Genomic DNA, 221,893 nt, shown 5'->3' on the forward strand with positions numbered 1-221,893 from the left:
CATGTATAAGTGTACCTATGTGTACGTGTAAACATATATATATGTGTACATATGTGTATATATATGTATATGTATCACTTTGAGGTTCCCTAAGTGCTTTGATTTATAATATAGATCTAGTGATAGTCCCACACACATAATGAGATAATATTAAAGTATTTTGGGACCAATAAGTGACATATATGTATATTTGTACATATATACATACATGCACTTACAAGTATATATGTTGTTTTAAGATTCACAAAGTACTTTAATATGTATTATCATATCAGTGGGGAGATTTTATATAATCTACTCTATAGATCTACTAATAGTCACATACACTGTGTGTGTGTGTGTGTGTGTGTGTGTGTGTGTGTGTGTGTATACAGCAATGGAATCTAAGTTCTTTGTGGACCGAGACTTTTGCTTTTGTATTTCCAGTATATAACTCCCAGTGTCTAATGTAGTACAGTGTTTGGCAGATAATTGATAAAGGCCAGAATACGTTGTAATCGAGAGGAGTACGTACTGCGCAGATTCAATTTAGGTTCGGATTTCAAGATATAATGGCACATACTCAGGATAAACTTAACAAATAATCACATTTATTTACAATGACTAATAATAATTAAAAACCACACAAGCAATAAAGGTAAGAATAACCTTCAATGCAATAAGTAATAATCAACATAAAGGAAAGTAGGAATAAGAAAAGAAAGGATATACACTCACTGATCAGGCGAGCTTAAATACCTAGTAGACCAGGGAGACTGGAGAACGGCCCAGAGGTCTGGTCAGGGAGGCCAATGGAGTGGGGTACCACTCCGACTCAGCAGAAGCCGTGCACGTGGTCTGCTTCTGAACACAACAGAGATTCGGTGTCCCTATCTCTGACATCAAAGTCTCCAAAGATCCCTTTCCAAATGACCCCTTTTATATCTATGTAAACCAGGGAAAGACAATCTTGATCTTTTGTTTTGTGTACGTATCCTTGGTGAGCTCATGTCCAGGCATGCACACATCTACCACAAAAGTTGGGACTTGATCAGAGCCCCAAAATACCTGTTTGTTGTGTAAGTCTCCAAGGAGTGATCAATTCCTTGGACAATTACACACCTTTCTCAAGAAAAATGTTCCTTGAGATAAGTTGCTTTCCCAGGTAACATGGCTTATTGGTTATTTAATGTTTTGTTTCCATGGTCAGCTCCGGCCAGGCATGGTAACTCCCATCTATCTATCGTGTCAGGTCATGAGGCAGTCACACTATTAGGTCATGAGATGGTTACATAGGGGCCTGGGGAGGATCTATCCTCCTCAGTTTCCCTTACATATGTACACATATATGTATATCACTTCTACATTGTGACTTTCTCCATTGCAGTTTCGGCATATCACAGGTCAGCGTATGAAATTAAACAGGGAGTTTTGCAGAAGCCGCATATGACATGCAAAGGCCAGCAGATGACACAGAAAAAGTTTAGAAATTCAGAAATGCATAAAATATATGTATAGTATAACAGCAACCCAAATTTTACAATAAGGTACTATAAACCTGAAAGAAAATATAGAAGAAAAATAAAAAATTTAGACTTCTTCTCTGGTTCGAAGGGAGGGCCAAAAAATTTTAATGCAGATTTTCCAGATCCTGTGGGTACCACGTCCCTATCCCCACGATATGTAAGGGATAACTGTGTGAATATATGTATGTGTATATGTGTGTGTGTGTGTATGTGTGCGTGTATATATATATATACATATATACATATATAGTGTATGTGATTATTAGATCTGAATTATAGATTACGTAAAATCTCCCCATTGATGACACATATCTCTATTGAGGTCTAGGGGTTCTACAAAGCTATGCCAATGAAACACGAGCTATATTAGCTCTGACACTGCCTAGCTTTGACTTACAATGCCCCCTCCTCCCCTTTCTCCCGTCAGTGAAGAACTATGTGTCATCTGAGGACCAGACTAGTTAAGCATGGAGCCATTGGTTGCTACTAAGTGATGTTTCTGTTAAATCAACTCATGAAACAAGGTGTTTGTACTATGACTTATATGAATAGTCACACCAGTGAGATCATGGCACTTTCAAAGTATCAAAGATTAGATAGTGCCTTTCCTCTGCTGATTATTTTTTATTTATCCTGCCTATAGCTTATTTGTATATAGTTGTTTACATGTTGTCTCCCATATTAAAAGACTATGAGCTTCTGGTGGAATAAGACTGTCATTTGCCTTTCTTTGTATCCTAGGTGCTTAGGACAATGCTTTTGGGCTCTTAAAAGTGCTTACTGAGGGTCAGGCTGATGAGGTTTATCTTAAACTCACCCGTTTAGCTCCTTCCCACCAAACTTCTTACCCAAAAGGCGACCACAAATAGTAGTGAGTAAACCCACTTATCTAAGCAAAACAATAACCTTGGGGGAGTTAAGATTAGAACAGACAAAAAAAATGCACAAAAGCAATTGAGCTTTCCAGCTGAGAGCAAGATAAGCTCAAGTAAAGAGAGCAGTCCTGATCTCACCCACTGAGAAGGGAGGCAAGTTGGAAGAGTCAGGGACATATTGAAGAGCTGGCTTCAGTTTCTCTCTTCACACGTCTCTGGGGAATCTCTGGAACCACCTCAGTGAGTCTCATACGCAGGTCCACAGCATTGTGCTCAGCATTCTCTCCATCACGGAGAGACTCCAGGGAGTCATGCCTCCCTCTATGTCTGCAGCAGCATATAAACCATCCCCCACCCTCTCCAGGCTTGGGTGGAAGCTGGGTGACAAGTGTATTTTGTATAAACTTATTTGTGTACATGACGAATTCCTCATTACAATACAAACTCTTCAAAGACAAGAATGGTTCTATTTTTGTTTTTGTATCCCTAGCACCTTCATTGCTGTTGCTTAGTCATCTAGTTGTGTCTAAGTCCACATGACCCTATGGACATTGTCCAAGGGGTTTTCTTGGCAAAGATACTGGAGTGGTTTGCATTTCCTTCCCTAGTGTGTCTCTATTTTACAGGAGAGGAACTGAAGCAAATAGGGGTTAAGTGACTTGCCCAAGGTCACACAGCTAGTAGGTGTCTGAGGCTGGATTTGAACTCAGATCTTCCTGACACCAGGTCTAGTGCTCTATCCATTGTGCCACCTAGCTGCCAAACATGCCCATAGCAGGGTCTTAATAACTATTTAGTTGATTTAGGTTTAATTGAATTGAATCAAACTGAACTAAATCTAATTTAATAGAAAGATAAGAAGCCATGGGTAAATTACAATGTGTCCTGGTAGGAAAAAATATCTATAGCTATGAGATCACAGACTCATCAAAGTTTTAAAACACCATTCGTACCAGCTGAGAGGCGGTGGCTGATAGAGCATTGGGCCTGGAGTTAGGAAGATCTGAAATTAAATCTAGCTTCTGACATTTACTAGCTGTGTGACCCTGAGAAAGTCACTTAAACTCTACTTGCCTCCGTTTCTTCAACTGTAAAATGGGGGAAAGAATAGCACCTACCTTGCAGGCTTATTGTGAGGACCAAATGAGATAATAATTTTTTAAAATGCACAATACAGTGCCTGGCACATAGTAGGCACTATAAAAACATTTATCCCCTCCCCTTTTCCCCAGCCCCCACATATCTTTAGTCACCCTCCTCATGTTTTCAAAATTAGCTTGTATTCTAAACTAGTGTTGTCCTTGGCTGTAAATGTTTACTGGTTGATGGACTCTTTCTTGTTTGTAATGGCAACTGCTTTTCATTAGTTATCATTTTAAGAAAAGGCAATAGCGAGCCAGTGTCTCTTGTTCATTTTTTTATTTTTGTTTTGTTTTGAAAGCTTGCTTAAACAGGCCAGTTATAATCACCTTCAGTGTCTTCTTCAGTGCTGTCTCCTCATTTACTATCTGGCCATATTTTCATCATGCTATATATGTGTACTCTCTCCACCCCTTTTGAACTCTAGCAATGGGAGCAGTAATCAAATTAATCCTACTATTCCTTGGTGGAACCAAGATGGCAGATTAGGGGCAACCATCCAGATGAACTCTCCTACCATTCTCCTTCAAACAACTGTAAAAAAAAAAGAAAAGAAAAGAAAAAACCCACCTCAAAGCAAATTTTGGAGTGGCAGAGCTAACAAAAAGTCAAGGTGAGACTGGCATAAGAAAACTTAAGAGGTTGGCAAGACAAGTCTGAGACACTGAGGTAAAAGCCTGTTCAGAGCCCACATATATAGTAGCAGCAACAGCAGCAGCTCCAAGAGTTTTCAGCTTAGAGACTGTAAAGGGGTGGGACAGCTGGTTAGAAAGAGATTGCAGGTGACTCTTTGTTGGCACTGGGTACAGCTGGTACTGATTGGCAACACTATTGCCTATTTGTAGTTCTGGGTCGTAGTTGCAGCCTGGAGAGGTAGGTTGCTGTTTACGAAAGGGAGTAGGCTCCTGGCTGTAGTTCCAAAGCAAAGAGGAGCACTAACACTTGCAGCTACAAAGGAAGAGGTCCCTTTCTGGATAAAGACCAGAGCACAGACCAGGAGAACAGTGACTATACCTCTTCCAGTATCACACCACCTTAGGAGTACCAAAAACTTGCAGACCCCCAGAACTAGCTCTGAAAACAGCAGCACAAAAAAAGCCTGAAGCTTGTGGCAGTGCCTCCCCACCCCTAGTTGAGCAGAGCCCAACTTTAACATAAAGTTCAAAGTCAAGAAAAAGACTGGAAAGATGGGCAAAAAACCCCCACAAAAAATAAATTGACCAGAAAAAAAAGCTACTACAGTGGCAGGAAAGACCGAGACATAAACTCAGAAGAAGACAACAATGTGACAATTGTTACCAAAAAAAATCTCCCAAAAAATGCTAATTGGACCCAATTCCAACAAGAATTCCTAGAAGAGTTAAAGAAAGCAATTAAGTGGAAGAGGAAAAATTGGGAAAAGAAATGAGAGTAATGCAAGAAAATTATGAAAAGAAAATTAATAGCTTGGTAAAAGAGCCACAAAAACAATTGAAGAAAATAATACCTTTAAAGCATAATTTGCCAAATGGTGAAAGAAGCACAAAAATCCACTGAAGAAAAGAACTTAAAAAGCAGAATTGGCCAAATGGAAAAAGAGGTACAAAAGTTCACTGAAGGAAAATAATTCCTTAAAAATTAGAGTTGGTCACGTGGAAGCTAATGACTCCATGAGACATCAAGAAATAATAAAATAAAGTCAAAAGAATAGAAAATAGAAGAAAATATGAAATACCTCATTGGAAAAACAACTGATGTGGAAAATAGATCAAGGAGAGATAATTTTAAAATTATTGGACTATCTGAAAGCAAGAGCCTAGACATCAGATTTGAAGAAATTATCAAGGAAAACTGCCCTGATATTCTAGAACCAGAGTGTAAAATAAAAATTGAAATTATCCACAGATAACCTCCTGAAAGAGACCCCAAAATGAAAACTCCCAAGCATATTAGAGACAAATTCCAGAGCTTCCAGGTCAAAGAGAAAAATGCTTCAAGAAGCCAGAAAAAAACAATTTAAATTTTAGGGAGCCACAGTCAGGATAACACAAGATTTAGCAGCTTCTACCTTAAAGAATTGGAGGGCTTAGAATGTGATATTCTGGAGGGCAAAGGAGCTAGAATTACAACCAAGAATTACCTACCCAGCAAAACTGGGTATAATCCTTCAGAGGAAAAAAATAGACATTCAATGAAATAGAGGCCTTTCAAGCACTCCTGATGAAATGACCGGAGCTGAATAGAAAAATTGACATTCAAACACAAGATTCAAGAGAAGCATAAAAAGGTAAAGATGAAAGAGTATTCATAAGGGACTCAATAAAGCTAAGCTGTTTATATTCCTATACAAGAAGATGATACATATGTTAGTTGTTCAGTCATTTTTCAATTGTTGTTCAGTTGTGTCTGACTCTTCATGACCCCATTTGGAGTTTTACTGGCAAAGATACTGGAGTAGTTTGCCATTTCCTTCTCCAGCTAATTTTGCAGATGAGGAAACTTGGGTAGAGTCGAGTGACTTTCCCAGGGTCACACAACTAGCAAGTGCCTGAGGCCACATCTAAACTCAGGAAGATGAGTCTTCCTGACTCTTGGCCCAGCACTCTATCCACTGTACCACCTAGTTGCCCTATGATATATGTAACTCCTAAGAAACTTATCATTATATTAGGGCAGTTGAAAGGAGTTTATGTAGACAGAGGACTTGGATGTGAGTCTAAGAAAGAGGGATGTACTAGGAAAAGGGGGAAGGGAGAGGTAGTAGAGGGAAATTTTTATCACGTAAAAGAAATGTGCAAGGAAGAGCTTTTACAATGGAGGGGAAAATGAAGGGGAGTGGTAACCAGCAATGCTTGAACCTCACTATTATTGGAATTGGTTCAAAGAGGAAAGAATATACATACATATTTAATTGTGTATAGTAATGTGACTTACCCAATAGGAAAATAGAAGAGGAAGAGAAAAAGAGAAAGGGAGAGGTAATGATAAAAGGGACAGCAGATTAAGGGAGGCAGTGGTTACAAGCAAAATAGACTTTTGAGGAGGGACAGGATAAAAAAAGAGAGGAAGAAACAGAAGAAAATGGAATGGAGGAAAACACACTATTAATAATCATAACTGTGAATGTGAGTGGGTTGAGCTCACCCATAAAACAGAAGTGGAAAGTAGAATGGATTAAAAACCAGAATCCAACAACATGTTGTTTACAAAAAACATGCTTGAAATAGAAAGACACCCACACAGAGTTAAAATAAAATAAAAATTCAGTCTAATATGCTTCAGCCAAAGTAAAAAAGTGAGGGGTAACAATCATGATCTTAAATGAAGCAAAAGCAAAAACAGACCTAATTAAAATAGATAACCAGGGAAACTACATTATGCCAAAAAGTAATGAATGAAGTAATATAAAAAATTTTTGCAGCAAGTTTCTCTGATAAAGACCTCATCTATCAAATATATACTGAGTAAAGAAATGAGTCAGATTTATAAAAAATAAGAGCCATTCCCCAAATGATAAATGGTCAAAGGATATACAGAGGCAATTTTCAGAAGAAGAAATCAAAACTATCTATAGTCATATGAAAAAATGCTCTCAATTGCACTTGACTAGAGTAATACAAATTAAAATAATTCACACCTGTTAGAATTAAAACCTCACACCTATTAGAGATGAAAAGTGCTGGAGAGGATGAGGGAAAAGTAGGTACACTAATGAATTGCTGGTGGAGAACAATTTTAAACTATGCCTGAAGAGGTATAAAACTTGGACCCAGCAATACCACTACTAGGTCTGTATCCCCTCCAAAAAACATTTTTACTATAATAGGGAAAGTCATTTTTATTAAATATTCAAAAGCAGAATAAATTTTAGAATACTAAAAAAAATCTGAGCTCTTAAAATACCATTGTACTCAAATAAATTACAAAAAGAAATGTAACTTTTATAAAAATATAAAAAGCTCACCTCCATATGCAGAAGGTCTTGTTTTTTGACTGTTCAAATTATTCCATTATTTTTGAGAAAGCAAGATTCTTATCAATTGATATCATTTATGCTTTTCCAGGTGCTGTTTTGTTAAGAACTAGGTTTCCCCAGAACACCAATTTAAGCATCAAATGCTTGTTTTTGAGTGTTTCATGCTGGTGTTACTCCTCTTTAGTGCACAAAACTCCAGAAAAGGAATGCTATCAGATTCAGACTGTTCTCAAACTATAAAACTATAAGGTGTTATCTGTCTGCTAACAAAAGTTAACAACCTTGGCTACTAATTTTTTTGGGTTTTGTGGTATGGGAGTCTTTAAAATTTCTTCATACTCTGCACTCATCCTTTCAGTCCAACAACCAACTGTGATCATGTTATCTAAATTCTGATTTTCAGGCAATCTTTCTTAAAATGTTCCACAGCACCACAAAGTCTACAACCACCACCTTCAGCATAAAGTCCTTTAGGATTATCAGGACAAGATCTAGATAAGTGTCCCATCTCTCCACAAATGAAACATTTTGCAAAAGCAAATTTTCCCATAGCTGGGTCTACTTTGGCTTTGTATTTGGTTATTTCACGTTCAGGGGACCCACATCGGTAACAGATTCCAGTGCCCATATCTTGACTCTTGAGGACAGCGAGGCAGTTGCTTTCTGCAATGATAACAAACTTGTGCATTTTTCTTAATTTTTTGTCTTTAAAATCTCCTTCCTTCTCAGTGACTATCTTTTTTGAGAGCTGTTAGTATTTCTTCTCTTATTTCCGGCTATCTGCTGCTGTCACCTTCCCAGTCTGTCTTAGATATTGCATGAACTCATTTACATCTTGATTGGTGTAAGATGTTTTCTTTTTGTTTTTTGATTGGGGTGCATCATTCTTAAGGGAGAGACCACTGGAATGAAAGTGTTTATCCTTTTGTAGATTTTGGGTTGCTCTCTCCATCGAGCCCTTCTTCACATCTTCCCGTATGTTGCCTTCAAAGCCTTCTTATTAGGTGCTGTGTTGGTTCGTGCCCACCTGCTCATGGTTTCAACCAAAGTGCCTCCAGCCCCCACCTCCGTGGATTCCATCAAGGAGCCCTCCAACTTGCCCCAGTGGGGTGGAGCACCGGGCCTGCTCTGCCCAAAAAAATTTTTAAAAAAGGAAAAGGACCTATATGTACACAAATATTTGTAGCAGGTCTTTTTTGTGGTGGCAAAAAAAAGGGAAATCAAGAGAGATGATAATCAATTGGGGAATGGCTCAACAAGTTGTAGAATATGATTGTGATGGAGTTCTATTGTGCTATATGAAATGATGACGTGAGTGTTTTCGGAAAAAAAAGATGGCAAGAACTATATGAACTGATGGAAAGTGAAGTGAGAAGAGCCAGGAGTTCACTGTGTACTGTAACAGCAATGTTGTAATGATCAACTGTGAAAGACTTGGCTTCTCTGATCAATACAATGATCCAAGACAATTCCAAAAGACTCATGATGGAAAAATACTATCCATCTCCAGAGAGAGAATTGATGAACCCTAAGTGTAAATTGAAGCATTATTTTCTCATTTTCTTTATTTTTCTTGCATTTTTTGAAATATGACTAATAAAGAAGTATGTTTTGCATCATTTCACATTTTAATGGATATAATTTTGCTTGCCTTTTCAATGGATATGAGAGGGGGTGGGAAGGAGGGTGAGAATTTGGAACTCAAAATTTAAAAATAAAAGAATGTTCAAAATAAATAATATATTAAATATTTTAGAAGAGTATTATTTGTTGAAAGGAGTTGTAAATCAATTGTCCTACAGCTCCACTTACTATTCCTATGACTTCTGAGTCTAAAACATCCCTCCCTGGCCACCACTGTCCTAAATAGCATCTAACAAATGCTTTTCATTCATTTTTCTTCTAATATGCTATTTGCTTTGACTTTTGTACTAATTAATCAACAATCTGACTATACATAGACTGATTCTGAAATTATCCCTGTATTGAAAAGCAATGATTTCCTTTTTCTCTTAAGTAATTTAATTTCACTTTTTCATATGACATCATGTACATTATAGTTTCCCACCTCTTCACTGAGAAAAATGAAAATCTAACTCTTCTTGATGGAAGTGTTCATAATATATTGGCACATAGTAATCACTTAATGAAAGGCTTTCTTTCATTCTTCTAACATGTTATTACCTTTGACTCTTGACTACCATGAAATGATGTTATATTTAGTTTGATGTTGCCTTTAGTTTCACAGAATCACAGAATCTCAGAACTGGAAGGGGGTCAGAAATGATCTTGCCCAACTAATACATAAGCAGGAATCCCTTTTCCAATATACTAGACAAGGGGCTAGACAATCTCTGCTTAAAGACTCATTAAATTAATCGAATGAAGATTTATTAGGAACCTGCCACCTCCTTGGTCAGCCCACCTGCTTCTGGTTAGTTTTAATTTTTTGGAAGATTTTCCTTATATCAAATCCAAACCTCTCTCCACGCAACTTTCATAGATCGTTCCTCATTCCAAATTCTGGGGCAAAATAGAACAAGTTTCATCCCTCTCCTACATGGCAACCCTTCAAATACTTGCAAATACCTATCATATCTCTTCTAAGTCTTCTCTTATTTAGCTTAATATCCTCATATCATCTCCTCAACAAATTCTGTTATAGTTTGGACCTGAGTCTTCTTACTACCTTGGTTGCCTTTCTCTGGATCCCTTCCAACTTACACAGGCATACAATGAAGATTTGGTGTTTATTTTTAGTTTACTGGTATGGCCACTAGGCTAAGATCCTGTTGGGGCGTTGAATTAATTCAGAGTTCACATGACATCACTAATCAACTGGGAGTGGTACCATTTGAACTTCAGCCTCCCCTGCTGCATGTGTGCAGGGTGACTAACTGTTCATCAGGCCTCAGTAGCCTTTCTCACCATTAGAGGGAGCACAAAGGCTGAAAAAGTCAAACTTCTTTGCCTTCCTCCACATTGGCATCTCAATGTTTTTACTCTTTCTATTTTGTCAAAATGGCATTAAACTCAAAACTTGCACCTCTTTCAAAAGAATATCATACCCCAAATTCTAGTCTAGGAGATGAAATATTAAAGTATGGAAATTATATTGATTCTAGTCTCCACTCGTTCGGGGTAATTCATTCTCTCTTCACTTTGAACTGATCAAGTCAAACACGAAGCAAATGGAGTACTGCAGTTTTAAAATACATAGAATTAAGGGGATTAGGGAAACTTTTTTATACCTCTTCAGAAAAAGGTATCAATACTTATATCTATTTTGTCTTCCTTTTTCCTCTCTGATCATTTACGCTGTCAGGGGTAGACTTCCTATACACACTTGAGGCTCACAGAGAATCATGGCAGAAAAAGGTCATTTACTCCCTCACTTAAGGATGAATGTACATAAAACAAGTATCTCTGGCAGACTAAGGCAATCAATAGCAGGATTCCTTATTCCTTTAATTCTCTGCAAATTCTGGATTGTAGATGATTGCAGCATTATGTCTTACCATTACCAGTGGTAATGAGTGCTAGCTCCTCAACTGTCCTCTCCTCCTCCCGGCTGCTGGTGGACATGGATACTCAGTCACAAACCAGTGGAATGCTTCCATGTCACAGCAAACCACTTCTATGAGAAAAGTAACCAACTATAATCTTTCCAATAAGATGCATCTAGTGGGAGTAGTGTGTCATCCTGCCCAGTGAAGGTAGGGAAGGGAATGGCTACAGCACTAGTGGGGGAGGGGGTGGGCTGGGTGGGGGGGTGGTCCCTGGGCTAGGCTTGAGTTACAACAATGGCTCCACGTTTGCTTATAGACACGGCAGTCATCTCAACTCCTTCCCTGGCATTACATCTTTCTGTTTGAACTTCTTTGCAGCTGATAGTTGAGAAGTCTTGGCCATTGTAGCAGCTGTGGATGGGTCTTTGCCCCGTCCCTATACCGGATGTCAATACCCCAGGACAGACATGGTGATGGGGCTGGTGATGCACTATGAGCCATCCACAACATAACAGACAATGAAGTGCTTTGGTTTTTTTCTTGACTGGCTGGGGTGGTGGTGGTGGTGGGGTGCTTTACGACATGCACTTCCTGGTGGGCAAAAGGATGAGTTTATAGTCTTGCCACAGGCCTGTCAAACCAATGGCACCATTTCCATTTGTCCTGCCATTGTGGCCTCAGGACCATTGAACCTTTCCATCCACCCTGCAGCTGGCCTTCTTATATAAATTGCCTTCCTCAATTAGAATATAATTTCTTTGAGAGGAAGGATTGTCTGAATTTTCTATTTGCATATCCAGGGCTTGTTACCCAGTAAGCATATAAATGCTTCTTTATTCATGCATTAATTCATTCTTCCTAACTGCTTCACTAAGCACTGCTTGTCTCTCAACCCAAGATTTTCAAATGCTAGAGTTTATAAAGTACAGCCAGTCCTTTCACTAACAGAGCTAAAGTCAGAATCTATCATGACTTGCTCCCCATTTTTATTTCCTGGAACTCAGGAGAAATTTTAAAGGCAGAGGCAGTAAACAAAATTCTCTCTCCTTGCATATCAATGTCCTTCACAAAATGAAGTGTGAAGATCTGAACACAAGTACTCCAGATGTAGTGAACAGGACAGAATACAGTCAGACTAACGCTTCCTTTCTAGATATCATTGTCTCTCTTAATGCAGCCTAAGATGACATTAATTTATCTGGATATTGTAGCATACTGTTGGCCTATATACGCATAATCTCCTAGTTTTATCACCTGCAAATTGTTAAGTATATAAGCCGTCCATGTTTTCACTCACATCTTTGAAAAGATTCTTGAGCAGCACAGAACAAAAGACCGATCTCTGGTGTATTCCATAAGAAACCTGCCTCCATATTGACATCAAGCCATTACTGATTGCTTTTTAGTCTAATTAGTCAATCCATTCTTGCATTTCCTCAGATAATAGACACATAATTCTATGCCAGACCAGTACTCCAAACTTTGCCATTTCATCTGAATTCCTCTGGCATAACCTGCAGAAACCCAGAGCTACCTTCACGCCATAATAAAGCATCAGCGTAGGACTTCTGGGGAGGGTATACTTTTAGTTCATGCTTCATGATCCACTCAGACACACAGAAAAATGAGAAAAATTTCTTTTACAAGTAGATTAGAATCAGAGCCAAACATATGGCTTCATTACTCAATTCCAGCTCTTAACTTCTTTTGTGAGCTCAATTTGACTTTGGATTCTCACTTTTTCATAGACTGGAAAAGATGACATAATAAAGTTGTAGTGAATTTCTAGAGAAAGAATGTCTTTCTATCCTCATAATTTAGTGCAGTACCTAGAACATAGTAAGTACTTGATAAATGCTTGTTGAATTGAATTGAGTATAATGAACCAAGTGTTCATACTAATTACCAAGCTGGAGCAAATGACTGAAAAATGTCCCTAATAACCAAAGATGATTATTTTTATAACAAATTGTCATGTTGTATAAATGTATCATCATGACTATGACAGCATAGGCTTTTAGAATGAACTCTGAGGTTCAGGGAAACTATTTCCTACCACCAATCAAAATTCAATTCAGTAAATATTTATTAAACACCTACTATGTGCCAGGCACATTGGGAATACAAATAAGAAAAAGAGACAGTCTCTGCCCTTGAGGGGGAACAAATGGGGGAACTCAACACACAAAAGAAAGCTGAACGCTTTTATCCCCCTATAAAGGAAGGGTTTGGTGCTTCACCCTCCAGTCCTCAACTTAGAGGGGAGAGGCAACTGAGGATGAGTTGAGAAAGTGTGGAACACCTAAACCTGACTCATTCTTTGAGATGATAAGATTTCAGATGATTAGCTTATGGGGGTCAAGGAGGAGGGGTTGTTGTTCCTGAGTCAAAGCCAAGCAGGACAGTTGATAGAAAATGAAGATTAAGACTGACACTGAGTTAAACTGTATTTTAGAAGAAGTTTTAGGATGTTATAGAATCACAGAGCTGGAAGGAAACTCAGAGGTCATCTAGTCATCTAGTGTTGAAAGACCTCAAGTAAGAGGAAATCCACTACTTCCTGAGGCAACCCTTTTCACTTTTCAATAGGTCTAATTATTAGGAAGTTTGTTCTTATGTCCTTTATCTCTGGGCTGCTTCCACTCACTGTTCCTAGTTCTGTTCTCTGAAACTAAGCAGAACAAATTTAATCTCTCCTCCACGTGACAGCCATTCAAACACTTAAATATAGCCATCTTAGCCCCACTATATCATCTATTCCTCAAAATAACCACCCAAAGTTCCTTCAACCAATCCTCATGTGGCATAATTCCCAGGGCCTTCACCATCCTTTCAACCCCACTTATATGTCTTTCTGTTTGTCAATGTCTTTCTTAAAATGTGATGCCAAGGGTTGAACACAACACCCCAGATGTGTGTGAATGAGGATAGAGTAAAGCAGGACAATCACCTCCCTATTTCTAGATATTATGAATGCCTTAATATACTTTAAGGTCACATGAGTTTTTTTTTGTTGTTGCTTGCATTATACTATTAACTCACCATGGGTTTGCCATACACTAAAACTCCCAGATTTTTTTCGAAAGAATTAGTTATATTTGTGAAGTTGATTTTTATCTATATTATTTTATATTTATCCTTATTCAATTTCCTATTATTAGATTTGGTCAATAGTTCTAACCTGCTGAGGCCTTTTGGGATCCTGGCTCTGCTAGACATTTTGTTGGCTTTTCCCCCAGCTTTGTGTCACCTTCAAGTTTAATAATCACGCCATCTATGGCCTTTACCCAAGTTTTTGATAAAAATTTAGCTATGTCTCTTTAAGTATTACAGGGCCAAGCACAGATCCCTGGGGAACTCAAATAGAAATCTCTTTCCAAGTTGACATGGAACCATAAATGGCTATTTTTTAGTTCCTTCCATAGAACCAGTTCTAAATCAATCTAACTACACTACTCTTTAACCCGTATTTCTACATCTTGTCCAAAATCATATAACAAGAGACATTATCAAATGCTTTGGTTAAAAAAAAAATCTAGGAAAACTTTATTCAGAGCATTCCTGTTATCTATTGATCTAGTAACCATGTCAAAAAGAGAAAGAAAGGAGGGAAGAAGGAAGGAAGGAAGGAAGGAAGGAAGGAAGGAAGGAAGGAAGGAAGGAAGGAAGGAAGGAAGAAGGAAGAAGGAAGAAGGAAGGAAGGAAGGAAGGAAGGAAGGAAGGAAGGAAGGAAGGAAGGAAGGAAGGAAGGAAGGAAGGAAGGAAGGAAGGAAGGAAAAAAGGAAGGAAGGAAAGAAAGGAAGGAAGGAAAGAAAGGAAAAGGAAGAAAGGAGTGAAGAAAGTGAACTTAGTTTGGTGTGTACTGTTCTTGATGAAGCCATCTTTTTATGATCATTGCTTCAGCTGATAGATTAACTATACCTTAAAAAATGCATTCTAGAATTTTGAGATCTCACTGACCTATAGTTTGCAGGCTCTGCTCTGTTTTCCTTTTTTAAAAATAGAACATTTTCTAGTCTTGGGACATCCCTTTTATTCTTCGCAATCTTTCAAAGACTGATGACACTATTCCCAATAAGGTCTTCCACTGCATCCCGGGCCATTATCTTGACTTATGTCTTGTCACTGGACTTTGATGACTCTGGAGGAGAGAGTGAGGCTGATGACTTTGTGAAACTCTGCCTCACTTAAATCCAAATCATCCCCAAGTCAAGACATCACCCTAGTGATGTCATTGGTCCTGTTTGAGAATGAAGGACAAACAATAACAATAAATCTCTGCAAAAATCACTTTTCCCATCTTTGTTAGCCTAGCAGGCATAATGTAATACCTCAAGGCAGCTTAAATTTGAGTTTTTCTGATTATTAGTGATTTTAAATATTTTTCAGGGGGTTATTTTTTGAGAATTTTGAAGCCAGAGGTCTATCTTCATTGTGACCTTGGGCAAGTCACTAAACTTCTTTGGGTCTCAGTTTCCTCATCTGTAAAATAAGGTGAATGGATTAAATGGCCTTTGAGGTGTTTCCACATCTAAATTTATGATTCTATGATTGATAGTTTGTATTTCTTTTGAAAGCTGTTCATATCCCATTAAGAATAGATAAGTGACAACTCTCTATAGATTTTGGAAATCACACTTTTATCACAAATATTTAATGCAAAAGAGTTTTCCCAATCAATACCTTTTCTTCTGATTTTAGCTTCATTTCATATTTTATTTATGAAAAAGATCTTCAATGGTACGTGATTGAGATTGTCTATTTTGTCTCTTATGAACGCTTCTATTTTTGGTCTAGTTAAGAATTCTCTTTTTTACAACAATAATAATAGTGATCATTTACATAGCACTTTAAGGTTTGAAAAGCACTTTATATGTGTGTGAACTGGGAAAAAATGATTTGACTGATATAACCCCAGCCCCTAGGATGTGGAACCTGGACATTACCCCCTGCCCCCAACCTCTTACTGGATGGCACAGAGTGAAGTTTCCTATATCTCTGTTCCTCATTTCTTGTTAGGCAATTTAGAAAATACCATTATTTCACTGGTCACAACTATCCTACCTCCTCCTATTCATGACAATACAGACTCCTATTGTTGCTACGCTGCCCCTTTGTCTAAAACACTAACTAAGTTTGAGTTCTTAGAAGATGACCTTCAAAGGGAATGAGAGATTGATTACATTGTATCGCATCTGGAATCTACCCTCAGCAATGGGGTCCTCAAGACTGTTCCCTATTAATAAAAGTTAAAGTTTTATTAATTGCTATCCTGGTATGGTTCTGGTGTTCTTCATATGATCTCTTCTACACTAAAATATGTTATCTCATTTGATCTTCAAAAATACCTAGGGAAGTAAGCGCTATTTTATAAATGAAGAAACTGAGGCCAACAAGTAACTTGTCCATGTCACACAGATAGTAAGTGTCTGAGGCAAGATTTGAATTCATCTTCCAGACATAACTTTGGAAGACATAATCTCTTCTCTATAAAAATGAGGCGGTTTTAAAAAAATATGTTAATAATTTACCCATTTGGAATTTATTATGGTAAATGATATGAGGTACTGACCAAAACCTTTTTTTATATATAGTTTTGTCTTACAGCTTTTCCCAGAAGTTCTTGTTGAAAAAATATTGTCCTTTTCTGAGTAGTTTATATTCTCTATCAATATGTCAACTAATAGTGACAATAGTGGGCAACCTTATTTTACTCCAGATTTACTATGAAAACATCTAGTGTTTCTTACTAATAAATAATGCCATCTCTTGGTTTTCAATAGATACTTTGGATCATGTTAAGAATATGTCTTTTTACTCATATCATATCATTTTTACTGTTTTTAAAGCAAAAGAGGATTTTTGTGAATTTGTTGATGAAAGATTTTTATGCATTGGTATGATTATGTGATTAATTATCATTTATCATATCATTATCATTTATATTTATCGTATCATTTACCTGTTTCTAATGTTGAATCAACCTTATAATCTGGTAGAAAAAACAACATTGTCAATGTGAATAATCTTTTTAATGTGTTGCTACAGTCACTTTGTCTGTAACTTTACCTTTATATTCATTAGTGTTGTAGGTCTATGAGATTTTATTTTTTTCCTTCTGCTTAAGTTTCATTTTTTTTTCAATCACTTCATTGGTGATTTTGATCTCCAATTTTCTGTCTCTTTTTTATCACTTCTTGGGTTGGAAGTCAGGGACATATTTGTATCATAGTAAACATAAACTTCCTTTTTTCTCTATTTTGGAGAACGTTTTATGTAGCATAGTAACAATTTGTTCTTTAAATACTTGATAGAATTCAGAGTTTTTCATTAGTATTTCATATATTATTTACTTAATTTCTCTTTCAGAGACTGGCTTATTTAGATCTCTTTCCTTTTTTTTAATTTGAGCATTTCATATTTTTAATAAGTCTTCATCTATTCATTTGTTTTTATTTTGCTAGCATATAATTGGGTATAGTATTTTCTGAGAATTTCATTTATTTCTTCTTTCATTGTGAATTTCCCTACCTCATTTTTAATCATGATATTTAGTTTTCCTTTCACTTTTAAAAATTATATTACTCAATGGTTTATATTTTATTGTCACTTTGGGAAAACCCAGCTTTTTGTTTTACTGTCTTAATACTTTTTTCAGTTTTGCATATCTCTTCTTATTTTGAAAATAGCCATTTTTTATTTGTTTCAGCATTATTAATTTCCGAAATTTCTAGTTTTTTATATAAGCTCAACTTATTTGTATTTTCTATCTCTCTTTTGTTCAGTTGTCCTTTCTTTTCTTGACTTCCTAATAAAAAAGATTATATGGAAAAAAGTATAGGAGGAAGAAGAACACTTGACTGGGTAAAGAGAAAAAAAATTGAAGGTGAATTGTAGAATTGTGAAAAAGTACAGAGATTAAGCTTGAGAAAAATAAGTTTTTAAAGATTTATGGAGAAGCTGAAGGACAAGAACTAATAGAATCAAAGTATTTTAGAGTTGGAAGGGAACTCAGCAGTCATCTAGACCAACCCTTGCTTGAAAGAAACACTCCTGATGATATACCTAACCTTTTCTTGAAGACCTCCTAGGAAGGGCGAATCCATCATCTTTCAAGACATTCCATTCTACTTTTGGACTGCTGTTATTGTTAAGGACTTTCCTGTTATCAAGTCTAAATTTAACTCTTTGGACCTTCTATTCATTGCTCCATGTTCTGCCTCTTGAGAACAAATAGGGCATGCCTGATCTCTTTCCCACATCACAGCCCTTCAGTATTTGGACAGCACATGTTCTGGACCTACTCTTCCAATCTCCTCCAGAAGACTGGGTTTCCAGATGATGGCTGCTACTTTTCCCATTAGGGTTCTAACAGAAACTGAAGGGCAAGGGACATGTTTTTTAATACTTTTGCTCATGAACTCCCACCAGTGTGTTTCCACATTGATAGTAGGTTGATAGCAATTAATTATTCAGACTTACTTAGTTTTTATAAAGGGGGTTTTACTATGGTAGTATAATAGCACAAAACATCCCCCCAAAAGTCTGTGACAAGCCCTCTCACCGATACATACAGAATTCAGGGTAAAGTAGACTCAAGCTTAGAGAGTGAATGTTGTAAGATATCTTAAATATCACTGGACTACTTGAAAGTTATAGCCAAAAAAAAAAAGAGCCTAGACATCATATTCAATAAATATTAAAAGAAAATTGTCTTAGAACCAGAGGACAAAGTAGAAACATAAAGAATCTATGGTTCAACTCTCAAAATAAACCCCAAAATGAAAACTCCCAAGAACATCATAGCCAAAATCCAGAGTTTCCAGGTCAAAGAAAAAGTACTGCAAGCAGCCAGAAAGAAAGAATTCAAGCACTGAGGAGCTGCAGTCAGGATCACACATGATTTATCAGCCACCACTATGAAGGAACAGAGAATTTGGAATACTGTATTTCAGAAGGCAAAGAATGTGGGCTTATAGCCATAATAACTCACCTAGCAAAACTAAGTATAATGCTGCAGGAGGAAAATATGGTTCTTTAATAAAATAGAACACTTTCAAGCATTACTGATGTAAAAGCCAAAGCTGCATAGAAATTTTGAAATCTAAACACAGAAGTTTAAAAATACATATAAAAGGTAAACATGAATAAACAATAACTATTGAGAAGTATATTGACACATTATTTCTAGGAACAATGGCAGAGTTGATTGGATCATGGTTTCCAGAACTGGAAGGGAAGGGGGTGGTACAGCAAGGAGGCTGCACACTGAAGTACTACGCAGCAAGACTGCTGATGAGGTTGTCAAGAAGCTGACTGAGGAGTTGGGAGTGAAATGAAGCTTGGATGGTCCATTCCTGAATGGAGCCAGATGATTCAGTCACCAATCAGGACAGGTGGGCCCCAGAGTGGAAGCTCCAGAGAAAATACAAGAAAGGAAGTCAGCAGTAAAATCCCTGGCCTCTAATGACTATATACAAATGCACAAAGAATAGATAATAAAAAACATGGACTGGAAATCTTAACACAGGGAGACAATTATAAGAAGGGTGTAAATGGCTTTTGAAGGAACACTGTAGGTATTTGGATAGCAGTTTTTAAATTATTTCTTTCTCCAGGCCATCAGCACAAATAAAACAAACTGTCACTGGTTCAAGCTACAGGGTTTAAAAAAATCTTCAACTTTAATTTAAAATTTCAGATTACTTTTTTCTTTTTCTTTTTAATGTTTTTCCCTGAGCCTGTTGTTTTATTAAATATTATAAACTTTTATACTTAAAGAAAATAATATATTTTACAGATAGCAAAATTTTAAAGAGAAGCTTCCTACTGTGTCTTCTGGGCACATAGCACAGAAACCATGTGGAAAAAGAATCATGATTATGCTCTAGATAAGTTGGCATTATGTAAAATAAACAGAATAGATTAAAAGGGTAGAATTTAAATTATGAAGATATAGTTATATGAGGAAATTTTTGAACCAAGTTGAAGAAGGAATCTCTGTGGTTGGTGAGATCCTCCAGATGTTCCTATTTGTGGACAGCTTCGAGGAGGTTGTATTAAATCTTGGAATATTATAGAGCCACACAGAAGAGGTCCATAACTATTCAAAAAGGGAAAATGTTTGGCCTGACTTCATTTAGGAAAGTCCAGATGGGAGAAGATTGCCTATATGCAGATTATGACACGCTGTTGATGGACAACCTAAAGAGCTTATCCATCAACATATATCAAGCTTATACTGGCTTGTGAGAGGCGATTGTTAAATTTTTAGTGTGAGCATTTCTACCTTAGAAGTTGGCAAACATTACAGATCAGGGCTTCATGAATTTATTGATTGCCTAGACTTAAGAAAGTTATGGAGAAAATGTTAACAATATATATATATGTATACATGTATGCATTTCAGTGTAAGTAGACAATAAGTTGGGCCCAGAATTAAACAGAAAAAATGGCCTGATTGCCTTTAGGAAATTGCAAAGCTTCTTTAAAGATCCCAAGTTTCTCCTATAAGCAAAGACCCATTATTTTAATAACCATATTTTACCAGTATTATTATACTATATTATATTAGACATGGAACGTAACAGTTTATGAAGAACTAAAAATTAATATGGCACAAAGAACAATAAAGAGGCATATAGTTGATGTAAGAAATCTGCAGCATATAATCAGTGAGGAACTTTTGAAGAACAGAAGTAAAAGATATCATCAGGGAAATGTATGACGTGAAGAAAAGATGGATTAGACACATTGTAAGAACAAGAGATGACAGGTAAACAGCTTAAGTGCTCCATTGTTATCTTTACAACGTCAGGAGAAGTCAAAAAAGGACTTAAGCACATTGAGTGGACTTCCTGTCATGAATTAATGGGAGTACATGGACAAGAGTCACAGAGGATGGGTAGGCGTGGATGGTTTGGGATCTGCACTGTTGAAGATAACATCCAAATCTATGAAACAACAATTCTGCTTTTAGAGGTTTGAGTATTTGAATACAGATCACCTAGCGAAAGAGAAAGTGGATGAGGCTTCATGAAATGAATCACAACAAATCAGGCACAGAGCCATGATTTATTATTAATGGATGGCTTCAATTGCCCAGTCATCTGCTTGAGTTTTTACTTTGCCAAGAGTATAGTAGTTAATAATTTTTTTTTACTTTCCTTGATGATTATTTTATCTCAAAAATATGGAGGAATCATGAGAATGAGAACAAGAAGGAATTCTACTTTGTATCTGACCCTCACCTACAGGGGAAAAAAACCTTGTTGCTAGGGTGGAAATGAGGGGAACCTTGAAGAAGGTGATTGTTCCATTTTAAAATCTATATGGAGATCACTTCTCAGCCTTTTGGCTAAGATCAAGTGTAGTATCTCTTCTTATTAGTAATATCTATATAGAGGAGAGGAAAGCCAGGCGTAGCTTTAAACGCACCTTGTAGTACAGATTTCAAAAGGCTCAGAGAAAAGATAGATTTGGTCACATGTATAGTCAGTTCTGCTATAACTGGGTTTTGAAAACTTAAATTTGTTCCAACTTTGAGAATAATGCAAGTTTTGAATTTGATTCTTCTTGATGTCTCCCTCAAGAAACAGCAAAAGAACTAAAAAAATTGCCACTATAAACCCACAAGCTGCATTCTTTCTAATACCCACTTCCACAAAACAAACTTCAGGTCTTTGTCAAGGTAAAGTCAAGATAAAGGTTAATTTATTGTATATCTTTTGGTGCTGTAGAAGCTGTGAATGGAAAGGACTAGTTAGCCCTACCAGTCCTCCACCCTATGGCCTCTGGCTAGAGGTCCTTGAGTTAACTTCTGCCCAACTTGTTCCTGAAGCTTAGGGTTATGGACATGGCCATTATCATTGTAGTATTTTACGTATTCATTTAACGTGCATAAAATTGTGCTACCATTTTTATTAGGTTCTTGTATACTTTTTACATGTCACTGATGAAGTTTGTGCCCCAACCCTATTTTCTCCATCAGCTCTGTAGTTTTTATTGTGTGATTGTGCACAGCTCAGTGCTTTTTGGGAATGCATATTTCCATTATAGCAGAACTGCCTGTACCAGAATTCTCCTGGGTAACCTAACTCAGGAGAAATGGAAAGCTCTCAAGAATGAAAATCTGAAGACGCAGAGAAAAACAGTTCTTATGGAGAAACAAAAAGAAAATTATCACAAGAGATTGTACTGATTTGGACACGCAGGGAATTTGCCAACCAATGTAGATTTTAGACAATTAAGAAGGTGGAGGTAAGGGCAGGTAGGAAGGAGTGATCAAAGTGTGACATGTTAAGAATAGTATTAGGATTGCTAAAGCTGTGGAGGAGCTGAGGTTGCTGAGGAAAGCCAATAATGAACCAAAAAAACCCCCACAAAAACCCAACAACACTTCTTTCCTCTCACGTTCTTTGGTAATATTTGGAGCATTTCTTGCTATTCTGAGGTGATAATGGGTAACCAGGTTTAGACAGAATTTCATTCAGTCACCTAATGCTGGACTTGGGAAGACCAAGTTCAAATACCATCTTTGAAGTCTATTAGCTGTGTGACCATGTCAAGCCACTTAACCTTTCTCATCCTTACTTTTCTCATCTTTAAAATGAAAGTATTGCTGTTGGTGGAGTTGTGAACTGATTCAACTATTCTGTAGAGCAATTTAGAACTATGTCCAAAGGACTATAAAACTATGAATGTCCTTTGATCCAGCAATACCACAGCTAGATCTGTATCCCAAAACAGATAAAAAACAAAAAAGGAAAAGGACTTATGTGCACAAAAAGTATTTATAGCAGCTCTTTTCTGGGGGGCAAAGAACTAGAAATTGAAGGGATACTCATCAGTTGAGGAATGGTTGAACAATTTGTGATATGTGATTATGATGGAATACCATTGTACTATAAGAAATGATGAGCAGGATGCTCTTAGAAAAACCTGGAAAGACTTGCATGGGCTGATGCAAAGTGAAATAAATGTACTGTGTACAAAGTAAAAGCAATATTGTAAGGTGATCAGCTATGAATGACTTAGCTATTCTTAACAATACAATCCAAGACAACTTTGAAGGACTTGTGATGAAAAATGCTATCTATCCCTAGAGAAAGAACTGATGGTGTCTTAATATAGATTGAAACATACTTTTTTAAATTTTTCTTGAGGTTTTTTGGTCTGTTTTCTTTCACAACATGACTATTATGGATATGGTTTGCATTACTACACATGTACAACCTATATAGAATTGCTTGCCTTCTCAATGGAAAGTGGGAGGGAGAGAGGAAGGGAGAGAATTTGGAACTCAAAGTTTTAAAAAACAAATGTTAAAAATTGTTTTTACATGTAACTGGGGAAAATAAAATCCTAAAAAAAACCCCATGCCTGATAAAATGCAAGTGTTAGACCGTCTAGATGACCTCTTAAGGACATTTCCAGATCTAAATATATTAGAATATTTCTGTTTCTTTCTGTTTAAAATCTAAATTGATCAGTGAACTTCCTATGCTTACACATTGGTCTCTTTAGACAACCATATTTTCTCTTCCTCATTGGAATTGTTTCTCTTTGTATCTTCAAGAATTGATTTTTGAAGACTCATGATGGAAAATGCTATCCACATCCAGAGAAAGAATCATGGAGTCTGAATGCAGATTGAAGCATATGATTATCTCTTGTTTATTGTTTTGGTTTTTTCTTTCTCATGGTTTTTCTCTTTTGTTCTGATTCTTCTTTCACAACATGACTAATGTGGAAATATGTTTAATATGATTGTACATGTATAGCTTATATCAGATTGCATGCCATTTTGGGGAGGGGGAAGGGGAAGGAAGGGGAAAAACTTAGAACTCAAAATCCTATAAAAGTGAATGCTGAAAACTAAAAATAAATAAATTAATCTTTTATTTATTTATTATTAATTTATTTTGAATTATCAACAATCACTTTCATAAGCTTTTGAGTTTAAAATTTTTCTCCTCCTTCGTCCCCACCTCCAAAAATGGCATGCAATCTGATATAGGTTATACATATACAATCCTACAAATAAGCTCTTTTTGTGGTGGCAAAGAATTGGAAATTGAGGGGATGCCCATCAATTGGGGAATGGCTGAACAAGTTGAACAGGTAGATTTCAGAAAAGCCAGGAAAGATTTACATGAACTGATGCTGAGTGAAGTGAGCAGAACCAGGAGAATGCTGTACATAGTAATAGCAACACTGTGTGATGATCAACTATGATACACTTACCTCTTCTCAATAATATAATGATCCAAGACAATTCCAAAAGACTCATGATGGAAAATGCTATCCACATCCAAGGAAAGAACTATAGAGTCTGAATGCAGATCGAAGCATACTATTTTCTCTCTTTTTTTTCCTTTCTCATGGTTTTTCCCTTTTGTTCAGATTCTTCTTTCACAACATGACTAATGTGGAAATATGTTTAACATAAAAAAAATTGATTTTTGAGAACTTTCTATCCTTTCAGGGGTGACTTCCCCTTGTAGAATGTTTGCCTATGCTTTCTCTGATCCTTATGAAATCTGCACTTTCCAAATTTAGTACACATGCTAAACTATGTTTATCTTTCTTCTCTTTATCTATTAAATATTTAAAAGAGAAATTGAAGATCCTTCACAAAGTTCCCATCAATTTTACTTCGGCAACCAGTTTATAGGGTCATAAATCTGAAGCTGGAAGGAATCTCAAAGACCATATACTTCAATTCTTTCCTTTTACATTTGAGAAGTGACCAGCCCAAGGTCATACAGGTAGGAAGTGACAGAGATAGGATGTGAATCCAAGTCCTCTGACTCCAGCATTAGCATTACTTCTGCTATACCATGCCTTGGTGTAAAACAGGTCATCAGTTCTCCCTAATTGCTTCTTTCACTTTTTGAAGGATAAAATGTTCATTAATGTAAGCCAGAAAATTATTAGCTTCTCTCCTTTTGACAGAGAGAAAAAGGTCTAGCAGATTAGCAGATGCCTAGAAATTGAAGTTCATCATTATTGTAGCTTGTATGATTCTGTCTATTCGCCTGTGAGGAATCCATAATAGTTACCCCCTGGGTTCAAGGTATTCCTTGGGTCCATATCATAATTATGGGTCAAAATCATAACTCATGAATCTCTATAATTATGTTTACTTTTTTCTTCAGTAAGCTAAAAGACAACCAATTAATAACAAAGGTATTTAATAACATAGTATAGTAAGAAAAATCCCAGTAAAGCAGCCCACCCCCCAATAAAACTATGTACTGTCTCCCAAAAATACACACACTTTCAGTAGGGAGAGTGAACTTACATAAGAATAGTGAACATCAGTGGCCATACACATGGAGAGACAACTCAAACTTCTGATTCTATAAAGCCACTAAGGTTTTCTGGTGATATAATTTTCAGCTTTCCACTGGGAGCGATATCTGTACTTGGTACCCTGCTTTAGGTCCCTGCTGGTGTTATAGTGGCTGCTGGTGATTTGCAGCTATGTAGCCTCAGTTAAGCACAACTCTGCTATTCTTTAGTAGTCTCATGCTGGCTAGTGGGTGCTATAGTTTGAATCAGGCAGCACTGCCTGCTTCCAGCTTCATGTCTTCAGGGCTAACAAAGGCCATCTCATCTCAAGTCTACTGAAAGTTTAGTTGGTTGAACTTTTTTCCCTGACATGAGTAGGTGGAACACTTTTTAGTTATAGCAGTTAAAGGATCTCTCTTATTGTCTTTCTGCAGAATTTGCCTCCAAAGTGAAATTAAAACCTAACCCTTTCTATATCTAGGAAACTGGTTCATTCATAGGTCTTCAGTCAATCTTTGTTGCAGAGCTCCACCCTAAACTAACATAAACCAGGCCCTGTACTAAGATTTCCTTTCCTTTCTTAATTCCTTCCTTAGGCAGAGATCAAAATTTTCTGATTTAGACAACTATCTCACTTAGGGTTGGATATTCCCAAGATCCTCTCTTGTTCTCTTGTTTAGCATGCAAGTGAAATTGAACCAGAACAGAATACAAGACAAGATTTCCCACCTACATAGTCACATTCTTGCCTTTATTAGGCATATCTGTCAGCAGCAAAACCTCTTAGCTTTGGTGCCATGTTTTGGCTGGTGAAAAACCTCACTGTCTGCCTGCACTCAAATCATGCTTCCATGCCAGGGCTGTTAGCCGTGTCCTGAACTTCTCATCTATTTTCCTTTTTGATTCATGTAATTTGCAGTAATAAAGAAAAAAAAGGTTTCTGAGGAAAACTTTCCTGGAGACTTTCCTGGAGCACAGATGACAAGGAGAAAGCAGAAGAGTCCAACACATTGTCTGAGGAAAGCTCCTATAAAACATAAAAGAGTATTTAGGAGTGAACTGAAGGTTCGGGGTGGTGGTGAAGGGTCCTGTAGAAGATATCAAATAACAATGACAATAATCCAAAGAACTCACATTGCTATTTCACTTTAAGGTCTGCAAAGAGCTCCCTTCATAATAATTCCATAGAGGTGGCTTAATTCGGTGGAAAGAGTGATGGCTTTGGAGTCAGAGGACCTTGGTTCAAATAATGGCTCTGGAACTATCAGTGTGACCTTGGCTAAGTCATTTAGCATCTTTAGGCTTTAGTGTCTCATCTGTAAATTGAAGGAATTGGACTGGATTGAGTGCCTAAGGTCTTTTCCAGCTCTAAATTTGTGGTTCTAAGGAAGAACAGGTTATGTTTGTGCGAAATGAATACTAGGGAAGTCAGACACGTTTAGTTGATATTTTGGTTCTTTTTTTTTTAAGCTTATAGTATAGTAATTAAATATGTGTATACATAATGACTTTAGTTGAATTCAAGCAGCTAATTTGTTGTGATTTCAAGTCACCAGGAGTGAGGAGGAGTGGAGAGGAGAGGAGAGGAGAGGAGAGGAGAGGAGAGGAGAGGAGAGGAGAGGAGAGGAGAGGAGAGGAGAGGAGAGGAGAGGAGAGGAGAAGAGAGGACAAGAGAGGAGAGGAGGAGAGAGGAAAGGAGAGAAGAAGAGAGGAGAGGGGAGAGGAGAGAAGAAAAGAAAAGAGAAGAGAGAGAGGAGAAGAGAGGAGAAGGGAGGAGAGGAGAGAAGTGGAGAGGAGAGAAGAGAGAGGGGAGGATGAGAAGGGGAGATAGAGAGGGAGAGAGAGAAAAAGGGGAGGGAGTTAAAAATTTGTTAAGTTCTGTTATTCTCTGAATTTCTTGCTTAGTTCTGCTTCTCTGTGGTCACTACTTCAGCACAGGAAGCAATTTTGCAAGCATTTTATATGGCTATGAGCCCTGTATGAGTCAATTGGATTGCTTTTTTTTTTATCATCTCTCTAGCAGTTTATAGAGCAGCCTAACCCTTCTCTCATACTGCATCATGACAAACAGTCTTAAATTCTGTCCTTTTGAGGAAGAGTGCATAAGAGAAAAATACCAAAGCATCTCCCTGCATGAGATCAGGGTAGAAAATTAGTACCAAACACTTTTTTTTCCTCTTTTAAAATCGTCCTCTGTATGACTAAGGCAGATATGCAACCAGGCAGATTCAAACAATAGCAGTTCTTGAATATCTGTGTTTTTCCCCCTGTATTGTGCTTTGTTCTTCTGGTTTTTTGTGTGTGTGTCTTAGATTGGCACTGCCATTTTTCTAATTAATTTAAATTGCAAATACCTTTTCCAAGTGGAAAACATTTTCTGTGAAAATTTACCAGAAAGTCATTAGGCCATTTGAAACCTAGTTTATATCATATCAATCCAATCTAGCACTCTAGCTATGCTAAATAGAAAGCATAAGTTATGCAAATGAAACTAATGGCATGGAAAAACCAAGACAATAGAAAGTCCAAAAATATTTATTATTGCCTTTAGGGGTAGCAGATTTACTTTTCTAACTATGTATTGATTAACTACTATTAACATTCACTTGTATTCCTTGAGTACCTACTAACTTGGGGGGGGTAGGGGGAGAGCATGCAATTACATTCCCACTCAAACACTAGTAGTAGTAGTAGTAGTAGCATCAGCAGCTAGCGTTTATATAGTACTATGTGCCAGGCTCTGGGCTAAGCATTTTATAAATATTATCTCAATTGAACCTCACAATAATTCTGGGAGGTAGGTGCTATTATTATCATCCTCATTTTACCATTGAGGAAACTGAGGCAGATGAGGTTAAGTGACTTGACCAGAGTCACATGGCTAAGTCTCTGAGACTGAATTTGAACTCAGGTCTTCTTGACTCCAGGCATTCTGTATTAATGGCAGCAATATTTCTTCCACGAAATTACGTGTGTGATAATCTCTCTTATTGTCTTTCTGAGGAGTTCACCTCCAAGGTGAAGTTAAAACCTAACTCTTTCTCTATAACTAGGAAATGACTCATTCATAGGTTTTTGTCTCAGGTCAACTTCTATCATAGAGCTCCACCCTAAAGATTACAAACCTAAAGATTACACCCTAAAGATATACAAACCTTGAGAAATACAGAATAAACTGGAGATGATATTAGAGATAAGGCATGATTTTAAAGTGGGATTGGAAAAGGCTTCCTCTAGGGTGGGAGATTAAATAGGACTTGAAGGAAGTCAGGGAGGGTAAGAGGTGGAAATGAGGAGGGAGATCATTTCAGGCATGGGTAACAGCCAGTGAAAATTACCAAAGTCAGGAGGGAGAGTGTCTCATTCAAGAAACAGCAAGAAGGCCAGTGTCAGTGGATTGCAGACTATGTGAGGGTGAGTAAAGCATGAGAAAAATAGGAGAGGGCCAAGTTATGAAATCCTTTGAATGCCAAATAAAGGATGTTACATTTGATTATGAAGATGATAGGGAGCCATTGGAATTTATTGAATAGGGAGGTGACATGGCCAGATTCACTTTGACAGCTGAGTGGAAGATGGACCTGTATGAGGAGACACTTGAGGCAGGAAAACGTGCCAGAAGGCTGTTGTAACAGTTCTTGCAATAGGTGTGAGGTGATGACGACCTGTACAGGGTGGTGGTAATGTCAGAAGAGAGATGGAAAGGTGAGAGTTGTTGCAAAGGTAGTATTGATAGGGCTTAGTAACAGATTGGATATGTGAGGTGAGACAAAGGTGGAATCAAGGATGACATCTTGGTTGAAAGACTGTAGTGTTCTTGACAGTAATCAGGAAATTAAGAAGAAAAGAGGATTGGGGGGGGATAATGAATTCATTCTTGTACATGCTGGGCATATTAAAATTTTCTATTGGCCATCCAGTTTGAGATATCCAATAGGCAATTGGAGAGGTAATACTGGACATGAGGAAAGAGGAAGAGCAGATCTGGGAATCATGTGTATAGCAATGATAACTGAATTTATGGGAGCTGATGAAAATACCAAGTGAAATAATATGGAGGGAGAAGAAAAGAGGGCCTAGGACAGAGCCTTGGAAGGACACTCCAGTTAGTGACCATGACTTCGATGAAAATCAAGCAAAGGAGACTAAGAAGGAGTAGGGTAGTGAGAAGTATTAGACAGGTTGGGGAGAACCAGGAGAGAATTATGTAATGAAAACCTAAAGAGAAGAGGATATCAAGGAGGAGAATTATTGACAGAGTCTAGAGCTTCAGAGAGGTCAAGAAGGATGAGGCTTGAGAAAAGCCCATTGGATTTTATAATTAAGAGATTATTGTTGGGACAGCTAGGTGGCACAGTGGATAGAGCACTGGCCCTGAAGCAGGACCTGAGTTCAGATCTGACCTCAGACCAAACACTTGACACTTAGTAGCTGTGTGACCCTGGGCAAGTCACTTAACCCCAATTGCCTTAAAAAAAAGATAGAGATTATTGTTAACTTTGGAAAGCAAAGTTTCAGTTAAATGATGAGGTTAGAAACCACACTACAGTGAGTGAAGAAGAGAATGAAGGGAGAAGCAGGGGCACTGATTATAGGTAGCCTTCTCGTTTAGCCACAAAAAGGAGAGATAGAGATGATAGCTAGCAGAGAGAGATGGATCAAGTGAGCAGTTTTTTGAGGATGTGAGAAACATATTTATAGGAATTAGGAAATAACCAGGAGACAGGGAGAGATTGAAGATTCCTGAGAGAGCAGGGATGATAGAGAGGGCAATCTGTTGGAGAAGATGAGATCGAATACAATCACTTGTACATGTAGAAGGTTAGCCTTGGTAATAAGAAAGACCACCTTGTTGTGTGAGATAGGAGTAAAGAGGTAGTGGTGGAAGTTAAGTGAAAGTGAGATGAGGAGGAAAAGGTAAGAAGGAGCTCTCAGAGAATGGCCTCTTTTTTTTTTAAGTGTAAACTGAGGAAAGAATCTCAACCCAGAGGATGAGAGAAGCCATGGAAAGTCTGAAGAGGGATGAAATAAATTGGAAACGGTGCTATGATGAGTAGGATAGTGAATTGTTTAGGAATGTGTAAAAAAGATTGCCTTGTTGCAGTGAGGGCCTAGCTGAGATTATGGAACATAAATTTGTACTGGATTCCATCAAAATGGATGGTGGAATGTGAACGATGATGGCTTGTGAAAGAACTAAGGGATAGAGGAATTAGAGATCACAGTGAGGATAAGGAACATGGTTTGGGCAGATTATAGTTCTTCCATACACCTGTGTTTTATGTGGTTTTTAAATAAAAGATGTATTTTTGAATAGGCATTGTTTATCTCTGTTTTTCTGTTCTTGACTTTTTAAAGTAAGCTTTATTTATTTACATAATTTCTCCCCCTTTTCACAGATAATTTACTGCTAAAGTGGGAACTTTGGGAGATAATTCTGATAGTGCCCTTACATCTGAATTTGGTATCTGACTCAGCCAAAAAAAAAAAGTACAGCTTTCTCCTTCTTTTATTTCTCCCTATCAGTACCAGAAAAGTCTTGAATAATCAGAACTTCAAAGAAGAAAATTTTAAACATATTTTTATTTATTTTGTTAGAAATTTCCCAGTTACATGTAAGAAAATTTTTAAGATTCAGTTTTTAAAATTATGAGTTCCAAATTCTCTCCAAGGCAAGCAATATGCTATCAGATAATCAGAATTCAAAGGACACTGATCCCTACCAGCTGCTAAAGCCATACCTATCCCAATCATTTTGCATTAAAAAAAAATATGGCTATATCCTTTCTGATAGAATTTAAGCCCCTTGAGGGCAAGAACTGTCTCTTTTTTAAAATGTTGTATCCTCAGTGACTAAATCAGTGCCTGACTCATAGTAGGTACTTAATAAATGCTTGTTGATAGATAGATAACTATTTAAGTATGATTGGATTATATTTTAAATTCCTAGGTTGAGACATGAGGTATTTGGGTTTTTTAACTTTAATAGTCCATAACTTAAATATATCAGGAAGAACTGAGATTTAAGATTTTATTTTCATTTCTATAGAGAACATGAAAATCCTATTCCTTCTCAGTAGCAACAAAGAAATACTATTTAAATCCCTGGATCTCAGAAATTTTTTTCTCTATAATAAGGAGAATGACTTTCAGATTGGAAAGGAGATAACAAAAATAGTTAATAGGAAATTGAAACCAAAAGTAAGTGGGGGGGCAGGGATTAGGGAGTACCTATATGTTTTCTATTAGTTCAAGTCAGTTGGCTCAGAATAATATACCAGGTTGCAAATGTGATTACTAAGCCATTATTGCTGATCTTTCAGAATTGTGGTGAGCTAGAAAAGTACCTCAACACTGGAGTTGGCCAAATGTGCCAATTTTTGAAAAAGGGAAGAAGTTAGGCATATGACACATCAAACTATTAGCCTTCAAACCCAAAACTTATGGAGTTTGAGCAATGTTCTAATTTTTTTTTAAAAAAAGAGAAGTTAGATTTGTCATACAAATAGGTATGAGCTTAAACTGAACTCCTGACAAAAAATCTCTAATAGATTATTAAAGAGATAATTTGTGAGCCTGAGAAAAGGAAGAAGAGATGCAATGGATGCATTGAGAAGTTATGAATAGACCTATACCTTAAAGAGATCAAAGAAGGAAGAAAAGGACACAAACACATACGCAAAGAAGTGGGAACTAAGAGGAGTGTGTGTGTGTGTGTGTGTGTGTGTGTGTGTGTGTACACATGCATGCAGGTGTGTGTCTTTTCCTCAACTGGGGAATGGTGGAACAAATTATGTTGTACAAACATAATGGAATATTATTGTTTTATAAGAAATAATGAAAAGAATCCTTTCAACCAATCAATAAACATTAAGTACCTACTATGTGCCAGGCACTGTGCTAAACTCTGGGAATACAAAAAGAGGCAAAAGACAGTCCCTGCCCACAAGGGGCTGACAATCTAATGGGGAGCCAATATGCAAACAAACATATACAAAGTAATCTATATGCAGGATAAATGGGAAATAATCAATAGAGGGAAGGCAGCAGAATTAAGAGGAATTGAGGAAGGCTTCCTATAGAAGATGGGATTTTAATTGGAACTTGAAGGAAGTCAGGGATGTCAGTAGTCATAGTGGAAGAGGGAGAATATTCCAGGCATGAAGGAGAATGTACAGAATCAGAGATGAGCTGTCTTGTTCATGGAATAGCCAGGAGGCCAGTGTCACTGAATCGAAGAGTATGTGTCAAGGAGTAAGGTATAAGAAGACTGAAAAGGTAGGAGGGGGCTAGATTATGAAGAGCTTTGAATATCAAACAGCATTTTGTATTTGATCCTGGAGGCAATAGAAAGTCCCTGGAGTTTATTGAGTAGGGGAGTGATATGATCCAACCTACACTTCAGGAAAATCACTTTTAGTGGCTGAATGGAGGATAGATTGGAATGAAGGGAGACCTGAGATAGGTAGATCCACCAGCAGGTTATTCTAATAATCCAAGTGTGAGGTGATGGTGGCCTACACTAGAGTGGCAGTAATGTCAAAAAAGAGAAGGAGCATATTCAAGAGGTGTTGCAAAGGTGAAATGGACAGGCCTTGGCAACAGGTTGGACATGGGGGGCAAGAGATAATAAAGAATCCAGAATGATTCTTAGGTTATGAGCCTGAGGGATTGAGAAGCTAGTGTTGCCCTCTACTGTAATAGAGAAGGTAGAAGGTGGGGAGAATTTAGGGAGAAAATAACAAGTTCCATTTTAGACATATTGAGTCATCCTCCTGGAAAGACAGAGAAATTTGGACTGGATGATAGTAGACTTAAAGACTGAGTTGGAAAAGACCTTGGTGATCATCTTCAGTGAGGTAGATTGACTGAGCAGACCAAAAAGTAATGACAAATGTCAATATGAAGGATTTCTGATGAAGAGTCCCAGGGATCTATCCTTGGTCTGGTGTTTTTCAAAACATTCACCATTGACTTGGATGAAGATGTAGATGACATGGTCATCAAATTTGTAGATATGAAGCTGGAGGGATAGTTAATACATTGGATGTCAAAACTAGCTTCCAAAATTTTTTATAGATTAGAATTAGCTGTTAAAGAAAACAAAGTAAAATTTAATAGGTATAAATGTAAAAGCCTTATAACTTATCTTGAAAAAAAATCAATTAAATATAAGTTTAGAACTGGGGAGATGTGGCTAGAAAGCAGCTCTTGTTAAATATGCCAGAGAGTGTTAGTAGATCTCAAGCTCAATATGAATTACTAGTGTGACATAATAACCAAAACGTTGATATAGCATTAATAGAAGTATAGTGTTTAATGTGAAGGTGAATGTTCCACTCCATTCTGTTCTGATTAAACTATATCAAGAATTATGAAATTAAATGAGATAATGTATGCTTTATAAACTAAAATGGACCTAAGATGGAGTGAATTTCAAACTCTGAATTCCCCACATGGCTCAACTCCTTCTGTCATCTTTCTCCGAGAAATTCCAGGTCCAAACATCTGAGCTGGTGGATTCTGGGGTTGTGTATCCATGGCAACAAGGACTACACTAACATCAAATCTGTCTTGAGCCAAGACTCAAGATCTGTTCTATTGAATAAAGCACTAGAAATAGGAAGTACACAATCGAGCAGCTGTTTTACTTAAGCAGTGGCACAAAGAAACACAACGGGAGTTGCTCCCCAGGGCCTTCCGTAGCTTATAAAAATGCCCTCAGCGACCATCACAGAAGTAAAAGTTTGTGCCACCAGATGTGAGGAGATCTGGAGGGATTGGAGAGACAGTCCCATATGCTCCTCAGAGAGGCCTTTCTCTTCCATACAGCTGAAGGACACACGACAATTGAGGGCCTGCATCTCACCTGTCGAGTATCTGAAGACAGCTAACATGTGCTACCTGAACCTTCCCTTTGCTGTCTTAAACAACTCCAGTTCTCTCAACTGATTCCCATACGGCATGGACTTGAGGCCCTTCACCATTCTCATTGCCCTGCTTGGACTATATTTCAAATGATTAACATCCTTCTTAAACTGTAAGTTCCTTGAGGGCTGGAACACTTTTTGGTTTTGCGTTGTTTTTGTATTCCCAACATGTAGCACAGTGCCTTGAGTGAACATAATGGGTGCTTAACAAATGCTTTTTTTTTTACAAGGCAATCAGGATTAAGCGACTTGCCCAGGGTCACACAGCTAGTGAGTATCATGTAAATGGAGCTGGATTTGAACTCAGGTCCGCCTGATTCCAGGACCAGTGCTCTATCCAACAAATGTTTTTTTGATTGGGTTGAACTGAGAAGGTGACCAGAATGGGGAAGGGATATATAAGAATCAGAAATAGAAATATTTAGCTTATATCAAGGTAAGACTTGGGGGACATGATATTAGTCTTTAAATATTTTAAGGACTATGATATAGAAGAGGGATGATATATCATGCTTGCTCCAGGAGGTCAGAAGTAGGATCAGTAAGTAGAAGCTAATGGGAAATAGATTTTGGCTCAACATGAGGAAAAACTGTTTAGCAATTAGATTTCTCTACAAATCAAATGGGCTGTCTGAAGGGATACCAGATTCTCTACCCCTGTAGATCTTCTAGCAATCCAAACGACATCTTCTAAGAGATGCTGTAGAAAGCAATATGACTTAGGATTTAGGTAGGGCTCTGACTAGATAATCTTGGGCTATGATTCTGTGATTCCATAAAGGGAACAGTGGGAGAAATCCTTAAGAAGTAGAAAATAGTAGTAAACACAGGTGATTTTTATAAGCCTTTAAAGATAAACATGATCAAAACTCATATCCATTTGTACCAGTTAAGGAAATAATTTTCCAACTCTATTCCCTAATCAATCAATAAGCATTTATTAAGCACTCACTATGTTCCAAGACCTGGGGAGCTTACATTCTACTGGGGGGAGGCAACAAGTTCATGTAGAACTTTTCTTTTTCTATTAAACACAGCAATAACAACAACTTAGCTACCATTTGAACTATGGAATTTTGAATGTTTCTATAATGAACACAAATACCCTAAATGGGAAGCCAAAGCTCAGTGAGATGAGCTTTGGGTATAGAGATTTTGGTGTACAAAATATCTTTTCTTTCAACAAGACATGATGATAGAGTCTGATGCAAATAATTTTTTTTTAAAGTTATCTTTTGCTCTTCTCTTCCTTGGTGGCTCTGAGGTCAAAATGAAGTTCAATCCCTTTGTGACCTCTGACCGAAGCAAGAACTTCAAGAGGCTCTTCAATGCCCCTTCCCACATACGGAGGAAAATTACGTCTTCTCCTCTTTCTAAGGAGCTGAGACAGAAATACAATGTCTGCTCCATGCCCATTCGAAAAGATGTTGAAGTCCGGGTTGTTCAAGGACACTACAAAGGACTGCAAATTGGCAAGGTAGTCCAGGTTTACTGAAAGAAATATGTGATCTACATTGAACGTGTGCAGTGGGAGAAGGCTAATGACACAACCATCCATGTGGGCATTCATCCCAGCAAGGTGGTTATCACAACTGGACAAAGATCGCAAAAAGATCCTTGAGCAAAAAGCCAAATCTTGCCAAGTAGGAAAGGAAAAAGGCAAATGTAAGGAAGAAACTATTGAGAAAAATGCAAGAGTAAAAAATTACATGGCTGTAATTAAATTTCTAGAATGAAAAAAATTATCTTTAAAGTGAAGTACCTATATTTGTGTTACTAACGGAAAAAAATAAATACCCAGAAGCAAAACTAATATTCTTAGGTGGAAAAACTCAAACTCAGATTAGTGATTTGAACACTTTCTTATTTCTAAAACATTGATATATTTCGCTAAAAAAATACAGCAGAAAGTATTGTTTCTATTAAAAGTATTAAGTAGAGGAATTCACAGCAAGTAGAAAAGACTTTAAAAATCATTTGCTGACATGTTGTACCTTTACTCTTATAGAATACACAAAGCGCCTGATGTAAAACAATCTAAAGAAAGGGATCAGTGTCTTGAAACTGCTAATGGGGCTGCTAAGTTGACAATCAGATTGCTGCCTTTTTGGGAGACAGGGGCCCCAGCCCCTCATTTACCTCTTGCTCTTTTTCCGTTTCTCTCTGGCCAGTTTTCCCCTTCCATAGCAATGCCAGCTGTTTTTTAATCCTATGCTAGGCAGATGACAGTACATCCTCCACCCACCATGATAGCTACCCTGGCCGCTGCAGCCATGTTAGGATGAAGAATGCACAACAAGGCCTCAGACTTCAGTTGGATCCATAAACAGGTGCACTGGGCCAAGCCTACTGGCCAAGTCAAAGAGGGAGGCTGGAATTTGGGGAGTGGGAGGACTTTAGTGCACATTAGGGGCCACTTTGATGTTGCTCTGCTCTAATGTTGTCTGGGAGAAAATTAGCCTTGGAGAAGCATAAGGCAAGGGGCTTGAGGCAAGCCCTTTGATGTTGTAATTAACGTCTGAATAGAGGATTTCATGTATGCTTTTAAATTAAGGTAGGCACCTAGGTAGTGCAGTAGATAGAGTGCTGGGCCTGAAGTTAGGAAGATTCGTCTTCATGAATTCAAATATGGCTTCAAACACTCCCTAACTGTGTGACCCTAAGCAAGTCACTTAACCTTGTTTGTCTCAGTTCCCTCAGGTGGAGAAGAAATGGCAAACCACTCCAGTACCTTTTCCAAGAAAACCCCAAATGGGCTCATGAAGAATCAGACAGGACTGAACAGCAACAACTTTTTCAACTTCTGTGCTTAGGCTGGTCCCGCAGAACTATTTGTTTTGCGTTAATCCTCAGCTGGGCATGTAGCTGGAGGATAGTGTATGTCTTATGGGTCAGTTACTAGGCCCGTGCCACTAGCAGGTTCTCTGCTAGCTTCCCAAGACTCATGATTCTCTTTCTAGCAGTGTGTGTGTGTGTGTGTGTGTGTGTGTGTGTGTGTGTGTGTGTGTGTGTGAAAGAGAGAGAGAGAGAGAGAGAGAGAGAGAGAGAGAGAGAGAGTGGGGGGGGGCTGTTTCAATAAATTGAAGAGGTAAGATATATGGTAGTAAGCTGAAATTATTTTTTCCCCTTGCTCATAGGGCTTTTTTTGAAGGGATCTGGAGGCAAGGTGATTGATTTCTTACTTCTTCCCAACTCCTTTGTTCTTTTCCCCAATGTAAGCCAAGGGTGTGTTTATCTTCTATTGATCTACATAAATTCTAAATTTTTGTATAAAATAAGAAAAAATTTGAAGTGTCACACAATTTCTGCAACATTGGTCTGGAGAGTCCTATAGGAAAAAGACTTATGCATTTGATGACTACCTCTTTTTTTTTTTTTTTACTGAACCTTCTTGTTTATTTTCTCCTTTGTATTTTAATGTGTCAAAATTATTTTGCTACTTAATTTGTAAACAACCTGAGGATAGGAACAGATTGTGTTTTATTTCATCTCTTTATTTCTCAGTGTTTACCACAGGTCTTTCACACAGCAAGTGCTTAATAAATGCTGAATTAAATTGCTCAATTCAGGATCTGTGATTACAAAGACCATACAGTAACTATAGGGTAAGTATTTTGGATGTACCTCATATCATTGAGACATAGAATCTCAGTTGGAAGGAACCTCAGAGATGATCTTGTCCAACCAGCATCTGAAAGGGAATCTGTCTCCACAACATTTTGGACATCTCTAATTAAAGAAAAGATTTTCTTCAAATTTTCCCCAATCTGCCTTTCAGTAATTCTTATATATTGATTTTAGTTTCTGCCCACTAGAATTATGCAAAACAAGCTTAATTCCATTCACTTTTATATTATAGTCCTTCAAATACTTGAAGACAACTTCCATGTCCCCCACTCTTTTCTCTTCACTAGGTTACACATTTACAATTCCTGCAAGTGACCTTCATATGTATGGTTTCAACTCCTCCCCATTTCCCTCTTCCCCACCACCCTGGTCATCCACCAGAATTTTGATGTCCCTACTAAAATAGGGCACCCAGAATTAACTTACTTATCCAGATGTATTCTGATCAAGACAAACAGCAGTACTATTTCCTTATTCTGGTCTCAAAAGTGAGGTCTAGTGGGAAAAAACAATGGATCTGGAGTCAAGGAACCAGGGTGAGAATCTCAGTTCTGTCACCTATTAACTTATATGACCTTCGGAAGTCCTTTTACTTCTCTGGGCCTTATGTCCTCATCTATACAATGAAAGAGTTCGACACCATGACCATTGACTAAAGCCCTTTCTAATTTTAAATCTATGATTCTGTAGCTATGTGATTTAATTAATTCAATCCAAGATTGTATGAGATTTTGTGGCAGATATATCATACTGTGACTGCTATTGACCTTGAAGTTCATCGAAATCCCCAGGTCTTTTTCAAATAAACTGCTTTCTAGTCATATGACTTCTGATACTTGTACTGTTGATTTTTTTTAATTTGAACATGAGACTTTACATTTATCCTTATTAAATTTCATTTTATTAGATTAAGCTAATCATTTGAGATATTTTTGGATTCTAATTCTGTCACATAATGTATCTTTCATCCCTTACAGCTTGTGTCATCTATAAATATACATTCCATTTATGCCTTCTTTCAAGTCATTGATGGAAATGTTGAATAGAACAAGGCAGATCCCTGGAGTCCTTCACTATAGACCTTGCTCCAGTCCATTAATGACTATACTTTAACAGTCAGATACTAATTCCTAAGGCCCCTTTCAGTTCTAACAGTCTATGAATTTATCATCCAATTCGCATTTCTCTATCAGTCCACAACAATATCAAGAGAGAATTTGTCAAATGCCTTGCTAAAATCTAGTTATATTATGCCTGTGGCATTCCCCTAATATGTTACACTAACAACCCTGCTTTTAAAAAAGGAAATGAGGTCATTCAGGCATGAAGTTCTAATACTGTTTCTTAGTGATTACCGCTTCCCTTTCTAAATGTTCACAAAGTAAGTCTTCTAAACTTTTGCCAGGAATAGAAATTAAGTTAACTGGTCTACATCTTGAGCTCCCACTGCTTTTAAAAATTCAAATAGGCATTTAGGCACTATCAATTTTTTAGCTAGTTTAGTACTTCCCAAACCATTCAATTCATTAAATATTTATTGACCACTTCCTATAGTCCAAGCAGTTGTTAGGCTTGTAGGTTTTATTTGACTTTCAGACATGGGTTACAAGATAATCTTTAATTTTATTGATTACTACATGATTTTACTGATTTACTACATGAAAAGCAGGTGCTGTGGAAGCACTTAGAGCTTGGTCAGACATCAGAGACAGCCAAGATCGTCTGCTGCATCCCAGGCCAATAACAAGTCCTGCCGCTGGATCCCAGTTGTCTTGACCTTTGTCTTGCCACTGGACTTCACTGGAAGAGAGAGTGAGGCTAACAACTTTGTGCAACTCTGCGTCGCTTAAATCCACTTCGTGCACAAGTCACCCTGTGATGTCATTGGTCCTCTTAGAAAAAGGACAAACAACAATCTTTTTCTAATTATTTTTCTGGCTTTTTGTTTTTTTACTAATCCTGATCTTAGTTCTGATAAGTTGATGGTATCAATATGTACAGATAGCTGATTTAGGGGTATCTTCAACATCAATAACAAGTCTTTTCCTGTTTATTAAAATATATTTCATTTTTATAATATTATATGGCTCTTCTCTGTCCATTCCTATCAATTACTTTTTCTCTCTCAAAGCACATGTTGTTGTCATAAAACCATGAGAGTTCTGTGTAATCTAGAAGCCTTTGGTTATTCATTCCTTGCTAGTGAACCATACTTTCCCATATATTCTTCCCCCTCTCAATGTTTACTCACCTTTACTTTGAAGCTACCAAATATCAGAATATATGTTGGTTTAATGTACTTTTATCAGGTTTTAATATAATTTCTCTGTCTCTTCATTTGCAGTAACCAGTATGGGTACAGAAGCTACAATTATTTTCATGGTTGTCTTTTTGCAAATACTTACTATTAGTAACAAAATATGGGATAACCAAATATTCCATGAAAAAATGGCCCTTGTTATTTTTGGTTGTACAATAAAACCCACTCCACTAACTCCTTTCTTAATCTCTCCAAAGAGTACTTATGAATCATCCTTCCATTTAGCTGCAACTTACTTCTTTCTTCTGGTTTTGTTTATAGCAAGAATTCCAAGATTGCTATGATTCAACTTCTCCAGTGATATAATAAAAATAATAGTTAACCTTTATATGATGTTTTACATGTGCTATCTCATTTTATACTCACAACAATTCTGTGAAGTAGGTGCTATTATTATCCCCATTTTACAGATAAGGAAACTAGGGATAAGATCGAGTAAATGACTTGACCAGGGTCACACAGGTAACAGATGTTTAAGTCAGGATTCAAACTCAGATTTCCTAACTCCAGGTCTATCCTTCTATTACACCATCCAGTTGCAAGGTCACTGGACAGTAATTTCACATTTAGAGTATTAACAAATTAAAGTTTATAAATGACCTAAAGACTGTGACTCTTAGCACCTCACCACTCTGCCACTCTCACTGTAGAGCTTACATTTCATTGGCATAGCTTTCAAGAGAACTCAGGGCCACTTCCATATCACTGTGGGATATGTTGAGTAGAACTGTCTGAATAATAATAACCTACCCAAAGCTATGTTCTAGCCATGTGGCCTGCATTCCAGTCGCCACTTCTGTCCTGGAACCCTGGGATCTGATACGCAAGCATTCACCTTATTATGTTCAGTCTCAGATTCACCATGCTGCTCTGGGTATCTCCACATCATGCCACTGAGTGTACCCCACCTACCCCACCTATCTTTCCACCTCTACGAGAACAGTAACAAAATCAACACTATCATTTCTGGGAAGAACATGTTAATGATTTATAACTCCAATCACTATTCCCTTTAACTTCCCTCTCTAAAACTCTGCTTCCTAGCCACCCCTCTTTTACATGTGTTGCCTTCCCCTATTAGAATCTAAACTCCTTGAGAGTAGGGATTGTCTTACTTATATTTTCATCCCCTACTTAACTCAGCATTTAGCACATAAAAAAAGCTTTAAAATGCTTTTTATTCATTCATTGAAAGCACAGCCTATTGTTAATGCCAGGAGGCATGTGACAAAAGCAGAGGCAAAATAGGGGAATTTCTAGCCAAGGAATTGTACAGCAGAGACTTCCCATGTGCAGCTGGAAAGGCCTGAAAGGAAACTTGACACGTTGGTGAACTTGACTCTAGTGATAGCATTGATTGCATTAGCACTCCAGACAGTATGTTGCAACTTCTCCTCAAGTCAAAGAACTAAATAGGGCAGCATGGATTTGCCAGCTGGTCCTATTCAAAGCTGTCATGATGATTGGCCTGACATGGAGGACAGTGGAGCCAGGTGCTCTCCTTCATATTCTTGTACCACAAGAAGCCAAGATATAATAGAACAAATGAGAAATACCAATATCCCAGTAACTGGAAATGCTTCAGTCAGTGGTCAGATAGTACTGACCACTACAGCAGGCAAACCATGAATGTATATGAGATAGACCAAAGATATGAATTCCTTTCATTATGAGCCAGTTACTATATCATAAAATTAGAAACAGATCTTACGGTTATAAGCAAGAGCTTTATACTGCTTTTAGTAAATTGTATCCTCAGTTCCAAGTCACAGAACAATGAAGAGTAATCAAAAGAAATAACTTAATCACTATGAACAGATTAGATGGAATAAGGGCTGAAGTTGAGGGTTGCTAAAATCTAAAGAAGGAAAAGCTGAAGAATCTCTTAAGTTTGAAAAACATGCTGTATTCTATTTAGGAGAGACGCTGATCAGTTTAAGGCTACGCAAAACCATGATGTACTTATCCTATCTCTCTGAATGCTCTTTTATGGTATCTACTCGTAATACCCATTTCATCTTGAGTGAATATTCTTGAGTGCACATAGGCTAGGTCCAAGTGTAGTACCTTCCTGATTTAGTCATATTAGTAAGATCAAGGGCTTAGACATTCTATTCCTATACTTGACAGTTTTCAAAATAAATGGAAGCTTTATTTTCTTAAAGACTTTTATTGCTGCTAATTACATAGTCATCTAATTATTATACTTTCTTTTTTAAATTGTTTCAATTGTCAAACAACCATTTTGCTTCCTTCTTACCTCTCAACTTTCCTCAACTCATGCTGAAAAAAAAGAAAAAAGAAAAAGAAAAACCTTTGCAACAAAGAAGTATAGTCAAACATAATAAAATCCACATTGGGTCATATCCAAAAATGCATATTTCATTAGTCCATTAGCTCTCTGTCAGGAGGTATTGAACATTCTTCATCATTACTTCTCTGGAATCATGGCTGATCATTGCATTGGTGAGTTCTTACACCACCCTATTTATTATCTTTTATAATTGTTGTCCAGAATGGCTGGACCAATCCATGGTTCCACCAACAGCACATTAATATGCTTATTTTCCTTAGCCCCTCCAATATTTGTAATTTCCTTTTTTGGGGTCAATTTTGCCAATTTGAGGTGAAACTTCACTTTCTTTAATTTGCATTTCTCTATTAGTGATTTGGAGCATTTTTCCATATGGTTATGGATAGCAGGTTATGCTTTTTTCTTGTTGATATGATTTATAATAGTGATTTTTTCCAATTTAGAACTATATTTATATTTCTAATATTCATCCTACTTGATAGTAATAAATAATTTAAAAGATATACACTGTCAATATTTACTGTATTTGTATCGATATTCATTGCTGATGTTGGTCAGTATTTTTATTTTTCAGCCTTTTCTTCGCTGTATTTGAGAATTAAAAGTATATTTGCCTCCGAGGCAGCTAGGTGGCTTAGTGGATAGAGTACTGAGTCAGGAGGACCTGAGTTCAAATCCAGCTGCAGCTACTTACTAGCTGTGTAACCCTGGACAAGTCATCTAACCCCAATTGCCTCCAGAAAAGGAATATTTGCCTTATAAAATGAATTATCAATCTTTATACTTTGATAATTCAACATATCTCATTGATGAGGCTATTCTCTGTTTAAGTACAGACTAAAAGCCATCTGTACCTTTTTATTCTGTTTAACTCTTGTCTACTTCCTCCTATAAATCCTCTACAATGGGTTCATCTAATGGCCTGGTGGTTCTTTCTATAGATCTCTTGAAATAGAACAGATACCAAAAGAGCAAATAGGTTATCTATTGCTTATAGATCACTCTAATTACATTAGTTGACCTTCTCTCTTTCTGTTATATATACTCCTGATGTATCTTTCACACTACTTCTCCTATCAAATTTTTCATTGACAATATTTTGTAGCATACACACATCTTCCCTGGATCTTTCTATTTTCCTTTTGAAGATCTACAACTTTAATTCTTCAGACATTGTTGTATTCCATGACTTGTGTCCATACAAAATTATTGGAAGAATATTGATGTTAAAAAAAATAGACATTTGTTTCAGGAATAAGTTGGGGCTATTATAGGCTTACGGTCTCAGGACTGTAAGAGATCCTAGATGCTATATAGTCCGATCCTCTTATTTTATAGATGAAAATTTTGAATTTCAGGGAAATTAAGTGACTTGCTTAAGGTCACATAGGCAATAAACATCAGAGGCATGTAAAAATCCAGATCTTCTGACTCTAGATCTAGTGGTCTTTCTACTGCACCACAACTATACCACAACGCAAGAGTATTGCATGATTTCTCAAAGGTACTACATCCATTTCAACATCTCCTATGCCATTCTGATCCCAAGTCATTGATCATTTGCAACATCTCAACTATATTCTTTAGCAGAGGTGTTATTTTCAGAGCTACCTTCTCTCCACTATTTACTTATAGGTTAATAAGCCTCTCTTTGGCTGTAGAGGACAAATGCACTTTTCAGGCAGTGTTTTGAACTGATGGCTGTGAACCAATTTTCCTAAACTAGACTACACCATAAGCTAGCAGATGACTAGACTAAGATCACATCGGCTTTTTTATTGCTCTCTTTTCTTTTAATATTTCCTCTAACTCCCTCAGTTCAACTCTAATCTGACTTAGCATCAGAAATCTTTTTTTAGCTTTAATTCTTTTACCCCTCAACTGGACTAAGTATTCCCAGGGCTCTACTTCAAAATGAAAAGAAGTTGAGTGAAATTGGGGTACTGTCTTCAATTTTTCCCCAGCATGAGCTTCTGTTCTAGGCAAATAAGAAAGATTGGGCTAGTTACAGAAGATTTTAAAGGCTGCTTTGTGTCCATTCATACATGTACTATAGCTGTAGATATCCCCTACATTTGTTTCCTTCCATGAACATTTCTTAAGCCTATTTACTTTTCCCAATGATAGTGGATCCATTTGTAGGTTTCTTGAGGAAATGCTCTATTGCTATCTTTCTTACTACGTTATTTTATATATATCTTTTTTGTATTAATTATGTTTTTGACTAACTAGTGTAAATTGGTTCTACTTTTTAATTTGGACAATTTTATTAATGGAAAGGACAGCTAGGTGGTGTAGTGGATACAGTGCCAGGCCTGGGGTCAGGAAGACTCATTTTTCTGAGTTCAAATCTGACCTCAGACACTTACTGTGTGACCCTGGGCAAGTTATTTAACCTTGTTTGCCTCAGTTTCCTTATCTGTAAAATGAGTTGGAGAAGGAAACAGCAAACCAATGTACTACCTTTGCCAAAAAAAAAAAACACCAAGTAGAGTCACAAAGAATCAGACACAAATGCAATGACTGAACAACAAAAACAGCAACATTAATAGAAAGGGGCAGAAAACAAGGACAGGTGCTAGTGAAACACTGAGGAGTCAACCCCACAGAGAAAAGACATTCGTTTAGGGCATACATATACATACATATATATATACACACACACACACACACACACATATATGCATATATACACATATATACACATAGATGTTTGTGTATATATGTGTATATGTGTGTGTGTGTATATACATATATTATATATATATATATATATATATATATATATAAAATCTATTTGTTGCTTAGATGGAAGAAAAATGGATTTGGGTTTTTCACCATGAAATAGAAGTGTTTCACATTATACTAAAGACTCTGTTTTGGAGCAATAGGACCTCTGAGTTGTTAGAAACCACAAAACTGGGTCTGAGTAGCATCTTCAGGGTTAGGACCAGGAGAGACCTCCATTTGGGTTGAGGAACACACCTCAGGACCTACATTGTTCCCTAAGGCTCTTGGAATAGCTGACAGGAGGAAGAAAAAGGCTTTCCATCTGCTACTGATAGCTAAATTGAGCTGAGGGCTCAAAGAAGAGCTGAGCTCAGACTGGAGTTGAACTGAGAGCTCAGTGGAGACCTCTGACAAGGAATGGGAATAAATCTCAGAGCTTGCTTTTTGAAAGGTCAAAACCCCTCAGATGAGGCAGCAGACCTGGAAGATGTCTGCGGATCCCAGGCTTAGGGTTTCTGTTTTGCTCAAAATGCTTAATATTGCCTCAGATACCCAGAAGGGGAGTGATCTGAGCACAGCAGCCAGTAGAGAATCAGTCAAATTCATTAGGGAATTGTTGTGCAGACTGCTCCCGAAGGGGACAAAAGACATTAAAGTCCAGAGTTCAGAATCATGAGGTTCCCTGGGCACACGTTGCCCAGCACATGTGGCTTCTTACTATGGTTCTAGAAATTTGTGTCCATTCTCTACCCATGTATACAATATGCATCAGTGAAGGAGTATAGATTGTTATGCTATAATTATTTTTACTTTGCCTTGTTTAGTGAATATTCTGATTAAGAGTCAATTGTCTCATTCTGCCTGATTTGTTAAATGGGAAGCACACGAGGGCTCAGGAATTATAGTTGTGAATAGAAGTGTAATCTCTTCACTAGGGTTAACCTTAGGACCCTGAGGGAATGAGCTGCAACAGTGTGGCCTCTCCCTCTGTGAACCACCAATGTGACAGTGTGAGTGTAGGTTGAGAAAATAAACCAGCCTAGACAAAAAAAAAAAAAGATACAAGGGTAGTTGCTATAGTGTGTGACATTATTAAAAGGAAAGATATTAGTAGTGGATTGTGAGCCATGGTATTGAATGGATATAAACCACAGAGTACCTTGAACCTGTGGTATATTTCCTGGGGAACCCATGTGTTAGTGTGGATGTCCCCAGAATCTATTTACTTCAAGGGAAAGACCAGGGACCCTATAAATAGGGTAATTTTTTTGGAGCTGCATGGAGTTATAGTTTCTGGGGAGAGTGGGAAGAAATGGAACACAGATGTCATAGGCAAGCATTCCAGGAATAAAGTGTGACTAGGGAGAAGTCTTTTAAGTTGGCTCTGGATCCAGGGCCCTCTATCTTCTTTCCCCTACCCCCTGCACCAATACTAAAATAAGTCTCTTCCAACATCTTGAAGTTGAGAGCTATGACACCTATGTCTAACTCTCTAAAAGATTATTTCCTTCCATTTTGAATGTCTTCACAGGACTGAGGCAAGAGGATTTGAAGTCAAGAGAAGTGGGTTTGAATTCCAGTTCTGCTATTTACTATCTGAGGAAACTTTGGGCAAGTCATTTAACTTCCTTGTGTCTCAGTTTCCTTATCTGTTAGACTAGACGATGATGTCTAAGGTACCTTCTAACTCTAAATCCTATGATTCTAAACATATAAGATTAGCTTGGCTGATTTTATATGGTTTATCCCTAGGCAAATGGACCTGCAATTTAAACAAAGTATTCCCATGCTTGAAAAATGTATATCCCTCAAATATTTCCCAGGGCACAGGAATAAAATGTTTGAAAAAAAGTACAATATTGTAAAAAAAAAAAGGTAAACTATGTTTTAGCTGCACTGACTAATTATCTGTTCTCTGTAGTTACCTGAAATCAAAAGAAGTTTATTCTAGTAAAATATATATATGTATATGTGTGTGTGTGTATTTTTCCTTAAGTGCACTTTTGCAGTTACATTAAGCCTATTACCTTCTTGGAACTGTCTACAAAGCTATGGTTCCTATAGTAACTCAGCCACATCACATTCTTTACACATTTGTGGCATGCATTTTTGAAATAACATGCAATTTACTGTACTGAATTACAATTGATATACAATTTATGGTGTGCACCTGCATTTTATGGTATGTTCTTAAGATAGAATAGGCAATAAAATGCAAGAAATTGGCAAAATACAAACATAGGTACAATATGGTGCCTTTGAGAATATGGTAACTTTATAACTTGGCAATTTTTTTTGACATATGAGAGCTTCCTTTAATCTTAGTGTTGTAAAGGTTTTGTACATACCTTTTTAGTAGGAAGGTTTGATGAGAACATACATGGTAAAGATGAAATGATTCATTGTTTTTCCATAAGCCTCCCCTGTGAGCAGTTTTCCTAGGAGAATAAATGCTACCAACATACAATGATTTAAAAACTTGTTGCAATAAAATGCATTTGCACATTGTACATATTTATATAAACATTAAAAGGATTGCTTTTCAGCTTCTTATAAACCATAAATAAAGGCAGAGGAATTTTAAAGTCTCCTTTGCTTTGTATAAGTCTGCAGCCAAAGTTTTCTCTTTCTTCCTTAATGGTATTTTCCAATTATACCTATTCCCATCCAAGAAGTTAATTGCCTCATACCTTTGGATCAATGCAGCCTCCTCTTAAGTCTCTGTACCTCCAGCATTCACCACCTCATCTTTAGTGATGCTGCCAAAGTCCTCCCCCTCCCCTAGACTATTTGGTGCTTTGACTACCCTATTTCCTAGGAGTTTACAATGGACTTTTTGTCATGCTGCAGATTATTAACTTTTTTTCTGCAAATAATTGATGCTTGTTAATATACCAGATATAAAAGTATGGCTAATTTACACATTTGTGTAATAGAAATTCACTTCTCAGAATGTTCATTTTGCTATATTTAATATATATATCTGTGCCATTATTTTTGCATCAGCACTCAACCCCTTGATACACACAGGACTTTTAGAATCACAGAACTGGAGAGCTGGAGATCATTTATCCTTTCTACTATCCCCCATTTTACATATGGAGCAACTGAGATTTAGGGAGGTTAGATCAGGGGTGGGGAACCTGCAGCCTTGAGGCCACATCAGACCCCTGGGTTTGATGACTGCCTAATGCCGTACTATTGACAGTGGGTGGTAAAACTCCAGAGTACTGTTTTTTCTTCTATTTCATGCTATATAAAGTGAATGAAAAGTTAAACTTAGATCCTATGTCATAGAATTTTGGTAGTGTAGTGGAGTCAAAGTCAAGAAGCAGTGGAGTCAAGAACACCTGAGTTTAAATCTGGCCTTAGACACTTACTAGCTGTGTGACTCAGGGCAAGTTACTTAACTTGTTTGCCTCAGTTTCCTCATCTGTAAAATACAGAATTAGCACTGAAAGGGACTCAGAGATCATCTTACCCAGAAAGATTAAATGACTTGCCCCAAGTTCACACAGCTAGTAAATAGCAGAGTTGAGATTCAAAACTAGTGCCTTGGATTCCTAATCTCATGGGAAAATACTTAGAAAAGCCTTGCAGCTGTTTAGATTTTTAAAGTTCCTCCACAAAACAACCAACCAGCCCTTAAGATTGATACACCTTTTCATCTCGCTTTATAAAACTTGACTAAAAACCAAGGGGTAGCATGGTGTCAGGGAAAGATTACTGCAACAAAACAGAGTTGGAGTTTGACTCTTTGCTCTGACATTTAATGGCTACATCAATTCTTGGGTAAATCACTTTATTTCTTTAATTCCACTAAGTGATGGGATTAAACTAGATCATCTAAGGTCTCCTCCAGTTCTAAATTTTATGATTCATCATTAATTACTCTTGCCATCCATTCATCTCAAGCTCTTCTTTGTACTGTGGGCCTCAACAGTTAGCAACAGAAAGTCAAAATGTTCCAAGTTCTTTGAGAAACAACAAATTCCTAAGAACACCTAAAAATGGGAATCAAAAGGAGAGGCAGAGTTTGGTAAGTTTATTTTAGCTCTCTTGCTGGATTTATTTTAAACCTTAGGCTCAGTGCTAATTCACATGGTTAGTTTAAAAAAATTCAAATACTGTACTTGAAATATTTGAGTCAAAAAAGTCACTGTATTTAATAAAATATCTCAGTTTTGTAAAGGGACAATGTTATTAACATGTATTTATTAAGTTCTAGGTGCTGGGGATACAATACAATGAATGAAACGATCCCTACTCAAAAGGAGCTTACATTCTAACAAGGGAGACAAGTGTGTGTACATACATATATGTACATACATATATGTACATATATATATATATACAGATATACATATGTGTGTGACACACAATTATATACAAAATAAATCTAAATAAGCAAAAATAAATACAAAGAAGTTTGAGAATCTTCTACAGTATACTATAAAGTACAAGATATTTATGAAATAGGATGACATACAAGGGGCAGCTAGATGTCAAAGTGGATAGAGTGCCAGGCCTGAAGTCAGGAAGAGTCATTTTCCTGAGTTCAAATCTGGCCTCAGACACTTAACTAGTTGTGTGACTCTGAGCATGTCACTTACATTTGTTTGCCTCAGTTCCTCATCTGTCAAATGAGCTGGAGAGAAATGGTAAACCACTCCGGTATCTTTGCCAAGAAAATCACAAATGGGGTCCCTAAGGGTTTGAAATGACTGAACAACAATGAAATACAAAGTAGTTTAGGATCTTTTGTAGTATATTGTATGTGAATGAAATGAAGTGAAATTAAATGGTCTATTCCTACCTAAATAAAGACATTTAAACAAACCCTAGGGGAAAGATGGCCATACAAACTACAAGGTTTCTAATCACTCTGGTGATTGACTTTAGTTCAGGAGTATACACGGTACTCTGGTTACAGGAAAATTGCTAGTCCCTTTAGGTTTTATAGTGAAATCCTCAGAGCTCCCTTCTGATGAATCTAAAACTTGAAATAAAAAAAAAGAATAAATGAATAAAGAAAATGGAATAAAAGAACAATTTTAATATTTATTTCTAATAAACATTTAACAAAATACAAATACATTATTTATAATAAAAATATTTAACAAAAATAAAACAAGGCTGATTTCCTTTTATAGGCAACGTTATTTTATCAGGACATCTGCAGATTGAGTAACACCTCTTTTACTCCTTCAGCACAGTCAATGAAGCAACCTGTGAACAAGGAGGAAATGACTAGTTTTTTCAGCCTCATAATTTTGGGTAAAATCACAACTCTAAATTTCCCTCTAGGGTGTCAGTCTGACAGTCCTTTGGGTGTACCGATTAAGCAGAACCCCGTGAGCCCTTTGTTAATGACAAGCGCAAAGTTTCAAGGTTCGTTCTCCTCTGAGGGACTTCTGTCAAAATCGTCTTCACTTGTTAATGATTCGACTCAGGTTCCTTCCAGCTTTTAGGTAAATGAACAGCCAAGGAGTTGATTTTTCCCCCCTTTCCCCAGGGAAATCTTAATCAGTGTTTGAAAGGCGGCAGATGTCGTTTAAAATTTCTTTTATTTTTTTTTACTAATGCCTAGAAACATCTCGTCTTCGTCATAAAAGGAGGCATTCAAGCGCCTGGTTCTCCTTTTGGTAAGAATCTTCAAGGGACCCGAGCCAGGAGTGGATGCAGGGCGATGGAAAAAACAACCGCGAGAGCCCCACCGCCACCACAGCAACTCCGAGGAGCAAAGCAACCCCGCCTCCGCCCCACCCCTCCGAGGGCTGCGGGGGAGAGGCCTCTCCGGACCGAGCCACGGAGCCAGCTCCGGGGAAGGCGCCTCCGCCCCTAGTGCTCGCTTCCGCCCCTCCTCTCCGCACCGCCTCCTCCTCTTCCCCACCCGAACGATTCTGCGCGCTAGGCGCCCGCGTGCGCGCGCACGTCTCCCCTCCCCTTCTGTCTCCAGTCTCAGAGAACGCCGGGCTAACCCGGGCTGGTTCCCCTTCCGAGCCTCCCCGCCCCGCATGCGCAGTAGGCGCGGGCGGTCTCCGTTTGTTTGAACAGGAAGGCGGACATATTAGTCCCTCTAGCCCCCCCTGAGGCATTCGCTGCTGCAACTCACTCTTCCCTTTTCCACCCCTCCCACCACCCCCTCCCCGCCTCAACCCGGACTTCGGCTGACCGGCCCCTCCCAGGCTCTCTCCCCAGTTAGTCGCTGTCGTGACCGGACTCTTCGGCCTGTCTGCCCCTGCCCTGTCTCCTTTCTTCCTTCCTTCCTTCCTTCCCACCAGCCTCCTCGGACGGGCAACCGGCCTCGCCTTCCCCCGTCGGACCCCGTGGCGGCGGCGGCGGCGGCGGCAGCAGCAGCAGTAACGCCCGCGGCTGCGGCAACAACGGCGGCGGCGGCGAGCTGACAAAATGGGCGAGTGAGGCAGCCCCGCGGGGAGCTGCTCTTGACCGAGGCGGAGCCGCACGTCGGACCTGGCCGAGCCGAGGCGGGCATGCGGGGTTAGCCTGCCTGCCTTACCTGCCTGCCTTGCCTGCCTGCAGCGCCTTGGACAGGAGCGGAGCGGGCCCCGCCCGGGGGCCGGGCAGCATCAGCTGGGAGCGCAACCTCTGCCCCCCCCCCGACCAGTCCGGAGAAGCTCTTCCCTGCCCCTTCCGCCTCCTCTTTCCCCTCCTGCTCTTTCTAGCGGGGGGGGGGGCCGGCCCTTCATGGAGGCAGCAGCGGCGGCCGGAGCCCGGGCCCGCTAGGCGCGAGCACCTTCCCCCGGGGCGCCGAGGCCGGTGGCGACAGCGGCGGGGCGGGCTGTCGGGTGGGATGCGCCTGTGGGCTTCGGCGCGGCTACGGGTCGCTGTCGCCCCTAGAGCCCGGGCAGGAGAGCGGAGAGCCGTCCAGTGAAGGGGCGGCGCGGAGCCCCGGGCGCCCCCGGCGACCCCGAGGTTCCGGCCTCTCCGGCCGGACGCTGAAGCCGAGGAGGCGAGCCCCCGGCCTGCGGAGGAAGTGAGCCCCGAATCTTTTTCCGTCGCTAGTGCTGCTGGTAGAAGGGGATTGTCACCGCAGCAGCAGCACCATGTCGACTGGGGACAGTTTTGAGACTCGGTTTGAGAAAATCGACAACCTGCTGCGGGACCCGAAGTCGGAAGTGAATTCGGATTGTTTGCTGGTAAGTGGGCCACGCCGCGCCTTGTTTTGCTTTGCTCCGCTCGGATTAAGTTTATTTCCTCTTGGGGGCCTTGACTGCGGTGCACTACCAAGGAGAGTTGCTTCTGTGCCTGAGACTCAACGGAAAGCATCTAGACCGCGATTTAAAAAAAAAATCCCTAGGGAGTCTTGGTGTACCATTCCAGGCTTGTGGGAAGAGTGTGGGAAGCTCCCTCCCGGGCTGATCGGCTCTGTACAACCTCAAGTCCCAGTTATTTATTGGGACTCTCACGAACTGTTACTGCAAGTATCATAAAAGAAGGCAGTCTCTTGTCATAGTTGTCATTAGGCGCATGGACAGGTAGTTAGGAAATAGAGGTTCTATTAGGAAGTCATCTTCCTGGTGAGTGTCAGACAGTTATGTATGAAAGAACACACTTCTCCTTTCAACAGATGTAGCAGAGCGCTTAGAAGGTGGCCATAGAGGATTAATCAGTTTTGGAAAAGTGACTTTTAGCCAAAATGTAGTTAACTTTTGATAGACTGAATGGCTGCTTTTTTACTGGGCTAGTTAAGTGTAAAAAACCAAGACTCACATTCAGTGATACTGAGTAGTGTGAGTGTTGATCAGCTTTCCCCTTCCCCTTCCGACTGACCTAATTGGTTTTTATTTCAGCACATTGTTAACATCTTCTAATAATCTTGTGCACTACAAAAAACAGCAGGCATGGTATAACTTTTTGTCATACTTTAGCTATTAAATCGCTTTACAATTTTTAAAATTGTTTTGTATAGTGACGGCCGAAGTCCAATTTAAAAACTCAGTGTTGGGCCATGATAATGTGTACAATTATAACTAATTTAGAATTTTAGAGTTTTGTCACTTTTCTCCAAAATGACTATTTGTATACTCTAATAGATCCTTATGTCAAGTCAGTTTCTAATGATGCTTTTCCAGGTTGTAAAAGTATCTGAATTTGGTGGACTAAAATAAATTCTTCTTTAACATGAAGTCACAAGGAGCATGTGTACTGATAAGATTTCACAGCATCTCTAGGGAATTAGTGTTAAGAATGCAAGGGTCAATTCATAACTTACCACTTGGGGCTAAGTGAATGTGAGGCAGTTAAAAAATAGTAGTTACTGAGCCATTCAGAGAAATATGCTATTTTTAAATGCTATGGTTAGATAAAAGACAAAAATTATGTTGGATAGTTTTTAAATTAACATGGATTTTAGTTTCATCTAACTATTTTGATTTTGAAACGAATGTAACATTGTTGAGAATTGAATATAGGTTACCAGGAAGCTGAAAACCCCTTTATCAGGAAGAAACTTAAGTCTTCATTGTTTCTTAATTTGGGATCTCTGTGCAATGCTGAAGCTATTGGGAGTAGTGTTTTAGACTTAGAAAAATATCTTGCTCATATTTACAGATGTAACATTTTAAAATATGTAGTTGGTTGCTTTGCTTTATGAATCTTTTAGGAGTTTTGCTTAGGAGGAGTGTTAAAAGGGATTAGAAAGATGTTTCCTCTTGATAGAGATTTCTTTGTAATTTAGTTAGACATTTATTGAGCACTTAAAATATACCAGGCCTTGTGTAAAATTTAAGAAATTTTTACTGTTTAATATCTGTTGCTTCCATTTTTTCATCTTTTTAAAATTCTTTTGAACTCACCGTTCTGTCAAACAGCATTTGTAGACAGGTTACAGTATATTTTAGCCTAATCTAGACATCTTTTTCTGTTCTATACTTGTGACTACTGTGTTCTTGAAACCCATTCTAAGTCAGTTTTTTTTCTTCTGTACTTTATTTGTTGTGTTTCTAGTGGTAGTTTCCTCTTATTTCTCAAGTATAGCTCTTAGAATTGGAAGGATCCTTAAGATGAAAAATGATCCCTCTGTAGTCTTCCTTTATATGGGTGAATTCAATCAAATCAAGAATTATTTGTTGAATTTTGATTTCTCTAGAGGGAAACAAAGAATGATGACAGTTTTCTCTCTTTAAAGAGCTTGTGACCTAATAGGGGAGACAATATTAATGAAAAACTGACTAGCACATATGCCGAAGGAGGAGTACATGTTTAATACACTTTTAAGGCCTATTTTGTTGAAAGCTGAGGGGTGCACAAAGAGCATAGGATTGTGGATTTAGAGTTGAAAGGGGCCTCTGACCCTATCCTTTAGGCTTACCACGTAGGAGGCAAGATAAGACATGAAAGCTTGGACCGGGGTATAAAGTGCAGAAGAGGTGCCATTAAAGTACTGTGAGGGTTGTCATCATTTTTGACTGAGAAATCTGGGAAGGCTTCATGGATAATAAGTGCTGTATTAGTCCTGGAGATAGTGAAATCACTGTAGGTTGAAGTGATCAAAGAAAACTTAGTAATGGAAGTTGGACTTAGACCCTATTATAGAAGGAGAGAAAGGGGGAATGTAATGAACAAAGGAGTAGGCGAAGGGTATGGTTGCTGTGTTTCAGGGATGTTCAGGTTAGGAGAGGAATAAGAGGTCATAGGATCATAACTTCAGAGCTTGTAGGGACCTGAAAGATCACACAGGAAGTGGATCACACATTTAGAGCTGGATGGGACCTTAAAGGTCATTTATTCTTCCCTCCTTGTTTTATAGGTGAGGAGGGGGGTGTATGAGTGTTCATAGCACTTCTGGCATAAAGGCTTGCTGAACCCTTTTCAGGTCTGTTCATCCACCTTTGTTGTCCACTTGGCACTTACCTCTCACTTTTGGCTCTAAGAAGCTGTAATGGGGGAAGGGGTCACACGCTGGTAACACTTTCTTGGCAGATGGGCTAAACCAGGTTGAGGGTAAGGTCTCAAACCCATCAGTGAATTAGGAGGATGTCTACCCCAAACATGTGAAGAATTCCCCTGGCAGAATGGGTGAATGAGAACATGGTTCCAACATCCATGAAAGTAATTGAAGCAGGTGCTATAGAGTGCTTAGAGGTCTGTTCAGACATCAGTCATCCACTGCATCCCAGTTATCTTGACTTTTGTCTTGCCCCTGGACTTCAGTGACTCTGAAAGAGAGAGTGAGGCTGCCAATTTTGTGCAACTCTGCCGAACTTAAATCCAATTTGTGCGCTAGTCAAGACATCACCCTTTGATGTCATTGGTCCTCTTCTGGGAAAACGAAGGACAAACAACAACAGGTGAGGAACTGAAGAACTTAAGTGACTTGCCTAGGGTCACACAGGTAGTAAGCTTCATAGGTGGGATTTGAACCCAAGTCCTCCAAATCCACAGCCAGTGATTTTGCCTATAAATAGGTAAAATCTCCCAAATAGATTATGGAGGGTTTTGAATGCCAGACCACTGACTTATTATTGTCCTTCCTATTGTGTTTAGGACAAAATGCAAACTACTTGCTAATTGAGGCCCTTTAGAATATAATTCCCCCCTCTCTTTCCAGACTTACTTTATATAATACTTCCTCATATCTTTTTTTCAGCTGAATTGCCCTATCTCTTCCCCAAAACTTGACGTTCTACCTCCTGTTTCTTTGCTGTTGCATGGGCCTAAAATATATTCCTTGCTTACTTTTGCTTTTAGAACACTTAGTTTTCTTCTAGGTTTAGCTCAGATGCCTCTCCTAATTTTTCTGCCTACTGCAGTGATTAGTATGTTTCCTCTTGAAAATGTATTGTCTGTGTGCATGGTGTATCCCCCAGTAGAATGCAAGCATCTTGAAGGAAGGACTGCTTGATTCTTGTCTTTGCATTTTTAGTATTTAGAATTTTACCTTTTACATAATAGATACTCAATAAATATTTCAGTTGAATTGAACTACTACTCTGTGCAGTGTAGGGAGTACAAAGACTGAAACAGACCATGATCTTAAGGACCTTATAAATTTGCAGAGGTGTGGTAGGAACATTATTCCAGGAAGTTGGAATGGCATAAGCATGAGGTTAGGAAAAGATCATGGTGTGTTCAGGAACAATACATCGGTTTCCATTAGAAAATCCAATACAGGACTAGTGGAAAACCAAACTAGAAAGGTAGGTTGCTACCAAATTAGGAAGAGTCTTCAGTAAAGACTTGTTGAGGACTTTAATTCATTGGTCAGTGGGGAACCATTGTTTGTGATTAGGGGAATGACATTAGAGTTGCTCTTTCATTAGGATGATTTCTGTGGCTAAACTTGAGGCAAGGAGACTGGTTAGGCTATTGTAATAATCCAGGCAGGAGCTAATGAGGACTGAGACTAGCATGCTGAGGATAGTAATGAATAGAAAACTAACACAGACTGAGAAATCTAAATTTAATAGGACCTGTTCACTAGACTTGAGAAGTTGAAGGAGCTGCAGATGTCAAAAATGGCTCATAGGTTTCAAGTTTGGGTAACTAAGAGAAAATGGTTCTGTCATTAACAGAAATTGGGAAGTTCAGAAAAAGAGAAGGGCATTTTTTTCTGGAAAGATGAAGGAGTTCAGTTTGGAACATTTGAGTATGAGTTGCTGGACTGGGTCCACTACACAAATGTTACTTAATCTCAACTGGGCTCTCAAAGCTGCTAGGCAGTCCTTCCTTATCAACTTACTGTTCACTCTCCACAGAAGCTCTTCTAAACCATTTCATCCTTCCTCAAACTTCCCATGGCTTCTCCTCCTCTCAGTGAAGAACCTTGCCTCATATTTTACTAAAAAAATTGAGGCCATTTGTTGAGAGTTCCTTCTTTCCTCTTCATCTCATCACTCAAATGCTTTCTATTACTGTGTCCTCCTTCACCCCATCTCACAAGAAGAGGTGATCCTACTCCTTGCCAAGCCAGACCTCTCTCCCTGTACAGCTATTCCATTTCATCACATCCCCTCCATCAGAACGCCTCCTCTATCATCCATAGTCTCTCACTTATTTCCAATCTCTCTGTCTACTGGCTGCTTCCCTACTGCCTACAAACAAGCTCATATATCCACTATCTTCAAAAAAATCCCATTTGATCCTTCCATCCCCAATAAACTAACATTCTGCCCTTAGTGTTTAAACTCCTTTAAAAAGCATCTTAAATACGTGCCTCCACTTTCTCTCCTCTCACTTTTTTTTTTCTTGCTGAGGCAACTGGGGTTAAGTGACCTGCTCAGAGTCACACAGCTAGTAAGTGTTATGTATCTGAGGCCAGATTTAAACTTAGATCCTCTTGACTCCAGAGCTGGTGCTCTATCCTCTTGCAACACTTAGCTGCCCCTCTCTTCTTGCTTCTTAACTCTATAATCTGGCTTCCAACCTCATCAGTCAACCAAAATGGCTATCTCCAAAGTTACCAGTGAACTCCTACTTGCCAAATCCAGTGGCTTTTCTCAGTCCTCATTCTTCTGGACCTTTGACACTGTTGATCACCTTTTCTCCCTGATAATCTCTTCTCTTTAGGCTTTTGGGATACCACTGTTTTTAATTCTCATCCTACATATCTTACTATTCCTTAGCCTCCTTTGCTGGTTCTTCATCCAAGTCACAACCACTAACTATGGGTGTCTCATGGGCCTTCTTCTCTCCCTCCATATTACTTCACTTCATTATCTCACCAGCTCCCACAGATGTAATTATAGCCACTGTGCTGATAATTCTCAAATCTTATCCAGTCCTAACTTTTTTGCTCACCTCGAGTCTTGCATCTCCAATTGCCTTTCAGACATCTCAGACTGGATGTCCAGTAGACATCTTAAACTCAACATGTCTTCTCACTCGGGAACCAAGTTCCCTAGGTCTCGATCTGCATGTCATCTACTCCTCACTGTCTCTCACTTCTCATAGTCCAAGGGTGGGGAACCTGCAGCCTCAAGGCCGTATGTGGCTTCTAGATCCTTGGGTGCAGCCTTTTGACTGAGTCCAAGTTTTTACAGAACAAATCCATTTATTAAGGGGATTTGTTCTGTAAAGTTGGATTCAGTCAAAGGGCCACACTTGAGGACCTAGAGGGCCACATGTGGCCTCAAGGCTGCAGGTTCCCTACCTCTGCCATAATCAATCTGTCTCCAAGATTTGTTTAATTTTACCTTTGCAAAGACTCTTGAATGTGCCCCCTTCTCTCCTCCAGCACTACTACCACATTGTTGTAGGCCCTCATCACCACCTCATGCCTAAACTACTGTAATAGTAATACAATATACCAGTAATTACAGTAGCCTGCTGGTTGGTCTGCTTCCTGTAAGTCCCTACCTGCTCTAATGTATCCTTCATTTAGCTGTCATAGTGATTTTCCTAAAGCACAGGTCCAATCCCCTACTCAGTTAAACTTGATTGGCTCCCTATTGCTTGCAGGATCAAATACAAAACCCTCTATTTGCCATTCGAAGTCCTTCATAACCTGTACACTTCATAACCTCTCTCCTGTCTCTCTCTTTACACCTTGCCCCTCCCCCTCCTCCCCACTATTCTTTGATCTAGTGACAGTTGCCTCCTTGTTGTTCTTGTTGTCCTGTTTTTAGCTTGTTTGTATATATTTGCATGTTGTTTCTCCCATTAGATTTTGAGCTCCTCCAGGATAGGGACTACCATTTGCCCTAATTTCTGTCACCAGGGCTTAGCATAGTGCTTGGTACATAGTAGGTTCTTAATAGATGCTTATTGCTTGACTGACTGATGAGATATATCTTGTAGACAATTGGAAATTCTAGATTACTGAGTAACAGGACAGGGCTAGAGATGACTGCTTATGTGTCATATATGTAGAAGTGAAAGCTGGAGCATTGTGTGGATAAGATCTTCAAGGAAAAGGGTGGAGAGGAAAAATGTCTGAGAACAGAACATGTCTGCATTTGGCAGGAGTTAGAAGAGACAGAATGATTAGAGAAGTAGGAAGGCCAGGAGGAGGGTAGCTTCACCAAAAGGTCAAGGAAGATGAGAACTGTGAAAAAACTATTTCATTATCAAGAGGTCATTACCAATCTTGTGGCAAATACAAGCAGTTAAGAAGTGATGAGAAAATGGAGGCAGAGAGTGTAGATAATGAGTTTGAAAAGTGTAATGGTGAAAGAAAGGTAAGAGGTGGAACAGATTCTAGGGTTGTTGGAGGGCTTTGGGGAGCAAAGTATGATTTGAGGATGTTTGTAGATGGAGGGCAAGGAGATAATGAAGAAGGAGGAACTGAACATATGGAAGTCAAATTAAGTCAGTATAAAGATTTATTAAGTGCCTACTGTGTTCCATGTACTGGCCAAACAAATATAAGAAAAGAAAATCCTTGTCCTCAAGGAGTTTACAATCTAATGGAGGAAGACAAAACAAAAAGGAACCTGAAAAGGAGAGAAGGGGGAGTTAGCTGATTCAGGATGGAGAAGTCAGAGAAGTCCCAAGGTGATGCAGCCAGGTGAGAAATGAGATGTCTGAGCTGAGATCTCCACATAAATGTATATGAGACATTATTGTAGGAGCAAGAGCTTGAAAGACTTGGTGGGAAATGGTTAGCCTTGGAAAGAGAAAAAGACATTTCAAGCTAGATAAGGTATGGAACGCACATTACAAACTGAAAAGCACCTGTGTCAGATGCCATTATTATTTTTTCTTGAAGCAGGACGAGTGTAGATATAGAGAAATTTTAAGATTTAGAGGAGGAAAATTGAGGTAACTCAGGTTAAGATAGATTTAACTTCCTCTGTAAAAGTAAGTAGTGATTCTTACAGTGTGGTCCAGGAACCCAAAGACATTTTCAGGGAGTCTTTGAGGTGAGACTTTTTGTAATAATTCTAAGTATTTTAAGTTCTGATATATTAATATTGAGAGCTATAACCAACATAAATAAAAGCACCTGTAGGTCATCGATAATTTTTAAGAGTGTCAAGAGATCCTAAGAACAAAAAGTATGAGAATTGCTGCTGTAAATAGCTGTGAATGTATGGATAGAGTAAAGTGAGTTTATGGGCCTGAAAAGAATGTAAGAAATTAGGATCAGCCTGTGGAGAGATGAATAGCTAATCAACAAGAGGGAACAGCTAGACTGAGCAGTGGAGCTAGACTGAGCCAGGCCTAAAGTTAACACTCATCTTTGTAAGTTCAGATATGGCCTTAGACACTTAACTAGCTGTGTGACTGTGGGTAAGTCACTTCACCCTGTTTGTCTCTGTCCCTCTGCCTCAGTTTCCTCTATAAAATGAGCCGGAGAAGGAAATGGCAAACCACTCCATTATCTTTGCCAAGAAAACCACAAGTGGGGTCATGAAAAGCCAAACATGACCGAAACAACCGAACACGACTGAACAACAACAATCAACAAGAGAATAAAATGTTTCAAGGTTTTCTGTACAAGGCTGGTCATGGTGAAATGTCCCTGCCCTATTATAGAAAGGCAGTAGGGAGTGTTAAGGAGATGGGTAAATGAGGGTGAAGATGTAGTTGATTTGCTCTGTATGCTGATTTGTAATTGTGGCCAAAACAGTTTTTTTGGGTCCACGGATTCGGTATTATTTCTTTTCTTCCACCCCCTCTTTTCTGAGAGAGTTTTTGAATGTGTCATGATTGAAGCTAAGAGCTGAGAATAAGAAAAGATATTTAGTATAATTGACCCTAGAATGTATCAGCTGGGTTATTAGTAAGTGGCAGGGCCACATGGGTACATAGTTCATAACAACAGAGCAGTTAAGGCTAGGAAGGTGGCTATATTGTGTACAAGGTAGAGGACTAGGCCCAGAGAGGCCTGGCTGGCAGGTGAAGCAACCTTTATTTAATTCTCTTCAGTTAAATATGGAGGGACTAGGGAAGACAGATTTAGGAGAGAGAGTGAACACGTTCATCCAGAGAGATTTGGGGGGTGCGGGGCATGTGGGAGATCCTTAGATAAGGAGTGAAAGGGTTGAGAATGCCTGAAGCCTGAGAGGGGTGATAGTTTAGGACACAGGTTGGGAAGAGTCTTATTTGTTTGTAGATGAGGGGATCTAGACTCCTTCTTGCTTGAGTGCATAGTTGACAGATTAGATCTGGGTCAGGTGTTCTTAACTTGTGGTCTGTGAACTTTTCAAACAATATTTTGATAACTGTTTCAATATAATTGGCTTCCTTTACAATCCTATGTATTTATTTTATGCATTTAAAAACATCATTTTGGGAAGGAGTCCATAAACTTCACCAGACTGCCCATCAGAGGTGGGGAACCTGCCGCCTAGAGGCCACATTGTGGCCTTCTAGCTCCTTGAGTGCCGCCTTTTGACTGAGTCCAAGTTTTACAGAACAAAACCTTTTATTAAGGGTATTTGTTCTGTGAAGTTTGGATTCAGTCAAAGGACCAAACTTGAGGACCTAAAAGTTCTCCACCCCTGTGACCAAGACAAAAGATTAAGAACCCCTCCACTAGGTTGTGATACCTGTGAATGACCAAATTAGAGAAAATGTAGCTAGCATGCTGTAGGTACTTAAATATTGTGAAATTAACTTCTTAAAACCCCAAAATGTTCATGTAGGAGAGTAGATTTAAGAAGCCTAAGAAATAGTCTTGCGAACCAAATCCACAGCAAAGGAGCTAGAATTGAACTAACATCAAGGATTTGTCAGCAGGAGAGGACAGGCGAATAAAGTGTCTAGTCCATATAGTTGCTGCTTAGAAATAGGATTAAACCATAAAAACCTTGAGGAATGAGTGAACCTTTTTATCCCTTTTATCTGACACTGTACTTAGTGCTCCCTCCACCTTTCTAACTGTTGTACTTTGTAGTAAATCTCCTTTAAAAACACCAATATTGCATGATGCTTTGGGAGAGTAGGGGTGAAGGAGGGAGGATGGAGAAATCAGTGATTGGAAGATCCCTACCCCCAGGAGTCCTAGGAGGGCAACAAAGGAGAATTGAGTATAAGTCATGGAAGCAGAAATTTAGCAGATGGTGCTAGCTATGGAGATGAAAGAGGAAAAATCTCCCAGAAACAAGTGAATATTAGAGGATAAGTGGCTCTATCACAAATCGATCTAGCTTTTATGACAGTACCATTGGACGTGAAAAAACTGTTTTGGAAAGTTGAATCTGGTTGCATTTGTATGTAACAGGATGGAAAAAGGCTAAAGGTCAGGAAATGAGTTAAGTTATTGCAATAAGTCTAAATGGAACAGCACTAGGATTATGGGAATGTGAAGGAAGGAACAAATGGTAGAGACACTATGAAGGAAATCTTTATTCCTGTTCTTTGCAGTAGCACAATTTCTTTTATTGCTGCACCTTTTATACTGGTTGCCTCTTCCTCTCTATGCATGTAGTTGTGCAAAAAAGTTTGTTAAAGTATCATACACTCACTATTTTGATGAACAACCTTTCTCAAAATGATTTTCTGAATGTTTCTGAAATTTTTTCCATCTTCAGGCTGCTTTGGTGGGGCAGAAGGTCACGTAATCTGCTCAGAAATCTTCCTTGGCTCCCTAATGCCTACTGAATCAAGCATTTTACTTCTTCCAGGCATTCAAAACCTTTTACAATATAGTTGGTACCACCCTTCTTTTCATCCTAATTTCATACTGCTGTCGATACTTCAGCACAACTAATATTCATATCCCGTATGTGCTCCATGCCATCTCACCTCCAGGCCTTTTGTTTATGCTGTTCTTTGTATATAGAACTCCTGCCCCCGTTGGATTCCTACTCATTTTTCCAAGTCCAGTTCAAATGCCTTCTCCTACATGAGGCTTTCTTTGATTTTTTTTTTCTCCCTCATCTCCAGTTGTTAATGATCTTTTGGTCCTCAGGCTTCACATAGCACATTGCACTTATCTCATGCTCTTCTCATGTATTATTTTGCAGTATTATGATCATTATTATTATTTCTTCACATGTTGTAGCCTCCACTAGACTACAGGCTTTTTGAGAGTGGGGATAGTACTACCTAAATTTTGTACCTTGTTTAATTTGTATCTTGTCTGAATTTCGTATTTTGTTTAATTTAATGTTCTATGTACAAGTGTGGCTTAACAAATGTTTGATAAATTGACTTGAACAATAACTCAAAACCCATTACTGACATACTGACATGCAATATATCAAATTTAGATTAATGATTCTTGGCATTCTATTTGTGTGATTACTGCTGTGTCCTTTCCTTGGCTCAGACTCTTGACTCTTGGTTTCTGTGGATTCACTGGACTGGCAGTAGTGGTGTAGTGGAAGGAGTGCCATATTGGAGTCAGGAAAGATCTGGCTTGAGTTTGATAACAGCACTGGCTATGTGACTCTGGGCAAATCAGCTTCCTTATTTTTAAGTGGAAACAACAATACTTGTATGGAATATAAAGGTACCATAAGAACCAAATGTAAAGATTTAAAATAATACAGAAAAGTTCTGTGAAGTGATATAGAGCAGTGATAAACAGAACCAAAAGAACAATATACATGATGGGTTCATCCATGTCAGTTAAGTCAGCTTGAATTTATTAAGCACTTGCTATGTGCCAGGCACTGTGCTCAGAGCTGGGGATACAGTGAAAGACAAAAAAATCATTTCTCTTCTTAAGGATTTTGTTGTTGGTTTTCAGTTGTGTTTGGCTCTTCATGACCCCACTTGGGGTTTTCTTGGCAAAGATAGTGTAGTGTTTTGTCATTTCCTTCTCCAGCTTATTTGACGTATTAGGAAACTGAAGCAAACAGAGTTAAGGGACTCGCCCAAAGTCACACAGCTAGTGAGTGTCTAAGGCCAGATTTGAAGTCTTCCTTTCTCCAGGCCCAACACTCTATCTGCTAGAGCTCACAGTCTAATGGGGAAACAACATATTAGCAACTGTGTGTAAGCAAAAGATATATTCAGGATAAATTAGGGATAGGCTTAGAGGGAAGGTAAGATACTAAGATTAAGGAGGACTGGAAAAGGCTTCTTCGCAGAAGGTGGGACTTTATAGCTGAGACTTGAAGGAAGCCAGGAGGCAGAGGTGAAGAGGGAAAGTCTTTGAGACATGGAGGTCTGCTTGTGAAAAAGTACAGTGATAGGCGATGGAATATGTTGTGTAAGAAACAGCAAGGAGGCCAGGGGCACTGTCTGCAGAGTGCATGAAGGGGAGTGAGAAGACTGGAAAGTTAGGAAGGGCCAAGTTATGAAGGGTTTTGATGGTCAAATAGAGGATTTTGTGGTTGATCCTGGAGGCAATAGGGAGCCACTGAAATTTGTTGAATGAGGAAGGGGAGGTGATAATAATAGCAATAAGGTCATATTACAAATGCACATAATGAAGGTTAGAAAGGATCAGGAAAACAACTTTAATATGTGTAACACTTTATTAAAGTCACTATATAGTTTTTGATATGGCATTAATTGATAATTAATGAAAATTACAGACATTTGCAGTTTTTTAAGCTTACAGTTATTTATTTTCCTCTATGACCTTACATATTTTGAATTCCTGAGCTTTTCAGTGGAAATATGAATACATTTTACATAAAAATTGAGAGATAGCGTGTTGTAGTGGGCAAAACATTGGACCCAATTGTAGTTTAGAAGATCTGGGTTCAAATTCCGTTTCAGACTGTTAAGCTTTGTGACTTAAACAAGTTACTTATGCACTCTGGACTTGAGTCTCTTAAACTGTAAAAATGATCTGACATAATCTCTAAGATTTTTCCGGTTCCTAGACTTGATCACACAGAACAGTGCAGTAACCATGCTACTGCTATATCTCATAGTGCCTAGTGGAGTGCTAAGCATATAATAAGAATTCAGTAAATATTTGACTTATATACCTTATTTTGCCAGAGAAAATATATGTGTGTATATATGTACATACATATTTCTATATGCAAAACACCTCAAATATTTATTGACTCTTAATTGTTTCTTTTTATATGTGGTAAAGCTTCATTCCTCTCGAATAGTCTATGTCTAGATAGTGTGAAGAATAAACTTTAAATATCTCATCTTCTCACATCTAAATTGAAGATGTCTACCATTTAACTATTGGAAATATTGAATAATATATTGAATAGAAATTTGCAAGTTATTTTGTGTTACAGTCTACAAGGGTACATAGAATGAATAAATGATTGCAACTGAAGGCAGCTGGCTTGCCCATTTTCCCTTCTTCAGTGGGGGTTCCTGTCACTCTTTTGTGGGAATAATATTCAGATAAAAGGAAAATTTTGGGATATTGTCTTTAATGTTAATGAATAATAATGCTTTCCATTTATATGCTTTATGCTTTTGTGGATATGTGATCAAATCAACGTGGGTACTTCTTATGTTGTATGACCCCAGTCTGTGTTCTTTCCGTGAGTCTATCATAGAAAGCCCACCCAATGTGCTAGGGCCTTCTAGATCAAGGATTCTTTTTTCCCCCCACTTAATAGTATTTTATTTTTTCCGATTACATGTGAAGATAATTTGCAGTATTAACTTTTATATCATTTTTAGTTCCAAATTTTTTTCTCCCGCCTCCCCAAGATGGCATGCAATCTGATATAGGCTATACATGTACAATCCTATTAGACATATTTCCACATTAGTCATGTTTTGAAGGAAGAACCAGAACATGGTAAAAACCATGAGAAAGAAAAAAAAAAGAGAGAAAATAGTATGCTTTGATCTGCATTCAGACTCCATAGTTCTTTCTCTGGATGTGGATAGCATTTTCCATCGTGAGTCTTTTGGAATTGTCTTAGATCATTGTATTGTTGAGAAGAGTTAAGTCTATCAAAGTTGGTCATTTCACAGTGTTGCTGTTACTGTGTACAGTGTTCTCTTGGTTCTGCTCACTTCACTCAGCATTAGTTCCTATAAGTCTTTCCAGAATTGCCTGCTTATCATATCTTACAGAACAATAGTATTTCATTACATTTATATACTCCAGCTTGTGCAGCCTCCGTAGTTGATGAGCATCCCTTCAATTTCCAATTCTTTGCCACCACAAAAAGAGCTTCTATAAATATTTTTGTACATGTGGGTCCTTTCCCCTTTTTTGTGATCTCTTTGGGATACGGATCTAGTAGTGGTATTGCTGGATCAAAGGGTATGCATAGTTTTATAGCCCTTTGGGCATAGTTGCAAATTGCTCTCCAGAATGGTTGGATCAATTCACAACTCCACCAACAATGTGTTAGTGTTCTAATTTTCCCCTATCTTCTCCAACATTTATCATTTTCCTTTTTTTGTCATATTAGCCAATCTGATAAGTGTAAGGTGGTAACTCAGTTGTTTGCATTTGCATTTCTCTAATTTGCCTTTCTCTAAAAATTGGTGGTTTAGAGCATTTTTTAATGTAACTATAGATAGTTCTAATTCCCTTATCTGAAAACTGCCTGTTCATATCCTTTGGCCATTTATCAATTGGATAATTAGATCAGGGATTCTTAACCTGTGGTCTATGAGCTTGTTTTTTTAAAAAAAAATTTTTTTGTTAACTATATATCAATATAATTGATTTCCTTTGTATTTTTTTTATGGATTCCATGTATTTTATTTTGAGTTTTAAAAAACATTCTAAGAAGGGGTTCCTAGGCCTTACCAGACTGCCAAAGGGGTCCATGACACAGAAAAAGAATTTTGTATTTATTGAATTGAATCCAACTGAATTCCATTTCATATATAATTAATTTGAACAAATATAAAATTCTTAGACACGAGGGAAGATACAAAGATAAATAACACACATTTACCTCAAGGAACTTAACTAATTGGAAACTAAGAAAGGTAGCTAGATAGTTATAAAACATAAATAAAAGCGTGAGGCCAAATTACTGAGAGTTCTAAGTTTAGAAAGAATTTCTAACCTGAAGGAAAGTGAGAATAAGGACACTTCATTAAGAGTATAGTAATCTTTTCTGTTAATCAACGTCATCTGACTCATCCTTGTCTGTTGCTTCCCACATCCAATCACCAAGCCTTGTTGTGTTGATCATCCTTCCCAACATCTCTTGTATCTTTCCTTTCCTATTTCCCTTGCCATCCACTCTTGTTCACACTCTTATCACTACACATCTGGAGTACTGCTGTAGACTCCCATTAAATTTCTTCACCAGTAGTCTCAGTCTGCCTCTCTCTCTCTCTCTCTCTCTCTCTCTCTCTCTCTCTCTCTCCTCTCTCTCTCTCTTCTCTCTCTCTCTTTTTCTCTCTTTGGTGAGGCAGTCGGGGTAAGTGACTTGCCTAGGGTCACACAGCTAGTAAGTGTTAAGTGTCTGAGGGCAGATTTGAACTCAGGTCCTCTTGACTCCAAAGCTGGAGCTCTATCCACTGCCCCCATTCTGTAATCTCTTTCCACTCTAATTTCCCTTGCAGGTTGCTGAACTGGCTTCCATTTATGTGCTGTTTAATTTGTCAGTGAAAAAATATCTTGAGTCTACATTTTTAGATTCTTATATTGTTAGAACTGGGAAAATAAACTCTATAAATAATTTAACATAACTGACAAAGCTTGGATTCAAATGCAGCTAAATCCTAGGCAACTGTTTTTTCTGTTGTTGACTGCTCCCTATCCACTGCATCAAGCTGCTCTTCAGGAAGATAATTTTGGGGGCTGGGGATTTTAAAAAATGTTAAAAATAAGGAAATACTATTACTAAGTAGCTGAAAATAGTAAAGTTTATTTTTTTCTTTTTGGAAAATTAATGGGCAAATGATAAACCTTAGATACCAGAAAAGGAGGAGCCAAAAAAAAACCAAACCAAAAAACTAAAACAGAAAAACCTGACCCTTACGCTGTTTGATAGTGATCTTTCTTTTCTCAAGGGATGGAGGAATTTTTAAAGAATAAAGAAACCCTGAAGGTAAGAATTTGTCACACCCCTATTTATTTATGAGCAGAATTCTTCTTTAATAGTATCCACTTAGACTATTACAGGTTTTACTAACTGAGAATTCCCATATTCTTTCACATATATATTTTTTGTTGTTTTTTTTTGTTATGAACTAAACAATCATCAGTAAACTTAAACATTTACTTTATAAAGAGCCACAAAAAGAGGATTGTTTATGAAACTGAACTTCTGGCTTTTTGTTGTTGTTGTTTTTTGTTTTTTAAGTAAAATGGTACTTTCAATTTTAATAAGGTAGTGACAAATTTCCATTTGTGGTCCCTTTTGAACTTTGTTCTTTTTTTCTATATATCTTTAAAAATTTTTTAATGCACTTTTCTTTTTTTATATCACTACCAGTACCCACTAACTCCCCCTGTCCCGCAACAAATAAGTTTAATCAAGCAAAATACGTTAACACACTGGCCACTTTTCACATATATTCTCACAACTTACCTGTGATATAGCTAAGGACAGTTATTCTTTTTTTCTGTCTAGGGTTTGTGATTTTATTCCTAATTTGCATTTGGAAAGTTTTCAGTTTTCTTGCTAAGTGGAACATCAATAACTATTCGTAAATCTTTTGTCAATACCAAGCCTTTCTCATCCAGGACAGTGTTTCTTAACCACAATTTTGGAAACCATATGTTTTTAGCCTGCCTCATATCATCTCCCTCCTTGATTTGACTAGAGAGTTAACTTTTTATGGAGTTATTTCTTTTTTTTTTGGAAAGGTTGTTTTTGTTTTTGTTTTGAATAGGGTTTGTGGGAATCCTCAGGATTGTTGAGTTGTGGACGATTTTCAGAACCACTGAACCAGAGATGTGGCCTTTTAGGTAGTCATGTGGTTTGATTTCTTTGGCATGTTTTTTGAAGTTAGCAGTAAACTCATTTTTCCCTTTTTGATACCAATTTGGATATAATGATAGTTACATCCCTTATGCCAGAAAATTCCTCTACATTTGTTGTGAGTGCTGTTTTTAGGTTGGTGATCCTCTACAATTATTTATATAAAATTCTTTTCCATATGCTGCTATGCTTTTTAGTGGGTTAACAAGAAATACAGATATTTGTTAGTTATCTTTCTAGTCATTGTCTCAGTGTCTATTTGAAACTTGGTTGTGGCAAGTAGTTCCACTTGCCTCCATAAAATAGTTTGCACAGCCTCAAGTATCATATTTTCTTGTAGAAGTAACTCCTCTTTCATCTGATTATAATATAAAAATGAAGTTTGTCTTGGCAAGAAGCCATGACTAAAACTTCTGGGCAGTCAACACGGTATGGTTGTTGTGTAGAACAACCTATTAGGCCCTTAAAAAGCTCCATCCTCGCAGATTTGGAGATACTTAGGAAATCTTGTATGAACTGATGAAGAATGAAGTTAGCAGAACTAGGAGAATAAGCTGTAAGGAAAAAACAGCTTTGAAAACCTAAGAACTTTGATTATGGCATTGATCAACCAATGCTCCAGGGGACCCATGGTAAAGCTTGCTTCCCCATCTCTTGTCAGAAAGGTGGTGCACTGGAGGTGCAGAATGAGACATACATTTTTAGACATGGCCAGTGCCATCACTACCAGGCACTGGAGTCAGGAGGACCTGAGTTCAGAACCAGCCTCATATACTTACTGTTAACCCTGTTTGTGTCAGTTTCCTCTCTGTGAAATGAGCAGGAGAAGGAAGTGGCAAACCACTCCAGTATCTTTGCCAAGAAAACCCCAAATGGGATCATGAAGAGTCAGATAGGACTGAACAGCAACAACAAAGTGCCTGCTATGTGGCAGGCACTGTGCTAAACATTAGGTATACAAAGAATGTCAAAGGCAAAAGACAGTTCTTGCTCTCAAGGAACTCAAAGTTTAAGGAGACAACATGTAAACAACCATGTACAAATAAGATATCTGCAGAATAAATTCAAAATATTGAATGGTGAGAAGGCCTTTGTGTTAATAAAGATGGAAGATGGCTTCTTGTAGAAGGTGGAATTTTAGCTGATGCTCGAAGGAAGCTAGAAATCCAGGAAGTAGAGATGACAATGGAAGGGAAGGGAATAAAAATTTATATAGAGCCTGCTATGTGCCAAACATTCTACAAATATTTTCTCATTTGATCCTTACAGCAAGCCCATGAGGTAGGTGCTGTTATTATCATCATTTTGTAGTTGGAAACTTTAAGTGACTTGCCCAGAGTCACACAGCTAGTAAGTGTTTGAGGTGAGATTTGAACTGGGTCTTCCTGATTCCAGACCCAGCACTCTGTGCACTGTACCACCTACCTGAGGGAAAATGTATTCCTGCCATGGAGGGATAGCCAGTGAAAATTCTTGGAGCCAAGAGATATAATGTCTGGTTTGAGGAATAGCAGGGAGGCTAGTATTGTTGAATCATTGAATACTTAGTGTATCCTAAAGATGATAGGGAGCCACTGAAATGAGAGAGAGACAGAGAGACAGATATGCTTAGACCCAAACTGTAGGAAAATTACTTTGGTGGCTAGAGGTTGGACTGTAGTGGGGAGGGACTTGTGCCAGGGAAACCAACTAGCAGGCTGTTTCAGTAGTCTGGTGGTGGTACTGTCAGAGGACAGAAGGGGACAGTATTAGTTGTTACTACAGATAAAATTAAAATGGATAGGCCTTGTGGGGTCCGAGTGAGAGAGAGTGAGGAGTTGAAGACGATATCTAAGAGGTGGTGAATCTGGGTGACTGAGAGAATGGTAGTACCTTGGATAGTAATAGAGAAGTTAGGAAGAGTGGAGGATTTGGGAGGAAAAGATAATGAGTTCAGATTTGGAGATGTTGGATGTATTATGAGACATCCAATTTGAGATGTCCATTGGGTAGACAGTGAGAGATGTGAGACGGGAAGTCAGCAGATAGGTTAGAGCTGGGTAAGTTTTGCTTGACTTTTTTTGTTAAGGGAAGCCTTGGGGTGGGGTGGGGGGTTGGGATTGGGGGTTTGGGTGGGGGAGGAATTGTGATAGAGCTGCCAAAAAATAGCAAAGAAAAGAATGTCACTGAAACTTTTTTTTAAATGCCCAGAAGAGAACGGAGAGAAATTTAGAGGACAACCCAGAAAAGCAGTTGTACAACTTTGAAACCAATATGTTGAATTTATTATCTAGTAAAAAAAAAAAAAGCTATATGTAATAGAAATTTACTGTGCAATCCTTTTTTTCTCTTTCTTTTTCTTTTTTTCTTTTTTCTTTTCTTTTTTTTTTTTTGGTTACATGGAAATGTTGATGGTTGTCATGTGCAGATAGCAAGAAATCTAAATCCTAGGGGAGGTGATGATATGTGTGTGTGGAAGACTGTCCTTAAGAAGCACATATCCCAGGTCTGTTTATATAGCTGAGAATCAGGGTGCATTTAGACAGTACAAATTGGAGTGGAAATAACAGCTAAAGAATTTTGAGCTTTATTTTAATTTGGGAAGGATTTTTTGAATACCTACTCTGTGTTGGGAGTTTGGGTTTAATGAGACATAATGCAACCTGATAGTTGTATACAGCTTTATAGTATATAAAATGCCTTGTATGTCATCTCCTTTGATGATCATATCTCCCCTTTGAAGGTACCAATATTTCTTACTACTAGGTAACATTACTTAATTATTTGAAGTTTATAAAGAACTTTTTTTTTATTATGATGCTGTGAGGCAGATTGTACAAGTAGTATTATACTCATTTTATAGAGGAGGAAACTGAGATTTGTGGAGGTTAAGTGACTTGTCCAAAGTTGTACAGCCAGTAAATCTTAGAGTCAGTACTTAATCCTAGGCTTTCTGATTCCCAATCCCCTGTTTCTCACTGTATCATTCTGCCTTTCTAGGGAATGTTTTTATCTTTTTTTTGTAGATGGGGAAACTGAGGCCAGAGATGGAGCCTGGGCTTAGAATGTAGGACTTCTAATTCTTTTATGGTGTTTCTACTATATGATATTACTGGAGGCCTCAGTGTTGTTGGCTGGGGGTGGGAGGGAGCAGGGTAGGTCTAACCTATTGAAATTCAGAAAAACATAGGGATTTAGTTAATGTGTCACTCCCTTCTTTACACTTGGATATCAATTAAAATTCAACAAATAGGCACTCTTGCACTATAAACAACTCTGTGGGTGTGTGGAGGAACAGTTTAGAGGAATAGATGAGACATGAATTGGGCCATTCATTAATCTTTTCAGTCACATTTATCCAGAAATATTTTTAATCCAAGGAACCACATATAGAAATCTTTAATAAACAAAAGGAATTGTTCAGTTTTTTCCTTTTTGATAATTTCACAATCTAATTGGTGTCATATGCATCCAGTGTGAGAAAAGTTTTAACTTAATGGCAAATTGAGTAGGTTTTGCTCACATAACGAAATGTTAAGTGTGTTGTTCATATTACTGAAGACTGTACAGTTGCCTTAAAAAAAAAAGAAATTGCTGAATATCCCACATTCCACAGTAGTGTGTTTTTAAATAAGTACTATTATTAATTGTTTGAGAGGAAATAAAGATTAAGGAAAGTAGACTATACTGGAGAAAAAATATGAAAGCATAAATATTACCTAGGTCTGTAAATACTGTTTTAAATATTGGCTATTTAATAAATTTTTTTAGAAGTTTGTATTGAACTCCCTTTTAATTCTTGTAACATTCTGATGCTGATCTGTATGTGAACTAGGATATTTATTCTTCTCTTCATTTATGAGTTTCTTCTTTTTCATAGCTTCAGGGGTTCACATTTTCTTTACAGACCAAGATCATAATTAGTGTACTTCCTTGCATATTCATTTTTTCCCCAAAATGTTTACAGGTGGTAATTTACTTGCCATTCTTCTTTATAATGTGGCAGGCATTTCCATTACAGTATTTTAACAATGAGTAGGTCCAAAAGCCATCTAAGGACTGAAAAAAAAGTCGAGGAGAAATCTTATATGCTCTTCCATTTTATAAGATAGGCATGTGTATATCCCTACCTTACTGATACATGCAGTTCTCACTCTTGGTTTTTGGCAAATAGTGGTAATTATATATCTTTATATCTGACTTGGGAGAAACTTAGTGTGAAACAGCAAGTCAGGCACACAAATGAGTGAATTTAATTTTTTTCTGTTGATCATAAGTCATGAGAAGAAAAAGACAAGCTATAACCACATACTTTGTCCTAATAGAGGACAGAGGATAGATAGATATAGTGGGTCTTATCAGTAAGGTTTGGCACCCATAAGCAGGGGATAGAACTGGTCTGACTTAGGAAGACCTGAGTTGGAGTTCTACTTCTGACACATACTAGCTACGATCCAAGTTAAGTGAATGAGAAGCCTTTTTGACGAAGTTATACATCAGTTCTTGATTTAAAAGACCGCTTTACACTTCCATACCTCAGGTTATACTATAATTAATGATTATCAAAGCTATTTGATACTGGTCAAAACATTGAAAAGTAGCCCAATAGGAGAGACTAGAAAAGGAAGTACAAACAATTGAGCTCTATGCAACATAAATCTGAGAACAAACATTATTTGGGAGTGGGGCAGAGGAGACCTATGTTGGCAGGAATTATTGCTGGGAAACCTGGAAACAGTTTGGCAGAAATGAGTCTTATGCCATTTACTACAGTAAGTTCAAAAGGGATGCTTGCCCCGAATAGTAAAGGTCTCAAAATAAAGAATTAGAAGAGAACCAGATCAGGTTCCTTTTGAAGCTGTGACTGGGGGGAGGAGTTCTTAAGAGGAAAAAAACCACTTTATTGATATCTTCTGTCTTTATATCACCTCTGTTTCCCATTCCTTTCCAAACAGCTGCTCTTTATAATAAATAAAGAGTAGGGAAGAAAAGAGTTTGGCAAAACTAATCAATATGTTGAAAAATCTTATGTTAAATATAGTGTTTGACACCCATAATCGCCCACATGTGAAAAGAAGCACAAGTTAGGTTATATTATTAACCCTAACTCTAATCTCTAATTCTAATCATAAAAGTTTCTAATACAGAATGAAATGAGAAGAACTAGAACAATTCATACAATGGCTACAATAATGGAAAGCAGTGGTATTGAATAGAAACAGATCCCTAGTCTGCGCATTGACTTAGAAAACTACAAATTAATATTATTTATGTTACATCTTTATTTTAACATATTGTGAATTGTATTTTAATATATTACTTCAGGCTGCACTTGGGAATTTGAAGGCCACCAGTTTGATACCTCTGCTATAAAGGAAAACAACTTTGAAAGACTTAGAACTCTGATGCAGTGAAGTATGCCAGTGAGCCCATGACGGACATGTGATAGAGTAGACATACAGACAGTAGAGTTTCAGACATGGTGAATGTGTTGAAGTGTTTTTCTTGACTATACTTGTTATGAGGGAAGATGGTTCTCAAAGACACTTAAGGAAAAAATGAATGTCAGTGTATTAGAGACGCTGAAAATAAAGTGCTTTGTAGGAAGGTTTCTTGGAGAAAAGTGGTGTTTGAGTTCTTTAAAGGATTCATAGGAATTCAATAGGTTAAGAGGTGGAATGGAAGGTATAAACCAAGTATAGAGAACAGCCTGAGCAAGAGAACAGTGAGTGGTTTAGTTTGGTTGAAATATGGTTTGTGCCTGAATTCTTTAACTTTTAGTTATGTTTCTGATATCCTAGGTAAAGAGCTGCTGTCAGACAGGTATATTGGTAACAAGGGAGGCAGGGTGAGAAATAACATCAGGAAATTACTGTGGTATAAAAGATATATCAATAAAATTTCTAAAAGTAAATAGCTATCCCTCTATCAAATGCCAAAGTAATTTATTACATACTCAAAAAATCCCATATCATTGTCAGTCAGTCAGTAAATATTAAGTACTTAATTGTGTGCCAGGCATTGTGCTAAACTTGAGATACAGAAAGAGGCAAAAGACAGTCCCTGCCCTCAAGGAGCTCGTAATCCAGTGGGGGAGACCACACACACACACAAGCTACATAGAGGATAAATAGGAAATCATTGAGAGGGAAGGTGCTAGAATTAAAAGGGGTTGGGAAAGGTTTCTTATGTAAAAGGTGAGATTTTAGTTGAGATTTGAAAGAAGTCAGAGAAGCCAATAGGCAGAGATAAAGAGGGGAGAGCAATCCAGGCATTAGTGGCAGCCAGAAAAAAATTCCCAGAGCCTAGAGATGGAGGCAGGGTGTGACAAGCTGTTGCTTTGTTCTACAGCAAGGAGGCCAGTGTCTCTAAATTGAAGAGTACATAGTGGGAGTAAGGTATGAGATGACTGGAAAGGTAGGAGGAGGGACTAGGTTATGAAGGGCTTTGAATGCCAAGCAAAGGATATTGTCTTTGACCCTGGATGTAATAGGGAGCCACTGGAGTTTATTGAATAGGGGGGTGATGTGGTCAGACCTATGCTTTAGGAAAATACTTTTGTGATGGAAGAGTAGGGAGAGACTTGCAACAGCCTATTCCAGTAGCCCAGGCATGAGATGATGAAGCCTTGCACCAGAGCTTAGAGGAGAGAAGAGAGTGTTTTCAGGAGATGTTGCAGAGGTGAAATCAACAAACCTTGGCAACAGATTGGATATGGGGGTGAGAGATAGTGAAGAGTCCAACATAACTTATGGGTTGTGAACCTTAGGGAACTGGGAGGAGGAGGATGCCTTCTACAGTAATAGGGGAGGTAGGAAGTAAGGAAGGTTTGGGGCAAAAGACAGTGAGTTCAGTTTTGGATATGTTGAGTTTAAGATGTCTATTGGACATCCAGTTTGAGATGTCTGAAATTTCAGGCAATTAGAGATATGAGATTGGAGGTCGGCAGAAAGTTTGGGGCAGAATAGGTAGATTTGAGAATCATCAGCATAGGATAAAAAATCCATAGGAGCTGATGAGATCACCCAGTGAATTAGCAGAGGGGGAGAAGAGAAGATGGCCCAGGGCATAACCCTTCGGGACATCTATAGATAGAAGGCATGATTTAGATGAGGATTTAGCAAAGGAAACTGAGAAGAAGCAGTCAATATGTAGGAGGAGAGCCAGGAAAGAGTGGTGTACTGAAAACTTAGCGAAAAGAGGAGATGGTGGTCAGCAGTGTCAAAGCTGCGGGGAGGTTGAGGAGAGTGAGGATAGATAAAAAGACATTGGATTTGTCGATTAAGAGATCATTGTTAACTTTTAGAAAGAGTAGTTTGTATGGAATGGTAAGGTTGGAAGCCAAATTGTAAGGAGTTAAGAGAATGAGAGGAGAGAAAGTGAAGGCACCTATCATAGATGGACTATTCAAGGTGTTTTGCCACAAAGGGCAGAAGAGATTAGGACAGTAGTTAGCAGGAATGGAAAGATTAAGTAAAACGTTTTTTGAAGATGGAGGGGACATGCATGTGTGTAGGAGCAAAGGCAGTGAATGGAGTAGGTTGAGGAACTGAGTGGTCAGGGTTTTTGAGGGAGTCAGTATGTATCTGGAAGTCTCTTGGGATGAGGGCAGGAGTTGAGGAAAAGAGAAAAATTGTGAGTCATGTACCAAACTCATTGAGGAAAGAAGAGGAGTGACCAGGAAGTCTGGAGGCAAGAACTGCCAGAATTTTGATTGGGTGGGAGGTATAAATAACATGTATCTTAGAGGAGGAGAGATTATCGAGTGATGGTGATAAGGAGAGAACCTAGAAGTGGCAACAGAGAACAAGGAGTATTTCAGCTCCCTGACTTAAACAGTGAACTGAGGGAAATGAGTAAAGGTGTAGCCAGTACTTCAAAGGGTAGCGAAAGAGGCTGTGTCATCAGTGGGGAACCAGGTTTCAGTAAAAGCTAGTAGGTGGAAGGAATGGGAGAGGAAGATTTAGAATGAAGGGAAGATTGTTGTCTATGAAATGGGCATTCCTCAGGGTACAGTGAAAGGGTGATATTTGGTTGAAAGTTTGAGATGGCAGGGTTCAGGGGGATTGCAATAAGAAATTTGAAAGTGGGGATGGGGAAATTATGTGTAGATGATGACCTCCAAGGGTTCAGAATTATTTAAATTTGAAGGATCCGGTCAGATGTGGGAATGTTCATCCTTGCTTCTGAGGATGCTACTCCACTTCCTGAGAGGAGCCTGGAGATTGAGCTGGAGGCAAGTGCTGTCCAAAAAGGGAGGCAAATGGTCAGATAATCAAATGGAAGGTCCTGCTTAACTATTCTTCCCTCTGAAGGGTGAAGATTAGACAGGAAAGGGGCACAGCAGGAAATGAAAATCAAACCTGCATGGTGGAGAAAAAAGTCCCATTCCCTACCAGTTTTCCTTTTCCTCTTCTCTCAGTGGATAGGCTCTGCAGGAGATGGAGGGCCTGAGGTCAGAGATGTTATCCACATCATGGTTGGGAGATTGAGCAGGCAGCAGGATGTGTAAGATGCCTTGTGCTGGCACAGATGGAAGTTGCTGCTTTGGGGCAAGAGGAAGTAACTTGGCCCTATGCAAACTCCTCACCTGAGGAGGTTGGAAATCAGGCAGCAGCAGGAAGTGGTAGACTCCCTGTGCAGGGGGAAGCCTCTTTAGGGCAAATGGAAGACTCTCAGCCTGGCTACTTGCTGCTTTCCCTCAGGGGGCATACTATACCCAGCAGGAAATGGAAGGCTTACGGCTTTGGTCAGAGGAAGGTCTGGCTTCTCATTTGAGGCGATTGGAAGTCAGGCAGCAACTGGAGGTGACTGGCTTAGTGTGTCGCAGATATTACTGATGAGAAGCATTGATCTCTTAAGCCTGGCTGAAAAGGGCAAGCAGTATTAGAAAGTAGTGTGGCTCCAGATTGAAATAAGATGATTGTGGCATCATTAGTAGGATAGAATGGAGGGGGGCAAGGGCAGATATGGAATATTGCCAGTGTAATAAGTAGTATGAGGTAGGTGACAGAGGAGAAAGAGAATATGAATTGGATACAGGAGAGGGAATAGATAGAATTGGTTATTTAATTAATATTTTTTCCAATTACATGTAGAAACAATTTTTAACATTTTGTTTTTAAAATTTTTGAGTTCCAGATTCTTTCCGTCTATCCTTCCCCTCCCCACTCTATGAGAAGGCAGACAGTTTGATATAGGCTATACCCTTGTAGTCATGCAAAGCATTTCCATATTAGTTATGTTGCAAAGGAAAACACAGACCAAAAAAAAAAACCTCAAGAAAAAAATAAAGTGAAAAATAGTTTACTTCAGTCTGCATTCAGATTCCATCAGTTCTTTCTCTGAAAGTGGGTAGCATTTTTCATCATAAGTCCTTTGGAATTGTCTTAGATCTTTGCGTTGCTGAGAATAACTAAGTCATTCACAGTTGATTGTCATATAGTATTGTTGTTACTGTATTCAATGTTCTCTTGGTTTTGTTCACTTCACTTTGCATCAGTTCATGTAAGTCTTTCCAGGTTTTTCTGAGAGCATCATGCTCATCGTTTCTTTTAGCATGATAGTGTTCCATCATAATCATATACCACAACTTGTTCTGCCGTAGAATTGTAATTTGAAAGTCCTTTTCAGTAGCAGCCTTAGCTGAATAGCTTTCCTTTCTCTCTCTCTCTATCCCTTTTGTTTTTGCCATTCCCTTTCCTATTTCTGAGCTCATACCAGTGTCAGGTCCAAGATAGTATGTAAAATTGCAGAAATAGCAGAGATGAGGTTAAGGGAGGCAGACCCCCAAAGCTGTTACATTTTCTCCTCTTGTGCTGTTGTTTTTGAAATATTTTTTGTAGCATTTCTATCTACAGGCACTGTCCCAACTCCTTTGATAAAATACTTTAGGTATCTTTCCTTTGAAAAGAAGGAAGAATCTTAAATAATAGCTTAGATTTTCCTCTAAAATGGTGATGAGCCTTATATTAGCCATTATGTAATTAAAGGCCTACCATTTTCTCTTGTTCTCCATGGAGAGGGAGGGGAGGAAAGGGGGGGAAAGGGGGAGAGAGAGAGAGAGAGAGAGAGAGAGTGTTGGGGGAGACAAAGAAGGAAGCATTTATGGAATGGACAAGCATCCGCCTCAAATTAAGATTTGTAAAGGGAAACAATTTTCTGGAGCCCTTGAGAGCATGGGAAATTCAAACCTAACTCTTCTTACATTTTAAATGCTACAGCGCCTAACTCACTGTCTGACTGAGCTTTCTCGAAACTTTATAACTTTTTCCACGTTTGATGTCTTTTTGTTGATGTTGTTGATGATCCTTAGGAAGCCTTTAAAGGTATGCTTGTTTAAGGGATGGAAAAGTCTGTGGGAGATGCTAGATGTATTGGTATCTCAAGTTGAAACTTTAAATGCATTTTTCAATAGAAACATTAAACACTCCTTAGGGTTAATAATAGTATTATGTTGTCATCCATTCATTTAATTATTCTTTTATTTGTTTGTTTCTGAAATGCCCTGGGAACCTATGACACCATGTTTAATACTTTTTTTCTTTTGGAAAGTATGTTCCAATGAAAAACTATTGACATATGGAGCACAGCTCATTCATAAATTGGAGGTTACTTTTTCTTGTAGTTTGGTATATTTTACATCTTTTAGCATTGTTTTCTATCAGTGGAGATAATGGATTCGTTGAGATGTTTAAATAGCCTTATCTTCCAACCAAAATTATTAATTTCTTGAGGATAGGAACCATATCTTAACAGGATGACCTTGCTATTAGAGAAAAGTATTCTAGACTATAACAAAATTAGAGAATGCCATACTAATACTGATAGACTTCTAAAGTTTCTTGAAGGCAGGAACTTTTTTTCATTTCTTTGTATTCATAGCACTTAGCACAGTGCATTGCACAGTGGGCTTAATAAATGTTTATTGATCTAACTTAACTTAAAGGAATAAAAGAAGTATTTAGGATGAGACTTGGAGGGAGTGGAAGGATTCTAGCCGTTTTCTAGGACTTAGTAGGAAGCCAAGGAGACATGAGAATTAGGAGAAAAGCCTGCCTTTCGGGAAGATTTTTTTTTTTAAATCACCAGAGACTTTTTGAGTTATGACTGAGGGGTGGGAATGGGGGCAGACCTATACAGTAGAGGACAAAAACAGCTACATTTTCAGTACTGTCACAAAAACAATGTAATGTTGAAACCAGTAGAACTGACACGAATGTAAAAGTATCATGAATACGGTAACAAAGTGCCATGTACTTCTTGGTAACAGAGTGCTGCACTGGAAATACTCAAAACAAGACCCCAAAAGATGGGTTGTGCTTTTCTATCCCTTCTACCCCCAACCCCAGCACCTTATTGTATGCCAAGCATATTGAGGTAGATAACTACTTGTTGGTTTATCAATTACATAAAATGAAGTGGGAAGCAGAAGGTTTTGTGGGTGGTATGTTGATTAGTACTTTTCTGGATCTATATTTCCTAGAAAAGGAATTATCTCTGTAGATAGGGGTGAAGATAGGGGAACAATTTTGTGTGTGTGTGTGCGCGCTTGTATGGTTGTGAGAGAAGGAGAAAGACCTCCAGGTTTAAGGTTCTATTATTACTATAAGTATTCTTTGAAGCAGGGTAGAAATAAAATTATGTGAATTTAGTAGTTCGTGCCCTATAGGGTCATAAAAATCAAAATAATTATGTTCATTAATGTATAACCAATTAAATAGTATGACTAGAAGAATGATAGTACCATTTTAATGCTATCACTGCTTGTTTCCCTGGCTCTCTATCTATCCCCTAGTGAACTGTGAGAATGAAGAAATCATTACTTAGTTTTAATTTTTAAAACTTTAGAGGAACTTTTCACAAAGATTTACCAAATATTTGTCCATTACTAAATTGTCATTGTATTAATTTGTATGGCAATAATACTTCAATGTATCTGTGATTGAACAGATTTATAGACCATTTATTCCATGTCTCAGCCCATCCATTCTATCTAATCTCATTCAGTACTTTTTGATATCTTCTCACATATCAACAGTTATCCAATTTACTAGGGGCTTTTCTTTAGTGTTCTTGATACATTTTGTGTGTACCAGTATAACATTCGAGATGTCCATCTCTTATCTTTTGCTCCCAATTCATGACTGACCCATCCCTTCTGACAATATCTTTTTTATTTCAGGCTATTTAGTCTATGCATCTCTCCATTGCCCTTTGGCTACCATTACCTGCAGCTTTAATTCTTGGGAAATTATGTTTTCCCTCCTTTCTAGTCATATAGTATTACTAGAAAAATGTTGGTGTTAAATCATGAGATTTTATTTGAGAGAGTGAAATTTTCCAGATAGAATTTAGCTCCTCTCTTTTTTACCTGTTGACTTTCTGGTTCCACTTTACATTCCACCTCCAGTGTCCACCCATGTTATTATGTACTGATAGATCAGTATGGTAGGTTGAACATGTGATCGTGTGTCAGAAGCTGAACAATTGTAATTCTCTATTCACTTACTTTTTTCTGTGGAGATAATCATACTGAATTTTGAGTTATTAAAAATCTCATTTAGAAGGCTCTGCAGTGTTTCAGGCTTGAAATAATCAGCATGATGTCATCTACAAAGGAATATTTGAAGATCTTACGTGGAATACCTTTTAAGTTTGAAGTCTGTGTTGGATAACCTTCCAGACCCTGGCAAACACCTTTGGAAAGCATGCTTATTCCCTGTTTTTTGCCTTGCTTAATATTAATAATAAGATAATAAAAATTGTTTATTTCTATGTGTTGTATTAAGAACTTTATATGTGCTTGCTATGCCCAAGAGACACCTTGTTGGAAGAAAGCCTTTATGGCAGTCTTTTTTTTTTTAAATTAAAAAATATTCATCAAATAATAAGAACAATCAAGTCTTTCATTCTGTGAACTTTTCATTTGTGTGACAGTATAAAGGTGCCATCTATTGTATGGTGTTTGCAAGAGCTGTCTTTTTCATGTTTTCATCAGGGACGCCCACAATATGACTGTAGATTATTCTTATATAGACCTTCCTCTAAAACTTCTTCTCTCTCCTTGCATTCGAGGAAACTTTACTTTCCGCAGAAGACAAAGCATTTCTGGGTACTCTTCTTCAGTATCAAGTGTTCCTTCTTTCAGTCTGCTTCAGGGAGTTGTAGACTTAGTCCTTCAATTTTACGGCTACTTATAAATTCTCCCCTTTGTGCCATCACTTAGCAACCTTTCCTTCTTGTAGGGTCACTCCATCTAGACTTATCTCTCCAGATACTGGTAACAGTTATCTATTAACCCCCAGACCATTGTCCCTCCTTTCTCTAAGAGTTCCTACCTGACACAGTCATTTTCTCTAGCAGTTCCCTGACCTTATAATGGAAACTTCACTTATACATATTGACATCTCTTTAAGTACTCTGGCCTCCCAGTTCTTCATCTTTCTCAACTCTTTATTCCACCTTAGCCACTTACAAGGGTGATTTTATACCCTGGATCTTAGCCTTACTGACAGTGTTCCACCTCTGCTATTCAAAACTGAAGTTCCTTTATCTGACCATAACCTCCTGCCATTCATAGATCTGAGAATCATTTGTATGGAGATGATAGTCAAATTCATGGATGCTGTTGAGTTCACCAAGTTAAGATAGTATATAATGAAAAGAGAAGAGGGCCCATCCAAGATAGATGTGAGGATGTGAGGACACTCAAGGACATAACTAATACAGTCTTCTTTGTATAAAATGGAAGTTTACTGATTCATAGTTGAAATAGGTTGGTGTTTTTGTTTGTCTCTGGATTTGACCAATGATATTAAGCCAGGAAGCTTCTAGTGGCAAATGAGTAACTAACTCTTTAGTCTGTAAACTTAGTATGTTGTGTGGGCACTGAGAATTTTAAGTCACTTTACCATCATCATAATGATAGATGACTGTCCTATCCACCATTTTGATAGGGCTGATAATCACTGAAGGGGAAAATTAGTATAAAAAAAGGAGGGCAAGGTAGAGAGAAAAAGTGCACATTTTCTAGCTGTCTCGTCTGTGTGTAGCATCAGCCATGTTTATACGTCTCTCAGTATGGTCAAAGAGAAGCTGTGTAGGGAAATACATTTTGTCATATGACTTTGCAGATTGTAGCTGTTTTCCACTGATTTTTATGAAGGATTGTATTTTTATTTAAAAATGACTTTATAATAAAAATTTCATTCCCAGAGAATTCAATTTTAGAAAGTATTTAACTGCAAATTTTTTTCTGTTGAATTAACTAGAAAATTAAATTTATCAGTATGCCCCTATTCACTTAGCAATCCGGATAATCAAAGTTTAATTATATAAAGAGAGGTTCATGAAGGCATAGAGGTAGAAACTCTGGCTATGGTTTTGCTTTTTATTGACTGATTATGGAAAGAATGTTTTATATTTCTGTGATATTTTCCTTTCAAGTTATATTCCTTGGTCTGCTTACCATTTTAACAGTGCCAGGCTTTGCCTTGATGGAAGTATATGAATCTTTTTTTTTTCCTCTTGCCCTTGAGTGAAGTCCTGCAACTGCAAAGAAACGAGCTATTATTTTGATTCTTGGCAGTATAAATGAAAACTTTCAAATTTAGAAGAAAAAGCAATCAGGGAAAACAAGTTGCAAAGTCTATTAAATTAAAGGGAAAATGTCTGGAATGTAGCTCAGCTGAGATTCAGATGACATTTGGATTAATGTAGTACTTAGTGTATTTTGACTGTTCTCCTTGTCCACTGGTTAATGGGCTCACCAAAAGTATTTGCCACTGTAATGGAGGAGATACTGGGCAGAGTTGAAGTTGAGGAGTGAATCCCTATGGTTAGTGAGACCCTCCAGATAGATGCTCCTGTGTGAAGATGATTTTATGTGGATTTCATCAAAACCTGCCATTGCTTAAAATGTGTTTGGTCCATGCATCTATAAATGAATGATAGAGTGGATGAATAGTGTCTCGTCTGGATTTCAACAAGTATTTGAACGGATATGATATCCTATATCCTACAGAACTTGTTGAATTGTACTTCTCTGTCAGTGATAACAGAAATGGACAATGAGCTGAACTCACGAGTTGAAAAGGAAGAAGAAAGCAGGAGTTGAAAAGAAAGAAGAAGATTGCTTTGATCCTAAACTTCCTATCAAAGTAAAGAAGCTCCTTCATTTGAATATTGGTAATTTATCATTGTTTCTATAAAGCAGTGAGGGCTGGAACATCACTGCCTCTGAAGAACTAAAATGAGTATTACATGGATTCTGGGAGCAGGGGTCAAGCTTTTTTTTTTTTTTTTGCTTTTTGGTGAGGCAATCTGGGTTAAGTGACTTGCCCAGGGTCACACAGCTAGTAAGTGTCATGTGTCTGAGGCCGGATTTGAACTCAGGTCCTCCTGACTCCAGGGCTGGATCTCTATCTACTGCATCACTTAGCTGCCCCAAGGGGTCAAGCATTTTTAAAGCATCTGCTGTGTTAGGCATTGTGCTAAGTGCTTTACACATATTTTCTGATTTGATCCCCACTGCAATCTTGTGAGATAGGCACTTTTATTATTCCCATTTTACAATTGAGGAAACTGAGGCAAAATAAGTGACTTGCCCAGGGTCACACTGGTAGTAAGTATATGAAGCTGAATTTGAACCCAGGTTTTTCTGACTCCATGCCCAGCACTCTATTCATTGTGCCACCTAGAGTATAATGAGTGGAGCAAACATAATGGATGAAGACTTTTTTTTATTAATTTATTTTGAATTATCAACAATCACTTCCACAGGTTTTTGAGTTTTAAATTTTTTTCCCCTTCCCTCCTCACCTCCCTCCCGAAGATGGCATGCAATCTGATATAGGCTATACATATACATTCCTATTAAACATATTTTCACATTAGTGATGTTGTAAGTAAGAATTAGAAACAGTAGGAGGAACCACCAGAAAGAGGAAACAAAACACAGCAGAAGAAAAAAAATAGCAAGTAGTATGCTTCCATCTTCATTCAAACTCCATAGTTCTTTTTTCTTTGTGGATAGCATTTTCCATCACAAGGCCTTTGGAGATGTCTTAGATGCTTGTATTGCTGACAAGAGTTAAATTTATCAATATTAGTCATTGAACAACGTGTTTGTTATTGTGTACAACGTTCTCCTGGTTCTGCTCACTTCACTCAGCATCAGACCATACAAGTCTTTCCTGGTTTTTCTGAAGTCAGCCTGTTCATCATTTCTTATAGCACAATAGTATTCCATTACATTCATGTACCACAACTTGATCAGCCATTCCCCAGTTGATGGGCATCCTCTCCATTTCCAGTTCTTTGCCACCACAAAAAGAACTGCTATAAATATTTTTGTACATGTGGGTCCTTTTCCCATTTGTATGATCTCTTTGGGATACAGCCCTGGAAGCGCTATTGCTAGATCAAAGGGTATGTACATTTTTATAGCCCTTTGGGCAAAGTTCCAAATTGCTTTCAAGAATGGTTGGATCATTTCACAACTCCACCAGCAATGTATTAGTGTTCCAGATTTTCCACATCTTCTCCAACATTTATCATTTTCCTGTTTTGTCATGTTGGCCAATATGATAGGTGTGATGTGGTACCTCAGAGTTGTTTTGATTTGCATTTCTCTAATCAGTAGTGATTTAGAGCATTTTTTTTATATGGCTTTAATTTCTTCAACTGAGAACTGTCTGTTTATATCCTTTGACCATTTATCAGTTGGGGAATGACTTGTATTCCTATAAATTTGTCTTAATTCTCTGTATATTTTAGAAATGAGGCCCTTACCAGAGACACTGGTTATAAAAATTCTTTCTGAGTTTTCTACTTTCCTTCTAATCTTGGTTGCATTGGCTTTGTTTGTGCAAAACCTTTTCAATTTAATGTAATCAAGGTTAGCCATTTTGCTTTTCATAATGTTCTCTATCTCCTGTTTGGTCATGAATTCTTCTGCTCTCCATAAATCTGATAGGGAAACTTCCTTGCTCTCCCAGTTTACTTACAATATCAGCCTTTATATCTAAATCATGAACCCATTTGGACTTTATTTTGGTATATGGTATGAGATTTTTCTGTGCCTAGTTTCTGCCACGTTCTTTTCCAGTCTTCCCAGCAGTTTTTGTCAAAGAGTGAGTTCTTATCCCAGAAGCTTGGGGTCTTTGGGTTTATCAAATAAGAGATTCCTATAGTCATTGACTACTGTGTCTTGCATACCTACTATTCCACTGATCTACCACTCTATTTCTTAGCCAATACCAAGCAGTTTTGATGATTGCTGTTTTATGATACAATTTAAGATCTGGAATGGCTAGGCCACCTTCCCCTGCATTTCTTTTCACTAGTTCTTTTGATATTCTGGACCTTTTGTTTTTCCAAATGAATCTTATTATCATTTTTTCTAACTCTATAAAATAATTTTTTGGTAGTTTGATTGGTATGGCACTGAATAAGTAAATTAGCTTAGGCCTACTCATGAGCAGCTGATGTTTTTCCAATTATTTCGATCTGACTTTATTTGTGTGAAAAGTGTTTTGTAATTGTGTTCATATGGTTCCTGGGTTTGTTTTGGGAGGTAGACTGCTAAATATTTTATAAGTTTAATGTAAGTTTAAATGGAATTTTTCTTTCTATCTCTTACTGTTGGGTTTTGTTGATAATATATAGAAATGCCGATGATTTATGTGGGTTTATTTTATAGCTTGCAACTTTCTTTAAAGTCGTTTATTATTTCAAGTAGTTTTTTACTTGATTTTCTGGGATTCTCTAAGAGCTATAGCTTTGTTTCTTCTTTGCCTATTCTAATACCCTCAATTTCTTTTTCTTCTCTTATTGCCAAAGCTAACATTTCCAGGCCAATATTGAACAACAGTAGTGATAATGGACATCCTTGTTTCACCCCCAATCTTATTGGAAATGCTTCTAGCTTGTCCCCATTGCATATGATGCTTGCTGAAGGTTTTAGGTAGATGCTGGATGAAGAATTTTGAAGATGACTAATGTATATCATCAAAGAATTTGTATGTCAGCAAGAAAAGATGAGCTGATCACATAGCATAATTGAGGTAGAAAGCCAAAATTCCCCCCTGGTATATCCTCTTGGGGTCAGGAGAAATTGAAGAAAGCCTTCAGCATATATTGGGTAGCTTCCTTGTGGCAAACATGAACAATAGTAGCACAAAATAGACAGTCAGGGATCTGAATCACTGAGTGGGGGGGAGGTCTCAAATACATAAGTTCAAATAGGTCCAGTGGAATATGAATGACCTTTCTAATTCTTTAAGGATTGATGTATGATCAGATATGAATTTAGTTATTTTGATTTGGCATAACACTGAATGAATTCTTAAACAAGTAAGTGGTTTGGGAATAAGGAAAAATGAGTCTTTTACAATAGTGCCATTTCTTATTAGTGCTTTTATGAAGGAGACTTAAACTCATGGGAGCTGTGAGGTAACCAAGAGAGCTTGTAGAGAGAAACTAGAAGAGGGATCAGTAAATTCCATTTTTGGGGGTGGGAATAAATGATGATCCAGCAAAAGAAGACCAAAAAGGAAGCAAACAGATAGGAGGAGAACTAATAAAGCAGTGTCACAAAAACTATAATAGAAGGAGCTTTCTCTAGGGGAAGGAAGATAGTTAACAGTATCAGATGCTTGCAGAGAAGTCTAGAAGGATGAAGATTAAGAAAAGACCATTGGATTTGTCAATTAAGAGATTATTGATAAATTTGGAGAGAGAATTTTAGTTGATTGGAGATGGGAGCCAGATTGCAAAGGAGATGAAATGATGTGTGTGAGAGGAGAGGAAGTAGAAGCAATACATATAGACAATGTTTCTCCCCCCTCCCCCCAGAAATTTGGCTGTGAAAGGGGAGGGGTGATTTCTTGAGGTAATTGTAGGGTCACATGAGAATTTTTTTTGTGGACAGGAAAGTCTTAAGCATATTTGTAAGCAGTAGCAAAAGAACCAGCAAATGGGAAAAAAATTGAGGAAAAGTCATTTAAACCAGTTATAACCTGGTTCCAATCTACCTTTCCAGGCTTATATATTACTCCACTCATGTTCTCTGTGATGCAGACAAACTGGTCTTTTTACTATTCCCCATAAATGCCACTCCATCCTTTATCTTTGTGTCTTTTCCAGGCGATCCTCCATACCTGGAATTCTCTTTCTTTCCATCTCTGTGCCCTAGAATCCCTAACTTTCCTTCAAAGTTTGGCTCAAACATTACCTTCTGTGTGAGTCCTTTCTTGCTCTCTTCCCTCCCCCAAGTTATCCTGTATTATTGTATTTATTTTGTATATACTTACATGTACATACAAACATACATAAGTTCCATCTCCTTCAATAGAATATAAGTTCCTTGAGGGCAGAGACTTTTTTTGTTTTGTTTTCATGTCCTAGTGCCTAACATCATACTTAGCTCATAGTAAATGTTTAATAAATACTTGTTGATTTATTGACATAATTGGTTAAGAGAAACTAACAGTTACTGATAGATTAAAAAAAAACCTGTTAGATAATTTGTCTAGCCAGAGTTTCTGCTGTTAAGCTTGCAAGTGAAATGAACCTTCCAAGAATTCTGGTAAAAGCATTCTTCAGTTTGTAAACATTCTGTTCTAAATAATTTCTAAGCTGGTCATTTGCAATTCGGAAATAATTTTGCTATAGGAACAGGGTTGCAAATAAATTAGGATCCCAGGCTAACTCAGAAAAATCTGCTAAATTTATATTGCAGCAGTCATCAAAACCATCTCTTATTGGTAAAAGAAAAAAAAATAGAGAGTGGGTCTGTATAACATTAGACAAGGACAATCAGAAACGATGGAACTCAGTAACCTGTTTGATAAGCTGGAAAATAAATTATCTAAGAAAGATCTCCCTATTTGATAAAAACTGCTGGGAAATTAAAAAAACAAACCAACAATTGCTGGCAGAAATTAAGTATAGACTAACACCTTAACCTTACATTCTATAATACATTCTAAATGGATATGTGATTATAATATTAAAGATTACACTATAAAAAAATTGGAAGAGAAGCAGATCATATACTTCTCACAGCTCTAGGTAGGACATATATTCTTAAGGTAAAAAAATGAAATTCATAATTTTTATTATATTAAACTGAAAAACTTCTGCACAAACAAAATTAATGCACCTAGGGTAAGAAGGGAAGTGTTTGCATTGGAAAAAAAATCTTTGTATCACATTTCTTTGATAAGAGCTTAGTATTGAAGATATATAAACCATTGACATATGTGTGACCAAAAGCCTCTTCCCAATAGATAACTGGTCAAAGCATATAAATAATTCCCAAAAGAAGAATTAGATACAAAAGAATACTCCAAATTACTAATGATAAAAGAAATGCAAATCAAAAAACCCCAAAGTTTCACCCTATAACCTGTAAATTGGCAAAACTGACAAAAGATGGGAAGATTTCATGTTGCAAGGGCTGTGGGAAGATAGGTACACTGGTGCATTGTTGATGGGGATGTGAATCAATATAACCATTTTGGAAAGCCATTTGGAATTATGTAAATCAAGTGACTAAAACATCCATATCCTTTGGACTGTGATACTATTACTGCACTTATGCCCAGGGGTGCCACTGATAAGAAGAAAGTTATAGCATGCATCAGTCAGTCAGCATTTATTGTGTTTAGTCATTTCAGTTCTATCTCAACCTTTCATGACTCCATTTGGGGTTTTCTTGGTAAAGGTACTGGAGTGATTTGCCATTTCCTTTTCCAGCTCATTTTACAGGTGAGGAAACTCAGGCAAAAAATGTCTGAAGCTGGATTTGAACTCAGATCTTCCTGACTCCAGGCCAGGCACTCTATCCACTACACCACCTACTAAGTATCTTCTGTGTGTCCAGGCAGTATGCTAAGCTCTGGGGGTATTAAAAGAGGCAAAAGAGAGTTCCTGCACTCAAGGAGCTTGCAATCGATTGAGGAAGACAACTTGTAAACAAACATATGCAAAGTAAGCTATACATACATGCATACATACATACGCATATATATGTGATAAGTAGGAAGTTATTAGCAGAGGGAAGGCACTAGAATTAAGGCATGTTTATAGCAGCATTTTTTGTGATAGCAGAGAATTAGAAACAAAGTAGATGCCCATCATTTGGAGAATGGCTAAAAAATACTGTGGTAGAGTATAGGAATGTGCTTTAAGAAATAATTAATAGAATGAATATAGAGAAGTATGGAAAGCTCTACATAAAGTGACGCAGGCTACAGTAAGCAGAGTCAAGAAAACAATTTATACCATGGCTGCAACAATGTAAATGGAAAGAACAACCATACACAGAGACACAAAAAAATCAAAAGTGAATGTTGCAGGATTATAAAGAGCAAGTATGGCTCGAAAGACTTTTCAGTTATGCTGCTTTCCCCCCTCGTTTTCTTTTTTTTTATCTTTAAAAAAATTACTGTTGTATGAGGTAGTTTTCTGGGAAGGCAAAGGGAGATCAAAGGATTTTGGAGTAAATTATACTGACCTAGGCCTGAGACCCTCTGGTTCTTGAACCTGGCATTAGAGGGGCAGTGCCAATGTAATGACAAGGAATTAGAATGGAGATTTTTTCTTAGATGAGAACTATGATGGTGACATTTTTAGTAGTGGAGACATCAACAGCAGAAAATCTGAGAGCTGGAATAGCTCTTTGGCCATCTTTTCCCACCCATACTTGAAAATGAATCTTTTTTTATAGTAGTCCCAAGAAGTAATTATCCAACCTCTGCTGCAAGACCCCCAGTGAGGGAACCTGCTACCACCTGATGTTGCTCATTCTTTTTTTTTTTTTGGTAGCTCTAATTGTTAGAAAGTTTTCTTTGTATCCAGTCACAATTTATCCAGTCTCAATTTGCCTTTTTATACCTTCTGCCCACTGGTTCTAGTTTTGCTCTCTGGGGTCAAGAGGAAGGTGGCACAATGCATAGAGTGCTGAGCCTAGATTCCGCTAGACTTGACTTCAAATCAAGTCTCAGACATGTAATAACTGCGTTCCTGGGTAAGTCAGCTATAAAATGAGGGGTCACATTAACATTTATTGCACAGGATTGTTGTGAGGATCAAATGAAATAGTATTTGTAAAGTGCTTAGTACAGTGCCTGGTACATATTAGGTATTTAATAGCTGTTTGATCCCTTTTTCTATTTGTCAGCCTTCAGATGCTAAAAGACAGCTATCATGTGTCTCATTTCCTCCCCCATTCTCACCCCAAGTCTGCTTCATTCCAGGCTAAGCATCTCCTTTTCCTAAGAAATCCTCATATGGCAATAATTTGAGGCCTTTCACCATTTCTGGTTGCCCTCCTCAGAACACCCTTCAGTTTATCAGGTTCCATCTTAAAATGTGGTGCTCTGAACACTAAGCACAATAATCCAGATATGATTTGACTAGAGTAGAGTACAATGGAGTTATGCCCTTCTTTGCCCTGTTTACTATGCTTCTCTTAATATAGCTCAAGATTGCATACATTTTTTGGTTACCATATTATACTGTTGACTTACTGAATTTGCAGTCCTCTGAAATTCCCAGAATGTTGTCAGAGAAATACATATCTAATCATGTCTTCTTCATCTTATATTTGAAGATTTTATTTTTTTGAACCCAACTCTAAGACTTTTTGCTTTTCCTTTTGAAATTTCATTTGATTAGATTGTCCAGAGTTTGAGGCTAATTTCTTAATCTTTTTGGACCACTTAATGGTTGTGATATAGAGGAAGTTCTTGTTGAGTTGTGTGTTGAACTTGTACAAAATGTTGGCTATTCCAGCATTGTATATCAGCTGATATACAATATTGATAAACATGCTGTTGACGCCTCCATCCAAGTCATTAATAAAAATGTTAAACAGCACAAAGCCAATCACAGATCACTGAAGACTCCTTTCCAAATTGACATTGGATTATTTTTAAATGAGGGACTGGCCATTCGACTAGTTTGAAATCCATCTAGTTGTATTATTACTTAGTCCACATCACTCCATCTTTTTCACAAGGAATAGTTTGAGGGACTTTATCAGTTGTTTCATTGAAATTGAATGTATTTTTTCTCATATATTGGATTTAATTCTCAAATAATTTTCATTAAAGAAAATTATTTTTATATCTTTATCTCTTTAGAAATAGGTATGGCCTTTATTTTCTTTAGAATTTATTTAAAAATATTCTATTTTTCTGAAAGCCAACACTACTACGATGGCAAAACTTATAAAAATAGTTGATACCCTTATTGAAACCTCAACTTTAGTTCAGGCCCTTGTCAACTATCACTTGTTGAAACTGGTCTAACTGGTGTTCCTGCTTCCAGTTTCTCTCCTTTCCAGTTCATCCTTCATTGCTGACAGGGGGATATTCCTAAAGTACAGGTGTGACTACAGCACTCTCTTATTCAGTAAACTCCAGTGGTTACCTGTTACATCTAGGATGAAATACAAATTTATCTCCATTTGGCAGTTGAAGCACTTCACAACCTGGCTACCTACCTTTCCACGCTTATCACACATTGCTCTCCTTTATGCACTCTTTGGTCCATTCTTGCTGGCCTTCTTGCTGTTCCTCACTAGACATTGTCTCCTTTCTTTGTGCTTTTGCTGACCAAGGCTGTCTCCCACTCCTGGAAGATACTCCTTCTTTACTTTTAAAATGCATATCTTCTCTTAAAATCTTCTTAAAATCCATATCTTCCTTCAAAGCTTAGCGCAAATATTTTCTACATGAAGTCTTTCCAGATTCTCCTCCCTCCCTAGCTGCTGGTATTTTATGTATACTTTATGTGTACATGTTGTTTTCTACTATAGAACCTGCATTTCTTGAGGGCAAGGGCAATTTCGGTAATGTCTTTGCATTCCAGCACCTAGCACGGTATCTGCCATATGTCTGTCACACACACACACACACACACACACACACACACACACACACACACACGTCGCTTAATAAATTCTAATATGTTTCATTAGTGAGTATTTCATTTCTCTTGGTTAACTAAACTTTTCTAATTTATTTTGCTCACACCACTCTATGCTAATTTTTTTTACTTTGTGTCCTGAACACTTGAATTTCAGAGCTACAGGGAACTTTAAGATAGTTTTTTTCTTGCCTTTGATTTTACAGTTGAAAAAACTGAGGTCCATACTTGGAGATAGCAGAGGTAGACTAGGACTTACAGTATTGGAAAGATAGCCCAAGTGTGTGTTTCTTCCCTTATGAGAGGGAAGATGAGCATAGTTATAGCTTGAGACATGGAGGATATGTGGGGCAGCTGGGTGGAGCAGTGGATAGAGCACCGGCCCTGGAGTCAGGAGGTCCTGAGTTCAAATGTGACCCGAGACACATAACACTCACTAGCTGTGTGACCCTGGGCAAGTCACTTAACCCCAATTGCTTCATCAAAAAAAAAAAAAAGACAAAATAGTGTATCATTGGGGCAGCTAGGTGGCGCAGTGGATAGAGCACGGCCCTGAAGTCAGGAGGACCTGAGTTCAAATGTGGCCTCAGACCAAACACTTGACACTTACTATTTGTGTCACCCTGGGCAAGTCACTTAGCCCCAGTTGCCTAAAAAAGAAAGAAAGAGACATGGGGGATGTGCAAGAGAGGGAATAATTCATGGACGAGGTCATGATAGGATAAAAAAGATGAAAGGGCAGGGATAAATTTAGGTAAAAATATTTTTCTTTGAAGGTACAATATAAGATATTTAGGCGTAGTTTATTAATAACAGTAGTAGCTGACATTTTATGATGTTTTCAAATTTACAAGATGCTTTATATACATTACTACTCTCAACTCAGTAGGGTTTTATTAAACATTTTTGAATGAATTATATTCTCTCTTTGGGTCTGTTTTCTTATTTAAAAAATGAATGATTGAATTAGGTGATTTCCAAAGGCTTCTTGTAGACCTGCCATTCACCTTGACTTCAATACAAGCAAACTAACATGAAAAATAACAATAATAATACCTGTAGTACCTAACTTATAGGATTGTTGTGAGGCCCAAGTGATTATAATGTATGTAAAGCATCTTATAAATTTTAAAGCACTATAAAATGTCAGTTGCTACAATTAACAAACTGTGCTTCAGCATCTTACAATGTAACTTCAAAGAAAAAAAGTGTATATATGTATATATGTACATATATACCTAAATTATTTTTTAAATTATTGTGAAATTCTAGATAAGAGAATTAGAGAATTTTAGAGGTAGAAGGTACTACTAGCTTTTCCACCTCTTTATAGCTAGGAGAGATCATCTAATCCACGCATTTACCAAATTGTGTCAGTTATTTTATATTGCAATGCATTTGACACCTTCTTCTTCCTTTTTACCCTCATTGCCATCGCCCTATTAAAGCTTCTATCATAACTTACCTTGAATTGTTAAAGCTTTCTGGTTCATTCTTTATGCTGTTGCCTATTGCGAAAATAGTCTTTCTAATGCACAGGACTGAAAATGTTGCTCCTTAGGAAAAAAGATGTTTACTGAATTCCCATTGCTTGCAGAGTAAGTCATTTGCACTTAAGTGCAAGTCACTTAACTAGTTTGTCTCAGTTTCCTCATCCATAAAATGGGATAATAGCACCCACCTCCCAAAGTTTTAAGGATAAAATGAGATGATAATTGTAAAGGGTTTAAAAGCACAGTATCTGACACGTAGTGAGGGCTGTGTAAATGTTAGCTGTTATTATTATTACAGAATAAAATTCAGGGTAACCTCTGAAATTCCTTCCTGCTATTGATCTGTGTGATCTTTGGACTAGTCTTCAAGGCTAGTTTTATTTCACTCTACTTCTTTTCCCTTTATGTAGTGTACTTTCCAGCCAAACTGGACTACTAGCCATCCCTTGATGTTATTTTGTCCTTTATTGCTTCTTTGCATCACTTAGATTATTCTCTCTTCATCATCATACTGAAAAGGGTTCAGTGACCTAATCACTCTCTTCATCAATGTAGATTACAGCCCATGCATACTTGTCCATACTGTATGACTCTTGTTCATGTCCTCCCATAAAAGGTTTCCACTCATGCTTGCAGATTTTTGTTTCTTTTGATATTGAGAAATTACAAGTGGATTATATGGACTTTCTATCATTATGTCTTCCTCATACCACTTGACTAGCCCTTCTTAATTTTTTGGTCATACTTTTCTTTGGCATTTGATTCAAGTCAGTTAAACTTCTATATGAAGTCATTGTATATGTTGATGTTATTTCCTCAGTCTGTCTGTAAGTGTTTATTAAGCACCTACTATATTCCAGGCACTGACTGGCATTACAAAAGAGGGCAAAAGACAATCCCTGATCTCAGGGAGGTCATAGTACAATAGGAGAGACAACATGAAAATAATTATGCACAAATAAGATATACACAGGATAAACTAGAGATGATCAATAGAGCAGTGGCACTAGCATTAAGGGAGGTCAGGAAAGTCTTCTTGTAGAAGATGGGATTTTATCTGGGACTTGAAGGAAGCCAGGTAGTCCAGGAGGCAGAGATGAGGAGGGAGAGCGTTGCACGCATGGGGAGTAGCCAGTGAAAATGCTTGGAGTTTGGTAATGTGGTGTCTTGTGTGAAGAACAGCATGGATATTTCCATCCATTTCCTATTTTCTGACATGAAGACTTTTCTGGAAGAAAGTATTCATGATGAATAGATGTGAGGCATCTGTGTAGTCCACAAATCTTTGGACTCTCATGTCTTACATTGGAACCATTCCTCACTTAGGCTTACCTAAGAATCCCAAATATATGTTGATTTAGTTTTGAGAGTCAGATTGAGTTCATAAATTTTCTCTGCCTCATCTTTTGCAACAGATGGTATATAAAGTGCAATTGTTTTTGTGGTTTCATTACTTACTGATTGCTCTCATATTGTTGTGTGGTAAGTATTTGGCTTCCTTGGGGGAGGGGGGAGAGAACCTCCCAAAAAATAATTACACGGTATTGCTGTATAAAAATTTCAGCAAGTTATTTGAGAGGTGTTGGGTTTTTTTTTCCATGAAAGTATATTGGCTTTTGCTACACAAAAATTTAAAGCTTAGTATTTTAAAGAGAATCCATCCAGTAAAGAGAATATTTGGAGCGGGAAATGAAGTGGGAGATTGAGGTCTTCTGTTTTTTACTAGCTGAGAAGGCTAATAACACAGATGGGTAATTCTCACTTTACTTTTCTTCTCCTCTTCCCCCATACTCCCCACTCCTCTCCCCATTCCTCCCTCCATACCAGTTGGCCATCTCCCTTTATAATTTACAAAGTTTATCAACTATGCTACCTCCATAAGGACAAAGATAGAAGGGATTTGAGTGGCTGAGGAGAAACTGAGACTGAGAAGAGTTAAGTGATTTGTCCAGGATCACACAGCTACACCCAAGACTGGATTTGAACTCATATACAACGCCACCTAAACTGCTAAGTGCTTGTTGGCTAGTAACATCTTTAGGCTTATCCATCCACAAATGCACAGTAGCGTTGAAGAGCGAAGTGTATAAAAACCCTTTGGGAATGGAGGCTTTAGGGGATCTCTTCCCACCACTCACCACAGCACATCTTCTCTATTTTTAGTGATGAAGAGGAGGGGAGGGGGAGAAATGAAGTGGCGAGACAAAAGGAGAGATCTTGAATTTAAATCCTAGCTTCACTGATTACTGTGTTACCCTGGCCACTTAACCCTTCTCAGTTATAGTTTCTTCACTTGTAAAATAGGGGTGATAATGCCTGAAATATTTACTTTGCAGTCTTGTTGTGTGGAACTCACTTTGTAAAACCATAAAACAATATGATAATGTGAGCTGCTATTATTATTATGTCTAAGAGATGTGGGCAAGGATTCAGGCCAGTAGAAGATGTGCCTCCCTTACCTTGCAATATAAGCAATGGGCATGTGACTCATTCAACATGTGTGTGAATTGGTGGAAAAGTTGTTCTGGATCCAAATCCTGCTGCATGTAATGGCTGGGTGACCATGGACAAGTTATTGAACTTACCTGAGCTTCAGTTCTGTCATCTATCATAAGGTTGTTGTGAAGAAAGTGTTAAGTTATACCTTAAAGCACTATATTAGATTGAGTTATTATATGTAGAAAGTCATAATAATATTAACAATAATGCATTCATATAGCACTTTAAGGTTTACAAAACTCTTTACAGATATCATCTGTTTTTATAAAGCTGAGGGGGTACCATTTTGTTCTTTGGTCTCTGCTTAAAGTCTTGACTCACATCTATCTCCTACACAGTTGCCAAACTAATTTTCTTAAAGTGAAGGTCTGAACATGTTCCAGTAGCCTCCTGTTGTCCCTAGATTCAAACATCATAAACTGCTCTGTCTGGAATTTAAAGCTGTTTACAATCTGACCCTTTTCTACTTTTTTGGTGGTCTTACATATTATTACCCTCGAACACACTTTTTGGTTTGTTTGCTATTCCTCAGCAAGCATTTATTAAGTGCCTAATATGTACCATATTTTCCATCTGCATGCTTTTATACTAGCAGTCCCTCATGGTTAAATGCTCTCCCTTCTTGGAAACTCTGGCTTCCTTCAAGACTGAGCAGGAGGCCTCCCCACCTCCCACCAACACCCCCCCCCCCCGTTACCTTGTATGTACTTTGTATCTTATGTACAAGTGTCTCCTGATATGAGATTCCACCCATCCCCACACAGAAATCTTTAGCTTATTTTCATTTTTCAGATACGTTCAAATTCAGTCTCTGATGGACTCAAATCTCCTCATGGAATTTCTCTATCTATACTTTGTCTGATCCAGCTTATCTTTCTACCTGTAGCACCTTGAATACTGTCATGTTAGAATCCATTCAATCATGGTGGCCCTACTGTTCTTGATGGTGAAAAGCTTATGATAAATTTTTTATAGATTTCCATCTTTATCTTCTCAGTTCTGCTTTCTTTACATCCCTGAAACTTGCTGTTCCTTCCATTGTATTGTTGTTATGTTGATAATCTTCTGCTATCCAACTGCTTCTGTTCTTGTCTTGTTGAAGTGATTTCTAGCTCTTAAGTCTTGATTAGATTGTTGAACGTTGATTCCTTAGGAATTTCAGCATAATACAACCAGGCTGCAAGCTGATTGTAAGAATGAAGGTATTCTTAAAATGTATGCAAAAAAAAATTCAAGGCATTTGACATATCATGAACGTGAATGAGGAAAAAGTTTTATTCAAGTAGTCAAGAAAACTGATCTCTTTTTTTTTTTGGCTTGTTTTTTAGGATGGGTTGGATGCTTTGGTATATGATTTGGATTTTCCTGCACTAAGAAAAAACAAAAATATTGACAACTTTTTAAGCAAATGTAAGTAATCCTCTATAATAATTGACATATATGCATATATATAAAAACCAAATATGACATATTTAAAAACTTACCCATTTTGTGTAATTTTATATTCTTCTCTCCATTCTTAGGTTAGAAAGCACATGTTCATTAAAGCTTCCAACATAGGACTAGTTTGGGTGAGAGAGGAGGAGGAGGATCATCATTTTATTGCTTCTTAATAACATTTATAAAAGATTATGTGCCTAAAAAGATAACACGTAATGACTAAAATGGAAAGAGTTTCAAAAGTTATAAACTGTTTATCTTGTCTTACCCCTCTTTTATATGATTCTGTGCTTGTTTTCTATTATAATAGATATTTGGGTTGCATCAATATAACTTAGTAATTATGTCTGAAAGATTGTTCAAAAGATTCCTTTATCTAGAAGGTTGTATAGTCTTTGGTGTGAGGTGGCACCATTTTTTGATATGGTTGAAAAATTTGTCAAAAAAATTAGCATCAAACCCTTTAAGTGAAAAACTGTCTATAAAATTCTATTGAGACAGAATCATGGATTTGATATTGACTTACAGGGTTTTTTGGGGGGGGAGTTTTATTTGTTTATTTATATTTATATACTGGACATAAATGCTACGTTCAGAGTTGACATTGTGGAATTTAACAGTTGTATATCTTAGGCTCTTCGAACTGTTGAGACAGCAAAGGAGCATAGTGGGTAGAGAGGTCTATATCTGTAGTCAGGAAGCAGGAGTGAAAATCCTCCAACACTTACTAGCTGTGGGACCCTGGCTAACTTTTATCTGCATCAGGTTTCTCATCTATAAAATGAGGATAATAGCACTTTACAAGATTATTGTGAGGATCAATCTATTATTATTGATTCACTTTAAATTTATATTTAAGGTATTATCTTTGATCTGCAAAGTGCTATGTAATTCCATATATCTATTGGATAAATGCTTATTGAATTAAATGGAGTTTATGGAATTAAATACGATATACTCATTTTTAAATTAGAGAGTATCTAAACTAGTTATACAGAAGACCATTATTCATGCTTCATTAAGGCTATTTCTACCCTCTCTTTTAGACCCAATCCCTTCTTGTTTCCTCCTGGATCTTCCTCTCAGAATTACCCTCTGATTGACTGTAGTGCTCCTCACCGTGTATGTTGTAAATAATAAAAAAAATTAAGTGCTTAATATGTACTAAGCTCTGTACTTTGTCCTGGGAATACAGAATGAAAAATGAAACAATCCTTATCTTCAAGAAGCTTATATTCTTTCAGGAGAGACAGCATATAAGTGTAAATCTGTTCTGTTCTCAAGCTTTCCATGCCATTGAAGACCACAATTCCTCTTGTGACTTACTTGACTTAGAAAATAGACATTATACATTGTAAGTTCCCCCTTCTCTCTGTTCTCTACCTCAGAACTCCTGTTTGGTCATCATGTGATTTTCTTTCTTCTAGTTGTTTTCTCTGACAGAGAAGTGACCCTTCTCCTTTATAAAGCTAACTCTTCCATTTGTGCCCTTTATTCTATCCCTGGGAATTTGTCTTTTTGGCTCTGTAGTACAGCAATAGCTTCCCAGTTATCTTCCCTACTGTCATTCATTCCTCTTTTCAAGCCATCTTGTCCAAAGCTGCTAAAATATCCTTTCTGCATCATAGGTCTGCCCATGCCACAACTCTGTTCAAGAATTCTCTGTAATAAGATCTCTCCATCTTAGAATTTAAAACCCTCCCTGTTTGATCACATTCTCCTTTTTTACACTTATTTCACATTATCCCCCTTAATTCACTTTTTGTTCCAGCCAGATTGGCTTGCTTGTTCTTAGAACTCAGTATTTCATTTTCCACTTCCATGCTTTTGTAAAGGCTCTTCTGCATACTTGGAATTTACTCACTACCACAACTACTTAACATTCTTTAAGGCTCACCTCAGATGCCACCTCCTCCGTGAAGCCTCTCTTGATCCCCCAAGTAGTTAGTTTTTCTCACTTGTTAGATTGTTGTATCTTTGTCTCTTTACTTTTTTGATCCCTCTGTAGAATGTATGTTCCTTAAGAACAGGGAATGTTTTTCATTCGAAAATCCAGGGTGGCCTAATAATCCTGGGAAGTGGAGGTCAGCACAGGAACCTAACTGATTCAGGGTAAGACCAAACAAGGCCAGATACTGCACCTAAATACACATCAGGAAGCATCAGGGAAACCCAAGAAGACACCTGCCGGTATAAAAAATTGTTGTAAATCTAGAAATCCCTCCAAAGAAGGGGAGAGTGATTGTAATAACTTTAAGCAGAGACTCAGATGAAAAAAACATTTTCCACAAGGATAATGTAAGACATAAGCAATAAAATAGAAGTTCTGGAGCAAAGAATTGGAAGGAGAATAGTTTAGAGAAGAATTTTGTAGCCCTTAACCCAAATGATGAATTGCTTAAAAACTAGAATGGACCAAACAGAAATCAAGAACAACAGGAACAAACTTCCTGATAATTATGGGGAGATTAAAAGATTTGGGATGGAGGGAGAAAAGAAAAGAATTAGAATCTAATATGGTGCTCATCAGGTGGGGAATGGCTGAACAAATTGTATTATATGACTATAATGTAGTAGTATGCTGGAAGAAATGGTGAAAAAGGTATTTCAGTGAATCCTAAGTAGTAAGAATATCTGCTTGTCAAGTGAAGTGAGCAAACCCAGGAGAACAGTTTGTATAAGAATAAATAACATTGTAAAACAAAACAACTTTGGAGGATTTAAGAACTCAGATTAATGCAATGACAAATGAGTTGAGTCTCCAAAGGATAGTGAAACATGTTCCCCACCTCCTGAAAGAGAGATGATGGATTCAGTGTGGAAAGCTCTTTTTTTACATGCTGCTTTTTGTATATTTTAACTTGTATATATACCTCTTTGGTACAAGGATGTATGTAGTGGGTTGTGGTTTGTTTTGTTTTGTTTTTTAACCCTCCTTGGTGGTGGTGGTGGTGGTAGTAGTGGTGGCGTCAGTGGGAAGAGGGTGGTAATAGTGAGGCCCCTCGCCCCCAAAAAAGATGGCCATGGAAAAAATTTTTAAATGTACGGAAGAGAATAGAAGGAAGTTAGAAAGTACAAACAGGACTGTTTTGAAAGTAATGTGGCATATATTATATATGGCATGAAATAAATATTCAGTAATCCTCTTTTGTGTTCTTCTGTGACTTGGAGTTAGGAATTTCTAAGTTCAAATCCTCCTCAGACCCTGGCAAGTCACTTATCTTCTGTCTGTTTCAGTTTTATCACATATGAAATGGGGATAATAGTACCTGTCTAACTGGGTTAAGTTAAGAATCAAGTAAGATAACATGTAAAGCCCTTTGAACACTTAAAGCACTATATTATTGTTATGTTTTTTTTTAATCTCATTTTTAAGTTCAGAATAAAAGTAATTAGTTTTTTAAAAGTTAGATAAAATCCTCTTACAGGGTCTAGTAGGGGAAGTGATTGGGGGGAGGATGTGTGTATACATACATACATATATATGCACATGTAACATATATGCGATGAATGTCCATGGTATGATGTAAAAATGCAGTAGGAAAGTTAAAAAGCATAATGTTCACAGGAGTATGAAGTTATTTCAGGTAAGACCATAGAAGATAAGGACTTGAATTCACTTACTCTTTCTTTCCCTCTAGTCTGGTTTCTATCCCTAACACCCCACTGAAACTTCACTCATAGGTTACTAGTGTTTTTCTTGCCAAATTCAATGATTTTAAAAAAATATTGTCCTTGTCCTCTTTGACCTCAACTTCACATCTAACATTGACAACTCACTCCTTGAAACTTATTGTTCCTTTGGTTACTGTAACATAGTACTTCCCTGGCTTTCTTCTTCTGTCTTTGATTTGACTTCTCTTCCTTTTCTTCCTTCCTCTGGTAATTGTGGATGATCCGCTTATGTGACTTTGTCTTCAGCTGGGCTTACTGCGTTCTCTTCCCTTTAGAAGTCTTTTGCTACTGTGACTGAAACTATCACTTCTCTGGGGTTGACTCTCAAATCCTGATTCCTAATTCTAGTTCTGCATTTCCAGTACCCCTACACATTTAATAACATTAAAATGGAATGTTTAGGCTTCCCCTGTCTTCTTGTATCCTTTCTTCTAGTTTTCTTTCCAAAATAAACTCTACTTGTTTACCTACAGAACAATTTCTAGTGAACAAAAAAATTGTTAAATTGAATAGAATCAGTACTATCACTATTTTTTCAAGACTCTTGTCTGGAAACATTTGTCACCTTTGTTTCCCCATATCCAGCTCAGTTCAACAAACCTTAAGTGCCATATGTATGCAAGTCACTGTTATAGGCAATCATGAAACAAAGATCAAGAAACTTGTAGTCTACTGAGATTAGGAGTTGAGGAAAAGGAGTATAATCTACATACCAGCTAAGTATAAATTATAGTAGGAAGTTATGAGTGAAAAGAGAACAGATAACATCCTCTAGGAATATTTGGGAAGAAAGAGAAGGGTCAGGTCAGGTAAGGGAGGGTCAGGTAAGACTGCGTGAAGAGGGGGCAGCTGGTTGGCACAGTGGATAGAGCACCAGCCCTGAAGTCAGGAGGACCTGAGTTCAAATTCGGCCTCAGACCAAACACTTGGCACTTACTAGCTGTGTGACCCTGGGCAAGTCACTTAACCCCAATTACCTTAAAAAAAAAAAGAAACAGAAAAAGAAAAAAGGGGCAACTAGGTGGCACAGTGGATAGAGTGCTGGCCCTGAAGCCAGGAGGACCTGAGTTCAAATATGGCCTCAGACCAAACACTTAACACTTACTAGCTGTGTGACCCTGGGCAAGTCACTTAACCCCAATTAGCTAAAAAAGAAAAAAAATGTAAAAGGGGGCAGCTAGGTGGCGCAGTGGATAGAGCACCAGCCCTGAAGTCAGGAGGAACTGAGTTCAAATCCAGTCCCTCAGACCTGACACTTACTAGCTGTGTGACCCTGGGCAAGTCACTTAACCCCAATTGCCTGAACGAACACACACACACACACACACACACACACACACACACACACACACACACACACACACACACACACACACACACACACAAAGACTGCACGAAGAACTTTGTACCTGACCTAAGCCTTGAAGGAAGGTAAAGATTCTAGGAGGTAGCGATGAGGAGAAGGTGAATTCTAGGCATAGGAGTCAACCTTTCAAAAACATGGAGGCAGGGAGAGAATGCCAAGTTATAAAGAGAAGTAAATAAGAACAGAATTATAATATTTTAGGAAGGTCCTCAGGTCATCTAGTTCAATGTCTACCTGAGCAACCTCTGTCTTTTAAATATCAGTGCCAAGATCAACTTCTGTATTTTTTTTTGGAAGTTACCTCCACCCAATAATGGGGAACTCACTACCTCACTACACTGCTTCATAGTATATTTCATTTTTAGACATGTCTAATTGTTAGGAAGGCTTCCTTGTGGTGAGCTGTAGTCTCACTCTCTAATTTCTACCCACTGGTACTAATCATGCTTTTTGTAGCCAACTAAAATAAGTTCTTGAAGGTTGCCAATGATCTTTCAGTTGTAAAATATGAGGGTCTTTTTTTTTCAGTTCTCACAGCCTCCTTTTGGATTTTCACCTTTGTTTTGGTGTCTGTGATACTACTCTCTCCTAATTGTCCTTGTCTGCCTTCTCCTTTTCATCCTCCATTTCTGGATTGTTGTTAATCTGCTATTCCAGCCTTTTCCCACTCTTGACTATCCCTGGCCTCTGTTCTGGGTCCTTTTCTCTTCTCTCCTTGTATTATCTTCTTTGATGATTTTATCAGCTTCCCATGGGTTCAGTTATCACATAGATGCAGATAACTCCAAAGTCTATATACTATTTTCCTGAACTCCAGTCTTGGACCTCCACTTAATTGTTTGGAAATCTCTACCTGGATGCTTATATCTCAAACTCAGAAAATCTAGAATTAAACTGATTTTCTTAAATTAACTGCTTTTCCAGACCTTTTATTGTTAAAGGCCACCAGCATCCTCTAGTCACCTGTGTTTATAACCTTTGCCACTTTATACCCTTTCAGTCTTATATCCAGTCACCAATTCTGTTGAATTTATCTCCAGAGGATCACTTGTTATCCCTCCGTTTTGTTTCACACATTAGCTTCTTTAAGGTTTTTATCACTTCTTAGATTCCTTAGTGATTTCCCTGCCTCTCTAATTTGTCCTTTGTGCACATATCAAGATAATCTTCCTAAGGCAAAGATCTATGTCATATTTTAAAGTTTTTATAGAGATTATCATTCACTTCCCAATAAATAATTCTTCCTCTAATACCTTCTCATAAAAAAAAAAGAGGTAAAGGAAAAAATCTAATGTGGTAATTATACATGAGAGTATTTATAACTTTCCATTTTTGTCATTTGCTATTTAAATTTTAGTTATTTGGAACTAAAACCATCCGTTGTTTTTGACCTGAGTATTACCTTTTAGTGTTGTCTTTATTTATGTTGTAGTAGTCATTGCAGATATTATTCTCTTGGTTCTGTTTACTTCATTCTGCATCATTTCTTACAAGTCTTACCATGTTTCTCAGAATACTTCTTGCTCACTTTACCTTTCGGTTCAGTAATATTCCACTACATTAATGAATTTCATTTTTTAAATCATTAATTGTTGGGCATAGTACTTCAGAATACTGTTTTTTGTGTGACCCAAAGTAGGAAATAAAATAGTTACTCACTGATAGGAAAATGGCTGAACAAATTGTATGTTAATATTAAGATATATTGTTCCATAAAAAATGAAAAGATAAATGTTAGGAATCCATAGAAACATCAGGCAACTCTATGAACTTTTGAAGAGTGAAAGAAACAGAGTATATACGATGACTAATAACATAAACAAAAGCACAACTGATAGGCAGCTATGCTCTAATTAATTGTAATGACCAATCTCCATCCTAGAAAAAAAATCGATGAAATGTATTTCCTTCCTGTTTGTAGAGAATTGGGGAAACAGCTAGGTGGAGCAGTGGATAGAATGCTGAGCTTAGAGTTAGGGAGAACTGTGTTCAAATCCATCCTCAGACACTTCCTAGCTGTGTGATCTTGGGCAAGTTATTTAACCTGTGTTTGCCACTGGTAAAAGTAATGGCAAGCCACTCCAGTATCTTTGGGAAGAAAACCCCACACACAGAGGTCTACAGGGTCACAGAGTCAGACACAACTGAAATGACTGAATAACAACATAACATACAAGGTACTAACAATATTTTTTGTAAAATTAATAATCCTATTTTATTATATGTGGACCTTGCTATTAAGGAGAGCATACCTGACACAAACTTATTATGAGGTTATTGGTGGTGACTTAGGCTCCTGAAAATTTTGAGGTAAATAGGAAAAACATGTTCTGATTGCATTTGGTTATGCAAATATCGAGGGCTAGAGATTGAGTGGGAAAGACAAGGGAAGAAGGAATAAGAATAGTACCACTTTGTTTTTCCTTTCCCCTTAAGACCAATATAGGGTCCAGTCTCACTATCAGAATGTACTCTCTCTCTTTTTTGTCCCTCATGAGAGGAGACACAAAAAGGAAAAAGAAAAGAGCATGCTCCAGAGGTTGGTGTCAGCTGTTCCTTCTACTAAGGTATTTTGCTTAATCGTTTTTCTTTGTTATAAGGGGAAGATTCAATGTAGGTGTCATCATCAGACTAGACCTGTGATTTCTCTGGTATAAAAGACTTCAATGAAAAACATTTCCTTTACCAATTTGAATCAGTAATAGTTCAGCCTCTTTGTAGTCTTAGAGAGTTTCCTGGCCTGAAGTCACACAGCTATTTGTCAGAGGATGACCTTGAAATGAAATCTTGCTTGCTCTTAAGGCCCTCTCTGTCTGCAGTGCCATGCAACCTTTCATGTAAAAAAAGATTGAATATAAGATTACTCCCTCCTGCCCCCATGCATCTGTTGTTCTTCAATGGTTTCGGTCATGTCTGGCTCTTTGTGACCCCATTTGGGATTTTCCTGGCAAAGGTACTGGAGTGATTTGCCATTTCCTTCTCCAGCTCACTTTATAGATGAGGAAACTGAGGCAGACAGGGTTCAGTGACTTGCCTAGGGTCAAACAGCTGGTAAGTGTCTGAGACCACATTTGAACTCAGTACCTTCTGATTCCAGGCCTGGTGCTCTATCCTTTGTGCTACCTATCTGCTTCTATACACATACATATACACACCAAAAAAAAGGTGTAGCTACAAATGTTTTCATTGTATGTATTATTCTTTTTATCCTTTACATTTGGGGGCTGTAGATCTAGTAATAGGGTTGCTGAATTGAAGTTTAATAACTATTTTCTTGCATAATTCCACATTATCATTTTATAATTTATTCTGCTCCATGTTTGGTTACAAATTCTTCTATCCTCAGACATAGAAGAAAAAACCTGCCATTCTTCTGATATTTTTTATGGCACTGCTTTTTACATTTGGATCATCTACAATAGAGTTTATTGCAGAATAGAGTTTAGGTAAGATGCCGATCTAAACCTTCCACCAAATAGCTTTGTAGTGTAGTTTTATCCTAACTGTTAAAAAGTAAAAAAGTAGGTTCTAGGCATTAAAGGCTGATAAATTATTCATTGATCCAAATCAATTTGGCAAGCATTCATGAAGCATCTACTATGTACAAGGGATATACATACAAAATTAAAAATCATCTCTGTTTTTGAGGAGCTCTTGTTTTACATAGAGGAATGTTTGCAAACAGATAGAAATATGCTCCTCCTCTTAATAGTTTGAGGAAAGAGAGCTAAAGATTCCCCGTAAGAGATGACACATGAGATGATAATTGAAGGGAGCTAAGGATTCTGAGATATGAAGGTGAGGGGAAAGTGATTTGCAGAGGTGGTACTTGGGACAGATTGTGTTGTGTCCAGGAAACAACAGGTGGGATCCAGCATTCTGGGAACAAGTAGGACAATTTGACTGGATTATAGGGTGTGTGATGGGAAATAATATTTGGTAAGCCTGGAAAAGTAGGCTGGGGACAGATGGTATAGGGCTTCAAGTGTCAAGCTGAGGTTTGTATTTTTATCCTAGTGGCAAAAGTGAACCAGTGAAGGTTCCTGGGCAGAAGGATAACATGGTCAGACTTATGCTTTAAGAAGGTCAGAATTAGGGAAATAGATTTGAGGATCATCTGTATTTAAAACTGGGAGTGAACTTGATTTTTCAAGGAAGACTGTATAAAAAGAGAAGGGGAATAGGACAAGTTTAGGGAACACTTACATTAAATATATTTTGGGGGGAAATAAGGGTAGCCTGAATGAATATTTAATTGTTTGTAACTAGTAAAGAAAACATTAAATATTTTAAAAGAGGAGTAGGAGCCAGCAAAAAAAGACAGTTAAGCAGAGATAGAGAACCAAGAGAGTGGAGCTTCTCTGAAATCAAGGGAGAGGAGAATATGTTTAGTTGGAGGTGATGGTCAACAGTGTCAGCTATAGGTAATGTAAAACGAAAGATGCCAATAAAAATGACATACTTTTTTATATCTGAGAAGAAAAAAAGAGTTAACCAAAACTAACTAGTACAGTGGAGTAGTGTGTCGTTTTAATGTTTTTAAACAGAAAATTCTAATCATAATGGTTATTTTTACATACGGTTTTTTTATTTACTAACTTGGACGTTCTTTGTAGAAATAATAATAGCTTATGTTTGTATCATACTTCATAGTTTACAGAGAGCTTTCCTCATATCATATGAGATAGTGTAATTGTTATTATCCTCAATTTACATATGAGGAAAACAGAGTCTTAGAGAGGTTAAGTGATTGGACCAAAGTTACACAGCTAGTAGTAAATGGCAAAGCCTGAATTTGAAACCAGAGCTTTTGCCTTCATATTCAGTGCTATTTCCTCTACCTCGGGCAGATAATGTGTTCTAATTCTGGACGGTTAGAAAATGATAACATGGAAATTTTTTTAAATAATCATGCCACATATTGACATTTCATTGAGATATGTTTTTTAGGTACTTACTCTTCTTTGGTTAGTTTGTTTAGATTATTCTTTATCACTATAGAAATTTTACAATGCCTTTGTGCTATACTTTAGCATCAGTAGGTAATAAACTTGTCTGCAGGTAGGCATATATAGTAGCTGCAGTATATATATATATATATATATATATATATATATATATATATATATATATATTTATAGGGCAGCTCGGGGGCACAGTGGCTAGAGTGCTGGGCCTGGCTTCAGGAAGACTCATCTTCCTGAATTCAAAACTGACCTCATATGCTCACTAGCTGTATGAGTCTGGGCAAGTCACTAAACCCTGTTTGCCTCAGTTTCCTCATCTGTAAAATGAGTTACAGAAGGAAATGGCAAACCACTCTAGTATCTCTGCCAAGAAAACCCCAAATGGGGTTGTGAAGAATAGGACTCAACTGAAAAATGCCTGAACATTTATGTATATATGTGTGTGTGCATGTGTTTGATTAAAAAAAACAAAACAACTTTCTTTTTGAAGCAAAACAAGCATAGTACCATGCAACTTTTATTAGAATCTGGGACTTAAGTTTAATACTTGTTCAGTGTTTTGTACAGCTCTGAAATATGAAGCTTTTCCATGTAATTTCATGCCAGTGTTGACCCATGTGGATTAAAATAGACTTATTTTAACCCATGACCAAATTTGGAATTAGAATATCTATCCACTGGGAATTTGTAAATTATTGTAGTTTATAGCATGACAGGTTTATATAAATAATTACAATGATTCCCACTGCTGTTTTAAATTAAAATTGAGTTTCAAATAGAGAGACATAATGAAAACAAGTGCTGAAGATGCCAGATTAGGTTAGTGTTTCTTGTACCTGTTTGTAACATCTCAGTCATTTATTTGTACCATTTAAAAGGGAAAAAAAGTTTTGAAATGCTGATTAGGAAGATAAAATTTTATCCTATTAGAGCAGAGCATGTTACTTCTTTGCTTTATTGATTTAAAGCATTTTGATTTTAATTTTTATTCATATCTCATGGTAAATTAACCATCCAAACTTGTTTTATCTTCTGTTTTCATTACTTGTATTTCTTCTGGCTAAGATTTTATTTTACTGTGTTACTATTAAGTAGAGAGAGGAGTTATAGGCTTTAAATTAATAAAAAGTCCTTTTGCTTAATTACTTTTTATGTACTGTATGTCATAATTTATATTTTATTGAACTGAGAAGTTACCAATCATTTTGTATTTTTTTGTCTTTTACTTTTTTCTGAAAACCTGAATATGGAATGGAATATGGAATAAGTGAAATTAAAAATAATAATTGTTTAATACTTATTTCTAACTTTTTCTCTTTACACAGATAAAGACACAATAAATAAAATTAGAGATTTGCGCATGAAAGCTGAAGATTATGAAGTAGTGAAAGTGATTGGTAGAGGTGCATTTGGAGAAGTGCAATTGGTAGGTTATTCCAGTGAACTTAATGATGATATGTTTTTTGGTAAGGGTGCCTATATTGGTTCAACAGTTTTTAATTTGAGACTATTGGATTTAAAAAAAAACTGATCACTTTGAATTTTGGTTACCCAATTCCTAAAAAAGTATGCAAATTCTGGGGTAAAATTCAACCGGCAGTGGTGTATTTTCCATAGGAAACTCTTAGGATCCATGCATAGGGAAAGAAGAAATTGAAACTTCAGAAGTAGAGTCTTCCTATTAGTAAGAATTGAGTATATGATAAGGTTCTAGATAGCCTGTTTACATAGCAAGATTGGGAGTGAGGGATGTAATTTTCTTCCTCTTTCCTTCTGTTTACCTAGCCTTGTAACACACCTCATATGTCTGTTCCCATCCTTCATTTCTCTAGACTGGATCAAAGTTGCCTGGCATTTGCCTGGTATTTACCTGTCAGAGTAATCTTATTGGTTTGCTAGGTTATTTGCTTTCACAGCCAGTTGTCTTTCAAAGTGACAGACAAATAATCTGTTTATTATATGATATTTAGTATGCATTGTGCATCAGGGTCTTTCTCATGGTATTGGATTTCTTTTGGTAGATTTCTTCGAATACACACTTAAGCCAGATCCCTTTAATTACTAAAATTCTAATCCAAGAGAGACAAAGCATTTTTTATGAGCTTATTGTGTGCTAGGCACAGCGTTAAGTTCTGGGTTACAATTACAAGCCAGTGTTCTAATGATTAAAGAGAAGGCATGAAGGGGAGCTGGAAAAGGCGGGGAGTTTATGTGGAGGACAGTAAAGAGTAAATGAAATCCTTTATCCAAAAGGAGCTAAACATTTTCATTTTCTTCCAATTAGAGATCAAGTACTATTTCATTTTTCTTCCTCTTATAGAAGAAGTAATTTTTAAGAAATATGGAATGTGGGTAGGTTTCACAGATTGGATCTTTTAGGTCCAGTGGTGCTAAAGATGGCACCATAAAATAAGTAAACTAGTGAAACTTAATGATGTCTGATAAGTATCATTTTAGAAGAGTAAAAGTCTGGGCATAACTATTGTGCATGGATTTCCCTTCCCCATCTCCTTTTTACCTAATTTCTCTCTATCATCTCTCTCTTTCTCCCAAAACTTCTTAAGATGCTGCTGCCAAACATGTTAAGAAAAAAACCTTTACTTCCTGAGGCATGCCCTGAGTCATTTTTGAATAACTCTGTTAAATTTTTCTTTTTTCAAACTGCAGTTTGCCTCTTTGTAACTTTTACCCATTGCTTCCACTTCTTACCACTTCATTAAAACAGAAGGAATTTAATCTCTTTCACATGACAGCCTTCTTAGTACTCTGAATATAGCTATCATATTCCCATATCTATTCTTGTGCAAGCTAAAAGTCCCTAGTACTTTCAGCCAACCTTCTGTATGATATAGAAGTACTTAAAAATGCTGGTTGATTGATTAAGATCTTTGACCGTTCTTGTTTCCCTCCTGGACATTCTCCTCCTTGTTATTTCTCTTTGTAAAATGTGATGTCCAAAACTCAGCATAATACTTCAAATGTTGTCTGACCCAAGGTGTCACCCCCCAGATTCATTGAGTGTGCAGTTCAGGAAAACTCTCAGCTCTTCTTCAAACTGCTCTTTAGCCATGCTTTTCACATTTTGAACTTAGGAAAGTGATTTTTAGAAACCAAGTAAGTATAAGATTTCATATTTATCCTTACTAAATTTAGTCTTATTAGATTCAACCAAATGTTCTAGCTTGTCAAGATCTTTTTGGATCCTGACCTCGTCATTCATTGTTCAATGTTGGTTATTTCTCTTAGCTTTGGGTCATCTGCAAATTGAGTAAAAAGATTTTGCATACCTTTTTCCAAGTCATTGATAAAGATGTTAAATAACATAGGGCTACTAACACATACCTGAGCTCTTCTGCTGGAGTCTTCCTTCTGAGCTAACATCAAACCATTAATGGCTGTTCTATGAGTTCAGCCAGGAATTAGAATGGGAATTCTAGTTAGGAGTGTAAAAATAAATAACCCTAAATTGGAAGCTAGCCTGTCTAATTCCATTAATACAGAGATGGTGTTCATCATTGCAACAGATGGCATTTTTCTTCCATATAATCTCATTGTAGAAACAAAATAATAAGGGCTAGGCATCAAAAGTGGGTGGAGGAAAGAGTATGGAGATTGGTTTGTCAGTTTGATTAGTTTTTGACTTAACTAGTAATTAACATGGATTTTACTTTTTGTTTTATGTAATTGCATAACACAAAACAATAGCCAAAGATTTTCAGAAATTAATGGAGACAATAAAATTCTGTCTTTTGTTAAAGTGATTTAAAGTTTAATATAATTTGTCAAATATATATATATATACACACATATATTTCAGCTAAAGAAGGAATAATTGAAATGACTGAGCTGTTAAAATATTTTTTGTCAAGTTGAAGTACTTATGAGATCTCATGAAGCTATTATACTCATTTAGTGAATTGGTGCACTTTATTGGGATTTCTTGAAGTTAAGAAATGATTTATTATCTAAGATATTATAATTATTTGAAACAAAACTTTTGTTTTAAAGGTAAGGCATAAATCCACCAGGAAGGTGTATGCTATGAAGCTGCTGAGCAAATTTGAAATGATTAAGAGATCAGATTCTGCTTTCTTCTGGGAAGAACGGGACATTATGGCTTTTGCTAACAGCCCCTGGGTGGTTCAGGTATAGTTATGCCACTGTTTTGTTTTATTAGAGCATAAATGTCTTAGAAGGAAGGAGAGAATATGGAAAGAAGGAAGGAAAAACTTACTGAACACTTTCTGTAGGTCAGCCACTGTGCTACGTGCTTTACAAATATTACCTTTTTTGATTCTTATAACCACCCTGAGAGGTATGTGCAGTCATTATTCCTTTTTTACAGTTGAGGAAGCTGAAACAGGGTAAGTGACTTGCCCAGGGTCACACAACTATTAAGTGTTTGAGGCTGGATTTGACTCAGGTTCAAATTACTCTTGAGTCAGCACTCTGTCCACTGCACCACCTAACTGCCCTTGGAACTTAATTCAGTTAAATAAAGAATTTGCAACTTTAGTAAAAACACTTTTGTTTTTTAATGTATCTGTCATATTATGATTAGTTGCCATTAAAGGTCATGCTATAGATAAGAAATAGTTGAGGTCAGACCAAGCACTTGACACTTTACTAGCTGTGTGACCCTGGGCAAGTCACTTAACCCCAATTGCCTAAAAACTAAAAAAAAAGAAAAAAATGTTGAGGAATCTATATGGAGTTAAGAGCAACTATGATGTGCCTGAAGAGTGGGCCTGCTTCTGTACAACAGATGTATTCTTGCATTTGATGCAGTCTGTTTAATAGATTTTATTCAGACAAGAATTTCTAGATAGTTTCTTAACCTTCTCTTTATGGAATAATGTTTTTCAGTCCAGCATTAAGCAGGTCATTTTTCCCTCTAGTACTTTTCCTGAAATTAGAATAAATTTTCATCAAGTAAATGGTATTACCTTGATTTTGTAATTTGATGTGTACGTAACTTTAATTTGAGACTCAAATCAAAAAAATGGAAATTGCCTTTGGCATCTTTTGAACAGTTTCTTTTAAAAAATAGAGTACTTTTTTTTTTCAAGGCGAACTACATACATACCTGTACTGTTGTTTTTGATTGTTTAGTTGTGTTCAGTTCTGTCCAATTCTATGTGACTCCATTTGGGGTTTTCTTAGCAAAGATACTGGAGTTGTCGCCATTTCCTTCCTCAGTTCATTTTTCAGAGGAAGAAATTGAGGCAAACAGGGACGTGGACTGCTTAGGGTCACAAGTAAGCATCTAAGGTTGCATTTGAACTCAGGTCTTCCCGACCCCTGGACCAACACTATCCACTGAGCTACCCCTCATATTTGTACTAACAGGTTATAAAATGCTAGTGATTTAAATATAGTGGTGTAGATAGTCCCTTGTTACAGCTGTAGTCTAGTTTCAGAGATATCCTTCCATCTTTGAAAGTAGTGGGCTTCCTTCTTAGTTTCAAATTCAGAAAACAAATGAACAAAAAAAAACCCCAACCCAAAACAAAACCTCATCATTTAAACAGGAAACAAGTATTCACTATGGAAGTAAAAAACCAAGCAGGGACCTTGTGACCTTGGACAAATCACTTCCTATCTCTGGACCTTAGTTTTCACATTGTATAAAATGGGGCTTGACCTCTGAAGTCTCTTTTAGCCCTAAATCTAATGCTTTATTTGTATTTAGGGGCAGATTATATGTGGAATGTGATTATCCTGAATTAATGTTTTTATAAGTAAAAAATTTATGTTGATAACCATTTTTCTTGATCCTCTTCTGATAAAGTAACTATTTTGTATTCATATCTTAAATAGCTTTATTATGCATTCCAAGATGATCGGTATCTCTACATGGTAATGGAATATATGCCTGGTGGGGATCTTGTTAATTTAATGAGCAACTATGATGTGCCTGAAAAGTGGGCCCGCTTCTATACTGCAGAAGTAGTTCTTGCTTTGGATGCAATCCATTCAATGGGCTTTATTCATAGGTAAGAATTTAAATCACTAAAAATTGTTTTCTTGGTTTGTTAAAATAAAAAGTGAAAAATTGTGTAAGTTATCCTGGCGTCAAGGTTCCTTTTCAGCTAATATAACTGAAGAAGATAAATCTTTTAAAATTCATAAGCTTATCTTTCCTTTTTAAAATACAAATCATTACATCATTCTACAATTTTCATCACAGTCTGTTTAATGTAGAGGTCATTCATGTAATCAGTAATACTTATATAACATTCCTTCTAACTTCTTAACTTTAAAACACAGTATATGTAATAGGAAGACATTGCCAAAAATTTTTTGTAGTACTTTAGGAGTTAGCCTAATTTTTTTTTTCCTAGAGATGTGAAGCCTGACAACATGCTGCTGGATAAATCTGGTCACTTGAAGCTAGCTGATTTTGGTACTTGTATGAAGATGAATAAGGTTAGTATATTTTGGTAGAAGCATGGTTTAGCCAAATGAAGAAAATTACATTGTTAAAAAATGTTACTAACCTTATGTGGGCTTCTGCAGTTTTGACGTGGACTGTCTTTATTTGTTGAACTGGATACCATGGTAGCAATGCTGTATAAAGAACTTGTCCATGATTTATTTTTTCCTCTCTATTTAGGGTAAGTGTAGATTGCCAGATTTACTAAATCCTTCATAACAACTTTGTAACATGTACTTATTGGTAACTGAAAATGGAGTTAGTTTTAATATTACTAAATAGTTGTATCAGTATTGTGAGTTGGCTCCAATAAATTCTGTCACTGTGTTTATACTTTTACATTTTATCGTGCCTTTGGATTTTGAGTTACATTTTATTGTTCATAGCTGTAAAAAAGCAAGGATTCTACTCATTCCCATTAAAATAGGACTTTATTTTAATATTTAAGGTTTGTCAGAAAATAGCAATCAAGTAGTTAAAAATTACCTTTTTCCAAGAAAACTACTTTTATTAGTTTATTATGTATTAGGAGGAAGTCCTCTTTGGCAGTTTTTAAACTAAAGGTTTTATTGCAGTTTTTAAAATTGCTAAATGGGCAAGTTTTGTGCAAATTATATGGAATTTATTAATTCAGTAAACCTTTATTAAGCTCTTAATTCTATAGTGCATTCTAGTAAGTACATGATTAGCCATGTACACAGATACACATAGTGTATTAGAAGAGAAAAATTTATAAAAGGAGTTACAAAGTCCCATGAGTTTATATGAGAAACTATAGCTTTGAGGTGAATGTTGGAGAAGAAAAGAAAGAATCTGGTAAAACTTCTTAGAATTGGGGATAATTGATCTTATTTTATAAGATGGCAATAGTTTTATTTTTGTATTTCCCTTTTGCTCTTTGCATTTTCAAGCATCAGATATGGTATCAAGGTATCAGATTTTTTAGCAGTCCATAACTAAGGTCTTTATTTATTGAGGGTATATATGGTTCTTCAAAGATATTTTATGCCTTAAAATTGTAAAATTCCACTTGAGTGAGGTTTCTCAAGTGTTTAGCATATACTATGCAATGCACTGTGTTAGGTGCTAGAGATACAAAGATAAAAAAATGACAGTGCCTCCCTTCAAGAAGTTTACAGTCTAATGGGATGTGTATATGAGAGATAAAGCAGGCACACCCAAATAAGTATGGTGCAAAGTTTTATCACCCGGTCAGCAACCTGTCAGATAAAAAACAAGAAACCTGAAGTAAGAGAAATCACTTTTAGCAGTAGAGATCAGGGGAATCTTCAGAGAAAAAATTGGTACATAAGGGAGGGCCTTAAATAAAATGAAGGAATATTATATGTCAAAATGTAAAAAGAGTGTTTGGGCATGGGAAATGGAATATGCAGATAAACCACGTTTGGAGTGGAAAATATTAACTAAGGATCAACTAGTATCCTGGTTTGACTAGAGGTTATAGGGAAGACCATGTGAAATCAATTTGGGAAGGTAAGTTGAAGCCAAATTATTGAAGGCTTTAAATGCCATGCCTAAGTGGTTTGTGTTTTATCTTAAAGGCTTGAGGAAGATATTTTTATTTTTTAAAGAACAGGAGTGACATAGTCAGATTGTGCTTTAGGAGGGTGATCTTGGCAGTAATATGAATATATGGATTGGAGAAGGAAGAGCCTGGAGACAGGAATACCAGGTGATGAGTTGTTAAAATAGTACAGACAAGGAATAATGAGATATTGAACTTGGAAGATAACTGTCTAATAGAGAGATCAGGATGGATGTAAAAGAATTATTGAGGAATAATTAATAAAGCTTAATACAGACTGGATAATGAAGGGGTGAGGAAATGGGAAGATTCAAAATTGATCAGGGTTTCAAAGCTGGATGGTCAGCAAGATGGTGGTGCCATCAGCAGAAATAGGGAAGTTTTTGGGAAGAGGAGCAGTTAAGGTCTTAGGCTTTTAAAGGTCATCTTGTCCAGCCGCATTACATATGAGGAGATTGAGTCTCTGAGGATCAAGTCAATTGCCCAGGGTTACACAGGTAGTAAATGGCAGACCTGAGATTTGAACCTAAGTCCTCTGACTCCAAACCCAGTACTCATTCCTCCATACCGCACTGATTTTACTTTCAGACATGTAGCCCATGTAGCATTTGAGTTTACTAGTGGCAAAAGATTTCTAAGAAGCAATTAAAAATAAGCTCAGAGGGGAGATTAGAGAGAGGGAAAGAATGGGTGAAGATTGGAAGGTGTAAAGATAAAATAAAGGTGAAAGTTCATCTACTGAGAAGGGTTAATAATAGAATTAGGAGGATGGATGCCTGAGGAGAGTGGAGAAGATTTGGAATATCTGCTTTATGACATGTGATAGAGAGTTAGATGAGTAAGATTGCCATGCAACAGTGAAGTCCAATTAAGATTAACCAGGATGAATTTGTTGTCTCATTATGCAGTTTAGTGATATTTTCCAACAGTATTCTAGTAGCACAAAAGGTGATGATGATGAGAGAAGAGGATTGTTTTACTGTGTGTTTTGTTTTTATCGAACTTTGCTCCCACTGAAAGTGTACTCTCCCTTAAAACAGAAACAGCAAAATGGCCCTAAACAAGACCAAATACGATAGCCATGACTAAGAGAGTAGACAGTATTCCTCATTGGTAGTCTGTCACTTCTCTTCTGAAAAGAAGGATGTGTGCTCTGATATCATTCACCAGGAATCAGTATTAAGCATTGTACTTGATCAGATTTTCTTTTGTCCTCTAGCGTTATCTTCAACATTATTGTACATTTATTATACATTATTATTATCATTGTATATATTTTATTAGTTCTACTTTCATCACATTATATGAATTCATATGAGACTTCTTGTGTTTCTTTGAATTTCTTATGTTCATTTTTTTCTTATCGCATGTTAATAATCACATACCAAGATTTATTCAGTCATTCCCCAATTAAGGGGCATCAGCTTTTTAGTTTCTAACTTTTATAAAAATGATGCTAAAAATAGTTTTTGTTACTGAACTCATTGGGGATCATAAGCCCAGTAGTAGGCTTGCTGGGTCAAAGGGTATGAAGAGTTTAGTAAGTTTTTTTTCCTCCACATAATTCCAAATTGCTTTCCAGAATGATTGGATCAATTCATGCTTCCACCAGCAATGTATCAATATTCCTGCCTTCTCATAGGCCTTTTAACATTGACAGTCTTAAAAGCCTTTATCATCTTAGGACAGTATATTTATTAAAGTGACTGACTATGGATTCAAGACCATTAAAGGAGGAAAAAGGAAGATACAGAACAGGGATAATGGAGGAGATGCAAGAAGGGATATATACTGTAGGTGCATAAAGGTTGCTTTAAAGGGACTGAAGTAATAATGTTGACAAAGATAAGTCCAGCAGGAATGATATAAGAAGTCGTGGAAGGATAGGAGATTATATTCAGAAAAAGGAATTTCAGGGTTAAGGGTGTTAGAAGTAGAGAAGTTTTAGGTAACAGGGAAGTATAAAATGTGGCCTCTTCTTTGGATGGCTTGAGGGCAAGTAGAGCTAAAGGATCAAAACAGGAGGTTGACGAACCTGAGAAATGAGTATATTAGTCATCAGTATCACTGTTTTCCATTGTCAGGGATGATATAGTTGGGGTGAAAAGGAAGACTGTTAACTAAGTGTTTTTCATTGAGGGAGGTAAGATAGTCCTAGAGGTCAGTAGATGGCAGGGATAAGGATCCAAATAGAGTGAAATAATCCATTTGTGTTATGAATTTGAAAGGAGAGAGAGATGGGGTTGTTGCATGATGGAAGTGGACAGTAAGGAATAGTAGAGTCATTCTGGCCTTCTTTGTTCTTGTACTCTCAGTATGATGGTGAAGGGTGTCCTATTTCATTTAGTGCCAGAAAATAGAAGGTCTGTAAAAGAGGAAGAAATTGAGGATACCAAGGTAGTTTTTAAACAATAGAATGAATATCCAGAGGACAGAATGGGAAAGGTGGAAAGAGAAGGATAGGTATTACTGCATGACAGGTTTAAGAGGGTGTGAGGTTTGGAGTTTAGTTGGAAGAATTCGATTAGTTGTGGGGTAGAGGAAATGCCAGGTTTGTAGAAATATGCAGAATAAATCGACCTCAAGATTCTAAGTAGATTCTAGATGTGAGAGAAACTTGACAGATAGATACCTTTTTCTGGATGATTTGGAAGGCTGGATAGTTATAGTGTGTGAAGGAGGAAGGTCTTCACTGATTTCCTCTCTCTAAGATAATTCTAAAAAGATTTTATTAAGGAAAAAATTCTTTTGTATGACTGAGTTTATGTCTATATTTGGATTCATACTCTGATTTACCACTTTTTATAGGAAGGTATGGTACGATGTGATACAGCAGTTGGAACACCTGACTATATTTCTCCTGAAGTATTAAAATCCCAAGGTGGTGATGGCTATTATGGGCGAGAATGTGACTGGTGGTCAGTTGGGGTATTTTTATATGAAATGCTTGTAGGTGAGTAAAATAGAACTTAATATATTTATAGCGTAGTTTATCCTAAAAACTCATTGCTGAACTATTATCTTTAGCTTTTATTTTGCTAATCTGTTTATTTTGGCTGATATGGAACAAAAAGCTCCAATAGTTAGTCATTAATCACTTAATATAAGGTATATTTTCCTGATATATTAATCCTTTTTGGGTTCCAAATATGCATGTCTTTTAGCTTTAACTCCTATGTATTGAATATAGATTTGGATGCTTTTTAAACTTGATGTTGATGGTTTAAATATAGGAGAAAATTTTGTTTTATTATATTACTTTTTCAGGTGATACACCATTTTATGCAGATTCACTGGTTGGGACATATAGCAAAATTATGAACCATAAGAATTCTCTTACCTTCCCCGATGATAATGATATCTCAAAAGAAGCAAAAAATCTTATTTGTGCCTTCCTTACAGACAGGTAAAGTATCTTACAAGCAGACAAAATATTTTAAAACTAGAATGCTAAGGGGATTTTCATTCTCCGTCTTATCTGTGATAAGGACCTATATTTTAGCTATTAGCTACTCATAATATCCAATATTTTATTTTTAAATTAACCTCATTCGTGAACCCAGGAAGAGTTGCATAACTTTCTGTCTTGTTTTAATCTAAAACAGGCTGTGTGGTAGGGAGAAGGGATATTATCTTAGTATTTGAACCTTACTTTGTAGCTGCAACTCTTGGCAACCTTCATTAATCATTGAGCTTCTCTCCCTTATTGACTAAAGCACAGAAATAAATAAGCCATGATTATACTTTCATAGAATTTTAGCTGTAGAAAGGATTTTGAAGATCATGGAATCCAGTGATCTCAAATTTACATTTCATATTTTAAGTTTATAGTACTATTCCAATTGTGTTATATGAATTTTTGTTTGTCTTTACAAAGACAAAAGAACTGCATAATATTCCTTGTAGGTGGGGCTGTATCTTTGGGGTTTGAGATTCCTGATCTACCCTAATACCTTCTCTTTTACCAGTGAGGCCAGAGCCAAGTCCTAGACCTGAAAAGTAGGGAGAGGTGGAGTCAGTGGAGTTCCTGGTGAGGATACAGAATAGATTTAGGAGGAGGGAGACAGAAGGACAGATAGAATTTTAGGAGCTTCTGGTTTGCCTCCTCTTTCTGTCTTCCCAGCTAGTTAATTTCCATCTCATTGTCCATTAGAGAACAGATAGTATAGTGCTGGAGGGCTCAGGTAAGTGTGCTTCCTTAAAGAAGAACTTGGAGCTGATTCATAGGGTTTGTTCTCTGGGAAGACTCTTTCCCTTCTCCTGTAAGCAAAGAAATTAGGCAATCTAGAAGTCAACATGACATCTAGTAAAAACAGTGTGAAAGATGATTATTTTAAAAAATGGAGATTGTATTTTGGGGTGACTATTGATGTGACTGTGGATTGGTCCTATCTAGTTATTCTAGAGATCAGTTTGGAAACATAACCTGAACTGTTGATATCCTTTGATCTAGTAATTACTATACCCAAAGGAGACCAAAGACAGAAACAAAGGTCCAATACATACCAAATATTGATAGTGGTGGAATGGGGTACTGTAAAAAATCTTCATAGCAGTTACTCCCTCTCCTACTCAAAACAGATATTCTCTATCCCAATTTATTGGAAGTTGTCCTATTTAACAGACATTTCATGCATAGATCAGAGGGCTTCCCACTCCTTGAAAAACTTTAGATTTAATAATTTTAAAATTGGAAGAATTTTTATATTTAAGTTCAAATTAACTTATGTGCTGCTTCACTTGTCCTGGTTGGATCACATTAGGCATTATAGTGCAGAAATTTTTCCAGGGAGATTGATAGTGCTCTGGTGGTTAGAAAGTTAATATGCTTCCCTAAAGAATCTAACTTCGATAATTTGACTGAACAGATCATTGGGCTTTTCCTTTGTATCTAAATGTCATTACATTTATCTTTTGTAGAAAAGCAGCTAAATTTCCTGTTTGTGGGATTGCAGTTGAACTTCAGGTTTTCAGATATGTTTTGCTTATGCGTGACAGTAGGCCCACAGATAGCTGTGGTTAGTGTGACACTGCTTCTCCATTTTGATGAACATTCTCATATCTTATTAGAGAGGTACAGAGGATTAAGAGGCTGCGTGATACAGTGAAAAGAACATGGGACTGAATAAAGACAAGATGGTGAATTCTAGGCTTGACTTTCCCATTTAACTAGCTCTATTCCTTGGGCAGCTCACCCTCTGAGCCTTCATTTCCTCATTTCTGAATTATATCTAAAACCCTTTTCCCTGCATATTTCAGGGTTATTTTGAGGGAAGCACTTTGTTTTCAAAGTGCTGTGTTCTATAAATGAGAACTATGACTTAGATGGTTTTGTTGTCTCTTTATTGTGGGTTTTCTTTCTACAAGTACAGATCCCAACTACTCCACTTTTGAATAATTATAAAAGATAGCATTCATGCAGCAGCTGGTAGAAGACAGCAAGCCCGTTATTTGAAGAAAATCAAAATTTCCTGCTGCTTAAAAAGCAAGAACTCAAAAGTCAGCTAATAAGCACATGTTTTTATTTGGGATATTAAGGGAGTTTTTAAAAAAGTTATCAAAGAAAGTGAACTTGTTTTATTATGGAACTACATAAAGATACTTGACCTGTAAATTCTAATTGTTAATTTAAAAACCACATTGAATATTAACAAAGTGCTTTTCTTAAAATTTCTTCTGACATTCCTTTTTAATGTCCTTTTCCATTCTTTCTCCAGTTATCAGCTAAACTGGGGTATGATCAAAGTGAATCGTGCAGAATTATACAAAAAGCCTTTTCAAGTTTATATTAATCATATTTAGGACATTATAGCTTTCTGTTTTTAAATACAGTGTATTGTGAGAAACTCTGTTATGTACTATAAAATGCCATATAATTGTGAGCTATTTTAGCATCTTAAGCATGTTTTGTGTCATTAACTTTTTAAAACAGGGAAGTGAGATTAGGACGAAATGGTGTGGAAGAAATCAAACGACATCTCTTCTTCAAAAATGATCAGTGGGCGTGGGAAACTCTTCGAGATAGTAAGTTGTCGCACCCTATCCTCCTACCCTATTACATACATGTGTGTGTACACACAGATAATTCCTTATTCAAAAAAATTACTTTCAAACTAATGTGTACATTTTTGTGTCTGCTTAAAAATAAATAACCCAGGTGCAGCTAGGTGGTGCAGTGGATAGAGCACCAGCCCTGGAGTCAGGAGGACCTGAGTTTAAATCTGGCGTTGGACACATAATACGCACTAGCTGTGTGACTCTGGGCAAGTCACTTAACCCCAATTGCCTCACCAATAAACAAACAAACAATAAATAAAGCAATGGATTATAAAGGAAGGAACTGGTGAATAGTTGAACTGATTCAGTGCTTCAGCTTGAGCTTTGTAGCATTCTTCATAAAGTAGCTGGACAGCAGAAAGTACAAACACAGTGGTTAATGGAGAGATAAGTACAATGCGAAATCAGCATGCCAGCACCTCCAGATGTATAGCCCAGTAGTGAGGAGAGTTCCATGTATGTGATTGATGGCTGATATTATCTGAAGTGAGTAGTGCTTCCTGATGAAATTTAACTGGGCTCTGACCAAAAGCTTTAGCTGCATAGAGGCTGAGTAGGTTTAATGAGTAATCATAATAACTTTGACAAAGAAAAGGAAAAGTTTGAATTTTGAATTGAAGCCTAAATTATTTTACTATATCATTTTGTACAATAGTTACCGTCTTGAAAAGTTTAAAATGAGTTTATTTAATTATTGTTTTTGGTGTACTAAATGAACCTCAGTGTTTAAAAGATTGCTATGCAAGGCATTTTTTGTGCAGTTGATAAATATTTCCTAATTTATCTAGCTTTTAATAGGTACTTTTAATCTGTGAGGTTTGCTGAAAAAGTAGCTTTCTCCAACAGTTGCATTTTGCCTTTTAATGGACATTTTAGTAGTTTTTACTTAGCTCTTTAGTCTTTGCTCTGTGGTTAAGGAAAAAAAAAGAGTTGAATCTTTTTCCCATTCTCTCCTTCCTTTCATTCTACCCAATAACCAAGAGTTCTTAAATTCTGCTTTGGTGACCTCTTCTATTCATGATGACTGGGTTTAGTGCGGCCTTCTGAATTTTTTCGGAGTTGAATTATGATAACTTTTGCCATTCCCAGTTCTTCTATCAAATAAGAATAGAGATTAGAAAAGGTTTTTCCCGTATGTGTTATGTTGTATAGTAAAAATGAAAAACTTATTACCTGGTGAAAGCTTCAAGAGAAGCATTGTGGCCAGAAGGGCAGCTCTTATACTTTTTTTTGTTTCACTTAGAGCCCATCTTCACCAGAGCAGACTAGGAAAAGTGGTAAAATATCTGCTGTCAAATCTTTAAAATCCTCAATGGAAACTGTCAACATCAAACAGACTGAGTTTTGAATCTTACTTTGAAAAAGAATTTGGGGCTTAGGAGATTTTAAAAAAACAGATACTTAGAATTTGTGATTAAAGTGATTTTATTTAGCAAATCTAAATTTTAAATCATATGTTACTTAAAATCTGAATTTATTAAAAGACAGAATCCATTAAACATTAGGAGGTAATAACATAATGCATTTATCCTTGGGTACTTTGAATTTTATTTCTAAGCAATTGTATAGCTCAATCATTGCATTAAAGAGATTACTTCCATATGTTGGTAATCTATGATTTCATTGGTGTTGCTGCTGCCTTCTCTAGTACAGGTAAGTCAGCTCTATTCCTACTAGCATGATTTCTGTGGCCAGAAAAGAAATTTGACCCTAGTGAACAATCTTCTGGTGATAAGGTGGTTTTCTGATAAGTGATATAGAGCCAGTATTTTTAGATCCCCACTGGAAAATGTTCCATTTGGAGATGATATTCAGAAACCTAGAGCCACTTCTATATCATGATGAGATACTGGTATTTTAGTAATGAGTTGGTAGGATTATGCATTATTATTAAAGTTTTGCTGCTTCAAAATTTTATAGCCAAGTGTGATTTCCCTTTCATATGATGTCATAGTATTTTGTACTTTTCCTGTGTACTTATAACATTTGAATTTGTATCTCTCTGTCCCATGCTAGATGGGGATGCAGGCTCCTAGAAGAATGAGGGACTGTCAAATTTTGTGTCTTCCTCAGATCCTAATAGTACATTGCACATAAGAAATGCTTAATACATGTTTGAATAGTGAATGGATAACCAATGCTAAAATAGATTTTTTAAATGTATGTATTTATTTTGGACATGACCACTGAGTGAATTTGTTTTGCTTGAGTATGCTTATTTATTACAAGGGTTGGGTTTTTTTTTCCACCTCTGCTTTTTATTGGAAAGGGATTAGCATAAAAAGGGCCATTGAAACATTTTAGAAAGTTAAAAGAAGAGAGAATAGAAGGAAGTTCAGAAGCAAGCACAGACAAGCAAGACAATTCTGAAAGCAACTTGTGTTATTTATTATATGCTTTAAAAAACAAGTGGTACAGAATGAAGATTCATGAATGATTTTACATATTTTCTTTTCTGAGTTCTACTGTGTATGTGGAAATTGTAAGGGGTTTTTTGGTGTTTAGGTTCGGAATAAAAACATTTTAAATACTTGTATTATGTAGATACAACTTTTCATTTTTAAGTTCCATATTTGCCCAGAAGGCTTCTATGAGTTGAAGAATGGCTAAAGTCTAGAAAAATTTTACAGCTTTGACAAAATCAATTGCAAATGAAGCCAATAAAAAGCAAAACAAAACTTAAAATATGTGTGAATATGTGAAAGAAGAACAAGCAAGAGATTAGTTCAGAAATCATTTTAAAGAATGTGTTATGTGGGAAAGAATATTGAAAGGAAGTAATATTGACATATGTATCATACACTTTTACTCTTGAATAAGTTGTATCAAAAAAGTTACTTTTATTTACAATTTGTTACACTGATTTTGTTGTTCGGTTGTTTCAGTCTTGTCTGGTTCTTTGGGACCCCGTTTGGGGTTTTCTTGTCAAAGATACTAGAGGGCTTGTCATTTCCTTCTCCAGTTCATTTTACAGATGAGGAAACTGAGGTAGACACAGTTAAGTGACTTGTCCAGGGTTACACAGCTAGTAAGTGTCTGAAGCCAGATTTAAACTAGGGTCTTCTTGACACCACGCCCAGTACTCTATCCACTGCTTCATTTTGTTGCCCATTACACTGTAAGGAAATGTAACAAATAATAACACATTTAAATATAGTCAATTCTTTTTGAATATAAAGTAATAGTAAGCCAGGTCTGACCAGACAGATATGGTGGTTCAAGTTTGAGATTGGAACAAAATGAAACATTAGTAGTCCATCTTGACAGTTAGCAAAAGAAAGTTTACTTAACTATAACCAGAGGAGGTTTACTTAGCCATAGCAGAGGAAGGACTTTTAGAGCAGGGAAAGGAAGAATATTAATCAAGGATACAGTCCATTGAATTGAGCATAGCTTCGTGGTGTTAGTTATGTTGCTGGTTTGCCTGTTTGAAGCCACGGAGACAGCTAGACTGCCTTGTGGATTTGTTTTACTTAGGTGACCAGGAAGCTGTGTTAATGGCTTGAGCCTTAATCCTGATTAAGTTAACCAATAAACTCTTGAGTAAAGGTTCAGTGTCTTTTAAGGAAAAGAACTAGTCAGTCCCACAGTGTTGGGGAACTCTGATATACATCACTGCTACCACACAGGAAATCCACTTAGTTTTCTGAACACCATTTTTTACTATGACTCTTAAGAGCATCAAGCATTTTATGTATTATAAAACCACAAGACTTCCCAAAGCAGAAGTATTTTTCTGAATGTTTAATTTAAATAAAGTTTGAGGAAGAACTCTATGTCATTTGATCTATGCCAGGTACATACTAATAACATCATGAATATTCACACAATTTCTCATGATCTCATGTATTAAGAATGGATCGATTAGTTATAAAATACTAGGTAACAGCAATATTAACTTTTGTAATGTAATAGTTAGGTGGCATTTTGTTGAACTAGATGGTACACCAGAAAGAATGCCAGGCCTGGAGTCAGGAAGAGTTACATTCAAATCTGGCCTCAGGCACTTACTAGATGTTACTTACCATCTGTTTGCCTCAGTTTCCTCACATGTAAAATGAGGATAATAATAGCACCTACCTCCTAGGGTTGTTGTGAGGATCAAATGAGATAATAATTGTTAAGTGCTTAGCACCGTGGTTGGCTAAGTGCTTTATAAATGTTAGCTATTATTATTAGCTATCAGATGTAAGAAATGGAAATTATTAATAGCATGATGTTTATTGTTGAAACACTGATTCTGAATGCTATTTTCAATCTATTCAGAAAATTAGGGTGATAATGGTTATTAAAGATAAAATCTATTTATAATGATGGTCATTACAATGAAATATTTTGTACAAGAAACCTATTATAACCACAACCTAACAGGTAGGTGATATCATTGGTATTTTACTAGCTTGGTTACATTTAATCCTCTATATTAGTTCATCCATATAATAAAAATCTTTTTCTGATACCCGCTGTGTAATTGTCATTCCATAACTTGATTATATACTAAATATGATACTAAAGGTGTTGTAGAGAGAAGCACATCATTTCTTTTTTTACTCACTGCAGAATGACTACAGGAACTGGATTCAGTCTTATTCTATCTCTAATTTCTGTAGATTAGGAATGTACTTATAGCTTTTTGATAACTATTTTAGATTTGTTACATGAGACTTGAACAGCCTCAAGTTACTTAGAAAAAAATGAAACTCAGTAGTTTGGATTGATTCTTTGTGGACATTTATTTTGCTTTTTAGCCAAATAACCAATTTTCTTTTATCCTTAGCTGTTGCACCTGTTGTACCTGATCTCAGTAGTGACATTGATACTAGTAATTTTGATGACTTAGAAGAAGACAAGGGAGATGAAGAAACATTCCCTATTCCAAAAGCTTTTGTTGGCAATCAACTACCTTTTGTAGGATTTACATATTATAGCAATCGTAGGTAAGCATTCTGAAAAGTATTTTTATTAGCAGCTATAGGCGTAGTAAAATCATTATTTGATAGATAATTTTAATAATACTTCAGATGTTGGAAGCTGTTTTAGTAACATTAAATCCACCTGCTGTCTTTTCAAGAAAAGCTATGGGATTTTCTATTTAATTTATTTTATATTATTCCATGTTAGTGAAAATGTCATTGCCTTTCAGATATTCTTTTATGAGTTATGCAGTACATGTTTTTCCCTCACATTTGGACATTGCATATATATTATATAGCATGTTATAGCTAAAATTAAAAAAAATAAATGATTAATTTTAACATCCAAAGAATTTGGGTAAAAATTAAATCTTAGAATAACAGAAACCTGAAGTTCTGCTATCATTAAATTAGTACCTTGAAAAATCATAGTTATTAGCGCTTTGGGATACATCTTTAACTCTAGTTAAAAGAGCAAGCCTTCTTTATTCTGTTAGAATATGTGTCATTGATTTGATTGCTTGTTGTAATGCTAGGATTAGCCTACTAATGTTGAACAGACTTAAACTTTGATTTAATTTTCAAATATTTAATTAACCAATCAGTTGACATTAGCATTTAATGCTTTTTTCAAAACACCAGGGTGACTTACTATAATTGCTAAAGAAGTACCAGAATTATATTAAACAAGGGGAAATGTAAAACATATTGCCCCTAGTATTTCTTTGTTTAATGTTTAGGGTTTTTTTTTTTTTACTTATAGAGAGCATTTAAAAATATACCCAAGAATGTGCCTAGAAGGTGAGATGTTCTGGTGGAAGTAGCACTGAATCAGTAATCAGAAAGTCTGGATTATGATCTTGGCTGACTGTGACCTGGAGCTAAATCACTTTCCCTCGCTAGGTCTCAGTTTTCTCATATAAAATGAATTTGGTTGAACTAAATAGGCTTTAAAATCCTTTGCAGTTCTCACATTCTATAATTGAAAAGTTGGAAAGTTTAGGCCTTCTGAGAAATAAATAGTTAGCACAATACCAAGAAATTTCACCGAATTGGACATTTATTGAAACATAAGCCTGTTTATCTTAAAAACTTTTTTTTTCTGATCAGAGGACCTATCTAACTCAGTATTGCATATCCATTTCAACAGAGCAGGTTAAAAAAAAATTAACTCTGTTACCTTGGAAACTTCCTGAATTCCATATGTATAGCCTTAGTATGAAATTTTCATTTTTTTGACCTGCATCTTTTTATAAAAGATGCCAAATCCTCTTCATGTCTGTCTCAGAAAAATGAGAAAATAAACTGACACTACTTTATATATCTTCTAATAATGAAATCTACAAGACTAATATTTGCTTTTTTGTTATAATACCAATAAATGGTTAAACCTCATTTTGGTAGTTTGTAAGAAAAATATCCCACATCAAAATATAAGCAACAGAACTTTTAAAAAGTAATCTTTTTTTTCTAATACTCCCAATATTCTTTTGATAAATGCTATTTTCTGGTTTTGGTGAATTTATCTTTGGTGATGAGAAGTGGCTTTGATCCAAAATCACATAGTCCTTTACTTTCACAGGTATCCTACGCAATTCTCTCTCCCTAGCCTCCACCAAAAAAAGAGTCTCTCTTGGCTTTTTGTCATTTTTTATCAGAGTTATATCTTATCCTTGAGTTCTCCAGGAGCTCATTTCTGAAAAGTATGGGAAGCAGAGCAAATTTTGCAGTGACCTATATAGAGTATACGATGTTTTGTATTTCTGCCTCAGCCAAGTAACTGTTATCTTTGCTTAAAGTGAAAGCTAGTCTCTTTCACTGAAGAGAATGTAAAAGACTGAGATACTTTTCCACTTTCCAGATTATCAGGAGGGATACAGTACTCTTAAAAATATAGAAATACCTCAATGTAAAAACACGAAGAAAAGAGTATGAACATCCAAATGAGAATCCTGATCTGTGTCAGAATAGAAAGAAAACAAAAACCAATGAACATTTGAAACTAAGTACCAGATACGAGACTTAACTGAGGAGAGGAAAGATCCTTTACTTTGGTGTCAGCTTGAGGTTTTTAATGTACTGTCCCAGAGGTCTGTGCTCTGGCCCTTTACTATAGTATAGATAGTATGCATATATCTGCTGATGACGGAATCTAGATCACATAGCTAATTCATTCGATGACAGACAGACAGACACACACACACCTGTGTATATGTACAACATACATATACATATTTTCACAGGGTAGAGTTTTGGACCATTTTTAATAAGGTGAAATCAAATACATTTGGACTTAAAATTTCAACTTCACAATTAAAAGATATGGGATGTATGGCCATGGAGACGGTCCCAAACTGCATTGGTAGAGGGAGTTTTCTCACCTAGCATTTTCCTGTAAGAAGAAAACTATAAGCCCAGTCTCTATTCGTAATATAAAAATATCCCTGGTATATAAAAATCTTTATAAAAATATACGTTCAGTGACTGATAGCATTGGCTTATTCATTCTGTTGTCATATTTTATATTTACCAAGCAACATTGTAGATGTTCACTAAGTAAAGTCTGCCTATTAGTATCATGAAGTTTATTTTTTAAACCTCTTTCTCTCTAAAGACACTTCATATGTATATATGTATAAATAGAAGGTTGTAAAAGCCAGATATATTGTAATCAAGTTGGGAAAAACTTTTACTATTGAATTGTAGCTTAGCCTTCATGTTGAAAGCTGTAAATAGCACTCAGGCAGAAAGTCTGATTGTTTTACACTTCCCTTTATCTTCTGGAATTCCTAACTATTCTATTCTCCTCCAGAAAAATCCACTAAATGTACAAAACAACACAAGGAGGAAAAAAGAGCCATTTTGGAAAAGGAGAAGTAGGAAACTTAGCACTTGCAACTTCTTTGCGTTTTCCATACTGTATTTAAAACTTTTTCCTACTTGTTAATTCACTAGAGAGACTGAGGTAAAACTATTTTGTAGAATCTTAGAGTTGGAGGAGACTGTGCTTAGAAGACATATAATAAACATCCCATTGTATATTGGGGTCCTGTCTGAATGATCCCTGATAGATGCTACTTTAATATTTCTTGTGTCCATCTCTCAAAGCAGCTCCATTCCCTTTATGTATAACTCAGTTTACATGAAGTTACATTGCATTACACCAACATTTGAGGGTTTCAAGAGCTTTGACCTCTGCTTGATACTTGCAGAGTCACCTAGAAACTTTTGTTGTATTATTTTTTTCCAGAATATTTGATATTCTGACAGGTTTGAGGTTACCATTTCAAGGTCCATACACCTTTTACTTCCAAAGTTACAAGAATAAGTAATACCTGAAAAATTTAGTTTAGTCCTAAGGGGTTAAGCAGGAGGTAGTGGAAGTTTGGATTATCTTATTTTACTCAATGATAATAGACTGATAAAATATTTATTAAGGGGTTACTATGTGCCTGGCACGGTGCTGAGCTCTGACAATAGAAATCCAAGTATATGAGACAAGTCCCTGCCTTCAAGGAGCTTATATTCCAAAAGGAAGATAGCACTTAAAGGGGAGCTGGAATCTGGAAGCAAGTAACACATGGTGGCATGGTGTGGAGATGGATGAGAATTGGTGTGAAAGCGTATTTCTGAGCAAAATAAAGGTAAAACTTCACCAATCAGATCTGCGAGAGTCAAAGATAGTGTTCAAAATTGGGGTCTGGAAGAGAAAGATTGAGAATGATAGCAAGCAGCATGATGAGGAGATGGTCAGGAAATGAGGAAAGGTAATCAATATCTTAATGCCTGTGATATCAGTTCTGACTTTTAACTTTGGGGACGCCAAGGTGTTATTTTGTTATGTTTTAATTTTCATTTCTGTATCCTTACATTTGTTTTTATATAATACCTTTAGCATAGTACTGAATATATGATAGGTTCAATTCTTGAGCATTGATACTGGCTTTTAAAATAACCTTTAAATAACCTCTCTCCTAGATATTTATCTGTATCTTCAGCAAATTCTAATGATAACAGGACCACCTCTAATGTGGATAAAAGCTTGGTATGTATTTCCTTATGATTATTAATTGGCTTTGATTTGGGATGGAAGTGGGAAGTACTATTTATATGATTTAAAGGTAATTGAATGTAAACTAAGGTTATTGTTTCTTGTTTAGGCAATTATTCAGTAAAAGTATGCTGTGGAACTTCTTTCCAAGGCATCTTTTTAATTCTAGAGTTTAGAATCTGACAAGTTTAGTTCATTGAAACATAAATACTGCCTTGGAAAGGTAATGTTGGTGAAGCCTATATGGACCCCTTCTCAGAATTTTTAAAATATTTTTTAATTGCATAAAATAAAATACATAGGATTACAAAGGAAATTGATTATATTGAAATACAGTTATCAGAATCTTTTTTCTCAAAGTCAAGTTTGCCAGTGGACATAAGGTTAACAACCACTTATCTAGTGCCTAGATTGAAAGCATTTTGGCAGAGCTTTGTTAAAGATGATTAAGGATTATATTTCCATACTAACATGTTCAGGTCTGAAGGCATTATAGTAAGCCAAGTGAAATCCTCTGAAGCTCATTACATATGGTTGATATAATTATTATTGCATGTAATCTTTAGCTTTTCTAACTTACATGTGAATGAACATGAGCTCATTTTTTTCCTCTCCCAAACAGGAACAAATTTGGTTCCCAGTTAAGGTTAACCTGGTCTCTTTATATGATAAATGTATATTTCACTATAAATTACAAATGGACATAACTACGTTTATTTAAATATCAGTTTTTTATAAAAACTCACTGGTTTTTTAGAGGTCTCATTTGTCCATTAGTTTCAGTATGTCTTTAACCCCAACCAGAACCTCTATCAATTTTTTATGAAAGCAGAAAAGTTGGAAAATTTATTGATTTGAATTTCAGTTCTCCTTATCTAAATGACCTTCCAACAGAACTGCAAACAGTGAAATCTAAAAAGTAACAAGTGAAAAAGAGGCAGAAAAATCTAGATTGGAATAAATTAGCTTCTAAATAGTAGAGCTTTAACTTTATCAATTTGGTTCATTACTCTTAGAATGCTCTGTTTTTTGTAAAAAATGAATGTTATGTCATCTTTAAAGCAGGAGAGTTTGCAAAACACAATCTATAAGCTGGAAGAACAACTGCATAATGAAATACAGTTAAAAGATGAAATGGAGCAGAAGTGCAGGTGAGACTAAACTTAAATAACGTGTCTTAGAGACTTTAAATTGTGTAGGAGATGCTTATTTCAAAGCCTATGCTATGCAAATACAATCAAGGTCATAGAAAATGTTTATAATCAATTTAAAGTTATGAAATGAATATTTAAAAGTTGTCATTGTGAATATGTACTCTTAAACTATGTCTACTCCAGAAGTGGAAATGAGTATTTGCTAATGTTAGAATTATCATAGATATTTTCTCCCAAAGATTTGAAATGCAGTTTCTTTTCCTTAGCATGACTCTTAAAATTACCTATATGATCTACACTGCACTGACCTATGTGACATTTAGTACAGTACTGTAGTTAACTGTGCAGTATTGGTTAGCAGACTGAAGGAGCAAATTCAAAGAAACAGCATCTTTGTAAAATAAACAGTATCATAAGATTGGATTTAAATGTATTTCTTATATAGCTACACTATTGAAACACCCTGTTTTCTATGGTGATCTTCAGTAGCATTACACCATTTTTTCTATTGGCTTAATACTAGTATAATTAAAGGAAAGCATGCATATTTAAGAAGACAAAGATTTGAGGATTTTTTTTTTTAGTAACTACATAGTAGGGGACTCAAAGATGACCTATAAATGTTTCTTGATTGAAATAACAAAGAATTAAAATGATATCCTTATCATTGCAGAACAGGATATTGTTGTATAAATGAAATACAAAGATAATCCCAAAACCTCGATTTTGCCAGTATTTATTTGAAGTTTATTATTGTTTTTTTCCCTTGCCTAATCTTCCATCAAATTGACAGTGATCAATGAAATAGCCAAAATGGAAATAGCAAGAGGGGAGACAGGTACTGATAATAGGTTTCCAAATAATCAAGAAGGGATTGTATTTTCATTATACCCAATTTTGTTTTGTAGAACTTCAAACATAAAACTAGACAAGATAATGAAAGAACTGGATGAAGAGGTAGGTTTTGGTTTCTGATCTTCAAAAATTTTTGAATGTGGAAATTTGTTTTGCTATTTCATAGCAATACTTAACTTAAAACCTACATATTGAAATACTAAATAGAAGGTTAGCTTATGTGTGAAGGCTTAAACTTTTCACCCAAAGTCACACTATGAAATAGAGGGCTAGATTTTAAGGCCTATGCTATGTAACTACACTGTGGGTCACAGAATATGTTTATAATCAATAATTAATTCAAAGTTATGAAGTGAATATTTAGTATCATTTTAATTCCCTGACCACTTCATTTCTTTAAAAAAAATTTTTTTTAATGCTGTCCACATCTAGAAAAAGAGCTATGGAGTCTGAAGCACATTATTTGGTCTCTCTTTTTTTTGGTTGTTTGTTTCTTCTCTCTTGTGGTTTCTCCCATTGGTTCTAATTCTTCCTTACGACATAAATAATGTAAAAATAGGTTCGGTATGAATGTATATGTAGAGCCTGTATCAGATTGCATGCTGTCTTAGGGAGAGAAGAGGAGAAGGAGGGGGAGAAAATTTAAGACTCAAAAGCTTATGTAAGTGAATGTTGAAAATTTTTAAAAAAGGAATAAATTTTAAAAATAAAGAAATATTAAAATCTTTTGTTTTCTCCCTTCCTCCCCTTCTGAAAAATAAGAAAAAACAAAAACAACAACCTCATTACAAATTTGTGACAAAATTAAGGAAAATAAATTCTTGCATTGGCCATGTCCAAAAATGTATTTCTCATTCTGCATATTGAGATTGTAACTTCTTTCAGGAGGTGGGTAACATTTTCTGTCTTTGGTACTATACAATTATATTTTGTCATTGTGTTGATTAATGTTGTATGTCGTCATTTTTAGAATACTTTAAAACTTTAGTAGGTTATGTATAAACTTCAGTTGAATAATAGGTAAACATGTTTACAATTGAGAAAAAATTGAAAATTATAGATGACTGGGGGAGAGAGATAATTTAGAAATGAAAATAAAATTGTGTAATTAAAAATTTTTAAAGAAAAGGTTCAAACCCAGCAAGATGAATGTATTTGGAAGAGTTTAAACAATGATGAAGTGATAGGGGCAGCTAGGTGGCCCAGTGGATAGAGCACCGGCCCTGAAGTCAGGAGGAACTGAGTTCAAATCCGGCCTCAGACCAAACACTTGACACTTAACTAGCTGTGTGACTCTGGACAAGTCACTTACCCCTGATTACCTCACCAAAGAAGAAGCAAAAACAAAACAATATAATAATGGAGTGCTTTCTTCCTGCGGGAGAAAAAGGAACACTCAGAATCTTAATGTTGTCATAGTTTACATAATAGTTTATAGACAGAATTAAAATAGGACAACAAATATGTTGAGGGTAGTTTAATTCTCTTTTTATAGTCATAAGAGAAAAAAATACAGAGAAAATTGAATGAACTGGGAAGAAATTAGGAAGAAGGGAATAGAACTTACCGATTCTCATAGTTGAGGTGTGCAAAAAGAGCATATAAACATGGAAGAAGAAGGGGTAAGGAGAGCAAGTTATTACATGAACATCATTCTCTTTCTGTTTTCTTCTTGCTGAGTTTTGTTGGTTGTTTCTGGAGATGCAGTTAATTTGTGTGGATTTATTTTGTATCCTGTAACTTTGCTGAAGTTATTGTTTTCATTTTTAAAAGTTGGCTGTTGGGTTCTCTAAGTAAACCTGTTTCTTCTTTGCCTGCATTTATTCACTCATATAATATTTATTGTTGATGTGTTTGGTTGTTTTTATAGTATTAAGCATCCCTGCAGTGAATCTAACCTGGTTATTCTATATAGTCTTTTTGGTACATTTCTGTAATTCTTTGCTAATATTTTATTTGAATTTCTGTGCCTATATAATTTGAGGAATTTGTTTTTTGGTTTTCTTCCTGTTTTGACTCTGATTTGATTGTCAAGACCATGTTTGTGTCATGGTAGACATTTAGTAGGATCTCATCTCTTCCTATTCTTGTGTGTGTGTGTGTGTGTGTGTGTGTGTGTATGTGTTTTTAATATGATATTAGTATCAATTGTTTGGTAGAGTTTACTTATAAATCCTTCTGGTCATCTTTTTTTTTTTGAGAGTTCAAATAATGACCTGTTCAGTTTATTCTTTGAGATAAACTAGGCTATCTATTTCTTGTTTTCTTGGTCTGCAATTTGTGTTCTTTTAAATAGTCATCCATTTCATTTAAATTTTATTGTTGTTCAGTTGTATTTCGATTGTGTCTGACTCTCCATGACCTCTTTCTGGGTTTTCTTGGCAAAGATACGGGAATAGTTTGCCATTTTCTTCTACAACTTATTTTACAGATGAGGAAACTGAGGCAGACAGGGTTAAGTGACTCTCCCAAAGTCACACAGCTAGTAAGTGTCTGAGAATGGATATGAACTTGGGTCTTCCTGACTCCAGATCTGGCTCTCTAACTGTTGTACCACCTAGCTGCCTAGCTTTAAATGAAGTTTAAATGACTTTTTTTTTAAATTGAAATAGTTGGCAAAAATAGTTCCTAATAAATTCATGTATTGCTTCTTTAGGAAAAAAAATTATAGGTGACCTAAAGGACAATGAAGAGGCACATGGTTGACATGAGGAGAGTATAGCATCTTAACAGCAAAAAGTCACACAAGAAAAGCAGTATAAAGGGTATCTCAGTAGATCTGTATGACTGGAAAAAGAGAGAAGCTGGTCTTGTAGTGAGAGCAAGGGATAAACAACAGGACAGCCTACATACTCCATGTGTATCTATGCAGTGTCAGGAAATCTAGAGGAAGATTCTGCCAACTCATAGGGTAAGACTTCCTGTGAAGAATTTATGGTAGATCATGGACAAGAGTTTCACAGGATGTGAAGGCATGAGTGTGTTGTGTTCTCCAAGTTTGGGCAGAGTACCTATAATGAAGAGATCACAAAACCATCGACATCATAATCAGAATATTAATAATTTCTTTCTACAGCACTTTAATATTTGGATTTTTTATTTTTTGTTTATTTATTTTGGCTAGAACAATGGGGTTAAGTGATTTGCCCAAGGTCCCAGTTAGTATCTGAGGACAAATTTGAATTCAGGTCTTCTTAACTACAGGCTTGGTGCTCTACCTACTGCACCACCTAGGTGCACATAGTGGCTTTGCATAGTGGCCTTCTATCTACTTGCTTCCCTTTTAAAATATTTCCTTGTCTATTTGAGTTCATTCCTACCACTAATTCCTGTGTTATAAGGTTTTTCTCCTACATATCTGTTTGCCTAATGGACATTTTGAATTGGGTGTGCCATAGTTATCTTAAACTTAACATGTCCAAACTTACTTCCCTTTCAAAATCCTCTATCTTATGCCACCATCTTTCTGGTCACCTCAGTTTGAAATGCCAGGCATTCATCCTCACTCTTTCTCATTCTACATATTACATCAATTGCCAAATTTATTCATTCTACCTCTTCAACATTCTCTCATCTCTTTCTTCTTCCTTCCATTCACACTACCATCAGTATAGTTCAAGCTTTCATCACCCCACTCCTGCGTGAATGGTTATGGGGGATGGGGAGGAAGTGGCAAAGTTTAGATCCATTATTTGATAAGTATTGGGAGCTCTCTGAAGGGAGCTTTATCTTTCAGTGCAGATCAATGAATCTTAAAGTCTTAGAGTTGTCTGGAGGCGCTGAGAGTTTCCCCTACTTGCCCCAGGGTCACATATCTAATATGCCTGAGCAGCTGATTTTAATCAGAGGTGGTCTTGAACGAAGTGTTCTTCACTCCAGGCTAGGCCACCCCCCTGTTCATTACACCATGCTACCTTTATCCACTTTTAACCTTTTTTATTCCATGGAAAATCTGAGTGTTCTTAATTATAAAAATATTTTTGCAATGATGAATGAAAGTTCTTATATGTATCTTTAGTATCATATTTGTAGTTTCTATAGTATAACTGTCAAATGCAAGAGTGAAATACACTTGTACCTTTACAGGCAAACTATCATTTTCCACAGAAGAAAAAAGGTTTCAGTGCTGTTTTTTATTGTAGACTGTTTCTTTGTTGATTTTTGTTCCATAATTTGGTAGATGTTTTCCTGTCCTCCTTACTAGGCCTCAAGGGAGTGGAGTAAACACTGCCAGTAACATCAGTTTTTTTCTGGTAGAGATTAGATAGTGATTACTTAGAACAGAGGAAAAAAGAGAATCTCTAAAAAAAAATTGGAATGGGAAAGAAGTTGTAACTTGATTCCTAGGTTTCTAACCTAAAGCATAAAGTCAGTGAGACAGTACATACTGGATAACTATCCAAGTGTTACTCAAAAAGACATGTACGGAGGGCCTTCCTTTTGCCTCTTAATAGCATAAAGTTGGACACCAGAAATCTTTGGAGGAATGAAAGAAGTTATATAGTATTTCCACTCTTAGAAACAACAGAAATGAGAGGATGCAAAGAATAAAATCATGATGTGGAAAATCTGAGGTAGTGAGCTTTGAAGAAAAGGAGCAATATTGTTTAAGCTTATTAAAAATCCAGTAAACTCTTTGAGGAAAAATAATAAATGAGTATCTTGAGAATTTTAATAGTAGTACATTTATGCTTCTAATCTACATAATTTGAGATGTGCAAGACATGATATATGCGTGGTGATAACAGCTACCATATCCAGCCAAGCCATAGAACAAACAGTGCACTTTGCATTTGATGTTAGAAAGATATTTTCAGGAGTTGCGAAGTACTGTACAAATTAGGCAAAATGAATTGATATAACTTTCATCTCCCTTCCATTTTAATTCTGTAATATCTATTACTCTGCCCAGTATAATTGTTATGAAATGGTGGCAGAGATTTTATATGGCATAGCCTCTTCCTTTTTTGATGAAAGAACTATTTATGTTTAACAAATACATGGATAACAAGAAGGCATTTAATAAATTGATTTCTTTAATAACTTAACAGATTCTTTTTTTATTTTATATTTCATTCAAAGTTTATTTTTTTAATCAACAAAAACCAGACTTTTCTCCCTCCTATTCCAGTTCTGCTCCCAAATCAGAACAAAAGAAAAACAAAACCACTGTTACATTTAGTTAAACAAAACAAATTTCTATTTGGATCATGTCCAAAAATATGTCTCATTCTGCACTCTTGAGTCCTTCACTTCTCTGTCAAGTAGTAGATAGTGTGTCTCATCATGATCTGAATTCCTGATTCTTTCAAAGTTACTTGTCTTTACTTTATTGTATAAATTGTTTTCCTGGTTCTGTTCACTTCACTCTGTTAGGTTGTACAAGTCTTCCTAGGTTTCTCTGAAACCATCCCCTTCAGCATTTCAGCACAAAAATATTCCATCACATTTCCTCCTCCCAGGTTCCCATTCATTTTTGCATCAAAAAAAGAGCTATAAATATTTTCATACACCTTTATTGTTTTGCTTAGGACTAACCTCTCCCTTAACTTATCCTCCCTCTAAGTCCACTTCCCCCTTTTCTCTCCCATTTCTCTAATGAGTGAATGTATTTCTATACTCAACTGTGTGTGGTGTGTATGTGTTCGTTCTTTCCTCCTCTGACCAGGTTAGAGGAGAATGAGGTTCAGGTATCAGCTGCTCCCCCTGCCCTCTCATAGTTTATACACAGCTCTGGTCTTTTCTTCAGGAATGCTTACAGATTCTCTATTTCATTTAAGTTTTATTTTTCCCCCTATGGGATTATGCTCAGTTTTGCTGGATAAGTTATATTCTTGGCTGCAAGTCTATGCCATTTGTCTTCTGGAGTAACATTCCAAGCTTTTCGTTCCTTTACAGAGGTGATTGCTAAATCATGTATTCTGACTGTAGCTCCTTGGTAACTAAATTCATTTTTTCTGGCTTCTTGTAGTATTTTTTCCTTTGACCTAGAAGCTCTAAATTTTGACTATAATGTTACTTTGAGTTCTCATTGAGATTTCATGAAATATGCCTTGATTCTTTTTCTGATCATAGTGTTCAGGTAATCCAGTGATTCTTAATTTTTTTTTTCTTGCAATTGTTTTTGTCATAAGACACATTCAGTTTTTTTTCAGTCTTTTGACTTTGTTTTAATATTTCTTGTTACCTTGTGAAGTCATTGGCTTCTGTTTTATCCATTCTAATTTTCAGTGACAGCTAGGTGGTGCAGAAGATAGAGTGCCATACCTGGAGTCAGGAAGACTCATCTAATGAGTTCAGATCTGGCTTTAGACACTTAGTAGCTGTGTGATCCTGGGCAAGTCACTTAACTCTGTTTGCTTTGGCTCCTCATTTGTAAAGTGAGCTGGAGAAGGAAATGGCAAAGCACTCAACTCCCTCTGCCAAGAAAATTCCAAATGGAGTCACAGAGTTGGACACAGCAACAACAGTTTTCATGAAATTTGTTACTTGGGCAAGATTTTGTGCCTCTTGTTTGAAATTTTTAATGCCAATTATAATTCTTTCTTCTGTGGCTCTCATTTATTTTCCAATTTTTTAAACTCTTTTTTTAAGCTTTGCTTCATTTCTTCCAGGAATTCTAATTGAATTTGTGCCCAAGCTGTTTTTCTTTGAGACTTTCATTCTCATCTGGATTTGTATCTTGAGCATCTCTGTCATTATAATAGTTTTTTTATGATGGGATTGTTATTTTTGTTTGCCCATTTCTTCCAGTCTCCTTCCTGACTTGGTATTAGGGCCAGGCTCTGTGCATTTCTGGAGGGAATATCTGGGCTGGCCCTGCTATTGCTTTCTTGAGATATTGTTTGGTGTTATTCCAGGCTGTGAGGGACAGCTCATGCCAGAGACCTGTAAGTTTTCCGTGCTCACTATGTGTTCTGATCTAGGGCAAAGTCTGATTGGTGACCCCTTGGTCTGAGTTCTGTAAATTCCTGACTTGGGTTTGGGTCTAAGTAACAGCAGACAGCCGCTAGTCTCAGCCCCTATCAGCCATCTGGGAACCTTTGTTGGTTCAGAGTGACAGCAGTGTGCAAGCCTCATTTTGGGCTGTGTTTCCTGCCCTGATTGTTCTTCTGCAGGCTTCTAGACTGGGCTAGAAGCTGGAACTGAGATTCACTCTCTTCCTGGGGGTCTGAGCTGCACAGCTGCCGCTTGCTTCTGAAGTTGTTCCTTCTCAGTATACTATTCACTGATTTCGACTGTTCCTTATAAAAATGCTACCTCCCTGGATCTGTGACCCAGAGCTAGGTACTAGGCAACAAAGCTGTCAGTCAGTATCTGTTCTCATTGTTCTCCTGGAATGGGTCTGAGGGTGCCTACATGTGAGTCTGAGACTTCCTCTTGCCCCAGTACGCAGCCTTTTCTTGGTACTTTGCTCCTGGACAGACCCCATCCCCATCAAAATGTCCTTAGATCTTTCTGTTTCCCTATGCCAACTTTGGCTGGAAAAAAAGACTTACTGTGACTTTTTCTTGGATTTCCCCATCAGGATTTGGTCAGGTGCACTTTCTAGTCTGTTTTGAGAAGTTGAGGCAGGTACAGGAGGTTGAGTGGAGAGAAGTATGTTGTACTGCTTCCTGCTACTTGGACATCTTGGCTCCCAGCCTATCACTCTTTATGCTTCTCAGGTTTCTGTTGCTTGTGAAAGGAATTGATCTGTTTAAATGATAACACATCAAGAAATAAACAAACGCGTAAAGAAGTAGAATGTCTCAATCCAAGCACACTTTCAGACGTTAGAAGTCCATTATGAGATTATTCATTAGAACAGGTTATTAGTAGTGATGGCTCAGAACATGAAACTGATGAGATAGAATTTGATGTGGCAAAAAAAATATATTTATTGAATTATTTTTCTTCCTCTGTTCCTTTGGTTTTTGCATCTGAGTGATGGGACATTGAGTACAGAAAATATAGTAACTTTGTTTTACTGTGATTTTGATTTCTATTCCATTGTCAAGTTTTTGTCTGCTTAGAAACTGGCAAAGAAAACTAAGATGCTCTATTGATTAAAATTTAGCAAATTTTAGCTCATTTTGTAACAAATTTGAGGAATAATTAAATTACTAATTTAGTTTACTTTTTTATTCATCCAGTACATTTGGAATTATTATCTTGATTAAAATGATCCTTTTAAATTTAATATGCCAAACAATAATTTTGTGAGCAGAAAAAGATGATATATTTTTCCATGTTTTTATATTAACGCTGTAGGTCTGTAGAGATCACCAGAAGGAATAAGCATTGCATATATTTCCATTTTTTCCTAAATTCAAGAAAAAAATAGAAAAACAGTTAAAGATTTTCCCCCATTTCCAAGAGATTTTTCTTCTTCTTCTTCTTCTTCTTCTTCCTCCTCCTCCTCCTCCTCCTCCTCCTCCTCTTCCTCCGGAGGCAGTTGGGGTTAAGCGACTTGCCTGAAGTCACAAGCTAGTGAGTATTATGCGTCTGAGGCTGGATTTGAACTCAGGGCCTCCTGACTTCAAGGCCAGTGCTCTATCCACTGTGGAGGTTTTACTTCTAATGCTGAAATTCTCTGTCTCATGCAGCGGACGTGCAGCTCAGTGTTACAGAGTTCTAGTTATTCTAAAGTTCTTTCTCACATTAAAAAAAAATAACAAAACCAAACCTATCTCTTTGGCTTCTAAATGTCTTATAATCCTTAATAGATTTTTTTAAGGCTACCTTCAAAAAATTTTAAATAAATGAAAATTGGCAATAACGTAAGAAATCTTACTAACATTTCTTATTTCAGGGAAATCAGAGAAAAAATTTAGAATCCACAGTGTCTCAGATTGAGAAAGAGAAAATGTTGCTGCAGCACAGAGTTAATGAGTACCAAAGAAAAATAGAACAGGAGAATGAGAAGAGACGGAATGTTGAAAATGAGGGTAAGCTGCACTTTTGGAATACACTGTGGTTGAAGATCTGTGCCATGACACTGTGTTTTAGATGAAGATGTTCATTGTGGTAATAAGGTCCTGGCTCCTTAAAGTAATTCAGAAGATGTCCAGTATGAATTAAGTTTATATAGAAGTCTTCTCTTTTAGCAAGGAGTGCTTTAGCACATTGTAGGCACTTAAATGCAAAGTGATAAAGTATGTATATGTGTGTACTGTAGCAGCATAATTAGGAATCAGCTTTTAGTTTTACATTGTGAAATCAAGATCTTTTGTCTTGAAGCCTGATAGAGGAAGACTAATGTGGATTAATTCATCGTCTATGACTATATTTGCTATTTTTAAAAATAATTTAGCATTATTTTTCTGAGAGAAATTTTAAAATATTATGTTCATTTTTTTCTAGTTTCTACATTAAAAGATCAGTTGGAGGACCTGAAGAAAATTAGTCAGAATTCTCAGCTTACAAATGAGAAAATGGCACAGTTACAGAAGCAAGTGAGGCTTCTTTTTGCAATCAATTTTTTTTTTTGGTGTTGTGGTTTTAATTTTTAATTAATTTAATTAATATTAATTAAACCACAGTTTTGTGGTTTTAATTTGTACTTTAGCTAAGACCCATTTGTCTCTCTCCTAATAGCTGAAAGAAGCCAACGACTTACTGAGGACAGAATCGGACACAGCAGCAAGGTTAAGAAAGAGCCACACAGAATTAAGCAAATCAGTAAGTCAGTTAGAGTCCCTGAACAGAGACCTGCAAGAGCGAAACAGAATTTTAGAGACAACCAAATCACAAGTGGACAAAGATTATTACCAGCTTCAGGCTGCATTAGAAGCTGAACGGAGAGACCGAAGTCATGGATCTGAGATGATTGGAGATCTCCAAGGTAAAGCATTCAATAAAAGTACAGATCCGAGTACTTTGGTGAAACCAGAAGTGGGTGCAGTTTAATTTCTTTCAGAGTAATAATTCCTTTTTTGACTTATACTCCTCAAATACACAAAGAGTCTTTGATCTTTATCGGCTTGGAGGAATTCTTGGTATTGTAACTCCCTCCATCAGTGCAGATTGTGGTTCTTAGTAGATATATTTTAGAGTTACCTGAAGCACAGGAAGTAATGTATACCTGGAGTCATAGCTAATGAATGTCAAGGAAGCATTTAAGTCCAGGTTTTTCTGATTCCAACCCCAGCACTCAAGTGTACTCAAGGCATAATGCCACCACCTGTTCTTAAAATATTTAATTTTTTTTAAAATTCACTTTACCGGGGCAGCTAGGTGGCGCAGTGGATAGAGCACCGGCCCTGAAGTCAGGAGGACCTGAGTTCAAATCTGGCCTCAGACCAAACACTTGACACTTACTAGCTGTGTGACCCTGGGCAAGTCACTTAACCCCAATTGCCTTAAAAAAAAATTCACTTTGCCCTCACTAGGGTAAGTAAAACCCAGAAGGTAGACAAATGGAAAAATACATGGCTTTACCAATAAGGAAACTGCAGAACAGAAATTATATAACTTCCTTAGAATCACACAAGACTTATAGTCAATGAGATTAGAATCAGGAACTGTCATGTACCACCAAGGAGTGTTACCTACCCAGGGACTAAGGACTGAGAATGGCTTTATGCTCTGTATTATGTCAGCAGGAATTAGAATGTGGATGTTGAAGCCTTTGTACGCAGAGAGTAATATTTGGGAGGGGTTGTGCTAAAGGTATTAAGGAAATTCTGTGTGAGGAGAAGGACGAAGGAGTGTAAGACCTAGAAGTACTGGTTTAAGAATAGAAACAAAACATCATTGCCTCAGATATATCTGATTTTGTTAGTCCAGTTCTTCCCAAATGCTTCTCTTTTCTTTTAAGGCCAACCGTGACACGGTAGAATAGGTAAATATGGCAATAGCAAAATAACACACAGGAAAAAAGGGATGTTTAATCCTTTATCGTGGTATGGAAGCATAGGGTAAGGCTTCTAAGTTAGGTTTGGTATTAAACTCTAGTTCCATGGAGAAAATCGCCAGGGTAAATTGTAAGTTCTTTGAGAGCAGAAAATATGTCTTACTTGTCATTTTATCTGCTAAAATGCCTAACAAAGTGCCTTCTCCTAGGTATTTAATAAGTACCAATAAAATTTAATTTCTGTGGTTATGAAAGCAGATAAAGTAGGGCATCCCATTGGTTCTGAAGTTATCACAGCAAACTAGATCATTTTCAGGGCTAGAGGTTTAAAATATCCCAGAGCGTAGCAAGAGAAAATCAACTCTATTGTAGTATCACAGTATGATGCTTGACACCTTTAAATTATCACATTAATCGTCTACTTAGGTACATTTTGTGTTACCTTGGAACCAATGAGAAGTGTTAACTTTATGCATCAAAAAGCCAAGAGGATTTTTTTACCACCTACTCCATTCACCTCTGATTAGAAGCTGTTTTTTAGATAACAGAGAAGAATATTGAGTATTTATTTACATGGTTTTATAATGAATCAGTTGCCTAAAGATTGACATAATTTTGCTCTGTTATGTCTGATATGTACAAAGCTTAGATATGGCCTCTGTCCTGATGGAGCGCATAATTTGGTTTGTAGTAAGCAGTAGTGTGGTAGAAAGAGAACTGCTTTTGAAGTTAGAAAAATAAGTTCAAGGCCCAGTTCTAACGTTTACTAGTAATAAAGAGCTTAACCTTTCTGAGCTTCACTTCTTCCCCCTCTAAAGTATCTACTGCACAGAGTTTAAAGGAAATTACTTTATAGGCCATAAAATATTATGTCAGTGCAAACATATGTTACTAGCTAAAATGTAGCAGGAAGCATTTCAGAATTGGGAAATAATAAGTTGGATGTGCTTTAAATTAGACAAAGACACAAATTAACCTCTTGGTTGACTACAGAAAATAAAACAAAAAAGTCATTGGTGACATTAATACTTATTTTCCTGAAAGTTTCCTAGAAGGCTTCATAATATAGGCCTTAATACTTACTTATAGAATATCCACGACAGATGACTTCAGCATTCTTTTATCATTTTAGTTCCACTTTAAAACTTTTAAACTTTTAAATGGCAATCTTTTCAAAAAGAACTTGATTTTGTGATTGATCATGGTTTCCTTTAATAAATGCTTATTCATTAATTATAAATCCCTCCTAAATTATATCTACTCTTTTCAGCCAGTACACACATTCTTCTAATCCTGGCTTTATTGTTCTTTATGTAGTCTAATCTTTCGTTTCTGATCATAATTTGTTGTTTTAACCAAGAGTTAGCATAGGCTGAAAACAAAAAATAATTATACCATGTTTTTTGTGTGTGTGGAGTAGCTCAGAGCAAGGTCATTGCATAAAAAGGGATTCTTAAAGAAAGGGGTCGTTTGTCATTTATACCACAAAAATATAACATCTAGGAAGAAATGGAAAGGAGAGGATTTAAATCCCTACCCCTTGTCAGAGGACATAAAGGGGAGGCAAGAGGGAGGAAGTGTGACATTAACATGGCTCTTCATCTTCCTTCTCAGTGTCGGCTGTCCCCATACCTGTAATGGATCTTCTACACACCTCTGCTTTTCCCTCCTCCCAAGTTATATATGCTTATTTATGTATATGTTGTCTTCTCCTACTAGACTGTAAAATCCTGGAGGTCAAGAATTGTTACTTTTCTGTGTCCCCAGGGTCTAACACAATGCCTGACACAGTGTAGGTGCTTAATAATTGCTTGTTGATTGGTTACTGTATATAAGGCATTTCATATCCATTAAAGTTCTATATGAATGTGACATGTTTTGTGGTTTGTACCTATAACCTATAGGTAACCTCAGATTAATAGATTCAGAAAAGCTATGAGAGAAATTTACCTGTAGGAAAAGACTAATATTAGGTGATAACATGTTCTAGTATTTTTTGGTTGGGTGGTTTTTTTTCCGTTTTACATTTATAGCACCTAAACTGCATTTGTCTATGCATGAATATACTGAATAACTTTTATCTGATTAGGGATATTTTCTGATTCAGATTAATCTGGATGAGGAACAAACAAAGCAAAATTTATGCTATCCAGAGTATTTATGTTTTTTTCCTTTTTTTTTCTTGTTAGCTCGAATTACGTCTTTACAAGAGGAAGTTAAACACCTTAAACATAATCTTGAAAGAATGGAAGGGGAAAGAAAAGAGGCTCAAGACATGCTTAATCATTCAGAAAAGGTATGAAAGGAAGCATCTCACTTTGTTTTTGGAGATAACATTAGTAGATTAAAAACATATTTTTGATATTGCTATTTTGAGTAATAGTAACTTCCTAAAATGTAAATATTTAAATCTGTGAAAAGGAAGAATTAAATAATGTCTGGTTCTGTATTTTAAGTTTAAAATATTTTTGTGTTATTTGGAGATATTTTGTCAAATTTTAAAACATGAATGAGAGGAAAAAGTGCTTCAAGTAAGGAATTATATCTTATGTGAAAGGGTTTGTGTGCGAGAAACAGAGAGAAGCAGAAGTAAAAATGCCTAGTAATTGAAAATATTTAAGATTTCCTTATCTTGCAAATTTCATGTTTTTTGGTTGTTGTTTCCTGGTTTTCCAACAAAAAGAACAACCAAATACTGCATATCCATCTCGGTGCAATGTGTGTTATCCCTATGACAAACCTTCTCCCTCTTCTCCTCAGTTCCCACCAGGATTGTGTGGGTTCACTAGAAATTCAAGTATCCAGTTGAGTTTGCCTAGTAATGAAGAGAGAAGGAATAGAGGATATAGCTGGTTAAAGAGGCTCCAGAAATCAGGGTTAGGTTAGATTGAGACAATGTATCCCAATGGGTGTAAATTGTTTTCCTGTCCAAGAAGAATGGCAAGTTTTTCATTGATACTTTTTGCTTCTCTTCTGCCAAAACATACCCAGCCATGACCCATAAGGAAAGAAGCAACAAATTAGAAATAAAGAATTGTGATATTCATTTGTTTCTAGCTATGAATCTGCTTGATGTTCTTTAAGCTCCTAAGAACATTTCTGTACACATAGATGACTATTCCAAAGGACAAAAAAAAATGTTTATTCAAAGGAAAAAAAATTCCTTGATTTTTGTTATTGATATTGTTCATTAGGAGCTGTTTTAAGGAAGGAAAACTATCTAATGAAATATGCTATCATTATTTCATATAATTAATGATGAGAATAGCTGATATTTGAGGTCTATGGCAGTTTTTAGTTTGTAACTACATAATGACTTACTCCTATATTGCAGGAAAAGAATAATTTGGAAATAGATTTAAACTACAAGCTAAAATCGTTACAGCAAAGATTAGAACAGGAAGTAAATGAGCATAAAGTGACTAAAGCCCGTTTAACTGACAAGCATCAATCTATTGAAGAGGCAAAATCAGTTGCAATGTGTGGTAAGTGTTAATTTTTTTATTTCCCCATAAAATTAGCAGAATGCTGATAGCTTTAAATAATATTTGTGAACTTTGTATTTTGACCAACTATAGTTCCAATCAGATATCAGTATTTTAATTCTCAAAAGAAAACCCAACATATTAAAATTTATTTATTTTTACATCTTTTGTTTTTTGATCACCCTTTTCCTAATTATGTTTCTTAACCTATCTTCTACCGAGCCATCTCTTCTAACAAAGAATAAAAAAAGAAAGAAAAAAAATCAGTTTAGCAAAATTAACCAATACATTAATTGATTCTGACAGTCATATAAAACTCCAAACTTATAATGCCTGTCCTCTTCAAAGAAAAGAGGGACATATTTTTTTCTTGACTTTTCTCTGGGACCAAAATTGTTCATTATAATTATACAGTTTTCGATTTGGGCCGGGGGTGGGGAGAGGGGAAGGAGTCTTTTGTTTATGTTGTCATCATTTTGTGTATTGTTTTCTTGGTACTTTGTTCTTGACCCTGCATCAGTTCATATAAATCTTTCGTGTGCTTTTCTAAATTCCATTTTTTATCTTTTCTTAAAGTGCAGTGATATTCTGTCATAGTTGTATACCACAATTTCTTTGGCCATTATCTAACAAATGTTAAACACAGCAAGCAAACACACACACACACAGAGTATGTGTAATACATTTTTATTTCATTAAATATTTCCCACTTGAATATAAAAAAATTTAATATTCATTTTTAAAAATTTTGAGTTCCAAATTCTCTTCCTCCTTCCCTCTTTTTGAGAAGACAAGCAATTTTGGTATCGATTACACATGTAAAGTCATGCAAAATATATTTCCATATTAGCCGTGTTGCAAGAGAAAACACAGTATGTGTGTATATGTATGCATATACATGTATATATGTTTTTGCTAATTTGGGGAGAAAATCCTTAACAAAACAAAAGGTAAAATAGATCATATATTGATTACCTGAAATTGCAAAGCTTTTTACAAGAGCAAAATTAATATGCTGAGATAAAGTCAGAAACAAGTAATTAAAAAAAAACTGATGCATCATGTATCTCTGATATGAATCTGATATCCAAGGTAGAAGGGAATTAACACAAATATAGAAGACCAAGATCTGTTCCTCATTGGGTAAGCTGTTAGAAGATATGAAGAAACAGTTCACAAGAAAAGAGTTGCAAACTATTAACAACCAAATAAATGTTTGCACCAAAATCTCTAGTAATAAGAGAAATTCAAAGTAGAACAACTTTGAGGTTTCTCTTCCCCCTGTTACAGTCCTTAGTCATTTCACATTTCTCTGTGTGTGTGTGTGTGTGTGTGTGTGTGTGTGAGAGTGAGAGTGAGTATTCGAGCTATTGCTGTAGCTTTCTGGTTGGTCTTCCCACCTCACATCTCTTTCTGTAGCCCGTCTTTCATTTGACTACCAAACTGAGCTTCCTAAAGTACAAGTCTGACCTTGTCTGCTACCTTAGTAAACTCTAGCAACTATTATCTCCAGGATCAAATATAAAATAACTAATTTGGCATTTTAACACCATTCACCATCTGCTTCTTATATTTCCAGTAGTCTTAATTTGTTCTCCAACATCAGCTCTACAATCCAGTAGTATGGCCAACTTGCTGTTCTTTACACATGACATCTCACCTTCTGAATTCATACCTTTTCACTGACATGGGTCCCCATGCCTGAAATATTTATCCTCCTGACCTGTGCCTCTTGGCTTCCCAGATCTCCTTCAAGACTAACCTCACATGCCACCATCTACAAGAGACCTTTCCTGGTCTTCTCTACTATTGTGTTTTCCTTTTTTCTGAGATTACCACCCATTTACATTGTATAGACTGTGTGTGTATGTGTGTGTAGGTGCACACATACGTGCATGCATACATACATACATGTGATGTAGAGAAGGATATATTCAGAAGTGAATGTGATATAAAAACAAAAGGCATTAGTTTTTAAAAAGAAAATGTGTGGAGTGTGCAGTGCCTAGAAATGATTATGTAACAATAAAAGGCATCAATGAAGTTTATTTTTTAAATGTTAAGTGCTTACAATTTGGAAAGCAAAATCTGCCATGAGAAAAGACATTCATTTTTACTGTAAGTTAAATATTTGTTGGTTATCTGTTATGTACTAGGCAATATGGAAAATACAAAGATGATTAGTCCTTGCTTAGCCTTCAATTTTAGCTGCTACTTCATTTCTAATTTTCATCTTCTTTTTCCCCTCTTTTGACTTGGAATGAAGACTGTGTTCAGTATATATTTCCGACTTGCTCTCTGCCTCCTGATAACCAAAAGGTTCTGGATAAATGATGGATAACCTTTGAGCTAGTCTGTACATGGAAGAGTCTACTACATTATTCAGTTTTTTTTGTACTTCCTATAATGATTTGCCTACAAAAACACTCAACTATGCAGAAACTTGTTAATGATATTTCATGTTGTCATAGATCTTAGAAACAGTTGGCATGCATTTTGCTGATTGAACTATTTTGAATAAGGAGTAACAAAATTGTCTCTTGTTAAAAGCTAATGTAATTGTTAAGAACTAATTCAATTCCATCATTTTGTAGAAATGGAAAAGAAACTGAAGGAAGAGAGAGCAGCACGAGAGAGAGCCGAAAATAGAGTTGTTCACATTGAAAAGCAGTGTTCCATGTTAGATGTCGACTTGAAACAGTCTCAGCAGAAACTGGAGCATTTGGCAGAACACAAAGAAAGAATGGAGGATGAAGTAAGAAAAAAGGATGCTATTGTCTTTGTTCTCATTATGAAACAAAAACAGCTATATATTAAAGTTTGTGAATGAGGAAGATAACTATGTTATCAATTAAAATAGCATAATTTTTATTAAGGAGATAGCTTGATATTAAGCTATGCCTGTTTATAAGTGAATGATGAATGAAAAAGGATTTATGAAGTGCTTACTGTGTTTCAAGGACTGTGCTAAGTGCTGGGTTAGCAAACACAAAAGACAGTCCTTGCTATCAAGAAGCTAACATTCTAATTAAGGGGAGACAGCATATATAGGAAGGTTCAGCTTCTGGACAAACAGCAAGGCCCAGTGACTCTAAGGGTGCCTCAGCAGGTAAGATAGCAATGTGTGGAGGTCCAGAAGGCAGTCAGTGATATGATGAGGCCCAGTGGTCTTCCCTCTCCCTGGGAGGATTGTAGTTAGTTATTCCCTGTTCATGCAAACAGTGTGAGTGGCCATGTCTGCTCTTCAGAGTCAGAAAGCTAGAGCAGTCTAGCCCATAATTGTTGAAAAGGGGGAAACAGAGAGAGCCCAAAGATTTGAGTGGAGAGAAAACTCTGGATTCCTTCCTTTAGGGATGTAGGTGGTATAGGGAAGGGGAGCTGGGGGAAAACAGCAGTAGCCAGGAGTGGGGAAGGGGAAGAAAGGGTATTCACAGAAAAGTTGGGATGTAGGGCTCCCAATACTATCTCTTCTGCTGAGCTTTTAGTGCCTGGTGAGATCAAGGTAGCTGGTATGCTGGGGTAGGGAAAGGAGAGGACCTGTGGCACCTGATATTTGTTACCAATAAGTATTTTGATAGGGGAGATCTCTGAGTTCATTGATTTGAGAACTTCTTACAAAATTTGGCATCAGTAAACACTTATAAACTGTCCATTTTCTTAAGCATTGTGAACATAAGACAATATGAAAGAAATTCACCTCCAACTTTAGAGAAACTTACTGTCTGATAAAATAGTCTTTGCTTATAAGATATGCTGTACTCTGAAGTGAAATATAAAACATAGTATTTAAACACGTCATTTTTTTTTAAGGCAGTTGGGGTTAAGTGACTTGCCCAGGGTCACATAGCTAGTAAGTGTCAAGTGTTTGGTCTGAGGCAGGATTTGAACTCAGGTCCTCCTGACTTCAGGGCCAGTACTCTATCCTCTGCGCCACCTAGCTGCCCCTTGTCATTTTTAACTAACTAAAAAAATCATATGAAAAAGAGCAAGTATACATATCAGAAGAGATTTAACTTAGAGTATATGGATTGATTTAATTTGGCTTAAAACACTTTATTTTGTAGCTAATATGTTAGATAAGTGACAGAATCACAAACTCAGAATTGGAAGGGATTTCAGAGGAAATCAAGTCCAACTTGTACATGAAAAAAGATCTCCTTTATAATCCCACTGTAGCTTCAGGGAAAAAACCTTTTATCTTTCCTTTTTTCATCAGTTTTAGCACTACTTAAGCTGTTGTTGAAAGACCTCGTCATACTTTTCTGTTTATTACCTGCCCTAGCTTTGAATAGTGAACCTTTGAATCAGGAATCAATAGGTCATTAAACATTTATTAAGCAGTTACTGTATTCCAGGCACTGTCCTAAGGTCTGAGAATAAAAAGAAAAAAACCAAAAACTGGTCTCTGCCATCAAGGAGCTTACATTATAAAGGGCAAAACAACATATACATTAAACACAGAAGATAAATACAGAGCAAATGGAAAAGCATTGGCAACTGGAGGACTAATAGGGAACCTCCTATGGGAGGTGGTTCCTGAGCTGAAGCTTAGAGGGTCAGGGACTCTAAAAAGCAGAGGGCAGGAGGGATTGCATCATGAGTGAGGATTGGCAAGTGGGTTAAGTATGGCTAGACCACAGAGTATATGGAGGAAAACACTATATATATATTAAATAAACAACTGGAAAGATAGACCAGGTTGCAAAGAGCTTTAAATGCAGAACAAACAGTGTATATTTGATCCTAGAAGTATTAAAGGACCATTGGAGTTTATTGAGGGAGGTCAGCATGGTTAGTCCTATGCTTTAGGAAAAATCACTTTGGTAGCTCTGTAGAAGATGGATTAGAATGGGAGAGATCTGTGCCATGGTCACTAACTTTTATCTCCTAAAGTTCTGTATTGGGTTCTCTTGTGTGTGTGTGTGTGTGTGTGTGTGTGTGTGTGTGTGTGTGTGTGTGTGTGTGTGTGTGTTTATATACATATATATATATATCCTCATGTAGTAATTTCATCAGCTTCCACGGGTTCATTGATTATCTGTGTGCACAGTGATTCCTAGATCTGTTTATTTAGCCCTAGTCTCTATTCAGAGCTCAAGTTTCACATCACCAACTGCCACTGAATACTTTGAACTGAATATCCCACATCTCAAACTTCTTGTGTCTAAAGCAGGACTCATCATTTTCCTTTGCCAGCCCCCCCCCCGCCCCACCACCTAACTCTTCTCCAAAACCACTTACTGCTGAAGATACACTGCTCACCCATGTGTCATCCTAGATTTCTCACCCTACATATCCATTCATTTGTCAAATCCTGTATTTTCTTTTTCTACAGCATCTCGTATACACCCCTTCTCTCCACTCACAGAGCTACCACCTTAGTTTAAGTTCCTTGACTATTTCTTGCCTCAACTCTTTCACTGCTTCAGTCCATCTGCCATTTATTAGCAAATGAGACCTATAGTCTTGCTCAGGCATGTTTTCAGGATGTGACATTTCACATATTTTCAAACCCTATTTTCACTACTTAAAAAAAAAATTTACATGGGTATGAATGATACTCCTAGAAAGCATTACTGAAGATGGTTGGATCTTGGGAAAGGAACTGAAGACCTTAGGGGTTTGGGTGGTAGTTTCCTCACTGCTGCTTATCAAATACAAGGACTTCAGAAGAGAAAGGCACATTTGGAAATGAATAACCTTATTTTAAAAAAGGTTTTCTGAGAATGGGATTCAGATTTTTTTATTTAAAATAAGTGAAAGACTCTTGTTTAAAGATAGAATATACCTAACAAACACTAATAAGACTCTGTTTTCCTGGAATCTTGAAAATCTAATCAAAAGGGTGTTAAAATAAAAAGAAGAGGAAGGGAGAAAACTGCTCATGTATATCCATAAGCCTAGATGTGATAGATGCTATCTGTAATGGAGTAAGAACAATAACTTCTTAGGTAGAGTTATGAGAAAAATCTATAAATCAAGCCAACAGTAAATCCATAACTCAGTATAGCTGTATCTGAAGAATGGATAAGTCTAGTGATCCTAACTAAGGAGAAAGATTTAACTCAAGACTTGGGATGATGAAACCCATGATTGAAATACAGCTCTCAGAGAATATACTTTATTTAGAAGGAATTGAATAGTTAAAAGACTAGGTATGAATAGATTCAGGAACAAGACAGAGGGAAATTTGGAGAACTGCATGCTATCAAGCATTTGGGTCAAAATAAGTGGAGGCAGAAACAGAAACAGTGTTATCATTGATATGGATACCTGGACAGAAAGAGGAAATAGATGAATTCAGAAAACAAATTGTAAGACTGTCATAAAGGCAGTGATGAAGACTATTAATGTCTGGACAGCTATTGAATTTTTCTTTCTGCTAAAAGCAAAGCAGATAATTTCCTCCCTTTAAGGGGTAAGGGATGGGGGCTAATTTTCATCCTTTAAAAGGTAGAGCAAGGGGCAGCTAGGTGGCACAGTGAATAGAGCTCTGGTCTTGGAGTCAGGAGGTCTTGAGTTCAAATGTAGCCTCAGATACTTCATGAGTGTGACCCTGGGCAAGTCACTTAACCCCTATTGCCTCACCAAAAGAAAAAAAAAGGGCAAAAAAAAAGTAGAGCAAGAAATTAGAGGAACTTCTACTCTGTACCTGATTATCACCAACAAAGGCCTGATGGGGGAGAGGGGTGGAGGAAGGAGAGGAGAAAGTGCCTAGTCCACCTTAGAATTTGTGATAGAGAAGAGGAAAACTGAACAAAATTTGACATAGACACTAGCTTTGGGAAAATTAGATTTCAGATGTTTCATGGACAGGGATACATAGCATCATGGATTAAAATTCTCCAAGGGAAGTCAGCCTGGAAGTAATATGAAGCTCTAAGGTTTTAAAGAAAGGAAAAGGAATAATTCTCATGAGAAAGAAAAGGAAGGAAGGAGTTAAATATTATAAAGGAACTAAGGTACACATGGAACTAAATAACCAATATTTGTTTTTATAAATTTACAGAAGATAGAAGCAAACATGGTCAGTAGGCTAAATACAAAAATATGGCATAGTGCTGAAATGATTGTCAACCATAAAACTCAGAACTGTGACTGGTGAGGAAAGCTAAGGATAATATGAAAAGGTCAAGCCCCAAAAGGGCTTAGAGGGAATTGAAACCCAAGGTAAATAGGAAGAGTAAGAGTAACTAGCTTCCTTTGTGTCGTGTGTGTGTGTGTGTGTGTGTGTGTGTGTGTGTGTGTGTGTGTGTTTCTCACACATTCTGGAACTTCTCACACATGTATATTGATACATGATTTGGAAACTCAGTGGATCAAAATGAGAGGACTTCAGATTGTAGCTCTACATTATATATATATCTATATATATATCTATATATATATATCTATATATATAGATATATATATAGATATATATATTATATATATCTCATAAAGCAGTTTTGAGTTTTTACTCTCTAATAGGCAAGGAGTAACTTAAATATCTGTAATTTTGTAACCATTTTCATCTTTGACTCCAAACATATCTGTCAACTTTAGACTTACTTTAATTGTTTAAATAAATGTTCTTAGACCATTTATATGATCGCTTTCATGTATGGAAACCCATCACTTAGAATATCCATGCCCCTGAACCACCTGCCTCCCCACCCAGGTTGGCTTTCTGTAGAACTCGGTGTTTTTCTTCATTGGCAGCATAGCTTATATAGAGTGAACAAGGTTGTGCAGCTCTTGCTGTCATCAAACAAAAGGTTTCTTTACTCCCTTAAGGTATAAAATGGCTTAAAAGAAAAGGTGGTGCGGCAGCTAGGTGGTGCAGTAGATAGAGCACTGGCCCTGAAGTCAGGAGGACCTGAGTTCAAATCCAGCCTCAGACCAATCACTTGACACTTACTAGCTGTGTGACCCTAGGCAAGTCACTTAACCTCCATTGCCTAAAAATAAAAAAAAAATTTTAAAAGAAGGAAAAGGTAGTGTTCAGAGAGATTTGATCCCCATCTTCCCAGTGGGAAATTGTTCTTTTTCTAAGTCCCCTGCTTTTCCCAATAATGATTCATTCAGCTTGATATTAGAGTTTTGGTCCACGATGAGACTGGGTGATGCTTGGACTCCAGACCTCTGAAATGGAGATTTCTGCTTGGAGACTACATCAGGAAAGCCCCTTTGCCCATCTAACTTGGTGGGCGGCTAGGCTTGGAAAACAAAGTAGTATAATGCTGGACCTGATCTTAGGAAGACCTACATTCAAATTCAGCCTCTAAAACTTATTGGTTGTGTGAACGTGGATGAGTGACTTTATCACTTTGAGCTTCAGTTTTTCCTTCATCTGTAAAATGGGGATTAAAAGTACCTATGTCACAGCATTGTGAGACTCAAATGAGATAGTCTACATGAAGCATTTTGCTGTACTGCTACTATTTTTAATGAGTTGGAGTCACCAAGCCCAGGTGCTAAAAAGATTGAACTATTGTTAGCAATATTTAAAAGATTGTGGCGAATGGGAACACATCACAGGACTGGAAAAGAACATTTGACAGTTTTCAGGAGGCTGGAAGAAAATAGAGACTGAAAACTGTAGACCAGTGGACTTGGTTTCATTTCCTAGCAAAATTCTAGAATGTATTCCCATACACCTAGAGGTGGCAGAAGTTAGGTTTTTGAACCTAAGTTTAAAACTCCCCACTATTAGATAGATTTCAAAGCTAGTAGGGCTTATCAAAAATTCTTTTTAATAGGGTCTTTTAAGTGTGTTTAGATACCCTCAAATAAGTTAGGGAACCATAATGGGCATTAAAATTGATTAAATGTACTTTTTCATTCATAGGTTAAGAATCTAACACTGCAGCTGGAGCAAGAATCAAATAAGAGGTTACTGATACAGAATGAATTGAAAACTCAAGCTTTTGAGAAGGACAATTTGAAAGGGTTAGAAAAGCAAATGAAACAAGAGATCAATACATTATTAGAAGCTAAGAGATTATTGGAATTTGAACTAGCTCAGCTCACAAGGTAAGTTGATAAAATGAACATTTTAAGTAAATTTCCCTTTTCTCATATGCTTGAGAGCTTTTGTTGCTGTATATTGTATGCAAGATACTTTGATTCATGTATATAGATCATCACCACAGAAACCATGTGTTAAAAGTCCATGTATTGTACTGAATCAACTGTTTCTGTCATTAGTCCAGATTTAGTCCAAATACCTGTTTATAGCTTCACAACAATAAGAAAAATAGCAAGTTCCATCATTGGTTAGATTACTGTCACCTTAAAAGCTTGTTGATTCATAGGATGGTATGCTGCCTATTTTTCTTCTGGAAATAATTTTTGTTTAAGAATTTTATTATAAACTTACTGTCAAAAAATTCATACATTCATAATAAGAAGTAAAATTTTGTATCAGACCTTTCACATTTAACAGGTAGAATCAAGCAAATTAACACATAACTTTTAAAATGCTTTTGTTCTTGATCCCTTTGAATTCTTCCTGAAGTTCTGCTGCTTGTGTTGTGGTGTTTTGGGTTGTTTTTTTTTCTTTTTTGCAGTATAATTTTCAGTGTGTATACAGTGATAGTTCTGCTGATTTTTATCTGCATAACTGTGTAGGTCTTTCCATATTTTCTTGTATGCTTCCATTTTTTTCTTTATGTGGCACCAGTAGTATTATATTTCCATGCCATAGTTTGCTCAACTGTCCTCCAGTTATTGGACCATAGTGAGCTGTTTCCTTTTTTGGGGGATGGGAGACATTTCAAATAGAGTAGCTATGAATACTTCTGTAAACTTCGACCTTTTTCCTCTTTTTATGATGTTTTTGAGATGAAGTCCTAGTATTGCAACTGCTAGGTCAAAAGGTATGATTATTTTAATGATTCTTTAACTGCTTTTGCTGGGCAGCTACATGGCGCAGTGGACAGAGCTCCAGGCCTGGAGTCAGGAAGACCTGAATTCAAATGTGGCAGCTGATACTTACTAGCAGTGTGACCCTGGGCGACTCACTTACCCCTGTTCATCTCAGTCTCCTCATCTGTAAAATGAGATGAGGGAAATGGCAAACCACTCCAGTATCTTTCCCAAGAAAATTCTAGATGGGTTCACATAGAGTTGGATACAACTGAAATGACTGAACAACAAACTGTTCTTGCTATGTTATAAATATTTCATCCAGTTTCTAGCCCTCTCCTCAACTCCCCTTCAGCATCTAGATTAGCTCTCAGGAGGGGAGCCATGACTGTGCTCCCTGAAAATAGCAAATAAATAAGTAAGCACTTCAGAGAAACATAAGAAAATTGCGATGATAAATCATCAGAAAAAATTGTAATTTACAAAGGTCTCATCAATTCATTTGCTCCTTCATATTTATAGGGACAACTTTCTAAGTTAACAACCCTTCCCCCGCCTTTCCTAGGTTACTGCTACTAGGTCTTATCTTTTAGAGACAGTTGGTTTAATTCTTTTTTATTCAGATCATAGGTTTAGGTCTGGAAGGGACCTTGGACCTCATCTTGTCAAACCACCTCACTTTATAGTTGAAGAAACCAAGATCCCAGAGAGGTTAAGCGACTTTAATCTAGTGTCACAAAAGTAATAAATGATAGAGAGATGTGAACTCAATTGGCACTTTAATGTACAGACAGTAAATTTTAGATCCTATAGCAAACTCAAATTCTTTGCTTTTATTTAGTGTGCTTCCCACCAAATTCCCTAATTTCCAGCTCAGTGATAGGACAGAGATAAAAGAGAAGCCCTAGGGCCAATAAATTAAATAATCTGTATCTGCTCTTGGCCTTTCTGTTTTTTAGAAAACAGCTTCATCCCTCCTTTTCAAACTGCTGAATCATACATAAATTATGCCCCTTCTTGCCTTACTTTGTAGATTGTATGTTTCACAATTAAAATAAATACTTTGTACACTGAGTAAAAATTCACCCTCCTCCTTCTCTTTCTAGTCCTTAGCCCCAAACAGCCATTCAAGGGTATCAATACTCTTAATGTATCAAAAGAACTGACTGCTGGATTGAGTTTTATAGTAGGAGTGAGGAAGATCTAGCTCGCAGTTCATGCAGCCTATAGGAAAACACTAAAATGTGATGCCACTGGTAGTACCTCTAGATTACCTCTATTTCAGAAGCTGTTATAATAATTTTTTCAGTGACTGGACAGAGAATCTGTTTCATGAAATATACACATATACATTCTTTTTCTCTTTGCATGTCACTGTTTTGGTGTCACTATTTTTGTGTCTTCCATTATGGGCTTGTTTTTCTTATTAGCCTATCTCTTTCTTTGTCATTGTCCTCTTTGTTTCTCCATCCTTCTCTCCTGCTCTTTCTCTTTCCTTTAACTGACTATAATATATAACTTCAGCTTTTTAAAATTAGATTTATGTTCTTTTTTGGGTTTCTCTTTCAATCCCCCAAACTACTCAGTTAAGTTGTTTTTACAATTAAGATTAATCCCCAAGTCATTGTTTTGGTTTGAGTGTTATTTTTTTTGCTTTGTTTTGTTTTTTGCTTTGTGGATAGTTGGTTCTCACTAAGAAAAAGATCCCTTGCCTCCCAGCATTATGCAGTATTTTTTTCAACGGTGAAATGGAACCAGTACTATAACTAACTGAATTATTGAGTTATATATTAGTAGCATGGGAATATATTTAAAATAGAGCTGTTTCAGCAATACAGTTTTTATTTTAAATAGGTTCTACAGCTATTTTTCTTACCCTATTATAAGCAGATACATTTACTGACTCTTCTCTTTTTTCTGAAGACAATATTGTGGAAACGAAGGACAGATGCGGGAACTACAGGATCAACTTGAAGCTGAACAATATTTTTCAGTAAGTTATAGAAGGATTTGTTGATTTTTATAGAGGAATTGTAAAAATAAATCTTAAAATGGTGTAGTTAGATACTTCTAAGAAGTGAAAGGCTCTGCCTATCAAGTGTCAGAGGCAGAAGGCTTCTCTCTTGATTTCCAATCTATGTAGTAGTTTTGAATGGAAGGAATTGATGATCTGATTGATAATTAAAGGAAATACTTCTGTCTTTGGTATCTTTCTGCTCTCTATCCTTTGCACGTGTCCTATCCAGCACAGTTTTTTTTGTATCACTTTGTGTTATGGCAGTTACTCTTGTTGTTTTAAGATCTGGTTTTACCCATAAACAAAGTTGAATGTACCAGAGGTACCTTCTAGTTTGGTAAAGAGACTCTTGTTATCTTGATACCTTGTTCTGTCAGTCATTTTATTTAATATGCTTTGTTGATTTACTTTTCTACTTTTTGTTCTCAATATAAAACTGAAAAATATATTGTTGCCATAGTAAAAATAAAAAATAGTTCAGTATTGCTTATGAAAGATTCAGCTGCATCTTTTATTTCCCTGCTTCTCATAAGTTCCCAGTACTGTACTGATTCTGTAAAATTGTCTATAATATTAAATTCTGTCTTGTATGTTGAATTTAAACCAACATCACTTGTTAGTTAAAAAGATGAAAAGCACATTCAAAAAACTGCCAGGTTCTTGGTCATATTATGTATTATGATTGCACGGCATTGAACTGATAACATAGCCCTATTTTACTGTGTTGCTAATGGGAAAAGGATCAAATAAAATATCATTGACTACTGAAAGCAGCCTTGCTGTTCTGGGATAAATTTAGAATTTTTAAAGAATCTGTGCTTTCCTGATGGTTATAAGTTGCCACTTTAGCTTCTCTCCCCCACACCCTGCATATTACAAAAATAGAAATCTATTCTCATAACAAACCAGAAAGCCCACTTGATAAGAATAAGCTGGCATTTAAAAACCCTGGATACAGTTTAAAAAAGAAATGTTTTCATGTATTTTGCATTTAATATGAACAAAAAAATAATTTCTCAAGTTATTCTCTATAGAATCTAGTAACACACACTAAATTCTTTATTTTAGCTGTTCGGACTTCTTAATTATGTTAAGAGATAGAGCTTTTTTTTTTTTTTCCAAACATGAGTTATGAATGTGTCCAAGTTGTGCAGGAGGGCCAAGATTTGCCTGATTTGGTAGTATATGGGATAAAAACCCTTCAAAATACTGTGTTTTAAACTCCTTAAGATAAGAATAAAATACATTAATATGGTGAGCCCCTGGGAGAAGAGATCACCAAGTTTCCTAAAGGGGACGTTGGGGGAAAACCAGCCTAAGTCAGAAAATGGAGCTGGTCAGAGGTCCTGTGCTGCTGTGGGACCAGGCGCGTGAGTAGCCCCCAGTACTTCCAGCCTTGGCAAGATAGAAGATAAGAATAAGTAATCAGCATGTATAGTAGGAAACAGTGAACTCTTGGTTATAATGCTTAGAACCAGAGTATTATTTTTCATCTCCAGGTACGTTTTCTTTGTGACTATTGCAGGGTTAAAAGAAAGATGAGAGAATGTAATTCCTAATGATAGAATGAAACACTATAGGACATGCAAATCATCATCATTCTTATTTTACTTACATTGCCATAGGCATCCATGTAGCGTGACTTTGGAGAAGTGAAGTTTCTTTTCCTTATCTTTTAAAAAATGTCTTATTACTGCACTTTTTGCATAAGTTATTATCATTTCCCAATGCCATACTACCCTACTTTCTCCCCTATGTACATTTGAAGTGTCACCGGGAGTAAAAAAATACTGCTAAGCAAGGTATATTGGCCATATCTGAAAATGTATGCCTCATTGAACATTCATATGTCACAACTTCTCTAATAAGATATAGGCAATATGCTTTAATTGCAGTCCCCTGCAGTCATTGATCAGCATTCTTAAATATGTCGCTGTTGTGTCCACTTATGTTGTTATGATCATCATGTAAACTACTCTTCTTATTCTGCTTAAGAAGTAAGTCTTTCTTAAAGGGGTTGTTTCTTTGACAGCATGAGTATTTCTTGCAAGTATCACTGCAATAAATGATGCATTAACTTTTGCCTTCCCCACCTTTTATTTCAGTAAAGAAGTGTAATTATAAAGGCTAAAGGACTATATATATCAAAGTTGGGAAGTGTTAGAACCTTCAGAGTCAAGTAATTCTTTTAAATTAAATTTTGTAGTATGTATATGCTGTTGAGAAATTAAATATGTGATTAAATATGTGATAGATTTGAATAAGAAAATGGAAAATGTTTTGCAAACAGTATTAACTTTATGAATTGATATGTTTAAAAGTTGTAGTTATTAAGTTCAAATTATTAGCTTGCTTGATTATCTTACACAATTAAATTGAATTCTTTTTTTAACTGGCTATATAAAAACTGCTTATTTCTCCTTGGTACTTGTTTTGCAGACACTTTATAAAACTCAGGTAAAGGAACTTAAAGAGGACATTGAAGAAAAAAATCGAGAAAATCTAAAGAAAATACAGGAACTGCAAAATGAAAAGTATGTCCATTTTACTTTGGCTCAGAAATCACAGTAAAGTGATCTTAAGTTTTAGTTTGAAATTATTCACTAAAACTAATGAAGTTAGCTCAGTCCAGTCCTGTGAAGTATTTTTTATTTGTGATCTAGTTAGGAATAATTTGGATAGGTCTGAACTGAAGGTTTTTACCTTCTGTGATGAAAATGTTTGACAAGCAAATTAATAGTATGAAAAGATTACAAAGAGAAATGTTAAACATCTTAAGAAAATAAATTTTTCAAGTATGCTTGAATATGCTAAAACAGCTGTTACATAAACAGTTGAAGTACTAAAGTTTATCCTTATTTAGTCATTAACATAAGTCTCCTAGAAACTTTTACTAGACTACATTTTATTAATTTTGCTTCAACACTTAATTCAACAAACATTTATTAAGCACTTAACTTGTACAAGTCATTCTGCTAGGCCCCAGGGACATAAAGACACAAATGAAACTGTCCCTCACTTCACCCTGTACACAGATGTATGTAATGTAAGGTAGTTTGAGGAAGGGGAAGGGGTGAGTGGGGACAGAACCAGGAAAGGCTTTGAAAGAAGGTGGTGCTTAAGCTGAGTCTTACAGTAAGCCCTACCTCACTTAAATTCAATTTACTTGCATGTGCATCACCTACCTGATGTTATAGTCATCTTCAAGAACTAAGGACAAACAGCAACAATGGTAAGATGAAGATTCTAAGAGACCAGGGAGGAGACTTGATCGCATTCTAGGCCCACGGGACAATGTGATGAATGCTTGTTGGGTCTGGGGAAAATCTTGTAGGCCCATTTGACTGGAATGTAGCATGTGTGAAGATAGTATTGTGATTTAAAGGTAGGAAGCTAGGTTGGAGGCAAATTGTTAAGGGCCTTAAATTCCAAGTGAGGAGTTTGTATTGCATCCTTGAGGCAATAGGGAGCCACTAAATTTATATGTGTTACTTAAAATTAAAAGTTTAGAGTTGAATGACCTTGGGAAATATATACTCATTTTACAGAGGAAGAAATGTTAGCCCTGGAGGAGCTAAAATGATTTTCTTAAGGTTATTGAACTGGTTATTAGGAGATAGTATGATGTAGTAGAAAACATTGGAATGGTAGTCTAGCAGACCTGACATAATTTTAGATTGTTAATACATAGAAGAAGTCAGAGGAGGTAACTGTCCTATTATAAGAGAGCTATTGATAGATTGTAGTTGAATGTGATGGTAGATTTAGGTGAGAGTAGATTCTGGAAACTGTGTATTATAAAATATAAGCTCACAAATAATAGACATGGGGAAAGAGAGGTATATGATAGCAATCTTTACACATCAAATGGCTCTCAAGTAAAAAGAGATTTATTTGATACTTCTCCAAAGGGTAGAGATAAGACCAAATTGTGAAAACTATTAGGAGGCAGAATTCTGCTGAACATAATGAAGAACTTAAAAAATAATTAAAATTGTTTTTAAGACCCCAAATGAGTTTACTTTGTGAAGTAGTAAGTTTTCCATCACTTACTTGAAATGTTCAGGCAAGGACTGGATAACCACTTGTCCAGAAAGTTGAGAAGGAATTACTTGATTTAGCAAGAAATTGAACTGTATGACTTATGAGGACCTTTGCATTTTTAGGATTCTGTGACTCAATTCATTTTAAAGAAATAAACCTATCTCAGTTGTAGCAAATCGAGATATAAGGTGAATCATAGAGCTGGAGTTGGAAGGGACTTCAAAGGCTATCCAGTCCAGTCACTTAATTTTATAAATGAGGAATCTGAGGCCCAGGAGAAAAAAGTGACTTTGCCAAGGTCATGCAAGTGTTAAGTGACATAGATAGGATGTGAACACTTTACCACCATAAAGGCATAGTTTTTTCTACTGTATCATGTATGCCTCCATGACAAGCTTATTAAAAATCTTGGACTGTCTCGAAGAGCAGTGTTACACAGTAGATAGAGAGCTGGCCTTAAAGCCAGAAAGATGTGGTTCAAGTCTCACCTCTGATAAAGTAGGTTGTATGATCCTGAATAGATCATTTGATTTCCTAGTGCCCCAGGCAAGTCTCTAAGCCTAACTTTGCAGAACAGTTTTACTTTAACTGCTTTGGCAAAGGGAGTTTCCTCACCAATGAAACAAAGTTATATACTATAAATGTCTGCTAAACTCATTAGTTGCCAGTTCACTATTGACAACCACAAATTTTAACCTAGCAATAGTACTCAACAGATTAGCATTGTAGCCAGCATTTTTATGAGACAATTCTTCATACATGTTGGGCAAAAATTCACATCCTCTGGTGCCTAAACTGTGATTTAGGGGAATTTGTATTTAGACCCTCACACTCATCCCTAAAACTTAGCTTCTTAATTTGTTTTATTACAAGTAAATGAAATAACTTTTGGTGCAGAGCTTTATTAAAAGAGAAAAGTTAAAAATTTTTTGAAGTCCGAAATACTTAATGTTACTTTACTACCTCCACTTACGTGAAAGAATAGTAGATACTTTGTTAAACATTTGACTTTATTCTCTGTTTTTTTCAAAGAGCCGGACAGGTACATGAAGGCCAACTCCATTATCCTTATTGGGATTTTGTAACAGATTAAGCGTTATGCCTTGCATGATTAAGAAATTGTAGGTCCTGTGATCTTTCTAATGGCAATTTAAAGACACATGTAAATAATCCAATTGGAAGAATAACCTCGATTTATTTACTTTCCCTGAAAATATCCACTCTTAAATCTTTTACTCTCTATTGTAGAGAAACGTTTGCTGCACAGTTAGACCTGGCAGAAACAAAAGCTGAATCAGAGCAATTGGCTCGACGTCTCCTAGAAGAACAATATTTTGAATTGACCCAAGAGTGTAAGAAAGCAGCTTCACGAAATAAACAAGAAATTACAGATAAAGATCACACTGTCAGTCGGGTAAGTTGACATTACTAAAATGAATTTAAATCTCAGTAAGTGTTATATCCTAAAGTACTGGCATGTTCTTGACCTGTGATCATGCTACCCCAATCAAAGAGCAGTAGCTTAGAAAGTTCAAAACAGTCGATACTCTAAAATGTATTTTGCTTTGAAGTGTATCATATTATATTCTCTTTATGGCATCATGTTTTCCTAATTTTATTTAAGCAGATATTAAAATTCCCTCTTATTTTCCATGTATATATCTACTAATATAAAATGTGGTGCTGATTCATGTGCCAGATAGAAAGAAGTCATGCTTGAGATTGAATATTTATTCCAAATAATCCAGAGGTCCACATATACATAATAAGTTGTGTCTGTGTGTATGTGTCTGTGTGTATATTTGTGCACAATTACATGTATTTATATTTTGTTATAATCAGATATGATCTGGTCTTAATATTAGAATCATTAAATTTTAAACCTGAAGAAACATAGAAATGGTTCGATATAGTTAGTTGTGTAACTTTAAGGAAGACATTTTATATAAACCTGTGGACCTCAGTTTTCTCATTAATGTAATGATGGAGTTGGACTAGATGATGTCGAAGTCCTTCCTGACTTTGAAGCCTTTGTACTATGAATTAGTTCAACCTCACTATTTGACAAATGAAGGGATTTGGGCCCAAAAAGATTGTTGGTTCCCTAGAATAACACAGCTCTTTAGTGTAGCTGTAGAGCTAAATCTCCAAGCCTCCTAACTCTTAAGTGTCAGGACTTTTCCACCACATTTCCTGCTGCCCTTCATTCTTCTGAGCAGTCAGCATGAAGCTGACCAGTAGGGTAGAGCAAAGATGGATTTGTTTGGGCCCTTTTTTAAATTGGGAAATACCTGTGCAATAACTACTAAAAAACTAAGACTGATTTTTATAACTCTTCACATGCGAACATATCCATAAACATATTTATATTAATCTGGTGAAGAAAAGGTATGAATAGAACCTGAATTGATTAAAGTAACAAAACAGTATATTTTAAGTAGAAATTCAGATATTCCCTGTGATTAGTCCATGCTAATCTGTATTTATATGGGAAGTGAAAAATTCATTTTGAAGATAATTGCTTTGACTGAAAGTCAGCTTTAGGTTATGATTTTTTGTTTCATTTAGCTGGAAGAAATAAACAGTACATTAACCAAAGATATTGAACTATTAAGAAAGGAAAATGAAGAGTTTACTGAAAAAATGAAGGAACAAGAAGGTATGTGGATTTTAATAATTAATAAAGAAGTTTTACTAAGTATATAATAGACTACTAAGGTAAATGAAAAAAATTTTTAAATTTTACTAAGTATGTAATAGAATATAAGTTTATTACATGAAAAATACTTATTTTGCCCCCAAAAATATTTTAACTCATTGAACAGATTATAAATTGAAGAAAGAAGAGGAGATCACTAATCTTAAAGCTTCTTTTGAAAAGAACATTAATACTGAAAGAACCCTAAAAATACAGGTATGTCCTTTCACTATTTTTCTAATTATTTTACAGTTGTCAACTTATGTTTGAATATTGCTAGTTTATTTAGTTTAACACTATACAAAATAAATCATGACCTGCCTTTGAGGGCCTTGCATGTAACAATAATATTTAATAATATTATTAAAAATAAATAGTGTTTATTTTTTCAATGGGATGAATAGGCATGTAGTAGTCAATCTATACTGATGTTTAAAATAGAGCTTTTCAGAGATATACTAAGAAAGGAAAAAAAGCTTAGCATATATGAAACAGAACTCTATTCCATTTTACATAGAAAACCAGGGACTGAAAGTAGTAAAGAATGGATGGGAACCTGGCTGGGGAGGAGAAAAACTTAACTAAAGTTAGTGAAGTGAATTGTGGGCACAAAAGTGAAAGCGAGAGGGGCTAGAATACCTTGAAGCTGAGTCATGTAAGGCTGGAATTTCCTCATTCTATTTGGAGGTCTGCATTATACTCTGACTTAAAATATAAGGTGTTTGTGGATAAAGTTGTTATGTATGGGTATTTTTTATATGAATACAATTTCTAATTCTCACTCTGGCAAAGAGATTGAAATTTATAATAGGGCAGTTTTAATTTCCTGCCTTCTACTGAAGAATTTTTGTAAGCCTGTCTTACAAATTATAAGGATGGAATGAAACAACATGTTACCGTGCTATGTGTTGATCTTTTGATAAATTGTAAATTCCTTGAGGACTGCTTCATTTTTGCCTTTGTTTCAACATTGCCCAGCACATGTTAAGCACTTAATAAATTCTTCTTGACTTACTGATATACCTGTTTACATTAGTCTCTTTTACTTTATGATATTGAATCTTTTTCCCTTAAAAATGTTCAGATTGCTTGTGGAGAACTATTATGTCCTTTTGCATGCATATTTTATAGGCTGTTAACAAGTTGGCAGAAATAATGAATCGCAAAGATTTTAAAATTGATAGAAAGAAGGCTAATACACAAGATTTGAGAAAGAAGGAAAAGGAAAACAGAAAATTACAATTGGAACTCAACCAAGAGAGAGAGAAATTCAATCAGATGGTAGTGAAACACCAGAAGGAACTCAATGAAATGCAAGCGGTAAAGTTGTATTTGTGTTGGATTATTTTTTTTAATTCTTAAAATTTTACATTACCTATACCAAGGGTGGGGAACCCTTGAGGCCATGTGTGGCCCTTTGACTGAATTCAAACTTCACAGAACAAATCTTTCCCTAATAAAAGGATTTGTTTTGTTAAACTTGGACTCAGTCAAAAGGCTACACCCAAGTACAAGTCCTATACCTATTTGTATACTTACTATGTCTTACTAATGTATAAATTAACCCACTCTATAGAATGACCAGAATTTTTCTATCTATACATTTATATTTATACTTGTCATAAAGATTGGTTGTCATACTGTTGATATCAGGAGTAGGAACCCCTCCTGCTTCTCAGTTGTTCTTTTAAGCAGCAGAAGATTCCAACAAATATTGTTTGACTGATAAAAGGGACTAAAGGAATACTACCCTAAGATACGTAGGCAGAAACTGAGCAGGGCAGAATTCTGTTGCTAGTATATCTGGAATATATCTTGACTTCTGTTGGAGAAAGGGTTTTTTTTGTTTTTTAAGTTTTAAAAAAATAATTTAGTTTGGGGCAGCTAGGTGGCACAGTGGATAGAGCACTGGGCCTAGAATTGGGGAGACTCATTTTCCTGAGTCCAAATCCAGCCTCAGACACTTACTAGCTGTGTGACCCTAGGTAAGTCACTTAACCCTGTTTGTCTCAGTTTCCTCATCTGTAAAATGAACTGGAGAAGGAAATGGCAAATCATTCCTGTATCTTTGTGAAGACAACCCTAAATAGGGTCGTGAAGAGTCGGACACAACTGAAACAATTAAATAACAGCAGATAGCGTATGAGAGTTTACTTAATCTCACTAGATTATCATTTTCTAAAATAAAAGAGCAATCTTGATATATGTGATAACTGTGAATTTATTAGAGTACGTAATTATTGGTATTAAATTTTCTTTTTCCTTTGAAGGTTTTTGGTTTGGGGCAGAAAAAAAATGCTTTCTTCAGCTTTGAACATTTTCCATATTGTATACTTTATTTTAAAGCGTATTTCAAGAACTAAAGGAAGAAATAATAACAATTTTTTATTATTTGAAAAAAAAATGTGTCACTAGGGGAGTCCTCCTTTTTACCAGATGAATAATAAAATCTGAGACTTGGGACTAAGTAATCTGCAAGACCCCAGGCTCTGAAAATGTTCTTCTTATCATTGCTTGTCTAGTGCTTTACAGTTTACAAAATACTTTTACATCCATCATCTTATTTGATACTCAGAATAAACTGTTGTGAGCATAGTTGTTTTTATCCTTGTTTTTCAGATAAGGAAATTATGGTTTATCAAGGTCACGTGACTTCGTGCATATAGTAATACATATTTGTAGTTTTTTATCTGTAATCTTAATTTTTAATTACCTCTTTGGTTTATAGAGTTTATAATTGAGTATAATTGATTCTTGTTATTGAAAATTCTTTGGTTCTAATTATTCTTTGTATTTTTAAAAAATTATTAAATGGACACAGCAATTGGTTGAAGAGTGCACACACAGGAATGAACTTCAGATGCAGCTGGCTAGCAAAGAGAGTGACATAGAGCAGTTGCGTGCAAAACTTTTGGACCTTTCAGATTCTACTAGTGTTACTAGTTTTCCTAGTGCCGATGAAACTGATGGAAACCTTCCAGGTAAGGCAGTTCTATTTTATTTACCTTCTTAACTGGCTTTGACTTTGTGGGAATTGATGTTTTTCTCTCATTTCATTGCTACTTTTTTAATTCTGTTTTGTCCATTAAAAAGTTCATTTTTGTTTGTAGAAGCCTCTTGATAGTTTCATAGTTATGTTATTTTAGATTGACTTAAAAATATATAGAATAAATAATATGTTAGACTGCTAAAAATAGTTCTAGGGTTGTCCTGTTATATTTGAATCAGTTATTAAGAGATTTGGAGCAGTTGTGGTGAGCAGTCCTAATCTTATGAAGAAATTCAAAATCAGTTCTGTATTCCAATGCACTTATAGAAGGTTATAACTACTTTCAAGAAAAGCAGCTTTTCAAAATTAGCTTGTTCCTGTTCAAGGACCAAGGATTATGAAGATTATGAAGATTACTGATTAGTAGGGTAGGGTGGTATGGAAGTTTAACTCATCCTTTGAGATGTGTGAACTTTTAAGTCTATCTTTGTAATAAATTTAACAGAGTTAAATGTGAGTTGTTTATTAGTATTGAAATATAATTTCATATTTTAAATATATGTTGATTTACTGGGGCCATACTTGAAGCCCTTTTAGCGTAGTAGAATTTGCTAGGGCTTATGCACCACTGGCATAGCCTTCAAAAGCCCTGGGTCACATCCTCACTAAAATGGGCATTCCATATGTAAGCACAGCCTATACCTGAAGATAGCTATCCTGTTTCCTCTTAAGTTTTCTCTTCTTCTGGCTAACTATCCCCAAGTCCTTCTATTGATCTTCATGGCATAAGCTGTAGCATAATCTCAAGACCCTTCCCCTTATTGGTTACCTTCTTATGGGTACTCATTAGCTTATCAGTGTTATTCCTGAAATATGGTACCCAGAACTGAAGCTAATACTATAAATATTGTCTGACTATGGCAAAGTACAATAAATGAAGTTAGTCCAACTTGACCAGGATTGGTGAAGCCATGCTGGCTCTTTGTGACCATTGTTTCCTCTTCTAGATATTCATTGACCATCCTTTTAATGATATATTCTAGAATCTTGCTTAGAATTAAAATCAAGCCAACCAGGATATAGTTAAAAGACTCCTTTCTCTTTCCTTTTTTTGAAAATTAGAACAATCTTTGTTCTACTCCAGTCCCATGATTTTCCCAGTTTCCATGGTCTTTGGACAAATTCATGTCCAAAGTTATTCAGAGACTACTGGCAGTGGCTTTACAATCACATACATCAGTTCCTTCACTATCCTAAGATCTAGTTCATCTGGGGAGGTTACTTAAACTCATCAATAGCAGTAAGATGAATGAAAGGCCCAAAAGACAGAGTTTCTGGGTAATTAATAATAATCAGTTTATTAATTAGGCTAGCAAATAATAAATTGATAGTCAGTGATCTCTCATTAATCGAAGACAAAACTATGGAGATCCCTGAATGCTTAAATATCTTTGGAAAAGGAGGTGCCCCTGACAGGTGAAAATCAACCCTGGTTGGTGAACAGTTAATGAGGGGGGGTGGGCATGTTAATGAGGAGATAGGCTAAAAGTCTTCAGCTCCTCCTGCTGAGAATGTGGCTTGATCCTGAGACTCAGCTTCCTCCAGCAATCTGGACAAAGGAATAATCTATTTCTGTTCAGACCACTCTGATTGGTTTTTGGTTTTCTCCTTCATAAGCTGAGTTCTCCTAAACTCCAGTGGAGGGGTACAGTGATGTGGGCTTATTTCCTAAGAGCAAGAGATTAGATTCTGTTTACACTCTAAACAGAAGTAAGGTTTTCTAGTTGGGTGGGGTCCCACCCTAGATCACCGAGTATGTACCCAGGATTTGGGCAATCTCATCTATCGGCAGTGTCCTTCAGAAACTGGCTTATAGGGGCTGGTCCTGAATGAGGAAATAAAGGGAAAAAACCTTAATCCTAATTTAATAATTGGTTATCAGTATAATAGAAAAATAATAATTTCTCTCAGCAGCTAGGTGTTGTCACACTCCCTCCTTATATATCCTGAGTATCTGTAATTTTTGTTCTTTCTTTTCTGGTCCAAAGACTTTCTGGAAGAGGTGGTCTTTGGGTTTGATTTTAAAGAATGACTAGGAGGAAAAATAGATATATTACTGTACTGTTGGTGGAACTGTGAATGAACTGGTCCAGCCATTCTGGAAAAGAGTTTGGAACAAGAACCTAAAAGCTATTAAACTGTTCACTCCCTTTGACCTAGCAATGCCACTACTAGGTTTATACCCTTAAGACATCAAAGAAAAAGGAACTATATGCCCAAACATATTTATAGAAACCTTTTTTTTTTGTAGTGGCAGAGAATTGGAAACCAAAGGGATGCACTTCAATATGGGAATGGTTTAACAAGTTATGGTATATGAATGTGATGGAGTACTTTTGTGCCATAAGAAATGAAAGGGATGGTTTCAAAGAAACCTGGCATGATTTGTGTGGACTGATCTAAAGTGAAGTGAGCAAAACCAGGAGAAAATTTTGTACAGTAACTATACTATTGTAAAAAGAAAAAAACCCCAGCAAATTTGAAAGACTTAGGAATTCTGATCAACACAGTGACCAGTCACAATTCCAGAGGGCTCATGATGAAACATGTTACCTACCCCCAGATAGAGAACTGATGGACTCAGTGCCGATTGATACTTTTTTTGTTTTTTGTTTTTTGTTCTTGAGGTGGCCTATGTGGGAATTTGTTTCACTTGATGATACATGATTTATAATGGGTTTTATTTTTCTTGATGAGGAGGGGAGAGGGGAGAGCAGCAGGACTAGAAAAGGAAGCAGAAGGAAGAAAATGTGGATCTTAAAATAAAATTGAGGAAGGGGAATTAACCAAAAGGATATCAAAAACAGGGCATGTCCAAGCACAGGGAAGAGCACATAAGCAAAGAAAATAGAAGAGAGCTTACATGTCCTGTGGACACTGAATATTCTACTTTGACTGAAACAGTTGTGGAGAGCCATGAATGCTGCACAAAAGGGGTTTGAGCTTTACTTCTTAAAGAAATAGGGAGCTCTTGTGAAGGGTGTTGAGGAGAGGAATTACTATTTAGACATTACCAGATAAGATTACATTACAGGAAGATGTTTGACAGGGATGTGAAGAATGAAGAGTAGAGGCATAAAGCTCTGTTTGGTTATTATAATGTTCGGATTTGTGGTAATGAGGACTTCTAATAGTTTTGGCAGAGGTAATAGGTACAAAGCTGGTTGAAAGAGACTGAGGTAGGAGTGACAGGATGTGATTAACTTATTTAGAAATGAGAAAGGAACCTATCTCACTTTCTGCTATATATAGTTCAAATTTGGTAGAGAATCAATCCCTGTTTGTGACTGTTGGATGATTTAATGTGAAAGGGTAGATCTAAAGTAAGAGAGAAAGGAGGGGCTCTCATTCTCCTACCTCACTTACTTCAGGAAAGCCATTGGTAAGAGGTTATTAACTAGTTTTTATCAATGGCTCTCATCATTCTTTTGAATTTTGGATCTTAAGGGATTTTAATAATTCCTTAAGAAGAACATTAGTCAACAAAACTTTTGAAATTCTTTTCTGAGCATCAATCATTGGTCTTTTAGATAGCTTGTGAATAGGGAGTGTAAATTGGATTTTACTGTGCACTATATTAATCCAAATGTGTGCTAAATCTAAATGAAGATAACTTCTTATTATTTTTCTCTAGTTATGGCTCACTTCAATGCTAAAGAGTAAATTGATATAATAAAATGTAATGTGAGTATAGAATGTGCCAAGTGCAAAAACATTGTAAAGTCAAGAAAAAATGAATTTGTAACATTTTAAAATACCTAAAAAAGTGAACCTTTTCCTGTTGCTGTACTCCCGATCTTGAGATTTTGCAGATGAAAACTTAAATTTTCAGACTGTAAAGAGACACTGTAGAGGAATTATGACCAACTTTATTTCGTTGCCCATTTTTATGCTGTTATTTACTAGTAACTTGGAAAATTCATATTAGATAAATATCGACTAACAGAGATTGCCTTACAGTGATTCCCCAAAAATATGATTATCATGTTGACAATTCATAAGAAATGGTTACAGGAAGGAAGATTTTGAGTTTGTTAAAGTTGGTTGAATTCTGTTTAACAAACATTTATGAGGGGCCTACTATGTAAGAAATGGGCTGCTAACTAGTATAGTGGATAGAGTACCATGCCTGAAGTCAGGAAAACTCATCTCCTGAGTTCAAATTTGGCCTCAGACACTTGCTAGTTGTATGACTCTGGACAAGTCACTTAATCCTGTTTGTCTCAGTTTCCTTGTCTGTAAAATGATCTGGAGAAGGAAATGGCAAACCACTCTGGTATCTTTGCCAAGAAAACCCCAAGTGGGGTCACGAAGAGTTGGACATGACTGAAATGACTGAACAACAACTACAACAGCATATAAGGCACAGTCCTAGGCACCAGTATTCAAAGATAGAAATTGAAATAGTCTTGGCCTTCAAAGAGCTTGCTTTCTAATGGAGAGGTGTAGGTAAGTAGATAAGTAAATACAAAGTAATAGAAATGGATTTCAATAGGTAGACAGCACTAACTTATTAATACCAAAAAAAAGTGACCAAGAGGTAGTTTTTATTGGAAAAAAAACAAAACAAAACTGAAGATTTACTCAGCAGCCTGTCATTCCTTGCACTGTTCCCCCAGCTCCTCCCATCACCACACATGACTATACCACGGTAGGCTGGCCCTCTTTTCCTTATGGCTGTTGCTGCTTTAGACACTAACTATTAGAGTCAACCTCTTGGGTAGAGCCATGGAGAAGAACCCACTTCTGGAGAGAGTGGATGGGCGTGACTCACTGGATCAGCCTCAAAGACCATAAATGATAGCTGTGCAGCTCTGAGGAGCCTCAGGGGCCATCTAGGCCAGCTCACTCCTGTAACAGTTGAAGAAACAGGCCCAGAGACCTCAGGTGACCGAGGCAGTTCTTTAAGAACGGGACTGGTAGAAGTGAAGAATGTCCAATGACAGTCACTTCTCAGAGTCTCCCTGTTGCAGTGTCCCAGCTGGACCCCTCGCCCCTGGAGAGATAAAAGATATCCTCTAAGCTTGGTAATTTGAGAGAAGAGAGAACAAGAGTACACAGGATGGGAAGGGCACAAAAGGGAAAGGACTGGACATAACAGGCGTGTCTGCAATAAGGACATCCTACAAAAATCAACAATGATTGATAGGTAGCCAAAAGCAACAAGTATTTGAAGAAAAGAACATGCTGGGGGGCTTCCTTTAATAGTAGAAATATGTAAACCTGGGATGATTTGCATAATCCATTGCAATCTTTTCATTGTCAAAAGAACTTGAAGAAGGCCCCCATCTCGCTCCATGCATCCCCTGGAGGGGAGAAAATGGATAAGAGATGCATTGCATGGGCAGACATGGATGGATTATGGCCTGCATAATCATGAAGCAGCTGAATACGCAGTGGATAGAGCACTGGGCCTAGAATTAGGAAGACCTGGATTCTAATTTGGTCACAGATAGTAGCTGTGTGACCCTGGTCGAGTCATTGAAACTGTTTCAGTTTCCTCGATTGTAAAATGAGGATAATAGCACCTACCTTACAGAGTTGTGAGAATGAGATAATATATATAAAAAGTATGTAGTAGGTTATATGTAAGTGCATGTTTCCTTCCCTTTCCCTATCACTGCAAAGAATGTCCACATCAGTGACATCAGAGGTCCACTGAAGTATTGGAAATGTTAGAAGCATTTCTTATATTGTTAATGGATTTGTTCCCTTTGCCTTTGATGCAAATCTGTAACAAATATCTAGAGTAAGCTGTGTACCATTTGGGGACTCCATGTAAGTTTGGTTTATGACAAGGATGGGAGTGGGGTGGGAGAGCATTGAGCAAGGGAGAGGGTTTGTGGTGTGTTTTCTCCTCTTCCTAACCCAGTACACACCTCAAAAAAAAAAATTCTCAGGCCTCATTTGTTAGCTTTTCCCTACATCTTAAGGAAAGTAGGAAAGCCATCTGATTTCTAGTAAGAAAAACTGATATTCCACATCACTGTAGCGTTATTTATTTGGCCGTATCCTCCATAAGGTTGTGAATTCAGTCCACCTTCATTTGAGCATAAGGTTCTTGTTATTTTAACTGCTATAAAACTGCATAAATGTTGAGTATGCCTAATACCAAATATAACAGATATGTGAAATTCAGACCTTTTATGATTTCTGATTCAGAAATTCAAAAAAATTCAGATTATCCAGACCATTTGCCTCTCATTTAACTTATAAGAAGCTAAGGTTGAAAATTTGGATTAGATTGATCATGGTTTAAAATTTTTAATGCAGAATGGACGTGATATTAGTAGCTATTTATTGATTGCAGTGTTCATCTCCCAAATATCAAAAGGAGGACTGCATGAGGCAGTTCCATTGTCTTGTTAGATGGAAAGAAAAAGTGGCTGGAGTAGAGTTGTGCTGTTGTGATTTCTTTTCACTAAAATGGTAGGAACCATACTAGGAAAATCTAGGAAAAATATTTGTTTGAAATAGATGATGAATATTTTTAATAGCCTGCTGTGAAACAACTCTTTTCAATTAGAACCGTTTATTTCAGTGATTTTCTGAAAAATTTATTTTTTTCTAACAGTAATAATAATGATACATGAAATTTCATGATCATATTTGTTATAATGAAATTTCTCTTACCAAAAAAACTAGCCACTAGCTGTCCAAATTATTTTGTTGTTGTTGTTATTGTGTAGTACTAAAATTCTAAGGCCACAAACATAAAAGGCCTCTATTTTGGTGTTGAAAGAGAATTTTACATGTTCTGCTCTTTGAGATTAAGATGCCTTTTTTAAAAAATTGGGACAGATTTGTTAATATGATTGGGTTGGGTTTACCACAGTGCTCATTAGAATATTGTCCTATGAAAACTGAATAAAATGCTTGTCTCTTATTCTTTATGTCTAGTTGATTCTTCCTGCATTCCTTATTTATTTATCTTCTATTCTTGTCTTCTGTGAGTAATAGGACACTTGTGTACTTTTGCTTGCTCTCTTTTGTGTAAACATGATGGCTCTGGTTTGTTTTACTTGCCGCATCTTTTTTTGCTAAATATTTTTTGTAGCTACTTTGAATGTTAAATGATCTTTTAAATCATGTTCCATTTTAGCTGCAATCCATTGTTGAATATTTTTGCCTTGCTCTTAAAGGTTTATTATTACCCCATTCTCCTATAATTAAATGTTAAATTTAATGGGGGAAAGGCTTATTATTTTGCCCTGCAATATTTGTATGGCTGTTAAGTTAATTTGTGATTGACGCATGAAAAAGCAAATTATAGCACTTTTTATTTCAAACGCCTGTACTGCATGCTGTCACATGTGCTTTATGTTCATTTTCTCTGTTATATATTTAAAGATCTCATATTGCAAATTTGTTTTGATACAGAATCAAGAATTGAAGGTTGGCTCTCAGTCCCAAACAGAGGAAATATAAAACGATATGGCTGGAAGAAACAGGTAGCGTATACATCTTATTTCTGAATTTTTAAAAATTAATAAACTTCTGTGCCATTCATTCTTAAAAGACAGAACTTGTATCAAAGCAGTTACATAATATTATATAATCAATATGGGCAACACATAACTGAGTTTATAATCAGAGTATGGAATTTTATGTGGAACTCAATATTTGACAGGTTTTTTTTTTCATTTGATTTTTCTTTCATACTATATTCGGGTAAATATTTAGTAAAGGCTGTTATTTTTGCTTCAGAGATCATTAGACTGTAAGCCAAGTAGAGTTTAGTTCTCTTTTATATTTTATATATATGTATATGTGTGTGTGTATACACACACACACACACACACACACACAATCATAATGATTTCTTATATTTTTAAACCAAGCAAATTTTGTTCTCATTAACTTTAACCTTTTCCCCTTGTTTCAGTATGTTGTAGTAAGCAGCAAAAAAATTTTGTTCTACAATGATGAACAGGATAAGGAACAGTCAAATCCATCTATGGTACTAGACATAGAGTAAGTTGCTTTTGCTTTTAAGGTAACATACAGATAACTTGTTCTTATTAAGTAGTATATTCACTGTAGTCACAGTTACTTTGAGTTTAATATTTAAAAAGAGCAGTCATCTTCAAATTACTGTGTCATTAAGCTACTGTCATTTTTCTTTCACCATATACATTTTCTTTAGTTAATGTTATTATCCTACTTTGGCAAAATGTGCAAGAAAAACTACCATAATTTTAGATTCAGACATTCCAAGGGTGAAGGCTTATCGTTTTCCACTTTGGATTTAAAGTGTTGAATGGTTTTAAATTCAAGATACCATGATGTTTAACTTGTGATCGCATTGGTAGATGTAGTTATTTCCTCTAATGGTGGAGATCACAAACTATCCACATGCAGCCATCCTCTCTGAGGCTTGCCTCTGTACTCCTATAAATCTTCCACAAGCTGGCCAACCAACTTGATGAGAGGGCCTTCCTTGCGATCTCAACATTGCATGGATACCAGTGAAGCATGTTGACTGAACTGCCCTTCGCCTCACTACAAGTTTAACCTATCTCCTTTATGGTCATATTGCTCTGATTTTATGGAAGAGGTTTTTCCTCTACCAGTTATTTTTGGTAACATATTATAGTCAACTCTACCATTGTTTTAGAAATCTATCATGTAATATCTGTTTACTGAATAGTAGAGAAATAAAGGTATCTGCCCATTGAGATAATAGGCAGTTTCTGCAGTAAGTCCTATAATTGCAAATAGGACTGTCCTATAATAATTATATCCTGTAATAAGCAGGACTTTTTTCCCTTTTATAAAATTCATTTACATTAGGTAAGACATTTAAAAATTGAGGGGTTTATGGTTCCTTGTTAGAGTTGGAAGATGACAGTAAATAGAACAAGGATAAATAGTAAAGAGTTTTGATTTAAAAGTATGTAATGCCTTGGCCCTTTTTATCAAGTGGCTTTTACTTTATATATCATAGATTAAATGTAGTGTAGATGACTTTTTAAAAATGTGTCTTTTTTTTTAAATTTCAGCAAACTATTCCATGTTCGACCTGTAACCCAAGGTGATGTGTATAGAGCAGAAACTGAAGAAATCCCTAAAATATTCCAGGTGAAAATGCTAAGTGACAGTTTTTTTAAAATGCTAACTGATTATTAATTGGACATCTGGGTTAATTAACATAGGGTTAATATAAAATGTTTCAGTATTTCTTTGCTTTATATATTGATATTATCTCTCCTTTTTCAACTCTCTCAAAATAGATACTATATGCAAATGAAGGTGAATGTAGGAAAGATTTGGAGATGGAGCCAGTACAACAAGCTGAGAAGACTAATTTTCAGAATCACAAAGGCCATGAGTTTATTCCTACACTCTATCACTTTCCAGCCAACTGTGAGGCTTGTGCCAAACCTCTCTGGCATGTTTTTAAGCCACCCCCTGCCCTTGAATGTCGAAGATGCCATGTCAAGTGCCACAGAGATCACTTAGACAAAAAAGAAGATTTAATTTCTCCATGCAAAGGTAAAAGAAAAGGCAAATAATTTTTCTTACAACTTTTAACAAATTTAATCCTAATTTTAAGATAGTTAAAGCATTACTTCTATCCAAAACATTTTATTATAACACAAAGTTAAAAAGAGGTTACAAAATATTATAGCATTATTAAGTGGGGAGAAGATAGACAACCAGGATTTTATAAATTTGATTGTAAGCATAGAGTTCACATTTTTTAATCTCAGGAATAGTTTGTTACATATGTTTTTGAAAGGGATAAGTATAGCTTATTAATCCTAAATAGTTTTAACATAAGCTATAGTGTTTTAGTTTTATCTTTGGATAAACAAGTAAATTTATTCACATTGTTATCCAGTGAGGCTGCCAGAAGCAACTTTAAAAAACATTGCTGAGAATTATGAAATCCTTGGCCAAAACTGACAACATTAGGAAAATAGGTGATAATTATAAACAGTTCCTCAAAATATAAGAAGACTTACATGTCTTGAATAAGCCCTGCATGTGGACAGTGAACTCATCACATAATTGATTAGGAGAAAGGAAGAAAATTTGATTGCCCTTGGTTAATGGGGCAGTGGTTTCAAGGATCCAGTGCTTCTGAAAGTAAAAACTTTTCTTTTTTAGCATCAGCATTTTTTCAGTATTATTACATGGCCTTACTGGTGACCTAAAGAACAGTGTGAAAAGACACAGAGTTGACACAGACTACAGTAAATTACCAGTGTTGACTTGCAAGTAAGCAGTGACATAAAAGATACCATTGAGGAAATGTGTGATAGAAAAAAGAAGTGAAACTCTCATAACCAAAGCAAGGGATAGGATGGATTTCTATTGTTTCACTAGTGCCTATTTTGGTACTTGAAAGACTCAGAAGTCTTCTACATGTTGATCTTCTGGAGAGGATTTATTGAAGGACATGGATAAGAATCACACAGAACAAGAGATGCATTTGGGTTTTAATTTACCACTAGAGGCAGTGTCCACATTACTAAGATCTTTGAAGTATTGAAATAGGAGCAATTAGAAATATTTTGAAATTGATTGGTATTTCATCTCATATTTAGAAACTTACTTTTACTTACATATTTAATTATTGTTTTTTCCCTATCCACTCATAGTGAGTTATGATGTAACATCAGCAAGAGATATGTTGCTGTTAGCATGTTCTCAGGATGAACAGAAGAAATGGGTAACCCATTTAGTAAAGAAGATTCCTAAGAATCCACCATCCAGTTTTGTTCGTGCATCTCCTAGAACACTTTCTACCAGATCTAGTGCAAATCAGTCTTTCCGGAAAGTTGTCAAAAATACCTCTGGGAAAACTAGGTAAGACGTTAAATACCTCTATTTCTGACAGCAGTGATTAGGCATCTTTCATTAACACTAGTAACCTCCTTGTTCTTAAAACCTGGTTCTCATAGAAAGGACATTATCATTTGTAGACAGATTTCAGACATGAATTAGAAAATTGTTCTAAGTTGAGTGGGTCTTTAGAAACAGAGAGCATTTACAAATGGATGGTATTTACGCCCAGTTCCTAGTTAAATGTATATTGCTATACACACAGTCTTCAGTATTCTTTAACCTCAGGGAATATACTACTATTTGAAGAACAATGGATTGGGAATCAAGAAGCCTGGGTTTTCCTAGTCCTGACTTTACCAGTGCCCAGCTCTGTGACCCTGGCTGACAAGCTTCATTTTGTCCCTATGTAAACTGTGTTGAGGGTGAACTTGAGACTTTATGATCTGTAGTGTAATAATTTTCACATTTTATAAATGGAAGAGGATTTATCATAGTTTCGTCCTACTTCAGTCCAAAATTAGAATAGTTAAACATTCAAAAAATAAAGAAATGGGTTTCTTTCTTTTAATCCATTTTCACTAGTGGCTGAGGTATAATGATAACTCATTTGTTGACATCAGGAAACCATTTTTTGAAAATTATTTTTGCACATATTACAGAGTTCCTTGTCTTCTTATGTAGTATGATGAACATTATTTAACCTTTTTAGTGATGCCTTAGAAACGTTTCCTAAATGCTGTTATAGCATACTGTCAGCAATAGTTAAACAAGTGTGGGACTGGACTGCTTTATAGTTCAGTGTCTACTACCTTTGCTTTAAACTTTTATGGGATACCTTCCAACAACATTCCCTCTCTTTCCTTTTAATATGCCATCCTGCTATAACAAATCAAATAAAAGACTTATTATTAATTAAGCTTAATTTGGCACAATTGTAAGTACTGTGGGTACTGTAGAGCACTGTAGAGCAAAGGGTTTTTTTAACCACTTGTTTTCGTAAGAGAAGTTTTCCCATTTTAAGTACCTGGCTTTGGTCCAGATGATTGAAATTCCTATAAATCTAGATGGCAGATGTGTAGAATGTTACCATATTGATGATTAAAGAATTTTGTCCAATGGAGTTTAGAAAACTTAAAATTTTTCTCATATATTTGGTTTTTAAAATGTATTCTTTGTATTGATGGTAATAAAATGGACTGTTCTTGCTAAATTATTTCTCCATAAAGAAATGTGCTTTACTATATTTTGTCCCATGGGGCCTTAGAGAGAGCTTCAGGGCTGTTTGTTTTCTCCCCTTAATCCACTCTCTTACACATGCATAGTAGAGCCCTCCCTGGGAATGGTTTCTTTCTCAGAACATAGATTGGACTTACTAGAAAAGGCTTTGATGATGTTTAAAAGAACTGTGTAAATTAGACACCTTATTTTTAATTTTTGAATGTCTTACATAAAAACTGAATAGTTCTGAATATAAAGAAATAGCACTTTTCTAGTAGCTCTCCTGAGCTAAATTTGGGACTAGGCTTACTGTTCTCTTGAGAGGAGACTTTCATTTGACCCTCCACTAGATTCCCAGGAGCTGTGTTTTTAAGCATAAGGCTGTCATTATTCCCAGGCCATCTAAGTCTGCAGTAAGAAGTCTGTTTAGCAATGGCAGAGGCCTCTAAGAACCTTTTTGGGGGAAAGGGCATCTAGCGTGCCTTGTTTGTGGGGCACGGGCCGTTCATCTGACCTTTGTTGTTGATCCTGCCCCCAAAACATGAGTAAGTATGTATAAATAAAGTTAAGTAAACGGACAAAATTTAAATCTAGTACAAATTTCATGGGGCCAACCAAGGAAATGTAAGGCACAGTTGTCCATGATGTGTAATTTCACAAGGGATTGGGTTGCAATCTGAAGACCTGCTGACATTGAGCTCCAGGTCAGGAGCCTATACTTTGGGAAGTATATACTTAGGGAAGAAAACAAGCTGCAGTCAGGACAAAATATTTTGCACCAACCCACCTTCATGTAAACCTTGAGCAACTAATAAACAGGATCCTCTCTCCTCCAAGCTGGTTAAAAAAAAAGAAAGAAAGAAAAAAGGACGATCAAGTTAAATATCATTAACTTAGGAACTTTTTTCTTCCCAGAACTAAAATGTTGGACCATCGAGTTATTTTGAAAACCTTTTAGCTATAAGATGCTTACTAAGAATGCATTTCCCTTAAGAAATTATAGTAGAATAATCTCTTTAACCTTTAATGTTCTGTCCCATTTGTAAACATTTATAAATACTTGTTTTGATGATTTTTAAGTAATAAACATATAGAGATGTATTTGACTTTTCAGATTTCTAATTCTGATAAACTCCTTTATCCAAAGTAGTAGGTCATTGGGTTCACTTCTGATTTGTTCTTATCAGTAGCACCATCATTCTCTCAAATTATTCATGCTCAGAAAATGTTGACTGTTTATTTACTTATCCCTATCAGCATTGTCACCAGATCCCATTAGTTCTTTCTTCCAAATGCCCCTTATATTCTTCCCTTCTTCATTAGTTCTTCTACCACAACCTCTAGGTGAATTTTTCACACCTTATTGTAATAACCTGCTAACTTTTCCTTCTCACTGCCTTTAGTCTTTCCTTTTTTCCTCCAGTCTAGCCACATGGCTGACTAGACTATTGTTCCTTAGGCACCATTTCTTTAATCTTTTTCTTATAAAAATACTAACACGGAACCCTATTTTCTACTACATCAAGTCTGAATTTGTCTCAGTGGTTTCAAGTCCTTCCATAATATGAACCTCATCTTCTCAAATCCTACTGCTCCCTACAACACACCCTCAGCTGTCAGCTTCCTTTTTTTTTTTTTTAACTATTCCTCAACTGTGTTGTGCCTGGGTGCATCTCCTATCTTCACATTATTTCACTTGCCTAGAACATACCCTCTCTTCTCCCCCAGTGCCTGTCCAAATCCGTTATGTCACTGCTTGCTTCAACTTTCTGCTTGAAAATTTTCCTGACTACACCAAACCTTATGGATCCCCATCCTTTGAATTTACATCAGTCACAGTTTAGTGCCTGATATTATACTATAGGCCTGATAATTTAATATTTGTTAGTCTTATCCCGTTAACAGAATTTTTATCAACTTCTTGAAGACAAGTAACAGGTCTTTTTACTTGTTTTATATCCCACCACAGTACCTAGGACAGTGCTGAGCACATTAATACATACTCACTGATTAATTCTGTGAGAGTTACCTTACATAGATTAGCATTTTTCAAAGAAATAAAATAATGTAAAAATATGCTTTACTATAAAATTGTGACCAATAGAATTTAGGCTTTTTAATTCAAAAGGTACGTTAAAATGCTGTACTACTAGGACTGTCATTAAGAAACATTGATTAATAGTGATCCAAAAATAACTGCAATTTTAATTTAACCCTATTATAAGCATAGTACAGTTCTGCCTTGGGGGCATGTTGAGCTATGACTTTTGCTACTTGTTTTATTTAGTGTTTATATTTAATAGGGCAGTAAGATCATTCTCACCATTTGTCACCATAGAGTAAATCTATATGATTTTAGTAGATGGTACCTGAGTTAAGTGTATGTCTGCTAAATTATTGCTTTAATTGATTAGAAATTACTTTCCAGATATTGAAGAGATTAAAATAATGTTTAGCAATAGACTCTCTGAATGTAAACATTTATTTATTTTTTTTTTAACAGCTAACCACGTCATATTGATTTATGGAATCTTGTGGGATATCATCTGAGAGACCGGGCTTCTTTAACCAGGCAGAGCAGACAGACTGTTCCTTCTGACACAAATATCACAGGCTTCAGGATTAAGATTGCTGTTATTCTATCCTCCTTGCTTTGGCACAAAAGCACACTGAGGGTTTTTATTGCGGGTTTGCCTACAGGTAGATTAGATTAATTATTACTGTGTAATGCAAGTAAAAGCAAATAAAAAGCTTAGCTAGGTATATTTTTTTAAAAGGTGCTGCCTTTTTACATTTTTAAGAAAATGCCTGTCAATCATGATGGAACAGAATTTTCCTCTTGTGAATGAGAGGAAGGGAGAATTTCACTATTAAGATCAGCTCATGGAAGAAGTAAAGAAAATATCTCAAAATGAGACGAACTGAAATTTCTGTAAAGACTCAAATTTTTGTGCTTTCGCAGGACTGCAGAACTATCTTAAAAGAAGTAATATCATCACTTGAACTTCAGTGCCCTCACTGTAAAGTGTAACAGCCTTAATTTTAATGGCCCATTCTGGACCTTAATGGAGAATTAAATATTTTACATTATGCTTTTACAAAATACCGTATATGTCTCAGCAGATTTCTTGATTGAGGGGTAGGAGAAGACAAAAAAAAATTACATTTAATCTATGCATTTTTGCCAAGCCATACTGAATTATTTTAATACTAGAGGCATTAGGAACTAACTGTACAAAAGAACCAAGTTTGAAAGCATATTTTGGGGTACATCATTTCTGTAATTTTATAATGTTTTTCCTTATGGTTTTAAGTGATAAAGACATTAAGTTAACAAACATATAAGAAATGTATGCACTGTTTGAAATGTAAATTATTTTTAGAACACTTTTAATGGGTGGTGCATTGCCCTTCTAGTGCCTTAATTTGAGATAATTATTTTACTGCCATGTCTAAATGTAGAAATTTCAAAAAACAAAAAAGAAAACCATATTTCCTGACAGTTGTGTGTCAGTGGGCTTTTTATTGATAATTGGTTTAATTTAAAGTATTTTTAGAGGTTGGTTTGAATTTCATAAATTGAGTACAATCTTTGCATGAAATTACCTGCTACATTGAATGAGTTCATAAAAGTATCTGCAAAAAGTGTAGAAAGGTGCATTCATAAAAGCAAAAGCAAACTTATGTATGGCATACATCTGTGGTGTTTTCCAGGTCATATAGGAATTACCAGATAAATACTGTTAAACTCTTGTTCTGTAACAAGAGTTGATTCATGGTATGGGCAGTATGATTTTTTTAAATTTTTTTTAACCAAATACCTCCTCAGTAATTTATAATGGCTTTGCAGTTATGTGTATCAAATAAAAAGCACTGGAAAACTGATTCGTCTCTAGGACGATATGCATGTTTCAAGTGGTATTGAAAGCCGCACTGATGGATATGTAATAATAAACATATCTGTTATTAATATGCTAATGACTCTGTGCTCATTTAATGAGAAATAAAAGTAATTTATGAAAGGATACCTTTGAAATGACTGATATGATATTTTCTAAAATTGAATGTTTTCTAGAATAGGGAGCATGTTACAAAATAATTAGCGCGTATGTGTGTGTAATCTCCTCCCCTAAAATAAAGGTTCTGAAAGTAGACTCTATTAAAAAAAAAAACACACATACACACCTGGGGCGGCTTGGTAGCGCAGTAGATAGAGCACCGGCCCTGAAGTCAGTAAGGCCTGAGTTCAAATCCGGCCTCAGACCAAATACTTGACACTAGCTGTGTGACCCTGGGCAAATCGCTTAACCCTAATTGCCTTAAAAAAAACCAAACACACCTGAGTTCAAATCTGGCCTCAGACACATGATACTCACTAGCTATGTGACCCTGGGCAAGTCACTTAACCCTGATTGCCTTGCAAAATAAAACAAAAAAACCACACACAACAAAAATCAAGCTGCAAGCAACTGCAGCAGCCGTACGGCAGCCTGTTTTGCATCTCTTCTGACCCTCCCCAAAAAAGCACACTAGTTTCTGCTCTAAAGCAGGTATGGGATACCATTTTAAAGAGGAAAAAAATAAACTAGTTTTTCCTGTTTCCTTACAATCTATCAGAACAAATACTATCCAGAGACTAAGGTACAAGTCAATCTAGCACCTGCCTTGTTCTTATGTATATGAAAGTAAAAGCAATACTAAGCAGTGCTATCCTTTATGTGGTTGTACAGTGAATTGTATTAGTTTATTCATGGCAGTGATTGCTCAACAAATTATAGAACTACTGGAGAGACTAATAGTGCAGGTAAGAATATATAGCTAAACGCTATCCCTGCATTGCCATTTGGTTTGGGCTTTAATTTTTGTTTTAACAACAAAGAAGCCATTATCCTAAATTTTATCAGAATATGTGTTATATGAATTTTGAATTATGCCAAGAAAGTGATTTAAATATCCATTTAAATATCCGAAATCTTTGATGCAGATATGTCACTGGTAGGCATGTACCCCAAAGAGATTAAAAAAAAAAACCAGAAAGTTCCCAATAGATGAAAACATTTCTACTAGCAATTTTCATAGCAGCAAAGAACTAGAAACAAAATACACATCAGTTGGAGAATATGAATGTAATAGAATATTACTGTACTATAAGAAATAACATGAAGAAGACAAAGATGGCAAGGCAAACAAATGGATGGAGTGTAAAGTATGGAAAATGAGGAAAACAATAGATACAATGAATGTAATTGGGAAAAGCAAACCAAAAAAAATGTAGTATAATAATAATGACTGAGCTCAGCCTCAAAGAAAAGATATGACAATTCACTCCCTTTTATTTGCATAGGTGGGACACTATGATAAACTTCATATAGCGTCAGACTCAATAGATGCACTGACTGGTGTTACTAGTCTGTTTTATTCCTCTTTCTGTTTTGTTCTTTGTAAAAAGGGTTGGAAATTGAGAAGTAAAGAAAGTGTAAAAAAGTTTCAATAAAAATTTTTATATATGCTATGAAAAAAACCTGAAGACTGGTTAAGATGACAAAGTAAAATGTATTGGAGGAGTCTAGCTCACCCAATAACACTCCATCAGTGTTCTCAAAATGCAACTGAAAAAGCAATGGTAAAACCAAAGAGAATAACAATAATCTACTGACTAGAAGCACTGGGCCTAGAGACTGGAAGGCTTGAGTTCAAATCCAGCCTTAGCTGTGTGACCCTGGGCAAGTCACTTCACCTCTGTTTGCCTCAGTTTCCTCAATTGTAAAATGGGGGCAATAATAGCATCTACCTTACAGGGTTGATCTGAGGATCAAGCACAATGCCTGGCACATAGTAGGTACTTAATAAATGCTGCTTCTCCTCTTCCTCCACTTTGATCTAATCCAGGAATACCAGAAGCCTTAGAGTATTCTGAGTGGCAAGAGCCAAGGGAGGAGGAAGCCAAAGCCAGTGGACCCTACACCCTTGCTTGTGAGGAGCAGGCAACAGAGAGACGCTGTTCATTCAGTCATGTCCGACTCTTCATGACCCCATGGACCGTAGCACACCAGGCTGTCCCCCACTATCTCCTGAAGTCCCTCCAAGCTCGTATTCATTGGTTCCATGACACTCTCCATCTCATCCTCTGCTGTCCCCTTCTCCTTTTGCCTTCTGTCTGTTTTGACATCAGGGTCTTTTCCAATGACTCCTGTCTTTTCGTTATGTGGCCAAAGTATTTAGCTCCAGCTTCAGTATTTGACTTTCCAAGGAGTATTCTGAATTAATTTAAGTATTGACTGATTTGATCCACAATTCAAAAGTGTTGATTGTGTGTGCTCAGCTTTACTAATAGTTCAACTCTCTCAGCCATGCCCTACTACTGGAAAAACCAGAGCTCTGACTATATGAACCCTCGTTGGCAAAGTTGTGTCTCTGCTGTCCAAATTTGCCATAGCTTTCCTTTCAAGAAGTCATTTAATTTTATGGCTGAAGTCACTGTCTACAGTGACCTTTAAGCCCAAGGAGATAGAATTTGACACTGCTTCTATTTATTCTCCTATTTGCCAGGGAGTAATGGGACCAGTTGCCAAGACTAGGTTTTTTGTTGGTTTTTTGTTGGTTTTGTTTTGTTTTGTTTTTAATGTTAAGCTTAAAGCCTGCTTTTACACTCTCACTCTCCTCAAGAGGTTTCTTAATTCTTCACTTTCTGCCATCAGAGTGGTATCATCTGCATTTCTGAGATTGTTGATATTTCTCTAGCTTTTGATTTGTCTAGCCTGGCTTTTCACATGATGTACTATGCATATGGGGTAAGCTAAGTAGTACAGTGGATACAGTGCTGGGCCCAAAGTCAGGAAGACTCATCTTCCTGAATTCAAATCTGGCCTCAGATACTTATTAGCTGTGTGGCCCTGCGCAAGTCACTTCACCCTATTCTCCTGAGTTCCTTATCTGTAAAGTGAGTTGGAGAAGGAAACGGCAAACCACTCTAGTATCTTTGCCAAGAAAACCCCGAATTGGGTCATGAAGAGTCAGACACAACTGAAACAAATGAACAGCAACAGCACAATACTCTGCATATAAGTTATATAACATAGAGCCTTGTCATACTCTTTTCTTAATCTTAAACCAATCAGTTGTTCCATATTCAGTTCTAACTGTTGCTTCTTGGCTCACATACAAGTTCCTCAAGAGACAAGTAAAATGATCTGGTACTCCCATCTCAGGACTTGCCACATATTTTTGTGATCCACATAGTCAAAGGCTTTAGTGTAGTCAGTGAAGCAGAAGTGAATGTTTTTTTGAACTCCCTTGCTTTCTCCATAGTCCAGCAAATGTTAGCAATTTGTTCTGTAGTTTCTCTCTTCAAAAACCATCCTGCTCTTCTGGTAATTCTTGGTTCACATATTGCTGAAGCCTAGCTTGCAGAATCTTAAATATAATCTTGCTGGTGTTTGAAATGAGTGCAATTGTTAGGTAATTTGAACATTCCTTGGCATTGCCCTTCTTTACGATTGGGACATAAACTGATCTTTTGCAATCCAGTGACCAACCACTGTTTAGTTTCCCAAATTCGTAGGTATTTTGAATGCAATACTTTAACATTATCATCTTTTAGGATTTTAAATAGCTCAGCTAGAATTCTGTCACCTCTACTACTAGCCTTATTTCATTCTCTAGGATGTATGTCTGTAGGTCAGTAACCATAGCATCATGTTACTGGTGATGTTAAAAAAATCTTACATAGTTTTTTGTGTATTCTTGTTGCCTCTCTTAATCTATACCTTTTTTGTCTTTTATCATGCCTATTTTTGCATAAAACCTTTCCTTGATGTCTCTAATTTTCTCAAAGAGATCTTTTGTCTTTCCCATTCAGTTGTTTTCTTCTATTTCTTTGCATTGCTAATTTAAGAAAACCTTATCTCCTTGCCGTTCTCTGGAATTCTTGATTCAGTTAAGCCCATCATTTACCTTTTTTTTTCTTTCCTCAGCTACTTGTACAGCCTTATCAGACAGCCATTTTGCTTTCTTGCTCTTTTTTTTTCCCTTTAGGATGTTTTTTGTTGCTGCTCCTGCACAATATTGCAAACCTCTGTCCAGAGCTCTTCTGGCACTCTATCTACCAGATCTAATCCCTTGCATCTATTCACCACATCCACTTCGTAAGGGATATTATTTAGGTTATACCTATATGGTTTGATGGTTTTCCCTACTTTCTTCAATTTAAATATTAATTTTGCAATAAGAAACTCATGATCTAAGTGACAATCAGCTCCAGGTCTTATTTTAACTGACTATACAGAGCTCCACCTTTGGCTGCAAAGTATATAATCAGTCTATTTCGATATTGCCATCTGGTTATGTCCAAGTGTAGAATTAGAGGCAGAGGTTGGTTAGTTAGAGGCAGAGTAGTCAGCCCCCAAAAGTTGCTGCACAGGGAGACAGAGCCAGGTGGCAGGGGCATGCCTGGGATGTTCTGAGAGGCCTGAAGCCAATACCAAAACCAGCACAACCCCAGCCAGCCCACTTATACACCTTCCAAAAGGTCTAGAACTAGCACTTGGGGCATCATGGTGAGGTAGACCTCAGGGAGAAGACAGTGCAGAAGGCCTGTGACCAGCACAATCTGTATCAGGCTGGGGATTGTCAGCACCACATCAGGGGACAGAGCAAAGTCTCAGTAGGGGATTGTTCGAAGAGAAGGAGACAGAAAGGCCAAGACTATGTTGGGCCACTAGGAGACTGACCTAGAAGCCAGGGCTTATTTTTAATGACCCAGTCCACAACTACAGCAGCCAGCCCACCCTATCCAAGAGAGCAGGAGAAAGCAGAGAATGGTCCTAGCATAAAGTCTCAATCTAAGAACTGAAGCTGGAAATATGAATAAGCAGGAAAAAAAAAACTCCCACCAGACAGTGAAGAAATCTTATAATGCAAGTTAAGAAGCCCAAAAGGTAAACCCAGAAGAAGAGAGTAACTCCACAACAAGTACATACAAAGCCTCAGAGGAAAAAAAACAAACAGGCATTACAAATGACTCAAAGAAGTAAAGCAAGAGATAAAATGTGAACTTCAAGCTCTTGAGAGCTCATGCCTGCTGCTGGCAGGCAAGGGCCAGAATTCACTTATAGTGTTATACCAAGCAAATTACCAAGGAGATGTTACTTGATAAAATTCATTTGGAAAAATGAAAGATCTAGAATAACAAGAAAAATGATGAAAAGAGATAGAGATGAAGGCAGAATAGCATTTTAAGACCTCACACTATATTACAAAGCAGCAGTCATTAAAACTATATCATATTGAGAGAGAGACAGATCAGTGGAATATATTAGACAAGGAAGAATCAGAAACAATGGAGCCTAACAACTCAGCATTCAGTAAACCAGAAAATATATGTTACTTACATATCTCTGTATGCTAACAAAAAAAAAACTGCTGGGAAAATGAAACAATGGATAGAGGCAATTACAAAAGACAAAATAGATAACTTTGATTATATGAAACTGAAAAGCTTCAGCACAGGCAAAATGAATGTAAAATAAGAAGGAAAGCAATCAAATAGGGGGAAAATCTTTTTATCAAAATTTTCTGCTAAGGATTTGATATCCAAGATATATAAACAATTAACATATATGTATATATAGATAGCCATTCTCCAATAAATAAATGGTCATAGAGTATGAATAAATAGTTATTAAAAGAAGAACTGGGAGTTTCTATTTCCAGGAACCAAGATGGCAGAGTGAGAAGTAAGTTGCTCTCACCCTCCATTATTGACCTCTGAAAGCCCAGAAAATATTGCCCCAGGAAAAATCCTAGAACAGCTGAGCAAGCAGAAAGACAGGATGAAACAGTATTGTAGCCCAGAAAGCTTGGGGGATTAACGGAAAAGGCCCCTCTCACTCTAGAGGAGGGGGAGCAGTACAGGATGGCTTGAGTCTCAGAAAGCCAGCAGCAAGCCCCACCTTAGCAAACCAGGGGGAGATCCTGAGCCCCAGGGTCGCGGAGCAGGTAAGCACCAATACCAAAGCCCCCCTGAATGCCTTGACACAGGCAGGGAAACCAGTAGACACCAGCTTGGAAAACTACCACATGCATTGGCATTCTCCAGCAGCAAAATCTCCTGGTGATTCAGCACAACTCCAGAAGGCACAACTCCAAGAGGCACAGCTCCAGGCTGGCAGACATCCTCCAGCAGTCAAACATTGAGTGCTTTAAAGAAGCCTGGGTGAGCAGGAGTCCTCCAGGAGCCAGACTCCCCACTCTCACCCTTGGAGCTCCAGTGTTGCTGACCCCAGCCTAGCACCAGGTAAGCTACCACATTCCTACACAAAGCCAGTGACCAGGTCCCAAGCTCCCAGCACAAGAAGCTTGGGTCAGTACCCCCTGTGCTCCAGCAGGAGAGCTCAATCTTAAAAGCCAGGAAACAGGCAAACACCATGAGCAAAAAGCAGAAATGGATAATGACCACAGATTCTTATTACGGGGACAAGGAAGCTCAAGGGAAAATTCAGAAGAGGATAACATCGTCAATATACACACATCCAAAACCTCAAAGGGGAATATGAACTGGTCTCAAGCCCTAAAAGGATTTTAAAAGTCAAATGAGAGAGGTAGAAGAAAAATTGGGAAAAGAAATGAGTGGTATGCAAGGGAGAGTCAGTAGCTTGGAAAAGGAATGACAAAAATTGACTGTAGAAAACAAGTCCTTAAAAAATACAATTGACCAAATGGGGAAAAAAAAAGCACACTGAAGAAAACAACTCCTTAAAAAGTAGAATTGGTCAAATGGAAAAGGAGGCACAAAAACTCACTGAAGAGAAGAACTCCTTAAAAAGTAAAATGGTTTATTAAAAAAAAAAAAAAGTAAAATGGGCCAAATGGAAAAGCATAAAATCTAATAGAAGACAATTTGTTAAAAATTAGAAATGGGTAAGTGAAAGCTAATGACTATGAGAGATCAAGAATCAGTCAAACAGAAACAAAAGAATGAAAAAATAGAAGGAAATGTAAAATACCTCATTGGTAAAACAACTGACCTGGAAAATAGATCCAGGAGAGACAAATTAAAAATTATTAGTTTATCTGAAGAAAAGAGCCTGGACAACATCTTTCAGGAAATCATGAAGGAAAACTGCTCTGAGGTACTAGGACCAGAGGGTAAAAGAGCCATAGAAAGAATTCACCAATCACCCTCTGAAATATGAGATCCAAAATTGAAAACACCAAGGAATATTGTAGCCAAATTGCAAAATTACCAGGCCAAAGAAAAGAAGCAGCTGGAAAGAAACCATTTAAATATCATGGAACCACAGTCAGGATTACACAGGACCTTGCAGCTTCTACATTAAAAGATCATAGGGCATGGAATAAGATATTCTATAAGGCAAAGGAGTTTGGATTACACCCAAGGATCAATTGCCCAGAGAAATTGAGCATAATCTTTCAGGGGAGGAGATAGACATTCAATGAAATAGAGGACTTCCAAATCTTCCTAAAGAAAAGACCAGAACTCAATAGAAAATTAGATCTTCAAATACAAGACTCAAGAGAGACACAAAAAGGTAAGCAGGAAAAAAAAAACATGTTATTAATAGGAGCAAATTGTTTACATCTCTACAAAGGAAGATGACATTTGTAACTCTTGAGAACTGTATTATTATTATGACATTTAAAAGGGGTATACATAGATCTAGAGGGCATGGGTATAAGTTGACTCTGATGTGATGATAAAAAATCTAAGTGCTGAAAAGGTACTGGGAGAATAGGAAAGGAGGAGGCAGAGAAGGGTAAATTACATCACATGAAAAGGCACAAAAATCTATTACAGTAGAGGGAAAGAAGGGAGGGAGATGAGCATTGTTTGAACCTTATTCTCATCAGATTTGGTTCAAAGAGGGAATAATATGCTCAAGTATAGAAATGTAACTTACCCTCTAGGAAGTAGGAGGGGAAAGGGAAAAGGAAAGGAAGGGGGTGAATAGAAGGAAGGGAAGAAGTAGTAAGGGTAAAGAGGAAGAAAAGGGAGGGGGATAATAGAAGGGAGGACAGACTGAGGGAGTTGGTGGTCAAATGCAAAACTCTAATGTGGAGGGAAAGAGAGAAGGGAGAGAGAAAAGCATAAAGGGGGGTGTGGAATAGGATAGAGAGAAAGACAGAGATAGTAATCTTAACTGTGAATGTGAATGGGATGAACTCTCCCATAAAACAGAAGCAGATAGCAGAGTGGATTAAGAACCATAATCCTACAACATATTGTTTACAAGAAACACATTTGAAGCAGAGGGATACACTCAGAGTAAAGGTAAAAGGCTGAAGCAGAATATATTATGCTTCAGCTGAAGTAAAAAAAAAAGCAGGAGTAGTAATCCTGATCTCAAACAAAGCAAAAGCAAAAATAGTTCTAATTAAAAGAGATAAGGAAGGAAATTACATCCTGTTAAAAGGTACCATAGACAATGAAGTAACCTCATTACCGAACATATATACACCAAGTGGCATAGCATCCAAATTCTTAGAGGAGAAGTTAAGGAAGTTACAGGAAAAAATAGATAATGAAACTATACTAGTGGGGGACCCCAACCTCCCTCTCTCAGAACTAAATAAATCAAACCACAAAATAAACAAGAAAGAAATTAAGAAGGTGAATAGAATTTTAGAAAAGTTAGATATGGTAGACCTCTGGAGAAAACTGAATGGGGATAGAAAGGGATATACCTTTTACTCAGCAGTATATGGCACCTACACAAAAACTGACCATGTACAAGGGCATAAAAACCTCACAATCCAATGCAGAAAGGCATCCTTTTCAGATCATGATGCAATAAAAATTACATGTAATGAAGGGCCATGGAAAGACAGACTAAAAATTAATTGGAAACTAAATAATCTAATCCTAAGGAATGAATGGGTCAAACAATCAATAACTTCATGCAACAGAATGACAATAATGAAACAATGTACCAAAATTTATGGGATGCAGTGAAAGAGGTTCTTAGGGGAAGTTATGACCAAACAAGAGACAGAGAATGTTATGAAATGCAAAATGGATGATTTTTATTACATTAACTTGAAAAGCTTTTGCACAAACAAAGCCAATGTAACCAAGATTAGAAGGGAAGCAGAAAGCTGGGAAAAATTTTTACAGCCAGGGTCTCTGATAAAGGCCTCATTTCTAAAATATATAGAGAACTGAGTCAAATTTATAAGAATACAAGTCATTCCCCAAATGATAAATGGTCAAAGGATAAGAACAGTTTTCAGAGGAAGAAATTAAAGCTATCTATAATCATACGAAAAAATGCTCCAAATCACTATTGATTAGAGAAATGCAAATCAAAACAACTCTGAGGTACCACATCACACCTATCAGATTGGCTAACATGACAAAGCAGGAAAATGATAAATGTTGGAGAAGATGTGGGAAAATTGGAACACTAATGCATTGTTTGTGGAGTTATGAACTGATCCAACCATTCTGGAGAGCAATTTGGAACTATGCTCAAAGGGCTATAAAACTGTCTTTGATCTAGCAATACCACTATTAGGTCTGTATCCCAAAGAGATCATAAAAACAGGAAAAAGACCCACATGTACAAAAGTATTTATAGCAAATCTTTTTGTGGTGACCAAGAATTGGAAATTGAGGGGATGTCCATCAACTGGGTAATGGAATACTACTGTGCTATAAGAAATGATGAGCAGGAATACTTCAGAAAAACCTGGAAAGACTTACATGAATTGATGCTGAGTGAAATGAGCAGAACTAGGAAAACATTGTACATAGTAACAGCAACATTGTGTGACAATTTACTTTGATAAATTTAGCTCTTCTCAGCAATGCAAGGATCTAAGACAACTCCAGAAGACTCACAATGGAAAATGTTATCCATATCCAGAAAAAGAACTCTGGAGTCTGAATGGAGATGGAAGCATACAATTTGCTCTCCTTTTCTTTTGTTGTTTTGCTTTGTTTTTCTTTCTCATGGTTCCTCCCATTATTTCTATTTCTTCTTTACATCATGACTAATGTGAAAATATTTTTAATATGAATGTATAAGTAGAGCTTATATCAGATTGCACACCATCCTGGGGAGGAGAGACAATTTAAAACTCAAAAATCTTATGGAAGTGAATGTTGAAAACTAAAAATAAATAAATTATTTTTAAAAAAAAGAACTGAAAAGTGTTAACAACTACATGAAGGAATGCTCCAAATCAATAATAAGAAAAATGCAAATCAAAACAACACCGAGGTTTCACCTTGCACCCTGCAAATTGGAAAAAATGACAAAAAGTGGCAACAGTCAATCTCAGGTTGTGGGAAAGGGGGCATACTATCACATAGTTGGTAGATCTGTAAATTGGTACAACCATTTTGGAAATCAATTTGGATGGATGCAAATAAAATGATGAAAATATCCATATATTTTGACCCAGAGATTCTATTACTGAGCTTCCTCATAGAAGCCATCAATAAGAAAATCCAAATAAAACCAAAATATTTATAGTAACACTGGGAATTCAAAAAAAATAGATTAACATCCACTGGGGAATGGCTACAGAAATTTTGGTTCCTAAATGTAATGTACTATTGCTGAGCTGTAAGAAATGAATTTAATCAATACACAGAGAGATGTAGGAAAATCTACATGAATTGTTGCAGAGTAAAGTAAGCAGAGCCAAGAAAACAAAATACATAATGACTACAACAATGTAAATAGAAAGAACAACCACACATATACACACTAATCAAATCAAAAATTGATGTTGCAAAATTATAAAGAGCAAGCATGGCTTGAAAGAACAGAGATGAGAAGGCCCCCCCAACTCACTCCCTGTAGAATCAGGTGGCCTACAAGTGATGCATGTTGCACATATTTCAGACTTTTTCAATGTATTAATAATTCATGCTGATTTTTCCTCTTTTTCTTTTCTGTCTTTAAAAATATACTATTTTTTAAGTATAGGATGGATCTCTAGAAGGGAGAAGGGAGGAATACTGGGGAAAGCTGTGGTAATGTGAAAAACAAAAGACACCAATAAAAACTTATTTTTAAAAAAAGGCTATGTTCAAAATACTTCCTCTGGAAGAGAAGGAAAGCTACTTCATCAAGAACCAATATCACTTACAAAGTGAAGTGAGCAGAACCAGGAGAACATTTTACACAGTAACAGCAATATTATAAAATGAACAACTGTGAATGACTTAGCTATTCTCAGCAATACAATGATCCAAGACAATCCCAAAAGACTAATGATGAAAAATGTATTCCACCTCTAGAGAAGGAACTAATGTCATCTCAATACAGACTGGAGCATACTACTTTTCATTTTCTTTCTTTCATTTTTTTTTTGAGTTTTCTTGCACAGAATGACTAATGTGGAAATGTTTTACATGATTACACATGTATAACCTATAGCAGATAGTGTTTACTGTCTCCGGAAGTGGGGAAGGGAGGGAGGAATAGATTTCAGAATTCAAAACTTTTGAAAAAGAATGCTAATTATTTTTACATGTAACTGGGGAAAAATAAAATATTATTTTTAAAAAAGAACCAATATCCTGCCTTTAAGTTAAAAGGAAGAAAACACCATTCCACTACATCCATCTCCTGCCTTTGTGGTGAAGGGAGAGAGCTCCATTCCATTGTCCTACCTATGCCTCCTGCCCAGTCTCAAGCCTCCTATGGGAAGAGAAGTGTCACAACAGTCTTCTGACTTTTTCATAAGGGAGGACAGCAAAGCATGATCATTATAATTATACAACCATGCTAACTGAGTTTGCTACAAATGTATATTACATAATCTCAACTGGGCCCTCACTGCTTCGAGGCAATCCATTTATACCTCCCTAATCAACTCAATATTCCACTTGTCACAGTGGTTCTTCCAAACCCTTTCATCCCTCCTCAAACCTCCTATGTCTCCTCATGCCCCTACCTTCTCAGCTGAGAACCTTGCCTCATATTTTACAGAAAAATTGAAGCCATTCTCCATGAGCTCTCTCTCCTTATCTCACATCATTCAAATGCCTTCTACCACTGTGTCCTTGGTAGGAGACCTTATCTGACATGAAGAGGTGGTTCTTCTCTTCACCAATGCTAATCCCTCTACATACACAGGTGATCCCATTCTGTACCATCTTCACCAGCACAGTGCCCTCTCTATTATCCCTACTCTTATTTTTGATCACTCCTTGTCTTCTACTGGCTGCTTCCTTACTGCCTACAAACATATCCATGTCTCCCCCATCCTCAAACAACCTACACTAGCGATCATCCCACATCTTTGCTCATTCTTGTGACTAAACTCTTTGAGGTTTCCTACAATAGGTGCCACTACTTTCTTTCCTCTTACTCTTAATTCACTAGTCTTCCTTCTGGTTTCATGGTTCAACTGAAACTGCTCTCTCCAAAATTACCAGTGATCTCTTACTTGCAAAATCTAATGGTCTTCACCATTCTTAAAATTCTCTGCAGCCTTTGACACTCTCTTCTCCTTGATACTCTGATCACTCTAGGTTTTGTAGGCACTATTCTCATCCTCCTCCAACCTATATGACAGCTCCTTCTCATTGTCCTTTGCTGGATCTTCATCCAGGACATGCCTGCTATCTGTAAGTGCTCCATGGGGCTCTGTCTTCGGTCCTCATCTTCTCCCTCTATGATATCTCATTTAATCACTTAATTAGCTTCCACAAATTAGATTCAATTACTATCTCTATGTTGATAATTCTTAAATTTATTAATCTAACTCTAACCTCTCTGCTTACTTCCATCTGCCTTTTGGACATCTCTTACTGGATATCCCATTGACATTTTAAACTCAACAAGTTTCAAATTAAACTCATTCTTTCCCCACAAAACCATCCCACTTCCATACTTCCCTATAACTGTTAAGGATACCACCATCTTCCCATTTGCCCAGACTCTCAACTGGTGTAAGCAGATACAATCTTTGACTCTCCACTCTCTTTCACTCCCTCCCCCCACAATAGTCAGTCTTTTGCATATACTCCCTTCCCTTCTCTGACACTGCCATCACTTCACAACTGAATGCCTACTGGTTGGTTGGTCTTCCTGCCATAAGACTCTCCCCGCTCCATTTCATCCTCCACTTGGCTGTCAAAGTAATCTTCCTAAAGCACAGATCTGACCATGTCACACACACCTCCATACCCACCCTCTCCCCGCTCAATAAACTCCAACGTTTCCCTATTACCTCCAGCATAAACTCTAAGATTCTCTGTTTGCTGTTCAAAGCCCTTCATACCTTGGCCCCTCCCTCCCTTTCCAGGCATTTTAACATCTTATAGTCTGCAACATACTCCCATGACACTGGTGTCTCTTCTTGCTCCTCACACAGGACACTCTGTCTCCTGACTCCAGGCATTTTCACTGACTGAGCCTCACACCTAGAAAGTTCTCTTCCTCATCTCTGAAAATTCCACCTGCTTAGCACAGTGCCTAGCACATAGTAGGTACTTAAATATTTGTCTGACTGACACAAACTGAGAAGATAAGGATTCCAAAATATCTATAATAAAACCTCAAAGAAAAATGTCTTGGGCAAAAAATGCAACTAGAATTCCTAGAAGAGATGAAGCAAGATGTTTAAAATTTTTTTAAATGTTTTTATTAAAAAAAAAATAAGATCTCTTGAGGGAAAAAAGTAGAAAAGAAATGAGAACTATGGAAAAATAGAATTGTAAACAGAATTAAGACACTGTTTACAAGAGATACAAAACCTTATCCAAGCAACAAACTCTCTGAAAATTAGAATGGACCAAATAGTAGACAATGAATCCATGAGACACAAGAAATATTAAAATATTAAAGTCGGAAGACTAAAAAAAAATTAGAAGCAATGCAAATTACCTCACAGTAAAAACAGCTCACCTCAAAAATATATTGAGGAGAGATAATTTAAGAATCATTGAACTACCTCAAATCCATGATCAAAAAAAGAGCCTAGACATAATTTTTCAAAAAATCATAAAACTGCCCAGATCTCTTAGAATCAGAAAGCAAAGTGGAAACAGAAACAATTCATCAGTTGCCTCCTAAAAGAAACCGCAAATAAAAACTTCCAGAAATATTATTGTAGCCCAAATCTAGAGCTTCCATGTCAAAGAAAAAAGTGCAAAAAGAAAGAATTCAAGTACCAAGGCTGCACAGTTAGGATTTAACAACCACCACTATAAAGGACATTCCAAAGGCTGAAGGTACAGGCATACAACTAAGAACAATTTACCCAGCAAAACAGCATAATCCTACTGGGGAAAAAAAATGGGCTTTGAATGAAACAGAGGACTTCCAAACACTCCTGATGAAAAGACCAGAGCTGATTATCACTTCTGAAATATAAACATAGGAGTCAAGAGAAACATAAAAAAGTAAACATGGCCAAACAATAATAAGGGTCTAAACAAAGATATCCCCAAATATGGGGAGATGATACATGTGTGCCCTCAGAACCCTATCATCATCAGGGTCATAGAGGGAGTCTAATTATAAAATGGGTCTGGGAGTAGTTCTCTTCTGTTTTGATGATTCTGACTGAATAGATGAATGAAGTATTTTTAAAGAATTTAGTAGGTGCAAATCACAGCGCTAAGTGCTGTAGGCTCAAATAAAAAAACCAGACAGTTCCTGCTCTCTAAGAGTTCACATTCTAAATACGGGAGACAACAGATATTGTAAGAGAAGGGTGGAAAGGGAGGGTAAAAGGAATAAAATTGGGGGGCAGAGAAGGAGAGAGAGGATAAGAAAAATGATCTCAAATAATCATGGCATACAAATTGAAAAGTGCACACAAAGAGGAATGCATGTACGCACACATGTAGACATGTACACACACACACACACACACACACACAGAGTTGGGTACCTAAATACATTTCATTCAATAGGGAAACAGAAGGGAACGAGGATCTAGGGTGGGATTAGTTCTAAGCAAAACAAATTATAAGGATGTACAAAAATATTTATAGCACCTCTTTCTGTGGTGGCAAAGAACTGGAAACTGAAGGAATATACATCAATTGGGGAATGACTGAACAAGTTATGACACATAAATATGATAGAATATTACTTTGCTATAAGAAATGGTGAAGGGAATAGTTACAGAGAAACCTGGGAAGATTTTTACAAACTAATGCAAAGTAAAGTGAAAGTAATTTATACAATAACAATATTTTAAAGACAGTTATGAAAAACACAAGACCTCTGATCAATGCAATGACCACAGTTGCAGAGGATTCATGATAAAACATGCTACTCATGGCTTGATAAAAAGGTGATGAACTCAGGAACTTTTTATTTTTGACCAAGCCTAGGTGTGAATGTTTTCCTTGATTATACATGTTTGAAACAGGGATTTTTTTTTCCCTCAATGTAGCAAGGGGAGGGGTAGTGAGAGTGAAAGAAGGGGAGTTTTCATTTATTTTTAAAAAATTTTAAGGGATTTAATATTTATAAAGAAAAATGGATTAAATGGAACATTTCTTAATATGATAAATAATATTTATCTAAAATTATAAGCCAATATCACCTCCAAAGGAGAAATGGCATATACAATAATACAATAAGATCAAAAGATTAAAGCATAGATATTCATTGTCACCACTACTACTTGACATAATTTGGAAATACTAGTTTTGGATTAAGATTAGACTAATACATTGAGGGAATAAGCATAGACAAAGAAAAAGTAAAATTCTTACTTCTTGCATATGAGATTATGATTTAGAGAAGCCTAAAGATTCAACTAAGAAATTATTTGAAACAATAGTTTAAGCCAAATAACAAGATATAAAATAAATCTATAAAAACAATCAACCTGTATATTACCAAATGAACACACTGGGAAGAGACAGAAAAAAGATATTCTATTCAAAATAACAATAGAATGCATAAAATATCCAGGAATCCACCTAAGATAAAACTATATAACTATATTAACTTAATATCATTGTATATTATATTGTGTCATATAATACATATTATATATAGTATACAAACTATATATTATATATATGATATAAACTTAACATTACTATATTAACTTTACTACAAAACAACCTTTACAGAAATAAAAGCAAATAATTAGAGAAAAGAAAGTCTAGAATATCAAAGTAAATAATGAGAAAAAAGCAAAAAAGAAGGGAGCCTTGAATGGGGTCAGATCTTAAACTCTGTCTAAGGAAGTAATCAAAGTTAATTTTTACTGGTTTAAATAAATAGAAAATTTGATCAGTGGAACAGATTATACAAGAATCACAGAAAACTATACATGTTAATATATTGTTCAATAAGTCCAAAGATTCCAAGTACTGGGAAACTTCTGCAAAAACTGAAAAGCCTTCTGCCAGAAATCAGTTATAGACCAATATCTCACACCAGATGCCACAATAAGCTGCAGATGGATACTTAAGCTAGCTACAAACGATCATTTCATAAAATAATTGGAGAATCAAAGGAAGAGATACTTTTCACAGCTAAGGGAAGGGGAAGAGTCCTTAACCAAACAATAGAGAGGACCATAGGAGAGAAAACGGTAAAACTGATGATTTTACTTACATAAAATTTGAAAAGTTTTTGCACAAACAAAAATCAATGCATTTAAAATTAGAAGAACAGTTAATTGGGGGAAAAAATCTTTGCAGTAAATTTCCCAGGTGAAAGTCTCATATTCGAGGTATACATTTAACTGATACAAATATATAAGAACAAGATTCTTTACTTCCCAAAAGATAAATGATAGTGAGGCAGATAAGACACATAGTGGATTGAGAGATGAACTTGTAGTCAAGAAGATTTGACTTCAAAACCATCCTCAGACAACAGTTGTGTGATCTTGGACAAATCACTTAATTTCTCCCAGTCCCAGTTTCTTCATCCATAAAATGGAGATGCTAATAGCACCTAACTTATATGGTTATTTTAAGAATCAAATAAGAAAATGTACGTGAAGCACTTTGCAAACCTTACTTGGAAAAAAATGCTTGAAATCACTTATAATAAGGGAAATGTAGATAAAAATAACTATGAGGTTCTACCTCGTGACCAGAAGATTTGGCAAACATGCCAAAAAAGGAAAACTGTTGAAGATGATATGGAAGGACAACCAGTCAACTAGTATTTATTAAGTGCCCACTATGTGCAAGGGACAAACACACTAATGTACTACAGGTAGAGCTACGAATTAATCCAATCATTCTATAAAGTAGTTAGAAGTATACTAAAATGTCACTAAAACGTACATACCCTTTGAGCCAGTGATAGCAATACTAGGCATATAGCATCCAAAATTTTTTTTAAAAAAAGAAAGAACCTACACATATAAAAATAGTTATAGGTGTATTTTTATAGCAAAGAACTGAAAATAAATAAGTCAACTGAGAAAAGACTGAACAAATTATAACTCAGGAATATAATAAAATACTATTCTGTCACAAGAAATGACAAAAAACATAGATTCAGAAAAACCTTGGAGGACTATAAACTGGTGCAGAGTGAAGTGTAAAGAACCAAGTGCTTTTTTTTACAATGACTATAATAGAGTAAATAAAAACTTTTTTAAATTAAGAACTCTGTTCATTGTGATAACCAATCATGACTCCAAAAGACTGATGATTAATCATAATTCCTTTTTCTTGTCAAACTAGAGGTGTAGAATGAGATACACATTTTCAGACATAATCAGTGAGTGAATTTGTTTGCTTTTTTAATTTGTTACAAGGGAAGGCTTTTAATTTGGGGGTTTGGAGGAAATATTGAAGGGACTAGTACTGATAATAATGCCCCCCAAAAAAAGAAAAGAAAGAAAATAGCATGAATAAAACATTTAAAATATGTACAGAAGAGATCAATCAGTATTATATATGCTAACATCATCAGTATTACACACTAACTACTGTTGGTGTGACTTTAAACTTAGAAAACCAAGCTGTATGTAATATTGATTTATAGTTTTTAATATGCAACCCTATTTGTCTATTCTTTGAATATAGAAATGATTGTGTTGGGTGGTGTATCAAGATCATAATAAAAATTGTGGGGGGGGTTTCAGAGAAAGATTTTCAAATATCCTTTATGTGCATTCAGCACTAGTCAAGTTCTAGAATCTTTTAATAGTTACACAGAAACTTTGGAAAGAATTCAGAGAAAAGAACTGAAAATAGAATCACACTGTATACCAATGTAAGAGTAACAGGAAGGGATTACAAAATAGATGAAACAAATTCCCCAGTGATCTTAAAGATGGAATCCAGAAGACGCCCATTTTCTAAAGCAAACCACATTTCTGGTCAACTGAATTAGCTCTTAACTTTTTACTTTTCCAAAATAAGATAGAGGAACTGCACAGGTGTTGCGAAGACCAGCTCCCTTGTACCACCTCGAAACAATGATAAATTTGCTAAATATGATTTTTTTTAAAATTAAGGTTCAAAAAAATTAAAGTAGCAGGAGAAAGGGAAAAAACCCCTCACAGAAGAGAACTCAATGAAAAATGAACAGAAATCAAAGATATGAGTAAGCTATAAGGAGTCCTCAGTACAATGAATAAATACTGTAAAGTAGAAGAAAGTGATGAGAAAACCCCAGATGGAAATGACAATACTAGAACAACATTTATACCTCTAAAAATAATAATATCCTTCAAGAACCTCCAGAGCAGCATAGAATCACAGAAAGCAGTAGAAAGATTAACAATCTTTAAGTTCACATATCCATTAACTTATGGAAGGATTTAAAAAGATGAAAATGAGAACTGACATTAAAGAAAAAATTGTGGAAAATCTCAGGAAAATAGTGGACTCAGAAGTAGAGTAGTTTAAGCAGAATAAAAAAGCAATGATTGAAGAACAAATAAATACATGCATCACAGAAAATTGTTTCTTCAGGAAGGTTGGAAGTTTTGATTCTTTCCTGCAGAGAAATCCAGAGCTGAGAGGGACTTTAGTAATGTATATTAAGTGAGCAGATGAAACTTTAAAAAGGTAACCTAGGATGTAATGTCACTAAGGTATAAGGCTGCTTTCGTGTTAACATGCAATAGAGAAGTTATAAGTGTATAGATTTTGTTTTTTAGGTATAAGGACCACTAAAAGCTAGGGGGCAACCAGGTGGTGCAGTGAATAGAGTTCCAGCCTTGGAGTCAGGAGGACCTGAGTTCAAATCCAGCCTCAGACACTTAACATTACTAGCTGTGTGACCTTGGACAAGTCACTTAACCCCGATCACCTCACACAAAAAAAGATAAAAGCTAGGAATTAAAAGGAAGAATTTCACCCCACACTCCTATCCCAATGAGGAGATGGTACAATGTAAATAATAATAATAATAATAATGATAATAATAACAACAACAACAATAATAATAATAATAATAATAATAATAATAATAGCTAGCATTTAAAAGTTTGCAGTGTGCTTTAAAAATATTATTCTCGGAGCAGCTACATGGCACAGTGGATAGAGCACCAGCCCTGGATTCAGAAGGACCTGAGTTCAAATCTGGCCTCAGACACATAACACTTACTAGCTGTGTGACCCCGGGGCAAGTCACTTAACCCCATTTCCTAGCCAAAAAAAAAAATATATTATTCTCATTGATCTTCACAACAACTCTGGGAGATAGGTACTATGATTATCTCTATTTTGCAGACAAAGAAAATGTGACCCATGGTCACAAAACTAGCAAGTACCTGGGGGAGGATTTGAACTCACATCTTCCAGTCTTCAAAGTCAATGCTCTATCCACTGAACCACCTAGCCGCCTCTAGAATCAGAAGATTTAGGTCCAAATCCTGCCTCTGACGCTTCCCACCTGTGTGGTATCGGGCAAGTCATTTAACTTCCATAGGCCTCAGTTCACTCAACTGTAAAATGAGGGCGTTGTGCTAGTAGGCCTCTGAGGTACCATCCAGTTCTGAATGTAGGATCCTAGCATCCTAGAAATTAATCATCTGGATGACTAAAAGAAACGAACAGTAAAAATTAAATAAAATTTGAAATCTGATGCCATTATTGAAAGTTAAACAACGGATGTTGGGGAGAGAGGACAATTTCAAAAGTACATTCATCCAGGGAAGGTAAATCAAACAACAGTGACAACAAAAAGATTCTATCTCATTTGTAAAGAGAGAAATCCCACAATCTGCCCTTGGTGTGGCTATGTGGCTGTTGGGAGGTGGTGATTAAGATTTTATCATTACAAAGTAAGGTAACTATTACCAGTTTTTGGTATTGGCAGTAGAGTACATGCATTAGTACATGGAGTAAGACTATGCTACATAGTTTCAGGTCTACAAATGCTTTTTCTCTTCAATCCTGTCTCTTTTAACTATTTCCATTGATATTCCAGATCTTTTATTCCTCCAAATAAATGTTATTACTATATCAAATTCTGTAAAGGTTTGATTTGATAATTTGATTGGTATAGCCTAAACAGGGCATGGCTTAGCTTGATGCATGTCCAGATCACCCAAGATGGAGGCCCTCTGCTTCTGAGAGAATCCATGTTGTGATCCTCTACCACGTGGGAAGGAGTAGCCTCTTTCTGTTGGCTGAGTAGCTGTAACAGGCCACATCTTTAAAACTTCAAGACTGGGACAACCACATTTTCACTTTCCTGAAGTAACCAAAGAGGATAGGGTCATTTTCCCCCACAGCATGGGTGCCCTGAGTTAACTGGATGAGAAGAAGAACTATCTTTCTTTTCTCTCCACCTTCACTCTGTGGCCCCAAGAATCAGGGTTGGAGTGTTGTTTTGGTGTGTCCTGTTTCATTTGTCTTTTGCAGTTTTGTTTTGTTTTTGTTGTTGGTTTTTTTGGCAAGGCAATTGGGGTTAAGTGACTTACCCAGGGTTACACTGCTAGTAAGTGTCAAGTGTCTGGTCTGAAACAGCATTTGAACTCAGGTCCTCCTCACTACAAGGCCAGTGCTCTAGCCACTGTGCCACCTAACTACCCCCTGTCTTTTGCAGTTCTAGACACACATAGTGGAATCGCCACTGGACCCAGAAGCTTGTATCCCAGGCACCTTGGCTTCTCAGAACTTCCTTGATGGACTGGCTGGCTACACATCTAGTCTGTAATTTTGCCGCCAAGGCTGCTATGCCCCCGAGTTCTTATTCCAAAAGGTATCTCAAATTCCCCCTATGGATCCTTGTCAATGCAAGGGTAAATCCCACAGAATGGCGAACTCACCTATCAGGACAAGAAGATAAGCAGGGTCAGTTAGAGAAGTAGTTAGAGAGCTAAGTAAAAATTAGAGAAGAATGATAGCTATTCGTGGATTTTAAGCACTACTACCCTAAGAAGTTGTAGGGCATTTTGCTCTTGCAAAAAGGCAAGCAATTCAGGTCTTTTTAAATGCAAAAATGAAAACCAAACATTTCTACTAGACAGTAGCAATCCAGTGAGTCCAGATTTCTCACATTAAACTTAAAATCAACATTTATACAAATTCAATAATAAAGCATCAGTATTTAAACACTTAAACAAGTAATAAATGAAAAGTTTACAAGATTAAATCAATGAAACTGCCTTGTGAAGGAACATAGATCAGAGGGAAAACTACAGAATTATAGCCTAGTTTTTTTTGTTTTGTTTTGTTCTGTTTTGTTTTTGCTTTTGGGGGAAGAGATTTACCAATTTCTCTAAGATCTCAAAGTCTAGAGCATCTTAAATTAAAAATCCTGGGCGGAGAATTTTATCCAGAGGTCCTTGCATTTAAATGTAAAGAGTCCAGTTTTATCCTAGATGAGCCCCTACATGGAAGAGTGGCTATCCTGGCCTCCATTGCCTGAATGTCAAGTATGTTACATTCACCCATCCCTTAGGTATCCCAGTACCTTTAATGGGGTTTGAGGGTGTCTATACTTTCTACCATTGGTCCCAGAACCCATTGACTGTGTTCCCCCAATTTAGGGGGTCCTTGCATCTAAGTTCCATTTAACCACTTAACAGCCAGATTAGCTTTTATAAAGGAATACTTACTTAAAAGGTATCATAAGAATAAACATACAAACATCTCTCTCCAACACCTGGGGAGCACAATCCCCTACCCTCTGTACCACTTCAGTCTCTAGGGAAGGGAAGGGAAAAGAAAGGGAGTAGATTTACAGCTTAATTCAGAGCCCTGTAGCATAGTCCCAAGTTAAAGTCCAAAGGCCCTCTTGGATTCAAGTACTGGGCACTGTGGGTTCTCCAAACTTCCTGCTAAGCTGGCTAGCTGCACTTCTGGTCAGGAATCTTGCCTCCAAGGTTGCCATGGCTCACAACCTGGTCCAGTGGGGATTCCACTGTCTGCAGCTAGTACTGAAAAGGACAAATGAAATAGAACAGACCAAAACAAAATCCCAAGCCCAATTTATGGGGCCAAAATATAAAAAGCTGAAGAAGGGAAGGGTACCCATCCAGATGCTGTGGGTGAACATGACCTTATCCTCTCTGGACACTACAGGAAAAAGAGAAAGAACATATTCTAGTCTGGTCATTTTTAAAGATACAGCCTGTTCTGGCTGTGTGGCCAATGGAAAAGAGGTTACTCTCACCCAAGTGGTACAGAAATGCAGAGTATCTCCATCTTAGGTGATGTAGTTGATTAGGGAATGCAGAAAGCAAAGCCAAGCTTCAGTCACAACAGAATAAAAACTGTAACTTTTGGTAGTGTTGTCATTTTTATTGTGTTGGTGTGCCCCAGCTATAGGCATTGAATATTTTTCTAACTCTTTAAATTATTCTTTATTTCTTTAAATAAAAAGCATATGTAATTGAATCAAGATTGAACAGTTAAAAAGCCCAGAACGGACAATATAGTACCTTGTGCTGATAAAATAAAAGGTAATTTTAAAAGATTGCATGTAAGAAAAACCAAACAGCAATAATAAGGAATGCTTATGGGCTGTATAAACCAATAAAAAGAAAACAATTTATAGAATGAATCAGAAAATAAACTGCAACAATTTGTTGTTATAAGAAACATATATAAAGCATAAGGATTCATCCAGATTCTAAACAAAGGAACGGAATAAAATCTATTACGCTTCAGCATGATATCAGATGTTTAGAACAGTATTCAATATAAACCTATAGCAAACATAAATGCTATTGATATAGGTTGTGAAACAATGTTGTTATTAAGCAGATGTACAGCAAATCATAGAGCCATCTATACTCTGACCATCTCCCCCCTCCCCTCGCCCCGTCTCCCATCAAAACCTACAGTCATCCCCTGGGACCTGGCCTTTGATAGGTAAACTTTCATTTCCTGACCATTTCCAAAATATGCTGCTGCATATATACCATTCCACCTCCTTAAAACTCCCATTTATTTGCTGTATCCTCCCTTCTCCCCATTAGAAAGTTAGATCCTTGAGTGAAGACATTATCTTATATGCTTGTATTTGTGTCGCATCTTTAACACCTAGAACACAATCACATATTCTGTATGCTTAATTAATGATTTTTTTCATTCATTCATTTGTAAAAAAACCAGTTCTTAAAGGGAACACTAATTTTAGGTGACTTTAATCTTCCTTAATCAGAGATTGATAAACTCAATAGCAAAAGAAAAGAATACGCTTGAAAAATGTTAGAAAAAGTTGGATTTACTAGACCTACACAATCTTCTGAATGGGAATCATAGAAAACATTGGCACAGTGAAAAGACTATTGGATTTGGCATCAGAGGACACAGGTTCAATTCCCAGCTCCATTACTCACTATTCTGTGTGACCTTGGGCAAATGACTTAAGTTCTCTGGCTCTCAGTTATCCTCATCTGTAAAATGAGTGAGACAAACTAGTCAGCCTCTGAGGTCTCTTACAACTTTAAACTGATGATCTTATGACTTTTAAAGTTCCTATGGGATTTAAACAAAAATTAATCACAAAGAACTCATAAAAGTTAGAAAGGCAGAAATAATAACTCATTCATATAGCACTTAAAAGTCTGCAAAGTTCTTTACATAAATGATTTTGTTTAATCCTCGCAGCAACTCTGTGAAATGGATGACCAGGGATCACTAACAGAAAGCATACATGTAGGGAAGATGTATGGCTAGGGAACATTTATGAAAAGGAACAGAAGCCAGGTACATGTGTAACCATGGCAATGCCTAGAGGACATAGGCATAAAGATAAAATTTTGTCTTTACAAAAAGTACTGCAGGAAGGGCAAATATGTAGCCAAGGAAACTTATAACTCAGACACTTCAGAGTCAACAATGTCTTGTGGTTATTTCCTCATGCCACTGGAGGCTGAGTTTCATGTTTCCACTTTTCTCTTGATATTGCATTTGTATATGTTGAGCATAGTGTCTACATCTTTGATATCTTATGGTAACTGAGCTGCTCTCTGCTACCATCTACTGGTCTTCAGCACCATTTAATGCACTGTGCTGTCATCTACTAGACCACAGCAGCTATTAAGACTTCCTGGGAAAGGAAAGCTAAAATTCTAAAATTCTTTCTATATGGCCATATGTGACCACTGACAGACAGGCAGCCAATAAATGCCAGCAGAATGCCCCAGGCTAAGGCTGTTTTTCTTTGATTCTGACCCCCACCCCCATATCGACTATATCTTTTAAAGTTTAGAAAACTTTTTTTCTTTTTAAAAAATGTCTTTTATTGATATCTTTTTTATACGCCGTAATTTGTCTCAGTATCCCTCCCCCTCTCCATTTCCCTCCCAGAAATCCATCCCATACAACCAATAGTATTTTAAAGACAAAAAAGAAATGAAATGAAAGAAAAATAAGAGGGGAAAAAATAGCATAATTGATCACTACATTGAAAAAGCTTGAAAACATATGCTACTTGTGGACCTTTGCAAAGGAGTGTTCTGGGGGTGTTGTCTCATATCTATTCTTGAGTCATGATCTTGCTTCATAATTTTGCTACATTCACTTAAACTATACTAAAAATTAAAATAAGTTTTTATTAATGTCTTTGGTTTTTCTGTATCACCATAATTTCCATATCTCTCCTCTTTCTCCTCCCAGAGAACCTTCCCATATAAAAGATAGTATTTTTAAAGACAAAAAGAGAAGGTGAAAATAAACAACACAAAATACATCATAAAAAATCTGAAAATATGTATATTTGAGTGCTTCCCATCTCTGCAAAGGGGAGAAAAGGTGGTGTCTTTTCACATCCCTTCTTTCCAGCTACACTTGTTCTTTATAATTTTGCAACATTCACTTGATTTTTTTGTGGTTGTTCTTTCTATTTACATCATTGCTGTCATTGTGTATGTTGTTTTCTTGGCAATGCTAATTTTACTGCATCAATTAATGTGGATCTTTCCATGTTTCTCAATATTCATTACATTTCTTGTTGCACAATAATATTGCATTACATTCATGTAACCCAATTTGTTTAGCTATTCTCTAATTCTGTGTTTCATCACAGAAATTGTTGTTATACATATTGATGTATATAGTGACTTTCTTATCAATAACCTTGGGAGTACAGACCTAGTAATGGAATCTCTGGGTGAAAGAGTATAAACATTTTAGTCACTTCATTTGTATAATTCCAAATTGCTTCCCAAAACAGTTATGGTGATTCACAATTCCACCAACAATGGTCTAGTGTGGTTTTCTTCCCACAACCCCTCCATCTTTTGTCAGCTTTGCCAATTTTCTGGCTGTGAGGTGAACTCTCAGGGTTGTTTTGCATTTCTCTTATTATCAATGATTTGGAGCATTCCTCTTTTGATAATTGTTTGTTCATATCATTTGATCCCTTCCCTGTTGGGGAACAGCTTTTGGTAAATGCTTTTGATATGTGCATATATAGGGTACGTCCACTGCTTTTCAATTAGCAAGCAAATAAATCTAAGGACAGGAACAAAAGCTTCGGTGATATAGGCAGGGCCATTGTCTTGTGTTCCTGTTCCATATTGCATTATTAGGCACACCTGCTAGCAACAAAATTACTGACATCTATATATACTGACATTCTGTTTCATGCCAATAGACCAAATGTTTGATGAAGTTACAGTCACAGATGATAAGTGGTAGACCTTATCTATCTATCTACACACAGACACACAAATATATACAAAAGAAATACAAGGTAATTTGGTTAGGAGGCACTAGGAGCTAAAAGGTATCAAGAAAAGTACCCATATAGGAGCACATTTTTGCTCAAGCTATTTGGCACAGTAGAGTCATAAAAATTCAAGATATGTTTCATGATCTGTTTTCTGGGTATCAGTGAAAATTGTACTTATGTATTCTTCTAGCACTTTTTCCTGTTATGTGATAGAAATTTTATTGCTTACTTTCTTGATGCAAATTATAGTTTGTATAAATAGTAGTTGTTTCTGCTTTGGTCAGAAACTCTGAGGGTTTTCCCCTCCCAGATTGATTTTTTTTGTGACTAGGTAAAAGAGTCCATTTTTTTTTTGCCTCATTTCTTACCTATCCTTAATCACTGAATGGGCATTGCCTCTGATAAACTGAGAAAGACCTTAAAAACGCCAAGGTCTTCCACTGTATCTGGGGCCATCTCCAGTTGTCCTGGGTACCCAGATGGTTCTGGATGGAAGAGTGAGGCTGTTGACTTTGCACAGCACTGCCTCACTTAAATCCAATTCACTTGCAAATCAAGGCATCACCTTCCTGATATCATTGGTCCTTTCCGAGAATGAAGGACATAAAATAACAACAATGCTACTGTCACTGCACCCATGTCAGCACAAAAGGGTTAAACTTTTTCTACCTAAAGATGAAAATAATACTAAGGAAGCTACTTCTGTTATATTTGCTACTCTGCTGAACCCCACAAAGAATACTAGGATATAATAAAAATAGCTATTTGGGGGTGAAGACAATTTTGATGAATTGACTTGCAGATTGGAAAACAATATGTAGGAATGACTGCTACAAGAACATTTAGGATTAATTGGCACAGTGAGCTTTCCTTTGGTTCAAAGCAACTGGAATCAGAGAAGAAAAAGAAATATATTACGGACAGATAAAATCAAGTATACCCCATGTGAAAAACATTTAGGTATTTCCTGGGCAATTAAGTTAACCTATTCCAATGGACCTGTCAACATCTAGGCAACAGGTTTTAAAAAAACAAAACAAAACACATCTGAACTGGTTGCCATAGTATCTCAGTGACTTGTCAGTAGGAATTTCAGCAATTAATTAGCACAATTGTAACTTTAGAAATCCTGTCAGGTTAAGCTTATCATCTGATACTATATAGCAGCTATGTAGTTAAATCAAATTTCCTTATCACTTTGTTTTCACTGGTACCTACTGTCACCCAATTCTCCAACTTTATCATGTTGTCTCTAGCTTTTCTCATTAGTACTTTAAAATCTTGTTCAGATTTTGGAGAGTAATATCTGTAACGTCTTTATAGAAAGTTTTAAGAGAACCAAGGGAAGATTATATAATACTGGTGGCTGCAAACAGTGAAATTCAGGCTGTGTTGACATTTAAACTAGAGAAGCTGGAATAAAGTAAAAATAGCTTACATTTGGATTCCCTAAGGAATTTTGGTATCTTGGAAGTTTACAAGAACATGTCTCAGTCTCATTTCAAACTAGCTATGGTAAAATTATCTGAATTTCTGCAGAGGGGCCAAATGGAATTTTTTTCCTTCCAAACTGGCCAAATATTTTACAGATACAAATATTACTTTTTCTTTTAGAATTAAGTCTTCAGCAAAAGTTGGGAAACTTACTTCATCAACAGATAATGATCTTAGTAGGTTATTTATGACAGCACTATATTGATGTAAAATGAAGCAAGTAATAATATAAATAGATATTGGACTGTTCCTGTTTTAATAAACTTGAAGATATGAAAAAATATCTAAAATCTTAAGACAGAAAACTACTTCTAGAGTGCTTACAGTTTTTTTATTTGAACAAAGTATATATGAACTGTTCAGTGAAAATGCAAACAATACTGAATTAGTTAATGATAAGGTAATAAGTGGAAAGATTTTTGTCTGTTCCAGTGAAGTAGCATTGAAAGGAGTGAATCAGAATTACGAATCACAGAACATAACTTGAAGATCATCAAGTACATACCACTACCCCTCCCATTTTATAGATCAGGAAACTAAGACCCTGAGAAATGAAGCAATAATTACAGCTCATAAGTGGCAGATGTGGGATTTGAATCCATATCACTCACTGCCTTCTATCCTACTGTTGCTGTTATGCTCTCCTATTCTCAGTATTTTACTTCAATATAAAATATTACTGACAAAACTTAACTTTCTTTCAAAGTGTGTTGTGAATTCTTTTGGGGTTTAAAAAGTGACGAATGCTTCATATAACTAGCTGTTCCTTTTGGCCTAGCTTTTCCGCACTTGGGAATATGTCCCAAGGAAATAATTTAAAAGCCTTTGTATACATACATACATATACAACATGTATATGCATATATACATATACATATATGTATATATATATAGATAGATAGATAGATAGATAGATAGATAGATAGATAGATAGATAGACAGACAGATACATTTTAAAATGTGACCAACACATTACTGGAAAAACTAGAAATAATCTGAATACTCAATGATTGGGGAATGGTCATTGTATATTGATGGAATGGAATCCAATACAATTTTTCAAAAATGGGAACTATGAACAAACATGAAAAAGTCTATATGAAGTGAAGACCAATCAAGATAGAAGAACAGAAAGAACAAGAAAGCCCAGGTCTCCCCACTGCTATACAACTCTGTCCCTTGGCATAGGAACCACAGTTTTGTCACTCTAATCCTGATCCCTAGAGGAGGGTGGATTTTGGACTTGGCCCCTAGGGTAAAGAAAAGGGCCTCTTCTATCCAGATCCCAGAGGAGGGGGGATCTTGAACTTTGCTCTCAAACTGAGGAAAGAGGCCTCAGCACAGTCACTTACATTCTAATCTCCAGAGGAGGAGGGATTGGAGACTCATTTGCCACCAAGCTGTTACTCATTTTGTAGCTCATTGAATTCTCCCCCATACCCATAGCAGCATATCTTTCCCCATGGCTCCCCTTCTCACTGGCTTTTCACCTTTCTTTTATGTATTGTCTTCCTCCAATAGACTGTAAGCTCCTTGAGGGCAGGGACTATCTGTCTTTTTCATATTTGTATTCCCAACCCTTAGCACAGTGCCTGGCACATAGTTGGACTTGAATACATGTTTATTGACTACTGACTCAAGCCCTAGAAAAGGAATATAGCCATAGCATAGTTACTCAGATCCCTAAGAATTAGTAAACTAAAAAGGTAAAGAGCCATTATGATGTCAGAAATACTCCAAGAAAAAAACCCAGGAGAGGAAAATAACTCAAAAATATTTACAGGCAAAACTTCAAGGAAAAACAGCTTGCTTATAAGATAAGTTAGAATTTCTAGAAAAAATGATCAGTTCTTAAAAAAGGGTTAAAATGATATTATAAATGAGAGTAATAAAGGAAAGAATTGGAAAAGAAATGAAAACTGGAAAAAGGATTTGGAAAAACAATAGGTTGCCATGAAAGGTACAAAACTTTACCAAAGTAACAGATTTTCTGAAAATCAGAATGAACCAAACAGAAGTTAATAATTCCACAAGGCAACAAAAAATATTGAAAACAAAGCCAAAAGATTTTTGGGGAAAAAAAGATGAAAAGTATCTTATATTTTTTAAAAAGCTGACTTGAGTAACAGATTAATGAAAGATAATTTAAGAATCATTATACTATCTAAAAAACATTACAAAAAAGGCCTGGGTATCGTATTTCAAGAAATCATAAAATAAAACTTTTCAGATATCTTAGAACATGAGGGAAATGGGAAAACAGAAAGAATCCACTAATCATCTCCTAAAAGAAATCCTCAAATGAAAAATACCAGGAAAGTCATAACCAAAATCTAGCACGTTCATGTCAAAGAAAAACTAGTACAAACAGCCAGAAATAAAGAATTCAAGTACTGAGAAATCACAGAATCATATAAGCTTTGATAACTAGCATTATGAAAGTATAAAGAGAATATAAAATTCCAAAAGGCAAAGACAGGTTTACAACCAAAAGTAAATTACCCATAAAAGTGAGTCTTTTTTTCCTACAAAGAAAGAAAACGGATCTTCAATGAAAAAGAGGACTTTGAAACATTCTTGACTTAAAAAACAAAAACTAAACAAAAACTAAAGATGAAGGGAGCAAGAAACAAAGAGAAGAAAAAGTACAAGAAAATTAGATGGAGGGAAATAAACAATTAATTATTATTGCTGTAAATATGAATGGTATACACTCACCCACAGAATGGGAGAATATGACAGAATGGATTAGAAAGCAGTTGTCTGAGAGGCAGCTAGGTGGCTCAGTTGACAGAGCACTGGCCCTGGAATCAGGAGGACCTGAGTTCAAATTTGACCTCAGACACTTGACATTTACTAGTTGTGTGACCCTGGCAAGTCACTTAACCCCATTACCTAGACAAAAAAAAAAATTAATTACTTCAAAAAATTTAAAAAAAGAAAGCAGTTGTTCACAAAATAAAAACTGTGTTATTTACCAAAATGTATTGTTTACAATCCCTCCTCCTCTCCCCAAAAAACCACACACTTGAAACATAAAGATTCAAACAGAATTAAAATAAGGAATTGGGGCAAAATCTATTTGGCCCAAGCTGAACTGAAAACAACAACAACAAAAAACAGGAGTAGCTATCATAATTTCAGATAAGGCAATAGCAAAAATAGACTTAATTAAAATAAACAGGGAAATTACATTTTGCTGAAATGTACCATAGACAATGAATTAATTTCAATGTTTAACATATATGCACCAAATGGCATAAATACTTAAGGAAAAACTAAGCAAATTACAGAGAAATAGTTGGTAAAACTATTAAATTTTGGGACCTCAATATACCCCTAAGAGCTAGACAAATCTCACTAGGAAATAGACAAAAAAGAAGTTGAGAATCTGCATACAAGTTTAGAAAACAGTTATGATAGACCTCTTGGAACTACTGAATAGAAACAGAAAGGAGTATATGTATTCTCCACTATTTCTAGTACTTTTCTTCTTAGCTTTTATTTAGTATTTATTTTCCCCCAGTTACATGTAAAGACAATTTTTAACATTCAAAACTTTTAGTTCCAAATTCACACCCCTCTTATCTCTTCACTCATTGAGAAGACAAGCAACTTGATATGGGTTATACATGTGTGGTCATGCAAAACATATCCATAATAATGATGTTGTGAAAGAAAACAGACAAAAAAAAAACCTGAAGAAAAATAAAGTATGCTTCAATCTGTATTCAGACACCATTGATTCTTTCTCTGAAGATGGATAGCATTTTTTCATTAAAAATCCTTCAGAGTTGTCTTGCTGAAAATAATTAAGTCATTCATAGCTGATCATCTTACCATATTGCTGTTACTTTGTACACAGTACATTTAACTTTTTTTTTGGCACGGCAATTGGGGTTAAGTGACTTGCCCAGGGTAACACAGCTAGTGAGTATCATGTGTCTGAGGGTGGATTTGAACTCAGGTCCTCCTGACTCCAGGGCTGGTACTCTATCCAAGGTGCCACCTAGGTGTCCCAGTACATTTTACTTTGCATTCAGCCCATGAAAGTCTTTCCAAGTTTTTTTGAGAGCATCCTGCTCATCATTTCTTATGGTACAACAGTATTTCATCATAATCACATACCACAACTTGTTCAGCCATTCCCCAATTGATGGGCATCCCCTCAGTTTCTAATTCTTCGCCCCTAAAAAAGAGCTGCTATAAATACATTTGTACATATAGGTCCTTTTCTATTTTGGGATACAGACCTAGCAGTGATATTAGTAGGTCAAAGGGTATGCATGGTTTTATAGCCCTTTGGTCATAGTTCCAAGTTGCTCTACAAAATAGCTGGATCAATTCACAACTCCACCAACAGTTCATTAATGTGTCATTTTTCCTCCATCCCCTCCAATATTTGTCATATACCTTTTGGCCAATTAGCCAATCTAAGAATTGTTTTAATTTGCATCTGTCCAATCAATACTGAGTTAGAGTATTTTTTCATATGGCTACAGACAGCTTTGATTACTTCATCTGAAAACTGATCATATCTTTTGATCATTTATCAACTAGAGAATATGCCTAGTACTTTTATAAAAAGCAAGTGTATATTCAAGCAGAAAAGCAGAAATATTAAATATATCACTTACTGGCCAACACAAGAAAATAATAAAAATCAATTTGAGAGGTAGAACCAAGATACTGGAGTAGAAGCAGCAACTCAGCTAAACTATCTCTCCCTTTCAAACAACTTGAAAATAATACCTCAAATCAAATTTTGGAGTGGCAGAACCAACAAAAGGTCAGGATCAGACCTTTTTTATTTTGCTTTTTTTTGGTGAGGCAATTGTGGTTAAGTGACTTGCTCAGGGTCACACAGCTAGTAAGTGTCAAGTGTCTGAGGCTGGATTTGAACTCAGGTCCTCCTGACTTCAAGGCCAGAGCTCTATCCACTGTGCCACCTAGCTGCCCCTTAGACATTTTTTTCCAGCCTATAAAAACTTAGGAGGTCAGCAGGAGAGGTCTGTGACACTGGAATAAGGGTTGGCCCAGAGCACACACAGAGGCAGCGTCAGCAGTGGGTCTTGGAGGCAGCAGTGAGAGTATCAGCATCAATGGCTCTCAGCCCAAAAATGGTAAGGGGGTTGGATAACTGGTCAGAAAGAGATTATAGGGGACCCTTTGCTGACATTAGGTGCAGCTGTGGCTGACTGACAACTATATGCAACTCTAGGTCACAGTTACAGGATGGTAAGCAGTGCTTGTGGTCAGTCATAAGGGACTAGGGGCAGTGGTCACAGTTCTAGGGCTGAGAGGAGCATTAGTGCTTGTGGCTGCACAAGAGCAGGGGCCCTTCCTAGGTAAGGACAAGTGTGCATACCAGGAGAGTAGTGATCACAATTCTGCCCAAATTATACCATCTTGGAAGTACCAGAAATCCGTAGACCCCAAGAACTAGTTCTGAAAACTGCAGCATTAAAAAGCCTGAAGCTTGGGATAATGCCTCCCCACCTGCAAGTGAGAAGAGTACAACCTTAACATAAAGTTCAAAGTCAAAAAATAGGCTGGAAAAAAGGAGCAAATGACAAAAAAAAGAACTTGACCATAAAAAGCTACTACAGTGTCAGGGAAGACCAAGACATAAACTTAGAAGTAGACTTAGACGTGAAAGCAGGCACAAGCAAAGCCTCAGAGAAAATAAAACCCTAATTGGACACAAGTCCAACAAGAATTCCTAGAAGAGTTAAAGAAGGAGATAAAAGTAGTAAAGGAAAAAAATTGGGAAAAGAAATGAGATACAAGAAAATTATGAAAAGAGAATTAACAGCTTGTTAAAAGGAAGCACAAAAAATAGCAATGAAAATAACAGCTTAAAAAACAGAATTGGCCTAATGGTAAAAGAGGCACAAAAATTCACTAAATCAAAGAACTTAAAAAGCAGAATTGGCCAAATGGAAAAAAAGGTACAAAAGGTCACTGAAGAAAATAATTCCATAAAAATTAGAATTGGACAAGTGAAAGCTAATGACTCCATGAGACATAAGAAACAATAAAACAAAGTCAAAAGAACGGAAAAAAATAGAAGTGTGAAATATCTTTTTTTTTTTTGGCGAGGCAATTGGGGTTAAGTTACTTGCCCAGAATCACACAGCTAGTGACTGTTATATGTCTGAGGCTAGATTGGAACTCAGGTCCTCCTGAATCTAGGGCCGGTGCTCTATTCACTATGCCACCTAGCTGCCACTTGAAATATCTTATTGGAGAAACAAATGACCTGGAAAACAGTTCAAGGAGGGAGAATTTAAGAATTATTGAACTATCTGAAAGTCATGATCAAAAAAAGAGCCTCCACTTCATATTTCAAGACATTATCAAGAAAAAATGCCCTGATATCTTAGATCTGGAGGATAAAATAGAAATTAAAGAATCCACTGGTCACTTCCTGAAAGAGATTATAAAACAAAAACTCCCAGGAATAGTATAGCAAATTCGAGAGCTGCCAGGTCAAAGAGAAAATATTGTAAGCAACCAGAAAGAAATAATTCAAATATCATGGAGCTACAGTCAGGATCACACAAGATTTAGCAGCTTCTATGTTAAAGGAGCAGAGGGCTTGGAATATGATATTCCAGAAGGCAAAGCAGTTAGGATTACAACCAAGAACAACCTACCCAGCAAAACTGAGTATAATCCTGGGGCAGCTAGGTGGCGCAGTGTATAGAGCACTGGCCCTGAAGTCAGGAGGACCTGAGTTCAAATCCAGCCTCAGATCAAACACTTGACACTTACTAGCTGTGTGACCCTGGGCAAGTCACTTAACCCCAATTGCCTAAAAACAAAAAAAAATAAAATAAATTTTAAAAAATTAAAATTAAAATTAAAAAAAATTGAGTATAATCCTTCATGGGAAAAGTGGATATTTAATAAAGTAAAAGACGTTCAACCCCTGTTGGAAAGACAATCACTGATGGGGCAGGTAGGTGCTGCAGTGGATAGAGTACAGGCCCTAGAGTCAGGAGGACCTGAGTTCAAAACTGGCCTAAGACATATAATATTTCCTAGTTGTGTAACCCTGGGCAAGTCACTGAACCCCAATTGCCAAAAAAAAAAAGAAAAGACAACTGCTGAAAATTTGACATCAAACACAAGACTCAAGAGAAGCATAAAAAATAAACATGAAGAGATATTGTAGCAGACTAAATAAAGTTAAATTGTTTATATTACTATATGGGAAGATGACGTATGTAGCTCCCAAGAACTTTGTCATTATTCGGGCACTTAGGAGGAGTCTACATAGACTGAGGGCATGAGTTTGAGTTGATTATGTTGGGATGATGTCAAAAAAATGAAGGGATGAGAAAGAAGGATGCAGTGGGGAGAAGGGGAAAGAAGTAGGTAGAATTAGGGAAATTTTCTCACATAAAAGAAGCTTGCAAGGAAGAACTTTTACAGTGGAAGGGAAAATGGGGGAGCAGGCAATGCTTCAATCTCTCTCTTATCAGAATTGGTTCAAAGAGGAAACTAACACACACATATACATTCAGTTGGGTACAGAAATCTATCTTACCCAACAAGGAACTAAGAGAAGAAAGGCAAGAGGGTGGTGCTGATAAAAGGGAGGGTGGATTAAAGGAGGCAATGGTCAGAAGCAAAACAGACTTTTGAGGGAGAGACAGGTTAAAAAGAGAGAAGATGAGAAAAATAAGATCTGGTATCATTTTCTTTTGATCCTATTTACAAGCAATTGACGTTTTTTGTAGCTATTTTTCTCCTGTAATTGCTTAAATCATGATTCTTTTTCTGAACTTAGCTCAGAGGTCAGCTGCCTTGTAATGGGTCAAGTTTTAAAATCCAGTACTTCTTGACTCAAGGAATTTTGCTTACCTTGGGGAATGTGTGTGAAAGAAAGGGAGTCAGGCCTGATATCTTTATTCCACCAAGCTATCCTTCAAGGATGTCTGGTTTGCTGTCCAAAAGTCTAGGCTGCTACCTTGTACTTGGACTCAAACAATGAGCATTTCTTCGTCTCATGAGAGAAGAATGGGGGGGGAGGGGTTCATTGCTAGCCCCCATTACCAAACTTCCAACCAATCATACAGTTCCCTGTGCCTCAGCTTTGTAACCAATCACGTTGCCCTCAATCCTGCGGCAATTAAAAACAAGGGCTGTAGCTTTACAGATTCTCTTACAGGTTAATGACCCTGATTTCCCTTTTTGAAACCCTATTCCTGCAAAAATATATTGAAATATATTCCTAGTACTTTTGGGGTTCTACCATCAATTGGTTTCATAAGATGAAATCCAAAATATCCTGAATTTCCCAGATGGCCTTTTACTGTAGGCCCAGATTTTTCCCTTCCATTCACATATAGCTTATTTCAGGGTATCTCTTTCAAGTAGAGGCATCTACTTGATGAAATGCTCACCTGTAAGAGTGAAAGTTAGAAAGCCGCAACTCAAAGGCAGATAAATAAAGGGAGAGTCAGATAATAATAGCCAGACTCCTAACAGAGAACTCTCCTTGTGGAGAACTCTCAATGTGGGTTTGATATAGGGGAGTTTTGTTAAGAATCTAGAGTACAAGGCTCTCATCTTTTCATGGTGACCCTAACTGTGATGATTAAAAAGGTTCAAGAGATATAATTTCTGAGTAATTTAATCATTTTATTATTAAGGCCAGCATATTATTATTAATAAAAAGATGGTCATTGACTATCTCTCTTAGAGTCTAGACCAAAGACCATCATGCAGGCGGGGTCACAGTTTATATAACCTTGGAAGAGTAGGTGTTCAATGAGGGGCTGAGAGTAACATCATGTCACCCATGGACAGAGAGACTTATCTTTATACCCAGACCACCCCCAGCCTTGGGCAATCTATTTAAAGGATTTATGACCCACCCAAGCCTGAGTAGAACTAGAACTAGAACTAGAACTAGTAGCAATGGCTACTCCACTTGTGTGGAGCCTGAACAAGAAGGTTAGTCCAATGTCATTATCAGTAATATTCTTTAAGAGATTGAACTTTTTGAAATCAGGACTTCAGAAAAAGAGGGAACTCTGGATCTCCCCAAATCACTGGTTATTAATAGTCATTCCTC

The 221,893-nt window shown here is 36.5% G+C and overlaps 1 protein-coding gene, 1 long non-coding RNA gene, 1 other non-coding gene and 1 pseudogene across 5 annotated transcripts in view; 2 read left to right on the plus strand and 2 right to left on the minus strand.

Annotated features, from left to right (window-relative positions):
- Positions 1 to 903, minus strand: part of LOC144456984 (uncharacterized) — an 8,244-nt gene extending 7,341 nt beyond the window's left edge. The window contains exon 1 of the long non-coding RNA XR_013486238.1: positions 718 to 903. This is a non-coding gene — a long non-coding RNA (uncharacterized LOC144456984). The remainder of the gene's footprint in view (positions 1 to 717) is intronic.
- A 6,835-nt stretch (positions 904 to 7,738) lies between these two features.
- Positions 7,739 to 8,510, minus strand: LOC110197090 (zinc finger CCHC domain-containing protein 9 pseudogene; annotated as a pseudogene).
- Positions 8,511 to 21,321: 12,811 nt separating this feature from the next.
- Positions 21,322 to 21,513, plus strand: LOC144457369 (U2 spliceosomal RNA). The gene has a single exon (XR_013486673.1). It is a non-coding gene; the product is annotated as a U2 spliceosomal RNA (small nuclear RNA).
- A 30,745-nt stretch (positions 21,514 to 52,258) lies between these two features.
- ROCK1 (Rho associated coiled-coil containing protein kinase 1) lies at positions 52,259 to 185,224 on the plus strand. Of its 3 annotated transcripts, none has more exons than XM_020970649.2 (33): positions 52,259 to 52,360; positions 98,130 to 98,211; positions 109,575 to 109,675; positions 112,258 to 112,395; positions 114,070 to 114,245; positions 114,594 to 114,678; positions 119,040 to 119,184; positions 119,499 to 119,637; positions 122,164 to 122,255; positions 127,066 to 127,225; positions 131,180 to 131,246; positions 132,315 to 132,403; positions 133,315 to 133,363; positions 142,056 to 142,191; positions 142,607 to 142,698; positions 142,841 to 143,087; positions 146,288 to 146,394; positions 147,433 to 147,583; positions 150,178 to 150,338; positions 156,414 to 156,598; positions 159,356 to 159,425; positions 161,889 to 161,983; positions 164,742 to 164,907; positions 166,062 to 166,152; positions 166,319 to 166,407; positions 167,323 to 167,511; positions 169,013 to 169,172; positions 176,621 to 176,691; positions 177,126 to 177,214; positions 178,243 to 178,321; positions 178,474 to 178,735; positions 179,848 to 180,055; positions 183,756 to 185,224. In XM_020970649.2, the coding sequence occupies exons 1-33, from the start codon at positions 52,268 to 52,270 to the stop codon at positions 183,757 to 183,759; spliced, it is 4,068 nt and encodes a 1,355-aa protein (XP_020826308.2). In that variant the 5' UTR covers positions 52,259 to 52,267; the 3' UTR covers positions 183,760 to 185,224. The 3 variants fall into 3 exon arrangements, with proteins under 3 accessions (XP_020826308.2, XP_020826309.2, XP_078009600.1); XM_020970650.2 differs by having other exon boundaries at positions 132,318 to 132,403; XM_078153474.1 differs by lacking the exon at positions 98,130 to 98,211 and having other exon boundaries at positions 52,338 to 52,360.
- Positions 185,225 to 221,893: the final 36,669 nt, after the last annotated feature.

This window comes from Phascolarctos cinereus, unplaced genomic scaffold (genome assembly GCF_003287225.1).
Source record: "Phascolarctos cinereus isolate Bilbo 61053 unplaced genomic scaffold, phaCin_HiC Scaffold_4;HRSCAF=312, whole genome shotgun sequence".
Classification (NCBI taxonomy): domain Eukaryota; kingdom Metazoa; phylum Chordata; class Mammalia; order Diprotodontia; family Phascolarctidae; genus Phascolarctos; species Phascolarctos cinereus.

Bases quoted from the DNA above. Each gene is read 5' to 3' on its own strand.
- ROCK1 (XM_020970649.2), top strand. From the start codon at position 52,268: ATGTCGACTGGGGACAGTTTTGAGACTCGGTTTGAGAAAATCGACAAC. The intron at 142,699-142,840 runs GTGAGGCTTCTT...CTCTCCTAATAG, and splicing joins TGGCACAGTTACAGAAGCAA to CTGAAAGAAGCCAACGACTT. The intron at 176,692-177,125 runs GTAGCGTATACA...CCCTTGTTTCAG, and splicing joins GATATGGCTGGAAGAAACAG to TATGTTGTAGTAAGCAGCAA.